Source organism: Lissotriton helveticus, chromosome 4_1 (assembly GCF_964261635.1).
Source record: "Lissotriton helveticus chromosome 4_1, aLisHel1.1, whole genome shotgun sequence".
NCBI lineage: Eukaryota > Metazoa > Chordata > Amphibia > Caudata > Salamandridae > Lissotriton > Lissotriton helveticus.
In genome coordinates this window covers 1,683,891,168-1,684,179,525 of record NC_136063.1, presented here as the reverse complement: position 1 = coordinate 1,684,179,525, position 288,358 = coordinate 1,683,891,168, and the positions used below count along the sequence as shown (strand labels likewise).

General features: G+C 44.9%; 1 protein-coding gene and 1 pseudogene across 1 annotated transcript; one reads left to right on the top strand and one right to left on the bottom strand.

Moving 5' to 3' along the window:
- The first annotated feature begins 78,422 nt into the window (after window positions 1-78,422).
- Window positions 78,423-267,477, top strand: SLC25A14 (solute carrier family 25 member 14). Its single transcript, XM_078688358.1, has 10 exons — window positions 78,423-78,592; window positions 164,437-164,530; window positions 186,865-187,012; window positions 216,220-216,314; window positions 226,177-226,262; window positions 229,743-229,838; window positions 237,647-237,771; window positions 242,783-242,918; window positions 244,163-244,243; window positions 261,489-267,477. The coding sequence occupies exons 2-10, from the start codon at window positions 164,467-164,469 to the stop codon at window positions 261,528-261,530; spliced, it is 873 nt and encodes a 290-aa protein (XP_078544484.1). The 5' UTR covers window positions 78,423-78,592; window positions 164,437-164,466; the 3' UTR covers window positions 261,531-267,477.
- LOC144828201 (endogenous retrovirus group PABLB member 1 Env polyprotein-like) lies at window positions 85,160-86,671 on the bottom strand (annotated as a pseudogene).
- Window positions 267,478-288,358: the final 20,881 nt, after the last annotated feature.

Genomic DNA, 288,358 nt, shown 5'->3' with positions numbered 1-288,358 from the left:
TACCCCCCCGTTCCTCTGATGATGGGGGTATTTCACCCCCGGGAGTTGTACTAGCCGACTGGGAGGTCCAAATGGAACTCGGAGCTGCTAACACTATTTGAGATGTGGTCGGGGTTGACCGCACGTCCGGGATAAGAGTAGCCGTGGCTCTCGATGAGGTAGGATTGGTACGGTTGGTACCTAGGGGAACAAGAGACACGTCTGCCTCTGGGGCAGAGGCCGGAGGAGCTGTGACTGGTTGAAGAGGCAGGGCAGGATACAACCGCTGGGGCGCATACGGGGGTGGTGGTCGTACATTCAACAGATCCTCTATCTCATCTTCTGCCTCATCCGGGTCACATAACTCCCATCCACTTGCAACCTAAATTGTCTATCTGCATACTCGATGTTTTGTTCAGTTCTATTCTTATCATGAGCAATGGCTTTCTGAGTTACAGTTTGCCCTTGCTGTATCTTCATTAATTTCTCAGACCGTATGCGTCTCCGTTTTGCCTCTTTCTGCCATTTGTTAAGGGTGTCAAACATGGACTGCCTGCTTCGTCTGGCGAACAGGCATTCCTGCAAATACTGGATCTTTTTCTCATCAAAAGATCCCGTCTTTGGCCACTGGAGTTCTACGTTGTCCTTAGTATATTTATTCCATAACGTATTAAATAAGAGGGGTCCAATACCATACTTACAATACATATCATGGCTAGGAGTTCCCTCTGGAGGGGCTGGCTGGCTTTCATCCAGCCTTGTGGCTCCTTGGCCAAAACAGCCGCAGCATAGCTTACTGAGGCACGGCATTGTTCTTTTCTAAACTGCTAGCTGAGGAAAAAGGTGTTAAAAGTTGCAAAGTTATTGTTTACAATACTCTCATACACATGGCCATGTTCTGTATTGTAACAAAGCTAAGGGACAAAAGAGCCCGGACAACAGTTATGAACATAGCTTCATGCACTCAGCTCTGCCACAATGTCAACCATTTCTCCAGTCTTTGTGGCCTCACTCAGAAGCTTCCTCTCTCTTCTGATCTGTGCCCAACTTATACTGGCCTGTGAATGCTTGTTGCATGTCTGTGCCAGTGTCGCTCATTTGTCTGGTCTCGTCCATAAATCAGCGGTGGTGCTTGGTTTAGTATTCCTAATCTCTTCTCTTTGAGCTGAAACGACCTTCTCAGCCCAGTCCCAGTCCCAGGCCGCGTTGGACCCCAAAGCTGACCGTCCGCTTCACTAGTAACATCAGAAAATAGTCTAGTTGCATTGTCCGCATCTTTTTTTTATCTGCCTGGAAGAACCTTCTCTGTGGATGGTCCAGGCAGGTATAGTTGATTAAGAGCATCACAATGTTGGAGTCAAGTCACCCCGCCTGCACACCTTGCTGCTCGGATATTGCCTCTCCATCCATATACTTGAGCAGTTTGTGATGATGAGCCGGAACTCCCAGCCATGGCCTGGATGTCGGTGCATTGTATGCCCTTTCAACAATGAATTACTGTTACAGAATTTAAATAGTTTGATGAGAAACTGTGCGGTGCTTAAACCGTCCTCTATCACGATCCTCAAGGTATTTCAGTAAACATCCCTTTGCATCTTCAATCTCATCTTCCAGTCATATTATAATGTCTGGAAGGTATGCGACTTGGCCCTCCACCTCAGTATCCAGATCTCCTGCTTTACGGAGATTTTAGTGGTGGAATAAAATGTCCAGGTGGACTTAGATTCTTCCCTTGAGTGATGTCCGTGGAGCCCGGGTGGCCTGCAGGATGGTGTTATTTGTGGATCTCATTAACTCTGGTTTGTCACCTGCCTCAGCCCTACCATCCGTCTTTGCCCTTGGGTGGGCCCTTGTGCTCTGAGACAATTTGTTTCACTTCTCCATTTTTGGAGGGCCTTGCCTTTGACCATGGCAAGATGGGGTGGGGGAGAGAACAGGATTAGGGGCCATGCTAATTGGGCAATCGCTCAACTGCAGGGTCAGATTTTCCCCTCTGGGCCCAAAGGGATCGACAGGCCCCCCAACTGAGATGGCCAGCCACATATGCACACTTTAAACAGCTCTAACCCAGCTGTCTTAAGACAGCTGGATTAGGACAAGCCAAAGCTTGAGCAGCTCTGCGGAGCGTAGAGTGAGGCCGCTCCCTCCAAACACTGCACTGTTTTCATGCTGCATGAGAGCAGCACCCTGATTGGTCAAGGGAGTTGCTGCTGCCAGTTCCGGTGGAGAGAAGAGGACCGGAGGAGGACGTTGCAGGCTACCTCCTGCCGATTATGCCTCTACTTCAGCTATATTCCTGATCAACACCCGGCGACCCAGGGTCAAAGTCACTTGCGGTCCACACCACGCGGAGAGACTGGAGGAAGGCCAGAACCACTTGACCATCGCCTCTCCCATTTTCCTAGCGACTTGTACAATAAAAAGAGTAAAACATGACAGTGTCTGCCATATAGATGCTGGTAGAGAGGGGGATAGGCTCAACTTCAGAATTTTAATGTTTTTCTGATCTTGAGGCAGGTGCCTGGTTAGAGCATGTCCGTCATTTGGTCACACTCCCTCTACCCATTTTTGTTCTTAAACAGACACCTGGTGGTCTGTTTTTTTGCATACAGACCTTCACTTGGGCCAGGTCAAGGGCTCCTTGAGCTAGTTTCACTTCTTGGTATTTCTCTAAGGCGGATCAGGGGATAGTGCTGAGTCCTGAGATGGCCACTCTGCACAACAGAGCATACCAGTTGCCTTTATGGATCAACATGTGGTGTAATGCAGGCCCTGCAGCCCCCACTGTGCAGTGGGCCTCCAAGCTCCAGTGGGCCCCATCCGTAAAGCATTCTGACCGAAGAGCTCCCAATTGAGTCCGGAGGGGGCCCTCCACGTACCTTGCAGGGAGTCGCCCTCAAGTTTTGTTACACCAGTGGGATCAACACTGGGTTTGGTTTGGGACAGGCCTCCCACTTGGTCAGATCCTATAGTCCTGGAAGGGCCAACTTCCTAAACTTTCCCGGGTAACTGGTTTCAGTCTGTCGGGCGTAGACTATTATCCAGGCAGAAACCGGGCTCCTCAGAAGTGTAGACAGTGTCACCCTCTTTCCCAAAGACAGACCTCCCTCCGTGATACACAACACAAGAGTATGATACTATCCAAAGAAAAGAGAGAGACCAAAACCAAGGTCTAAGGAAGAAATGAAAGGTCTGGCAGAGACCCCACGTCTTTGGGGTATAATGACCTGCAGAAACAGAAAAGACAAGAACAAAGAGAATGTTCAATAATAGGCATACGTGTATAGATGTCTCTGTCTAACACAACACTACATAAGAATATGCTGTCACGCGCTTACCTGCCTTTAAAGAAAGAACAAACCCAAAAGAAGTTAATGAGCACACGAGCGCTCCAGCCACCAAAAGGATACTGCTGAAATAGGTGTCTGCAGGTCTCTCTCAAACGACCATGAAGGATCCAAAAATATAATGTTCCCAAAAGATTTCCTTTACATCGATATATCCAGTTACAAAGGAATGTTCCAAAAATAAAGACGAGGGTTTTTTATCTAGCAAAAAACGCTACCTCCAGTTTTGAGTTCCAAGTACAATAGTCTGTGACGAAGTAACAGCGTGTTTGATTCGGATTCCAGTTCAGGAGTCTCTGGGAAAAAACGCTACCTCGCGTTTAGAAAAATAAGGAACCCAATTCAAGAGTCTTTGGGGCAAAAAACGCTATCTCGCGTTTTAAAGTATAAGGGCACCAAAATAAAGAAAAGGCAGGGACAGGCTCGCACTGCCCTTTTCTTCACGCTCTCACTATTTGTTGTGGAAGCGCTTCCGAGCGCGGAAAAGGCTCTCGGTCCAGGGTCACGGAGGTGACGGGAAAGAAGGAGGTAAGGAAGGGGAGGAGTCGCGTAATTCAGACTCTCCTCGCTGCTCGGAGTCACGCAGCAATACACCCTCAGGAATGTGGTAACAGGTCAGGAATGGTTCAGGGGAACAGGAAAACGATAAGCAGACCACCACAGCAAAGGAACAAGACAGGATTACGATCCAAGCCGGGAACACGTCGCAGGACTGGAGCTAGGAAAACCAAGCGCCGCCATCTTGGAAGAGGAGGTATATATATTACCTCGAGGTCCGTGATTGGTCTATACATCCCAGTGGCTTTCTGTACACGTGTGTCTTTCCCATGGCTTTCTGGGAGACGTAGTACAAGCAGCGCGCAACAGCATATTCCTGCCTGTACGGGTTCTCCTGGAAGAATGGAAAGGGATCTAGGGTCTACGTGTCCTAACACAGTCTAACATTGAGCCATCATGGCCTCGATAGAGGTACTACCCTAGTCCAACTCACTTGCTACCATCATCGAGGGCCTAGTTAAAATAGCACCTAGAACTGTATTTTGGTAAGCTATTACAATAATAACAGTGATAACGTGTTGATTCAAATCCATGTTTAACTATAATACAGATCTACCTGATCACTTAATACAAGCTTATTCAATTGACCTCATTCTGGTGGTGATTTCAGAGCAAAACTAGCATGTCTTTGGGGTGTTGTGCGTGGCCTTCTGGAAAATTGATGCATAGTTCAACTGTTGGCATACTTTACACTTCTGAAAGTCACACTTTGACAAATATTTGCTGTTGTTTTCACAGATCACAGCAAGGTGCACCAGGGGCATAAGCTGCACCATGGGACATAAGCAGCACCACGGGACATTGGGAAGCGCTGCAATTAGGACATCAAGTAAACAACAATAGAGAGTCTACAGAAACACCTGGTAGCTATCTTCTAGCAATTGAAGAACAAGAGTTCTCTCCAATTTCCTATTCTGTTCCATTGCCTGGAAAATGACGGGCATAGCGTATTCGACCCCTGCCTGCATTTGTGCCAGAGGCTGAATATGAAGAGCTAAATGACTATTTCAAAGCACTTTATGTATGCAAAATCATAGTGTACCACTACCAAGTATAGCTGTAGTATAGCAGCAAAATTTTACATATACTACCTACAAGAGCATGAACCCATTTAAGCTTAGGTTGTTGGGCTGCACATTTTGTGAACGAACTGTGAGCTTGAGAATTTAATGGAAGAAATAACATGCATTCAAATCATTCATCACTGTTATGCTAACAGAATAAAGGAAAGGCAACTACCATGCAGGAATCAATTAATGGAGCCCTTGAAAGTCTTTAATTTACAGGGATGTATGGGTGGTGGTGTGTGTATATGTATGTGTATATGTATATGTATATATATATATATCCAAATGAAAAGCCCCTCGCTTTCAAGAAGACTTAAGGGACACAGCGGGGCTTTAGAGTGACTTTATGCAATGAAAAAGGCATAACGCGTTTCAGCGACTGCCTTCATCAGATGCCATTTCCTTTTTGCGAGTCTCTCAGGAACAAGTTCTTAAATAAGCATCTCCTTCCAAGTGGTAGGGCGCACACCTGGACCACGTTTTTCAGCGGTAGTTCGAGTGACAAACTACCAGCCCCACAATACAGTGTGTTGTAACAGAGTGCTGTGGAGAATCTTATTTACACTCGTGGTGCCAGGGAGGGAACTCGAACAAATATTAAAATCAAAGTCATTTAGTCCCCTACTTTCAGCACACTGTTCCCTCAGGCGTGAAGAGCTGAAGACGCCTGTACAGTGACTGCGTCCTTCCATGCCGTCATGGACCTGCTTCTGCTGGCAGTTTCTTCACATCCTGAGGTAGGGTGGCGGGCCATGGAAAAACCGAACCTCGGAACAAACACTACTACATCCCAGCAAATTCCATGGCCTCTTGATGAAAGGGTCCCCTGTGCACGATGCTGGAATCACGCAAAATATCCAAATGAAATGCCTCTCACTTCCAAGAAGACTCAAGGACACAGCAGGGCTTCAGAGTGACTTTATTCAAGGACAAAGGCATAACGCGTTTCAGCGACTGCCTTCATCAGATGCCATTTCCTTTTTGCGAGTCTCTCAGGAACAAGTTCTCAGTGTATGTGTGTATATATATATATATATATATATAAGTTTCCACGATCCTGTTCCACCCGAGAGCCCCCAGGAAATCCGGTACTGACCACAGCGAGTTAAATTGCTTTTACGTGCAGTTTATTGCCATAAGATCATCAGTATTTCAAAGTGGCGAGTGCCCGGCATGACGCGCTTCAACAGTGTAAACTATCTTGATCACATGACATGCCACGGGCCAATGTGCAATTTATACAGAGTCAAAACGGTGAAAAAAACGTGACATCACAACATCCGGTTTCTCTGTATGGAAATAGAAAACATACCACCAACAGTATATACCTATACCAACAGTAGTACTTATTCACCGGATTTCGTATTGTGCAATATCGCAAATAAATAATTACTGTAATATTTCAGTGCAAGTGCTAAAAATCATAAAGTCCTTCCATATATCAATTCATAATTAGATAATACACCAAAACGTATATTGACAAAAAAAATAAATTCAGAGAAGCCTATATGATGGCTACTGATCATATAACCTATCCACCTTTTTCGCAAGTGCGAAAATAATAGTACATAGAGTGCATTTCAACGAAAGACAGCATACATATAAATAGTTTGTACTAATCATTATCTTGGGATACTCATAAGTATAGAGCATAATGCTACAATTTCATATATAAGAGAAACCCAAATTTAGAATCATACTGTCAAAAAAGAGCAAATTCAATTGAATAGAATATCTCGCATAATTCCAGCCCACATCATTATCCCCAGCTAAAGCTCTGTTAAAAGACTGGTAAAATCAAAGTTAAAACCGGAGAAGTCCAGATAAAAACCCATTAAAAAACCTAGTCTAAAAACCGGACTAAAACTACGGGATAAAAAATAGGGTTTAAAATGGTAGAAGGATAGGAAATTGAATCCATAAAAAGGTACAGCTCCTCATATTGTTCTATATCTATACACACAACACAGTATTTACAAAAAATAATGCATTTCCTCTCCATTATTCAAACCATTGGGCATCTTTGTATCGAGAGTATGAATATAATGACTCAAGTTGTCTCAGCTTTTTCTCCCTGTTACCACCCCTTATAGATCTTGGCACGGTGTCTACAACATAATAACTAAGTTATTTCAAGTTATTGTTGTGCACATGTTTAAAATGTCTTGCCACGGGGTAGTTGGGGTCAGAGTTCACTATAGCTCTCAAATGCTGTAATATGGGATTAAAGGCTTGTAACTTAGTGCTGCCCACGTATCTCATTTTACATGAACATTCTAAAACATAAACAGCAAAATCCTTTCTACATGTTAAAAAAATGTGTGATTTTCATAGGATTAGGATCCACTGCTGTAGATATTTCACTTATGTTTTTGCCAAATTTACATGCCCTGCATGTACTCAATTTAAAAAAGCCTACTCTATCGGACAACCAGTTTCCAATGACTCTAACCTCCGTACTAGTTCTCACCAATGCATCCCTCATAGAGGGCGCACGTCTGAAAGTTATCTGTGGAAGCTCTGACACAATTTGAGACCTGGTTAGATCTGTCCTTATGATAGACCAGTTTTTGTATAATATTTATCTAAACTGGTTCTCCTGTTGGCTATAAGATGTAATTAGTCTAACTGTGTTATCAGTTCTAGGAGAGATGCTGTTGTTAAAGAGGGCATGAGGTGTTAGCTGGGAACTATTTGTTTCCTCAATTGTAATCGGAGCGTTGGCTCTGTCCAGAGCCATCCTTAAATCCCTTTCCTTGTATCCTCTATTCTTAAACCTCTGGAACGCCTCTGATTGGCACATCCTAAGATCACCAATTGAATTACAGATCTGTTTTATTCTCAAGAATTCCCCATAGCGGATACTTCTTATCAAGTGTCTTGGGTCCGAGCTATCAGCATGTAACACCGCTCTCCCAGCCGTACTTTTTTTGTGCAACTTAGTGTGTATAGTATTTTGTTCAATGTAGACCTTCACATCTAAGAATTGAACTCTGTCCTTACTGGCTTCCGCCGTAAACCTTAAATTGAGGTCATTATTATTGATGATTTTTACAAAGTCATATGCACTTTCCACAGATCCCTCCCATATGACACACACGTCTTCTATGAAACGCCACCAATGTTTAACCTGTGTATCAAACAGTGTCTTGTGGGTGGCTTTAAGGACGCGCTCCTCCCAATAGCCAATGTGCAAACACGCATAGCTAGGGGAGAAGCACGCCCCCCATCGCCACACCCCGCAACTGTTGATACACTTCCTTGTTAAAGATAAAATAATTATTGGTTAGTGTGGTACTGAAAATTCTGGACCCGCGTCATGAACATCGTCGTATCATGACGATTTTGGTATCAGCAGACCGAGAATGACGAGTATACTATATACAAGCATTTTTGTCATATTCGAGTGACAAGATCACCCTGAAATCAGAGATTCCGTCCTGAACCCTCGGGTTCCATTTTGTGCATGGCAGCCATTTTTGTGGTTGCCCTCACATAGGCCGATGACTAGGGCCAAAACGAGTCTTAAGGACACGTACACCTTTGCTGACTTTTGTGTGACCTGGGCAAGCTGACTCCACTGCCCAAAGCCAAACCTGTTTAACCAGTTCCTTGCCCAGTGGCCGATCGAGATTAGGGATCAAGCCACAACATGCCATAAACCCTTCATTGCTTACAACTATGCCTAAATCTTACACACACCTGTCTCTGTTCTTTACTTTATGGCCTGCTTTACGAGGAGGAGGTGCCCGTTTTTATTAGGGATCCGTCCGATATCTGATAAAAAGTGTTGGGCCTTGCCGTGCAATTGATTGTGGGCTGAACAAACTGAAATATGGGCTTGTCATCATGATTCTGCTTTTCTTTGTCGTGAAAATATGTGAATGGTCAACTGTAAAATAAGGAATGTTTGCCTGAAGCATAATATTTTGTATAAAAAGGGTTGACTGGCTTTGTAGGATTGAGCAGTCTCCTGAGAATATACACCGTGTTGTACTTCTAGGATACCTGTTACTGGCTGCAGCCAATAAATTCGATCTTTGACTTCACCAAGAAGACTCTGTGTTTCTGTAGTCTGAGACAGTAGAACTCGAAGTCTTTGGGTGTGTCCCCTGGCACCGCTGGGTTCTTAAAAACCCAGTACTTCATTTGGCGCCCAGCGTGGGGCGATTTCAGCGGTACCGGTCCAAGCCTGAGGTTCGTGAGGAGCTTTGTGTGAAATTCTGGAGGAAGGCCAACCACTTCATCGACCCCTGTATGTCATTGTGGTCCGAAAGTCTTTGCTGCGAGGTTCCCCGCTTTCCAACGGCTACGAAGGACTGCTGCCCTGACTATCGCCCTGTCTTGGACCCTTTGATGATTTGTAGAGCGAGACAATAGACGAGTCTTCTGGTGACGTCATCGATACCTCAGTTAAGTATGAGTGGAGCGTCTCCCAGTCCTTAGTTTGGTTCTTAGTTTTTGGGTATCCCCTTGGGATCTTTGATTTGGAACTTGCAAGTACCAAAGCCGAGGGACTCGTGTATTCACGAGACTATCGTATTCGATAATCCTTTGAAGTTTGAAGCTAGACTAGAGAGCGAAGATGCCTGGTTTTAGCAGACTTGGACATTTGTTTTGTCTTGGTTGTGATAGGGATTCCCGATTGGAGGACTCGTGTCCGGTTCCTCCGATTGGAACTCCAACCTATGAACTGTATGTGAAGCTCGGCGTGGGCCCCATCGCATATAACGAAGTATGGATTCGTTACACAAAAAAGGACGGTGTCCTACAATGGCCCCAATATGGTAGTTTTGACACGGAGATTTTAGATAATCTAGAGGTTAGACTCTTTAAGAAGAAAGCCCGGCCGGCGATGTTTGACTCTTTCCGCCTAAGGCGAAAGGAAGCCAAACAGAAAGAAATTAAATTAGCAAAGAAAAATAAAAGAAAAAAGGGTATCTCGATAATGCAAGCTGCTATGCAGTATAAAGATAATGAAGAAGAACAAGCGAGTGAGCAGTTGCACAGGCAACGTAAAATGGCGATTGATAAATGCTATCCAGTTTTGCCGCCTCTCCAGCAAGATGCAGCAAAAGAACTTGAGAAAGATCCTTTAATGTCGCATTTGTTGAGTTCACCACCCCCTTATCCGCAGAGTGCTACAGCACCTCCACAACCTTTAGTTGTATAACCTCCGATTGTTTTGCCTCAGGTTCTCCCACAGCCGCCAGCTCCACTTCAGTTGGCTCCTACTGCTATGGCGCAGCCTCCTCAAGGGCCGCCGACTTTGCTACTTACTCCGCTAATACTACCTACAACTTTGCCTACTGTATCAACTACTCCTTCCGATATTCCTCCTGACACTGCCTCTGCGTCTGCCTTGTCTCATCCTGTTTTTCCTCCTGTTCTTTTGTCGACTTCTCCTTCTGTCCGACAGAGAATGACGGATACTGTTACTAGTCTTCTGTCCCCTTTCTTTGGGTCATTAACTACGACTCCCGTTTCAGAGCGTAAACAGTTACGTAGCCAACTGCCTGATTCTAGAGAGAAGGAGACGTTGGATCATTTGGCGCATAAATGGGTTACTGACCCTACAAGATATGAGTTAGAGTCTGTTATGGATGTCTTCTGTCAATGGGAAGCACCGAAGCAGAGATATGTTTTTGATAAAATGTGTGTTTTTCTTTGTGAAGAATTGGAGGACAATGATTTGGAATCCAATCCGCCTGCTTTGTGCCGTGTACGGTTCGAGTTTGCAAAAGGCACGATTGTGGGTCCTGATGTTGAAAGAGCAGTTGCGACATTGTTGTCATTTAGGAGTGAGGCTATCTCTCGGTCTTTGTTTGAACCTGATCCCTCTGCTAGGAGAAAAGCGCGACAATATCCGATGAGAGAAGTTCCCCTAGTTTGGAAAGAAGGGGATCCAGCAGCTAATCCACCTGTTCTGCCCCATTTTCAGCGTGTTTGGGTACATGTTCCATGGAAACGTGCTGAAGTTTTGGCTCTTAAGCAAACCTTACCTGACCCCCGTAAAAATCCTGCAGGGTATTATAAGGAACTATCACAGACCGCAGACTCATGTGTTATGAATCTAGCTGATATAGACATGTTGTTTGGAAATGTGGTTCCACAGCCTTTATGGGGATTGATTCATCACACGGATCATGCACAGGAGTTAGGAGATACCTGGGTTAACATTGCTGCTGCAGATGGCCGACAAGTTGGTGGTGCTAAACCTGAGCCTTTAGTTGCAGAACTCCCTGGTAGGATCGTTACTTCCATGAAGACTTTAATGCCTGCGATGCGTGTGAATTGGGATAAACTGTCTGCGTGTAAGCAGAAGAAAGATGAAACGGTGTCCGATTTCTTCACTAGATTTGAAGAGACGTTTATCGACCACAGTGGTCAAGACATGAGTACGGAAGGTGGTCAACGGTTGTTCGTTGACAAGTTTGTGCACAATTTACTTCCCGAGTTGTGTAAGAAATTGAAAGATTCAGAGAGTTCTTGGGCCGTTTCCTCTTCAGCACAGATATTGGCTACGGCACAGTACTATGAAAATAGAGATAAGGATGAAAAGCATAGAGCAGACAAGAAAACTAAAGAATTGAAGACGAAGGTTCTTTTACAGCAGGCGTATTCGCCTCGTGGTGGTCAGCGTGACTATCAACAACCTCAGCAGTTTCAGAGAAACTTGCGAAGGGTTGAGTTTTCTCAACCACGTTTTCCTGTAGGTCCTAATCAGTGTGCATATTGTAAAGAAGAAGGTCATTTTAAAAGTAGTTGTCCTGCTTTGTAACAACGTATGAATGGTGTTTCTAACGCAAGAGGTCGAGGCATTTCTCAAGCCCCTTGAGAACATGGGGGACATGGAAATTTCCCCCAGAACGCGCGTCCCTTTCCGCCCCAGAATTCAATGAATAGCTTTGACCAGCAGAATAACGCGTCTGGTAGGATGACTCAGTACTATGCTGATGACTACTATGCAGAAAATGAGAATATGGAAGGTAATGATTACTAGGACAGCCATGGACAAAGAGAGGGAGTTGTTTCAGTTCCAGTAGATCAGAAAGGACCGTATGTTGAGGTGATTACATCAGGTGTGTCAGAACCTTTTCTGTTGGATACTGGTGCTACAAAGAGTTCTATTATGCACTCTAAACTCCCTGGCGCACCTTTGTCTGGTGAAATGAACGTTTCAGTAGGTTTTTCTGGCGCCCCGGTTAGGAACCCGATTTCTAGTCCTATGTCCCTTTCTGTTGGACCTTGTGAATTTGAAGCACCACTTATTCTGACGACGGGTTGTGGTGAGAACTTGTTAGGATTGGATCTGTTGAAAAGATTGAATGCAACATTGTATTGTTCTCCTTCAGGAGTACAACTTACACTGGGTAAAAAGGTGGTCTCCTCGATGTATTTGTCGAAGGATAAACTTCCGGCAGAATTGTCGCCCCTCCCTGATATTCTGTGGGCTACTGGTCCCAATGATGTGGGTCTTTTGGAAATACCGCCATATGTTGTAACATTAAAGAAAAATGTTAAAATGCCACGCATTCCCCAATACAAGATCTCTAGCGAAGGTGAAAAGGCGTTGCTAGCGATCATTTATTATCTGATTGAAAAAGATGTAGTTGAAGAAACAAGAGGCAATGTTTGCAATAGCCCTGTTCTGCCTGTTTTGAAGCTTACCGACCCTTCTCAGCCACCTGTTTACAGGTTTGTGATTGATCTTAGAGAGGTGAATAAGATAGTCGTGCCACAGTTTCCAGTTGTTCCTGATATCACTGCCTTACTAACTATGATTCCAGCTTCAGCCACTTGGTTCTCGGTGATTGATTTGAAGAATGCTTTCTTCAGCATCCCGATTGCCGAGGAGAGCAGGGACATTTTTGGCTTCTGTTTAGGAGGTCGAATTTTCCTCTTCAAACGCGCTCCCCAAGGCTACTGCGAAAGTCCATCGATATATAGTCAGGCTTTAAAAACACAGCTCGATACGATTGTTTTACCTGACGGCGCTACTCTTATTCAGTACGTCGACGATTTGCTAGTAGCTGCAGATACTGAGGAGATTTGTAAAGAAGCTACCTTGTCGTTGTTGCGTCATTTGTCTGATTTGCATCACAAAGTGTCTCTTTCAAAATTGCAATATTGTCGACAAGAAGTGACCTACTTAGGTCACCTCTTATCGAAGGAGGGAAGGAAACTGACCCCAGAAAGAATTCAGACAATTGCAAAATTGAGTGTGCCAAAGACACAGACAGAAGTGCGTGCTTTCTTGGGTATTACATCATATTGCAGACAATGGATACCCAATTTTTCTTTGCTGGCCAAACCTTTGGTAGCATTGACCTGTAAAGATACGCCAAATCCCCTTCCGTGGTCTGAAGATTGTCAGAAAAGTTTTTCCGAATTGCGTGATGCATTGTGTTCGGCTCCTGTGTTGGGTACCCCCGACTACAGTAAGCCTTTTACACTGTATGTCCATGAGAAAGAAGGATGTGCATTGTCAGTGTTGACACAATCTTTTGGGGACAAGCAGCGTCCATGTGCGTATTTTTCGTCGACTTTGGATCCGGTAGCTAGAGTGTTGCCGAGTTGCTTGAGAGCCACAGCGGCAGCAGCTGTTTCTATTCGGCAGTCTGCTGGTTTAGTGATGAATAATATGTTGATTGTGATGGTTCCACATGTAGTGGACACTTTGTTAAACAGGACCAAGACACAGCACTTAACTAGTGCTCGATTGTCAGGTTACGAGTTGACACTTTTAGCGAGTCATGTGCACATAAAGAGATGCAACACGTTGAATCCAGCTACGTTGTTGCCGATTGTAGCAGAGACAGATGTTTCTGAACAGCATGATTGTTTTCTCAGGACAGAAGAAGAAACGAAAGGGAGAGTAGATCTCAAGGACACTCCTCTTGTGAAGTGTGATGGTACCTTATGGGTGGATGGTTCATGCTTCAAGCTTCCGAATGGTGATACGACTGCGGCATATGCTGTTACGACTTTGCATATGATTGTTGAAGCTGCACGTATCCCACATAATTCAGCTCAAGCAGCAGAGTTGATTGCACTCACGAGAGCGTGTGTATTATCGAAAGGAATGAAAGTGACCATATATAATGACAGCAAATATGCGTTTGGTGTGGCTCATAGTTTTGGACGATTGTGGAAAGAGCGTGGGTTCCTGACTTCGCATGGAGCCAAGATATAGCATGGTCAGTTGGTGAATGAGCTCCTTGAGTCACTTACCTTGCCGTTGCAAGTCGCGATCGTGAAATGCAGTGCACATAAGAAGGTTACTGACGACGTTGGTCGCGGTAATGCGTTTGTTGATGAAATCGCAAAAGAAACAGCGAGGGATGTGATGAGTCGAATGTATGTTGCAGGCCCTGCAAGATGGGTTGGTGATGTTGGAATGTGTGAAGATACGATAGAGAGTGTAAAGTCTATTCAAGCTGAAGCTACAGAGAAAGAGTTGAGTGTGTGGAGAGAGAGTACGGGTAAATTGGATGCAAATGGTTGTTGGGTTGAATTGTCAGAACATCAGCGATGGTTGTTACCCGATGCGTATGTGCTTGCAGTGGTTACAATGGCCCATGGAATGGCTCATATCAGTGTGAAAGGGATTTGTAAGTTGTTGGCTCCAGTATGGCAAAATGCTGAAATTCCTAAGTGTGCAGAGAATGTGGTCAAGAATTGCATGGTGTGTCTGAAATACAACCCTGGTAGGGGAACCCCAACTCCAGCTGGTCATTTTGCGCCTCCAACGTATCCGTTCGAGGTTTTGCAGCTAGATTTCATCCACATGGAAAGGTGCAACAATTTGAAATACGTACTCGTTGTTGTTTGTGCCTTTTCAAGATTGGTAGAAGCATACCCCCTGAAAGATAACACTGCCTTATCCACAGCTAAAGCCCTTGTCAAAGAATTTTTCCTTAGGTTCGGTTTGCCGAGAATGGTCTGGAGTGATAATGGGAGTGAATTTGTGGGTCAAGAGATGAAGAAAGTATGTGAGGGGCTAGGAATCCAGCAAAAGTTCCACGCTGCAAATCACCCCCAATCAGCTGGACTAGTAGAATGCTACAATGGCACTCTAAAACTTAAACTGGCCAAGATACAAGCAAGCTCTGGCCTAAAATGGCCCAATGCCTTACAATTAGCACTCCTATCGACAAGAATGACTGTGCATTCACGAGTGGGACTTAGTCCTTACGAAATTGTGTTCGGCCGCCCGGCCAACATATGGGGAGTGCCAAGGCCGACAAAATTCAGTGAGATTGAACACCCTGTACTGCTTGATTACTTGTATGATTTGACGGCTAAATTGCGTGTTTTACACCAACAGGTTCACGATACTTTGCCTCAGGCGTCTGAAGATCCAGGTCACATCATCGATCCTGGATCGTGGGTCCTAGTTAAAAACTTCCAGCGGATAAAGAATGATCAGCCCCGTTGGACCGGCCCACACCTAGTCCATTTGTCCACAAGATCAGCAGTGCGGGTGGAAGGAAAGAAGAACTGGATCCACGGCGTACACTGCAAGAGGGTCCCTTTGCCTCTGCCGTACGACCGGTGGGTCCAGGAGGGTATTGCTGACTCTGAGACTGAGACTGTGCTTCGTTTTCTGCCTTTCTGCGATGCACGTGTAAAAGGAACAAGCTCTGAACGTGAAAGTGACAATCTTTTGCAAGAAGCTGTGCCACCGTCAATTCGATTGGACACTACCGAGCCTGAACTTTTGTTCCAAGACCAGACATTATCAGGAAAAAGCTGTTATAATCTGAGGCCGAGAACTATGGAGAAATAAAAATGAATTCTTTTCTTTGCTATTTTTGAAAGTGAAAGTGCAGCTCTCTCATCTGAGAAACTTTTTTATTTTTGTTTTTCGAACCACCATCCGGGTTCAGCTGTAGGGTCGCGGGCGACAAGTCTTTGGAGTGCAAGCCGAAGACACAAGGTCGACGGTTCTGGTTGGTTCTTGGGCGTTTCCCTTGGACTGACAGGCGCATTCCTTAGCACGGAACACCCTACCTCCGCGAGCAGCAAGGTTAGAGGATGGAGTTTTTCGAGATGGAGAGACCTGCCAAAGAAATTAACTTTAAAGCCAAAATGTGTATAACGATGACCAAGAAACGTTTTTTGATGTTATGCATTTTCATGTTGTTTAGTGTAATGATGTTTTTAATAGGATATGCCTTATTCTCTTTTCGAGTGACATTTGCACCCACTACACAGCCCATACCTCCTTCTACTATTTCCTCGCATTCTTTTCACCCTCTACCTGAACATGAGTCCATTAGAAGATCAGAGTTCGTCAATAACTCCTTCGTTCAGCTTTTGCACCAACACCAACTAGTAGTGAACACGACTAACTGTTGGGTGTGTGGTCTTATGCCTCATACCACTGATAAAGGTATCCCTTATTTGGTCCTGCCTTTCAGCCATAATGGTTCTGTGTGGGCATACAGAACGATGTTCATCTATGCTCATGAAGTCCACCCCCTACGTTCTGTAAAAGATAACCCAAAGAATAGTGCTCTAGTTAAGGGAATAGTCGATATGATTAGGGAAGCTACTTCCTATGAGACTATCCCGAGAGATGAGACACTAGCGTATATTGGATGGAACGTGACCGGATATGGAGTCACTCTGAGTGAGAACCAGCGAGCAAAGAGATCCTCCCCGATTTGGATTGTACCCCATCAGGGTCACCTATGTCTGCAAGGTAATGGCAAGAATCCTAGAGCCCAGTTAGGGAAGAGTATCTGCACTGAGACATATGTTTTTGCGTCTCAGACTTCCCCTTCGTTCCTAGCAGCTAAGGGTACCTATTTCATCTGCCATGATAGAGCCTACACCTGGTTGCCCCCTGACTTCTCGGGCACATGTTTTGTTTCGTTCCTGTTGCCTCCCACCTACACAGCTGCGGCAGATTACCACAAGACAAGGGTAGTTAGGGGTGACCGTCCTGACTGGCTCAGAAGCGGTCGCTCCCCACGCTCCCTGGCACTGGTATCGTAGCGCTTCACTGCTCTTGGCTGCCATTACATTATTGCGCTCTGCTCCCACTGATAGCGATTTCAATCGTTAAAAATTTAATAGTGCCTGAGTAGTAGCGTAGCGCTATAGCGCATAGCTCACTTTGCATATATTTTGATTTGTGATTGATATTCTCGTAGCGCTTATTGCAAAGCTTGCATTGTTTAATAATATCATCTGTGCCTGATTGTGCCGGTGCCTCTGCCCACTTAATTACGATATCCCTGCTTGCGCTGTTTCGCTTTTGGCTTCCTGCCATTTTGTTGTTGTGCCTCCCAGCCCCTCTCTCCACCCCGCTCCCGCCTCCCAGCTGCCCCTCCCTCCCACTGAAAGTACAGGACTGACCCACCTGATCCTGCACTGTGACCGTCCTGACTGGCTCAGAAGCGGTCGCTCCCCACGCTCCCTGGCACTGGTATCGTAGCGCTTCACTGCTCTTGGCTGCCATTACAATATTGCGCTCTGCTCCCACTGATAGCGATTTCAATCGTTAAAAATTTAATAGTGCCTGAGTAGTAGCGTAGCGCTATAGCGCACAGCTCACTTTGCATATATTTTGATTTGTGATTGATATTCTCGTAGCGCTTATTGCAAAGCTCGCATTGTTTAATAATATCATCTGTGCCTGATTGTGCCGGTGCCTCTGCCCACTTAATTACGATATCCCTGCTTGTGCTGTTTCGCTTTTGGCTTCCTGCCATTTTGTTGTTGTGCCTCCCAGCCCCTCTCTCCACCCCGCTCCCGCCTCCCAGCTGCCCCTCCCTCGCTCCGCCCCCCCCACTATCCATTTATGTTAGAACAGCCTTCGCGCAGCGTTCACGCGCAACGGACGCGCCCCATGCGCGCCGAAGGTGCGCCAAAGGTAAGCCCGTCTACGCCCGTCCGCACCTGGACCGCGCCCAGTGCCAGACCCCCTGGACCCCGCAAAATCCACTCCTCCCGCATAACGTACGACGCCGCAACCCTCTTAGCACTTAACCCCGGCCGACTCCCAAATTGCTACCAAGCCGCCCCAGGACTCACCCATGGACCCTTCACCTGCCACTCCTGCAAGTTCGACTGCGTCTGGACCCACACCAAATCCACAAACTCCAAACAGAGCTCCGAAACTAACCACCTGAAGTGCATCATGCTCAACACCCGCTCAGTCCACAGACACGCCATTGAACTTTGGAACCTACTCGACACCACATCGCCGGATGTCGCCTTTTTAACAGAAACCTGGATGAACGCCTCATCAACGCCCGACATCGCCCTAGCCATCCCGGACGGCTACAAGATCATCAGAAAGGACCGCATCAACCAAACAGGAGGAGGCATCGCCATCGTCCATAAGAGCACCATCCGCATCACGACCAGTTCCGACGATAACCTCGCAGCCGCTGAACACCTTCACTTCCAGATCCACACCGACCCCAAGACCACACTCAGAGGCACCCTCATCTACAGGCCACCAGGACCCCGCACTCAGTTCAGCGAAGACATCACTGACTTCATCAGCCCACACGCCCTCCTTCAATCACACCACAGCTCTCCATTGGACGGACCACAGCTGCGTTCACTTCAACTACAAAAAGACTATGACCCACAACCACCCACAACCAATTCCCCGCAGAAACTGGAACAAAATTACCACCGACCAGCTCTTCACATTGCTCCACCAAAATCCTCCTGCCAAATCATCGGACCCAAACCAAGCAGCCACCAACCTCACACAATGGATCACCCACAGCGCGGACGAATTAGCACCCTTGAAAAACCATCAAATGAAGGAAGGCAGCAAAAAAGCCCCCTGGTTCAATGATGACCTTAAGAAATCCAAGAAGATCTGTCGCACCCTCGAAAAAGCCTGGCGTACAAACCCTACCACTGACAACCTGGCCACCTTCAAGAACGCCACCCGCAAACACCACCAACTGATCCGATCCACCAAGAAATCCGCATTCAAGGATCGACTCGACAACAACGCCCACAACAGCAAGGAACTATTCAACATCGTCAAAGAGTTTACCAACCCCACCGCCGGCACCAACGACATCACTCCCTCCCAAGACCTCTGCGACTCTCTAGCCTCGTTCTTCCACAACAAAATCGCTGACATACATAACAGCTTTGGAGACCAGTCCACCCCACCCACCCCCGAACTAAAACCCCCCTCCAACAACGTTTACGCCTGGAACCCAATCACCACTGAAGACACCATCCACCTGATGAACACCATCCACTCAGGATCGCCAACCGACCCATGTCCCCACCACATTTTCAACAAAGCAGACTCCATTATCGCACCCCATCTCCGAGAAGTCATCAACTGCTCCCTCAACTCCGCTACCTTCCCGGAAAGCTGGAAACATGCCGAACTCAGCGCCCTCCTGAAGAAACCCACAGCAGACCCCACTGAACTTAAGAACTACCACCCCATTTCGCTCCTCCCATTCCCTGCCAAAGTCATTGAGAAAGCCGTCAACAGTCAGCTCGCGGCCTTCCTCGAATCCAACAAATCCCTCGACCCTTCACAGTCTGGCTTCCGAGCCAAACACAGCACCGAGACCGCCCTCATCGCAGCAACAGACGACATTCGAACTCTACTGGACAACGGAGAAACAGCTGCCCTCATCCTACTTGACCTCTCCGCAGCCTTCGACACAGTCTGTCATAGCACCCTTATACAACGCCTCAGCAACATCGGAATACAAGGAAAAGCACTGGACTGGATCATCTCGTTCCTCGCCGGAAGAACCCAGAGAGTCCGCCTCCCCCCTTTTAGATCAGAGGCCACCGAAGTCACCTGCGGCGTACCACAAAGATCATCTCTCAGTCCCACCCTCTTTAACGTATACATGAGTCCCCTCGCGTCCATCGCGCGCCAACACAACCTCAACATCATCTCCTACGCTGACGACACCCAGCTGATCCTCTCCCTCACCAAAGACCCAAACACCGCCAAAACCAACCTACACGAAGGGATGAAAGAAGTAGCCGAGTGGATGAAGAACAGCCGTTTAAAACTGAACTCGGACAAAACTGAAGTCCTCACTTTAGGATCATCCCCCTCCGCCTGGGACGACTCATGGTGGCCACCGGCCCTGGGAACCGCATCCATACCACGCACGTAATCTGGGCTTCATCCTGGACTCCTCCCTCTCGATGACCAGACAAGTCAACGCCGTATCATCATCATGCTTCAACATCCTACGTATGCTCAAAAAAATCTTCCGTTGGATCCCCACCGAAACAAGAAAGACGGTCACCCATGCACTGGTCACAAGCCGACTGGACTACGGAAACACCCTTTATGCCGGAACCACAGCCAAACTACAGAAAAACTCCAACGCATCCAAAACGCCTCAGCCAGACTCATCCTAGACGTCCCCCGCCAAGCTCACATTTCCGGTCACCTGAAAGACCTCCACTGGCTCCCCGTCAACAAGAGAATAACGTTCCGTCTCCTCACCCACGCACACAAAGCCCTCTACAACCTAGGACCTGAATACCTCAACACACGCCTGTCCTTCTGCACCCCCACCTGCCAACTTCGATCGTCCAATCAAGCCCTCGCCGCAATTCCACGCATCCAAAGATCCACCATGGGGGGAAGATCCTTCTCCTACTTAGCGGCCAAGACCTGGAACTCCCTCCCCCCCACCTCCGCCTTACACAGAACCACCTCTCCTTCAGAAAACAACTAAAAACTTGGATATTCGATAAGTAAAGTACCCCCCCCCCCTCCCTCAAGCGCCTGGAGACCCTCTGGTTGAGTAGTGCGCTATACAAATTTTAAACTTGACTAACTTAACTTGACTTGTCTTCAGCGAGGAAGATACTGCAGGACAAGAATTGGGAGATTTCTTGAAGGGTTTTCTGCTGTTTTGGGGACCTATGGTTAACAGCAGGAACATAAGGCAATTGACAAGGGTGGTCGAGTCCACCGTAGTTGAAACTGCTGGTGCCCTTAGTAACTTGACTGCTGAGCTTCAGTCGGATCGAATCATGACTCTTCAGAACAGGGTTGCGTTAGATGTCATACTTGCAGACCGAGGTGGGGTATGTAAAGTGATCCAATCAAGCTGCTGTGTTTTCATTCCAGATAACGCTCCGACAGTGTACCAGGCCATTTCCAAACTGCATAAGATATCTGAATCCATTGATGTGGATAAAGGAGATTGGTCTTTGATGGGATGGTTCTGGGAACTGTTATCTGCCTGGGGATGGAAGATTCTAATGGTCATTGGGATGATCTTAGCCATTCTTTTCCTGTTCTGTCTGTGCGTACAGTGTGCTCCTACTATATGTGGCCTCTGTGCTACATCGTGTGTAAGGAAACATGTATTGAGGGACGAGCTAAGTAATAGGATGATGCTACAGCAACATCTCGATGATTTTATGAATATAGACCTGGACTCAGATTAGCGTGAGTGTAGGTTAATTGCCTATGTAAGGGCAAAAGGAGGGTCTGTGGTACTGAAAATTCTGGACCCGCGTCATGAACATCGTCGTATCATGACGATTTTGGTATCAGCAGACCGAGAATGACGAGTATACTATATACAAGCATTTTCGTCATATTCGAGTGACGAGATCACCCTGAAATCAGAGATTCCGTCCTGAACCCTCGGGTTCCATTTTGTGCATGGCAGCCATTTTTGTGGTTGCCCTCACATAGGCCGATGACTAGGGCCAAAACGAGTCTTAAGGACACGTACACCTTTGCTGACTTTTGTGTGACCTGGGCAAGCTGACTCCACTGCCCAAAGCCAAACCTCTTTAACCAGTTCCTTGCCCAGTGGCCGATCGAGATTAGGGATCAAGCCACAACATGCCATAAACCCTTCATTGCTTACAACTATGCCTAAATCTTACACACACCTGTCTCTGTTCTTTACTTTATGGCCTGCTTTACGAGGAGGAGGTGCCCGTTTTTATTAGGGATCCGTCCGATATCTGATGAAAAGTGTTGGGTCTTGCCGTGCAATTGATTGTGGGCTGGACAAACTGAAATATGGGCCTGTCATCATAATTCTGCTTTTCTTTGTCGTGAAAATATGTGAATGGTCAACTGTAAAATAAGGAATGTTTGCCTGAAGCATAATATTTTGTATAAAAAGTGTTGACTGGCTTTGTAGGATTGAGCAGTCTCCTGAGAATATACACCGTGTTGTACTTCTAGGATACCTGTTACTGGCTGCAGCCAATAAATTCGATCTTTGACTTCACCAAGAAGACTCTGTGTTTCTGTAGTCTAAGACAGGAGTACTCGAAGTCTTTGGGTGTGTCCCCTGGCACCGTTGGGTTCTTAAAAACCCAGTACTTCATTAGGCATGTTTCAATAATGGCAAGAAGCATTTCATTTTGTTGGTAATATTCAAGATGGCGTTTAGACAAAAAATGTTTGACTGCTACCATTCCATCTTCATGTCGAATACTAGTGTACAAAGCACTGATATCCATAACCAACAGGACATATTCTTGATTCCACTCTGCAGATTGTATTTTGGATAAAAAGTGACCGGTATCACAAATATAAGAAGACAAAGCTTCCACATGTTCATGGAGAAAGTAGTCAACTTACTTTGACATCGGTTCTAATAATCCCTTTTGAGCTGATATTATTGGCCGCCCAGGTACAGGTGTGATGTTCTTGTGCACCTTGGGGATAAAATATAGTACCGGTGTCATGGGGTAATCGTTTTTTAGAAACCCAAATTCATTTTTGCTAAGTAACCCCATCCTCTTCCATTGCGAGAGTTGTTTGAATACTGTTACCTTGATGTTTTTCAGGTCCATGAATGTAGCTTTCCTGTAGCATTCCAAGACCTCCAAGTGCGTATTTGCCTCTTGCATGTAGAGATCGCGAGGCCAAAGTACAATGTTCCCCCTTTGTTGGACTTGTTAATTACCAAGTTGTTATTGTTTCTCAGTTTCCGCATTAGTGTAGAGTATTGTTTTTCCTTATGTTTTCTATGCTTTTCTTTTTGCAATACTTTCCTATTCAGTTCTTTCAAATCCTCTACAACACAATCACTAAAAATGTCAATAGCGTCCTTGGGCATCATGGGTATAAATGATGATGGTGGCCGAAAAGGAGTTAAAGCCCTGGACTTACATGGAATGCCTAGTTCTATAAGGTCCTCTTGTGTAGATTTAGCTGGATTACTTTCTTCTTGAGCCAATGAGTATAAGGACCTCAATAGTGGAATGTCACAGACCTGAGCCAATTCATCTCTGGTTTGGACCGTCTTAGTTGTATTCAAAGTCTCAGTTGTTTTGTTGAGTTTAAAGTGTTTCACAAGTTTCAATTTCCTAATGAACTTAAAAACATCTATCCGAGACTAGGGATATTTAAAATCATTGCCTGGACAGAAAGATAGTCCCAATGACAGAAGCTAGAGTTCTGCAACAGTGAGTTCAATATTAGATAAATTAATCACCATTTTATCTGGGACTTCTGGTTCATTGGTTACTGTGACCATTTTTTGCCCCTGCCTCTGCCTTTGCGCTTTTCTCCTTTGCTTTCTCCTAATGTTGTTGTGTCTCAGTTTCTCCTCATCGGATTGTAAGAGCGCAGTGTGTGACAGCGATCTTCGATGAGAAATCCCAATTCCTCGGAGGGAGTATATTCAGTGGGCAATTTGATTATTAGAAGCACTGTCATCCTATTCATAGTTGCTGCTTAGAGAGCTAGTTTCTGAATTTGAAGGGTCGGTATTAGCTTGAGTTATCACGCTACTAATTACTTGCTTCGGGACCAATGCTTGTCTCTTTGCATTGTCAAATTTCTTTGAAAAAGTGAATACTCTTCCTGTTTCATAGTCGGTTTTATCCCGAGCGAATTTCCATATTTACGTGTTTTTATTGTATTCTCATGTTTTTTTAATTTTAACTCCATTTCTTCCCGACCTTTTTTGATTAATTTCTTTTGGTCATGAGCATCCAACAAACTGTTTAATTTCTTAATTTCTTTCTCTATCTCCTGCCTGTCAATTTCAGTGTATTTAATTAAGATAGATACCATATTCATGGATGCTTCTAGTTTGATATTACCCCACTCCTTCCGCATTAAAGGATTTGGTCTCTCGAATGTGTGTTATCTATTGCAGACTGAAATATATTTATATATTTCAAATCTAACTTGTGAAAATAATGGGAGGGTGTTGGAGGTGCTGCAAGATCGTGCACATCCAGTAGCGGTCAACATCTTTGAATTATATAGTTAAAATGCTGGCATCTAAATATTCGAAATGCAATTGCATTTCATTGAAGAACCGGTTAAACCCACTTACCGTCCAAGTCTTCCATGCCTTCCATACTTAGTAAAAGGAGACACAGAAGCCTTCGTCTGCAGGAGGAACCCAGATTTATTCAAAAGCCCGGGCTATGGAACAGAGTCCCAAGCTAGTCAGAGACAAGACACTCTGCAGCTTACAAGCCTTTTATATTTTTTATATTTTTTCATCCCAGTCTTTTGGCTTTTAGCTCATTGTTTTATTAGGGCAGTGCTTGAAGTTGATAACCAGATCCAGACGATGTTTGTAGATGATCAGCGGTGAGCTGCCTTCCCTCCTTCGAGAGGAGATGACCTAAATAGGTCACCTTCTCTTGACAAAACGGAAGCTTTTTCAAAGAGACTTTGTGATTATGGAGGGCAAGGTGGCGTAACAAACAGAGAGTAGCGTCTTTCATGCTGGGGCAGAATTTGCAGCAATGAGGAGGTCATCTACATATTGTAATAGTGTGGAATTATCAGGGAGTTCTAAGGAATATAGTTGACTTTTTAGGGCTTGACTATAGATACTGGGGCTCTCGGTAAAACCTTGAGGGGCGTGGCAAAATCTAAAGCTCAGCCCACCAAGGGAGAAACCAAAAAAATGTCTGCTGTAAGAAACCCTCGGGTAGGGTACCTCCGTCGGAGTCTCTTCGTGCACCCCCTCACATCCACCGGGCCTGACCTTCGTGCTCGTGGAGTTCCTGTTCAGGCACCATTTGAAGAACCGGTTAAACCCACTTACTGGGTCTTGGCGGCGGGTGAACCGCCCAAGTCTTCCATGCCTTCCATACTTAGCAAAAGGAGACACAGGAGCCTTCGTCTGCAGGAGGAACCCAGATTTATTCAATAGCCCGGGCTATGGAACAGAGTCCCAAGTTAGTCAGAGACAAGACAGAGGAGGCTGCTGCTTCACTCTGCAGTTTACAAGCCTTTTATACTTTTTCATCCCAGTCTTTTGGCTGTTAGTTCATTGTTTAATCAGGGCAGTGTTTGCAGTTGATAACCAGATCCAGACGATGTTTGTAGATGGTGACCTGGTCAAGGCCTGGTACACAAATCATTGTTCACTCTGCTTTGATCAAGGCTCAGTCTTTCAGGTCATTGTTCGATTGCCTTGATCAAAGCTTGGTCTTTCAAGTCATTGTTTAATCACCCTGATCAAGGGCCAGCAGTCAGACCATTGTCCAGATAACCTGATCACGGTGTCAAGGATGTTTACCAGGCTGGGAGCAGGAGATGGAAAATAAATCATCTACTCAGGGTGTGAGTGTCTCGTGGCTTTCAGTTGAGCTGCAAAGAACAGGGTGGGTTGGGTGTGCGACAGTTACTGGGCAGAAATACAGGCTGCAAGATGGTTTTTGTCATGTTGGTTAGAATTTCCTAAGGCATCAGCAAAAATGACCAGGTGAGTCATGTGGAAGTGTTTGACACGAGATGGCAATGAAAAAGCAATGAAGTTCCGGTACAAATGATGCCGATCAGAAGAACACTTTTCCTCAACATGTATTTAAATTTTTAGGCACTGGGGTGTTAAGTGCTTTGCCCAGAATCCCAAAATTCTTTCAAGTGCAGAGACTTGATTGGTACCCTTGTCCCTCGATGGAAAAGGAGGAAACTTAGCCAATAGATCACTTCTCCTTGAAGTAATGAATTTTAGTGTAAGGAAACCAAGGGTGGTTTGGAAATTATATTAACAGTGACATTAAATAAGGGAATGACACAAAAAGGAAGAATAGCAAAGGCTGAGCGACCCAGTTGATCAGCATGATTAATTTGTGTATGTCTGCCTGTACATACGGCCCAGTAGACTTTCTGTGGCCCTCAAGCAATCATAGGTTTGGTCAAACATACCATCATGTTCACGAGACAGACTGGTTGAGGCCTACCATCTCCCATAACTTACTTGGAGATCATGCTTATCCAGTAACTAACAGCGCTGTCAGAGACAACAGGAATGCATTTATTTAAAGTAGGTTACTGGAATACCCATTAAGATGAACACACACACGAAATCCACATTGTTATTTAAATGGCTTTATTTATCAGTGAAGGCCCAGTTCTGGTGCAGAGTATGTGAATAAATGAGGGTTGCAAATACATTTTTTTATTGTGAATAGAATAAATGCAAAACGGGAAAAAATGATAAAAATTGACAGCCTATTAGGTGGCAATATTTAGAGATCGAGTCCCTTATTCCCTACTGTTAGCTAATGCCTACATTAGCACAAAAATGATATGCATCCGAGGTTCCTCAGTGGCCCGGCCCAAACGCCAGCTCATAATTGAAAGTGATTTCTGTCTGCAACCACCTTATGAGGAAGGAGTAGGCTTAGTTGTATTGTTGCTGTTCTTTGAGGAGCAAATAACTTTTCAGCCTGTGTCTGACCTTCGCGCAGACTGTTTATAATTTCACTGCTATTTATCAATCTGATTCTCCCTGCTTTGCTCTTGCTAAAATGTCCCTGGGATTTTATATACTATTTATCAATGTTTTAATGAGAAAAATTAGCCTTCTGATTTGTGATGTAAGGTGCAAAAAGAAACGTGACTTCTCATGCACACTAATCTAAAACTACTCATGCACCATCAACCTAAAATAAAGCATGATTATACTGTGAATACAAAGAAAATTAAAGAACCAAACAGATCATGCACTTTGAGATACATACACGCATGATAATGAGTGCATGAATAAATGAAGATTATTGGGGCTCCAAAAGGAGGAAACGCGCATGGCACTAGTCAAGTGCAATAATACACAAGGTGTGTTTGTAGTAGTCACAACACCAATACGAGAACATGGGTGCTTAGACGAAAGAATGCAAAAATGGTGGGATTTGTGGGAAAGCAAAAAAATCTCCAAGGAAATGTGTACATGATGGATGAGAAAAAGAATTTGTGAAGAATATGGATACCTTTGCTTTAGCTGTACACATTGTGAGTGGGGACAAGTAAATATGCAAGTCAACATACAAAACAGAAATATAGTGTGCATTGCGGATTCAGGATCTCTCATGCCGGTTTTAGAAATGTCTTCATTCACAAAATGTCATGCATAAAATTAATAGAGTTTGACCTCAATCCTGGTGGGTACCAAAAAAGCCCATAGCACTAGCTGGATATTTTTAGGCTACCATTTGTTTCCGTGGAAGACACAATAACATGTATGTATCTGATAAGGGAGACCATATTCTTGAGTGGTCTCTTCAAAGCACAGTTCATCCTAAATTGTTTGCAAACCCACAGGTCAGCTGTAGCAGTGTCCACAAGATCTGATAAACATATTGACCAATAAAAAGATGTATTTGGTGAGAAGCTAGACAATCTGTGGATTTCCACATATAACGAAATTATATATAAATGTTACGTTGATCTTTATTATTCATGTTCTATACACAAATTCTTCCAATGGAGTACTTTAAATATGCAATACTTCATTCTTCTTAGTAACACTACTCACACAGAATATATTCAAATTCTGACTACTCCTGTTTATGATGCACTACTACAGTTTCTCAGATGGGATCAAAATTACAGTTCTCCACTTCCCAATGAACCTTTAAAGTGGGAACAGTCATACCATTGTCCTATCCTTACTATGTAAACCAAAGGATCAGGGTTCCTCACTTAGCCCTACCTTGTTTAATGTCTACGTCTCCTCCCTGGCCCCAGTTATCCGCTCCCATGGGTTTGAACTTACATCTTACGCAGATGACACACAGATTGTGGTGTCACTACTACCAGGGAGGGAGACTGACGTGGCCAGCAAGTTCCAGGAGTGCATGAAGGCTGTGAGCAAATGGATGGCCGGAAACTGTCTAAAACTCAATTCGGCTAAAACCGAAGTGATACTGTTTGGCTCTACGGTCAATTTCTGGGGCCCGAGCTGGTGGCCAGAAGAGATGGGGACTCTTCCTATTCCCGTCAATAAGGTCAAGAACCTGGGGGTCATTATAGATGATAGACTCTCCGATAGACCTCAGGTAAATGCCTTGGCCTCATCCATCCACTGGACATTGAAAATCCTCCGGAAGGTTCTTCCGTTTCTCCCAGGGGAATGTAAAAAAAATAGTTGTGACGGCCTTGGTGCTCTCACGATTGGATTACTGCAACAGTTTGCTCCTTGAAGCCCAGCAAGGAGTACTTGACAAGTTACAGATACTGCAGAATGCAGCAGCGCGCCTACTTACAGGCTTGCCTAAGTTTGCGTCCATCTCTCACGAACTGGTGAAACTACATTGGTTGCCAGTAAGGAAGCGGATCCTATTTAAAATCATGTGCATTGTCTTTAAGGCGACCCATGGTATAGGTCCAGCATTCCTGGGGCAATACTTTCACTTGTAGAAACCAGGTAGACTTTTGATGTCAGCTACTCTGGGATTGATCAAGACCCCACGTATCAGGAAAGTGTGTTTGGGAGGCAGGAGTTTTAGCCGAGGGGCGGCGGTGGCCTGGAATGCCCTTCCAGTGGCATCCGACTGTCCCCTGAGCTAATGACCTTTCGGAGATAGCTAAAAACATGGCTTTTTGTAAATTTATTCCGGGGATTTAGCTTCAGGAGCTATCAAGACAGCGCCAGGACACCGTACGGTAACAGTGCGCTTTACAAGTTTTATAAATAAATAAATAATAAATTAATTAAGTTATAAACAGTAGGAACTAAAGTTTTTCCATACAGCCCCTTGGAGAAAGATGTCAAATGAAGATCATATGCCTTCCCTGTGGAGACTTTCCCTGACTGTTGAATAGAACTGTGAAGTGTGTGTCTGCAGTGGTGACTAGGTCTAATTGAGTAGTATCAAACCTTTGACCTATTTGCTCAAAATATGAGGAGCTAGACAAAAAGTCATTGGTAGAGGGGTAAACGCTGCTTAACCTGTCTTCCAGAACATTGTCCCTCCTACTAATTTCGGTTGCTGACAGAGCTGTGAGAATCTGTTTTGCCTAATTGAGTATAAGAAAAGAGAGATTTGCAAGAGACCAGGAGCCTGTGGCTGACTGTCTGTTTATAGTGTCCACCCTGACTAGGACAACTTGCTGCTGTGGGAGCTGTGAAAAATGAAGGCGAGAACGATAAACTGCCATCATCATCTTCCAGTTGGAAAAGAGAGATTCCTCCTCCTTTGACCATCTCCCCGAAATGATTGGCTGCCCAAGGTGGCCATCCAACCTATCTTGCTTGAATCAGTAGTTAGAAATTACATAGGAGGCATTGACAACAGAATTCCCTCTGATATTTTAAGGGATTTAACCTCCACTGCATTTTTCCCCAAATATCCCTCATGACCGGCACCATTTGTTCCAGACTGTGAACTGCTTGATTCCAATAATCTAAGAGATGACTAACCAGCGGACCCAGGTGAAGGCACGTCCAACGCACCACAAATACACAAGATGCCTTCAGAAAGAAGAAAAGACCGATATAGAATTATGAATAAATCTATGATATCAATAAATAGATGTTCCCTAATAGGTACTGACTCACCATATTTACATGGAGGTGCAGATATTCCCTGGCAAAGGCCTCAGATTGTTGCCCCTCTGATAACAGAAGCTGCTTGATAGTCTGGGTGGTAAGCTCACCACTCTCAGCTGAGTCTGAAACCAAGCACCAATGAACTCCAAGACCTGAGTGGGTAAATGAGACTTTACCAAGTTTATCAACATACTAAATTGCTCCAAGACCTGACAAATCTGCTTGGTGTGAGTGCCCAGCACTGTGTTTGGGGGAATCCTGTTGATCTGTAGATTGGCTACAATTGGAGCAAGGACCTTTGCGAATACCATCTGATATGATGCCAGGCTGAAAGGGAGAACTTTAACTGCCAGTGTTGACTCTTTACACAAAATCTGAAGATTTGGTGAGGGGCATGATTGCAATATGCAAGTATGCATCCCTTCAGTCCAATGCTGTCATCCAGTCTCCTGTGGTCACGAGGAATTATTTTCTGAAGTGGCTCCATTTTGAAGCAGGTTTTCCTAAGGAAAACATTATATTTCTACAGGTTTCTTACTAATCTGTATTTTCTTCAAGATTTTTGGACAAGATGAACAGTGGAATAATTTTATTTGCCTCTCTGGTCCAATGAAACGGGACCTAATGACAGTGACAACTCTGCTATTTCCCGAGACAATGTTAGATACTTGATTCGATCCCCTGGGTAGTCAAGATGAACTGGTCCTGAGTCTGAAGGAGTTTCTTTGAACTTTAAGGTGTATACCTTTTCTAATATTTGAAGAACCCAGGCATCCAAAACATTTTCTCAAAAGGGAGGAGGAGGAATCGAGAGGAGGATTCTTTCTTGGTTGAAAAGCAAACTGAAACCTCTTTGTTGATCTCGAAGGAGGATCATGCTTGACCTGGGCTTGAATAATTGCTCATGCTCTGGTTCGTAACGTTTCTACAAAGAATATCCTCTAACTGATCTCCAAATAATGTGCTACCAGAAAAGGACATGTTCAGCAATCCTGCTTTCTGAGTACCCTTAGCGCTCCTGTCCCTCAATATAGATATAATGCCTGGCAGCTATGTTAGATTCCACATGGGAAGCGGAAGCTTTCAAGATATTGCAAGATACATGAGAATCGAATTTCACTTGCATCTTCTTATTAGTAAATAAAACAGAACATTCAAAAGCATCTTAAATAGCTGAATTCAATGCTCGATAATCCTTAACCAAAGATTAAGATGCATAAACTGCTCATATTGCCAGCTTTAATCCCAGATTAAAATCTGAATAGCACTTCTATAGGGAACGCACTCTGTATGAGGACCCACTTGGCCCGTTTGATAATGTCGAAATGGGCTACAACCTTTTCTGTGAGTGGATCACTCCTGCCTTGGATTCAATCATTCCGGTGACCCTGAGCAAATGTAGCTCAAGGGATCCTAGTCCTTGGTACGATGGCTCTTTACGTACTTTAAAGAGTGCGTGCAGACGCGCTGAAAGAGAGTGGCGTAAAGCTTATGACACTGGTAAAAAAGTGTCATATCTTGCCACTCTTAAAGTTTACCATTGAGCGATCTGTAGAGCGCGTGCGGCTTTTTATTCTTCTGAGTTCCGCAACAGTCTTAACCCTTCCAAAGCGATTTTTAAAGCTCTCAAAGATTTGATGGCAAAAAAGCTCCTATTAATGATGTGGGTTCGTGTGCACAATGTGAGGCCTTGGCGAATTTCTTTGTGGCGAAGGTCCAAGCCATCCATGGTACTTTTTCTACCTCTACACTGGATGTCGGACCTTCCCTTAGGCCCGAGGAACACATGGTCTTGTATACTCTCCCTTGTCTATCGCCCGAGAGTTTTTATCAACTGGCTCAACATATTTAGTCTGGTTCTCTGGCTGATCCGTTGAGACCAGCTCTTTTTAGGGACCCGTTGTCTTTGGATTTTTTGCCGGTGCGCTCCCTGATCAACCTTTCGCTCTCTACTGGTACGGTCCCTGTTAGTTGGAAGCATGCGGTGGTTACGCCCATTTTGAAGAAGCCGGGTTTGGATCCACTCAAGCCAGAGAACCACCGCCCGATATCGCTTCTCCCGTGGCCGGCGAAAGTTATGGAGGCGCATGTGAACAGGGTCCTTTCTGACCACCTCCTGCGGGCAAACATCTTAGACCCCACGCAGAATGGCTTCCGTGCTGACCACAGCATGGAGACAGCTCTTCTTTACATGGTGGAACATCTGCGCATGGTGCTGGATTCGGGTCAAACTGCGGCGCTTGTTTTATTAGATCTTAGCGCCGCCTTTGACACCGTCTCTCATAACATTCTTCTCCAGCGCCTGGAAGAAGCTGGTATCACTGGGACCGCCCTCCAGTGGTTTCGTTCCTTTCTTGCCGATCGTACTTTTTGCGTAGCCATTCCTCCCTATCAGTCCAAATTCCATCCGCTGGACCAGGGGTCCCTCAAGGGTCCTCGCTGAGCCCCACGCTATTCAATCTGTATGTGAGGCCGCTGGCGGATGTCGTCAGACAGTGGGGCCTGACTATGGTCTCATATGCTGACGACACTCAGCTTGCGGTTACGCTCAGCGGGGACTCTGACGTGGATGCCCCTAGGTTCCAGAACGGGCTGAGGGCACTTGGCAGCTGGATGAATTCCAACCATCTCCAGTTGAACGCTAATAAAACTGAGATTATGGTTTTCGGCAAGAAATCGGAACTATGGGGTGACATCTGGTGGCCTCCGGAATTGGGACCTACCCCGACTCCGGTAATGGAGACAAAAAATCTTGGAGTGTGGCTAGATCCCGCCCTCAGCTTTGTCTCCCATACTAAAAGAACAGCCGCCAGTTTCTTTGGCATTCTGCGAGGATTACGACCAGCCCTGAAATTTTTTGATGCCTCAACCAGGCAACTGGTGTTGCAGGCGACAGTGATTTCTCGGCTGGATTATGCCAGTTCCCTCTTGATTGGGGTAAATCAAGCTGAAATCACACGTCTGCAACGGGTGCAGAATGCGGCAGCCAGGGCTGTGGTTGGTCTGCCCAGGTTTTGCTCCGCGGCCAATACTCTGAGGTCTCTGCATTGGCTTCCTGTCAAGCAGAGGATTCAGTTTAAAGTACTCTGTTTGTCCTATAAAATCTTTAAAGGACCTTCGGCGCCGATTCTTACGAATCTTTTGACGCCCTATGTCCCTGCCCGCTCTCTGAGATCTTCAGGCCAGGATCTCGCAGTTGTCCCTCTGTTCAAGCTCAGCCGAGCTGGAGGCCGCTCATTTAGAGTTCGGGCTGCTGCCCTTTGGAATTCTCTTCCTTTAAAGATACGTGCATCTGATAACCTCTTTCTGTTTCGTAGGGCCATCAAGACTTTTTTATTTCTTTAAAGCCTGTTTCTTTTTAGTCCGCTGCCTTTTTTAGTTGTGTTGTGTTGGTTACCTTGTCAGGCGCCAGGACGCCCCTTTGCTGGGGCAGCTGTGCACCGAATAAATGTCTATAACATAACATATAACATAACATAACATAACTTTCTGCCTTCTAGTCTAAAATCACAGCAGAATGTACTGCAAGATTGGCCAACTTTGGATCAATTTTAATAATTGAAGTTATTGTCGATGTCACCCTTAGCCGAAGTATACATTATGTCAACATCTTTGGAAGGTCAGCCTTTTCCAGACTCTTCCATTCTCTTTGAAGTAGCACCATAACTCCCTTATTTATTGCCAAACAAGCTGAAGAGTGTGACTACAACTCTTTGAACAAGCCTGCACTATTGCTCATAATTCATATTCAATAGGAATCAGCCAATTATCACCAAAGTATCTAAACTAAGAAGAAAGTTCATTTTTTTGTATAGATTTGCTTTTATGAGTTGGTCCAGGGATATGAGTTGTTTCTTCTCCCTACTCAGGAGAAGGCCATGAGGCGAAATAAGAAGGCAAAGAATTATCAAATGAACATACTTAAGAAGTAGGGTAAGAGGGAAAATAGTGTGCACTGGGTTTATCCTTATATTTATGTAAAGCATCAGAAAGTCAAGCAGTTAGATACTACAGCTGTTCCTCAGACAGCTGGAAACCCCCAGAAGGAGGTTCTGCCTAATCCACTTTCCAAAGAATGGTAGGGCTTGCAAGAATGCTTCCTATGCTCCATGTTGAAGTATAGTGAAATAGCAGAAAGGTAGCTTTACATAGGTCCTTACCAAGGGCCCTTGACCATTCAAAATGATGCCTGTCACAAAAGACAATTTTGGTTTTGTTTAACCAATTCATATTAAACATATACCATTCACTTTTTCTTTCTTGAGAAACAAATGAATACATTAGTAAATATTCCTTTCACACTGTACAGGGCAGATTAGAACACTTGTCGAAGAAAAGAATTAAAGCTAAACAAAACTCTAAGCTCATTACTGCCACTAAAGTTCTCCATTTACTGCCTACTGTTGCAGGGATTCTGCTTAGAAACATAACTATGCCTGGAATCGCAGAACATCACTCTGCAGGGTCTTAGTCCCCTCCCACCTCAGTACCTATGGGCCCAAAACCAAAGTAACTCATAGTGCTTTACCTGCCCTCCTAACCTTCCAGGGTGACAGGCAAGTTAGCGCCCCAGAACACAACACCCATAACCCTCTCAGGGGTCACTGTAACATTACCTTTGTTTTTCACACCCATATGTGTCCACAATAAACAGAAAAGAGACATGATGAAAACTTATAAAGTGTTATGGAAAGTATCCTGCTCTATCATGAAGCAACTGTGCTGCAATTAGAAAGCATATACATGCCAAAAATGTGATTAGCATGATTACTAAACTGTAGACAATTAAAAGGCCTTTCATAGCGAATGACAAACCTGCCTGAACATACCCTGACTATGGGGTCACAGTGACATATTAGAGATCTTTAGGATAAGTGCCAGACCCCATAGCTGATGGTCTAAATCAGTTGGTCTACATCTCACATGCACAGCTCTTTCGTCTCAGGGACTTTTCTCTGCAAACCTCGCTCCTCTGTTTTTAAAATGACAAGTCTCAGCTTATATAATAAGAATTGTCTTGTTTGAAAAACAGATGCTCAATTTCTCTATTATGTCTAGGTGTTAGTGTCCGATGACAGAGAAAAACAAGGCACAATGCTTTTTGGCCTTGCACAAAATGTTCAAACTGAATCCCAGCAGAAAAGCTAAATAACAAAACATGTGCAGCCTATTTTGAAAGTAAGTGTGGCACAAAAACGGATGTATGACGTTACAACGCATACTTTTACATCGCATGCCTTTACAATGCGGTATTTACAACGAATACCATTACAACGCATAGTGCTTTTAGGTGCTGGATAGTGATTTATTTAATTTACTATTCCAACTCCAGTCCCCGTGGATAGTAGGGAAGGTGTTGGATAGTAAATTAAATACATTCCCTATCCTAGAGCGCACCCCAGCGCAATGCGTTGTAATGGTTTGCATTGTAAAAGTTGCGTCATAAAGGCACTGCGTGGTAAAAGTTGCATTGTAAAGGTTGTATACCCACAAAAACAAGTATGTTACTCGGTAACGTGTGCAAAGCAAAAGCGGCCTACTACATGTGCAGGTAGGCTAACATAAGGGGAAAACTACAGTGGGCCCTGTAGTGAACTCACAACAATACCAACAGAGAAGTTGAAAGGGGACAGACAGGAAATATTGCAACAACCTTTCACCAAGCAAGGACGCAAAAACCTTTTCCTCCCGTCCGCCTGTCTGTTTGCAAACATGTGGATGGAAAACTCCCTCTCATGGTGAAGGATGTGCACCCCTGCCCTGAGTGCCCCAACTTTACTGATGTCTGTCTCGTTTTCGAGGCGGATTGCAGAGACGATCTCACGGAGGGAAAGAAGGTAAAAAAAGAAGGAGTTGATTGAAGTCTGACCTCTAAGAGGCGGAAGAGCGGCACATTAGGATTAATCAAAAATTCCTTGCTGCAAAATCACGGCGTCATTATTTCAACGCCCCCTTCCCCCTATGATTTAAATATAACATTGGAAAATCGTCATTCCTCAAAAACAGAGTAAACAAGAGAGCTTGACCACAAGGAAGTGTATACACCTGAGATGGGGGTATAAGTACAGGATAAGAAAATAGTCCTAGCCCCAAAATTACCAGACAGGGGCCCGCGCTCACCTAAAAGCAAAGACTAATTTGCCTGACTTAAGGAGAGTCATATATAAATAAGGAGCAGAGAAAAAGAGCATCGGGTCTCTTGAGATCCTTTAGAATATGATGGAGGAGTAAATTCCCGGAAAATTCATTTTTTCCTGAAGAAGGTGGTCATTAAAATTTGTAGTTACCACCGAAACGCGTAGACGCCAGTTTGATAAAGAAGGAATCCACCTGGGAATTACCTAAGGATAAGAGCAAGTCCCTCACCTGGTCTCTCCCATTTACGCCAAATATGGACCTTTGTGTAACAATGGAACTTTCCTTGTGTCCTTAGGGTTTCCTCCTTTTTAGCCATTCTAATGATGTTTTTTGTGACTAGATTGTGATATTATGATATGTTTTTGCACAATGAATTGTTTTTAACTAGATGGTAATGAAATTGTATTCTCCAGTCTTCCAGCAGTTGGACGATTGATTCCATGTTTTTAAAATTAAATATTGTTTTTTTTAAATCCTTTCTTAATATATTATTAGTTGTTACAAGCGCTATAACCCAATTTCAGTGAGCTTATTTGGGTAGATACGCCAGGGGGATTTACAGTGTGGGGGATTTCTCCGGTGTTTGTGGACATGAGGTCTTGAATGATTGTTGCTGTGTGAATGAATGCTATTGGTAATTGTCAAATTAGATCCTAGGGGTATACTTTACTTCTACTGTTACCTTTTGATATACATATCACTGTGACTGACACCCAGTTCAGTAAGGTGCTAGCTTTGCAGCAAGAGCTGAGCCTGCTTTTAACTTGCACTGTTTTAACTTGTGTCTGATCTTACCTGCACTCCGTGAGGTCCCGTGATTTCCTCACTTCCCCGCACTCCCGCACCCACATCTCGGTCTTAGCCCCGGTCCACCACGGCCTGTGCCGGTTGAGTGGAGGGCGTTCTCAGACCAGTGTCCGGCCCCCTGAGGGTGACACACTTCTGGGTGGCGGCGAAGGCGGGCTTTCCTGCAAATACTACATAGCCTGCAGGCCTGCACAGACGCGCAGTGGGCGTGCCAGTTCAGTAAGGCACTAGCTTCGCGGCAAGAGCTGAGCCTGCTTTTAACTTGCACTGTTTTAACTTGTGCCTGATCTTACCTGGACTCCGTGAAGCCCAGTGATTTCCTCACTTCCTCGCACTCCCGCACCCACATCTCGGTCTTAGCCCCCGTCCACCACGGCCTGTGCCGGTTGAGTTGAGGGCGTTCTCAGACCAGTGTCCAGCCCCCTGAGTGCGACACACTTCCGGGTGGCGGCGAAGGCGGGCCTTCCTGCAAAGACTACATAGCCTGCATGCCTGCACAGATGCTCAGCGGACGCGCCAGTTCAGTAAGGCGCTAGCTTTGCGGCAAGAGCTGAGCCTGCTTTTAACTTGCACTGTTTTAACTTGTGTCTGATCTTACCTGCACTCTGTGAGGCCCAGTGATTTCCTCCCTTCCCCGCGCTCCCGCACCCACATTTCAGTCTTAGCCCCGGTCCACCACTGCCTGTGCCGGTTGAGTGGAGGGTGTTCTCAGACCAGTGTCCGGCCCCCTGAGGGTGACACACTTCCGGGTGGCGGCAAAGGCGGGCCTTCCTGTAAAGATTACATAGCATGCATTCCTGCACAGACGCGCAGCGGACGCGCCAGTTTAGTAAGGCGCTAGCTTCGCAGCAAGAGCTGAGTCTGCTTTTAACTTGCACTGTTTTAACTTGTGTCTGATCTTACCTGCACTCCGTGAAGCCCCGTGATTTCCTCACTTCCCCGCACTCCCGCACCCACATCTCGGTCTTAGCCCCGGTCCACCATGGCCTGTGCCGATTGAGTGGAGGGCGTTCTCAGACCAGTGTCCGGCCCCCTGAGGGTGACACACTCCCGGGTGGCAGCGAAGGTGGGCTTTCCTGCAAAGACTACATAGCCTGCATGCCTGCACGGATGCGCAGCGGACGCGCCGCTGGTGCGCCGAAGGCGTGCCAAAGGCAAGCCCGTGTGCGCCCATCCGCGCCGGTACGCCGCCAGGCACCAGGACCCCTGGTCTTAGAACTCCACAGAGACCTTTCTACCCCCGGGAGCACTTACACGCCCTTCAAGCCAAAGCGCCCTGTGCCGACCATCTCTGGCACCCAGATACCCCCCACACTCAATGTAATAAATGTGGGTTTCGAGCCAAGGTTGACTTTGAGGCACCTCTCGAGACTTCCAGCCCCACAATCCTCAACATGTATAGCCTTAACTGTAGGTCTTTAGTGAGACACAATGAAGAAATATTTGATCTTCTTCTGGACTGCTCACCGGACTTACTTTTTTTAACAGAAACGTGGCTAACCAATGACTCGGTGGCTATTCCTGCCCTGGCCCTCCCGACAGGCTATACGATGCTCACACAGAATAGACCCGGCGGCAGGGCAGGTGGGTTAGCTGTGATATTTAAATCTGCCTACTCCTGCACTTTTTCTCCTTTGACTATACCTGACTGCGAATGTGCCCTATTTAAAACCAAGATATCAGACAATTTCACTCTCACTGAGCTTCTCATTTACCGCCCTCCAGGGCCGGCCGGAGCCTTCCAGGAAGCCCTGGCCCATACAGCATCCACGCTTGCCCTGCAGACAGCCAACTTTAGCATCATAGGAGACCTCAATTTACATCTGGAACGCCTTGACTCCCACGAGATTACCAACTTTCTGGGAGACATGGATGCCTGCCAATTAACTCAGCTAGTGGAGGGCCCGTCACACCTCGCAGGCCACCTACTGGACCCAGTATTTTTCAACATTCGGTCGCTTAAAGTTCATGCCTCTCTTCCACTTACCTGGACGGATCACTTCCTTATTCATATGTGTCTTTGTTTATCCCCAGTGCCCCCCGGCAGAATCTTCCCCCACCCTCTTGGAAACGCCCCTGGCGCAAAGTGGAGGCACTCAGCTTTGAGTCCAGCCTAAAATTATCTCGCCCAGACTGGCCCACTGATCTAGAAGAAGCAGATAAAGCCTACAGGGGTGGATTAATAACTCGCTGGACTACTGTATCCCTAAAAAATTGACCTGGGCCAAGCGCAAGCAGTCACACACTTTGTACAACAAGACCTTAGCATCGGAAAAAAAACACTGTAAAACTCTGGAGCGCTCCTGGAGGCGCTCCTAAGACTCTCTAGCCAAAAAAACCTACAGGAAGGCTATTAAAGCATACTACAAACTCGTACAAAAAACGAAAGCCACATTCTACACTAATTTGATTACTTCTAGCCCTAATCCTTCCAAAACCATTTTTGCTCTCATAAGTGACCTGACAAAATCTCCAACAGGAACCAACAATATAATATCCTCTAATTTGCAATGCGAATCCCTGGCACGATATTTTATCAACAAAGTTGAGTGTATTAACAATTCACTGGACGTCAGAAGGGCTGCCTCTAAATCATGGCCGTCTACCTGCCCATCTGACCTACCCTTCTCCCTACAAGCCCTTCCACCTATGTCCTTTAATCCCTTCGACGCTCATGACGAGCTCAGCTCGTCATGAGGTACACCTCTCGTACTCTCATGACGAGCTGAGCTCGTCATGAACCGCGGGTTTTTAAAAACTTCAGCGCACAGCGGGAAAATGTGCCACACGCATGGTGTTAAAGACCTGGAAACCCTGGCTGTGTCACTAATGTCTCACCCCTGAGGCGGAAGCCGGGGGCCTAGCTCGTAAGATTTTAAAAGTGTGCATTTTATGTTACTTTGTGACAATACATTTGATATTTTGGTAACTTTTTAAATACAGAAAGCCTCACCTTCGGACATCGCCGGAACTTAACGCTGCTCCCAGCGCAGCAGATTAAGTGCTGACGCTGTGAGAGTTTTATCAGCCGCCATATTGGGGGGAGGAAAGGGTTGCGCTCCAGCTGCTGGACGCCTCCCGCCGTCCCAGGGTATTTAATCACCACCTAAGCGCGAGCGCGCTGACTTTCACTAATGTCTCACCCCTGAGGCGGAAGCCGGGGGCCTAGCTCGTAAGATTTTAAAAGTGTGCATTTTATGTTACTTTGTGACATTTCATTTGATATTTTGGTAACTTTTTTTTTTGCGGAAAACATAGAAGGCACAGGTCCGTATAGCCTCTCAGAGAGACCGAGAGCAAGATTAGCCACATGTAACAGTCAGGGTAAAACACAGCCATATGGGCCCACATCCCGGAGGTTGGGCGGCGTAGAGTCAGAACATGCCACAATTAATCATAGCCGTTTGACATCATTGTAACCGCTGATTTCTATATATGCTCTCTCCTATGTCCTCCTTGGAATCCTACTCTTATCCCTCCGGATAGATATACTTTTTAATAGAACACAGTCTAACATAAAACAACAAACAAACCCCCAGTGCGTGGCATCAGTAATAAAGTATGTGTAAAAGTCAGGCTATCCATGTGAGGCCCGATGAGGTGCAGACATCACATTCAGAAGTAGACATTCGGGAATCAAAACAAATCACAGATATATACAACAGGGAACATTAGTGCGCGCTTAACAAGACATTACCCCGGGCCAAGGCCCCCCAACCCGTCTCCTTCCCCGTCCTCTTCGGAACCAGACCCCCCAGGGGTGAACAATTCGGCACTAGTGGAAAAGGAGTCATCATCCGACAACCCCTCAGCACACATCATCCGCCAGGCAAGTAGGTCATCCTGAAGTTTCCCATCATGGCGCGTGCGCTGCATATGCGTCTCCTCAGCTAAGGACCACTCTCTAGCATCCTTTAGCCAGAGGGATATCTCGGGAGCTCTCTGCCCCATCCAAGTTATAGCTACGCGCCGCCTTGCCAACACTAATAATAATAGTAGAAACTTGTAGGACAAGTTCCTCTTTTTGGGCTTGGGTACCAGGGCCAAGAGACAATGGAGCGGAGCCAGAGTAATCCGGAGCTTTGTAGCACGGCCAATATGGTCCAACACCTCCCTCCAAAAGTTACTGACCTGTGGGCACTCCCAGGCCAAATGGAAGAATCCAGCTCTCTCCGCCCCACACCTAGGGCAGTTGTGTCGCCTATCCGCAGAAATGCGATTCAGGGAGACCGGGGTCACATAGGTGCGGTGGACGAAATTAAAGTGGATCAACTTGAACCGTGCATTACACAAGACTTTCCGGGTCAGGAGCCCAATCCGTTTGCGTTGTCCCGGCTCCAGAGCCATCCCCAAGTCCGCCTCCTTCCTCTACCACACGATAGAAGGATGTCGAGGGTGTGAGTCAGCGGAGGCGCTTCCGGGAACTGAGGCCACGTCGTTCTAGCTACCTCCTGGAGTCCCCTGTAGTGCATGTATTGTCCCCTGCTCAATTCAAAGGACTCCGTGGCACGTTCAAAAGTCACAAAGGAGTCATCCGGATAGAGGTCCGCCAGGGTCTCACATCCGCCGTCCCGCCACCCCCGGTAGGACACGTTCTCCTCCATCCGGAGCACCGGTGCCAAGATCCACACCGGCAGCTCCCTATAGAAGGGGGCCCGTCTCAATACCTTCTCCACAAATCGCTGCCAGACTCCCGCTGTGTGTCGTACCACATAGGGCAAGGCCTCGTCTGCTCCCCTTCCCTGCATCAAAGCCTCTCGCAGATCCTTCTCGTTTGCTCTGCCCATCAGTAGTTGCAGCTCCCAATTATCTGCATCAACGAACTACCTTGCGGCTGGTAGGAGCTGTGCCGCATAGTAATAGAGGTCAAACCTCGGAGCCTCCAGGCCTCTCTCCTCCCAACTCCGGACCACCGTGCGCAGAGCAACTCTGCTACGCCCGCCCACCCAGAGCAGGGATGTGAGCAGCGAGTTGAGCGTGCGAAATATTCGAGAGGGAAGCGGGCATAGGGTATTTTGCAAGATATATAACATTCTAGGGAGCATCACCATCTTGGCAACAGCCAACCGCCCCATAAGGGAGAGAGGTAGCGTGTTCCAAAAGGACACAGACTGGTGTAGAGTCCGGAGCACACGGTCAGCGTTGCGGGCCAACAGGTGTTCGTCTGTCGAGGCCACCTGAATGCCCAGATAGCGGAACGCCTCTCGCTCCCACCTCAGCCCCAGACACGGGAGGTCCCCACCCGGGTCGGCAGCACAGCCCGCCACGGGAAAATCAAGGATTTTGCAGGGTTTATGCGCAGTCCGGAGGCTGCGCCGAAGCGGTCCAGTATCCGCATCAAGGCGGGAAGCGAGTCGCTGGGGGACGTCAAATAGAATAGAGCGTCGTCGGCATACAGGGAGATCACGTTCACGGTATCGCCCACCTTAATGCCCCATTGCTCCAATTCAGTTCGAACGGAAACCGCCAAGGGTTCTATTGCTAGGGCAAAGTGCCCCTCCCCAAGGACCACTCCGCAGAGCGGGCCGAACCAAGCCGAACTCTAGCTCGGGGTGCCCCATAGAGCACTCGGATCCAACTACAGAACACCGGTCCTAGCCCCGTCCTCTGGAGCATCTCCAGTAGATACCCCCAGTTAACCGTGTCAAAAGCCTTAGCCAGGTCGATTGACACCAGTACATGGGGATCTTCCCTCCCACGTACCTCGTGGAGGATATGATTGAGGCGTCGCAAGTTCATCGCCGTGTTACGGCTAGGGATAAACCCACACTGGTCCGGGTTGATCAAGTGGGCCATATGCGGGGCTAGACGAGTAGCCAACAATTTAGTGAGGATATTCGCGTCCGTATTGATCAGGGTGATAGGTCGGAACGCCGCGGGGTCACAACCGTCCCCACCCGGTTTCAAGATCATACAGACCTCTCCCTGATTCATGGTGGGCGGAAGAACGCCAGACTCCAGGGCTTCATTATAAACCTGTAACAAGAGGGGGGCCAGGGTGTCTCCAAACAAATGATAAAATTCAGGTGGGAAACCGTCCCCGCCTGGGGTTTTAGCCCGCGGCAGGGCGGCCAACGCGACACTGATCTCCCGAAGCGTCAACCCTGCATCTAGTTCCTCCGCCGCCTCCCTCGAAAGGGTCTGGAGAGCCAATTCCTGAAGATAGGGCCGATAGGAGGCCTCAGTGATCGAGGGGTCAGCTGCATACACGGTCTGCAGGTGGGAGCGGATGACCTCAAGAATAGCAGACTCCGAGTGTACCACACTACCAGTTGGAGCCCGTAGGGCAACTATCCTCTCAGGTGCGAACTCCCGCCGAAGAATCCAGGCCAGCAGCCAACCAGATTTGTCACCCTCACGGTGGAGACGCTGTCTGTACTGGCCCAAAGTATATTTATTGAGGCGGGTGAGAATGTCATGTACGGACACCTGGGTCGCCCTTTCCGCCTCCTGATCCGAGATGCAGGGATCCGGCAGAGTCTGACAGTGCCGGAGCATCTCGTAAGTAAGTGAGCAGTTGCTTCCGGACCCCATATGTGAGGCCCATACAGGCCCGCGTATCACTGCCTTCAGGGCCTCCCATTTGGTGGAGTAGGGCAAGTCACCACTCTCCCAGTTCAAATCTATGTAATCCGATAGGGCAGTCGCTACATGGTCCCTTCCCAACTGGTCCTGGAGAATGTCCATCGGCATCCGCCAAGTACGGGGACGGGCAGCCTGGTCAGCCCACTGTGCCATGCATGTTACCGGAGCATGATCTGATAGAAAGCGGGCCTGGTGTGTAACCGTCAACGTGAGAGACGGAGCAACATTGGCCGCAAGGACGCGGTCCAATCTACTATGGGTTTCGTGTGTCGGGGTGTAGCAAGTATATAGCCTCTGAGTGGGGTGGCTCATTCGCCACACATCCACAGCCCCCAAATTATGCATTACCTCCCTGAGGCGCACCGTCATACGCGGCTTCGTGCCAGAGCGAGGGGGATGTCGGTCCAGCTCAGGGTCCAAGACGCAATTGAAATCCCCAAGCCAGAGGAAGGGAGCATCTAAGTCTGAAACAAAAAGTTCCTGAAGGCGGGAGAAAAAACTCGGGTCATCGATATTCGGTGCATAGGAGTTCAAGAGTAAGAATTCCCTATCATCCAGTCTGATCCGCAAGAGCAGGTACCTGCCTTCAATGTTTGCTTCAACATATTGAACAGCACAGGGGATCCCAGGTGCCACCCAGATAAGGACCCCCCTGGCATACGTGGAGAAGGAGGAGTGGAACATCTGGCTCCTCCATTTCTTGGACAGCTGCTGAGCACCCTCCTCATCTAGATGAGTCTCCTGGAGGCACGCGACGGAGACCCCATGTCGCTTGAGGAAGGAAAGGACACTGTGTCTTTTGGTGCAAGTACCCAAGCCGCGCACGTTCCAAGTTAAGAATTTAAAACCCATGGTCGATGATTGTGCCCAACCGGGCCGTTTGATACATACATTGCGACCTGCCACCTCAGGGCCCAGGCACTAGCGAGACCGGAAAAACCAGCCCACCCAACCAGCCACATAGAAACCTGAATCACAATACACTTAATGCCAGTAACATTTTCCGCACACATCCCATCCCATCCTCCAGAAACCCTCAAACTCAGAACCACCTCAGAAACACTCCCCCACCCCAACCCACGAGCAAGATGACAGCAACAACCAAAAGTGCTACCCCGCCCTTCCCCTGCCGGTGCCAGGACATACACAGCCACCCCATTCAACCCAGCCAACACACACCCACACACAACCAAACCAATACCACCCACCCCCCCCTCCCAGCTCCCCATGGGACCCAGATTTCTCTATCGTGAGAGACTCCGCTTCCCTCGCTGCTTTCAAGATACAGTCTCGGTCTTTATAGTTCAGGATCTTTGCGATCAGAGCCCTAGGGGATTCACCTGGGCGCGGGGGGGGGGACCAGGGCCCTATGCGCCCGTTCGATGACGAAAACACTGGACAGGCCGTGTGGGCACAACTGGGTGCGGATCCAGGTCTCTACGAAGCGCTCAGCATTCCCCCGCCTCCAATCGTTCCGGCACGCCCAGGACCCTGATGTTGCTGCGACGGGCCCTACCCTCCGCGTCCTCAGCTCTCCTCTCCAATGCTCGTGTAGTGGCCGTAAGGTGTGTGACCATCTTCTGCAAGGAGGCCACTTCCCCCTGTAGTTGGGTGTTATTACCCTCAGCATCTGAGACCTTGTCCGCCACTTTTCAGAGATCTATCCGCAGCAAATTGACATCTATTGATACAGTCTCTATCTGCCTCTCCAAGGCCGAGTGGGATCCCTGTATAGCCTTTAATATCTATGCTCGAGAAGGCTCTGCTGGCCCATCCACACCCTCCTCCTGACCCTTCTGCCGCGTGATCCTCTGTGACGGCAGGCGCGGGGTGGTATACTGTACAATGGTGTTGGGCTGGGAAAACCTCGAGGTCCTATCCTTGCAGGTCGCCATCAGGAAGAATAAGACACGCAACTCTTGCAATGGATCGCAAAGGGTTCCCCCCAGCCACCACCGGTCAGGTACTCGCTGCTGGGCCGCTCTGCAGATGTCAATCTAGACGTTATAGCTCACCTCTAGGTAGCTCCAGGCTGCGGCGATTCGGGAGGGTTCCGGGCAAACCAGTGTCTCAGGTGGGTCAAACAAGGGCGAAGGGCCGTCCACTCCCCCCAGTGCAGCCCCAACCGCAAATGAAGGAGTCCGTCTCCCCAGGAAGCGCCCAATGGAGGAACGTTCAGTAGTGCACAGGCCACCCGCCGAAACAGGCGGTGGGAGCTCGGGTAATCAGGCCGGTGTAGGAAGCAGGGCCCTCGCGGCAAGTGGGGTACCCAGATCGCTGTCACTTATCCCCACAGCCAGTGGTACAACCTCACGGGCCCCAGAGGCGCCCTCCCATAAGGAGCGTCCGATGGCAGTCTAGTACGGGCCAGCGGGCCTTAGGTGGAATGTCCATGCGGCGCAGAGGAACAAGCGCCGCGGTGCAGGGGCAAGATGGCGGCCCAGTGGGGGAGGGGCACCGATCCAAACGCGCGTATCCCCCAATGTCCGACACCCCTCTGCTGTCTCAAGCTGCACGGTAGCCCCTCGGGGTCCCAGAAAACAGAAATGAGCCCTCCGTAGGGGCGCTCACCCGGCGGGAGGCTCCACTCCAAGGCAGCGTCAGGGGGAGGGGTGGACGCCGCGGTTCTCCCTCCCGGGATCAAGGCACGCCAGGTCGCTGAGGCCGCCCAGTGGTCTGTGAGTCGCTCACCATCGGCTTCAAGGCGGAGCCCCAGATGAGAGCAGGCTCCGCCGATTTCCTATCCGACTCTGGGTTAGTTGGGAGCTGCGCAGGGACGGATCACCTCTACCACGGCGCTCCGGCGCAGGCCCAGACCTCGGCCTCGCGTAGTTCACGCCGCAGCCCTCAGAGCGCCCGGAGCATCTCCGGAGCAGTTTACGGATTCCCCTCCAGTGGTCTCTCCAGCGCGAGGGACCCCCAGTGCGAGGAGAGCTTCGGGTTCTCAAATCCGGGAAAAAACAGCCCAGGCAGGATCTATATGTAGGATATCTGGGTCCTCAGGACAGGAGCTGGCGGAGCTCACGTCCTGTTGGCCATGCTGCTTGCATTTTGGTAACTTTTTAAATACAGAAAGCCTCACCTTCGGACATCGCCGGAACTTAACGCTGCTCCCAGCGCAGCAGATTAAGTGCTGACGCTGTGAGAGAGAATGTTATCAGCCACCATATTGGGGGGAGGAAAGGGTTGCGCTCCAGCTGCTGGACGCCTCCCACCCTCCTCCACATTGGATAAAAGGAGGATGTCATTCCGTCCGCGCAGCGGGCGGGCGCACAGGCGCGCCGAAGGCGTGCCAAAGGCAAGCCCGTCTGCGCCCGTCCGTGCCGTGCCGGGACCGGGCCGATGGCCAGGATCCCTGGTTCAGGCAAGACGACGGATCTGACTAAATACTCCCATGCTGATCTCACACAGCTTAGGTCAGTCCACTGTAGCACTTGCCCTCAGTATGATCCTGAGATTATCTCTCGTACTATAATCACTAGTTGTCCTAGATGCAATTTTTATCTACCATTCATTAACAATAAAGCCAGTCTTGGAAATGGATCTAACAATAAAATTAAGAAAATTATAATAGCACTCATTAATGCCCGATCGTTGGGCAGGCACAGACAGGATATAGTCGATCTGATCCAAGATAGGAAAATAGATATTCTATTTATCACGGAGACATGGATGGACGGAGCGTCTGATCCAGATTTAGTGGTGGCGGTACCGCAGGGATACAATGTACACCGACTGGATAGACAGGGGAAAAAAGGAGGGGGCTTGGCAATAATCACCCGAAATATCTTTTCGGTTAGAACACTTCCTATACCCTCTACAAACTGCGCAGCCTTTCACTTCGCTATTAAGCTGACCCCCTCGTACAATCTTAAAGGATCACTTATATACAGACCGCCTGGTCCTCGCTCTGAATTTCTGTCCAATCTTATGTCACTGATTGAATCTCTGGCAATCGAAGATTGCTTCATGGTCCTAGGTGACCTAAATTTCCATCTAGAAAAAACAGATGATATCGAAACCCAAACCCTAACGGCCGACCTTGAAACCCTGGGGCTTGATCAACTGGTTAAAGCACCCACATATGAGGCCGGTCATACGTTGGATGGCATTTTTTCCAACATAAAAGGGATAACAATACAAGACATTCTCCCCCTTACCTGGTCTGATCATCACGCCATTCTATGTTCCATTTCCACTGGTGACTTTCCCATGACTAGACAGGTTCCCTTAAGTCAAGAGCCTTTTAGAGTTTGGAAGGACATAGATAATGCAGCTCTTAGGGCGCTGCTGGTTAGTACTCGCCCAACTATTTCCGCAGATGCCAACATAGCTGCGAAAACAATTCTCCGTTTGGATAGGCAGTGCGATGGACATACTGGTGCCATCCAAGACTATATCGAGAAATAGGATGGTGCCCTCTGCACCATGGTTGTCGGAAGATTTAAGAAGACAAAAGCAAGTCTGTAGGAACCATGAAAGACACTGGCGAAGGTCCTATGACCCGGACAGTAAATTGCGATATAAGGAGGCATTGGTCAACTACAAAAAGATGATTAATGAAGCAAAAAAGAAGTTCTTTGGGGAACAAATTGATAATGCCAAAAATTCCAGTAAACAACTGTACGACGTGGTGAAACAATTGGCTGGGAAATCTCCAGATATGGTTCCCTCTCCCTCTCAGGCCTTTTGTGATTCTTTGGCCAACTTCTTTTTTTCAAAAGTAAATGACATCTTCTCTGAGTTCTCAGCCAACGACGAGCTCACCACTCCTATCCCTTGCACTATACACCCTGATTGCTCACTAACGCAATTTAAAGAAATGGAGGAGGATCAAATAACGGACATCATGAAACTTATAAAAACGGGGTCAGCTCTGGACCCTTGTCCTCCGAAAGTTTTTCCTCCTGTAATGGATTTGATAAGCGAAGTCATTACGCACATTTGTAACGTGATGTTCAAGTCAGGGATCTATCCGGACATGTTAAAGAACACCCTTCTAAAACCTCTTCTCAAAAAACTTTGTCTAGATAAAGACGTGCTGAAGAATTACAGACCTATAGCCAGCTTGCCGTTTCTAGCCAAGGTGGTTGAGAGAGCAATGAATGGTCAATTGTCCGAATACATCGAACGAAATACCCTGCCAGATGACTCACAGTTTGGGTTTCGTAAACTTCACGGCACCGAGACTGCCCTGATCAAAGCCGCCGATGACATTAGAGTCATCAGAGACCAGGGGGGGACAGCAGTGCTTATACTGCTGGACTTATCTGCGGCATTCCACACGGTCAATCATTCTATTTTGATTGACAGTGTCGGAAATCTGGGCATTCAATCCAGTGCAAAAGACTTGCTTGCTTACTTTCTATCTGGCAGAACACAGGCTGTAACGCTAGGACCATTTAAGTCGGCTGATCTGGCTTTACCCTGTGGGGTCCCCCAAGGCTCATCCCTAAGTCCGACACTTTTTAACATCTATGTGTCGAACTTAGCAAGAGTTATTAAAACCTACCGGATGAGCCTTACCACCTACGCCGATGACACCCAGCTGGTGCTCACCATCAATAATGATGGAGAAGAGGTGGCTGCACGTTTCCAAGATGGCATGCTAGCAATCAAAGATTGGATGGCCTGTAATTGTCTTAGGCTTAATTCCGAGAAGACGGAGGTGGTCATTTTCGGGAAAATCTCCCCGTTATGGTCATCAGTCTGGTGGCCTCCATCACTAGGAGCCTTACCTAGTCCAGTTCAAAAGGTCAGGAACTTGGGAGTAATCTTTGATGAAAAGCTGAATTTTGTCGCCCATGCAAACCATACAGCGTCCATTGCATTTCATAAGCTTAGGCTCATAAGAAAAATAATTCCGTTCCTCCCAGAAAGTGCTGGAAAAACTGTGGTGAGTTCATTGGTACTCTCCTCACTGGACTATTGTAACGGTTTATTTGCCAATGCCCAATCCCGGGTGGTCGCCAAATTACAAACGATTCAGAACGCGGCAGCAAGACTGCTTTCTGGGACCCCCAAATTTAAACCGATTAGGCAAACAATTAGGAACTACCACTGGCTGACAATTAAAAATCGGATTAAATTTAAAACTTTATGCCTAACTTTCAAAGCGCTTCACAAACAAGGGCCGAAGTTCCTTAAAGAGCAGCTTATTGCATACTGTCCTACCAGACAGCTAAGATCCAAGACACTGCATCAACTAGTGGTACCGCGGACCAGGACTGTCACCTGGGGAGACAGACGTTTCACTGTTAAAGCTGCTAGACTCTGGAACTCCCTTCCGCTAGTGAATAGATCAACTCCCTCTCTTCTTCAATTCAGGAAATTGCTGAAGACCTGGTTGTTTGACCAGTAACTTTCTCGTCTTCAACTATCACAGATAGAATTCCTTCTGTTTCTTCTCTGAGACATTAACCGAAGTCATAACGCCAAGACGCCCACGGGCAATCGCTGCGCTTTACAAATTGCAATAATAAATAAATAAATAAGTCTGGCTCCCCCGACGATCCGGTTAAACCGGACACCTTCAGGAAATTCCAGGACTGTAATTTGCTTGAGGGCTGGGAACTGATCAATAGATCCCTCCAATCATCAATAATCCCTAAATATTGGAAACATGCCAGGTTGTTCCCTTACCGAAGAAACCAGCACTGGATGCATCTCTGCCGGAGAACTTCCGGCCTATATCTTTACTCCTTACTTGGCCAAGGTGATGGAATCACATGTTAATATCACCTTGACCAAGTATCTGGAAGTTAATGAGATCTTGGACAGGTCACAAAACGGATTCCGGCCTAAGCATAGCACGGAATCCGCCCTGCTGGCAGTCACAGAACAACTGAGAGCATCGCAGGACCTGGGCAACATCTCAGCATTGATTCTGCTCGATCTTAGTGCGGCCTTCGACACGGTCTCCCATGAGATTCTGCTCCATCGTCTCGGGAAGATCGGGGTCAGTGGTGGGGCCTTGCCCTGGTTTGCTTCTTTTCTATCTGATCGCTCCTTTCAGATCCATGCCCCTCCATACCTGTCTGGCACGCACCCCCTCAACTGTGGTGTCCCCCAGGGTTCCGCTCTGAGCCCCACGTTGTTTAACGTGTACGTCGGCCCCTTGCCCTTTTGGCCAAAGACCGGAAGATCAATATGATATCATATGCGGACGACACACAACTGATCTTCACCTTTACTAAGAACGCCTTGCTTGACCAGCTAAAATTTCGTGAAGATGTTCTGGCCATCGCGGATTGGATGGCTGACAACTATCTTCAACTCAATTCTTCAAAAATGGAGGTGCTTTTGATTGGCCGTGATTCCCACGAATGGTGGTGGCCTGGGACATTGGGTCCTCCCCCTCAACTGAAAGAGGTAGTCAAGAATCTGGGGGTCCTGATGGACAACTCCCTCTCTTTCGAGCTTCATGCAAAAAATATAGCAGGAACCTGCTTTGGCCGCCTACTTGGACTCAAACCCATCCTGGGATTTTTCGAGGCCACCACCCGTCAAGTAATTATTCAATCAGTGGTTCTGTCACATCTTGACTATTGCAACGGGTTGTTACTGGGCGTTAATAAAATGGTCAAGAAGAGACTTCAAAGGGCACAGAATGCGGCTGCCCGCACCCTTTTTGCTCTACCTAAATTCTGTCACACCTCCCATCTTCTGCACCGCCAACACTGGATACCCATTGAACAGAAAATTCAGTTTAAGACTCTCTCTTTGACCCATAAGATCTTACACGGCCAGGGCCCCCAGATATTGCAGGGACTTTGTACTTTCTATGTTCCCACACAAGCATTGCGCTCCGCAGACCTGCATTTGGCCTGCACCCCCAAGGTGCGCAGGAGCAGAGCGGGAGGCCCCTCCTTTAGGTCTCTGGCCCCTGCCCTATGGAATTCTATTCCATTTGAGGCAAGCAGCACACAAGATCACTGGACCTTTCGAAAACAGATTAAAACCTGGCTCTTTGCCTCCATCTAGCGAGGTACATGAGCTTGCCTGCTCTTGAAAGCAAATATATATGTCTGTCCTTTCTGCTGTGTCTTTCCCTCCTGGTTCTGTCTGCGAGCGCTGGGATGCCCCGTTGCTGGGGAACCATGCTCTATATAAGCTCGTCTAACATACCATAACATAACATAGTCCCTCCCATCACCTGTGTTGTAGAGGTATATAATTTGGAGTCACTCCTGCTATGATAGACTGGTTTCAGGAGAAAGAGAGAACAGAGGAGTGGGCACTGCAAAAGGAAACAGACCCCCAACATAAACTTCAAAGACTCAGTCTCTAAATCAGATTTGGAGTTTGTAACGGACTATAAAAAGGGGAGCTTAATATCCCAAACATTGTTAACTGTAAAGTAGCCAGTTGGACTGTGCGAGGAGGAGAAGCTCAGCAAGACTTCTGCCTGTGACCAGGACTGGGGGCCAAGGCCTCCTAGTAGCCTGGCTGGACATCACCAAGGAAATTCAAGACCATCCGCTTTGGAATATCAGTGCCTGCCTGCTTGCCAAGACCAGTGTGCCCTGTGAGGAAGAGAAGAGCGTTGGAAGGAGTGAAGTCCAGAGGGTAAGCCTGGGGACTGCATCCTTGTAGGGAGGTATGAGGAAACAGCTGCTGCACCAATCGGGCCACTGCCCAAGTGCAGGGGAACTTGGTGACCCTCGTATGCCAGTGGAGGGACGCCGTGAAGTGAAGCCCGATCGTTGCTGCACTGAACTGGTTATCTCCTGTGTGCAGGTTAAGATGGTGATTCCCTTATGCCAGGTGGGGCTGCCATAAAGAGTACTTCTGTGCCGAGCGGGCCGCAGCCCATGTGTGGTGTTAAGCAAGCGACCTCGTATGCCAGGTGGTGGTGCCACCATGAAGAAAGCCACTGTGCCCACTGTGTTGGAGACCGTGTGCAGTGGAGTGACAGTGAAGGTGCCATCGGGACCAAGCAACAAAAGTGACCAAGTCGCGATCATCATCAGAGAAGACAGGCTGCTGTGGTGACCCTAAAGGTCCTGAGTTATGACTGAGGACGACCGCCAGGATCTTCGCACTCCCCTCCACCGCTACCCGTAGAGCGAGCCAAAGAACAGCTTGGAGTAGCGTCGAGAACCCCTGGCTGCTACCGCTGTAGGACTGCATGTGAGGAACTGGAGCCGCTCACAGCCCAAATGGGCTGCGTGTGAAAAACGTATCATAGATTCAGTTGCTGCTGCTCCAGTGTCTGCAGAGGGGGCATGCTCAAAGACTCTGGACATTCTGATCCTGCTGGTATGGATAAGATTGATTTCGGGCCAGTCTGCCCTGGGAAGACTTGCTTGCCAGATAACCCTTCGGTGCATTTTTTTTACTTTACTACATAGTCAGAGTTGGACTCCAGTGACTGACTTCTAGTGGGTCTTTACCTTAATGTTGCCTATAGTGAATGGGGAATAACCACTATTGCTAACTTGAGAAGAATAGAACTAAGAGATCCGTCTATGAAACACTAGAACCCTAAACTCAGGAGACTGTGTGTAGTGTTTATAAATGTCATATTTTACTTTGTAGTCTTAGATAAAGTATTTGACTGGACAATCATTTATAAGTGCTGCTGTGCGTATTTTGAGTTGTGAACCTGTGTTCATCCCCCAGTGTCTACCTCCCCCATTAGAAGCCTTGGTCTGCTTGATCAGCACTACCGCTGAGAGTCAAGTGCTGAAGGGGAACTCGGCACAGTTGCTGGGGATCCATACTAGGTCAGACCCAGGGACATCGGGAGTAAAATGCCTCAACCCCACATTTGGGCCCAGTAACCGCTGCTTGCTTGGGGTTCTAACATGCAGGAAGAGGTGCAGGGTGAGAAGAATTCCTCAGCGCGAGAGCTTTCTAATCAAAGTAGTGCTGAAACGTATTCAGCACTTGGAAGGAAAGCCTCCAATGCGTGCATGTCTCCCACAAGCAGCCCAGGAGGGGCGCTGATAGTATGGAAAGTTACCTAGCACGTGACAGACATGCTGAAGAGAAGAACATTTTCCTCGAACTCAATAAGATCAGATAAATCACGGATCTCAGAGCACGGATGGTAAGAAAACAAGTCAAAAATCCTCCTGAAGCCACACCAACCAGGTAGAAGCGACAAGGGCAAAGTATCATTATAATAAAGCACAACCTCTAAAAATGATAAAAGGGGCAAATATACGAACAATCCTAAAGGAATATATCAGTTAGACTTCAGACACAGTACCTTGAACTGTGTCCTACTTACCACAACTCAATTAAACTCTAATAACCTCTTTCTTCCAAGACGGCTGATGGGGCAGGGTTTTCCGTAAATAAAACCTGCTCTGATTAAACCTTCCATGGTGTGAAAATCATTAACATTGTTTGAAACTAGAAAGGTGTAGGGAAATGACAATGGGTTTAAGTAGGACACAAATGATTCCTGTACGAAAAGACAGTAAATAAGGAGCAAATATTATTTCCATGAACAAATATGGGATGAAAATGTGTTTATCATTTCACGTTTATTGTTTAATCAAGCAATATGAACTACATATAATAATAGTTTTAAATGATTTTTTATATTCGACTTATGAAAGATTGAAATGAATTATGAAATGGAGCTTTTATTTTGAGCAAATAACTGAATCTGAGGAAACTGCACACTTTACAAAGAAGGCCCAAAGCTGCTATTAGGGATAATTTTGCTTTAAAATGTAGAAATGCAGAAAAATGTGTTTAATTCGTCATAAATGACTATTGTGTCCCTTCTTGTTGATGGCTGCTATGTGTTTGGAGTATCAGCGGGACTTCCTACAGTCCAAGGAAAGGTTTAATTTTGTGGATTACTGTGCTAGTAAATTGTTAGATTTGTTCAGATGTGCGTATGTCGAGGAAGGAGAAGATTTCAATTTCCTTTGCTGACGGATGATGATGACAGCGTAAAACTGAACAAAGAACTTTTGAAAGAGAAGAACGACGGAAGTGGTGTGACTTAACACCTTATGTTTATAGACCAATGAGGAGAGAGACTTTCCTGGATTTTGATACAAGAGTAGGGATGGACTTTTAACTTTAGGGTATAACTATTGGTGATAGAATCCATGTTTTTTGGAGTGGTCCGGTCTGAACGAGACGTCTGTTTGAGGTGTGCGTGTGAGCTGTTTCTCTGAGATTCTTTGGCTTATGCTGTTTGTGAGCTGACTCCTTAACCTTGCTCCTCATACTTTGTGAGGATTGCCCCAGCTTTCTTTTCCGGCCGGAGGGTTAGCATTTCCAGCTCTTAGCTGTGGTATAGTTTTCTTACGTTCGTATGAAATACTGAATTTGTATTGATTTATAAAAAATGTTCTTTTGTCTCTTACACTATCCACTCAATTCATGCTCCTTAACTGAGATGTTATTATGAATTACTGAATTGTGTTTTCTTATGTGGGGATTCTAATTCGATACTGTATCTTTGTTTGACCATTCCATAAGCTTTCAAAGAAAATAGATAAAAGCAAAGTAATTGAGAAACTGAGTCTGTCGCTATTGATTACTGTAAATAATGATATATATATATATCGTTGTATATAGTGGGGTTTGTATAACTCTTCCCCTTGTTCTAGGTCCTCATGAGGGGGATATTCATCTAAATCTTTTGCCAAATCCCTGTCAAACTCTCCGATCTGTTGGAGGACCTGATGTTAATATGGGCGAAAATTCAGTCTTATAAATAGATGTTATCAACTGTATCAGCGTGTGGTATAAATGTCATACACTCTGCTTTACTGAGCCTTTTTCTGCTGTTACGGCTAACTCCCTTCCCCCCGTAGGAGGGATATGAATGAGGGACAGAATGTGTCTTGTTTTGCTTATTTAACTGGTTCAGCTACGTCACGTGGTGCCTGGGTAGAGGTTGGACACCTCGTAGAGTAAGTGGTGGTATGAGGAAAAGGGTTGTGGAGGTAATAATAAATAATCAAAGCTGTCCTTGTTTTTGCTGTACATACCAAGGTAATTTCTGATTTATGGAACTGCCCTGTCCTGCAAGTGTTCTGGCAGTTTATGTTTGATTCTACAAGCAAGGAGTTGACGATTTCTTGAGGTCCTGTCTCTTGCATAGCACTGCTAGGCTATTCTCAAGAAATACGTGAAAAGGATTGTTTTGAGGAAAGGTTATTGTTTACTTTGCCTCTGACCGCCGGGGTAGCAATTTGAAAACAGAATAAGAACTGTGATGGATTTTACACTTCAAAGTAATTTTCACAGACTGAAAACACTATAAAGGCCTTAACAATGGAAAGAAAAATGCAGTTATGGCGATCTCGTCTAGCTCCAGGACTTGCGGCAGCACAGAAAAAAATAATTTTGTCTCCATATTTAGCCCTCCACACAGTAATTTGAAAAATTGTACACCTGTTTTCCAGCGTATCTGCTGGTGATAGCACACTTTGTGAGCATGGGTAGGGCTTCAGTTCTTTATTAGAAGTTACTCTTCCCGGGCAGCCCTTATGGAAACAAGGTGTAGTGATCTGCAGGTTGTGAATGTACAAAAGCTTATATCAACGTTTGGTTCTGAATCTCTCTGGTTGAGGGCAGCCGGCTAAGAACAAATCAAAGGCCGCAGTTTGGTATTTCATAGCTATGTGATTTACAATTGCACTTTTGAGAGAGAGTGCATTCTGGCATTAGAAGCCACTGGTTCGAAATCTTTGGAACTTTAGTCAATCTCGTCATACATAAGAAAATATATGTTTTCTTTTAATGTGTGATTCAGGCACATACTTGCAAAACCCCCTGAGGGAGTTACAGCAAATTACTGCAACATGTCTAGATGCCTCTCCACTTATAGCAATGTTGTAATATGGAAAGGAGGCCTCTAAGCCTGGCAGAAAACTTGTTTCTATAGCGGTAGTGTTGGGCAAACGTGGAATTGAAACGCATGGAACAGGATTACCAGTAGGGTCCCGTCCCAGAGACTTTTGGGCACTATTGCTGCAAAGTAGCAGGAACTGTAGTAAATGATTATCATTATGATCCCCCCCATAAGCTTGATATGTCGCAATAAATATGTGTTATCATGTATGACTTTATTTCGGTTCTGTCAATGTAAATATAGCAGCGTTTTCGCATGTTGTCCGCAAGTTTAAAAATTAGAAAAATGTGTGAATCAGAGTCCTAATGCTTCACATTTAGCAACATCTTAGTACCTGCAAATGCTGTGCATCTTCATTCTCTCTGTGAGCTTAAAGTGTAGTTTTAAATATATTGGTTGCAACTGCAAGCACTACATCTGTTTGTTGTCTATATCATGTTATCACTGTATATAATATTTACTTGTGAATGTTTGTACCTCTACCCTATAAATAGCAGTGTGCACCAATAAGCAGTTTCCATGCTGGATCGGTAAACACCATCTACGTATCTAATGATAAGTCGGTCAAATCCCTTAACAGACATTTGACACCCTGAAATGAGTGCATTTAAGGAACAATGAATGAGATCCATGGTGGTTTGTTATGTTTTATCAAGCCAGGTTTCTCTCAGGATCAGGAGGTCCACGTTACATATAATAGTGTGTGATACAAATATGTATTATGGTGTGTAATAATGGCATTGGCTACTTCTTTTGACTGCCGACCTACACTCATGTAGAGGGCAGCAAAGAGAGGAGCTTTCAATCTTGTGAATGGGGTTGGGAATGTAAACTAATGAGATCTGGAAGATATTTTTGTGTTCCATCTTTCTTTTGGGACAAGTATTAAAGAATTTGTGAACTGAGATGGTGACTATATAAGAACGAGGGGGGCACATAGTGGAGGTTGTATGAGATTTCAAAGAGGCATTAAAGGAGTTTCAATCTTCTATTGCATTATCTAGATCACTGCGGATGAGGATAGGATCTAGCCTGAAAGGACCCAGGACTTCTTTTGTTCTTGGGCAATGGTGTATGGCTGGCAATTTTAGTCAATGGCTAGATATTGTGCTGTATTTCCTGCTGGAGATGATTTCCACGCAGATTTACTTCAGTTATTTGAAAATGATGTCCAGTTTCTTGATGAGGAAACTGATGTTTGAGGACATACTGAAATCACTGGACAAGATTTGACCTACCAGGAAAATACGAATATTTGTCATTCGTATCTCAAAAGAGTTTGTTTGTCAGGGAGGAGGGCTCATTAAGGCGGGTCTTGTGAAAGGGAAGTTGTTTAGTTGTGAATGAGTGTGGTACAATGGAGAATCATCCTGATCCCCTACATTGGCCATAACATGCATTTCCTCACTGAAACCTGGCAAGGATATGAGGAACCCTGTGCTTCAATCATGAAGCCAGACCGCCTGGTTCTACCAGCACATAAAACATTGTAAACAGAAAATGGAATCCTTAAAATGCAATAGAGAAAAGGAATGAACCGCAACAACGAGGTCAGATTCCAGCAACATTCAAGAAGAAGCAAAATTGCTATCAAAATACACAATAATCCCCTGCACACGCCTGCAGTGTAAAATCAGAATTATGACAAGATAGTAATAACAACAATCCGCTGCTTGTTCTTTCATTTCGATTTAATGCCTTTCTTTTCTTTTTTGTGCTTAGTCCCTAATTTTAGTTCTCGCCTATGCAGCGCGCAAGCGTTGCTTAGGAGATGATCTCTTGGAATCGCTCGGGACGTTTTTGAAAACTCGTGCATGTACTGCACTGTTCCCAATAACCCCTCGTGCATGTGTGGCACTTACAGCAGCGGCGCCATCTGTTTGCAATTATCTGCTGCTCGGTCCCCTAAGGTAAACACTATAGATTGCGGCTGAGGGCAGCGCATGTTCGCTTTGTTATAGTGCTAACTCCATCCGCGCATCTAATATTGATGCAAAGATCTGATTTGTGTGGTCAAGTACAGCACTAACTGATGCATTTACTTTTGCATAATTTCTCACAAATTCTCTTTATATTTCCCCATTAATATCCCATAATCACGCACTAAGAAATGACGCGCCTTTTGCACACCCCTGAGGTCTGATGCACAATCACACAACACTCCCTGTGTGGGGTCAACGATCCCTGAGCAGAGAGGGCCCTTTCACAGTGAGGCTGAAACGGGGCAAGGAATTGTGGCATTCCTGGCAAAACGTATTTTGTACTTGGAGTTCTCCCACGATTAAATCTCATTGTGTGGCTTTTCCGTTCTTTTGGCTCTGCCCTAAACTCACTGCCGGAGTGCACATCATGGTAGGAACTCTGACCCTACATGCAGGTAACTGAGCCTCCAAATGGGGAGTAGGAAGGGCATTATTGGTGAGGGGGTTGGGGCAGGGGGCACTCCCTTTCTCCCTTGCATGAGCTACTTCCTATCGAGGCATAATATTTTAGGCACAATATAAACGTTTGTATAGCGCTGTATTCCACCATGCGCTTCTCAAGGCGCTGGGAGCTGGCTGCTGCTATAGCCCCTCATGATGTATACTGACAGACAGCTCTTGTAAGCCCCACCCCGTCTGCTCCCCTCCAGGATAGGATCTACAGTAAAATCCCTCCTTTGCGAAGCTGCTGATATCAGAGGCTGACAGGCAGGCCTTTGAAGGGGGAAAAAAGGGTGGGCGCTCGGCAAACTGACTGGGGTGTGCCCTTAGGGTCCAGTAGAGGCGCGGCCAGCAGGCAGGCATTTAACAACAGCAGCATTCTCTCGATGTCTTTAACAACATTGTTACCCCCATTTGCAAACAAATCCTATAGGTTTTAAAAGGGTACTGTTACAAATGGCATATCTGGCTAGCTGAGACTTGCGTCAAAGCGAGGCAGAAACTAGTACTCTAGTCAAGGTAGCTTGGCACGAGCAGTCAGGCTTATCTTAGAGGCAGTGTGTAAAGCATTTGCACATAACCAACAGTAATTCAGTGTACGCACTACAAAGACCAGTTTAGAAAAATAGCCAATATTTTTATATACTTTAAGGCAAGACCAATTAGGATTAAAATCCACAATACTATACTTAAAAATCTGCAGTTATCAAGGTAAGTTTCAAACACAGTTCCTTGATGTCAATAGCTCTGCCCGGGGCTATCAGGGCGTCGTGAACAAAAAATCCAACAGTTCTGGAAGGTCGCGGGGTTGCCGGCCAGCTACAGTATTGGGAAGACCGGCAAATAGTACCTGTGAGAAATGCAGGGCGTTGAGGCCCTTGAAGTCTCTCGCGATGCAGGTTGAGCTCCTCTCTGATGGAATCAGGAGTGCTAGCGCTGGCAGGCGTCGGGTGCTGCAGTGCGAAGTCCAGCAGTGTAGGGTCCAATGCCCCCAGGTCACGGTGTGAGCAGCGGCTCCATGACAGCATCACATGGCGTCGTCGGTGAGACCAGGGTCACGGTGCGAGATGAAGGCAGTGCTCGCCACGGTCCTAGCAGGTCACGCTGCAAGCAGCATCGGCGTCGTTGCTGAAGTGCTGTCGTCAACTGACGAACTGGAGTCGATGGCACCAACATCGGTAGGCCAAGACTGCGGTGCCGGATGAGGGCGGTGCGTCGGGTGACTTACGAGCGGTGCCCTCGAACCACGGGGCAAGCAGCGGCGTCGATTTCGGCATGGAGCGACGGCGACAGGGAGGCCAAGTTTTCCTAGTGAAGCAAGGCGGTGCGGAGTGTGGTGCCCACATGTCGAGGTGCGAGCAGCGGCTCGGTGGCAGCGTCAACAAGCATCGTCGGTGAGACCAGGGTCGCGGTGCGGCATTGCGGCGGTGCCCTCTGCAGTGCCAAGGTGTAGTCGTGAAGTGAGGCAGTGCGCAGTGTGGTGCCCACAGGTCACTGTGCGAGCAGCGGCTCGGCTGCGGCATCAACAGGCGTTGTCAGTGAGACCAAAGTCGCGGTGCGGCGTTGTGGCAGTGTTCTCTGCGGTGCCAAAGCTTCGGCGTAAAGCGAGGAGGTGCGTAGTGCGGTGCCCACAGGTTGCGGTGCAAGCAGCGGCTCGGTGGCGGCATCAACAGGCGTCATCGGTGAGACCAAGGTTGTGGTGCGGCGTTGCGGCGGGGCCCTCTGCTTTGCCTTCAGAACATGGAGTCGGCAGCAGCGTCGTAGTCGGCGTTGAGTTGCTTTTCCTCTGTTTGCAGCACAAAACACACTGTCCCCAGTGCTGCAGGAAGAAGAGCATAAAGTCTTTGTTGTTCTGAGACTTCGTGAACAGGGGGCAAGCTCTACCTCAAACCCTTGGAGAGACGCTCAATTTAGGCTGCAGTCCAGCCCAGGCCTTTCTCTGCTCAAGACAGAAGCAGCCACTGCAGGTCATCCCAGCAAAGCACTCAGCAAAGCAGTCGTTCCGTTTCGCATCTTCTCCGGCTCTTCTTCTTGGCAGTCTTCTTGATCCAGATGAGTTCTAAAGTTCAGGGGTCTGGGCTTCAGTATTTGTATCCAAAAATCCTGTGATACTCTAGGCAGAGGGTGTCTGTGCCCAGCCAGAACCAGTTCTGGCTTCTCGTGAATTCCTGGCAGGAGGTGGAGACGGCATTGTCAGAGGCAGACCAGGACCTTTGAGGTGCAAGGAAATCTCCTCTTACATCCCCCATTGCAGCTCAGGTCTATTCACCACTTTCATGACCCTACTTAAACTATCTGGAGCCCTCCTGCTCTCCAGCCTTCTGTCATCCGAAACCCAGACAGGCAATCCACATTCCAACAGACGCACACGGGATGACTGAGCAAGAAAATACTTACTTTCTAAAAGTGGTATTTTTAAACACAGAATGTCAAAATCACCTACACTTAAAGATGTATTTTAACATTCTGAGTTCAGGCATACTAAACTTGAATCTCTACCTTGTTCCCTGCGTCAGTTTAGGATTGTAAGATGTTATAATCAAACTGCCCATTCTGGCCTATGAGAACAGATAGCCTTGCAATAGTGAAAAACAAAATTGGCTGTTATTCACTATCAGGACATGCCACACACACCCAGGCATGTCCTACATTTCACATACACTGCACCCTGCCCACGGGGGTACCTTGGGCCTTCCTTAGGGGTGACTGACATGTAGAAAAGGGAAGGTTTAGTACCTGACAAGTGGGTGCACTGGCCAAGTCGACATAGCAGTTATGAACTGCGCGCAGACTCTGCAATGGCAGGTCTGAGTTACCTTTTTAAGGCTACTCACATGGGTGGCACAATCAGTGCTGCAGGCCCACTAGTAGCATTTGATGTACAGGCCCTGGCACACTCAGTGCACTTTACTAGGGACTAACAAGTAAATCAAATATCCAATCATGGAAACACCTATCCATAACACAATTTACACAGAAAGCATATGCACTTTAGCACTGATTAGCAGTGGTAAAGTGCCCAGGATCCTAAAACCAACACAAACAAGTCCGGAAAAAATAGGAGGAAGAAGCAAAAAGTTTGGGGATAACCCTGCAAAAAGGGACATTTCCAGCAGGTACCATACAAACATCTCCTAGCACTACAAGATGTGGTCCTGTGGTCCGTGGTGAATGACTGTAAACTTGTCACCAAAAGACCCGCACTCTAATCCCAGTTGCCTAAAGACACCTATCTTGTCTCTAAGTCTGCCAGTTCCATCTGCTGCCCCAGCTGACACTGGTACTGGGTAACACTCACGCCCCTCACCCACCCCTGGGGCCCTTGACTGTGGCCCTCTGCATCAGTATCCTGTGGAGATGACGCAGATCTCGCAGAGTTAACCCCATTCGCAGATCTCTGTATGGGACAGAGTTCTCTTTTTAGCCGCTCATCCCTGGGGCCGATAAATTAATTACCAGCATTTTGTGTAATGGGTACTATCAACTGTGTTTCGATGGGTTTATATATATCAAATATTCTGTGTACAATGCTGCACTGAAGAGACATTATCCATACTCTGGTGATGGAGGTGCGCGCGTGTCCTGTGCAGAGCTGCGCACATCACTTGGACTACACTTGAAGCTATCACTAGATATGTATTTTCATTTTACAGATTCTTGTTTCTCTTACATAGAAAACATTTTCCTTTGTTGCAATGATTTACATGATGTAGAGTCTGGGAAACACCAGGGCATATTAAAGGGTAATCACTGACTCATTTTTAAGAATGGTGCATTTTGGGAAGGTCTTAGGGTTCCTCAGTACTCCAACGAGTAATACATTTTACTACAAGCCATCTCAACTGAACGGATTCAATCAGAGTGGGGAAAGTTAAAGGCTGAAGCTACCCTGTCATGATTGTGACCGACTGGACAGCAGATCTCTGCAGCAGGTGCGCAAATCCACTGAGCTTTCTTGCTAGCAAGAATGGAAAGCAACCACCAGAGCCTGCACACTTTAGAGCATGCATGTCAACAGTATCTCTCTCTCTCACACACACAACTTTGAAATCAAACTGCTTCTCCCATCCTAGACCTACTACCTGCAAGCAGTTTAACAAAAAAAAATTACTCCAAGGGTGGGAGGCAGCGAGTGACCCCCTACTGGAGTGGAGCATGAGAGAGTAACTGCTAGCTTGTCTCTTCCAGGTCTGTCCCAGTATGTTGGCACGTGATGGCACGGATAGAGACGCAGACACATGTAGGAACAGTTATACATGTGTCTGGGGTCCCCTGATGTCTGTTGTGCCTCAGCTCACCGCCTCGAGTCACTCTGGCCACGCAGTTAAGGTGTTAAAGTGCTTTACATGCGAATCAGACGTTTTACATAAAAGCTTACTTTGATGGCACGGGGAAATTAAGTGATTGCCCAGAATCACAGGTTGTTGAGCCGTTGCCGGGATTTAACCTCCCCATGACATTAAGACAAACAAGCACCTCCAGTGCAATAGGCCTCGCATTTATGCGAATTTGAGCTATTGGCATTGTAAATGACAATGCCTTTTATTTATGTTTTGGTTTTCAAAACATAAAAAGAAGGGATTGCCATTTACAAGGCCAAGAGCTAAAGCTCTCGCAAATACAAGACCTATTGCATTGCAAATGCTTGTTTTCAATGGGACTGTTTGCAACCTTAGCTAACACGTGTTTCGTCACGATTCTCAGTATAGTAAACCGCGACTTCTTCAGGGTTAAACTCCTGTGTTTCAAGTCCTAAGTTTCAGTTATATTTCCGACCAGAGATAATGAAACAATGTATCCCTATGTCCAGGAATCTGTCGCTATGTCATTGCGCTTCTTCCGTGAATATCCCTGCCCAAAGTATCAGATAACTTTGAGCCGTTATCGAGTATTAGTTCTCATTATTGGTATCATGTGGGAACGGTGTGTTGGGATTATAGTTGTCCTCTTTGCCAATTGAACGTGTCCTTTCTTTTCTTTAGACTTTCCCAGCCCAGCATGTGTGGTGCTGCTGTGTAAGGCCCGATCCGGAAGCTGCCCATGGGTACTTCTGATAGCGTTGTGACTAAAATCAAGAATGCAAAAAGACTCCATTACTCATATTGCATTACCGGTTCTGGTGGCTTTGTGGACTAATACGTCCACAGTTAGGGGCCTGTGCTTGACCTCATAGTCAAAGGTTCTAATTCCAGCAGGTCCACTCATCCTTCTGAGGTCAGTAATATGAGTACCATTGAGATGGGTAACAATAAACATCTGTTATTCAGCACCCTTCTGGGTGAGCATGCCTTCACAAATACATATGTTATACCTATTGAACACACTTTACATGCCCCCAGATTAATCGAAGTCCTGTTTTGCGAGTCCTTAATAGCGATTTTTAAGGAATCGCTATTAAAGACTTGCAAAACGGGATGCATGTAGAAATTGCAATATATTTTGCGATTTCTACTGTTTCCTTATTTGCGATTCGCTAATTGCTAATCGCAAATAAGGAATGGCTTTCCCATTCATTCCTATGGGCCTAAAGGCCCATAGGGGGCCCAGTGATTGTACCCTCCTGAGGCGGAAGCCGGGAGGTTAGACTTTGAGCAGCAGAATACTTGTTGTTCTTGTAATTTAGCCTGTAAAGCTCGTATTTGACTAAAAACGTTTTATTAGCACCCGCGCGTTTTAAAATATTGCATTGCTTTGTTTTACTGTGTTTTTGTAAATACCTCCAAAACTGCCTATTATTCTCGCAATAGCAACCGGAGTGAGCCGCTTCCTCGTGCAGACTAATTGCACGACCTGAAGCCGTTTTAGGGCTCCCGGTCTGCCTTGTCAACTTCACCCCGAGGCACTCAATCCACGGCCGCCATCTTGGATAGGGGCCTGGACAGCGCTCTAGTGGCTGGGCGATTTCGGCCCGTCCGCCATAAAAGAGCTCCTCATTGTTCCATCAGCCAGTGATTGTACCCTCCTGAGGCGGAAGCCGGGAGGTTAGACTTTGAGCAGCAGAATACTTGTTGTTCTTGTAATTTAGCCTGTAAAGCTCGTATTTGACTAAAAACGTTTTATTAGCACCCGCGCGTTTTAAAATATTGCATTGCTTTGTTTTACTGTGTTTTTGTAAATACCTCCAAAACTGCCTATTATTCTCGCAATAGCAACCGGAGTGAGCCGCTTCCTCGTGCAGACTAATTGCACGACCTGAAGCCGTTTTAGGGCTCCCGGTCTGCCTTGTCAACTTCACCCCGAGGCACTCAATCCACGGCCGCCATCTTGGATAGGGGCCTGGACAGCGCTCTAGTGGCTGGGCGATTTCGGCCCATCCGCCATAAAATGAAGCCCTCTTCTCGTCCGCGCAGCGGGCGGGCGCAGCGGGCGCGCCGATGGCGCGCCGGGCCAGTCAGGGCACAGGGCCACTCACTATGCCCAATTTTGGGGACCAGCGAATTGAATACTCAAGGGATCATCTCCTTCAATACCGTTCGATCGCATCAACCCTTATCCCTATACTGCCACTCTCAGAGGAAATTACAGGGAAACCCAATCGCCATATATCTAAGCCGGTTAATCTAGCATTACTGAATTGTAGATCTGCATCTAAACACTCCTTAGAAATTAATCAGCTTATCCAGGATATGACACTAGATGTCCTTTTCCTTACGGAAACGTGGCTGACTCCCCACTCCGAAGCCGACATTGTCAACATGCTACCCACAGGCTACCTTATACTGTACCAAAACAGAACAAAAGGAAAAGGAGGGGGGTTAGCGATCGTTTATAAAAATACTCTCACTTGCAGGATACAAGAGGGAGGAATTGAGGACTGCGAAAGTATCCACTTTTCCCTCCAAATAAATCCCAATAAATCCCTTTCGGGATTTCTTATTTACCGTCCTCCCGCCAGCTTAGGAAACTTTGTCAGCTCACTGCTGGAGGCCACAATCTCCACTGGCATATCGACCTCCAGCTTTCTCCTTCTAGGAGACTTAAATCTCCATTTCGAGGATAATAAAGATAAAGCTGCCGGAGACATAATTTCAGAATTAAAAGCATTCGACCTCCAACTCAAAAACTCTGAAGCAACTCACGCTAAAGGACACCTCTTAGATCCACTCTTCACCAATCTCCATAAACTAGAAGTCTCTCACCCACTCCCCCTCCCATGGTCAGATCATTTTCTTATCCCTTTTATTTGGCAAACCACTCTTGACACCCCCCAGATCCCAACCTCCAGACAACAGGAAAGAATTTGGTCCAAACTATCATTCGAAAACTGGACGCAAAAATTAATTCACTCTGCCCCCTCCGCAGATCCCGACCCAGAAAAAGCAGACAAAAATTTTAACAGCTGGCTCACCTCCACTTTAGACCAAGTCGCTCCCAAGAAAAATCTTAAGAAAAAATGCACTTCCTTTAAATCCCCCTGGTATTCCCAAGAACTTAGGAATCTACGAAAAATTTGCAAAGTCCAAGAACGCAAATGGAGAAAAAACTGGGATCCACTCATAAAAGATGAATATAAAAAATCAATGAAAATCTATAAATTAGCCCGAAAATCAGCACAGTCCTCCTTCTATGAGGAAAAAATTAAATCTGCCTCAAACTCGTCCCGCGAGACCTACAAAATATCAAATACCTTCAAAGACTTATTAAAAGTTCCCAATCCCCCCCCCACTCAGGTCCCCTCAGCTGCTAGATGCAATCAAATAGCAACTTTTTTCCAGGAAAAAATCACAACCATCCTACAAACCCTCCCCCCCAAATCTGACAAAAACCCTGCAGAAACCTCTCCACTTTCAACGGCCGGCCCTATCCTTGACAGTTTCAATCAGATGACTAATGAAGAGTTTCAAAAAACCCTTTCATGCATGAAAAGTGGCTCTCCAAATGATCCAGCCCCCATTCATATCCTTAAACAAGTGGGACCTACCATCTCACACCTGGCCACCAACCTTATTAACGCTTCTCTTAGCCAAGGAGTGGTCCCCCATAGCTGGAAGCACGCAGTAGTCAAAGCCCTTCAGAAAAAACCAGGTCTTAACCCACTTGACCTCTCCAACCTTCGCCCAATTTCCCTCCTGCCAGGGATAAGCAAGATCACAGAGAAGGTTGTCAATCAGCAACTATCGGCTTTCCTCGAAGCCAACAACCTTCTTCGCCCCTCTCAAACTGGGTTCCGCCCTGGTCAGGGGACCGAGACCGCCCTCCTTCAGGTGGTGGAGGAAGCCAGATGCATCTTGGATTCAGGAGGATCAGTGTTACTGATCCTCCTGGATCTAAGCGCTGCATTTGATACGGTTGACCATGAGATCCTGATCCAGCGATTGTCCAACTTAGGAGTAAGAAACACGGCACTTTGCTGGCTCGCTTCCTTCCTTAGAGATAGAACCTTCCAGGTCTGTGAAGGTAATGAGCGATCTGATTTTTTCCCCCTCCAGTGTGGGGTCCCTCAGGGCTCTTCATTGAGCCCTACATTATTTAACACCTACATGGCCCCCCTGGAGGAAGTGGTTACCCCCTTTGGGATAAAAACCATCACATACGCTGATGACACCCAAATGGTGGTCTCATTCTCGCTAGAAAGTGCCCAACTCAAAAACCTTCATGACTGTCTCGAAGGGATTTACCAGTGGATGTGTGACTCAAGGCTGAAATTGAATGGCTCCAAAACCGAGCTTATGCTACTGGGACATCAAACATCACCCCTCCCTAGCGCTATGTGGCCATCTTGCCTAGGTACCCTTCCGCAACCCAAGACGGAGCTTAAAAGTCTGGGTTTCTGGCTGGAACGGGATCTCTCATTGAAAACCCAGGCCAAAAAAACAGCGGGTACCTGCGTAGGCCTACTCCGTTCGGCCAGGAAAATCCTCCCTCTGCTCCCAGCACCTTCTCAAAAACTTCTCATACAAGGTCTGATATCATCTAGGCTAGATTATGGCAATGCCCTCTTTCTGTCAGCCCCTGAAGCAACTATGAACATTCTGCAAAGAACTCAAAATGCCGCCGCAAGGCTCCTGACAGCTACCCCTCGTAGAACATCAGCCAAACCTGCCTTGAGGGCACTTCACTGGCTGCCAATCCGTGAAAGGGTCAAATTTAAGGCCTTATGTATAACACACAAAGCTCTACAAGGCCAGGGTCCCCCGTTGCTCAAAATCATGCTCTTCCCATACAAACCCAATAGGTCTTTGCGTTCCTCCCATGGCAACCTGGCCACAGTACACAGAATTAAGAAAGCCCGAACTGGAGGACGCCGTTTCTCAGTTGCAGCTGCAATATCTTGGAACACCCTACCAACTCAGCTACGCGCTGAACCTAATCACAATAAATTCCGCAAGTTACTCAAAACTCACCTTTTCCCATAATAATTTGCGCACATCCCTCCCTTTTTTTTCCGTTTCCCTCCTCAGTTGTTAGTACAATCCTAGCGCTGGGACACCCCCGGGCAGCCATGCGCTTTAGAAATCCCGTTTTCATTTCATTTCATTTCATAGGAATGAATGGGGAGTCATTCCTTATTTGCGATTAGCAATTAGCGAATCGCAAATAAGGAAGCGATTTCAAGGGTGCCAGGGTGTCCAAAGGACACCCTGTAGCACCCCTGAAATGGTAATGTACACTGGTGTTGCGCACGCACATGTCCTTTTGTGTGTAACATACAACTTAGAAAAATGTACTAAAGTGCATTTTTCTAAGTTTTCGCTATTTACCACGTAGTCAGACTTCGCTGTAAATAGCGGCCCTAAATTGTGAATTCGCAAATTTAAAATGGTTCATGAATTGCATTTAAGGAATCTCAAATTGAGATTCCTTAAATGCAATTATTCGCAATATAGCGATTTCTAAAACTTCGATTTTTGCATTTGGGATGATGAATCCCAAATCGCAAAGGGCCAGATTCTCAGAATCTGGCCCTTTGCGAGCCGTTTTCGGCTTGATGAATCTGGCTGAAAATTGTGTAATCCAGAATGCACTGCTTTAGGAAACCCTTACTTGCATGATCACGCTGAAGCCCTATCAGAACTCTGTGTATCCAAACCCAAGAACTGGGAACATCAGTTGCAAGTTGGCCGGCGCACTTCCCATCTCTGGACCCACCAAGAAACTGTACCCTGCCCAAAAGCTGATGCTCTCGTCCATTAAGCTACTCTATCATTTATTTTTTTTAATACTCGCCAAAGCCAGCAAACCACGTGTTCTCTAGCAGACCTGGCCACCATGTAATGTAATGTAATGGACACTTGTATAGCGCTCCTACCACTCCAAGGAGTATCTTGGCGCTCAACCAACCCAGATGAAAATAGATTGGAGGGAAGAAGACAGCTCGGTGTAACATACCTTACACTAGTGCACTGCACGCAGCATCTGTGAGGGAGAACACCCAGGTTTTTAGGGCTTTCCTAAAATGATTTTCATGGGATAGTGACCGGAGGTGCGGCGGAAGCTTGTTCCAGGTCTTAGCGCCCAAGACAAAAAGAGATTTCCCTCCTCTAGTTACCAGACTAAATCTGGGGATTATTAGCAGATTCTGACTAGCAGACCTCAAGCAGCGGGTAGGATGATACCATTTAAAGCCATTGGACAGATATTTGGGCCCTTGCTGTTGAAAAGCTCTAAATGTGATCAGGAGGATCTTAAATAAGATCCTTTTACCAATTGGTAACCAATGGAGCGCATTAAGCGCGGCCGAGGCAGATGACTTGCGGGGCCACCGTAGCACCAGCCGGGCGGTTGCGTGCTGGACCATCTGTAGCCTATGGAGTACGGACTTATTGACTCCCGCGTATAGGCTGTTGCAGTAGTCCAGCCTTGAAGTTATTAAAGCAACTGCAACCGTTTTCCTGGCTGACAGCGGAAGAAGGTCAAAAAACTTCCTCAGAGATTTAATTATGTGAAAACACATACCGGCTACGGCCACCGCTTGCTGTTTAAAAGACAAATGGTTATCGAATTTGATGCCCAAATTTCGGGCAGACAAGATGGTCTTGGGGGGGGCTTCAGCATCATCAGGCCACCAGTGTTTCGGGGAAAACAAATTTTGATTTCCGAACGGCAGGATTTCCGTCTTACCGGAGTTACATTTGAGATGATTGTTGGTCATCCACTCAAACGTAGCCGTCAGGCAGTTTTTCAAGTTTTCCTCGGCACCAGGCAGTTCCTTATCCAACACCAGAATGAGCTGCGTGTCATCGGCATATGATATTGTGCTAATCTGGAATGACGCAATTAGCTCAATCAGGGGTACCATGTACAGGTTGAAGAGTACAGGGCTTAAACTAGAGCCCTGAGGGACCCCAGAGCTGATGACTTTAGCTTCAGATTGAAATGGGCCCAAAACTGTGACTTGGCATCTGTTGTTAAGGAAATTTCTGAGCCAAGCCAGAGCCACCCCTCCTATTCCTGCAGTAACCATCCGGTCCACTAAGATGGTGTGTGAGACCGTGTCGAAGGCTGCCGACAGGTCAAGTAAAATCAGGACAGCCTTCTTTCCCTGGTCCATGGCCATTCGTAGGGTCTCTGCTGTGAACAGCAGGGCAGACTCGGTGGAATGTTTCGACCGAAACCCTGACTGGTTTGGGTGCAGGATGTTATTCTCCTTCAGATAGTTCGTGAGTTGGCTATTCACGAACTTTTCCGCCAGTTTGAATACCAGTGGGTATTCAAGAACATCCTCGTCGCCATTTCTGGTGCCTTCAGAGCAATCATCAATGATTCTTTATCATCCTAATGATATCAAGCTTCCATACATTCTCCAACAAGCCTATTTCTCAGAAAACCCCGCATAAAATCAGCCATCTCTGCTTTCTTTGAAAAAAAAAACTTTTCTTAGATTATGGATGTACAAAATGTACATGATACATTTTGGGAGAATAACTTTAAAGTATAATTAATTGTGCAAAAAGCAAATCTGGCATTTAGCGCTATATAATAGTGGGAAATAATTAAAAATAAAATAGCTAAAAAAACACAAGTAGAGCGAGTGACAAGCCACCCATGTTCTGGTTGCTCATGTAGTTCCTGCGCTCTCATGCTACAATTTTGCTACGATTGAGCTGCATTAACATGACATGACATGGCATAATGGCATGATTTCACGGACTGCAGCTAACGAGCAAAATGTGAAATTCACAAAATTAAGCAAATTACGCCGGCGTAATTAAAATGTCACCCATTCCCACCTTAGAGCATTAAACAACAGACCATCAAGAAAAAAAGGGACAGAATCAGCCTTTATCACCATCTATGCTCTACTGTTGCAAGACTTCTAGTCTGCTTTTGACACAGTGCAGCACGTACACGACTTCAGGGATTTTGCATACTTAATACTCAATTACTGACGTAGATTAGATTTCCTCCTTCCTCTCCGAAAGTTCTAAAAAAAATCTTCTGCCTTCTTCTTTTGCTGTTTCTACTCCTGCACAGAAATCCTGTAATGATTGACCATTTCTCCACTTCAATACATATGTCAGCCCACCAGACCTCATCAAATCTTTCAAATTAAGCAGCTTTGACTAAGTGGAGGACACACAGATCATCTGAAAGTTCAAAAACCCTTCAAATCTTGACTCCTGTTCACTGGTCCTGTTACACATCCAAGCAAGGGACCACTAGATGGTACCCAACCATATGAAACTCAACTCATCAAGACAAAGATTCTCAGCTGTGGGAAGTGGGCAAAACATCACCCCATTCCCTTCTGGCTTTAAGAAATTGCACCCTTCCCAAACTGTTTGACAGAAGCGAAGAATCTGGTAGTGATCATGGATTAGAACTTGCTGCTTGTGCCAGACTTTGGGTGCCTCACTATCTACTGTAAAGACTCAAGAGAATTGTGAATGTGGCTGCCAACCAACTCATGCATCTACTCACACATGACCACCTCGCTTTAGCCTTAAAAACCCTCTGGTGGTTGCCTATGGACAAATACACCTAATTCAGCGTTCTCTGCCATGAATGCCTGGCCCACGCTACCAAGCATAGGACTTGTGCCAAACTGTTTTTAATAGGAGGAGATACTCGAATTTGATTTCTAACTGTGCTGTTTGTTCTAATTAATATTCAAGTTCTCCTTAAAGTGGATCACATTCCCTTCTGAAAAGGACCTAATTAGCAGGCCAATAGTTGTTTTTTAGGAGGATTCTGCAAAATATATTTATTTAAATCTTTTGTAAACCAGTCTGAGAAGTGTTTTCTTATCAGGAGTGTCACGCATGCCTGTGTTAAAGACTCTAGGAGTAACATTAACATTAGAAGCTTCATTTGCTCGAGTAAGAGAGGCATCTAAATGTTCACCTGCTAAAGAAAAGTTGATTTTGCCAAGATTGGACTGAAAAATTAGCAATTTTTTTTACTGCTGATTGGTGGGGAGGTTAAAACATTAGGTGTAGTGTATGATCTTTTAAATGCATCTAACCTTTGACCAGCTGTACCTGGACATATAATTCCAAAGAGCAAAGAATGTCAGATGCCACAGCATCCTATGGATTTTCTACGTTTAATGTGAAGTATCTGATTTTGAAAGTCATAGCGGAGCACAAAACTACCTGTTCCAACATATTATAGAATTACTCTAACTATTGGTGAATGTGATTGTGTGGGCAATAGTTCAAGATGAATGTAAACCTAATATCAGATGATTAAGCAATGGCAGGTAAGCACCTCTTATTCTGTTGGCTCCCCTGATGTACTCAGTTTCACAATTAAGTTGTTATTTAATGATAATTTATGTGTCTGCAGGCTTCATGGATTGTATTCACCAAGTCTGGGATGAACCCCTCATGGAACCAAGTCTCAGTGACAAAAAAGTCCAAGTTGTACGTAAGTAATTTTCTATCTACAAGGTGGGAGGGAACAGACTTTTTACATAGCACAAAGAGAGAGAGTCATCCAAGGATGCTGTTGTGCATGTTTCAGGTCAATGCGAAGTGGCATTTGAGAGTCCTGTGCTTGTATTTGAACCAGGATGTCAGATCAGAGTGCACCAAGGGAGTAGCAAGAACATTAAAACAGTCCTCTTTGAACCATATACCTAATAGCACTGTGAGAGTGAAGCCCAGCCCTTCCTAGAAGAGCTTCCTTTACTCTTGGACCCATCCTTTCTTCCTTCCTTTAACCCTCGATGTGTTCACCCTTCCTTTTTTCCTTGTCCACTCTCTCTCCACCATTCTTTCCTTCCTTCACTATTCCTCCTTTCTTCTACCTTTGTTTTTTCCGCTTCAGTCTTTCCTTTTTTCCATTTTCACATCCTTTCTTTCATTTTCACTCCTCCTTACTTTTTCCCCTTTTCTCTACATTACCAACTCATTCCATTTGTGCTTCTCTGACTTTGTCCTTTTTACTCAATTTTCATCCTTTGTCTGCTAGTCAACTGTTGTCTGCAAGCATGCAAGCAGAAGAGGGCCATAAAGAACTCGTCATTGTATTAGACTGATCCAGCTACGCGCTCGACAGGCCGATAGGCATCCTTCACTTTTGCTGTTAGAGTAGGGGATTGTTCATGACACTCTGGGGTGCAAGTCAAGCCTGTGGATGCCTTAGTACTGGGATAGCGGTTCCTGTTGCAGGTCAGAATAAACGTGCACTGGATAAGGTATGCCCCTGGTGTGGGATGCCAAAACGGTATTTTCAAAGTTAGTTTGCCAAGGTACCTTAGCCCTGACCTATGATGACACCTGCATTTAACAGTCAACAGTACTGGAAACCATGTACAACGCTTCTGAATCAATTAACCTCAAACACAGTATTTCAAGGTCCCACTATTCTGGTAAAGGAGTGACAGAAGCAAGCATGCCACCACACCCGATTCAGGCTAGAGAACCCCGATTCTAAAGCCAAAAATGGCTTTCATTTAGATGTCTTCTGCCTACAATTATCTCTGCTTCAGTAGAAGTCAATGAGGTAAATACATTCCACCGGTTTTATTTTCAAAATCTCCCACTTTCCTGTTCCAAAAAGTTGTCATCACACATCCTCCTCTTACATGCAGGCACTCCAAACCCTCAAATTCTCACAACCCCAATGGACTTTTTTTGTATATCTTCCACTAACCTCCTTCTAATAGTTCTTTTCACATGCCACATCTATCTCCATATTCTGACATCCTAATGAAATCTTCTGCCACACTTTCCACTGAATTACTGCAAACACACACCTGACCCTCTTCCTCACTTTCCGCATCCTAATACTTTTATTAAAACATACTTACCCCCTTCTTCTATTACTGCCTTCTCACACCATTCTAATATCCTCCTTTCTCTTTTAACCTGCTCTTACCAACCTCGGCCACACGCACTATCTACTTTCTAACACGTACCTCTCACTAAAGCGTCCCATTTCTCTCTCACACACTCCCCTACATTCTCCCAAATCCAGCTTTGCCTCAAAAATCCTTCTCATACCCCCTTCTTCCTCCCGCTATTCTCACAGATCTTTAACTTCCCTCGAAACCAGCATCTCTCTTTCTTGACCCTTTTTATTTTGTTTTCATGCCCTAGGTCTCGTATGCACTTTTATTCTAACAGATACATCTTCTAAGAACGGCCCTGTTTCTTATGTTTTCTCTGGGGCAAGTGCTGAACGATAGTTTTACAAACAGCACTGGTGAAAACCTGATCTTCACAATTAGGCAATATCGACCAAGACGTCATACTGATGATGTCATTGCAGCAATTCTCTCGCAGGGCTGCAGACCTAAATCAATGCAGTGATAATTTCAAGAAAGACATGAGTATTTAGGTGTGAAAAAAGAAATAAAAAAAGGTTTGGGTCATTTTTAAACTGTTGAACTTGTGTGCATTCTTTAGCTTTTCAGGTGTTAAAGAGTTTTCCTTATACAGCTATAGCCATGTGTGCCAGTGTTCCCTGTGGCAACCCAATCACCTCCTAAGTAATTTCCCTCAAGACTGGCACATACCTGCCAACTGCTTTGAAACCGTTTGAATGCACATGGGCTACACAATCCCAGCCTTGTTGTTGTACATCTTGAACTTATTGAGAGCCACCACTGAGATTGCAAGCTTCACGTTGGTGAAGTTTAGGTAACTGCCTAAGAAGGTGGCCATTGTAGGTAAGGAAAGGGGAAAATAACCCATTCCCTTTGGAAATAAGAATCTAGTAAGTTGTGACTTCACTTCCTATAACTTCATACGATGTGATTGTGCTTTGCTTATGCAAATTACATAGCTACCAAGTTTCCCAAGTGCATGCATAGTAAGCTGCTCCAGTGTTATTTTTGTAGGTCTCGCCTGAGCCAGCGCATGTGCTACCCTGCGAGAAATTTAGAAAATGGGCTATTAAAAGTCCTACCAAAAGCTGGCTGGCCTAGAGCGTGCAGTTATGCGCACAATGACGAGCAGATGCGCCATATGGCTTTCCTTTCTCGTCATGGTGCACGCACATCGCACACCACTCCCCAGCCTGCTTTCACTTTTCCCATTGCCCACGCGAGCACCACTCGCGTCCTTTTTTTAGGTCTCCTTACAGTGTGACTCGCTGCACCCCTCCCCCACCCCAGAGCGCGTCCCCGCGATCACTGATCGCGATCATTTTTGCTTTGACGGCCGCGCTGCCGCATCACGTGATCACTTTTGCTTTCACGGCCACGCGGCCGCGTTACATTTTTATTTTTGTTTATGTCCGTATAATCTTCCCTCTGGTTCTCATACTGCTGCCTTGGACATTTAAAACTCCTGACTCACATAGGCCAATATTTCATTGTCCTTTTCTCCTGTGCAAATGAAGCTGAGACGTTGCCTGTTCAGCCTTGAGGGTCGCCAGTATATGTAAACTACATACTATGCGCTTGTTGGTATTTGCTGTGAGCTTCTCCACTGTAAAATACATCATGGGAACACAGTCAATTAAATCCTTGCACAGCCGTGAACCGCGCCATCTGCGCCTGCAGCCCACTCGGTCTGATAAACATTAAACAGTGGTGCAGGAGGGCTTCTGGCCTTCTGTGACCAGCTTGTATTGATTAGAGCGCTACGTGTACGTTTCCTGCAGTGAAAGGACCATACTTTGCGCTCGTTGGTATTTGATGTGAGCATCTCCACTTTAAAACACATCATGGGAACACAGCCAATTAAATCCTTGCACAGCTGTGAACCGCACCATCTTTGCCTGCAGCCCACTAGGTCTGATAAACATTAAACAGTGGTGCAGGAGGGCTTGTGGCGGTCTGTGACCAGCTTGTATTGATTAGAACGCTACGTGTACGTTTCCTGCAGTGAAATGACCACCTGAAAAGGGCCGGCTTTAAATGCTCCAAATAAACAGTTCTGCTCCAGCTCGCAACAAACAGATTTATCAGTGTTTTCAGTCATTTCGGAGACGCCGTCTATAGCGCATCGAGGTTTGAAATGCAATAGCGAAAGTTTAAGTTAAAGAAGGCTGCTCTAATGAATTAGATTTAACTTTCTTTGGTTTTTCTTTTCACCCTAATTAAGGTTAACAAAGGTCATGGCGCATTGGCTGGTGTACATGTTGCAGTTAGCCCTGCGTTATACTGTATACATATGAATTTATTTAAATAGCATATACTTTTCATGTTATATGAGATTTGCCCGAAATAAATATTCCTCGATCATGAATTACTTATACCTTTTTGGCTTTCTGAAAGTTCATTGAATGAACGAATGAGTGTCTGTGTACAGCTGTCATTCTGATAACACCGAGGTATCATTCCTAGGGCTGAAGCATGACTCACCAAGACCACTCAGGCTGAATGGTGTCATCTAGAAAGTTATCTCCATCGCTTCTGGAGCCTGGATGGACTCCTATGCGCAGAAAGCAGTTTACGAGAGTTATGTGTTGATGTAATTTTATCCCCCAGATGACATATATCAGGGGAAAAAAATGTGGTGGCGTTTCCGCATTCTTCAATGTAGAAGTAGGGGCGGCAATATCGAGTGTAAAGTTACATGTGTTCTGCCAAGTACAGTGAACCCCCACATACTGGTGGGTTAATGGTATTCATGAACAATACACAATTTGCAAATAGTTTGCTGCACTGAAAACTCAAACAAAGGCGGTGCTCCCGAAAGAAAGGGTGAGTGTCTTCTCGGTGTGTGAAAGGCGAGGGAACACTCCACATTTGATTGGGATGTGTGGTGAAGGGTTTTAACCAGAACAAAAAAGTTCCTTTAGAGAAAAAATATGCTTACAGATGTATTAATGCACATTATGTGGAATATTTCACCTTGTGTATATTCCGCCACAGTACTTTTTGGGCCTCGGAGTACTCCTGGAATTTCTTCGTATACACGTGGGATTTTTTTTATGAAGAGAATAAAGTTTTGGATGTGCCCCAAAAGCACAAGCGTTTCTGACATGGTGCACCTGGGTTTGCGGGTCGTCCCTGTCAGGCCACCACTGATAGGCGCTGATAATGGATGAGCAGTATTGGTTTTCATTTTGGAAACGTGCAAGAATGACGACGTCTGCAGAATTGATAAGATTATTAAAAAAACAATATCATGTTCTCACAACTCTCTGATGCTCTAGCTCTCATTGTAGATTGTAAAAGCTCTTCTCAAGTCATTCAAGGGAATGTTGGAACACAGAAGCCCGCCTAAGACTGCAGGCTGCTTCTACTGTGCATTTAATGCATTTCTTAATTTGGGTCGCTTTGTTTTCCTGTATGCATCTACTTTACCGAAACGTGTAATGACAGTGATGCTCCTCCTCCCAGAGCGATGTCTCACGCTGAGGCTCAGAGGGACTGTCAGTGGCGGACAACAAACCATAACACGTTTGCCTTCGATTCTCACCGCCTGAATTCCTAATATTTTACAGCTGCATAATGTAAAAGTAAATATATATCATTATATAGCTGTGGTTAAAAACAGAGCTCATCATTTGTTGCAAGGTTTGCTTTACTTGGACATTTTCATAAAGTAGTAAAGTCTCAAAGGCGCACTGGGTCCAAATAAATGAGATGTAGATAAATCAAAACGATAATAAATAGTAAAGTTCAGAATAGGATTAAATACCCTCAGGACACAAGTAAATAAATGAACAAGCATTGGCATAGCCAATAGGTCTCGCCTTTGGGACCTTATAAGTGTTTAGCCATGCAACAGTTGATGTTGTTGCACCAAGGATATTGGCGGCATAACTAAATACTTATAAGGTCCCAAAAGCGAGACCTATTGGCTATGCCAATGCTTGTTCTTTGAGTTCTGTGGTTTGTAGTCTTGGTTTTATAATGTAATAAATAAAGACTTTTAGTCCCAGAATTCAAAGAAAGAAAAAACGACCTGTATAGAGCTAGGCTTGGCATCCGACCTGTATTTTAAGTCCAGGCTGGTAAAAATATTAGAAAAACAATGAAACCATGTACTTCCCCCTTCTGAAAGCTACACCTAAAACGGCAAACACATGAAGAAATCCGTTTTAAAAAAAGTAATGTCTAGCCGTCTAAATCGTATCAGAATGATTATTCAGCAACCAGAGAAATCCTGATGTTTCACAAATTATTTTTTATCTGCCACCTCCACAGTTCCAGAATAGCAAAAACGTAAACGAATGGCTATTATTTTTCTAACATGGTTGGCAAACCTTACTAGTAACGCAATTCCCGCTCATGCTGCTGTACTATGAAGCAAATGCATTTTTGCTCGCAAGATTTCATTCCAAATGTGACGTATTCGATATTAACATACAAAGAAACACGTAAAAATACAGTGTTCGTAACGAACACAATATAAAAATACAGTGTTCGTAACGAACACAATATTTACTCCATTGGTAAAACGAGAGGTGAAACAATTCGATATTTTTATTCAAACTAGCTTTTTCGTTCTGAGATTAAGAGCCGGAGGGAGACACTTGAACCACACAATAGGATGGCAAATGTGAAGTCAAGGTTGAAATTTGCCAACCAGAGCAGGAAGTGACATTGATGAGAAAGGCATTGTGGGTCTTCCCATAGAACAGGAAACAAGCCGGTAGAAAGAACGGGTCTGACACTGAGTGGAACAGCAGAGGGCTCTGAGCATGGTTTCTTTAACTGGCTGAAGGGAACCAACACCGGCGCGGATTTCGCAGTGACCGCTCTTACCCCGTGAAGCAGTTTGGGGCTGGCAACAGCAGGCATCTGGTATGGATAGTTTAAGTTATTTCGGATTTAGCGACACGTGCAGGATGATCTTGAAAGGCACGCTGCAAAAAAGCGGCAGAAAATAAGTGCAAATGAAAGATCTCAGTGAGTAGCTGTGTGCCTGGTGCGGTTCGTACGTTCATCCCTTTGCATTGTGGTATTTCTGTGTGTACTTTTCCACTATAAATGTATACGTACAAAGGCCAGAAAAAGGGAAACTTTCCAGATTGCTCACTTGGCACCTGCGTCTGTGACACTGGTCATACACACAGGCATTCTCGGCGAGTGTGGCATACACGCAGCACAGAGGAAACACCAAATCGAGATGGACAGTGTGTCTGCCACCAGGGCTGTTGAATACCTGCCGTGGTAGGGATGTCACTCACCAATGGTGGAAGAATTTACTCTAGCAACAAACTGAATGTTAAGATAGTTTAGGGAGGTGAGGTTACTCGTTTGATAGGGGTAACTCTGTGGTTAGAACACTTGCTCGATAGATCTGTATGCAATATCTGGTTATAGCTTTGAATCTTTAAATCGCTCAGAGGGTTGATGTGCATACGGCAAACATCTGCATGTATCATTTATGGTATAATTTTAAATACTTGTGGTTTTTGTAAAATATTTTATTGATCTTTTACAATGTGAAAATTTCCAGTCAACATGACCTTGTGGATTTTTAACTTAATTTTTGTAATGCAAGTTTGATTTTTGAAATGCTAAACTGGGCTTGGATGGTAATGATGGTAGTACATATTAAGTGTGTGTATATATCTTGGAAACTTGTGAAGTGACATTCAAGTGTACGTACCTGTGTCTGTTGCTGAATCTGAGAGGAAGGTTCCACCTCCGCTGCTCTATTTGACACCCAGCTGCTCCCAGCGGGCAGACAACTAGAACAGAAAAAGTTAATTATTGTCGGGCAATGGACAGTGCCTGCCTTAAGGATGCACTATTGAATATCAAAGTGAACTGAATGTGCATGAACCCTCGAATGTGTGGTGGTGTCAGGCGCTGGGGCATATTCGGGAAGATTTAGTGCAACCAACCTGAATTCTGGTCCATTGCTGTTCCTGAACTAGAATCGTGCTGGTTCACAGTCTGTGCCAGCACTGGTTGTCCCATGTGATGTTTTTATAGGGACAGTCCTTACTATTGGGGCAGAAGGGAGAGGATGTGTCTAAATTGCTAACGTTCTAAACCTGGCACTCCAGTTTGACCACGCTTTATTCTACTGAGCGTCGTGTTTCTTCTCGGTGTGACCAGTGCACACATCTGTCAAAGTGCGCACAATAGAAACAGGATAAGAAATAGTACAAAACGTCGTAGAAACAGGCACCTGTAATGTTTGCCTTTTGTATATTGCATTCAGAACATACAAGTACGAAGCCACACATACAATAGGCACACAGAGCCACACACCTACAAACATCGATGTCACACCGTTCAGTACATTGACTCCAACAGTAATAACTATAAACGGGTGCAGCAAGAAAGAATAGGATCATATGCATCTGGAGGCAGAGGTGTGATGCAATTAATAGGAGCGGTGGTGGTGCATGACAAGGCAGCAGTGGGTGTGTGAAGAGGTCAACATTGGCTATTGCGAATCACGGCAGCACTGAGTTGTATGTATTGTTCATGGCCACAGGAAAGTGAGCATTTTTAACCAAGACAGTTTATTGAATTTTCTATTTAAACTAACATTTGCATATGGAATATATTCCCATAGAAGGAGGATAGTTACTACACAATATACTTTGAAGTAGAGTCTCGGCACAACAGGACGTTCTGCATAATTCTTATCAAAAGAAAAACATTCCCCAATTAGTAAAACAAAAGATCTGCCCGTCCTTCGTTTCAGACCCTCCCAACTACTTCACCAGTTCCTCTTCAATATTAGAAAACATACACAGTGTATTCTACGTTGTTGATATCAAGATGAGGGCCATCCAGTGACAAAGGTGCAATTTTACAACTACACTGGCAGTGTGATTAAAGCATACACCCTGCCAGAGTGCTCCCCAGTGGAATCGGTATGTAAAGAGATTGAGTGCCTTCAGTCTAGGTCAGAGGTCTTCAAACTTTTTACTCTGAGCCCCCCCTAAGCAGAATGTTTTGAGGTCGGGCCCCCCTCCAAAACTTTATGGGAGGTTTTGGTGGGAGCGGGAGGGACATAGCTGCGTGCAGGGAGCAGGGCTTATGAGATGATTTCAGGAATACTTTTCCGATAGCTTATGAACCGCCCCAAATATGAGACTTATAAAACAGCAAATGCATCAAACAAAAACAGATATCCCAAACAAACTACTCCCTATAATTGGGGTGTTGTGAGCCCCTCTTACTCTTTGACCCCAATGCAACAATACCTGCTGCACTAATGATAACTGCAGTCCTGAGTAGCAGGCTATCTCCTCTGCCTCTTTTACCTCGTCCCCACCATGATGGATCATCACCTCTGTCCTAATGCTTGAAAGAACAATAGGCTCTGATGCCCCTTTTTTAAAGGTAGACAGTCATACTTGTCATGCAGTGGGCCCCCCAAATTCCTGCCCCCTAGTCCTGCTGCATCTGCTCCTTTATGATAACCAGCAGTTACACACTTGGCAGCAGTACCAGCTTCACTAATGATTGACCCTTTAAAAAAAACAAAAACACTTATAGTGTCACCTTCTTTGGGGTATCTCTCTGAAGAAGCGTTCTCTGGCCATTTGTAAACATAAAAATGAGTCTGCATACAGTGCTCCTTATTCTGGGCCTTCTCTTTGACAATATCTTCGAACCTTGCTGCTTTCCTAGACCATTTCTGTGAGGCCCAAAGGATAGAGAGGATTAGGGCTCTGCATCTGAATGCAACCCTCCTGGCCTTCTACCTGCCACCCCATGGACTTGGCTTTCACAAAAAAACTTCCCCTGAATGGTTAATACTGACTTTGAGATGCCTGTGCCTGAAAGTGAGTGGCCTAGTGCAGAAAGTTAAAAAAGAAACCAGCCTTCTTACCAGCCATTAATTGATTGAGTCACTTAAAGACAGGGCCACTGGAATTATGAGATTTTTCTGCAGTAGCTGCTTTTTCCACATAATTATCAGTTTAGTGCATTTGCAACATGTCTGGAGCAGTGGAAGGCCCTTTCCAAAGATTGACTGGTAATCTTGTAGTTGCTTTTCTGCTGTATTTGGGTGTTAAACTGGTACTAATGAGGTGAAATATTTCCCCTGACAGCGTTACCGTGAGTTAAAATGACAAAATAATGAAGTAATGCTAACCACACAATGTGGCGCATTGTGCCACATAATTTACCTTTTCTTGCCGCATAATTTAGTCAAACCTGCCACATAATGTTGTCCTCTTCTGCTGAATAATTCCAGTGGATCTGCTTAAAACTTTATGGTGGCAAAGATCTATTCTTTTTAAGATGTAATGTAAAGGAGTTATCAGCTGGGATCTGGAATAGTGGAAAAACTTACAAAAATGTCTGCATTAGATACAGTTTGATTACTTATTACTAAAAAGTATATTTTGTAAGAAGTTGTTTTATCTCAATCACTGCATCATTTTACAGCAGCCTAGCTTAGAGTATGTAAATACTGTTTTAAAATAATGACTTACATATTCACAGTGCTTTCTGCTACAGTCTGGGACCTCATAGCACTATAAACAGGGCCATTGGAATTATGCGGCTGGAGAATGCCGAATTATGCAGCATGGTTGACAATTCTGCAGCAAGCAAAGGCGAATTATGTTGCATATTTTGTGATAGCATTACTGCATTATTTTGCTATTTTTACACTTGTTAACATTGTCCTGGCCTTTATTGCCGCTCATAAGTACCACATTAGCACCCACATACAGCAATAGCAACAGAAAGGTGACCAGTCTACCTTTAGAAAGGACCTTCCACTGCGAGGTAACATGTGTTGCTGCATTTTTAAATCTGAAAATTATGCTGCAGATGATGGATTATGTGGCAAATGCGGGAAAACCCTAACTATGTGCTGAGAGTGCAGGGTGAGTGTGAAAGTGAAGGGTGAGAATGAGCACTGAGTTGTCTGAATGCAGGGTGAATTATCAGACACTTGAAGTTAATCGGCATGTTTTTGATGTGGTGTAGGGTTTCAAATATAAGTTAAACTATTGCTATTATGGAATTAATCAGGGAATCGAGGGTGAAATAAATAATTTGCTGATCCCGCTACAAACTTCCAGTCTTCTGATTAGGGTTGCCAGCTCATTATTTTGATGTTGCAGACATTACAAAAATAAACATTCACCTAAAGCCCTATTTTCAGCACTTATCTGTGCACTCTTTTAAAAGCAAATATAAAGCACTTTTAAATGTGTTCTAGGGCTGCCTGAATGATTCATGTCTGAAAATGAAAGGAACAGACAGAAAGTTACTCTACAAATGAATACATACTTTTTTATTTAATGTCAAAGCAGGGTCTTTGCAGGATCTTTAAACATACAAGGCTGGCATTTTTTCTATTGGCAACCCTTTTTTGTACTCCTTTTCATGAAATGCATTTCCTCCCTACAGCAGTAAATTTATAATACAATTGTAAGGAATAGGTAGAGTCGGGCCCAGGAAAAAGAAAAAAAACTACGCTTCGGTAACCAGTTCCTGAAGGTATTTAAATGGTCTTTAAAGACCTGTGAAATACTCGGTTGTGCTGGAGTCTTAATAAGACTCCAGACACTGCCCGCCCAGCCCCCACTGACCTCTGGCCCCATGGCAACTCTGAGGGCTTCGGTGTAAATGAAGACAGCCTGGAAATACAGCAGATAAACATCGCTGCACTTCCAGGCGTCTTCATTTACATGTGCTTGCAGAGGCCTTTGCGCCTCCCTGGGAACCCATCCACGCCCCCCAGGGGGGCGAGCCCCACAGTTTGAAGAACTGTGGTCTAGGTGGATGCGTGAGAGATGGGAGGCCCTCTGAGAGAGATGTCACCAAAGGTTCCTGGGTTCCTGTATGACCTGGGAAATTTGTAGGAATCTCACTTATTTCATGGATATGCTTTTCCATCGCCATCATCTTCCACAGTCGAGCATGTCATTGGGTGAGTTTTTTTCAGTGTGCAGCTGTTGTCACTTTAGCTGACCCCAAGAAGTTTAACGTTATGTTATCCCCTGTGGTATAGTCGTCCAGTTTGGCTAGTTGTTTCTAATACGATATTGACACATTGTTGGGAATTGGTAACCCAGAATTTTGCCCAAAGGGTTTTATGTATGGACAATACCACCAAATTACCATGTGTGTCACAGTTTCTCCAGAAAAGTGGGCTACTCGTGGGTGGAATCTATGTAGCTTTACTAGGTGCCACTACCATTCATATATCACTGTATAGTGTACCTCTCTGCCTAAAATGCAGATGGTCTTCTTTGTTGCATCTCTTAGGTGTATCCTCTGGGGTGCAGACATTTCTCTTTCTACAGCTGTCGACCACTTATCTTTATTTGGAATAGCAGTGTGTTGAGTTGCCTCCAACTGAGGTACTGGGTTTTTCAGAACCGGTACTTAACCGGTAACCCAGCGGTGTCAGGGAATACACACCCAAAGACCTCGAGTCCTTTTCCTGATTCAGACCACAGAAACTCAGAGTCTTCTAGGTGAAGTCAAAGATTAGTTTATTGGCTGCAACCAAGGTAACAAGTGTCCTAGAAGTACAACACGGGGAAGTATATTCTCAGGAGACTGCTCGAATTTACAAAGTCAGGCTTCTCTCTTTATACAGAATATTCAGCTTCAGGCAAACATTCTTCGAATTTGTAGTATAAAGTAAAGTAAAGTCCACATTTGTAAAGCGCACAATCACCCGTAAGGGTCTCTAGGCGCTGGGGGCCGTCGGGAAGATTAAGCGAGCTATTGCCCAGAGTCACATGGTGCTGGGCTAACCTGCCGCCGGAGCCGGGGATCGAACCGTGGTCTGTCATTTACAGTTATTGGTTTACAAAAGAAAAGCAGAGTCATAATGACGTACATATTTCACGTCGTGCTGCCCATAACAAATCACCCGGCAAGGCCCAACATTTCATCAGATATCAGTGGACCCCCAATAAAACAGGCACCTCCCCATCATAAAGTAAGTGAAGCAAAAGAGTAAAGACAGATGTGAGCAAGATACGGCAGGTGTGCGCGCTGAAATGGTTTTATGGCTTGTTGAGCCTAGATGCTATCTTGCTCGGCCACTGGGAGGGGAGCTGACCTAACGAGTTCGGCCTGGGGCAATGGTTCCAACTTGCACAGGTCATGGAAAAGTCGATTAAGGAGTATGTGTCCTTGTGGAATTGAATTCAACTGGATTAAGGCCTATGTAAAGGGCAACACATAAATGGAAGCCAAGGGTTCAGAACGCAAATGACGATTTCGAGGTGAAATCGTCACTCGAATATGCTGAAAATATATGTACATGATGTACTCGTCATTCTCGGTCTTTTGATACCAAATTCGTCATGTTTCGACGAAGTTTTAATTCTCGAGTCCAGAACGATTACACGAGTCCAGAATTTTCAGTACTACAATCCCTCCTTTTGCCCTTACATAGGCAATTAATCTATCCTCATGTTAGTCTGAGTCCAGATCTATATCCCTAAAGTCATTGGGATGTTGCTGTAATATCATTCTAGTACTTAGTTCATTTCTTGACACAGGTTTCCTTACACATGATGTAACACAGAGGCCACATATTGCAGGAGCACACTGTATGCATAGACAGAACAGGAAAAGAATGGCTAAGACCATCCCAATGACCATCAGAATTTTCCATCCCCAGGTGGATATCACTTCCCAGAACCAACCCGTTAACGACCAATCCCCTTTTCCCACATGAATAGATTCGGAAATCTTATGTAGTTTGGAGATGGCCTGCTACACTGTTGGAGCATTATCTGGGATAAAAATGCAACAACTTTATTGGATCAATCTGCATACTCCACCTCAGTCTGCAAGGATGACATCTAAGGCGACCCTGTTCTGAAGGGTCATAAGACGATCCGACTGGAGCTCAGCAGTCAAGTTACTAAGGGCACCAGCAGTTTCAGTCACGGTGGACTCAACCACCCTTGTCAATTGTCTTATGTTCCTACTGTTAGCCATGGATCCCCAGAACGGCAGAAAACCCTTTGCGAAGTCCCCAAATTCTTGACCTGCAGTGTCCTCTTTACTCAAGACACCTCTAACTACCCTTGTCTTGTGGTAATCCGCCGCTGCTGTGTAGGTGAGAGGTAACAGGAATGAAACAAAACATGAGCCCGAAAAGTCAGGGGGCAACCATGTGTAGGCTCTATCATGACAGATGAAATAAGTACCCTTAGCTGCTAAAAACGCAGGGGAGGTCTGAGATCCAAAAACAAACGTTTCAGCACAGACACTCTTCCCTAACTGAGCCCTGGGATTCGTGCCATTACCTTGCAGACATAGATGACCCTGATGGGGTACAATCCAAATCGGGGACGATCTCTTAGCTTGCTGTTTCTCACTTAGAGTAGTTCCATACCCAGTCATGTTCCATCCTATGTATAATAGTGTCTCATCTCTAGGGATAGTCTCATAAGAAATACCTTCCTTAATCATGTCAACTATACCTTTGACTAGAGCACGTTTTCTAGGATTGTCTGTTATAGAACGTAGGGGGTAGATTTCATGTGCATATATGAACATTGTCCTATATGCCCATACAGAACCATTGTGACTAAATGGCAGGACCAAATAGGGGATACCGTTATCCGTTGTGTGAGGCATAAGACCGCACACCCAACAGTTAGTTGTGTTCATTACAAGTTGGTGTTGGTGTAACAACTGAACAAAGGAGTTATTAACGAACTCCAATCTCCTATTTGATTCGTGGTCAGGCAAAGGGTGGAAAGAATGAGGAGAAACAGTGGGAGGAGGTATGGGTGATGCAGCGGGTGCAAATGTTACATGAAAAGAGAATAAAACATAACTTATTAAAAATATCATGACACTGAATAGCATAAAAATACACAATATTATAAAACTTTTCTTTGTCATCGTGGTACACAGTCTCTGCTTAAAGTTCATTTGTTTGGCAGGTCTCTCCACATCGGGAAACTCCATCCTCTCTAAACAGCTGCCCGCGGTGGTAGGTTGATTCTGCTGAAGGATGCTTCTGTCAGTCCAGGGCAACTCCCTTAGACCAACCAGAACTACCGACCTAACGTCGTTAGCTGCACCCAAAAGACTTTTAATCAACCGCGGCCCTAGCAGCGGAACCCGGATGGCGGTTCGAAAAACAAAAATGAGCACGTTTCTTAGATGGGAGAGCTGCACTTTCAAAAATAGTACTTTGGGGGAAAAGAAATATCTTTTTATTTGTCCATGGATCTTAGTCTCAAATTGCAAAAGAAAATGATTTTATTAGTTTGTTTTTCTCGGTCTCAAATTATACCGTCGTTTCCCAGGTATTGTCTGATCTGGGAACAAAAGGTCAGGCTCTGTAATGTTCACTCGCTTGGATGGTGGCACAGCCTTGTGCAAAAGGTTTTCGTTTTCTTGTTCAGAGTCAGTTCCTTTCACTTGTGCATCACTGAAAGGTACGAACCGAGGCACCGTGTCCGTTTCTGCGTCGCCAAAACCCTCCTGGACCCACTAGTCATATGGCAGAGGAAAAGGGATCCTCTTACAATGGACCCCGTGGATCCAGGCCTTTTTCCCTTCCACTCGAACCGCCGATCTGGTAGAGAGAAGGACGAGGTGAGGCCCTGTCCACCTGGGCTGGTCGTTTTTAGTCCTCTGGAAGTTCCGCACCAGCACCCAGGTTCCCGGGTCAATGCTGTGTCCCGGAGTCTCAGAGACCGGAGGCAGGGTGTCGTTGACCTGTTGATGCAAAACACGCAATTTAGCCGTCAATTCATACAGATAGTCAAGCAAAACAGGGTGTTCTAGCTCGCTGAACTTCGTGGGCCTAGGCACTCCCCATATGTTGGCTGGCCGGCCAAAGACAATCTCATAGGGGCTGAGTTTCACTCGCGAATGCACAGTCATTCTGGTGGATAGGAGTGCTAAGGGTAGAGCGTCAGGCCATTTAAGACCTGTGCTCGCTTGGATTTTGGCCAATTTAAGTTTAAGCGTGCCATTGTAACATTCTACTAATCCAGCTGATTGGGGGTGATTTGCAGCGTGAAACTTCTGCCTAATACCTAGCCCTTCACACACTTTCTTCATCACGCGACCCACAAATTCACTCCCATTATCAGACCAGACCATTCTAGGCATTCCGAATCTAGGGAAGTACTCTTTCACAAGGGCTTTCGCTGTGGACAAGGCAGTATTGTCCTTTAGGGGATAGGCTTTTATCCATCTTGAGAAAGCACAAACAATAACGAGCACGTATTTTAAGTTGTTGCACCTTTCCATGTGGATGAAATCTAGCTGCAAAACCTCGAACGGATACGTAGGAGGTGCAAAATGACCAGCTGGAGTTGGGGTTCCCCTACCAGGATTGTGTTGCAGACACACCATGCAATTCTTGACAACATTCTCTGCACACTTGGGAATTCCTGAATTTTTCCACACTGGGGCCAACAACTCGCAAATCCCTTTCACGCTGATATGAGCCATTCCATGAGCCATTGTGACTACTGCAAGCACATATGCATCGGGTAACAACCATCTCTGATGTTCTGTCGATTCAGTCCAACAACCGTTTGCATCCATTCTACCTGTACTCTCTCTCCACGTGCTCAACTCTTTCTCTGTGGCCTCAGCTTGGATGGACTTCACACTTTCTATCGTGTCCTCACATATTCCAACATCACCAGTCCATCTTTCAGGGCCTGCAACATACATTCGACTCGTCACATTCCTTGCGGTTTCTTTCGCGGTTTCATCAGCAAATGCGTTTCCATGACCAACGTCATCAGTCACCTTCTTGTGAGCACTACATTTTACAATCGCCACTTGTAAAGGCAAAGTCAGTGATTCTAGAAGCTCATTTACCAACTGACCATGCTTAATTTTAGCTCCATGCGAAGTCAGGAACCCACGTTCTCTCCACAATCGTCCAAAACTGTGAGCCACACCAAACGCGTACTGGCTGTCGGTGTAGACAGTCACTTTCATTCGTTTCGACAACACACATGCTCTCGTGAGTGCAACTAATTCTGCAGCTTGAGCTGAACCTTGTGGCACTCGTGCAGTTTCAACAACTGTTTGCAAAGTCGTGACAGCATATGCTGCAGTCGTATCGCCATTCGGAAGCTTGAAACATGAACCATCCACCCACAATGTACCATCACATTCAGCAAGAGGAGTGTCGAAGAGGTCTACTCTTCCTTTCGTCTCTTCTTCTGTTCTCTAAAGACAATCATGCTGTTCTGAAGCATCTGATTCTTCTATGAATGGTAACAACGTGGCTGGGTTAAGGGTGTTGCACTTTTGAATGTGCACATGACTTGCTAGCAAAGTCAGTTCGTACCCTGACAATCGAGCACTGGTTAAGTGCTGTGTCTTGGTTCTATTTAACAATGTGTCTACTGCATGTGGGACCATCACGACTAGTGTATTATTCATGACCAGGCCAGCAGACTGTCGAATAGAAACAGCTGCTGCCGCTGTGGCTCTTAGACAACTTGGCAATGCTCTAGCTACCGGGTCCAAAGTCGACGAAAAATAGGCGCATGGGCGCTGCCTACCTCCAAATAACTGAGTCAACACAGACAATGCACAGCCCTCCTTCTCGTGGACATACAATGTGAAAGGCTTACTGTAGTTGGGGGTACCTAACACCGGAGCCGAACATAATGCTGTGCGTAATTCGGAAAAACTCATTTGACACTCTTCAGACCAAGGGACGGGATTGGGTGTTTCTTTACACGTTAACGCCACCAAAGGTTTGGCCAATAACGAAAAATTAGGGATCCATTGTCTACAATATGATGTAATGCCCAAGAAAGTACGTATTTCTCTCTGTGTTCTTGGCACACTCAATTTCGCTATTGCCTGAATTCTCTCTGGGGTCAGTTTCCTTCCCTCCTTCGATAAGAGGTGACCTAAGTAGGTCACCTCTTGTCGGCAGTATTGAAGCTTGGAAAGTGACACCTTGTGATGGAAATCGCACAGATGGCGTAACAATGACATTGTTGCTTCCTTGCAAATTTCCTCAGTATCCGCAGCTATAAGCAAATCGTCAACATACTGTACAAGAGTAGCACCTTTTGGCAAAACAATCGTATCAAGCTGTGTTTTTAGAGCTTGACTGTATATTGACGGACTTTCACAGTAGCCCTGAGGAGCGCGTTTAAAACGGAAGCTTCGACCTCCTAAACTGAAGGAAAAAATATCCCTGCTCTCCTCGGCGATCGGGATGCTGAAGAAAGCATTCTTCAGGTCAATCACCGAAAACCAAGTGGCAGAAGCTGGAATCATAGTCAATAATGTAGTAATGTCTGGGACAACTGGAAATTGTGGCACCACGATCTTATTCACTTCTCTGAGATCGATCACAAATCTGTACACCGGTGGCTTTAAAACAGGTAGAACAGGACTATTGCAAACGTTGCCTCTTGTCTCTTCAATCACATCTTTTTCAATTAACTCGTGAACGATCGCTAGCAAAGCTTTCTCGCCTTCACTAGAAATTCTATATTAGGGAATTCGTGGCATTTGAACATTGGTTTTCAATGTTACAACATATGGTGGAATTTCTAAAAGACCAACATCGTTAGGACCAGTAGCCCAAAGAATGTCCGGAAGAAACGACAACTCTGTTGGAAGTTTGTCTCTCGACAAATACATGGCAGAAACCACTTTCTTACCTAAAGTGAGTTGTACTCCCGAGGGAGAACAGTACAGAGTCGCATACAATCTTTTTAACAGATCCAATCCCAACAAATTTTCACCACAACCTGTTGTCAGAATAAGGGGTGCTTCTAATTCACGGGGACCAACAGAAAGAGTCAAAGGGTCAGAAATTGGATTTCTAACCGGGGCGCCAGAAAAACCTACTGATACATTCGTTTCGCCAGACAAAGGTGCGCCAGGGAGTTTTGAGTGCTTAATGGAACTCTTCGTAGCACCAGTATCCAACAGAAAAGGTTCTGACACACCTGATGTAATCACCTCAACGTATGGTCCGCTCTGATCTACTGGAACTGAAACAACTCCCTCTCTTTGTCCATGGCTGTCCTAGCAATCATTACTCTCCCAATTCTCACTTTCTGTATAGTAATCATTCGTATAGTACTGAGCTGTCCTACCAGATGTGTTATTCTGCTGATCAAACTTGTTCATGGAATTTTGAGGTGGAAGGGGACGTTCGTTCCGGGGGGCATTCCCGTGTCCTCTTCCTCTAGGCGCTTGCTGAGCACCTCGACCTCTTACACCAGAAGCGCCATTCGCGCGCTGTAGTAGGATAAGGCAACTATATTTAAAATGACCTTCCTCCTTGCAATACGAACATTGGTTGGGACCTACAGAAACACGTGGTTGACAATACTCGATCCTTTGCGAGTTCCTCTGATATTGTTGAGGCTGCTGCAAATTACTCTGGTAATTATTCTGACCGTTATTATTTTGACCGCCACCACCACGTGGTGGATATGCTTGCTGTAACAAGACCTTCGTTTTCAACTCTTTCGTTTTCTTTTCTACTTTATCTTTCTTGTCTTTGTCTCGATTTTCGTGATACTGTGCTGTAGCTAATATCTGTGCCGAAGACGAGACTGCCCAAGAACTTTCCGAGTCCTTTAACTTTTTGCACAACTCGGGAAGCAAATTGTGCACGAATTTATCGACGAACAGTCTCTGACCACCTTCTGTGCTCATATCTTGACCACTGTGGTCGACAAAAGTTTCTTCAAATCTGGTGAAGAAATCAGACACCGTTTCATCTTTCTTCTGTTTACATGCAGACAGTTTATCCCAATTCACGTGTATTTCAGGCATTATCTTTTTCATATAATCAATTATTTTACCAGGCAGTTCTGCTATCAAAGGTTCAGGCTTAGCGCCACCTACTTGTAGGGCATCTGTCGCAGTAATGTTAGCCCATGAGTCACCTAATTCCTGATCATGATCCGTGTGACGAATCTTTCTCCATAAAGGCTGTGGAACAACGTTCCCAAATAACATATCGATATCGGCTAAATTCATTACACATGACCCAGCAGTCTGCGACAACTCTTTGTAATATCCTGCAGGGTTTTTACGCGGATCAGGTAATGTCTGTTTAAGTGCTAAAACGTCAGCTCGCTTCCATGGGACATGTACCCACACACGCTGAAAGTGTAGCAAAATAGGTGGATTAGCCGTTGCGTCACCCTCTCTCCATTGAGGGGGAACTTCTCTCATGGGATACTGTCGCGCCTTTTTCCTAGGTGTATCGCGCTCAGATTGCGAACCAGAAGTGTTCCCTTTACTCCGATAAGACAACAATATCTCAACCGCTTTTTGGACATCGGGACCTACGATCATTCCTTCCCCAAACTTGAACCGTACACGACACAACTCCTGCGGGTTGCGTTCTAAATCATTGTCTTCCAAATCCTCACAGAGGAAAACACACATTTGTTCAAAAACATATCTCTGTGTCGGTGCTTCCCACTGAAGGAAAACTTTCATGACAGATTCAACGTCATATTTTACAGTATCCATAATCCATGTATGAGCTAAACGATTCAATACATCTCTCTCTTGGTAGTCAGGCAGTTGACTTCGCAACTGTCTTCGTTCCGTGTTAGGGGTCGTAGTAGGCGACCCGAAAAGAGGTGAGAAAATATTAGTTACAGTGCTGGCCATTCTCTGTCGAACGGAAGGAGAAACTGAAGGGAGAACGGGTGGAAAAACAGGGTGAGATAAGGCTGAAGTAGAGGCAATAGCAGAGGGAGCATTATGAGAAATCGAAGGTGCACTAGGCAAAGTCGTAGAAGGCATAAGCGAAGTAGATGTAGTCGGTGTGCCTTGAGGAGGCTGCACCGGAGGAGCGGAAGCCAGCTGAAGAGCAGCTGGTGGGTGCTGTAGAGGAGCAGGCATAACAACCATGGGTGACGCAACTAAGGGTTGCGGAGGCGCCGTGGCTGTTTGTGCATTGGGGGTTGGTGAACTTAACAAATGGCCCATTAACGGGTCTTCCTTAAGGTCTTTTGCTGCATCCTTCTTGGGACGCGGCAAAACTGGATAGCATTTATCTATCGCCATTTTACGTTGCCTGTGCAACTGCTCACTCATCTGTTCTTCTTCATTGTCTTTAAACTGCATAGCAGCTTTCATTACTGAAATATTCCCTTCTCTCTTATTTTTCTTCTCTAATTTAATTTCTTTTTGTCTGGCCTCCTTACGCCATAGGCGAAAAGAGTCAAACATTGCCGGCCGGGCTTTCTTCTTGAAAAGTTTAACTTCGAGGTTATCTCGAATTTCCGTGTCGAAGCTACCATGTTGGGGCCATTTTAAAACACCATCTTTCCTGGTGTATTTAATCCACACTTCGTTGTATGTGATGGGGCCTACCCCATGTTTCACATATAACTCGTAGGTTGGAGTTCCAACCGGAGGAACCGGACATGAGTCCTCCAATCAGGAGTCCCTATTATTACTGCCAAGACAAATCAAATTTCCAAGTCTAAGACTCTCTAGTCGCTCTCTAGTCTAGTTCCAAACTTCAAAGCTTTATCGATTACGATATTTCTCGTGAATACACGAGTCCTTCGGTTTTGGTGCTTGCAAGTACCAACAATTATCCCAAAGGATACCCAAGATTTAAGACCAACTAAGGACTGGGAGACACTCCACTTATACTTAACTGAGATATCGATGACGTCACCAGAAAACTCGTCTTAGTGTTTCGCTCTACCAAACTTCAAGGGTCCAAATCAGGGCGATAACCAGGGCAGCAGTCCTTGTAGCCGTCGGGAAGCGGGGAACCTCGCAGCAAAGACTTTCGGACCACGTCGACATGCAGGGGTCGATGAAGTGGCAGGCCTTCCTCCAGAATTTTCACCCGAATCTCCTCACGAACCTCTGGCTGGACCGGTACCGCTGGAATCGCCCCAAACGTTGGGCGCCAACTGAGGTACTGGGTTTTTCAGAACCGGTACTTAACCGGTAACCCAGCGGTGTCAGGGAATAGACACCCAAAGACCTCGAGTCCTTTTCCTGATTCAGACCACAGAAACTCAGAGTCTTCTAGGTGAAGTCAAAGATGAGCTTATTGGCTGCAACCAAGGTAACAAGTGTCCTAGAAGTACAACACGGGGAAGTATATTCTCAGGAGACTGCTCGAATTTACAAAGTCAGGCTTCTCTCTTTATACAGAATATTCAGCTTCAGGCAAACATTCTTCGAATTTGTAGTATGTCATTTACAGTTATTGGTTTACAAAAGAAAAGCAGAGTCATGATGACATGTACATATTTCACGTCGTGCTGCCCATAACAAATCACCCGGCAAGGCCCAACATTTCATCAGATATCAGTGGACCCCCAATAAAACAGGCACCTCCCCATCATAAAGTAAGTGAAGCAAAAGAGTAAAGACAGATGTGAGCAAGATACGGCAGGTGTGCGCGCTGAAATGGTTTTATGGCTTGTTGAGCCTAGATGCTATCTTGCTCGGCCACTGGGAGGGGAGCTGACCTAACGAGTTCGGCCTGGGGCAATGGTTCCAACTTGCACAGGTCATGGAAAAGTCGATTAAGGAGTATGTGCCCTTGTGGAATTGAATTCAACTGGATTAAGGCCTATGTAAAGGGCAACACATAAATGGAAGCCAAGGGTTCAGAACGCAAATGACGATTTCGAGGTGAAATCGTCACTCGAATATGCTGAAAATATATGTACATGATGTACTCGTCATTCTCGGTCTTTTGATACCAAATTCGTCATGTTTCGACGAAGTTTTAATTCTCGAGTCCAGAACGATTACACGAGTCCAGAATTTTCAGTACTACACAACAGTAGACTATAATGTGGAATCTACCCCTCTAGTGCCAAGAATATTTATACACATTTTTCAATATCTGTAGTGGCAGCATCCTTCATTAGAGGGTGCGAGATACAGCGTCTGATACGGGCATAACAGAACCTTTCAGATTCCTCCAAGTTACAGTTTATTGTATGCTGATTGACTGATTAGCGCACCTCCTCTGTGAGAGACCAAGACAGTTACTGTTCGGTCCACGGTTAAATGGGACTTTGCATGCTCCCATGTTCTGATCATGGTACCAGTATGGCTGCTGATGGAAGTGTCAAGAGGCCTGTCGCTCCGGGGTTTCCAGATACGGTCGAAAATTATTTTCCCAGTAACCGCCCAAGCCATTTGAGGTCATAGTTTGTCCATGGCTTTTATACTCCAGTCTGTTATCACACCTGATTGGGCAACCCAGCAGTGAACTTTTAATTTGAAAAGGCAACTCAATCTCTCGTCTGGGCTTGCACATAGTCATGCATGCTAATCTTGGGCATTGCCCACTGGGTACCGTGACTGCCCCAAAATGGATTTTGGTGGAAGATGCGGAAGGAGTCTAAGATTGTCTTACTATGCTCTCCATACACACACCCAGTTTAGTACGGCAGAAGGCTTTTGCCATCTTGATTGTGCCTAAAGTGTGATGGGTTGGCTTTTTCAGCTTTCACCTCATCGGTTAGGGCGTGCCCAGGAGTCATTCCCAATCCACTCGCTTGTGCCAGGCATAAATGTGGCACCTCCAGGCTATTGTGTAAACTAGTGCTCTGGCCTAGTTCTACAAACTTTGGCTTTTCCATTCATAGGTACTTGAACTTAGTTCATACTAAAGTATACAAAAAAGTGATGGATGGAATGCTTGAATTAATCTCAGCCACTGGTAATTACTTGGGCTGCATCCCATTGTTATTTTGCACAGCAAGTAACCTCAGTTTGGACCCAGCTTTATGCAAATCAGTCTTGATCTTGCTCCAGTTGGAACAGACCAGCCTGAACTGCCAAATCAGGTCCTCCTGAAACGGAACACAAGCTACCCAGGGCCAGTTTTGCCCTAATTATCGACTCATCAGCCAGGTTCAGCTTGGTTCAGCACACCAACGCTTGAGCTTGAATGTCCAGGTTGTTGTAGCTTCACACAACCCCGCTTGTCATATATGTTGATGTTGTAGCCGTGCTCTCTGGGTTACTAATAGCCCTGTAAGGTAGTCAGGGGTAGAGTGGTAATTCCAATTCAATTTTGTTCTTTAGAATATTACACGCAAGTTCTTCCGTAAGAAAAAACAATATATATTTAAAAGTGTTTATTTCAATAGTCCCCTCTTGTTTCTTAGTCCATGAGTAATATTCATACTGAATATAATTAAAACCGCATTAATGCATGTCACTAACAGCGAGAATAATATGAACATTTCTAGCCTGGTTGGAATGTCTTAGGCAAAACAACACCCTTCTTTTTATGCACAATACTACGGGAGCATTGAGTAGTTAACTTGCCTCTATAGTTTCTTGGGATTCAACACTGTGCATACATGTGCACAGCGTAGAAGCTGTGGTTATCAGGCGTCAGCCAGGAGAGAGTTTCCTCCATCGAAAGAAAAATACACACCAGCTGCGTTCAGCTCCTCTCCTCTCAGTATTGGCTCAATATCAGCTTTCAGCATATAAATGTGTGCTGCAGCAGTATGGCAGGACTTCTTGCGATAACGTGAGGCAAAGACCTCTCTGAATTGATGTCTACTACATGGGGATTTATATAGGAATGACCACTGACCTTTGCCCTACATAGGGGACTTTCCACATAATTTCAGACACAACGGATATCAACCAGCATGATGGTTCAAGGCATAACGGGTCTAAACTAGTATAGCAAAAGTACATCAATTCAAACTTCATGTTTACTTTGTGCATTTACTGTCTGACCTCGAACCATAGATCACCAGGAACTTGTATCAGATCAATGTCACCGTAGGTGTATATGAAGGTCATTGTTTGGATGACTTGACACTTTGAGTTCCATGAAAGATAGTGGAATATGGAATATGGGCCAAAGGTAGACAGGCTAACTTAACAGGCTGGCTCAAAAGAGAGTCTTGCCTTATGGTCTTTACTAGGCACAAACTCAAGTACACTCCTGTTGGACTTGGCCCTTTTTGTAGGGTCACCCCTAAACATTTTGCCTTCCTCCTGTATTTTTTCTGACCTGTTGTTGGCTGTTTTATGACTCAGGGCACTTTACCACTGCTGATCAGTGCTAAAGTGCATATGCTCTCCCTATGGTAACTTGATGTATGGATTAGTGATTCCATGATTGGTTGGTTTGGTTTACTTGTCAGACCATAGTACAGTGCACTGAGTGTGCCCAGGGCTTGTAAACCAAATGCTGTTGGTGGGCTTACAGCACTGGTTGTGCCACCCACAGAAGCAGCCTGTAAAAGTGTGTCTTCGGTCTGCCATTGCAGAGCCTGTGTGCAGTCCGGAACTGCCATGTTGACTGGGCAAGTGCACCCACTTGCCAGTCCCTAAACTTTCCCTTTTCTGCATATTAGTCATCCCTAAGGTAGGCCCCAGGGCAGGGTGCATTGTAGGTAAAAGGTAGGACATGCCCTGGTGTGTGTGGCATGTCCTAATAGTGAATTACAGCCATTTTCGTTTTTCACTATTGCAAGGCTACCTGTTCCCCATAGGCCAGAACGGGCAGTTTGATTATTACATTTTATAATCCTAACTGACTCCGGGAACTAGTTAGAAGTTCGAGTTTAGTATGCCTGAACTCAGAATGATAAAATGCATCTTTTAGTGAAGTAGGTTTTAACATTGTGTTTGAAAATACCACTTTTAGAAAGTAGGGAGGTATTTTCTTGTCTAACTATCCAAGCTTGCCTCTACTAGGTTGTGTATTCCTTGTCTGGAGTTTGAGTGACAGGGGCTGGGGGATTCCAGGAGACGGGGTGAGGGCTGAATAGAGAGATCTGCATGTAGATGGGTGAGATGAGTTGCACCTGGGCCCTGAATAGGGCTGTGCCTTCCCTCCACAATGTTGGGTCCACCTCCTGTGGTGTCTGATGTCCGTGGCCTACACTGTGAAAGGAAAGAAGGAGTCTTGTCAACAAAGTGCTCCAGGACTGACCAGAACTGGTTTAGGACTAGGCAAAGGCCTCTGTGCCTTCAGAGAACAAAGAGAATATAGGTATGAAAGAGGGGACCCAGACCCCAGAACTCTAGATCACTTTTGGGAAACAAGAAGAAACCTTTGCTGAGGAGAGGAACTGAGGAAGAGACTATTCCTAAGCTGAGTGCTGTCTGGGGGATTGGCCTGCAGTGGTTGCCTGACTGCCAAAGAAAGGAGAAAGGACTTTGTGCTACTTTCATTCAACTTGTGAAGGATCTCCAAGGGCTTAAGATAGAGCTGGCCTCTTGCTGAAGTCTCAGGGACAACAGACTTCACCCACCAGCTCCCCAAGAGTTCTTTGGAAGTGCTTGCAGTTGTGTTGGGCTTTCTGACGGACTGCGTGTCGCAAGGAGCTGGAAGCGCGACTCACAAGAAGCATGTCGCCGCCGCAGCCACTTTCGTCGCATCACTGAAGAAGGGTGTCGCTGCTGTCGCTTCGCCTCGCAGAAGCACCTCACATCGCCGGAGAAGACTGTCGCCGGCGCATCATCGAAGAAGTGTGTCGCCGTCACAGCTGCTTTCGTCGCAACAATGAAGAAGGGTGTCGCCGCTGTCGCATCGCCGAAGCGTCGCGCATCACCTGAGAAAAGGGTTGCCGTCGCATCAGATGCCGTCGCATCACCAGAGAAGCGTGTCGCAGGGCCTGTCGCGGCTCAGAAGAATCGTTGAGTCGCCGCACGGCCGTCCGGCATGCACGCATCGTGTCGCATCAAGGAGAAGACGCCATTTTTATTTCCTTGCACCGGATCTTCATCGCATCACGGCGCGGCTGGTTGCATCACCATGAATGCGCAGTAAGAAACTGATGCATCACCTCCCCACGCCGAGAAGAACCGACGCATTCCATACGCAGCAGTAGGGACCCAACGCATTACCGTACTTTCTTGTAAGGAACCAACGCATCACCTTTCCTGCAGCACTTTCGTTGTATAGCGTTACTCATTCAAAGGTACATTCAACTTAGTGTTAAATTTTACATCTAAAGAGAACAAAGCTATTTCTACCATTTTTAAAGTACAGTATTGTGGATTTTTGTCCTTTGTGATCTTCTGTTAAGTCCATATAAAAATACTTATTTTTATACTGCAACTTGTCCATCTGTAGTGTTGTCACTGGGTTACTGTATGTGCTCACAAATGCTTTACACACTGCCTCTGAGATAAGCCTGTCTGCTTGTGCTAAGCTACCAAGGGGGTGAGCAGGGGTTATTTTAGGAGTGTACCCCCTTACCCTGACTAGACGCAAGGTCCCTATTTGGTCAAAGGTACCTACCTCTGCCAACTAGAGACCCCCAAATCTAACAACTCCTATACCTGAAAAAAATCTGAAAAGGACTGGACCTGCTCTCTCCTGTACCCAGGACACGGAACTGGACTCCAAGGGTCATAAGGCTGACCTTCTGTTAAAGCTACAGGGATACAACAAGCTATACGATGCCTTTTTCTGCAACTGCCCACCTTATCAGTGGCAACTAGGCCTGGAGTGGACTCTGCTGCTTGACCAATGCCTGTCAACATGTGGGTCACTAAATACCTCCTCTGAGGTCCTGGGGGCCTTAGAAGTGTGCTCCTGTGGTGGATTGGTACTTAAAGGACTAAAGTCAGCTGATAAATTCTTTAACCAGGGTGAACCTGGTTATTGTGTCTGATCTACACTCCATCGCAGTCCGCATCAGATTACTCCTAGGTTTCGGTCTACCCTGAATATTGGCGGTCATTGGCATTTTAGCTTTTTGGTGCTATTCCTACTTAAGACTTTAAAAAGTAATATATTAGATACTCCTTGCTGGATTTTTGTTACTTCGGTGTCCATTTTAAAAAATGATATTTTACTCTATTTTTCTAATTCGGTTTGGGATTTTTATTGTTTTGCATTTCAACTTTATTTCATGGGGATCAGCTCGGGTTCATTTAGTGTTGATTCAGCGGGTTACCAGCAACAGCTAATCTAACACCTCATGCTCGCCTGGACCCATAAATTCATTCACAACACACTGGCAACAACCGCTGAGGTCATATTTTTGTCATTCTCTAGATTAGTTCTTTCTAGTCCCTAACTAATCTTTCACTGATCAAAAAGTTCTCTCCTCAGGTCAATGGACCATTAGTTGAACTAGTTGATGGTGAAATGACATAACATTTCAATATACTTACACATTGGAAGTCTGGATGTATTTTACATTTTATCTCAAATTAAATTCATGTGAACCACTTGTACAGAACAAACTCCGTCTCTCACAGGAAGGAAGATTCTAATAATCAATCAAAATGCATTCATTTATACTTTGCAATGACACTGCATGAAAGGGAGAGGATAGAGAGAAAAGCACATAAGCGCATACACAGATAATATTTATATTTAGCCAGAATGTTGTGAAAACTTACGCCTAGGAATTGGTAAGGGTCCCCCAAGGAAGATCTGGCGAACAAAGGCTTCAGGACAGGACAGTCAACCGCTCTATTACCGACGCTTGCGTAGCACCCCTCTCTGACACGCTTTTCCTCCTAGAGATTCTTCCGCGATCTTCTTCTAAATTAATTTGCTTAAGATAATTGGCTCAATAGTTTGATTCTTCTTCAGCATCACTCGTCACTCCGACAGCATCCCGGTGTGGACTTTTGCATCTCCGTCTGGAACTTCTGTACTCTCGCACAGCATCCCGTTCTCAGTGCTCACTCAACTGACTAATGCTACTTCAATTATACCTTTCTGTATGCTAGTACCGCCCATTAATGTTTCAAACTTATGAAATTACTAACTCTGATTGGACAGGCAAGGGGAGGTGTTCATCACACTACGCTTATTTCCCATTATTTTCTTTCAGTTCTTTGTTTTAAATCCCACCCCTTAAGTTTTATACATCAGTCTTTATTCCCACCGATATTCACAATGTAATTGTCACATATTAGGAAAAAAAACTGGACTGTTGTTCTGGTTCTCATGAATATATCCATCGGGAAACCTTAGACGAGGTTCAAGTTGACATTGCATCTTCTAGCATGGTTGCACTACGCAAGTGCGGTAGAACGAGAGGGAATAGACTGTGGTTCGTGCTTCTAGGCCCATAATAAGCACTATTGAAAGAGTCAAAAAGACAAATGTCAAAATCAAAAATAAATGGTTTCACTGAATACCACCTATGTCTACTCTAATCCCATTTACTTATTATTATTATTATTATTATTATTCCTGCATTAGCATTTGTAGAATAGCTGGGTTTAATTTTTCAGCAAGCAGGTGGCAAGCATGTGAGTTTCAGGCGGCCATTTTGTTAGCTACTGTGCAAGTGCAGAAACTTCCCTCCAAGCGAAAGATCCGTCATACTACGTAGATGTATGCGCACTAAGGATTGTCGGTTAGCGGTCATTTTAGAATCACACTCGGGTTACTGGTTAATAAGACACATAGGCAAGCATCATTCTAATTTATAAATGTTTGTGTAATGCATGTTATTTCCACAAAACAAGTTTAGTAAGGATTTAGTGGTTACATGAGAAGATTGCTTCCAAGCAAGTCTCCTTTTCACAAGTCCTTGCTCCATCAGTGTCTTTGAGCGTTCACCTTGACCAGGGTTGCGATTATTCCTTAAGGTATGTAGTCACCCACCCAAATAATAATGCAGTTTCTTACAGTAGAGAAATGTCAATGAAGTTGGTGGGAAGTTTACCCACAAATATTTGATATTTTTCCATTCCCTTTGAAAGGGACTCGTTCCTTAAGCCGTTGCACCTGTGGTCCTGGGGTAGATTCAGATTCACTTTCTTGTACTCCTTTAACAACTCATGGAGTCTGGGAGCAATTCAGATGGAGAGGTGAGCATTAGAAGCTTGTGGCATGATTTTATGGACATTTGGACTAAATTTGAGACCCAATACTGTTGCATCCTCTCTCACCTTGCTAGCATAGGGGTTCAATGCTAGGCGATAATAAGAGGGGCGAATGGAGACACCCTAGCGAGTGAAAAGGCTTCAGAGGTTCCCTCATTGATAACTATTTGTAATGTGAGGGCTCTATCTCTTTCCATGACAATCACTCTAATTCTTGGTCCAAATCCCATCCTTTCTGACACTTTGAGCAGGCAGTGCCAATCCATCCGATCAAATGCCTTTTCAGAATCCAAAGAAACTAGGGATGCCGAAACACTTTTCTTTTTGGCTTTTGTGATCAGGTGGATAACACGTCTAGTGTTGTCACGCTTCTAGCTTTTGTTTGATGAATCCCAGCTGGGTCGGGTGGATAATGTCTGGTAGTACAGGCTCTATCCTTGTTGTCCGAATACTTGCAAAAATCTTTACATTAATATTCAGCAGTGTGATTGGTTGATATGAAGAACAGAGTGTGGGGTCTTTACTAAGTTTTACTATTAATGAGATGGAGGCCTCTGCCATCAATGGTGTGAGGCCATCAGCTTGGGTGAAAGTATTGAATAGTTTCGAAAGATGGTCGTTAACAAAGCTGAAAATGTTTTGTAAATCATGTCTGTGCCTGGAGCCTCATTGAGCTTCAGGGTTTTTATGGCAGCTCTCACTTCCTCAGTGGTGATTGTGGCTTCCAGGGATTCTTGCTGCTCTAGCGTCATTTGGGGAGGCAGACGGGTCTCTAAATAGTTTCTCTGGTCTGACTCTGAATAGGTCTTAGAAATAGAGGTCCCTCTAAAAAATCCCAGAAGGCCTTGCTTTTATCTTCTTCCTCACCTTCTTTCCTGGCATCCGGCAGTTATTTAGTTATTTAATTATTTATTTATTTTATTTCAAAGGTTTTATATAGCGCTGCGGACCCAAGAGTATCAGAGCGCTTTACAAGGGAGGTAAACCTGTTACGATGGAGTGACAAAATGCAGAAGATGCACAAGGGAATAAAATATTGCAGTCAGAGTAATTTACAAGTTGAGCAGACAAAATAAAATAAAATTAACAGTATGCGAAAATTTAACAAGGGATATAGTATTGCATTTAAATGAGCTAGGAAAAGAGAAAAGAGTGTACATGGTTAGAGTTAGTAATATTAGATACCCCAATATTTGCTGAGAAGAAGTACTTTGAGTTCTTTTTTGAAAAAAGAGTAAGAGGGGTTGCAGCGAAGGTCCTTGGGGAGACTGTTCCAGATGGTAGGATCATAACCAAAGAATGCACGGGATTGAGTCTTTTGACATTTTAATCTGGGTGGGATTAAAAGAAGGGAGTTACTGCTCCTCAGGGACCTGGAGCAACCTGCTTTTTTTAGTTTGATTGCAAGGTAGGAGGGGGTGTTTTGGTGAAGAGCTTTGTGAGTGATGCAAGCAATCTTGTAAGTGGATCTTCCTTCAACTGGGAGCCAATTGAGATTTTTGAGGACGGGGGATATGTGGTCAAATCTTTTACAGTTAGAGATAAGTCGAGCCGCTAGATTGAGAACAGATTTAATCGGTGCAAGGTGGGTTTTAGGGGTGCCGGAAAGTGTGGCGTTACCATAGTCAATCCTGGAAAGGACAAGTGATTGGACAACGATTTTGAAATCATCAGCTGGAATGAAAAGTTTAATTTTCTTGAGGTGTTGAAGGGTGAAAAGAGCACCTTTGGTTGCATTTTTAATGTGGGGGATGAGATTAAGATTCTGGTCGATGCTGATGCCTAGGGATTTAACAGAATTAGAAGTGGAGAGGGAGCAATTAAGAGCTTTGATATCCTCGACCCAGTGTTGAATGGGAAGGGTATTATTTTTGGGGGTGAAAAGGATGATTTCAGTTTTTTTGGGTTCAGTTTGAGATGGTTGAGATGGAACCAGGCTTGAACTCTAGTCAAAGTGTCGTTGAGGTGAAGAATGTCTTTGTGGGATTTGATCTTGTAGTATAAATGGATATCATCGGCATAGAGGTGGTAACTTATTTTAGCTTGTTTGAGAATGAGGGTGAGTGGTTCCATGAAAAGATTGAAAAGGGTTGGGGATAGGATGGATCCTTGAGGGACACCGAGAGAGACAGGTTGGGGTTTAGAGAGGAAGTGGCTAAGCTTGATTTGCTGAGATCTGTTTAGAAGGAATGAGGAGAACCATTTGTATACAGTGCCTTCCAAGCCAAACCGATCTTTGAGAGTGTGGAGAAGGGTGGGATGGTGGACAGTATCAAATGCCGACGAGAGGTCAAGGAGGATTAGTAGTGAGGATTCACCTTTGTCAAGGGAGCGATGAATGTCATCTGTAATATTTAACATAGCAGTTTCAGTACTACATCCTTTTCTAAATCCTGATTGGAAAACATCAAGTAGGTTGAAGGTGAGGATGTGGTTCTCTAATTGTGATAGGACACATTTTTCCAGGGCTTTAGAGAGGAAGGGAAGGTTAGAGATAGGGCGTAGGTTGTTAAGGTCATTAGGGTCGGCAGAGGTGTTTTTCAAGATGGGAGAGATTTGACCAAGCTGGAGGGAGGCCGGGACACACCCAGTGGACAGGGAGGACTTGATGATATTAGTCCATATAGGGGCGATGGTAAATTTGAGATCTTGGACCAAGTGGGCGGGAAGAGGATCTTTGGAATGGGAGGAAGGTTTGAGTTGGATCTCTCCTATACATCCCTTTTTAGGTCCAGCCTATATCAGCCTGCATGCGCTGCAATAGGAAAACAACCTCTTGCAGCTGTCCAGGACTTTTCACAAGCTCGTGCTTGTGGCATTTTTTCCACCAATACTTCTATTGGTGTTTGCATACGTCTTCCTTAAAGGACAGCACGCAAGTAGGTAAAGGCGGGCGCATGTCCCGCCTTTCCCAGCCATTGTAACCACCCACGGCCTAAGGCTTGCAGTTACGCGCACAGGCCCCATCTGTTTTCAATTATCGTGCCTAGACGTGGGCGCGATAATTGAAAACATATGGGCTGCTCGCTCTTCCAAGCGTGCGTGCACCACTTGTGGGCTTTCTTCATCCGTTGCCGCCCTCCCCACTCCCCACCCCTTTGCCTGTTAACCTTGTTTTTTAAGTTGGTAGGATACGCGGCTCTGCCGCTAGCAGAGAGCTGTCTCTGGGTTACAGGCTCTGCTGTGGTGGTGTCATGGGGTTGCTCTGCCATATGAGGGAGTGCCGGGTTGGGGGTGGGGAGGAGGTGGAGGTGAGGCACAAGAACAACTGTCTCGTGTGCCTTCCATCCCTTAAAAAAAACAAAAAAAACATTGCATGGTTTCAGCGACACTGCCAGTGCGCAGTTACAATAAGCTGAATACAAAATGTTGTTTACAGTTACAACGGAGAGTTGCCTCAATGATACTTGCTGCATGGCACTTCGGGGCTTGGGTTGTCTTTTGAGACACTTAGCATTCACCCTGCTCAGATTCGTCCTCTGTGAGGACTGTACATCTACAGAGTTTGTGAAAACTGGCATTTTCAAGGCTGCAGCCAAAGCTGTCTCTTGGGAGTCCTGCGCTCTTACATCCACTAGGTCCGTTGTTGTCTCTGCTACAGCCACTGGCACTCATAAGGTCGAGTCTAGCTAGGGGAGCCCTGCATAAGAATATTCACTAGTCTCATGCTACAGGGGCGGAACGCAAGCCTCTGCGGTGCAACTTTTCAGGGGCCCCCATTCGTCCCAAGGCTCATATATGTGAGAAACTGGGCTCTAAGGGGCCCATCCTCACATTCTGCAGGGCTTCCCCATCATTTTGCGTTACGACGCTGCCATGCTGCCTCCATGAGAAAGACAAACAATTGTCATCTTACAGGATCAGGCCTCTCAAGTTCACTGGCACTCTCAAGGATACCGCCTAAGCACTCTCATTGGGAGTCCCGTGAACTGGCATTCTCAAAACCTAAGCATGGGCAGTCTCTTTGGGAGTCCTGCCACAGACATTCACAGGGTAATGTAGTCCATTTCACAGACATTAACTGACTCTCAGGGGGTCGAGTCCATTTTCAGGGGAGCACTGTGTACAGATACAGTAGACCCATGCTTTGTCTATGAGAACCAGAAGCGATGATGCTCACAAGGTCAGGACTGTTTCCTGGGAGCCCTGAACGCTGGTATTGTCAAGGCCGCCACATAAGCTCTCTCTCTCTGAGGGGCCTTTGCACCGACATTCACACATGGCCTGAGATGTCTCCAGGGCTTTAAGTGGGGTGCTAAAAAGTCGGGGTCTCTAAAAGGGGCGTGGCTTCTCTAATTAAAGGACTGGGTTAAACATGAAAACACATTTTTTGTGATTCCCTATAGCGTGCCACACAAATGGTATTTTGGTGCACGATTAATGTCAAATATGTGAAATATAAACAGGAGGTAAATCACTGAAATGGAATACCTCAGCGTCTTTTACATTTCTTGCTCAGAAATCGATCAGTGTTATTTGCCAGTGATGTTAAGGGCATGAATATAGGGCTGATAGGGACACCTTTCAATATACGTTTTTAATTACTAACGGGTCTGAGACCAGTAAGGATCTGGTCCACTGAAAGCCCAGGGTATGTCTGGAAAAAAATGGTAATATGGTGTTGACAAGGCATGAGACGATTGGTCGAAGTGTATTAAAAAAAAAAGTATGTGAAACGTTACGCAAAGGGGCGGAGTCAAATGCGTGGGTAAAAAATATTTTCTGTCTTTCACCTTCAGGTAATTTACATATAAAATAAGGTACAGCTGAAACAAAAATAAATGCAAGGTAAGTTAATCAGTGGGAAATGCACTATCATACATTATGAAAACTCTATTAAAGTACTACAAAGCTTTGTGTCTCAGACATCTGGTAACCCCCTTGCAAAACCCCTCAAAAATAATAAATCTGAGCCCTTAGGAAGTTTCAAGTGATTCAATCAATTATAGCCAATACCGGCTTCAGAGGCCCTTTACATCAGATTAACATGTTATGCACAATTTCATTTCTTTCCAGCAAGCAGGCAACCTGGCAAGAAGGCTTATTTAGCTGTCTGACCATCCCTTGGTTTCACAGCACACACACTTGAGCTGAAGCATTTCAGCTTTCGGAATTAACCGCCCGGGCCTGTAGTCTTGTCACAAAGAGTAGGGAAACTATTTTTCATAAATTAAAAAAGTATGGGTACGTCCTGCCCCTCAGATCCCCCATTTCGACAACTGCTTGAGTCTCTCCTTGGGTTAGAAAAGCAAAACCTTGACTATGAGATAGGATGTGTGTGTGCACAGGAGTGGCACTGCCAATACTCAGTGGATGGGGCACTCGTTTGGGCACAGCACCCCACTGAGCAACTATGCAGCTTTGGAGTTAACCACCCAAAGGATCTCCGTATGAGGCCTCTAAATTTCCCAAAGCGGATGTCCATTCTTGGCATCAGCTTCATATTATGCAGCAATGGCAGATCTGTTTGTAGCTCTAACGGTTTCATTCAATTCACCCTTCTTTGGTGGAAGTGTGCTTGTCTGGACCCTTGTAGGTGGGTACATCAGGCGACCTAGAGTATTCAGGTGTAGCCCAGTGATTGTGGAGAGCCCACTCTCACAGCTTTGTTTTCCAGGCTAGAAGCCAGAGGCATTTGTCAGGTTCCAATATCAAGGTAAGCAAAACATACTCTACTCCAAACAATTTACAAAAGCAGTTAGGCCAAAAATATTTAGCACATCCAAATCCATCCCCACTGTTTATTTAGGAGCAACCCTGAACAGTGCCACCTACCCAAGGTACTACCGTCCAAACAAAATCAAAGATTTGAATCCGGGAACTCTCAATTCAAAGTTCAGCATCTGTCAAATTCATTGGGCCCAATGTTTGCCAATAGGTCTCGCCTTTGGGACCTTGTAAGTGTTTAGCCATGCAACAGTTGATGTTGTTGCACCAAGGATAGTGTGCTGGATAACTAAACACTTATAAGGTTCCACAGGCAAAACCTATTGGCTATGCCAATGCTTGTTCTCTTAGCCCACAGTAGCCTGGCTAAGTGTGGGCCATTCTTGTTACCCAGTGTATAGTGCATGTGTTGTAATAGTAGTAGGGACATTTTTGCCTGATTAGTAGCCATGGCATTGAGCCAACTCATAATGGCGATAACTGGCCTCAGGAGCTGATGTGAGGAATTGTCACTGCATTAGGACTCAGCTTTGCGTAACTCCAGTTCTAACTGATCTTTCTTTATATATCTTTTGTCATTGGCCTTTAACCCAGAGCATGTACCTCGTAAGACCGTTTTAAACATGTCCCATGCTGTTGCTGAGATCTCACCAATTTTATTGTATTGGACCACTCTACAATCTGGATTTGCAAGGTCTCCACCCACAGCCAAGAGGGATAGAACATCCACCTACCTTTATCCCATCCTACCTGAACACTATTCGGGCATGATGGATCTGAAATTGATATGAGTATTTCAGCATCTCTAATGAGATGGAGTAAGAGTGTCTTCGCCAATGGACATTCTATTAATAAATATGTTTTATGCACACAGGAAAAGAACAGATATTCTTTTTTTATCTTTTTATAACTATATCCATGTATCTCTCCGGCCCAACGTGCAAAGTGTGTTTTTCAAACCCTTGTAGAAAGCACCAGTGATGGAGTTACCTGGTCCTGCTCTGTCCTTGCTGGGTTCCAAACCAAACTGAAGTCTCCAAGTAATACAATGTTTCCTTCAGCAAACAACACTAAGGTATTAAGGAAGGATATCAAGATGGCAACCATCCCTACTTTGGGAGAATGTGCCATCCATAAAGTGATAGGTTTACCTCCAATTGTGCCTTTTTAGGTCTCGCCTGAGCCAGCGCGCATACGCTGCTCTGGCAGACGTTAAGTAACTACTTAGAAAACTGATACTTCCCGGCCACCAGATTGCCAGAACGCGCACAAGCACGCGCGCAGCTGCGCACGCATCCCTTGCGTGCATCGCCTCATCGTGATCACTTTCGCTTTGCCGTCCGCCTCAGCCTGCCAGCAGCAATCCTCACTCAAGGTACGGCCCCTCCGGGTGGCTTGCATAGAACTCCGCCCTCTTCTTCCTAATGCTGCTATGTCTAATCTCACGCTCACCGTCTCCCCTGAAAGCTCCCCCTCCCTGTACCGCCCACCTCATCTCAACAGAGCTGTCATGCACTCTGCACCCGGTGTTCAGCATCTGGCTTGCTGCAAGGTCTCTTTCTTCGATCTTCACTTCTCTTGCCTTTTCCCTCCTCTCCCTACTGTAGCCCAACCTGCTCACATTCTTGCATTTTTTGTCTGTCTGTCACTTCCTCTTACTTTCTCCTTGTGGACACTTTTTCTTTCCGCGTTGACTCTTCGCTACTTGCCTCATAGTGTCTGACCCTCCCATTTCTTCTAATCTGCCTCCATATCCATTTGCTCCGCCCTGTTTTCCGCCTCTCTCTCTCGTCCCCTTTCACCGTTACCTGCGCCCCCTCCCACCCACGCCTGCACCCAGTGCGCATGCGCCTTACAATTGAGTGTAATAACTGTACCGCCGCCCCAGGATTGAATTTGGTTAAGACTTCACTTGGATAAATAACTTTGCAGACCTAAAAATGTGATACTTATCAGCCATAAAATTTCGAAGGAGGCACAAGGCGAGTTAGTTGCAAAGGACCAGCATGCTGCCTGATACTTTTTTTTTTTTGTGTGGCTTGCAGACTCATAATCCCCGCCTCTTTAGCCCACCCCCTCCCACGGCCCCACATTACCTTGGAGCGTGCATTTGTTTATTCCTGGTCTTGTTAATGTTGTGCTTTTGTGATGTTATTTTTTACTATCGCGCTACATTGGTAACTTTGCGCTTTTGTGTCTGCTACATTAGTTCGTAAAAAAAACAATAGTTCATATCACGTTTCCAGATGCATCCTGTCAGTAGATGAGTTCTTAAAGAAGTGTCCCATCAACCCGCTGCTGATCCTTCCTGCCTCGTAAGCATTTCTGGGCAATCTGGGGCTGGTAATACTCAGTCTCCTCCCCCTCTTGTAGCTTGTTGCAGTCAGCAATCAACAGATATCATGGCCAGTGCCCCAGCAGACCCTAAAGACATCCAGTGGTCCCTTGAGCAGACCGGGGGTCAGTCGAGCAAACCAAGGTGCTGCATCTGGCTCATCTCTTTGTCTTCCACTTTTTGTTATGTCCCGGATTAACTTCCCTAATCTTTCAGCATTACCAGGCATTGTAAACAGATAGATTAAGGAACCGGGGGCTGCTCCAGCGTCAAAGCCCTGCAGCTGTGTGCAACATTGGACGAGCAATTCTTTCTGTGACATGTCGTAATTAACACATCTTTTTCATTCTTATGCCTACTGGTAGCAGACAATGTCAGTAAAAGGGCATTTCGTTCACAATTCTTCAAGCACAGCTTTTCAGTGGTTTGTAGAGTTATTTCTAACCACTCCCATTTTTGTTAGACCAGGGGAGAAGGGCGATTTTTACAAAAGAACACATTTTATGGGCAATACGGGAGTAAAATAAAACGATTTAAAAAATTAAAAAATACGTATTCCAAAGAGGAATCGGTAAAATAAATACTTTTTGTTTTGATTAAATAAACTTTTAAAAATAGAAACGTTTGCACATGTGACCATTCTAATACGATTGTGTTCCTTGTTCACTGTCCCCATAACATCTTGACAAAAAACACACTGCAAATGGACCCACTAAGGAGGCTTCTGTAACAAACATCATGCACACCAGACGCCATAACAGTTATGGTTCAAACGGAGAAAGGGGAATAACGGGCAGAAAGGCCGGGGAGTAAGGGTAGACTCATTATGTTTCACACTCTCAACCAGTTACCTCCCTCTTGTCTACCATAACAATAGTCTGTGTACTTAAATGCACATAACTTTAATGATTGTAAAATTATTGTAACGAGAGCACAAATAACAAACATTTGCAATGCAATAGGTCTCGCATTTACGCTACTTTAAGCTATTGGCATTGGAAATGACAATGCCTTTCATTTGTTTTAAAAACCAAAACATAAAATAAAAGCCATTGTCATTTACAATCCCAATAGATCAAACTTGTGTAAATGCCCTCACTCCTATCTGTCTATCTATCGCCCTCACTCTATCTGTCTATCTATTGCACTCACTCTATCGCCATCACTCTATCTATCGCCCTCACGCTATCTATCGCACCACCACAGCATCACTCAGCACCACCACAGCATCACTCAGGGGCACCACAACATCACCATGCGCTACCATAGCAACACTGAACGCCACAGCATCACTCGTCGCCACCACAACATCACTCAGCGCCACCACTGCATCAATCTGTGAAACCATTCAACAACAACTGGTTCAAATAGGTTTCGTCAATGTTTCAAGCTTTATTACAAATGTCACAAAAAGATGTTAATATTTCACTTCTATTCTTGGATTTTCGTCACAATAAAATACACTGAACATAATCTTCACAAAAGTTATTTACAAAAGTTTAAGCTATTGACATTATAAATTACAATAGCTTTTATTTAAGTAATTATTATTTAAAAAAAATAAGCCATTGTTATTTGTAATATCAATACATCTAAGTCACATAAATACAACACATAGTGCATTACAAATGCTATAGGTGTCACATTTGCGAAAGTAAAACTATTGGCATTGTAAATGACAAAGCTATTAATTTCCCTATTTTCAAAACCAACACATAAATAAAAAATGTGTCCTTTACAATACCAATAGCTCAAACTTTCCTAATGCGAGACCTATTGCATTGCAAATGCTTGTTTAATGTCCCTTTTCCTTAGACTCTTTAATGGGATGTGTCTACTCTTTGAGTCTGACACCTAAGAAACGTTCTTTAATTTGCTAGCTAGGGACAACATTTATAATAGTCTTCGATAGTCCGGGGATTTTTTTTTTTTTTTTAAATATTAGTTTATTAAGTTTAATAGCAATCATACATACAGTACCGTTTAGAGCTCTCTGCAATTATCCAATACATCTTACAATGTCCAGGGGTCAAAAAGTCACATTTACAAAGTGAGTATATCTCTGTCCCCCACCTACGCAGTTCCAGTTCCACCATTGAGGGCATACATACATTTCCACTGTAAACATTCCATTTGCTCCATTTCTTGTCCCACTTTTTAGGGCACCCACGTGTTATAAATACTTCCTGTTCCGCTACCATACACTTGTCTAGTTCTTTCGCCCATACGTGGATGGACGGTGGGTCCGCCGCCCCCCAATTTCGTGTCAGTTCTTGTTTAAGTAATGTATACCCTAATGTTGCCAGCTGTTGTTCAGGGTCTGTGGCCGTCCATATATTAACCCTTTGGGTGCTGGTGATGGAACCACTCCGTCACCAGCCACGGATGGTCTGTGCTAATGACGGAGTGGTTCCGTCACGGCCATGCCTGCGCGGCAGCGATTTCGCACCTGCGCTGAGCGTTCTATTGAGCGGGCGGGGCCGTGACGGAACCACTCCGTCACAAGCACAGCGCACCTGAGGCTCGTGATGGAGTGGTTCAGTCACGAGCATGGCGGCGGCGCCGCACGGCCCCCCCACCTCCCTAGCGCTGCGGCGGAATTACCACGGCAGCCAAGGGGTTAAGTAGGCCTAGTTGCGGTGTGAGAGCTAACTCCTTCCCCAGTGCAGTCTGAATGTGAGTCGTGGCTCCCTCCCATATATGCTGTATCACAGGGCATTCCAGGATTGTATGATTAAAGGTAGCTGCTTGTTTGCACCACCTAAGGCAGAGTACATCAGTCCTTGCGCCTATTTTGGCCAGAACAACTCCGTCAGATATGACCGATGTAGGATCCTAAGTTGTATCAATCGGAAGCGGAGGGTGATAGCCCCATCTCTAGGGGACATTAAGGCCGTTTGCCAGTCTTCACCGTCAATAGGCCCCATGCCACTTTGCCACTTCTCTCTGAGTTTATTATATGTATCGGGTAGGTTATTACATAATTTTTTATAGGTTAAGGATATGGCTTTTGAGTGCAATGGCCCATCCAGCAATCTATCTTCTAACGGCGACGATTCTGGTATGTCTTTGAAGTCTGGAAAAGCTGCATTGAGGTTGTGCCTAATTTGTAGGCATTGAAACAGTTCCCTCTGAGCCATTTGATACTGGCCCCGGAGTTCGTCAAAACTAAGAATAGATCTCTTTTTAATCGAGTCTCCAACCACTGAAATTCCGATCATATCCCATTTGTCGAACCCGGATTTTTGACAGAGTGCGCCCAAACCCTGGGCATGCCATAGTGGCGTCGCTTTTGTGAGGATATTGGCCCAGGCCAGGCGGTCCGGGGATTTCTTGTGGTTAAAATTTTTTAAGTATATTGTGTAATTAATACTAAATCATACGGAGGCCATCAGTTGCTGATAGGCTCCGTATGTTTGGTAAATCTGCCCCAAATATTATAGAATGAAAAGGCCTTAAACTGTAGAATGATGCCATGGTGATTCTTTCACTGTACAAAAGGCCAATATATAAGCATCATTAATTTATGAGAAGATGCTATTTAAAGTGGCATTTGAATAACTGTGAAATGCGCAACATGCACTCAAAAACATGATTTTTTTTTGCGGAAGTAGCTTTTTGAATTTTATATTTAGTTTCTGTTATGCGAAAAGTTTCATTTTTTCTCCATCCAGTGTTACACATGTTTGCATGGAACTGCGTGCAGGGCTCCTTATTTCAGTATGAGGGTGCTCGCTCATCATGGTAACAGTATGTTCGGCGCACATGACCTAAAGCTTTCAAGGTGGCCTCAGAGCCTGGCTTCAAACGGAAAGGACAGCATGTTTAAATGGGCGATTTCTCCAATTTGGAGCGAACACAGGAGGCTCTTTGATATTCTCTTAGAACTAGATGCCATGAATAGTTAGTCACTCGTGTGCAGTGGGGCATACCATTGCCAGGGGAGGTTGTTTCCCTCCTGGGCAGGTGGAGGGTGTGTACGTCCTACTGGAAATACAGGTTTGGATACATGTGGTGTGATCTACAAGGACAGCCTTGCTGGCCACAGTACACGTCACCGTTTTTCGTCATTGAGAGTGAAATCAAGGGTCGCCTCCTCCCCTGATAAAGTTGGTCTTGTTTGTCCAAGCCATAGACTTGACGCTCCAGGGAGAGCTTGTGAGGAGATCCGGAGGCAGGTAAGGATGAAACTAGTGACCGCCACCTCACCTTGGGCCAGGAAGGAGCACGGGTAGCAGCTTTCAACAGGGAAGAGCATGCGAGAGGCTGAAAAGGCAAGCGGGGATTCTTGTTCTGGGGCTATTTTTAACTCCTACATTTTGTAATACTGCTCGGATGGCAGTGTGTGTGCAGCGCTATAACCAAGGAATGAATGATGTCTAATTAAAGCACATTCATCCTCCCAGCTCCTTTTTATTTACTGGTTAGTGCTGCTTCGTGTGTGTTGTTTATATTGCTGGCAGAGGCTATTGTTGGTTGATCCGAGATCACATTTTAAATCTGCAGTTCATAATCGGGAGAGTTAGCTTAGTGCACGAGTTTCCTTGGGGGCAGAGTTGGAGAACATTCTGGTTACGAGAGTGTGAGACCGAGAATTTGAAAGACCTGTGCTCGAACCCCTGCTTTAGTCTGATGTGGGTTCATCTGTTGTGCTTCTGCATATTTGGCAATTACCGTGAAAGATTTGCTCTGCTAGTTTTTTTGTGTACTGTAGACTCCAGGGCTGATAATGATAGTGGCATTGACATGGTTCCCAGTCCATAAAGGACACAGTGCCGGACTCCGTGTTCTTTGTCTTCTACCAAAGCATAACGCTGAGTAGATTTTTATCTTCGAGGTGTTTTAGCCACTGAGGGGAGTGAAAATGTACCTATCCACGCTTGAATCTACAGAAAGTTGGGAAAGTAGAGTGCACTATATCCTGTTCTCTCTTACCCACACAATTGTAATTGTAATTGCATTTATATAACACTTACTACCCCTGACAAGGCGTCAAAGCGTTTTGTTGGCGAGTAGCAAGCTACTCCAGAACCCATAAAGGATTAGTGTTGAATTAGATTAGTTAAATATGAAAGTAACTTGAGTGGTGAATATTAGTCAGTTATTTGGATTGAGAAGGATAGCGGAGGGATCGAAGCGGGGAAAAAAAGGTTTGTATTGATATAGCGCCTGTTACCCCTGATGGGGTGTTGAAGCACTTTCTTGGAAGGTAGCACGCTACTCCGGAACCCATAGGTGTGTGAGTAGGTATATCACTGGTTCCGTGGGTGTGTGAGTGCCTACGTGAGTCTGTGAATGAGTGTGTGAGGGGTTCTCTCGCTCTCCGAGTGGGGTATGTGAGTGGCTGTATAGGTGTGTGAGTGGTGTTCTGGGTCTCTGAGTGGGTTTGTGTGTGGCTGAAAAAATCTGCAGATCAGTCGCAGATTCACGGGAGCGGGGGCTTTACAGTTTGAGGTTAGCACTGAGCGTTGCAGTGGATCCGCGCATGCCCCCCTAAAAATTTTTGGACAATTTTTTACCAATCTGTCCCACCAGGGACCTCTGTTCCTAACCCCTTATATCCTATTTACACTTAACCCCCTCTTCCCCAGGGAACTGTGTCTATATTAACAAAATGATACAAAGTAAAAATTCCCTTGGAATTGCTGTTGGTAATTCCCATCCGTACTTGTACACCACTTCATCCACAATGATGCCACATACAGGAGGTTCTTCCCATTGGCATCCAGTCCCTTGGGAAGTTGGGCCACTCCCTCTAGAGTTAATAAAAAACAGATTAACAAAATGGCAGCTGCAACTTTTCTCTCTCAAGTTGCGGCCACCCAATCACAGCATTACTGTTGGCGCATGGATCTGCAGATCTCTAGATTTATTTAATTTTTTGTTCTTTATTAACTCAAAAACTACTGAACAGATTTACACCAAATTACAACAAGCATTGGCATAGCCAATAGGTCTCGCCTTTGGGACCTTATAAGTGTTTAGCCATGCAACACTTGATGTTGTTGCACCAAGGATATTGTGCTGGATAACTAAACACTTATAAGGTCCCAAAGGCGAGACCTATTGGCTATGCCAATGATTGTTTTTAAGGAAATGAGGCCTGTTAAAAAACTAAAGCTATGAGTAGAAAATACCTCAAATTAACATTCATTTCATTTAACTGTGCCTAACTGGTTGTGTGCTATTTTGGTGTTACAAATAGATGTATAACAAAACAGTGACATGCCTTTTCTCCAGCATGCACGCTCTGCAAGTAGCAACTAGCACGATTTTCATAGTTTGCCTAAGACCCCATAATATTTAATGCAGCGTTTTACATCGTTGGTGAAGCCTGAAGCAGAATAATTATGCCCACGCCCAACATTGAATGTTGCTAAATGGAGATAATCCTAACTCGAGTGACTCCGTTCACATGTATGACAATTCCTCAAACTGGTTTTGAACCTCTCCAAAACATAACATCCACAGTAATAACATTCTAGTAGTTCACTCTTTAATACATTAAATGTTATGCTAGCACAAAGTTAAAAAGGTACATTTAAATTCACCTCTAAATACAATTGTGTTTTTTCATTACGCGTCATTTTAAATATTGCATTCCAAAGGATATCTGTGCATCACTGTAAACGCTGGCTGGTTTGCCAAATCTCATTATGCAAACATGGTATACAATATAAGTAAATTATTCCGAAAATAGAAATACATGCAAATGCGTACAATTGTTAACATACAATCAGCCATGGAGACTCGATTTGGTTGAGAAGAGTAGAGCAGCATTCAGTAAAACAAAAATATTTTTGCTGACCTCAGTGAATTTACAAGAGCTGCTAGGAGTATATTCCTCTCAAGTGCTACAAAAGAAACTGACCATCTTTGAAAACCGCGAGGTTATCAACAGACCCTGGGATAGATTTAGTAAAGTTTTGTCTGCATGCCACAATGGCAAACCAAACGTAGCACCTATTAACTTAACAATGTTGCACCAGAACAAACTTTAACTTTCCTCAAGGTGTTAATAGGTGGAATTACGAGACGAAACGCCGCACTACCTTCCATTGTTAATAAGAATGATATCACATGACATGTTGAAATTATTGTTTCCAGAAGTGGAACTAATCTTCCTTGTCAGATATTCAGCGAATAAAGCACAGTTTTGGTTTTGTGTAGGGTTCAACAGAAAGGACGGCCCACACGTTATTTTTGCATACTTTGTAAACTAAGGGGGAAGGAGGAGTTTGCTTTGGGTGAGGTCGTCTGCCAAGGTACAATATCTTGTGAGCACCGTGTCTTGTGTACAACAGTAGTCTGCGGGAAAGTTTAGAAAGCCATCCTGCGGAGCCACAGGAGTACAAGCCACGAGAAAGCAATGGAGGCAAGGGGTGCTTTATGCTACCTACATCCTCTTCTGGAGTATTTCTGTCTGGAGCCATCTCCCTGCGGCTTGTCAGGGAACAGACACTCGCAGATCGGTGTTGCACGACCAGAGGAGAACTAAATGGAGGGGGAGGAGAAGAAGAGAAAAATAATTCTAACTTACACAAGGACACAAACAAGCCTGGGAGTGGTGCGTGCGCAGTCTTCACTTTTCAAGCACTGCACTCTTGCTTGTGGCACGCCGCTGCTTGCTCCCGCAAGGTGGATGCCGCCACAAGCACGAGTGTGTGCTTGACAATGAGCAGAGCGACGGCTAAAGGCCCTCCTATGCCACGCATAAGCACTCTTTCTGGACTAAGATCTAGCTTTCAACCAAATTTGGTGTCATTTCGTTCAGCAGTTCGAGATGTAGTTGTTTAAAATCCCTATGGGAAATTGTATGGGGAAAACGTGTTTTGGCACACTCCTCGCCCCCTGTTTGACTGATAATCCCAAAACTTTCCAGGCAGCAGCTGAAGTGAGAGGCAAATTAGTTATAAAAATGTCAAACAGCACCAAAGTTTGAGCTGTTGTCAGTGATGTCATTGACCAGGTCATGAGTGATGTAATATGGGAGGTCATAAGCAGTGCAATGCGAGGGCATAAGTTATAGTTCACTCAGATAACCCTAACTGCTGAATTTCTCCAGCTTTGTACGAGTGAAATCTAAGCCCAACTATAAAGTTCCTGTAACCTTTGTTTTTTCCGTGAATTTCTAAGGTTTTTAAAATTCTATTTCCTAACCGTAACGTCCCTGTAACCGTTGTTTTTTTTAAGTGAATTCCTATGTTTTTTTAACTAGTAGTCTTGTTTGCAGAGCGGTGGAGCAAGGGGGCATGACCTCCGACAACCTCTCAGCAATCCCGCTGTGTGGGACTTACTGGAGGTAACAGAAGGGGTAGTTGGCCATCAAGGACCCTCAAGAGCCAAGGGGACTTGTTTGGGATTATACAGCTAAAGCCCAGTTCCAGTTTAACTGTCTTTAAGGTGGCTTGCAATGTATTCGAATTCTGAGTGTAAGCACACCTCACTGCAATAGGTACAACCGCTACACCTAAGCTTCCTGTAATTAATATGCTAGTTAGTTGGGACATAGAATGGTGTTGGGTCATTTTGAATGTAGTGGGGAAGGGTGGAGAGCAGAGGGAGACCTGGGCACCGGTTGGATGAGACCTTCTGAAAAGAATAAACTTCATTTTGCTTTGGATCTACTGTCTCTTGGGTATCCAGAACCCCCAGTTTGTCACACTTGCCCCTCAGGAATCACCACCAGTGGCTTCAAATCTCACAGATTCAAACATTTACCTCCTTGGGAATGTCCACTGCTACTACACCTAAATTCTTTGTATATCTTTAGAGATCACCAAATAACTATTTTTATTTAGAAAAGGTAACTAGCTCCACCTCCCTAATGAAATAGGGTAGTATTTTTTATATCTCTCTCTCTCTCTCTCTCTCTCTCTCTCTCTCTCTCTCTCTCTCTCTCTCTCTCTCTCTCTCTCTCTCTCTCTCTCTCTCTCTCTCTCTCTCTCTCTCTCTTTCTCTTTCTCTTTCTCTTTCTCTTCTTTCTCTTTCTCTCTTTCTCTTTCTCTTTCTCTCTCTCTCTCTCTCTCTCTCTCTCTCTCTCTCTCTTTCTCTTTCTCTTTCTCTTTCTCTTTCTCTTTCTCTTTCTCTTTCTCTTTCTCTTTCTCTTTCTCTTTCTCTTTCTCTTTCTCTTTCTCTCCCTCTCTCCCTCTCTCCCTCTCTCCCTCTCTCCCTCTCTCCCTCTCTCCCTCCCTCCTCTCCCCCCCTTCTTCCTGGGACCTGTCCTACTGTGGATCTGCATTCTTTGCCCAGTAAAACCCCTTCCACACTTGACTCTCAAGGTATCAAGGGAAAGCTGTCACAGGCTTTATGGGTGTAGTGTGGGGCTGCTTGACCTCAGAGTCCAACCAACAGACCAAATAAAGTGAATGTCCAGCCTAGTGCTAATCTTTATAAATAAGAAAGTACTTTATTATTATTATTAGGTTTTTATAAAGCGCGTAGTCACCCATAAGTATCCCATCGCTAAGATCCAAACAGACCAGAGGGTAGACCGTGGGGAAGGGGGGAGGAGGGAGATCAGGGGAACAGGTGCGTTTTCAGCCGCTTCCTAAATCGGAGATAGTCTGGTTCCGTCCTGAGGTCACGGGGGAGGGAGTTCCAAAGACGGGCTGTGTTGACAGAGAAACGCCGTCCGCCCGTGCGCACCTTCTTCACTCTGGGGATAGTGATGAGGTATTCATGGTCTGAACGGAGGGATCTAAGGGCTTTGTAGGGCCTGATGAATTTTTTTTAGGATGGGGGGTCCTTTGTCCTGTAAGAGTTTATGTGACCGGCAGAGAGCCTTGAACGTCACTCTCTCTCTCACTGGGAGCCAGTGGAGCTGTCTCGGGGCTGGTTTAGCGGAGGATCTGGCCGGGGTGTTATTGAGAATCCGTGCCGCGGCATTCTGGATTCTCTGCAGTTTGTTAAAAGGTTGCCTCGGGAGCACCTAAATAGATGACGTTACTATAATCTAGCCTTGATAGAATAAGGCCTTGGATTAGTAATTTCTGGGAGATAAGAGGAAGTAGGGGCAAAATCTTCCTAATAGCTTTGAGAAGCCCGAAGCAGGTCCCAGCGATTTTTGATTTTTTTTTTTTTTTTGATTTTTTTTTTTGGTCGTCTTGAGTCTTAAAGGTCAGGTCTTTTCAATCCATATTCCCAAGCTTTTAATCTCAGACTTGGGGGCTGGGGGTTCACCCAAGCAGGGGGGCCAGATGTTCTGCGGGAGAGAGAGCCCTTTCTGGCCAAGGAGGAGAATATCCGTCTTTGAACCGTTAAGTTTCAAAGACGACCTATTCATCCATCCTTGAATTTCTGCAAGACAGTTGTAAAGGTCTGATGGTTCTTGGTTTGGGTGAGATAAAGACACCACTAGTTGTGTATCATCAGCATAGCTGATGATTTCTCACTCCGAACGGGGTGACAGCCCCTCCAATGGGGACATGTAGACATTAAATATGTCGGGCTTAATGATGAGCCCTGGGGCACACCACATTGGAGGGGGTTTCGGGGGAACGGGTGTCATTCTCCAGACCTGAAAGGAGCGGTGGTCAAGGAATGATTTGAACCAGGTCAGAGCCGTGCCTCAACACCAATGTTCTTGAGTCGCTGGAATCAGGACCCGATGGTTAACGGTGTCAAAGGCCGCGCTGAGGTCCAGGAGGATCACTGCCACTGATCCTCCTGCATCTAACAGGGCTCTGGCCTCCTCCACTGCTGCAAGTAGGGCGATGTCGGTGCCCTGCTCTGGGCGGAATCCAGTTTGTGAACATCTGAGCAGGTTGTTAGTCTCCAGATATTGCGACAGCTTTTTGTTAACTAGTTTTTCCGCAATTTTGCTGGTACCGGGGAGGAGAGAGATTGGCCTGTAATTGGCCAGCTCCGAGGGGTCCAGAGAAGGTTTTTTTCAGTAGCGCCTTCACAACCGCCGCCTTCCAGCCGGGAGGAACTTTACCCTGAAGCAGTGAGGCATTGATAAGGTGAGTGAGTGGGGGGGCGATGGTGGGGGCCACTTTTTTAAGAATGCGTAGAGGGACCGGGTCCCTGGGGGATCCGCTTTTGATGAGTCTAGTGTGGCTAAAACCTCTTCGATGGTGACTGGCCCAAGAGAGCTTAAGTGGGGAGCGGTATGGTTTAGGTTCGTGCCGACTTCCTCAGCAGTGCTGAAGTCAACGGCCGGAAGGGAAGCAAGGATTTTCTGAATCTTCTCCTCGAAGAATTTGGCCAGTTTGATGCATTTCTCTTCGTCTGCCTTGGGGTCAGGCGGGTATTTTGGTGCCGAGTCTGGGACTTTAAGTAATTCTTTTAGAATGGTGAAGGTTTCTTTGGCGGAACAGGAGGAATTTGCTATTCTTTCCTGAAAGAATGTACTCTTAGTGTTGCACAGAGCGATTTTATAGTTTTTTAAGCAGGTACGGAATGCGTCTTTTTTGGCAGTTGATTTATCTTTATCTTTCCTCCAGGAGCGCTCTGCTCTTTTGCACTCCTTCCGAAGGAGGTTAAGCTCGGGAGTGTACCAAGGAGCAGGGGTCACTCTTTTGATTCGCCTAAGGGTGGTGGTTTTGGGAAGGAGTTCGTCCAGTGACGTGGTGAGCCAAGAGTTGAACTGGTTGTCGGCAGTGGCTGGATCAGAGATCGGGGAGGGGGAGGAAGCCCTGAGAATGGAAGCCCATGCATCAGGCGAAAGTTTATGCCATCGTCTGTCTGTAACCCGAGTTTTATTCTGTTGGGTGGGTGGGATGGAAAGGTGCCAAGAGATGGGTATTAGGAAGTGGTCTGTCCAGGGAAGGGGAAGAGGGGGGCCGGAGGTGGGGTTTGCTATGGTGGTGAATACGGGGTCCAGGAGGTGTCCTTTGTCATGGGTGGGTTCAGAATTAACTAATCGGATGTCAAATGAGGTGAGGTCAAACAGAAGTTCGGACACGATCGGGTCCCTGGAGTCTAAGAGATGGAGGTTGAGGTCTCCCACAATGAGAAAGTTGGGAGCGGTAGTCGCTGTCTGGGTGACAGTATTGTATGCAATACTACACCTCCAGTAGTCATATACCTAAATAGTATCTTCTGATGCTATTGGGTGCTGTACACACCCTGCTCTTTCTCCCTCTCCTACCAGGGCTCTTCCTAAGTAACGGGTCCTTCTTGCTCTAAGAGCAATGGGGAGTAGCATGAATTATGTGCTGGTGCAGTCTATCACCTTCCTGTTCATATGATGTGCTCAGTCTGTTTTGCTGTTTGTCTTGCCTCTTCATGAGTCAAAACTGGCATTAGTACTTTGAGCTGCAGCTGTGCACTCTGAGGGGCTGTCCCGCTTAATTGTGGAAAACTGCAAAAAACCAACCGGTTTTGGTCGCTGTCTCTCGGGCTGGGTTCAGGGAATTTTCCATGCTATCTTTCTGTGGTTGCTTGTGCTGGTACCTAGAAGTTGGTAGAGGGCCTGGCCACATGGGTCTAGATCTGAGGTCTTCAGACTTTTGGTGCTGAGACCCTGTGCCAAATATTTTAGGTGTAAGGACCCCCTCCTACCCAAAATGTCTACAACATGGTACTCCTTATCATAGACCACCATAAATGCCCCCAATAGCCACAACCAATCAGTTTTATGGTGGGGAAACACTATTAAACATTGTTTAGCAATCCAAAGGTTTGTGGGTGACTGTGATTCGATGTCAGGCTTAACTCACAGTTTAGACAAAGTCTCCAAAAAGATATACCCAACAATGCACAATGGTACTTTATTTTTCACAAACAAAACATAATTTGACACAATTTATTAGGATGATAACGCCTTTCTGAACTAATGTGATAGTTTCTCTGGAGAAGAACAGGCACACCTATCAATCTGTGATTGCACCTCATGAATACCAGTTTAACAACCAAATATAAGTTCAAGTTCAGAAATTTGTATAGCGCACTACTCACCCAGAGGGTCTCAAGGCGCTTGAGGGAGGGGGGGTGCTTTACTTATCGAATATCCAAGTTTTTAGTTGCTTTCTGAAGGGGAGGTGGTTTTGTGTAAGGCGGAGGTGGGTGGGGAGAGATTTCCAGGTTTTGGCCGCTAAGTAGGAGAAGGATCTACCCCCCATGGTGGATTTATGGATGCGCGGAATATCGGCGAGGGCTTGGTTGGACGATCGTAGGTGGTGGGTGGGGGTATAGAAGGACAGTCGCGTGTTGAGGCATTCGGGTCCTAAGTCGTAGAGGGCTTTGTGTGCGTGGATGAGGAGACGGAATGTTATTCTTTTGTTGACGGGGAGCCAGTGGAGGTCTTTCAGGTGATCGGAAATGTGAGCTAGACGGGGGATGTCCAGTATGAGTCTGGCTGAGGCGTTTTGGATGCGTTGGAGTTTTTTCTGTAGTTTGGCTGTGGTTCCGGCGTAAAGGGTATTTCCATAATCCAGGCGGCTTGTGACCAGTTGGTGGGTGACCGTCTTTCTTGTTTCGGTGGGGATCCAGCGGAAGATTTTTTTGAGCATTCGTAGGATGTTGAAACATGATGATGAGACGGCGTTGACTTGTCTGGTCATCGAGAGGGAGGAGTCGAGGATGAAGCCCAGGTTACGTGCGTGATCTGTAGGTATGGGTGCGGTTCCCAGGGCCGGTGGCCACCATGAGTCGTCCCAGGCAGAGGGGGATGAGCCTAGAATGAGGACTTCCGTTTTGTCCGAGTTTAGTTTTAAACGGCTGTTCTTCATCCACTCGGCTACTTCTTTCATTCTTTCGTGTAAGTTGGTTTTGGCGGTGTTTGGGTCTTTGGTGAGTGAGAGGATCTGCTGGGCGTCGTCTGCGTAGGAGATGATGTTGAGGTTGTGTTGGCGCGCGATGGATGCGAGGGGACTCATGTATACGCTGAAGAGGGTGGGACTGGGTGATGATCCTTGTGGTACGCCGCAGATGACTTCGGTGGCCTCTGATTTGAAAGGGGGAGGCGGACTCTTTGTGTTCTTCCGGCGAGGAACGAGATGATCCAGTCTAATGCTTTTCCTTGTATTCTGACGTTGTTGAGGCGTTGTATGAGGGTGCTATGACAGACTGTGTCGAAGGCTGCGGAGAGGTCAAGTAGGATGAGGGCAGCTGTTTCTCCGTTGTCCAGTAGAGTTCAAATGTCGTCTGTTGCTGCGATGAGGGCGGTTTCAGTGCTGTGTTTGGCTCGGAAGCCGGACTGTGAGGGGTCGAGGGATTTGTTGGATTCAAGGAAGGCTGATTATTGACGGCTTGCTCGATGACTTTGGCAGGAAATGGGAGGAGTGAGATGGGACGGTAGTTCTTAAGTTCAGTGGGGTCTGCTGTGGGTTTCTTCAGAAGGGCGCTGAGTTCGGCATGTTTCCAGCTTTCCGGGAAGGTGTAGGAGTTGAAGGAGCAGTTGATGACGTCGCGGAGATGGGGTGCGATAATGGAGTCTGCTTTGTTGAAAATGTGGTGGGGGCATGGGTCGGTTGGCGATCCTGAATGGATGGAGTTAATCAGGCGGATGGTGTCTTCAGTGGTGATTGGGTTCCAGGTGCTAAGGTTGTTAGAGTGCGGTTTTGGTTCGGAGGTGGGTGGAGTGGGCTGGTCTTCGGACTGGTTTTCAAAGCTGTTATGTATGTCGACGATTTTGTTGTGGAAGAATGAGGATAGAGAGTCGCAGAGGTGTTGGGAGGGAGTGATGTCGTTGGTGCCGGCGGTGGGGTTGGTGAATTCTTTGACGATGTTGAATAGTTCCTTGCTGTTTTGGGCGTTGTTATCAAGTCGATCTTTGAATGCTGATTTCTTGGTGGATCGGATCAGTTGGTGGTGTTTGCGGGTGGCGTTCGTGAAGGTGGCAAGGTTGTCCGTGTTTGGGTTTTTTCTCCAGGCTTTCTCGAGGGTACGACAGAACTTCTTGGATTTCTTAAGGTCATCGTTGAACCAGGGGGCTTTTTTGCTACCTTGCTTGATTTGATGGTTTTTCAAGGGTGCTAGCTCGTCGGCGCTGTGGGTGATCCATTGTGTGAGGTTGGTGGCAGCTTGGTTTGGGTCCAATGATTTGGCAGGAGGGTTTTGGTGAAGCGATGTGAAGAGCTGGTCGGTGGTAATTTTGTTCCAGTTTCTTCGGGGAATAGGTTGTGGGGGGTTGTGGGTCGTTGTTTTTTTGTAGTTGAAGTGAACGCAGCTATGGTTCGTCTAACGGAGAGCTGTGGGGTGATCGAAGGAGATGTGCTTGCTGGAGGTGAAGATTGGGTCGAGCGTGTGTCCGGCATAGTGGGTGGGGGTATTGACGAGTTGTTCGAATCCGAGGTTGGCCAGGTTGTCCAGAAGGGTGGTGGTGTTGCTGTCGTTGTTCTTTTCCAGGTGGAAGTTAAGGTCTCCCAGTAGAATGTAGTTCTCGGAGGGGAGGGCATTTGGGCTGATGAAGTCTGCGATGTCTTCGCTGAATTGTGTGCGGGGTCCTGGTGGTCTGTAGATGAGGGTGCCTCTGAGTGTGGCCTTGGGGTCGGTGTGGATCTGGAAGTGAAGGTGTTCGGCGGTAGCAAGGTTATCGTCGGAACTGGTCGTGATGCGGATGGTGTTCTTATGGACAATGGCGATTCCTCCTCCTGTTTGGTTGGTGCGGTCCTTTCGGATGATTTTGTAGCCGTCCGGGATGGCTATGGCGATGTCGGGAGCTGACGAGGCGTTCATCCAGGTTTCTGTGTACCGAGCGGGTGTTGAGCAGGATGCACTTTAGGTGGTTAGTGTCGGAGCTCTGTTTGGAGATTGTGGTTTTGGCGTGGGTCCTGGTGCAGTCGAAATTGCAGGAGTGGCATGCGAAGGGTCCATGGGTGTGTCCTGGGGCTGCTTGGAAGCATTTTGGCGGGCGGCCGGGGTTAAGGGCTGAGAGGGTTGCGGAGTCGTATGTTATGCGGGCGGAATGGTTTTTGCGGGTGCCAGGGGGTCTGGCGCTGGGCGCGGTCCAGGCGCGGACGGGCGTAGACGGGCTTACCTGCGCGCAAAGGCATCTGTCATAAGTGGGTAGTGGAGGGGGGAGGGGTGAGGGAGGAGCAGCTGGGAGGCGGGAACGGGGTGGAGAGCCGGGCATGGAGGCACGACAACAAACAACAAAATGGCAGCAAGCCAAAAGCGAAAGAGGATTGGGGCACAACCTTAATGAACGCGATCAAATTGGCAATGGCACCAGCACAATCAGGAACAAGTGATTTAATGAGGCAAAGGCAGCACAGTACAATACAATGATCGTGAAAGCGCTCTTTCGCAGTGTAGCGCTATGATACAAATATTATGAGCAATCAGGCACTACTAGTTATGGGAGCAATGCGAGCTAGCAAATATCAATCTGGCAGTCTGGCGCTACGATACCCAGCAGCTAGCAAATATCAATCTGGCAGTCTGGCGTTACGATACCAAGCAGCAAGTAGAGCAGCAGGGAGCAGCGTGAGGAGCGACCGCTTCTGATGAGATCAGGACGGTCACAGCGCTACAACGGGAGAGCGGAGCTTAAAGTATCAGTGGGAGGGAGGAGCAGCTGGGAGGCGGGAGCGGGGTGGTGAGCCGGGCAGGGAGGCACGACAACAAACAACAAAATGGCAGCAAGTCAAAAGCGAAAGAGGATTGGGGCACAACTTTAATGAACGCGATCAAATTGGCAATGGCACCGGCACAATCAGGAACAAGTGATTTAATGAGGCAAAGGCAGCACAGTACAATACAATGATCGTGAAAGCGCTCTTTCGCAGTGTAGCGCTATGATACAAATATTATGAGCAATCAGGCACTACTAATTATGGGAGCAATGCGAGCTAGCAAATATCAATCTGGCAGTCTGGCGCTACGATACCCAGCAGCTAGCAAATATCAATCTGGCAGTCTGGCGTTACGATACCAATAAGAAACCCAATAGGTGGCCAGTCCAGCTTTGCAAAAAGGCCTTCTACTGCGCAGCAACATGTGGTGCTGATTTTTAGTTACTTTTGAACTGTTTAAGTAATAAAAAAAAAAATAGGGGGGGGTTAAAATCAGCAAATTATGCTGCTGATGATGGATTAAGGGGATAATGCGGCATATCTATAATCATGCTAAAATCGCTGCAGACTCACCGTCTCATAATTCCAGTGGCCCTTGGTATAATGTCTGTAATGCCTGGGCTGCAACTTTAGTAAATGGTATCCGAGGAGAACGATACTATATTTCATGGGATGCTTTTTACAGCTGCATGGAAATCGAGGTTGCTGAATATCCTTCATCTTAATTAAAACATACCATTTACAATCATTAATATTTGAACTGTGAGGTCCAAGTAGTATGATGTGGTTTTTTAATCTTTTTTCATACTGTTTTTCCAAAGGTGTTTATTTTTAACATTATAAAACCAGACGCTTCTATTTTAGCAAGAACTGACTCCTGGTTATATTAGTTTGCTGCTTTTGTTGACTTCAGTCATGTTTGGAGGGGTGGAAGGCATTGAGTGTTTGTACATGGAGGCGGGGACAAAGGTGTGTCTAAAAACAAAGTATTCTGTACGTTTTTTAGGTCTTTCACTGTCAAGTAGCTACATATAATAACGGACAGCTTCAATGAATACTTAATAAATTAAGTTGGTACTCAGTGGGAAATGCACTATAGTACATAATGAAACCTCTATTAGTTTATGCACTTCAAAGGTTTGTGTATAATCAGAGAGCCACAGCATTAAATCTTGGTTGGTGCAGTGGATAATAGTAAATTGTGTATTTTTAATGCTACGAGGTCACAGTCTGACAGAAAGCACTGTGAATATGTAAGTCATTATTTCATACTTTTAATTACACACAGTATAAGAGACTGCTGCAAAATGCCCCAAAAGCTTTATGATAAATTGGTGCTTCTAAAATATAGGGGCTTACTAACAAGCACCTTGCGCCACTAGTGCATCACTTTTTATAATACTCCGGTGGCGCAGAATGCTGACCCATATCTACAAGGCCACGCATAGCCACTTTGCGTGGCTGTTCATGACTTCGTAGATATAGTGTGAGACACAGCAGCACAAGTCGCTGCATTGCTTTACACTGCGTCGGTGTGATGTTCCATGGGCGTTGCGTTGGTTTTCCCATGCAACACACATGGGTTTTGACACATTCCCACATTTCCAAGGATCTATAAACCTGGGAATACGTAAAAACCGTGCACCTCCCCACGTGAGGCGTAATATGGAGAAATCTTTATTTCTCCTTTTTTTTCTCTGTGCCCTACATTCTGCAGCACAGAGATGAAAAAGCCTCCATGGATTGTGTTTGTGCAAGAAGGTATCTTTTTCTGCACAAAAACAATCCTGCCAACAACGCAGAAACCATGATGCAAGGGTGCATGCTTTGGTGCTAGGCACCAAATTGTGTGCAGGCAGAAAGGACCGGGATGAACCAGATCTTGTAAATAAGGTGCATTCCTGACCTTTCAAATTGGCGTAGGGCAGCACAGCAAAAATACATACTTGCAGCGCTGCCTTACGCCAATTCATTGTGAATGAAGTCCATAGATTTTTGCAATTCCCAGACTATATATATGTAATGCGATGTTTATTCGAGAACTGTCCCTTCAACACCTCCTCGGGTTTAGTAAGCGCTATGTAAATACAATGACAAAAGCATGCACTTCATAACTCAGTTGTTAACTCTTTGTAATATCACTCAAAAAGATTAAATGTTTGTCATCAGAAAGCTTAAAGTTATTCGATCGACTTGCAAGCATCCTTTACATTAGCTGATTAACTCGTTGCGCTCATATGCATTTCTTTCAGGCCAGCATCACACTGGCAGAAAGGTGTGTTTAGCTGTTGCCTGCTTCGGTTTCACAGCGCAGGACACTCTGAATGACACTCCAGCTGAAGCATTTCAACTATTGGAATTAACCATCTGGGCTGGTTGTCTTTTTACAAAACGAAGAGCAGATGTTTTGGTTTGCAGACGGAAGTGAGGCTGAGGAATGGGTGCCCCCCTTTCCATGACTACATGCCCCCCATGGGGTTGTGACCCACGATTGAAGACCTCTGGCATAGACGATCATGGTCCCAGCCACAACAGGTGCTGTCTGTAGCTTGGCAGCTGGCAGTCGTGAAGCGGTGTGGTGCTGATCGAACTGTAGGTAGGTGCAGTACCAGAGAGGTCCTTCACCATCAGCAGTTATAGCCCACATCCAGGCTGGCTTTTCCACAGTAATCGCCAGGGGGGGCTTCAATAATTTGACAGTTGTAGCCCTCCATGGTCCTTCAGCAATCCTGCAATTGTTGTTCCTTCCGGGAACCGAAATGAGTGTCTTGTGGGGGGAGGGATTGCTCACAGGTACGAAGGTCCTCCCGGATCACTCTCAGGAAGTTTTGCTTTTTCGTGGGCAATTTGGCACCCTGGAACATACTGGATTTCACTTTTTCCTTCCGTCTTTTCCTACCAGACATGATTCTAGGCACTTGAGGACAGACTCACAGCTTCTCAAGCGTGAAAGCCAGACTTCAAGTGATGCCATTTACCTCTCGGAGACTGGCTGTCTGGCTGACACCTTCCCTCGTTGCACAGCAGCCCTCCAAGTACTCTGCAGGACACTCCCTCCTTTGGTCATATAAAAGTTGGAACTAGAACAAAGTGAGTGGTTTGAATCCTACGTTTATACACAACTTCCACACAGAGGAAATTGAACCACTGTATCAAACTATAGGGCCAGTTTCAGGGAGAAGAAAGTGGTTCTTCCTTTACGTGTCCTACCCAAGCTGTTCTACATACACTAACTGGATGGCAAACTGATCACTGATGGCTCATTTGAACAGTATATCACTATTCCTGCAATAGAGCTATAAAAAGGTGGGCGAATCAACATTAAAAAGTAACAAAAGAGAGGTTCTCTTAGACTCAAGCATCCGTTTACACAGACTACTTACATGACACTCCGGTGACCTGGTTTTGGTCAAAGCACTATCTTTGCTAAGTTAGGTACCCACTTACGGGTGATCTCTGACAATTATCTCCTTAGTGGAGAACAGATAAAATAATTCATCAAGAACATCTGTTATGACTTAAAGAGCTCAATCATCTAACCCCTATTGAAAAGAGCTTTATAGAGTACTGCATCATTAATATGAGACTTAAACTTAAGCACCGACATTGCTGCTCAAACCGCACATCACCCAGAATGCTAGGGTAATATTAGCTGCACAATTAAGACATTAGTATTGCTTCTCCGAAGCCCATTGGTGCTGCTACTGGCTTAGGGTGGGGACAGTCTAGCACCGAAATGTTTATGCATGTTTTTTAAATAAAACAGATCTACTAAACTCATAGTAGAAGTTTTTAAGGCCCTTCAGACGGAATAACAATTATTTTTTAATGGCAGCTGGAAATATTATGGTGAAAGCATTTTGCCCACTTGCTCTCTACATACTGAAACGGGTAATCAGCAGTCCTTTGCCTTTAATAATCCTATCAAAGTTTCTGTATTGCTCTAAATATTCGTGTGTTCTCATTCTCCTACTCGTTATCTCTACATAGGCCTTCCTTTCGTCATTTGTTCATACAATACAAAGATCCAGGCACATAGAGACATTCCTCATTAAGATGTGCTGTTTCAAGGATATAATCCTATTCACCATTTTTTAAAGTAAGACTGAGAGTCTCATTTAGAGATCAGTGTAAAGTGGCATCCTCCAAAAATTGTCAAATGGTCCGTCCATCAACCTCTTGTATCCACTGCTTCATTTGAAGTGAGGGATGACAGTTTTTCTTGATGGTGGAGTCTCTGGTGGCTCTACCAATTGAGAATATCATCAACTCCATAGGTCATGGTGTCTTTAGAACTGCCCTACCTTAGACGTGGCTCCATGTCCGCCCTTTTTTCCCTATCCAGTAACGATTTGCACTGGCCAGTGGGAAACCTCAAATATGGTGGGCAACCTACATAAAGCCCTTTGTCACCAAATCGCAACATTTTGAACTTAAATTGCCCAGCACCAATTGCTCTGCCACATTACCTCACGGGTCCCTTGAGCATTTAGACATGGGGATTATTGGATTCTTATTGAAGGATTTCTACCAAAACCCTAAATCTTTATACTCTTTATACATGAAAATCGGGAGTGCTAGAGAGGTGGTATGTACTGTACATTGGGTCTGACACCAGATTTCCAGCAGGTAGACTCTGTTCAAGGTTTTGAAAGTGTTCTGGTGACATTCTCAGGGCGCAACTATTTTATCGTAATGTTGTTAGTCCTCGCATAGATGGGCTAGTTGTAAAAGTGCAAAAGTTTCCTGAAGAGGCTTAAAAAGTCTGGATTCCAAGCTTGCATATTTATTTTAAATGCAACTGATAATTGATGATGGGTTCATTCTACTAAAATAGCAATTCATAAGCATCCCAAGATTGTACTGTGATGAATTCCTAGGGCCGGCATGATCATAATATCGCAAGTGTCATCCTACACTAAGATGTTTCTCATTTTATGTCTGCCTCAGTCTACCATACATTAAATGACAAAATAACTTACACCTACTTTGGTGCAATACGTTATCCTATTAAAATCAGGAAGAAAGACCTTGTATTCAAGTGGCAGGTTACTTTTGTTCCCAGTAGGTCTTGGAGATTGCTTTAATGTGGTAATGTGCCTGTGCCTTTGGGGGCAAGATGGAGTAACTTATCCTTCCTAGAAGAGCAGCTCGCTAGGAGCATTGTGCCCTGGGAGAGGAGCTGGGGAGGTGCGGGGTCTCTCCAGGCCCAATCTTCAAGAGATAGAGCTCTGTATCTGGCAGCCTTCTTATTGGTCTCGTACATTTTATACTTTGGCACACAATTTTATAACTGTTTATCTTGTTCGTAAGGTCCTGGGTCGAAGGTGGGAGGAGAGCCATCCTTTTTTAAAACCAAAGCAATTTGTTGTAAGAAGTGCCTGGAGAAAGGAAACTTATCAACCAATCAGTGTTTTATAAAGCGGCTACCCACCTGTGAGGGTCTCAAGGCATGGGGGGGGGGGGTGGTTGGGGTGCAGCTCCGGATCAGTCGAAGAGCCAGGTCTTGAGGCACTTCCTGAAGGTGTGCAGAGTGGGGGAGCATCTGATGTTGACTGGGAGCTCGTTCCAGGTCTTTGAGACGTAGGAGAAGGCTGTTCCGCCTGCTCTGGTTCTGCGGATGCGTTGGCTCTCTGCCAGGGCGAGGTCGGCGGAGCGAAGGTTCCTTTTGGGTACGTGGAAGGAGACTCTTTCATTGAGGTATTTGGGTCTGATGTTGTGGGATTTGCAGGTGTGGGTGAGTAGCTTGAATGTCACTCTCTTCTCGATGGGGAGCCAGTAGAGTTCTCGTAGGTTCCGGGTCATGTGCTCGCAGGGTTCCGAGGACTAGTCTGGCTACAGTGTTATGGATGGTCTGGAGCTTGTGTAGCAGGGTTTTGTTGATTCCGGCATAGAGGGCGTTGCCGTAGTCCAATCTGCTAGTTATGAGTGTGTGGGTGACTGTCTTTCTGCATTCAGGCGGGATCCTCTTGAAAGTCTTGCGTAGGATGCAGAGGGAATTGAAACGGGTGGAGGCGACGGCGTTGATCTGGCGGGTCATGGTGAGGGAGGAGTGTAGAATGATGCCGGGGTTCCGGCTGTGGTCCATTGGGGTGGGTGGGTTTCCGAGGGCTTTCGGTCACCAGGAGCTGCCCCACACAGTGGGGGAGGGTTCAAGGATGAGGACTTCTGTCTTCTCCGAGTTCAGTTTTAGGCAGCTGTTGCTCATCCAGGCTGCAACATCTTTAATTTCTTCTTGTAAGCCAAGGTTGGTATCTTCGGGGTTCTTCGTGAGAGAGAGGAAGAGCTGGGTGTCCTCTGCGTAAGATACTATGCTAAGCTCTGTCTGACGATGTCGGTAAAGGGTAAATAAAATAATTTTCTTTATATAATGCTTGTCAAGAATTTACTTATCTCTATGCTTTAAGAATATGGGTTTATTTGTCTTGGGTGTAATCCTGATGTCCTGCTATGTAAATCTTTTCACTGAATGTCATGTACAGAGAAAATATGATTCCACTACCTTTTTGTGCCAATGTATGAAAGTAATTCAGTTCCTAGCATGTGGTTTATCTTGTGTTCCTATTTGTTGTTAGACCCACGCTAGTCACCATGAAACGTGAGGCCGCTGCCAGGCTAACCAGCATTGGCAATGCCAATTGGACTCGTCTGAGAGCTGTTGGCTTTGATAATGTTTTAGTCCTGCTGTACAGCAACGTGGTCCCTTTTGCATTGTAGCTAAAACTCATTTTAAATAGTGTTGTTAAGCAGCCAGGGCTGATGCACTTCTTTTTCTCTTCTAAAAAGTGCATTAGGACTGGATGCATCATAGTCCCTTTTTATTTTTGACCACACTGCTAGACAGGTAGAGGGCATTGCCAAAGTCGACAATGCCCATGCTGTACAGCATAAGCAAAAGCCAACGGCAGAGCCAACAGTTTAAAAGGTGAGATCTATTGGCTTTACCAGTGCTTGTTAGGTCTCGGCACAACATCCCTGAGAGTCTGAGCAAACAGTTAATCTCCCCATGCACGAAAAAGAAAAAAAATGTGAGATTAGACAAAAAATTGCAATGCGTCCTTATAGGTCTTAGTGAAAATACATTTGAAAGCCGAAAACATCTGTTGTAAAAATTAGCATCCATTTAAAAGAAAAGGGTTTTGAAGTATGTTTGGCATAGTAAAACATGGCTACAAATGACAATGCTCCAGCTGAAAGAAGATAAAGTGAAGTCAGTATGCGCTCGCCAAGTACAAGGCAACAATAAGAGTGACAATGAAACCAACAAATGTTAAGCAATGGGCGGGCTGCAAGCCCCTTGTTTTATACAATGTCTCTCACAGGCAGAGCTCATGCAGCATATGCACTGTCGCAGGCGAGTCCTAAAAAGTATGAAGTGGAGTTCTTGGAAACCAAGAACTATGTGACGCACAGCTAATGGCAACTCATGCCTATTTCTTTAAACCAACATTTTTTTTCTCAAATTTTTATCATCCTTTTTCATTCAAACCACAACAATAAATTAAACAGAATCAAGATTGTGTTAATTCAACATCATAACAAAATATAGGCAGCCAGAGCTGAAATGTATCATACCTTTTATATTCTTAAAGTGAATAATGCAAATCGCTCAACAGAATATGTCACATGTACAGAAAATATACATATTCCAAAATAATCTGAAAACCCAATGCATTTCGGGTTCATTCAGAACCCTTCATCAGGGGTTAAACATACAACAAATGAGGTTGGATAGAACAATTTCAATGTTCAAAATCTTCTGAATGGTTCTGCATCCGTGTCTACAACAAAACACAGTCAATTCCAAGAACTCCACTTCATACTGTATCACTGCTCAGGGGGTAGGGTACTCTCCCTATAATGTGTATGCACGCATAATACACTTCACAACACTTTCACTTAAGAAAACTTTTATTAAATTAAAAACAACGTGTGCAAATCCACCCTCATATTGTGATTATTACTCTCAGTACCCTGTTGCGGCATTTGCACCCATTGAGAAAAATGTGGCAGGATATCTCTAATCTCGCCACCAATCAAGCTGAAACTAAAGCTTACTCGACAGAGGAAGCAACTACCATATATGCTTTGGTAAAAGAAGTCGGGGAATTTGGTTCAGCACTGGATCTACAACACAACAACTCCGTCAATTGGATTATCTGATGAGAAAAGAAATCAATCAGCGGTTACATGCTACTACATTGATTGAATAACACAAGGTGAAGAGGATCCCACGGGGCTTACGGATTGCTCTACGACCAATGTTATTTAAGTTTGATAAAACCTTTATGTCGCGTTGGTACGCGATTCTAAACAAATGCTCCCTTTATTTGATCTTACTTATAATAGAAGAGATCTCTACAGCACTAAGGGAACTTTCACAGGACATCAATAAGTTGAAAGATGATATTTCCAACAATATGGAACAAGAAGATTGGACAAACATTTTGGAGAACATCAACAGGAACTTGGACAATCACGCATGTGAGGTCCATGGTCGAAAGATTCGGAAGTTCCGTAGGGACACAATTGATTATAAATTGGACGAAGTTTACACATGGGCGGAGAACTACGCCCAAAAATGAGTCTTTAAAAAACCTGGTGCCACCTCATCTGAGGAAAGTATAGCAACCGACCAAGATTTAACACTACAAAGACCCAGTGCAGCATCAGTATCCCTGAGTGCAGGGGGGACAGTAGAAGAGGTTCCAACCACTTCATCAATCAAACAGCCTTTTTTAGTGGCAGGCCTGGGGGACAAGACACCTCCAGACAAAGCAGCATCTACAAACGGAGGACTCAGAGGGGAAAAAACAAAAAAAACAATACCAGTGGACACGGGCAGACCCCGGAGAGATTTAAAGAAATAGTCTCTTGTCTTTAACATCTCGCAAAGAATACTGACTAACATTGAGCTCTGCATACTGAATAAAGGAATGTCTTTTGTTCCTACATATACTTCACATGCCCTGGAGACTGAGGTGTCCCTATTTAAATTTATGCGCAAGCTAAGACTGAGATGGTTTTTCTCCAACAACACCATCATGGAGTCTCAAACTCCATCTGAACACAAATTTAAACCTAAAAGCAAAATTGTATCACCTATATCGCATAAGACCTTGGATACTTTTGAAACCTTAGTAAAGAAGGATTTGGAACAAATCAAATACAGGGCACCCTTACATCCTAATTTCACTTCTCTAGAACGGAGGATTCTTAACAAATTGCGACAAGATCTCTTGATAACTTTTCAACCGGCAGACAAGGGTGGAGCCCTGGTGGTTTTGGATACGTAATTTTATCAGAATAGTGTGAACATGCATGTTCAGGATGAGGATACTTATATCCGGTTAGAACAAGATCCCACAAATGAATTTCATGCCACTTTAAGCACCATTCTACGGAAAGGAGTGGAAATGTCGGTTATTGATGAAAAGGCACGACAATTTTTGTACAATCAAAATCCAAAAATCCCTACAATATACATGTTACCAAAAGTCCATAAAAACAAACAACATCCCCCTTTTCGTCCCATCGTGGCAGGATGTGGATCAATTCATGAAGCACTGGGCCATTTTCTTGATCATCATCTACAACCACTTGTACAGAACTGGTCCACTTATGTGAAGGATACAACCGATTGTTTACTCAAACTTGAAGCCATAAGGGACCATTTTTTGAATGACATTCTCTTGTGTACCATCGACGAGGTAGCGTTGTACACGTCCATAGCCCATAATGAGGGATTGGAGGCGGTTGAGTGGAGACTGGTACAATCAGATTTCTCACAAGACAAAAATGTGTTTTTACTTGAATTGTTACATTTTGCATTATACCACAGTTATTTCTGTTGGCAAAATCAATTCTACGTACAGAGGACGGGCACGTCCATGGGTTTTCCCGGGGCGCCTGCCTACGCGAACACGTTTATGGCACATTTTGAAAATCAATACATACTGAATCATCCAGAATGGCAACGGCATGCAATCTTGTTCGTACGGTATATCGATGATATCCTAGTGATCTGGAAGGGATCTAGAGAGATGCTAGAAACCTGTATAACCAAATTAAATGCATGTAACCGTCAGATCAAATTTACACATGAAATTGGCATGGATAAAATACACTTCTTGGACATTGAGATTCAAAAAACCAGTTTGGGCCTAATGACCAGGGTCTTCAAAAAACCAACCGATGTTAACAATGCATTACATTTTGCCAGTGCACATCCTTTATCTCTCAAGAAACATTTGCCGATTTCTCAAATAATGAGGATCAAAAGGATAACATCTGATCACATCACATGTAATGAGTCAATAAAAGAACAAGTAAATAGATACAGAGCGAGAGGTCACCCTGATACCACTCTGAAAGAAGCAGAACGGATTGTATCAAATAAAAGAAGGGAAGACCTATTACAAAAACAAACCAAATCTCTCACAAAAAGGGAGGTTTTTGTGCTAAAATATTCAACGCAAGCCCCCAAGATAAAATCCATCATTCGCAAGAGGTGGGAATTGATTGAAAATGTACCTGATTTCCAAAATGTTTTCCATGATCTCCCATTATTTGCACATACTCGTGCACAGAATTTGCGTGAATTACTTAAACCACCTAGAATTGAACAAAGTAGAACCTATAAGGGCATGAGGAAATGCTACAAATGTGGACAATGTAGAAATGTCATGGTTGGCAAAGAATTTCGACATACCAAAACCGGCAAGGCTATAATTTTGAAACATACGTCAGACTGCACCACTGAAGGCGTAATCTACGCCATAAAATGTCCATGTGGACTTATTTCTGTCGGGAGAACAAGCAGGAAAATAAAGTCAAGAATCGTGGGACACAAAAGTCGTATCCGCAATAAAAACATGAATTCTTCCCTAGTCACACATTGGATAAATACAGCACATACTATCCCACAATTGCGTTTCACTGTTTTGGAACACATTACATCACACATTGGCATGGATCTAAATACAGCGCTAGCACGCAGAGAGATGCATTGGATTAAAATGTTAGGAACCATAATCCCTGGGGGTCTCAATGATCACTATGAGCTTTTATACTTTCTTTAAAACACATTTTCTCATTAGATTGTAAGGGACTTGCATTTTGATTTCAACTTCATTTATCATTTACTTCTAAGCATTTCTCTTTATCTCCTCACATTCATCATTCTTTTTATTCTATATATTTTTGGATCGTAGGTAATTTGCGTTATTTTTGGCATTATTGAATTTTCACCCAGAGCATCTGCACCATACCAATAAAGTTTTGTCAGCTTTTGAGTAAGAAGAGGTACTGACTAGCCCTTTTTAGTGTTCATGCATCAGGCTAAAGTTTAGGACTGAGGTCGTCTTTGATGTTTACAGCCTTTGACTACAAATCCGCGTGATAGGCGGGGAGGTCTCACGTGACTTCTGGACTGTCTTCAGGAAGTAGGATACCAGTTGCGAACACGATTAGGTGAGTTTGTGTGGCATAGAAATAGCGTTTTTACCTTCTAATAGACAAGCGTAATTGGCTTTTAAACATCCGCTACACGTTTTGTATTTCCGCAGAGTTTGGAACTTTGGCAATTGAATACTATACTCGGGAGGGCACGCCACGCATAGACCCCGAGGTAAGAGGGGAGGACGTGTTGTTGATAGGACTGTAAGTTCTAGTTCTTTGGTATTATGGTGATGGTGATCACACGCATTGTATCTCTACAGGAGTTTTGTAATCTTTGAGAACCACGAGAGTGCATATACATAGATGGGACCAGACAAACCTTCGTGTACATGGTATGTAACGTCGCAGTTTATTAGTGTTTATGCAGTGCCCTGAATTTGAACATTACATGATAGCGCTATCATCTGATTACAGGTGACGCCTTTCAAAGGGAATCTCAGGTTATCGTTTGGTTATAGGAGACACCTTACAAAGGGAGTTTCAGGTACATTTAGGTATATTGTTGGATAAATAGTACGGTACCGGTATTTCTGGTGGTACTTCACATGTCAGACATAGGATTTCAAACACGGACGTCATGGAGTGAATTTGGAAATTCACCCCTCTCTTACTATATGGTCTTTTTCACTATTTGTCTTTTCTTTTGCACTATGGCTCATTGCATGAGATTTTTAGGCTACAGATCTTTCACTTTAGATTCATCTTTCTTATTTTCAGATCTAACTCTTACCTTTGATCTTTTTTAATCTAAACACTTAATTATGAGAAATGCAAGTCTTGAGCATTTTCACCGATGGTTTAGGGGAACACTCGCTATCATGGATGTAAATATGATACTGAAATTGACTGTGTTTTGTTGTAGACACGGATGCAGAACCATTCAGAAGATTTTGAACATAGAAATTGTTCTATCCAACCTCATTTGTTGTATGTTTAACCTCTGATGAAGGGTTCTGAATGAACCCGAAATGCATTGGGTTTTCAGATTTTCGAATATGTATATTTGCTGTACATGTGACATATTCTGTTGAGCGATTTGCATTATTCACTTGAAGAATATAAAAAGTATGATATATTTCTGCTCTGGCTGCCTATATTTTGTTATGATGTTGAATTAACACAATCTTGATTCTGTTTCATTTATTGTTGTGGTTTGAATGAAAAAGGATGATAAAAATTTGAGGAAAAAAATTTGGTTTAAAGAAATAGGCATGAGTTGCCATTAGCTGTGCGTCACATATTTCTTGGTTTCCAAGAACTCCACTTCATACTGTATCACTGCTCAGAGGGTAGGGTACTCTCCCTATAATGTTTACACACGCATAATACACTTCACAACACTTTCACTTAAGAAAACTTTTATTAAATTAAAAACAAGGTGTGCAAATCCACCCTCATATTGTGAGTCCTAAAAAGTGCCACATCAGCTATAGGAAACTCTGGAACAATGCACACAGTCCTCTCCCCTAGGGCATTTTAACACAGCACTCCTAAATCCATAACACCTAATTTGGGGGAAACATTTACACGGGCTATAAAAACATAAAAAATTATAAAAGGGGTTACGTAATGGATATGTATGAAGAAATGTCTGCAATGTTATCTAAATAATTCTAGGTTCATAATCTGCAGAAGGAATTGCATTGCTCCACTTTCTGTTAGACATGCACAAACGTACTCCAATTTGCATGGGCATTCATTTTCGCATCCATCGTCAACTCATCAACCCCCAAGAAAATATAGTACATCGCCCTGCCTTGTTTAATTGGTTCCCAATGAGCCTCACACATGCCTGCTGACTTGATTAACCCTAAGCTAGACCAATAAAAAGAGGATTTAAAAAAAAGGGAAGGATGATGCTTGTCCTTGCCTTGGTCGACTGAGGTGGGCCTGTTTTGTACTCTATAACAAGTTGTGTCGAGGGGTTATTCCACATGCTACTCCCTGCTATTGTGATGATAGTTTGTGGCCATCTTGGCTCGATCTGTGCTCAGGATTTAAATAGAGCTGCTGTTGGATCTGGTAGTCTGTGTGATGTCTCCAATAAACTCAAACTCATGACACACAATGAAACCGAAATGTATCCATATTGCCTGGAATTCACCTTTTGCAGAGTTTCATTTCTATGGTTGAAGCCCAGATGGTTGCATAAGTCTGAAATTAAGCCTCTGTAAAACGTAGTGTTTTTTTTCTCATGGAGGTCCATACTTCCCTATTAAATCTTGGCTATCTATATTGGCAGGCAACAGTTTGACTTGTGTATTAGTAGAGTCTGCCTGATGAGTTGGGATTCTGCTGCTCCACTCCCATCATACTATATAAACTTAAGTAGCTAAAGTCAAATCTTCTAAGTTCCTTCTCTTATTGCTTGTCCAAATTGTCTTCCTCCACCTTGGGTCCATGGCACTCTCTGCTGTCCCAGTCCCTGAAAGTATGATAATACTAGCTGCCATTGGGACTATGCATATGATTTAAACCTGGTTCATATATATGACTGTGGCGCTACAGCGTCCTCTTATTGCTACCAAACTCCATACTGCAGGAATAACGTTCCATGAACAGCTCTCAGACATTTGCTAGGCTTGAAATTCTTCGGTATATGAGTGATACGCAGTTAATCGGTCCTTTTCTGAAGCTCCCTGTGGAGAAAGTAAAAGTTTAGGTGCGTATGCATCTGTAACTCAAGTGTGATTCTGCGGGAACTTACACTGGGGAAAACATCAGATGGGTTAGTCTTAAGTGTCTACTTAGAAATCTAGAATAGCATAAATATCCATTGATCGCTTTGGCGTTTTTTGAGAATTCCCTTTATATTGATATATTCCGAAATCATAGGAGGGATTCAGTTATAACATCATGTTAGCCTGATAGTTTATGATTCGGGCTTTAGCCAATAAATCATATCTCCCCCCGAAGCTGAAAGCACAAATTCCATTTTCTTATGAACACCAGAGCTGCATACTTCGATTTTCCATTGATGCGATTCTGCAACCTTGAGAGTCGGAAACAGAAAAGTTCCATGCGAGGTCGCACTTACCTCCTCATTTCTGCCTGCTTCCACTTAGTAGTTAGTGTTAGTTCCGCAAATAAATTCTAAAGTGGGCCTTGTGTAAAGCCAGCAACAGAGGCACTTTGCAGGAGACAGTGTGCGCTTATTATATAGGTGCTGTCCTCATTCCATTGTGACACACGTCATTGCTTTGCTGCCAGTTGGCGTACTCGTAGCAAGGGCAGGGCCAAGGGCTGCACTGCACATTGGACTACATTTGGATAAAAGCAGGAATTGGGATTAAGCTGTGCTGCAGCCTTGAGTGTTTTTTTGTGTAAATTAGTTTATGCCGCCCTTCATAGGGGCCCACTTTACACTAGGATAATGCTTAGGGCACACAGCCTTTGTATCAGTATTGTTACATTTGCGAAGAAAGGCCTCGTCTTAAAATAACTTTTCATACGTTTTGTAGCATTTCCAAGGGCTAAACAACTGGTATTTAGGGAGAGTTATTAATGTATGCTTCCTGTGACATCTGCTGTCAGATCCACGGACAGAGGAGTCGGAGGCAACATATTATAGTTCAGTAAGTCTCTGTTATTTATATTCGATGCACAAGTACATGGGATCCAGCGACAATCGGCCTTTACATACACAGGCCTCTTTACTAGCTTCAGCCTCGTGACCTTATGCTGCAGTAATGCGCCAGGCTTTGCCCTTCGATGCCCCCTGAACCAAAGCTGAATTTTAAACAGCATCCCAGGCCAGCGGGAGAGCAATACAGCACCCTAAAGCCGGACAGATCGCTGGGTGCGAGGCATTTTGAGTCGGGCAAAGGGGTGGAAAACATTATTCGTTCCGTTAGAAACCACCCTATTGGCCGTTGAGTGTGTCTTCCTGAGAGAGGTGTTCTATTTAAAGAACTTTCCACGCAGTTATCATTATTTTGCAAACGTGATGCATATGAAAAGGGGGGGCCCTCGGCCCCCCCGCACGCATGGCGGCGCGGCGACCGTCGCCCCCACTGTCTCCTTTGTTGCCATTCGGCGGTGGGGGCGTGCCCTGGGGGGCGCGGCCCACCGCCGATTGGCTGGCGGCCTCCTTGACCCGGATCCTGGGAAGTGGGTCCGGGTCAGGGGGGGCGGGCTAGAGGAGGGGCCACCTGGCCCCTCGGGAATAAAGAGATAGGGAGCGCCCAGGAGACCCCCTTGTCCCTGGACGCTCCCTCGCCGAAACGGTGTGCCCCGCGCTCGGGGCTTCTTTGTTTCTTTTAATTTTTTCCCTTTCTATTTGCAGGTATGAGCGGGTGGCGTCGTGACTATTGCAAAGGATCACCGCCACTGCATCGATGCATGGAGGCTAAAGCGATCCGTGATCCGCGAGAGTGAGGAGCAGCTGGTCCAGTCGGCGGAGAAGCCAACGCGCCTTGGGGGAACAGCTGTGTCGGTCTCCGGCGGTGCGAGCAGCCACCTCCACCTACCGCTTCCAGTTTTAAAAAATGGTGAGCGTGCGCCTGGTTGGCGGCATGGGGTTTTCGGGCCTCATTGTGGGGATGTGTTCTTTCATAGACGGGCCAGGTGCTTAAGGGACGGGTTCAACGTGCGGGTACTTTTGCCCAGGACGGGGCCCGGGGTTTGTTGCTGGGAGGCAGTACAGAGGCTTATTGGTCTTTTCTTTCACGGTCCCACCCTTGTCCGGTTCTAGCACTGGACGCTCTCTGCCCCTGTTGGTTCTTTTTTGTATGGCCCAAGTTCTAGTTCCTCCACCTCCGTAAAAATTTTCAAACGTTTATTTATTTTAACTGGACTAGACTTCTTTAACTGTGACTGGGAGCATTGATTACAATTAATAGGTGGAGGGGGGGGGGCGGGGGGGTGTAAAGAATGGTCGCGGTTTGCAATATGCATCTGTGACCGACTATCCGGGATTCAAACCGGCCAAGTGATACATTCAGGTTGGATGAGGTACTGGAGTTCACTCGGCTTTCGGCATCAGACAGCTGTTAATTTATAATTGCTTATTTGGTGCGACACACGATCACGTAAGGCGGAGAGGAGTTGGCCTAACGGCTAGGGCGCTCGACCTCGGTCCCGGGGGTCTGGGTTCGAGTCTCTATAACGACGCCAAAGAGTGTGTCTGCATAAAATAAAATGCATTCAGGTACGGGAAGTGGAAGAATTGTATTTCAAAAAAGTGTGTGCTTACTATAGCCTGCTGCCCGACTTGGAATTTTTTGAGTTTCTGCCAGTGCAGCCAGAAGGATGATACAACAAGTAACATCAGAAGCCCGTTGCACATGCGTTGTTTATTTATATGTTCGTAGGGTCATAAAAATAGGTGGTTTGAGCCTAGGTCACTGTGTTATTGATTAGCAGCTCTAGATATGCACCTCTGGCATTTGGGAAACCTGCAGGGCACATTAATGCTGTATTGTGCAGTAATTGCGGGAGACACTGTAACTTCTGGGCTTTCACGTAGCAGCGGTGACACAAACAAATATATTTTCCTACAATCTTCCTTCATGGAACTGAACTCGGTCGCATTGGGCTGCAATAATCTACCGATCAATACGTGTAACCGGCTGCTTAATTCTAATTGTGTGCGTCTTCGGTGGGTTTGCAGGCGACTCCCGCGCAGAATGAGTTAATTAGAGCCCCTGAAGGACTTATTCAACAAGTCGTCACGAGATTAGGAGGGCAGCAGACCACGATTAAGCACTGCAGCTTGTGCTTCGGGTTCGCATTGGTGTGAGCAGCCGACAGACAGGGACCCGGAAGGAGGGGGGCGAGATACAAGCAGACGGGGCCCAAAGGGTGGGACTTGGTCAGCGAGAAGTAATTTTGGTGGCTAAAACGAAGAACACCCTCCTCTTGGCCCTCTCTTGTGTTCGTGCCTTTCACCCTTTATGTCCCTTCTCTGCTCCCGTCAACTTTACAAATATGCAGAGCCGTCTTAGCGCAATAGGCTGCGCGTCTCTCTCATAACCCGAAGGTCGTGAGTTCGATCTTCACAGGGGGCACGTGTTTGGTATCACTGGTATGCTAACAGCCAGAGTTAAATCCATATGGTGGTTTGCATTGTAATCTATTCCATATGTCACATAGGGCCGAAGAGTGGTGAGGATAAGTTACTTGCAATGACCGACTGAGCAGAGCGGCTTATGGTATGCAGCAGTAGACCTGCCTTCCTGGGTTCAAACCTAATGTTATTAATCTGGGGCGCTAGAATACCACCGCAAAATTAGCTCCTGTTTACAGTTAGCAAATATTAAACATGTGGCTCGTGTGCATTTGGGTCCTTTACTCCTGGAGTGTGGTGGCTGGCAGGTTTCAAGCGGCAGTAAGAAAAGAAATCAGAATACATTTAGGTTACCCGTATCGGCGTGCATGGCAAAAAACCACTCTGATTTTGTCTAATTTAAATCGTTTTCAAATAGCTGTAATTTTTATACAAATTGTCACAATGTATTCATTTGCTTAGGTATACTGCATTATAAATGCACCGTTAACCCACATTTTCCCAAACAAAGCTTAGGACTACCACCCCCTTTACTCCCAAAAAACACATGCTTCTATCATAAAGTGTTTTCTTATTTGCTGCACAGGCTCGTTCAGTAAGACCCGAACTTTTTAGAACACCTATAATTTTAGTGCGCCAATGCCCCAGGCCAGCACCCCGAGTCAGAAAATTGTCCCCAGCCATCCTGGGAATCGCTACCTTAGTTGCTGCGCCAGAGGCATTCTTCAGGGGTGTACTGTTGTCGATCTAGTTTTTAAATGTGGAAGAACCACACATCGGGGGTGGTGTTTGCAACCCAAATCCAAAAGCTTTCCACATAAAGACGCGGGCCATACATTGCTTCGAGCTAGTGAGTGGTGTTAAATGTTTCATCTATGAGCAGAGGCCACTGGGTGGAAGATGCCTTTTGGGCCAAAGAAGGAACCAATTTCAGGACAGCCCGCTACACCGGAAGGGCAGGTAGGGCCGGGGAAGAGTGAGTCACATTACATGTCGACGATAGATGATAAAACGGCCTGTGCACTGTGGAAGATAAGTGACTTGTCATGTCGCTGCGTTGGCCTTATAAAGTTGGGTCACTCACATGATAGGTTAGGCCGTATGCTGCTGGTAGGTTAATACACACGACAGCTGGTAGGCTTACTACAGGTTGATCACTTGGCGGGTAGCAGGTACTGAAAGGATAATGGAAATCCAGAGATGTAAGCCACATACAGAACACATCACTGCCTCCGGATAAATTGACTGTGCTCCAGGCCAACTTGTCTTTCTCGTGCACTGGTCTGCCTGTAATGCTCCCAGTTGGCCAGCTTAGCCCTTAATTTCCTGCTCATATGCCCTTTTTCTGGGCCATTACGCAAGGAACAGCCATTGACATAAGTCAATTTTGACTCCCTAGAATTACTATCATGGGTGTCTGCTGAGGCGATAGTTAGAACAATGGTGGAACGATTCACGAATAGGGTATACCCCACCTTCTCTTGGGGTCCTCCTGGGGATTAACGCACATCTAAGGGTAGGGCGTGACGAGACTGTGGAAGCCGGTTTACCAGGGCCCACATTCCTTGCCGAGCTAAAGCAGAAAGCCAAACGAGGGACTTATTGCGTTGTGGGGGTGATAAACATCTGAGGTGCTGTTCACTATTCCAGGGGGGGACATTACACCAGTCCAAACGGCCCTTCATGGATGATAGGTGAAAGTCCACATTATTAGTGAGCTATCCTAGTGGTAGCTGTATTGCGTGCAGCCTTCAGGCTAAGTCTTGAAGGGAATGTGGAGCAGCGTGTTTTACCAGTCTATAACTTCATGAATGGGTAAATGAAAAAAGAACAGGTGTATAACAAATATATGTATTTGTCCCACACACATCCCTTTAGTTCCTTTCCGAGGCTAAAGGCACACAGTAATTTCGCACCATATACGTGGTACTCTAGGGGTGTACCACAGCCATATATTAATAATGTGGTAGGGGTACAACGAATGGCATAGAGATGGGGCCTAGAGCCTGTAGAAGGACTACTTGGGGTTCTGATAATCATACACACCTTCATGTCACACATAAAAAGGTGCCCATGAGCTTAGTTGTGGCATCACATAGTTCTGGGGATGCTTGTGATCATGTCCGGTTGGCTAGGATAATATTTCCCGGAAGCCAAAGGGGCGAGCCAAAAAGGCCCTGGGGCCAGCTTATGGCCTGGCGGAGTTAGGGCTGTGCTAAATGTTTTAGCTGTAGACTGTGATGCTGCACTGTTAAGTAGACTGTCTTGTGTCACACATAGATCCTATGCAAAATGGGTGGAAAACCAGGAACAGGAGGTGATGTCCTGGTTTACGGCAGCCTTTTTTAAGAACCATAAATGTGCCGTGGCGCTGCCACTGGGTCACTGGACTGCACACGGGATAGTGTGACACTGCCGCTGGGTCACTGTACTGCACACGGGGTATTACGCCTAATAGAGGTCGTTCTGCAGGGCACTCTTGGTGGCACTAATTCAATCGCAATACATGGAGCACAAACTGAGGCTATGCTTAACATTTACTGTCAACGTATTAGTGAGTGGTCACCTGGCGCTAATATTATCTCAAACTTAGCAACCAAGGGTAATGTAAGACTAGCACGTGGACAGCAGTTATCGCCAGAAACACTAATGGTGTGTGTTTATCTTTCCATTTTTATGTATGGCCGGGTCCATGGTGGATACCCGGAGTGCTCCACATCACAAACAGCTGCAACAGGTGGACAGCCCAAAGGATGCTTACGTCAGTCACGGCTGGGTCCATGGCGGATACCGGAGGGGTTGCTCCATACCGCAACATCTGCAGCGGGTGGACGTCAAAAGGGAAGCATACGTTGAGAAAGAGGACACCAAGGGCCCAAGTATTGCTGGCAGGTGTAAGTGCTACCCATTCCCTAAGGTGGAAGTGGGAATTGTCCCCCAGGTTTTTCTTGGTCTTTTCCTGGTTATTGCAGTTTCCCAAACCTGCGACGCAGGGGAGGAACGCAGCACCGGAAGGGGAGGAGCTACAACGTGCCAGCACAAGCAACAGGCTGGACACTGGACAGGGTAGATTTGGTTTGGGGGTCTGTGCCTTGGTCACTTCAGGGACTTCTTTCAGGGACTCTTAGCGCAGCAGCCCGACCCCCCCCGTCAGTGGTGATACTTCACCTAGGGGGGAATGACTTGGCCAAACTTGGGAGGCGAATACTCAGTGATGAGCTCATCTCCACTGCTGGTGGGTCTCCTGGACATCTCATTCTTCTGGAGAGGGGGGTTATGTCTCAACCAGTTTAGGGATGACTTCCGAGGGCTGTTAGCGAGCCGACACTTTCCCCCGTCAGTGGTGATACTTCACCTGGGGGAGAATGATTGGGATAAACTGGGAAGGCGCATTTTGATTGAGGAGATTATCTCAACTGCAGGGTGGAGTGCCAGGATCTGCCCGGGTTGCACGGTAGTATGGTCGCAACTCATAACTCTGTCACAGGGGTGGGCGGGGGATTCGGTCAGGGCGTTGAATCACTCGGTAAAAAGGATCGACACACAGTTGAAAAGCTACTGCAAGCCCCCCCTGTTGCAGACGATACCTCATGGGCGTGTCGGGGGGTGGACGGTATTACGTGGGGGATGGAGTTCACTTGAATGGAGCAGGTAACGTCTTGTGGTCTGACAGTAGCTGGGCCTGGTTGGAGGGATTACCAGACGGAGGGGGGGAAGGTCCTGGGGTCTGATAAGGTGAGGGCCCGGTTGGAAGGTTTTTTCCTAAAAGTAAGAGTTTTCTAGGGTAGGTCAAGGCAGGGGGGGGCCAGATCGTCGGTTAACAATGCTGGCCTGTGGCGGTAAGGTCATTATCGGTGAGCACATATTTGAGGTCTGAGGGGGCGGGCATCATCCTATGGAGGTTCCCGCCCAGGGGGAGGGGCCTGCGGGCCACTCCCACAACTCCAGGGGCAAGGTAATGGATGCTGCAAAGCAAAGGAGCGCGGGTAGGAGTAGTTCACGCTTTCCTTAGGCTGGTAGCCACCCCGCGCGCGTGGACTCACGACGCCACCGGCGCAGAGTAAGGGCCCTCCTTTAGTGGGTAAATGGAGTTCAGGGCGTAGACCGGGCAATTCCCGGGGTAACACTGCGCATGCGCACATCCAGAGGGGAGGCGCAGCTAGTAGGACCTGACACCGGTAGTGACCCTGCCATATGGCCAGAAAGGTACAAAAATTCTAGATGAGGATGTTTAGTATAAGTTAGGAAAACAACATGTATTAGAGTTTTGTTAAAGTCAGGCTCTCAAACGTGTTGCTAAGGATTATGTACCTAAATGTCCTGCTGAATTTTTGTATAAATTGTTGATTATGCAATTAAAAACCTTTTTTAATTTCATACTTTAATAAATACGGCCGGGCGACTAGCGCCCGCCTTCCAAAAAGTAAAAACGTCTCATGTCCACGTTCCTGGGTATTGGGTGCCGGATTGGGGGGGAGGCGGCAGCTAGTCGCTGACCATGTGAAAAGGGGGGGCCCTCGGCCCCCCCGCACGCATGGCGGCGCGGCGACCGTCGCCCCCACTGTCTCCTTTGTTGCCATTCGGCGGTGGGGGCGTGCCCTGGGGGGCGCGGCCCACCGCCGATTGGCTGGCGGCCTCCTTGACCCGGATCCTGGGAAGTGGGTCCGGGTCAGGGGGGGCGGGCTAGAGGAGGGGCCACCTGGCCCCTCGGGAATAAAGAGATAGGGAGCGCCCAGGAGACCCCCTTGTCCCTGGACGCTCCCTCGCCGAAACGGTGTGCCCCGCGCTCGGGGCTTCTTTGTTTTCCCACCCACCATCCCTTGGAACGAAAAGTTTGGTAGCAGTTCTTATCTCGGGTTGAAGGGTAAGTTCTGGATGTACGGTCCACGGGTCTCACAGGGTAATAGAGATGAACTGTTGGTGTATTTTGTTGATGCTGTTGTCTAGGAATTTTTTCCCCCTCTTAGCAAGTCAGTGTGAAGTGAACTGTATTTAATGCTATGTGTCTTTAGGCCTTTTTTCCCTTTGTAGCTATACGTTGATACTGTTTGAAGTGAACTGTATGTAATGCTATGTGTCTTTAGGCCTTTTTTCCCGTTGTAGCTATACGTTGATACTGTTTGAAGTGAACTGTATTTAATGCTATGTGTCTTTAGGCCTTTTTTCCCTTTGTAGCTATACGTTGATACTGTTTTATTAGCCAGTGTAGCTGTCCTTTAGAATTTTTTCCCATAGGTCGTCGTATTTATTAGGTATGGGGCATGCGGTAAGGTCATTATCGGTGAGCACATATTTGAGGTCTGAGGGGGCGGGCATCATCCTATGGAGGTTCCCGCCCAGGGGGAGGGGCCTGCGGGCCACTCCCACAACTCCAGGGGCAAGGTAATGGATGCTGCAAAGCAAAGGAGCGCGGGTAGGAGTAGTTCACGCTTTCCTTAGGCTGGTAGCCACCCCGCGCGCGTGGACTCACGACGCCACCGGCGCAGAGTAAGGGCCCTCCTTTAGTGGGTAAATGGAGTTCAGGGCGTAGACCGGGCAATTCCCGGGGTAACACTGCGCATGCGCACATCCAGAGGGGAGGCGCAGCTAGTAGGACCTGACACCGGTAGTGACCCTGCCATATGGCCAGAAAGGTACAAAAATTCTAGATGAGGATGTTTAGTATAAGTTAGGAAAACAACATGTATTAGAGTTTTGTTAAAGTCAGGCTCTCAAACGTGTTGCTAAGGATTATGTACCTAAATGTCCTGCTGAATTTTTGTATAAATTGTTGATTATGCAATTAAAAACCTTTTTTAATTTCATACTTTAATAAATACGGCCGGGCGACTAGCGCCCGCCTTCCAAAAAGTAAAAACGTCTCATGTCCACGTTCCTGGGTATTGGGTGCCGGATTGGGGGGGAGGCGGCAGCTAGTCGCTGACCATGTTAAAATCTGCCCACGCACAGACAAAGCACTTCCATATTTTGCATGTGTGACCTTTACTTTTACTATTATGTGTTACACCGTTCAAAGTGTTGCCTTCTGAAATACAGGAATGATATGGGGGCACTTCCGGACGATTCCAAGCATGTGTATCCACAAGCAATGCACATCCCCATATCATTTGCAAAGCCAAACTGCATAAAAAGCATTTCTTATATCGCCTAACTATGCGAACCAATGGGGAGAGGATAGGGGAATAAATACAGTTTATAACCAGGTGGTCCAGGGACCCAGGTTTTAGACCCTAGAGACGACCTTTCTCTGTGTGCTTGGTAGATTGAAAAATTGTGAACCGCATAGGTATGTGTCTCCCAGCCCACACGGACATCTTGAAATTAAGATGTAGAGGGATGACTTAATCATCATCATCAAGGAATCTTTATTTCGGCATTTTGCCATAAAAGATGCAGGTTTAAAGTATATACAATAATAATGATAAAATTGATTGAGAAAAACACAATAGAATATTAATAAGATCTATCGTGGAAAAATAACACGCTTTTCAGTATAGCAAACACATTAAAATTAGCACCATATTAAAAGATTCGTTCAATCATAGGAGAGCGGCACAATTCATTAAGGTAAGCACAGTATTGTAAAATCAGTAGTGGAAGAATGATACATGATTACAGTATGTCAGCTGCACCTTAACATCCATTAGCAGTCAAGCGTCTGTGCTTACTCCACATAGTTAGCAGGAACCGTGAGACTGCTAATACGATGCGACTAGAAGTATCAGTTTTTAAAATTCTAAAAGCATATGTACACTGTGTGAATCCCAAATTTTTGTATAAAGGAACTAGCCAGTACTTCCTGAGTTTGCTGTATGCTGAACAGAAGAAGAGTACATGGAGTTCCTCTTCTGAAGTACAGCTACACCCTGGGCATTTTTTTAGAGTAGAGGCTGACCATTTGCTCGTAAAAGCTCTTAGGGGTAAAGTGCCATATCTCCATTGTAAATAAAGTTTCCTTGATGCAATAGGATAGATAACATCCATAAAATCCTCGAAAAAGTAAAAATCTTTAAATATTGAAAAAGAAGTGGTCAGGGTGCCAGCATGGGGGGTAGACAGAGCAGCAGAGAGTTTTTCATCGACAAAAATCCTGGTGAGCGACTTACGTGAGACCTCATGGCAGGACCTTTCCGGATCATACCACAGGGCATGCAATCCCAATCTTAACAATACCTGCTTTAGAGACATAAACCAGAGTATTTTTGCTGCACTATGGTAATGTAGTATTTCCTTCAGTTCTAGCCTGTAATTCTGGAGCTCTGGTGTAGTCCAAAGCCTATTCTGGAGCTCTGGTGTAGTCCAAAGTCTATGCCAGAACCTAAGGGGTTTAAGTGCTAATTCAACTTCGATTGGTCTCAGCCCCAAGTCCAGCCTTAAGGGTAAAAGCGGGGTACTTTGTGGGAGAGCCAGGAGCTGTCTAATAAATTTATTTTCCGTTTTGGCGATTTCAGGCCTACAAGAATGCCCCCACAGCTCCCCCATACAGGATTGCAGCCCTCGCCTGGGTCTTATAAATCTCCAGCGGTGGTTTAATGACTTAATCAAGAAGGTTAAATCCCATCTGTGATACGTCACAGTTGCATGCAGAAATTTCAGAATTTTCGTCTCCCAATTTTTTTAATCATAGAATGGCAATTTTTCTCTTCGTTTCCACTTTCGTTTGGCATCTGTAAGATGGACATTTTTTAATTTTGGTCCTTACCTGCCTTCAGTGGTGGCAGCTTCCGAACGGTAGTGGTGAGATTGGGGGGTTAGGGGGGTTGTCATGTTTGCGTTGATTGGGATGAACATTAATAAAAAATAATTTACCTGCTTTGCCGCTTCGTCCGCTGCATGTCTCTCCTGGACTTCTTTTCTTCTTCCCGGCTGCTACCTGCACCCGAAGCACCGAGGCTTCTGACTCTGCCAGCCAATCACAATGCTGCAGTAGCAGTGTCTCGATTGGTCTGAGCAGCGTGTAGATTATAGTGGTATAGAGTGGAGTAGTGCAGAGTAGAGTGCCATAAAATGAGGTTGCCTAAAGCGCAGTGGCATACAGTGAAGTGCTGCAGAGTGCTGTGGCTTAAAGTGCCATGATGCAGTGTGGTATAGAGGGCATTGGCATAAAGTGCAGTGGTGCAGAGTAGAGTGGCATATAATTCAGTGGTGCAGAGTGGAGTGTATTGTTGTAGAGTGCCGTGGTTTACAGAAGAGTGGTGTAGCATGCAGCCGCAAAGTATGAGTGGCGCCAGAGTGAAGTAGAGTAGATTGTTTCATAGTAGAGTGCAATGACGTAGAGTGGAGTTGTGCAGGGTAGAGTGCATTGGTGTAAAGTATACTGGCATAGTGGGAAGTGATGAAGAGTGCAGTGTTGCAGAGTACAATGCAGTTGCCTAGGCTGGAGTGGCTTAGAGGGCAGTGGCAAAGAGTGCAGTTGTGTAGAGTGTATTGGCATAGAATGGAATGGAGTGGTGTAGAGTAGAGGGGCTAGGAGTATAGTGGTGCAGTGTAGAGTGGAGTATCTATGGTGTGGTAGCACACTGCCATTACAGACAGCACATTTTCAATTGAAATGACCATTACATTTGCACAGACATATAGTTTTAGTATTAAAACTAAACGATTCACAGATGATGGTGTGTGGAAATGGCATCACCTAGTGTATTGATTTGTTTTGATCATATTAAAGTATTTGTATCCAACACTTCAGAATTAACAAAACATGTGTTTCACTCGTGCTTTCCTAATTTCTATATATTCTGAAATACTTGTACAGTTCATTTAAATTTTGTTGTGTCCTGGAAAAAAACACTTTGCTACCCCGTGTCTAGCAAGATTATCAAATAAATCCTCTCACTTTGAAGTGTGAGAAAGATAAGTAAACACCAAGCTCTCTCGGAAGACGTAGCCTGACGTTTGACCTCTGTCTCTGATGTACAGCAACATTTGAAAAGAAAATAACAACAAGTTTTACAGGCCTGTATACAGAAAGGAATTCTCATGGCAGAATACAAGGAGAGGTAGTGTTAAAAAGCTTTGCTCCTTTGGGGCCGAGGGGGGGAGCAAACTCAAGCTGGACAGCCTAAAATAAATAAAGCCAGCAAATAGACAGCCAAAAAGTGTGAGTTATAAACCACAAAGCCAATGGTAAGTTATGAGCTAAATGTATTCACAGGGAAACTTTCAGGATGCTCCCGAGGTGTCTTTTCATACCAGACAGCTGCGCTGTCTGGAAGACTTCAACCTAACAATTTGTGTAGGAAATTGGGTTTTTGATCAAGGGGGTGGGGGTGAAGATGCTTCTCAGGCAACAACCTCAATGTCTGTCAAAGTAAACAATAAAGTCACCTAATTAACCTATGCTGAACCCTCTGGAAACTTGCCACAAAAGCAGTCAGGCTTACCTTCGAGGCAATTTCTAAGGTATTTATGCAGCATTCAAAGAGTAATAAAGTAAAAATACAATACAAGAAAAAACCAACATCAATTTAGAGAAATTGAGAATGTTTTAATAAATTATTTGACACCAAAACAAAATCAGTAGAACCGGAGTTAAGAATTTGAAAAGTAGCACCTAAAAGAACCAAGGGCCAACAGCGGACATCTAATTGTGCAAGTCTGTGGGGCAGGGCAGTTCTCTGAGGGTACAAGACAGCCTTCAAGCATCGGGGCAGTCCGATTATTGAATCATGGCAATCCTCTGAGTTGCAAAGCAGGCCAGTTCTCTGATGTAGAAGCCAGTGCTTTTTGGGAGTGCTCATCAAGTTCAGAAGTGAACTGAAGAGTTGGTCTGAGGCTCCAATATTTATACCTAGTGCCAGCCTTTGAAGTGGGTTGGAAATATCACCACATTTCAAGTAGGTGTTGAATAATTTCAAATATAGGGTGGACAAATCGTTTTGGTTTGAGAGTCAGCTTTATGAAGCAGATTGTTTTGAGTTTAACTATGCGTGTGTATTGTCTTCTTCCACATTACAGATTTCAACGCTTTGAAGGATATAGGTATTTATTTGGGTATATGTTTTGCAGAAATTACGCTCGAGTTTCTTTTCCACACTCACTTGTTAACTTGGAATTGGCTACAGGGTCTATATGAGGATTATCAGAAAGGTAGAGTGGGAGGGGGGATGACGGATCGTAAGGGCATAGATGATGTGAGCTAATATTGAAGTTGTACTAGTAAGAACCATGGCGCTGAAGTTCTGTGTCTGATGCATGGTTGTACGATGTTTGAGCGAAAATCAATAAAAATCTGTTTAAAAAAAAAATGAGGATTATCAGAAATTTGCTCAGTCATCAAGCAATATTCACAGTGCAGGCCAAAATAGCCAATTTGTGACAGCACTTCACACAGTGAATGACACTCCTGGGCAATAAGGTTGCACTTGCCTCTATAAACAATTTGGAGGCCCTGCACATTATATCTCTCCATCGCTTTCTGGTTACAGTATACCTCTTATTAAGAGGTTTATGTACACAAGTGTAAGATGCAATTCCTTATCACCGTGTATGGCAACTTTAAACACAATGGCTAGACCGTGTGTTGATTAGCCGTATTTTATGATATGGAATTAGTTACTTACCTGTACACTATAGTTCTCCAGTATTATCTTTCATAGATTCACATGCTTGTATCTTCCCCGTCGTCATGGTGGGAGTCTCACGGTAACAGAGTGACCAAGCAGTATCATAGAGAAGAAAAACTGCATAGAAAATCCCCATAGGGGCTGTATTATTTGGTAACCAGACCATATCTTTGTTTGGACCAAAAGCCAGCCAATCAGCATTGCTGCCCTGCCCTCACACTCCCCAGCAGAAGCTTCCTGCCTCAGATTTCCGTCCCCGAGTGAGAGACATGGATAAATACCGAGAAACAGGATCTGCCTGAGAAACGGGGAGGCGGGCGGGCGCATGTGAATCTATGAAAGATAATACTGGAGAACTATAGTGTACAGGTAAGTAACTAATTCCTTCTCCAGTATTACATCTTTCATAGATTCACATGCTTGTATCAGAGTAGTAAGCAGTGCTCACCAAATATGTAGCGTTTCCAGGACAGAACTAAGAAGGAAGCTCTGCCGTAAGACATAGGTATAACAAAACACATCAGCATAAGAAATACGATAAATGCATGTTGACGCATAAATCAAAGTACTGCATAGACAACAAATTATGCCATTATGTCATACCTTACTGAAATAGACGCTTCAGAACAGCTTGTCCCACTGCCGTGTCCTCTTTCCACGCAGTGTTCAGACAGTAGTGTCTCGTAAATGAGTGCACGCTCTTCCACGTTGCTGCTCTGCAGATGTCAGGCAGCGCTACTCCTGCAAACAAGGCCATCGAAGTTGCCATCTTCCTTGTGGAATGTGCATGCACCTTCGAATCTAGCGGCTTCCCCGCTTTTTCATGACATTTCAGGATAGCTGAGGAGATCCATCTGGCAATACTCAGTCTTGACAAAGGAAGACCCTTCCTTTGCCCTTCAAAAGCAATGAACAATTGCTTGGACCTGCGGAACGTTTTTGTCCTTTCAATGTAGAACTTTAGGCATCTGGAAATGTCTAAAGAGTGTAAGGCTCTTTCTGCTTCCGATGAAGGATTGCTGAAAAAAGTAGGCAAAATAATGGGTTCATTGAGGTGAAAAGATGTTGCCACCTTGGGAATAAAGGTAGGATTTGTCCTTAGTATAACCCTGTCTTGACGAAATTGTAAGAAGGGTTCCTCCACTGAGAAGGCCTGGATTTCACTAACCCTCCTTGCTGATGTTAAGGCGAGAAGGAGGGCCGTTTTCCATGACAGGAACTGTAAATCTGACTTGTGAATAGGCTCGAAAGGAGGCCTCATAAGCTGCGATAGTACTGTGTTGAGGTGCCACGGCACAGGAGGGCGTTGGATGGGTGGGTAAACCCTAAAAAGTCCCTTGATAAATTCCTTTATTATTCTGGAGGACCAGAGAGATGGTTCATTTGGCTTCCGCCGGAAGCGCGATATTGCTGCCAAGTGTACCTTGACCGAGGCATGCGACAGACCTGCCTTAGATAGTGACAGCAGGTAAGGAAGGATACCTTCAGGTTGTACTTCAAACGGATGCAAGTTTTGTCTGCTGCACCAATGGCAGAAACGGGTCCATTTCGCTGCATATGTTTTGTTTGTTGATACAGCTCTAGCTTGTGAGAGAACATGTCTGCATTCTTGCGAAATATCTAGATTTTGAAACTCCCGCTCGTGAGGTTCCATGCTGACAATTTTAGAGATTGCAGATTCGGATGCAGAATTTGCCCTTCTTTCATGGAGATGAGGTCTTGAAATGTCGGGAGCTGGATTTTTTCACCCCTCGACAAAAGAAGTAGGTCTGAAAACCACGCCTGTCTCGGCCAGGCTGGTGCTATCAATATGATCCGGCACGGTTCCAATCTCATCTTGCGCAGTATTCGCGGTATCAACGGGAAGGGAGGGAACGCGTATGCAAACCTTCCTGTCCAATCCATGAGGAATGCATTTCCCTTGGAGCCCTGTTGATGGTATCTGGACGCAAATTGAACGCACTTTGAGTTGTTTTGCGTTGCGAACAAATCTAATGTGGGAGTGCCCCACCTTTGAAACAAGAAGCGAATCTGAGTGTGGTGTAGTTCCCACTCGTGTGTCGCCTTGGTAGTACGGCTCAGGGCGTCCGCCCGTGTGTTGAGGACTCCCTGAATATGCTGAACCTGAATTGAAATTCCGTTGGTTATGAGCCATTTCCAGATTCTTTGCGCCAATGCCGACAGCTGTTTGGATCTCGTTCCGCCCTGCTTTAGTAGGTAAAACATGGTAGTGGTGCTGTCCGTTTGGATCAGTACTGACGAATGGCGTATTCTGGGAAGAAATGCTTGAAGGCCTAGGAACACCGCTTTGAGCTCCAACATGTTTATGTGAAGCTGAGCTTCCCAGTCTGACCAAAGGCCCTGAATTTCCAGCTCCTGAAGATGCGCACCCCATCCTTTCAGCGAAGCGTCCGTTGTCATCACGAAGTCGTGATCTAGAGGAATGAAGCTCAAGCCTTGATCCAGGTTCTTTTGAATCTTCCACCATGGCATTGCCACCTTCATATGGCTCGTGATGGTAATGCGATCCTCGAAGGTACCTTTGGCCTGGACCCACTGCTCGTCCAGTTGTTCCTGCAAAGGCCTCATTCGAAGCCGACAGTTTGGTACCAGTGGGATGCAGGATGACATCATCCCCAACATGGATTTGTATATCCTCACGGAAGTGGACCTTTTTGCTTGAAGCGATGCCGTTAGCCTCATGATCTTTCCCATTCATTCTTCGGAAGGGTAGGCTTTCCCTGCACTGGTGCATATCCATGCCCCCAGGAACTGGATGCCCTTGGCCGGAGTCAGCGAGGATTTCTCTAAGTTGGTCTTCAGGCCCAATCGCTGAAACAGCCGGATGCAGCTCTGAAGAGATGTTGCTGCGTCCCTGAAAGATGGACCTGTCACCAACCAGTCGTCCAGATATGGGTAAATGTAATGCCCTTGCAGTCTTAAATGGGCTGCCACCGGGGCCATGCATTTGGTGAATACCCTCGGGGCTGACTTGAGTCCGAATGGCAGGACCTTGAACTGGAAGTGGCGACTCTCCACGACAAATCTGAGATACTTCCTGTGCTTCCGAAGAATTGGAATATGGAAGTACGCATCCATGAGATCTAAGGACGCCATGTAGTCGTTTTCTTTTATCAGTAGTAGAATTTCTTGTAACGATAACATTCTGAAGGGTATCTTTTTTATGTACCGATTTAGATCCCTTAAGTCCAATACCTGTCTCCATTTCCGGGTTTGTTTCTTTTTGATGAGGAAGAAATGCGAGTAAAAGCCTCTCCCTCTGAGATGTTGCGGCACTTCCTCTATGGCTCCCTTTTGCAGAAGCGAGAGAACTTCCTTCTGCATTTCCTGGCGATGTTTGTTGAGCCTGAGTACTGGGGGTTGATCCGGAGGTATTTCCACAAATTCCAGAATGTGGCCCCTGCTTATGACATCTAAAACCCATTTGTCCGATGTAATGGACATCCAGTTGGTGTAAAATTGAGACAGATAGTGGTCTTTGTCGTGGATCTGTTGTGTGGGGAGCGCCGGCCTGAAATCATTGACGTCTATTAGACTGCTGAGGTTTCCCCCTGGCGTTAGATTTGCCTCTGGACTGTTGTTGGTAAGAGGAGTTGGAGGACCTGAATTGGTTGTTAGTGTTATACTGTCGATATCCTTGCTGATTATACGGCTGATATCGGTTGGATTGAAAAGAGGATCTTTGATTAAATTGACCTCTTGAACCTCTCTTCCGAAAGGACTGAAACCTTCCTTGCTGAAGCGATCCCAGCGCTCGAGCTGTATCCGTGTCCGACTTTATGCCTTGCAACGCCTCATCGATATGCTTCCCAAATAAGTTTTCACCGTCAAAAGGCATATCAACGATTTTCGCCTGCACCTCTGGACGAAAAGACGTCGCCTTGAGCCAGCCCTGCCTGCGAAGCGAAACCGCTCCAGCCATCTGCCTGAAGGCCATGGACGAAACATCCATGGCGATGTCGATAGATTCGGCAGCAGATTTAGCTCCTTCCTTAAGTATGGCTGCCGCTTCCTCCTTTCTATCCTCTGGGAGAGCAGAAAGTATGGGTGCAATATCAGACCACATTTGCCTGTTGTATCGTCCAAGCAGTGCCATAGCATTTGCCGCTTTAATGGTAGAGGCAGCCATGACCGCAAACCTCTTACCTGCCCCATCCATTCTTCTTCCCTCTTTGTCAGGTGGCACTAGGGAAGTAGCCACCGGGTTCTTAGAATTTCTTTGCGCCGCCTGCGTCACAACCGATTCAGGCCTGGGGTGCCCAATGAGGCAGGCTTTTGTGGACTCTGGGGCTCTGTATTTTTTGTCAATGCGGGGAACTGAAACCGCTATAGACGCAGGTGTTTTCAGAATCTTCAGTCCCAGATGTGAGGGATAATCGGAATTGAGCGAAGCGACCTCTTGTTATCATCTTTGAAATCATACAAGAAACAATCCGTCTCTTGTACCTCCACATCCAGATTGAATCTTTTGGCCGCCCTTTCCATGAGATCATGAAAACCTCCGATATCTTGAGGAGGGGAGGTAGATTTGAGTGGTTCAGGCGATGCAGCCGGTGGTAAAACGTATTCGTCCCATTCCTGTCCCGAAGCATCCTGAACGAGTTCTCCTTCGGGCTGCTCATCCTCGTCGGATTCCGTTAGGTCGTCCCTTATAGTAACAACCTGCGGCGATCTCACCCCCTGTTCTTGGGGAGCAGGTGCTTCAGGTGTCTGAAAGGAAGGCGTCTGCCTAGCTGGTTGCGAGGAATTCGCCTCTGGGAAGCGACAGTAGTAGTCGTTTAACATCAACCTAAGATCAGAGACAAGGTTGAGGGGTATAGACATCGTCTCTTGACGTTCCTCCTCCCTCGAGTCCTCATGCTGCTCCTCCTCCTCTTCATCGTAATCACCAGATTCCTGAAATGACTCATATCTGGAAGATTGTGGTCTGTCCTTGAAGGAATAAACCTCCTCTTCATCCGTGTCTTGGCTCTTTATCTGCAGCTGAGAAGGACTGTAGGCGGCACCTGAGGACTCCTCGCCATCTGAGTCCTGCTCTAGCAATGAGGACGGCGGCAAAGGCGAAATCTTTGTCCATGAGGTGAACTCTGCAGCTTCACTGATGGTAGATGAACCTCTTGTCGACTGAAAAGACCGGATCGAGATCATGGTCTTCGACTGCGGTGATTTGAATGCTTTTGCGGACGATAGCACGATTTTCGACGACGGAACCGTCGTCGACGGGACTTTCGTCGACGGAACCATCGTCGACGGGACCATCGTCGACGGGACCATCGTCGACGGGACCTTCGTCGACGGGACCTTCGTCGACGGGACCTTCGTCGACGGGACCTTCGTCGGCGGGACCTTCGTCGGCGGGACCTTCGTCGACGGGACCTTCGTCGACGCGACCTTCGTCGACGGGGCCCCCGTCGACATCTTCGACGTCGAACCTGTTGTCGACGGAGTAGTCGTGGTCGTCGTCGACGGCCTGTTCGTCGACATTGAGATTTTACTTGTCGATGTTGTAAGCGTAGACGTCGCAGTCGTCGATGTAGCTTTAGACCTTATCGTCGACGAAGCCATAGTCGTCGACGAAGTCGTCGTCGACGGAGCTGAAGTCTTCACCACAGGCCTTGGAGCAGAAGCCAGCGAGCTGGTAGAAGGTGCAGACCCAGGTTCCTTAAGACTGGACTGTTTCTCCACAGGAGTAATAGGAAGAGATGAGGTTAATTTCTCCTTAGGCTTACTCCTTTTAGACTCCACTCTCTCCACAGAAACAGAAGCCTTTCTTTTCTTGGGAGTTGAATGAGAAGATTCCCCCTCAGAATCTGAGCCTGATGTGGCCTTCTTTTTCTGAAGCCATAACAGTAGTCTAGCCTCTCTGTCTCTTTTTTAGTTTTGTCAGAAAATTTTCTACAAAGCTTACAGTCTTTCACCAGGTGTTTAGGGTAGAGACAGTAAAGGCAGTCCTCATGTGGGTCCTCAGAGAAAAGTCTGGCCTTCCCACAGGACCTGCATGGCCTGAACAGCCTCTTTTTAGAGCCGTCAGCCATTATAAGAGAAATAAGTACACACAATACCTCAATCTAGTAGACAGGAAACAAGATTCCAAAGGGTCAAAAGTTCACTCAGGAACAGAAAGAAAACTGAGCAGAGCTCAGGGAGACTCCTTATCACACGAAGGCGGTTGGAAATCTGAGGCAGGAAGCTTCTGCTGGGGAGTGTGAGGGCAGGGCAGCAATGCTGATTGGCTGGCTTTTGGTCCAAACAAAGATATGGTCTGGTTACCAAATAATACAGCCCCTATGGGGATTTTCTATGCAGTTTTTCTTCTCTATGATACTGCTTGGTCATTCTGTTACCGTGAGACTCCCACCATGACGACGGGGAAGATACAAGCATGTGAATCTATGAAAGATGTAATACTGGAGAATACAAATGCCCGCTGTATATTATCTGCAAGAGGTCTGAATACATTAAATACAGAGGCATTCTGTATGTTTATGTTTATACAGCCTTGAGTAAGTCGCGGGATCACACCCCGTTAGCGACGAAACACGTGTTGGCTGTGGCTGTTGAAATTGAAATACCAGACAAAGAAACTAAAAGCTTGAAAATAAAAATCAAACGGAATTGTTCTTACTTATGTTGCATGATGAAAAAATAACAATGTGTTCTCAACCACAGTAGGGAAACCTGTTGTACTACTTGACTCGTGCTGGGGAGTGAAGTAGATTCTGTATAGAGCTTAGGCTTTGTGTCTGTAGAGTCTAGTGGTTCTCCACACCCTATAGCACCGTCGTTATATTTGTTTCAAACTCCACACAATTGTGTGATTCTACCAAGAGGCGCCATAATCCTATACTAAATACCACTTGTCTGAAGATTTATCTAGCCTTTGAAGTGGGATAAATGTCTAGACTTTCACCAACATCTGGTTCTGGAATTTTCTTTCCTCCCCTCTCCTGGCTTTAAGAGCTCTGGGGTGACAAGGACTTGTGTCACGTTATTTGCAAGTGTGCTGAGGCAGCTCCTTTGAAATGTAAGTGGGGTAGGAATCCGCTTTGCACCGCCCATCCTGGCAGTCTAGCTCATCTTGCCAACACCTAGTCCCCCTTTGTCTCACTATTTGGGAGGAACACACAAAGGCAACTGCCAACTATTCAGTCATGTGACCCAGGACACAGGCAGTGGGCTCCAAATGGTTAGGAGAAGAAATGGCAGGTTTATAAAAGTGGCATTTTCAGAATTGTGACTTGGAATCCGACTTCACTATTAAAGAGGATTTTAAATTACAATTCTTTGAGACCAAACATGATATTTGTACCTGCTCCCAAACCAACATTATCACTTATTAAATTTAAACCTATGGGAGAGGTAGGCCTTCCAGTAGCAAAAAATTATTTGGTCGTTTTTCATTATCAGGACATATAAAACTTAAAAGTACATGTCCAACGTTTTACTTACTTCATCCTGCCTTACGGGCTGTCTAGGACCTACCACAAGAGTGACTTGTATGTATTAACAAGGGATGTTTAGGTATGGTAGAAGGTTTATTTTGGCAGGTTGAATTGGCAGTTTTAAACTGCAAACAGGCTTCCTTGGCAGGCCAGGGACATATTTCAAAGAGCCACTTAAGTGGGTAACCCAATATGTGACGCTGGCTCTCATCTACTAGTGTTTAATGTACAGGTTCCGGGTACATGAAATACCACTTTACTAGGGATTTATAAGTAAATTAAACGTACTAAATTGGGTGTATGCCAATTTTACCATGTTAAAGGAGTGAACAAAAGCACTTTAGCACTGGTTAGCAGTAGTAAATTGCACAGTCCTAAAATCAACAAAAACGAATTTTAGCCAACAAAGTGATAGGACAAAAAACTTTGGGGGAAGAGCCCCCCCCAAAGGCTGTCTGGTCTAATAAGTAGTATTTTAATATAAGCACACATAGCATAGTGGCAACACCCTAAATAATATCCACAGTTTCCTGAGGTCGGTGAGCTAGCGTTGTCCTGGGCAGTCTGTCGCATCTAGTGAGACTGGTTATTCCCCCACTTGATACTGGAGCTGACATTCAGATGCTGCTCACACTAGTCCCCACAGTACAGTTTGCAAGTTTGGCCTTAGTAGTCAACTTTAGCAGCGCTACATGCTAAATTAAGCAGTGATGTCATCAGTGATGTCACTGACCATGTCATGAGTGATGTATTATGTGCGGTCATAAGAGGTACATTTCGGGGGGCGCAAGTTATAGTTCTCAGCTAGCTATAACTGCTGAATTTCTCTGGTTTTGTGTGAGTAAAATGTCAGCCTAACTATAACGTCCCTGGAACTTTTAATTTTTTACAGTGAATTTCTGTGTTTTAAAAAATATTTCCTAACTATGTCTGATGTAACCTTTGGATCTTTCATTGAATTACTAAGGTTTTGAAAATTCTATTACCCATCTATAACATCCAAGTACCCTATAATTTTTAAATTAAATTTTTAAGGTTTTTAAATTGTATTTTCTATCTAAAATGGCTCTATAAAGTGCATTTTTATAACCTGGTATTTCCTTCAGTGGGATTAATAAGCGTAGTTTGCGAGGTCGCAATACCCACGGTGATGTCATGATCACGTTGCAAAAACGCAAAACAAATGCAAACATTCAACGACCACCACCTTCAAAAGTTATTACTTAAGAAATGTAATTCATTCTAACTATTGCAATACACACATTACTAACTTAGAGAACATGTTTGCACACTTATATTTGTACTAACTTTAAAAAACTGTGTTCGAACCCTACTTCCTGTGTTCGCGATGACTCCAAGAGTCGCAATGACTTCGGTAACTGCGATAATCGTGCCTTTTTTAAGACATGTAAAACACATGTATGCACACATGTATGCACACATTTTACAGTATTTTACACACAAGGGATTTATTACTGCACTGTTTAAAGTCATATGTTTGAAGGAATTTGTATAAAAACAATCATTGAAACCTATTTTCCGTTTTCGCTGTGGCGCCGGGCGACGCTGGGACATCAGTAGCGCGTTCACCACAAATACGTTGCGAAAGGACAAAACAAATGCAGACATTCAATAGCCGTAACCTTATTAAAAAATAATACCTGAAATATGGATTATAACCAACACACTAAACACATTACTATTTAAATGACTGTATAATAGCATGTACAACTTCCTTAATATCTCTATAACACAGTGCATACCTTTTTCAGTGTAATCTATAACTGCATGCATCACTGTATCAGTAAGTCTCTCATTCACTGTATATGTATTTGAGTAAATCTGTAAGATGGTGCATCAGTCTATCAATGCTTTTGTAATGATCTTCATGACTGCCTCCGTGTATCTGTGAGTGGGTGCATTAGTGTCGCAATGGATCTGTGATTGGTTGCATAAGTCACAATCCAATAGAGCCAATCACAGCATTCCCGATGGAGAGGAGAGAGCGGAGAGAGAGGAGAAAGACGGGGGGAGAGAGAATATTCGTTAATAGCGCCTATAAATGTGTTTGCCACACCACATCACTACCTCAAGTTAATTTTATTCCGAAAGTCTTCTTGTAAACATGGTTCTTTGGTTGAACTGTTTGTACTCCTATTGATCAGTTCAATTTGCTATTGCTCGGGTATATTGTATCTGTTTATCTAATTATCCTACCATCTCATGCACAGAGGCTGTTTGGGTGTACAGTCACACATTTTTGATTTCAACGAGGCATGTCTCTTTTTGACACCCATTACATGCTGTATAGGGCCATCAACAGCCTGGCTGTCTCTAACACTCTGACATACAGTACAGAAGCTATGCTTGTGAGGTCAGCAATGTTTTCTGCAATAATTATTTATTGAAATTACAAGCGGTGAGCGCTCAGTTATCCATTTAATGAACAACAAAAGTTTTGCATGCAGCATAGTAACAATGCAAGCAGCAATCAGCCTCTCGGCTCACGCCAGATGTATAATCCCATAACAACAGTCCAGTGAAACTCTAGCTATGGGAGCATGCCAAAATGAAACCTCAGATACAGGTCCCCTTAAGTTCACCTATTGTAAACGGTATCTACAGAGAGTATCTTCCGAGGTAAGCAATTCTAAAGATACTAATAGACGTAAGAAGACGTTTGAGGCTTTATTTTCATTGAACAGGTAGACATGCTTTAGTTCTTTTTTTTTTTCCCTTTATGGCATGAGGTTGTTGTCTCCCGAAGGCAGAGAAATTGTGTTTCTTTCCAGCCTAGCAAAGCGCCTGAGTTCAGTGAGCTACATTTGCCGAAATTATAGGTTGAAAAAATGTTCTCGAACCAAAACTGAATTTGGGAGCGCAACGTTTTTGGAGGGCGACCTGCACTGCATGAAGTACACTAATTAGAAATCGGATATGATGTTTGTTTCCCTTTTTTGTCTAAAACAGGGTTTGAAGTTAGACGTGTGAGAGGAGACAATGGCCGGTCTTAACTGGCAACCCTTCGTGTATGGAGGTCTTGCGTCCATAGTTGCTGAATTTGGTAAGCATGTGTTGTTTCATCTAGCATATACCATGTGTTGTAAAATGTGTCTTTTAATTAATGCTTTCCGTGTTATGAAGTAAAAAAAATTGTCAGTTCATAGGGGCCTTTTGATTTTATTAAAATCATATGTGTACCTATAGGGGTTTTCAGACAGCAATCTTGATCCGTTGGTTCGTTATTGGGTCTACTCACAATTGTGTCCTTCCTAATACAGCTTATAGCAGGGGTAGTGGGTCAGCCCATTTGATACACTGGCTTACTTCAGGGCCACTGGGCTTATGCAATTTTGTAGCTTCGGCATTTTTCGAATAATTAAGGATATGTGCTTTTGCCACATTATCCATCATGTGCTACATAATCTTCGATTTTAGCAGGTCTCGTATCAAAAGTTCTGTTGCTTATTGCTGTATCTTTGTTTTGAACTAGTATTACACCTAAAACCTCTGACCAAACCGTGTTAACCTGTGTAAAAGTGTCAAAATAAGGAAGCAATGTTATCACAAAATATGCTGAATTATGGCGCTGAATTTGCTTTTTCTTGATGCATAATTAGATCAACGCTGGCACATAATTTGGTAGTAACCTGCTGGATAATTGCAGTGGCCTTGGTTAATTTCACTGGCGATAGGCATTCTGCCCTTTGACCAGAAAGAAGCACATATACATTCAAAGTAGTTCCCTTTGGTGCCGGGAGTACTAGTCGGTTTACAGTTTTGTAGGCCATATACATATGTTTGCTTTTATCGTTTATTTTTAACATTCACCATCTTTTGGCAGCGTTCCAAGCAATAGTTTTGCAAAAATCATTACAAAACAAGCGTTTACAAAGCCAAAAAGCTGCAGTTAACACCAAACCTGTTGAGTTTGTCAATGATTGTTTTATATTCTTTCCACACGCTCGTTAAAGAACATGCATCTTTTTCATGAAACCAATGAATACAGTTCTGCCAATAGTTTTAATGAGTATCTGTCAATGCAATTGAATTTTGTTCTTGGTTAAGGGTTGCAAGCTCGTTTGAGTGTACTGTGGGATGGTCCAGTCGTTTAAAGCTCTTATTTTGATATTTGTGCAAAAATCTGAGTATTACGAGTTATTGCATAGAGTGCCAATTTTCAGTTAAGCAGTCATTTTGGGATTGGAGCCTGTAATAAAAGTGCTTTATATGAGCCATTTTCAGACAAAGATGAAAATGTATGAATTTCCTCTGGCTGGGCTTGGGTGAGTGTATAGAATGCTTAATTAGTACCCTGTACCACAGAATCTGAAGAAACTATTTACAGGTGATATGTTTTGTGTTTAGGGCTTGACCACAACTAGTCTGAAGCTAATTGTGAGAGCAATGAGATGGCGTGTGTGTATTAAACGCCCTTGGAGATGTATTTTAGTTAGGATTTGAAGATTCTGAAAAGATTACAGGACCAATTTTCGGCCTAGAATACACCTGCAGAGCTCACCCCTTAGATCAGCGTCTGCTGTTTTAAAGTCCTAGGTTTAGGTCAATAACGTGCCCGGCTTGTTGTAAAATAAAGCTTCAATGTTAAACCGTATTAAAGTAGCAGCTTGACGTCCCAACATGGTTTGCTAAAACTGGAAAAACTCTTTTTTATATATAAATCCTGACTGTCCAGCATGTGTACTTATTTCCATTATTTTTAAAGGATTACTGTTTCCATTTGAAAGAATATAAAACGAGCATTTGCTGAGTGAGGTGTCTAGAAGTAGGGAATCCAGGAGTTAAAGCCTATGCTGTGTTCGATATTGGTACTTTGTTGTAACTTAAGTTTACCTGCTGCTCAGCTAGAATGTGTGTGGTGTGGAACGTTGGATGGATAGAGTGTTGGATGTCTGTGAGTGTCAGTTGGGTAAGCGCTTAGCAGCAGGGCAGCTGCTCCTGGTAGGGTTTTCCTCTTAACTTCTTGTAACATCTTAAGTAAAAGAACCTAACTAATCTACGCTTGGAGTCCGGACTTCCTTTTGTTTACTACATTTGGTGATGGTTTTGAAGAAGAATCCACGTGTCCAGCTTCAAGGAAACTGAAAACAACCTAACAGAAACTTAACAGAAAAATGAAGCTCAAGGATGTTGGAAAATTGTAACTTGACAGGTACAGAAAATAGAAGCCAAGGAAATCTCAAGGTAAAAGACTTTTTACAGAAATTAAAAGTGTGTGTAATGCTGTCTAGCACCCAAACCCCACCAGTGACTCTACCATTGGTCGCCCTAAAATCCAGATCTAGGTGTGCCATATCCAGCAGCGTTAATCAAGGGCATACTACCAGCCTCTGTGTTATGTGTATATTCGTTCGGGGGCATAAAATCGAGCCCTGTTGTGATGTGCTGATCACGTAATGGTGATGGGCACTGTGAGGATTCACACCCCATGATATTTCAAGTGGGGGCATAGATCAGGCCCCAGTGTTTATTATTGAAATATATTATTCGGGGGCAAAGACCGGGCCCCGGTGAGAAGTTGTCAAGCACTCTGTGGACTTGAACTTTAAATATGTTCATCGGGGGCAAAGATCGGGCCTCGTTGTTGTCGGATGCTGTCTGGCAGGGATGAATTTCACCGTATATTGATTCTCTGGAAGTTTTGAGTGAGGGCAATGGTTAACCGAACGTTCTGAGGTCGACAAATCAGCATACAACGCTTCTATTATTTTGACAGCATATGTTTTCTGAAGTAAACATGTACTGAAGTTGAGTGATTCACAACTGGATTCAAGGTGTTTGATCGTTTTTATCAAGGTGTGGCAGCAAGTAGTGTTTTCACCCTTTCATCAAAGTATACCATTTATGTGCAGTTGTGTCCACAGTAACGGATTAACGGTTACAGTTTTAAAACAAAAAAAAGTCTTGCACGAGATTGACAATGCACGCGCCAGTTTACATCCTCGTGGGGACCTTCAGCGACATTGTTCCACCATCTCTTCTGTGATGACTCCTCACTCCATCCATTCCTGTCTGGTGATTATGGGTGTACGTTCGTGCTGAGAACCACCCGGTTCTACGTAGGTATGCGTGCCTCCATTTTGATGTGATTAACCCAGGCGCACACAGTTTACAGGACCTGGTATTGACAATAATGTCAATTGTAAGTTTCAGATTACTGGGAACCTGGCTGCGCGGGGATTGGCAGTGGGTCAGAGAGATGTGTGGCTATATTTTGAACAGTTAACCTTCCTGCTGATGTCTGTTAACCACATTACTGGTATGTGATATATTGTTTATTATGAGCTAAAGATTACCTTGTAAATTGTTGTGAGACTATCGACAGCGTGCCCTTTAATTCAGAATGACTACAGACAAGTGAAAGAAAAAGAGCAAACAGTTCAGAACGAAAACCAGAGTCAAGATTGGAATTGAATCGGGTCAGCAAGCCCTGATTTATTGTTTAAGAACTGAAGATTACCTAGTAAATTGCTATGGGAGTATCAGCAGTATGTCTTTTAAATTCAGTATGATTCAAAACTAGTGAGAGAAAAAGAGCAAACAGTCCAGAACAGAAACCACAGTCAGGATTGAGATAAGAACTGGGACAGCAAGCCCATGAGTGAGTAAAAAAAAAGAAATAGGGACAAAGGTCCCAGGAATGGAAATTAGTCTGTGAGCCTACAATGGAGATAAATATCCCATAACCAGGACTGTGACAAAGACCTTGACTAAAAAACAAGAGAGTGATAAGGGGCAGAGTGCCCAGAGCCGGGACAGTGATCCTTGAAGATAGAATCCAGAGTGGGCGCTAGTGTCTAGAGTAAGTCCGGAACCTGGTTAGTGATCCCAGAAGCTGGTCGTGGAGTCAGAATTGTGAGGGGACAAAGGTCCCAGAATTTGAACCTGGAGTCAGAATTGGGAGGGGACAAAGGTCCCAGAATTTGAACCACGACGGAGAGCCAAGTACCATAATTTAATTTGGGAATGGACACGGGTCCCAGAATTTTGAAACACTTTTAATGTGATGTATGTGGCGGTTATTATTTGTTAAGCCACTCATTGGCTTGAGTCGTGTATGAGATGGCTGTGTTATGTTTAGAAACTCATCACTAGGTATAGTGTATTATATAATGGTGTGTTAATAAGACACCCTTTGTCTTTGTGTTTGAGTTGTTGGTAAGGGAGTGTAGCAGTGTTATGAGGGTGTTTGTTTACTGGTCTGTGGTGCGCATGTTGTTTCCTCCTATATATGTTGTTTCAGGTTTGTTCCCTGTGTGTTGATTTTTGTACCGGTATGGCCAACTGGTGTGATTTGTGGTATATGTGTTTTGGTGTATGATGTAGGATGGTGGTTTAATTCAGGGAGTGATGTAATGCTTTGTTCACAATGTAATGTGGTGTGAAATCTCTAGTACAGTTTCGTGCGAGTTGTGATGTAGTGCAGTGTGAAAGAATGTTTTTTTAATTATTCACTGTGTGCGAGATGAGATGTAGTATGGTGTGACTGAATGTATCTTTTATGTTAGTTTGATGAGATGTGGTATGGTGTGACTGGTTGTGATGTGAGATGTGTATTATTGTATTGCATTTTTTATTATTAGTGCATTGTATTCAATTTCTTGACTATGTTATTTGCCATATTGTCATTATTTTAATTGTTTCATCTAATCCATTTCACAATGCATTTGTACCCCTAAAGAAGGGCGATATGTTGTAACTTAAGTAAGTTTACCTGCTGCTCAGCTAGAATGTGTGTGGTGTGGAATGTTGGATGGATAGAATGTTGGATGTCTGTGAGTGTCAGTTGGGTAAGCGCTGAGCAGCAGGGCAGCTGCTCCTGGTGGGGTTTTCCTCTTAACTTCTTGTAACAACTTAAATAAAATAACCTAACTAATCTACGCTTGGAGTCCGGACTTCCTTTTTGTTTACTACATACTTCTCCTTCAAGGTCAGCTGAAATGGCACTGCATATTGAGGCTGCAGAAGTGTCTGCTAAGACTGGGGTTCAGGATTCAGATCTGTAACTGATCTTCGTCAATGCAGTTCCATAAAACGTAACTCATGAAGGACTCCATGTCCAACTCTGCTGCCTTCCTTCTTGAATCAACCTCCCAAAGATGCACCAGTCTGGAGCTCATCAATTTAGGGATTCGTTTAGGGTTTTTGGCTGTGCTAATGCTACGTCCAACAGCTTTCAGCACAGGCACTTTAGATTTGACAAAAAGTATATGTATACTATACTTGCAGGGGATTTCAGCCTACCCTTCTTCATCTATTAGTGTTTTGTGAAATTCTCATTTTCATTCCACCCATTAAATTGTTTAGCATGGGTGAATGGGTCACTCCTGGATCGTAGAGATGGGTAGGCAAAACAGCCAGGACTACAAACAAGTGCAATGACCTTCCAGTAGTCTAAGATCCCACAATTCCCATCTGGCCTTCTGATTAATGGAATTGGCTCATAGGTGTTTTTACGTGACAAGACTCCTAAATAAGGGATGTAAGTACGATTGTTCACTCAATGTTTGCTAAAAGGTTGCTGTCAATCACGTTTGTGGGAGCACTAATGGACAATATAATTGATACCCACCCAAAAGAGATTAGGTAGTTTAACCCTTTGCGGGCTGCACAATTTCCCTCGCTGTGCGGGCGAATTAATCAGTGGGCTGGATTCAGACGCCCACCGTGATGTCGGACAGACGGGGGGCGTCCAAAGCACGCAAGGGGTTAAAGGCCCTGATGAATTGCCATTGATCCAGATGTGAACTAGATAGGCAAAAAACATGTTCACAAATTCATGAAAATAGAAGGAACATAATGTCCCTACTATTCTGAGTACTTTTAAGCTTTGATGTAGGTCCCATACGTTCCAAGGGGTCTATAGTTAATTTTACCATCCCACCCCCTTTACCAGTCTACCTTAACATCATTATGTAATATTTACTCCAACACAATACAGAAGGCTACTGGGTCACTGAATAGCAACCCCCAGGCCAGATTTCATAAAATATTCAGCAAAGAACCCCCCCCCTCCTCTATGGGCCGGTTAGGCATTGCAGCACCGACCCAATAAGGAGCACAGCCCGATGATTAAGCATGCCACATCTTTCTGGGTGAGGGCTTGTTCTCCAATAAGCGAACTCTTCTACTGGCCTGAATGGCTGAATTGGCCTTATTAGTTAATATAGTAATTTGGACCCTTATCCCGTAACGGTGCACTTTTTTGTTTATTGATATGATTGGGAGAGTGTACCGGATCATAATTTCTCTCAATCCTTATTTTTGAGACTATATTTTCGAAAACCTACACTGCTATACAGTTTAAACAAAAACCTGCCCTGCCCATTGCATGCCAGTTAAGAGCAATGCTCCTTACCGGCCCAGACCGTCCAGGTCGCTCTAGAACACTCCGCCAGTCAATGCATAGCCCTGTGCGGCTTCCTGGGCGGACGATATCGGCAGCGATGCCGGCGACGCCGGGCTCTCTCCGTCAGTCAGCGCATAGCCCTGTGAGGCTTCCTGCGCGGACGCGACGCCGGGTTCAACGCCAGGCTTTCACCGCCAGTCAACGCATAGCCCCTTGTGGCTTCCAGCACTGAAGGCGGGGGCGGCGGGGGCGGCGTCGACGATGCCAAGCTTGGAGGTTGGCTCCACATCGGACCCAATGCCGGGCTTATCATCCAAGCCCACGCAGAGCTCACTTTCTCCAACTTGGGTTTGGACGGGTTTCAGCATCTTCTTGAAGCTGTTATGTGCCATGTTATTCCTCCTGGCTTGTTGCTTCTTGTTATTGGGTGCATCTCGGCTGTTCCTGCTGTCTTGCTTCCTGGTGTTACTTCTGGCCATGTATGAATGTCTTTTGGGCTGTGTACGGGCATGCTTTCAATCTCTCCACATGTCTGTTTAGTAAGGGTTTCCGCAGTACTCTTCCTCTGTGGTACACGTGGGGGCGCTACGCGTTCTCTCCAGCATACCACTTATCCGGTCCTTTGGGTTGGCTTTGTCGACTGTCGCATTCTTTGGTTCTTTCAGGCCATTAGGTTCAGTCCTACTCCCTGCGAGGTGCTGTGCTCTCTTTTCATGTCCCTTTCTTAATAGGCGTGTTTTTCTTCTGTGTCGGCCGGTGCTGGGCAGGGGTCAGTGTCCTGCTGCATTAGTATCTTTACGGGAGCAGGTTTAACAGTGTTTTACGCTGTTCGAGTGATTTAGCTGGGCTAGCTCTGGCTACTTGTCGACACCTTGGATCCTGTGGATCCTTCATGCCTCTTTTGTCTTCTTTCGAGGTTCAGCATTTTTTCACTCCAGTACAAGCGTTCTCGCTTGGTGTTTTCCTTCTCTCATTCCCTCTACATGTGGGGGTTTTCGTATTATTCTGGATGGGCTGTGGTGCCCTAGCCTTCCATTGATTCCTGCTTTCTTCAGGGCTCAGGACTCTGGTGGTTGGCTGTGCTGTCATTTTGTCCCCCACTGTGTTTCGTCCTTCGGTAGACGACGCTCCTTTGGTCATGTTATTGACCACTAGGTTCTTTCTGGACCTTAGTGGGGTTTAGTCGCAGTCCCGCCTCCTTTATGGGTATGGCTTTGGTATCTATTCCAAGTTAAGGAATCTGCGGCTAGACGTCTTTATCAGATGAACTAGTTACTTACCTTCAGTAACGATGTGTTCGAGGCATGTGGGCTGCTGAATTTATATCTGTGCATAGATCGCCGCCTAGTGTTGGGTCCGGATGATTGCACATTGTTGTCCTGGAAGAGTCTTCGAAGTATCCCGAGATAGGTGGCTCCTCCCCTGGAATACAGTGCGCATGGGCATCCTCTCCATCCTCAGATTGTTTTTTTCCGCCATTGGGTTCGGATGTACTTTCTTAACTCGCGTTCGGAATATATGTAAAAACTTTTTCACAAGCCCAAAAGGCCTTCGGGGCGTCGGTATTGTCTTTCGTTCGGTGCCTCTTACTTGTTCCAGTTCTTCGAGCCGGACGTCAAAGGCCGCTTGCCTTTTCGACACCAAAGGCCCCATCCACGATCAACGATGGAACGGAGTCAATTCAAACGATGTCCCGTTTGCAACTCCAAATACCCTCACATCGATGTGCACCCGGTGTGCAATAAATGTCTATCACCGGACCACGACGAGGCCAGCTGCATGGCCTGTTCTCGATTCAGATCGAAGAAAACTCTTCGTCTTCGACGCGCCGCAAGACAGTCGGCACGGGAGTCAGCGCCCGAACCGGAGGACATCTTCCAGGCTGACGACGAAGAGGGTGTAGAAGAAGAGGATCCTGATCAACAGTTGGATCCCACGTCGGAGCAGAACTCGAACTATGATGAGAACGAAGAGGAAATCTACGTCCATGATGAAGACCTCGTCGAGGTAGGAGACGACGCACAATCCATCGGAGCCGTCGGCGACGACTCAAGCGATGAGCAAGGCCCAACCGCAGTAGCGGGGCCCAATAAAGACTCTGTACCTTCCAAGGCTCAGGTCGAGGCATCGCCGGAAGGCCTTAGCCAAGATCTTCATCCACGTTCTATAGCCCCGCTTCCAGGCCCGGCTAAGAACATTTCATAAGAGCCATCGGTCGATCAACCACAATCAGTGGAAAAATCAAAACCGAAACCTAAAGACACTAAATCGAAACCGAAACTGGTGAAAACTGTCATCGGCTCGACGACTTCGGAACCGATCAAGTCAAAAAGTGTCATCGACCCCTCGGGGTTGCAAGGGGGTGTCGACCCGAAGATCAGAGCGACTAAGCCCGTCTCTACAGTCAAGCACGTCACGCTCACGTCGTCGACGTCCGAGTCCAAAGTTGGCGACGCTACCAGAGGACTCAAGACTCACAAGACCCTCGATCCGACGCTTCGGAAGCCACTAATGGTCAAGGCCTTCGAGTCAAAAACAAAACTCGACCCTAAAGAACATATCACGTCGAAGCAAAGGAGCGTACCTGCTGCGCACCAACAGCTCGAGTCGACGCCTGGCCATAAACAACATGCTGAACACTCGAAGTCGGTCGGGTGCAAAAACAACGCCTCCCTCGAAGAAGGTAAGTCCATCTTCAATGCTTACGGCGCCCATACAGTACGGACTGCCCCCAACCGCACGACCTAAAGCGGTCCAGCTCCAAAAGGGCACCGACACATCCAACTCATTGTCGGTAGCCTAAAAAAATCAGCCCATGGAGGAGGACGTTCTGTTCCAGCCGCCATCCTGTGAAAATCAGTCGAAACTATTCATCGACTCCGATTCAGGAAGACTCACGATTTATAAACGGAAAATCATTCCAGAATATCCTATGGAGTCATACAAAATACCACTCAAAAAGAAGAGGGACTCTGCCACCTCACCTGCTCTTTTTGAACCTATACAGTCCTTTGGACAGGATTGTGCCTATTCTCCCACACATGCCACTGAGGATGTAGAGGAAGGGTACAATGAAGAACAGTTTAATTATCCTATTGACACGGATCAAGAGGAGTCCCAACCATGGACCGACCCTGTTGACCCTGATGAGCCACCCACCACGCCTGACAGTCAGTCCTATGCGGTCAAGACATCACCTAATGAGGATACTGCTGCGTTTAACGCATTAATTGAGAGGGCAGCCCTTAACCATGATGTGGATATGCACGCTGACCCAGTAGAGGAAGACTTTCTGTTTGATACCTTCTCGACTTCAGAAACATCAGTGAAGACGTTGCCTATGCTTAAAGGTGTGCTCAAACACGCTGGCGACATCTTTAAAGAACCGACAAAGGCAAGGGTTGTGAACCCCAGGATTGAAAAGAAGTCCCGGCCTGCGCCTGTAGACCCTACGTATATCAAAGGCCAACTCCCGTTGGACTCCTTGGTGGTGGCTAATGCTCGTAAGAGAGCGAACTTTCAGACAAGTGGTGATGCTCCTCTTCCGGACAAAGAATCCAAGATCTTGGAAGCTTCTGGCAAACGTGTGGCAGCTCAAGCGACTAATATTTGGTGAATCTCAAATACACAGGCCCTATTAGCCAGATATGATAGGGCTCATTACGACACGTTATAGCAGCTACTGCAACACCTGCCTGATGCTTATAAGGAGGGAGCAGAAATGCTAATACAGGAGGGGAAGCTAATCTCAAACGCATCCATTAAATGTGCGTTAGATGCACCTGACACAGCAGCTAGGGCCATCAACACTAGTGTGATGCTCAGAAGGCATGCCTGGCTACGCATATCTGGGTTCAAGTCAGAAATCCAAACAACTCTGCTTAATCAGCCAGTTAACCCTGACTTTCTATTTGGTCGTGATGTAGACACGACCCTAGAAAAAATTAAAAAGGACACGGAAACTAACAAGTCCATGGGAGCTCTACAGTCACAACAGTTCAGGGGCAGTTCCTTTCGTCGCTCCGGTAACAGGGGAGCTTCTAGGGGACAAGCATCGCAGCAAGCCCAATACAGTAAAGGAGGCACACAAACCACCTATAACGAGAGCAATAGGGGTGGATACCGTGGGAACAGCACCAAAGGCAGAGGACGGGGAAATAATAATCCCAGATCCTCCGCCACCAATAAACAGTGACGTCTTGTCACTGCCCCCGGACCATATAACACCGGTCGGGGGAAGACTTCAGCAGTTCCTGCCAGTCTGGGAAGGCATTACCACAGACAGGTGGGTGAGACAGCTTATACAATACGGATATTGTCTAGAACTAACCTCCACTCCACCCAACATACCCCCAAGGCACCGTCCTATGTCCGCAGAGCACATGCACTTATTGCAGCAAGAAGTCATCTCCATGCTGCAAAAAGGGGCCATAGAACTCGTGCCTTTAGAACAACAGGGTACAGGGGTGTACTCTCTGTACTTCTTAATCCCAAGAAAGGACGGGTCTCTCAGGCCCATTCTAGACCTCAGACCCCAGAACCAATACATCCTGTCAGAACATTTTCACATGCTCACTTTGCAGCAAGTTCTACCATTGCTCAGTCTGGGGGATTTCCTGGCAACCCTAGATCTGAAGGATGCATATTTCCACATTCCCATTCACCCCAGTCACTGGAAATATCTCAGGTTCACCATAACCAACCAGCATTACCAGTTCAAGGTCCTGCCTTTCAGGGTCACTACAGCCCAAAGAGTGTTTACCAAGTGCTTAGCGACAGTAGCTGCGCACCTTCGGAGACAACACATCCATGTCTATCCTTATCTGGACGACTGGCTTATCCAAGCAAAGTCGGCCCAGCAATGTGCCAGCCACATATCCCGCACAATTCACCTCCTACACAGTCTGGGATTTTCACTAAATTACCAGAAATCTCATCTTCAACCCGCACATCGACAACAGTACTTGGGCGCAGAAATAAACACTCTGACAGCAACAGCACGGCCAAACTCAGCAACAGCATGCAAGTGCTGATTCAAAAATTCAGGCCCCAACACTCACTCCCAGCGCAAGTGTTTATGCAGCTGATAGGCATGATGGCCTCCTGCATCTTTATAGTCCCTCACGCGAGGCTACACATACGTCCGCTTCAGGAATGCTTGGCGCGACAGTGGAACCAGGCTCAGGGACAACTAAAAGACCTAGTGTTGGTGACCGGTCGTGCATACAACTCTCTGCATTGGTGGAACACACAAAACCTTTGCAGGGGACGACCGTTCCAAGAACCTGTGCCACAGATAGTGCTGACAGCGGACGCATCTCTCCAGGGCTGGGGAGCGCATGTCCTCCATTACACAGTGCAGGGCCTATGGACGACGCAGCAGCAAAAGATGCACATCAACCTACTGGAACTGTTGGCAATCTTCATGGCAATGAAGGTGTTCAACTTGCATTTGTGCAACACAGTCGTGTAGATCCGGACGGACAACATGACTGCAATGTATTACATCCAGAAGCAGGGAGGGACACACTCTCCACAATTGTCACACCTAGCACAGAGCATGTGGAAGTGGGCCATTCAAAGGAACATGTTCCTCATGGCGGAACACCTCCCAGGCAAGGACAACCAGATGACGGACCTGCTCAGCAGGCACAGCCATCAAATGCACGAGTGGGAGCTCCATCCCTCATTGCTACAACCGTATTTCCAGCAGTGGGGTCATCCAGAGATAGACCTATTCCCCACACAAGAAAACGCAAAATGCCAAACCTTCGCCGCCAGGTTCCCACACCCGCAGTCTCAGGGCAATGCGATATGGAGGAACTGGTCAAACAAATTTGCGTATGCTTTTCCTCCAGCACCGCTCATACCGCTGGTAGCGCGCAAACTGCGGCAGCACTCCATGATGCTCATCCTAGTTGCTCCAACGTGGGCAAGGCAAGCATGGTACACCACGTTCCTAGAACTTTCAGTGGTGCCCCACCAGCGACTGCGACTCACACCCAGTCTCCTCACTCAGAGCCATGGAGACATTCAGCACCCAGATCCGCAACAGTTGAGCCTTGCAATATGGCTCATGAGGTCATAGAGTTTGGCTACCTGAACCTGCCCCCTGACTGTATGGACATCCATCAAGGAGGCTAGGCGGCCTACAACCAGGGCGTACTATGCGGCAAAATGGAAGCGTTTTGTAATTTATTGTTCCAATAATACCATAAATCCGCTAGATGCATCATCGCAAAACATCATAGGTTATTTATTGCACCTATACAGATGCAATCTGGCCTATAGTTCCATCAGGATACATTTAGCTGCAATGGCAGCTTATCTTCAGAACAGACAGCAACTTTCCCTTTTCAAAGTGCCTGCCATTAAAGCTTTTATGGAGGGACTCAAAAGGGTAATTCCTCCAAGACACCCACCTTCGCCTGTCTGGAATCTAAACATAGTTCTCACCAGACTAACGGGTCCACCCTTTGAACCTCTTCACTCTTGTGAAATACAATTTCTGAAATGGAAAGTGGCCTTTCTAGTAGCGATCACATCGCTAAGAAGGGTTAGTGAGCTGCAAGCCCTCACTATTCAGGAGCCTTTCATTCAGATTCATGCTAATAGGGTAGTGCTGCGTACCAACCCTAAATTTATGCCTAAGGTGGTGTCACAGTTCCACATTAACCAAACCATTGAACTGCCAGTATTCTTCCCAAATCCTGATTCAGTGGCAGACAGAGCACTGCACACACTGGATGTTAAAAGTGCTCTCCTGTATTACATAGACAGGACTAAGGATTTACAGGAAAACTAGGCAACTGTTTGTTGCCTTCTCTCCACAGCACAAAGGCAACCCAATTTCAAAATCGGGTATAGCCAGATGGATTAAGTGCATACAGATCTGTTATCAAAAGGCTAAACGCACATTAATAGTTCCCCCAAGAGCGCATTCCACACGCAAGTTAGGGGCATCCATGGCTTTCCTAGGTACCATTCCTCTAGAGGATATATGTAGAGCAGCCACATGGACCACTATACACACATTCACCAAACACTACTGCGTGGATGTACACTCCAAACAGCAAGCTGCTGTAGGTTAGGCTGTTCTCAAAACTCTTTTTCAGACTGCTGCAGCTGGCACGGGCCACCGCCGCTAAGGAGGATACTGCTATTTATTCTTTGCACAGATATAATTTCAGCAGCCCACATGCCTCGAACGGAATATGCTACTTACCAGTATGCATCTGTTCTTGGCATGTAGGGCTGCTGACATTTATATCGCCCGCCCTCCTCCCCGGTGCCTGTCGCAGCTGTAGCACTCAGAATAATTCTCAGGCATGGTCATCACTTACTGTATCGTACTCCATCTCTGCCACAATGGCGAAAAACAATCGGAGGATGGAGAGGATGCCCATGCGCACTGTAGTCCAGGGGAGGAGCCACCTATCTCGTGATACTTCGAAGACTCTTCCAGGACAACAATATGCAATCATCCGGACCCAACACTAGGCGGCGATCTATGCACAGATATAAATGTCAGCAGCCCTACATGCCAAGAACAGATGCATACTGGTAAGTAGCATATTCCATCTGGTAGCGACAGTCTAGCCGCAGATTCCTTAACGCCCGCCCGTACTCCCCGTCCTGTGGCAACCTTTTCAGGTTGGGCTTCTTGTCTTCTGGTGGCTTTATTCCTCTGCGGGGGACGTTTCCTCTTCACTCTGACTCACGAGGCTACATTCTGTTTCGTGGCTTTGCTCTGCCCATTCTTGTGATTGGGTGGTATGATCATATGACATGTGTCCTTTACAACCCTTACCCTGGTTTGTCCGAAGTGAGTCTAATTCTCCTTTCTATCTTCTTCAACCGCTTGAGGTCTCTTGCCTCCCCTGCACTCTAGCGGTTGCAGTCTCTGACAAAGCTGCCTTCTGCAGATCCATTATTTGGATTTGATGTCTCCTTTTAGGTGACGCTTTATAGTAGTTTGTCCTTGCTCCTGGATTTTGAACTGGTAGTCCTTCACTGTCAATTCTTGTGGTTGCAGCCTTTCTGCCGGCTGCTGTGAAAGTTCACCGAGGAGCTGTAGCTCAATGGTGGTACTTTTACACTTGCAGGGTGGTCCTCCCAGAGTGGTGCTCTGTTCTTTCCCTCCCTCAGTTTACAGAATACAGTGCTTGGCACAGTCTTTCTATGGTGATGTTTTTTCACCATACCTTGTTTTTTCTTTTTCTGCAGACTGTTCCCTTATTTTCACAGAATTTTGGTGATGGCTTTGCACTCTGACGCGGAAACTGGCCGGACAGCCACGCGGCCATCAGCTTCATACAGCGTTCCCGAAGGGACTTTGGCTTCCTTTGTTGACAGTTGCGGCATTGCTTGGAATCGTGGTGCACACCAAGGCACCACATGCAAATAAGGTGCGGATCAGTGCTAGACATCTGACGCGCAGAGGCCTCACAGGCTTTGAACCCGGAGGGCATTGCACACTGTTCCGGTACGACACCAACGGTGTAGAAGGCTCACAAGTAGGCTAGGAACTGCTGCTTTCCCGGATCCGCGTTGTGACGCGGAAAAGAAGTATACTGATGTCGGCGCGCCTGGGCAGTGCATATATGGCTCCACTGATATCACGTCCATGGATGACATCAGGGCGGAGCCGTGCGGCACCGCCCCCGGTGCGCAGAGGTGCTGCTGCGCAAACTTTTCCGGACCAGTCAGATGCCTGGGGATATTCGAAGTTAAGGAATCTGCGGCTAGACTGTCTCTACCAGATACATCGTTACCGAAGGTAAGTAACTTGTTCTTCAAGTTCACAGAAGGACAAGTGGTATTCAGCCCCGGGAAATTGTATAATAACAGGTCTGTGCTGTCCCTAGATATCTGCACATTCTATACACTGACCATATCCATGTGCATCTTCCCTTCTCTAAAGCCTGCTGAACTCCGTTCGTGATAATCATTGGGGATTGCAATTATTTCTCATGAATGAAGAAATCTCAGTAAGTGCCGGTCATTAGCGTGTGTTATTTAAGTCCCTGCCCATTGTTTGCTCTGTCTGTTGCTACTACCGATTGTATAGTTTAATGAGTACCTCGGATCGGCCCTGCTGGGGGTCGGCAGCGGCCATGACAGAGCACGATCAAATTTTACTGTACAGAAGAATTAAGGCCTACCAAGGTTTCCTTAGATCATCCTGGTAAAGGATCACTAACTTGTTGAGCGCGGCGTGAATTCGGCTGTGGAGAGGGCGTTTTAATCAGTGGGCAGGGTTCGGATTGCACCCGGCCGTCCTCCGCACATGCCCACCGTCACGTGGGACAGCCGGGGGCCGTCCGCAGCACTGAAGGGGTTAATGTTGAGGTGGTCCGAGCAACTGACCGTGCCACCAGGAACAGTTACAGGGCTCAGCCCTTCCCTCATGTGCTGGCTGCTGGAGTGTTCTACGGCGGCTAGATACTTTGGTGAGGACTGTGTGCGGGGTCGGATTTTCCACTTAAAAGAACCTGACTGACTTGCAAAGGACTGGGGTGGGCAACGTCGGCCCCTTGAGTAGGTAGAGGGGTGGGGAGGTGGGCACAGTGCGACAGAAAGAGCTCCCAAGATGGAACCCATGCTTACCGAGCAGGACACCAGGGGAACTGAATACAAAATTTTCTAGCTATCGCGACAATAATTTTAGATTCTATTAAGGACACGGAGGCGAGGGTTATGCTTTCTCATTTCTTTACTGCAACAACAGCAGCCAATGAAAATGAAACTACAAATGTAAAAAACATTTCCCATGAGGCTTTGAACCACGCCTCCAATACAACAACCAATCAGAGTGGTAATAAGCATATAAAGTATAGATACACTAATCTGGCCTCCTCTTTCTTTGCGCGAACAGTCTCGTAAAAGTAATCGTCTTGAACTCTCAATGGAGAGAAAAAACAGTTCCTTTAGGAATTCTCAACGGAGAATAATCCATAACACCAAGGAATCATCTTCCGCCAGGAAGGTACAGCCACACAATCCAAAGAAGGCCTTCAACTCTTGTTGGAGTCATTTCCTGAAACATAAAAAGAAGTTTGAGAAAAAGAGTCCACCACTACATTTCTCACTGGGTGGGTATAAAAGATGTTAAACAATATAACGTCAATAACTCAACAGTTACATCACTGTCCCAACGGGTGGGATAATCCTCGCCTCCGTGTCCTTAATAGAATCTAAAATTCTTGTCGCGATAGCTAGACAATTTTGTATTCTATGGCAGGACTGGAGGCTTCTGATTATGCTGGTTCAAAGCTCTCCAAACACAGCATCAGAAACATGAGGAATAGGCTTATAATAAAAAACTTTAAACATTGAGTCCGAAGACCAATCAGCTGCCTTGAGGATGTCTTCCAAACGGAAACCCAACAAATAGGCTTTAGAAGCCATTGCACCTCTAGCTGAATGAGCACCATAAACTGAGATATCAATGCCAGCCCCTGACATAATCCAACAAACCCATCTGGCTAAAGTAGCCGCAGCGACCGGTTTGAAGGGTTTCTGAACAGAGATTAGCAACTGGCCTAACGGATCAGTCCTATGTGCAATAGTACGCTCTTCATAGCATTTCAGACACTGCAACACACATAATTTGCTATTATGTGGAAAAGCGGGGTATTCCACAGAGCGTGACATGGTCTTAGTTTGTCGTGTAATAACGAAGGAGACACCCTGCGGAAAAAACATCCAACCAGCCAAATCTAAAGCCCTAACATCAGAAACTCTGCGACATGAAATGAGACACAAGAGCATAGTAAGCTTGGCAGAAAGCTGTTTTAAAGATAGATCACAATTATCAGGCCAGGTTTCCAGCAAATTAAGAACTTTAGTAACATCCCACAGTGTAGAATACCTGGGCTTAGGAGGATTAGCCACACGCACTCCTTTAAGTAACTTACAAACCAAGGGGTGCATCCCCACCGGCTTACCATCGATGTGATCATGTCCAGCAGAAATAGCAGATCTGAAGTTATTAACCGACCTGTAAGCCAGGCCTGAGGCCACACATTCAGAGAGAAAACTCAGCACCTCAGTTACATTCGATCCCACGGGATCCACCTGTTTTGGAAGGCACCAACCTACCCACTTCTTCCAAGATGCAGAGTATCGTTTCCGGGTGGAAGGAGCCCAAGCTTGTTGCATAAAGCTGGAAGCCTCCTGTGAAAGGCCTGCAAGGCATTCATGTCTCCGGAGAGCGTCCACACCATCAACGTCAACTGATTCTGCAGGATTAAGGGGTGGCAAGCTCCCACTGGATCCTGCAGAAGTGTCAGGAAAACTGGGTGCCGGAATGGAAGGTCCACAGACCACTCCAACAGTGTGGGAAACCACGACTGAGTCGACCAAAACGGAGTCACCAACACTATTGATGTTCTCTGGCGGTGCACAAATGCCGCCACCCTCGGAATCAGAGCAAACGGGGGAAAGGCATAATTCCTCCGTTGCCCCCAATGGTGAAGGAACGCATCCGTCCCCAGCGCCATCGGATCCGGTCTCCAACTGTAAAACAGGGGAAGATGGGCGTTGAGGCGAGAGGCAAACAGATCCATCTGGCAGGGGCCTCGCATAGTCATGATCTGACCAAACAGCGATGGATGGAGTCTCCAATCGCTGAAATCTCGAAGAAACCGGGAATTCCAATCCGCCACCTGATTGAATTTCCCGGGAAGGTATTCCGCCACTACCGAGATCTTGCGATCCAGGCAAAAGTGCCAAAATTCCATCGCAATGTGCGCTAGCATGCGAGATCGCGTCCCCCCTAACCGATTGATGTATCTCACTGCTGAGACATTGTCCATTCGAAGGAGAATACAACAATTGCTCTTCAGCGGTGAGATAGACCTGATGGCAAAGGACCCTGCCAACAACTCCAGACAATTTATGTGTAATGCGAGCTCGTCTGTTGACCAGCGTCCACCTGTGGTGAATTCTCCACAGCGAGCGCCCCAGTGCCTGGTGTCGGACTCTATTACCACATCTGGGGCTCGGCCATTCCAAGCTGACATGTGCTCCAGCCACCACTGAAGTTCCTCTCTGGCTTCGAGAGAGAGAGAGGGATGAGGTGGTCGTAATGAAACTTCCTCTGCAAATAAAAGATCTTCAGTCTCTGCAGGGCTCTGTAATGCAAGGGACCTGGAAAAATGGCGTGAATCGATGACGCCAGAAGGCCCACAATCCGTGCCAGAACACGCAAGGAAATCACTTCCTTGGATAAAGTGGATGTTATCTCCCTCTTGATGGATCTGATCTTGTGAAGAGGAAGGAGGAGCTGAGCTGTCACAGAGTCTATCAGGAAACCTAGAAACTCCATCTGCTGGTTCGGTATCATGTCCGACTTCTTGGCATTGATAACGAACCCCAGATTTTGTAGCAGGGAGGTCGTCCACTCTAAGTGTGTGAGAAGAAGGGATCGATCTTGAGCTAGAAGAAGCATGTCGTCTAGATAGACAATGAGACGCACCCCATCTCTCGGAGGCGGGAGATCACCGGCTTGAGAAGCTTGGTGAACACCCAACCTGACCCATCTTGAAACACAGACCAAGGAGTCTAACAGTACTCAAGTTGGAAGGCCAATTTAAATCCTTTGGCTAGATGAAGGTGAGGGCTGGCACGCTCTGTCGGAAATGGGATCCCCTGGTGGCGAGGGCATCACCAGTTAGTTGCACCCTTTCCATTGGGAAGGTGAAGCATGCGCATGTGTGATTGGTCTGGAAAGATGGTGAACTGGTGGAGGTTTAAATTAGTCCTGATGGGCAAATCGGTAGGAAGAATAACCGAATCATCTATTAGCTAGTTCTCTCTGAAGTTTCCCGCAGGATAGCTGCTGGTGCTTGGAAACCCTAGTTTTAACTGCTAAAGCGAATGATTAGCGATCTTGTGGCTGAAATGGTCTCCACCTATTCTCAAACTTTAAATAGATAAGATGCCTGTCTCTCTCTTGTGGAGCTGGGCATCTTATTCGAGAGCCTTGTGTACCACTTTTGGTAAGCAGAACTGGTGCTGCGAGATGAACTGAGGTTACGGTTAAGGCACCCGATGCTGATGCTCATCACATATTTGAAAAGACGTCCTGCTGATATAGACAGCAGGACAATGGCAATTGAAGTTTGGATCCAGGTGAGGCAGGGCCAGCCCCGTGGGGCTCTCACCGAATCGAAGCATCATAGAATATAAAAATAGAAGCCCTTACATTAGCCGAGCACACTACAGATTTTGCCCCTGAAAATGTTACTTCTAGTCAACCAAGAAAAGGATAAAACATACTAACAGACCAGGCAGATGAAAATCTATTCACAATATTTTTGTACTTTGCAGAGAGAGAAATCTGTGCACACTTAGTTGTCTCACACTTTTTAAAGGCCTACAGTGTTCACAACTACAAAATAATGTCAAATATGTTTTTATTTTGTAAATTAGCTTTGTCTTGACTACAGTACAAAAGATTTGAATCATCCTTCACAAGTGTTCACAAATCTTTGAGTGGTTCCCATGTACAGCAATATCTACACCCTAAATTTAGTCTACTCCTCCTCTGGAAAGTACTCATCTGGGTTTCGGTTATTTACAGATACAATTAAATCTAACTTAATTGTTTTAGGGAATCAACTTGTTAAGAAATATTTCTGGGTGAATGTGGGCCTTTAAGCCTGCACTTTGTATTTGCTTTCTGTAGTACTCTTGTTTGTGTTCCTTCTTACCTGATCTACCCCAATCCAGAGTTGGAAAACTGTCTCAAGCATTGGAAAAAATGCACAGTTGGCACCAGTCTATCTGTCGGGAGTTCTTTTTTCCCCACTCCTAATGGGTAATTTATTGAGTTGCCGGATCTTAGATCATTCCATCAATAAAACTGCCCAGAACAATGAGAAATTATCGTAACCAGTGTGCCTCTATGCCAAGCCGACATAAGGGATCCAGCAAATGCATTCATGTAACATTAAGAGGGGGTGACCGCCTCTGCTCTTACCTCTGTTCAAGGTAAGGTAGAAGTACCCCTGCTACAGGCCATGCTGTATGGCTTGTAAGTCAACTGTAAAATACACTTGTCCTTCCATCTATTTTTGTCACTGGAATCTTAAGGTGAGGGAACCCCTGCAGTACTCTGTAGATCCTTGCACCAAACATAGAGCAAGAAAAGGATATGAACATTCAGTCGGAACAGATAAAACACGCTGCAGCTCCCTGCACCTCTTTATGGACGCACCCAATACACAATAGATGGAGCTTGGCTCAGCGCCTTTCAGAATGGACTAAGATTCTCAGTTCCGCTACTTGAGTAAATATTTCCCTTTTACCTGAAAATGATTTAAGTCAATGTTTTGCTTTTTGTTTGTGCTGGAAAAGGTAGGTGATGCCTAAAAGTGACTGAATAACAATATTCATGTTAGTAGTTTACATTGTAGAAAATGCTTTCATTATCGAGTTGCAATGCTTCTAAGTTTTCCTATATGGTAAACATTCCTGGTAAATACATTCTGGTTAGTTGAACTACTGATGGATTTCCCTTTGATAAGTAAAAGCATTTTAGAGATGGCTGGACCCAATCAGAACTTGCTTAATCTTTATTTCTCTCCTAACTTCTGCTCTCCCACTCCTTCCATATCCATTAATTGTTACAAGTCATGATATCAAACTAGAGGGCAAAAAGCTAGAAGTAGTATCAAACTAAAAGTATCTGGAGGTCTACTTTGACATCCGGCACAACTATGGAGAGCCAAAAGCTTCTATTACTCCGAGATCAAACGCCTTATCATTCGCCTTTAGGTCTTTATCAAAAAACCTTAAGGGGCCATCATTCAAACCCCTACTAGCAGTAATAAAAGCCAAAATGCTACCAATGCTATCATATGGCAGTACAGCTCTAAATGGGAAAGACGCTGACCTGCTAAACAAAGCACAAGTTACAATTTACATAAGTCTTTCAAATTCATCAGGGAGCTTCACCAGCACAGACCAGACTAGAATTTGGGGTAACCAACGAAATGCTGGGGAGAATGTGCGCAACCATCAAGCAGTGGTACAGCCTGAAACAAAACATAGTAGTCTTGGAACTGAACAAGGCTCTGTGGGATGAATTAGAGAAAGATGTAAAGTCCCCATACAACCAATACCTAAAAAAGGCATTACTAGAAACCGGCACAGGAGAGCTTTGGGAGACCAACCTTCCCTACTCTGCCTTTAAGCAAACTATAAATAAATCAGCAAAGCTCCACTCGCTGCTAGTCGATAAAAACACTTTCAGCACGAGAAAACACGCCTGGACGGTAATGTCCAACTACAAGTCACTCACCCCTGCACCATATCTAAATATCACATTCTCTGCCTACAGAAAGCTACAATGAATGGTCTTGCTTCTAGGTAAATTGCCATTCATCATGGACCAGCCAACTTGGGTCCACGACGTTCCGAAAGAATGTAGACTTTGTGGGAGCAGTAAAGAGGACCTTGTCCACCTTGTCTGCATTTGTCCTAAATTATCTCAAGCACAAGCCACTTCATTAAAACATGGCATGAAAATTAGAGGCATAAGGACATGCAGATCGGCAATTATAGCTGCCTTGGAACCAACAGATACTTCATTGAACTGCCAATTAATAAAGTTCCTCTCTGTTCATGCGCAAGCATTAAAAAGGAATTCCTTGCCCTGCTCGCTAACACCAAATACGACGGTCTGCTCAGAGGCAGATTGTATTCCAGAACACAAGGCAGAATAACACTAGAACACTGGGAGGAACATTCTTCAATTTTACATAGCAGTCTAGGGGTTTACAACGCTCCAGAATCACAAATTGTAAACTACGCACGTTGAAAATGTCTGCACTTTTTTTTAACAATGATATTTCTATACATGTAATTCTAGTTGAACAAAATATTTTTATGATTTTAGGAAACAGCCTTCTGTTTTAGTAATTGTATTATGGTTTTAATCAACTGAAACAATAAATAAATGTTTTGACTTGACAAGTCATGATATCTTCCATTGTATTAAATTGTTCTTTTGTTTTTAGGAACATTCCCCATTGATCTGACAAAAACACGCCTTCAGGTGCAAGGTCAGAGTACAGATGTTCGCTATAAGGAGATCCGATATAGAGGCATGTTTCATGCGTTATTCAGGATCTATAGTGAAGAAGGCGTCCGGTCTCTTTATTCTGGGTATGTATTTCTGACTTTGGATGTGATGTGATGTGAGGTCTGGGCAAAGATCTCCCGTACCAGAACACTTCTTTGCTATTTCTATTTGATTTGTGGTGTATCCTAGAGACCGGCCTAGATTTGAGGGACATCGAGGCACTGTCCATAGGTATGTTAAGTAGCCAACGGTGAAATGGAATTACAGGAGATATTTCACCTATAGTGACTCATATATAGCCTTGATAGATTGCCTTCCAGAAAAACCTAATGACTCTGTAATCTTCTTCTTATTATTATTATATTTAAATTTATAGAGCGCACAGCTATCCGGAGGTTTCCCGGCGCTAATCTTAATTATACAATGGGAAATATGTTTGCTCCTCTTGTTTCCCTGGTAGATTGTGCTATAGAAAATGCTGTTCTCTTCACTTGATTAGCTGCTGTTTGCCACAGACGTCTCACTCCGCTGATTATCTTTCATGTGTTGGCTTGCCATTACTACCAATATGTTGCCTTGCATATAGAGCAGAAGGTAGAGCTAACTCAGAGTTTTGGTATTAAAAATGTTGTGAAGGGATTAGGCAAATCCATTGCAGATGTATGCCCTTGAATGCCCAACTTGCCACTCAGTAGAACTTGCAAGGTCTTGCAGCCCCTCTTTCCGAGTTAACAAGACCCCCACCGCTCACCATTGCTGTTGAGACCATGGTCTAGTATTGATGAAAGACCACTTCATTGAATATACCAAGTGTTGAGGAAAATCATACTCTGTTGCCCACTTGAAGTGATGTCCAAATTCCATTTGTTTCACTCTGGGTCTGCTGTAGTTGGCTGCTGGTGTCAGTAAGACCTTGACCAGGCTCAGCTAGTGATCTTTCCTGTTTAGCTAAGGCTTGGGAAGCAGTGTCCATTCGCAAAAATGTCGCAAATTTTGCAAACCCACGAATGTAGTATTAAGTTGGTTTGCAAATTAACCATTTGCAGGTGATCCACCTGCCTAATGAATATTAATTGGGCAGATAGAAATTCACGGCCTTCTTTGATAAACTACAAGTGAATGTATGGAGGCTTGCAGGGGATAGCTGACCACCATCCCTGTGTTTGCATTCACAAAACTCTTTTTTTTTTTTTAAAAAGCAGTCCAAGCTCTTAAAAGGAACCAATACTGCTTTAAAATAATTAAAAGTTTGCCCATTTGGGAAAACATCAGTAGGAGCGGATAATGGTCCCCCGAACCACATGCCAAGCGGTCTCTTCCCCCTTGTGAATCAGTCACAATTCCCTTTGGTAAATCGGTAATTTGTCAAGGGTTTGCAAGTGGAACTGTGGTAGCATTTCATACAGAATCGTAGCTTGAAGGAGTACCTCTTTCAAACCTCTTCCAAATTGCAATTCAGCATGGTTTGCAAAATGTGTACACTGGAAATTACTATTTTACAGTTGCAAACCATGTGACTTAGCAATTGCAGGGTTTGCTGTTGAAAATTTGCTTAGTACATCTGGCTCTTGGAGAGTGAAAAACCTTGAAAATGAGGAGATCACAATCAAACATATATGTAGCACAGCTGGTAGTTAGCAAACATCTTGCAAGATAACAATCTTGTGAATTGGGTCGCCTAGAGGAATATGAAAACTCTGACAATGGAACTGGACGCCTGCTAATTAAATGCTTTGGGGAGGGGTTTGGGGAATAATTACTTTGGTCACAGAGATTGAAACCTGAAAGCATCCTGTCAGGGAGCCAGCAAGACCCTGCAAATGCTCTTCCAGAGCAGAGCCCGCTGGAGACCACTGCCGTTCTTTTGCTGCTACAGCAGATCATTAAGGCAAATGTGCCTTATGGAAGCCATCCTAGATCCTGCCCTTTAACGGGCCCGATGGAATTGATGTCCCTAGTGTATACAGACATTAAGGTGTCATCCGTAGTCACGATTTTGCTTAGCTCTTGACATACTTCACACTGCAAAATGTAGAACTAGTTTTGAATTATGTGTTGCAAGTGAGTAACGTACATTTTTGAGAAACACTGTTATTCTATATTACCTGTGAAATTGTATGTATCCTTAAACCTACTTACTTAATCATTTTAGGAAAATGTTATAGTTGGGAAGTGTTTGTGGCTAACGCCATAGTATTAGAAACTCAACATAGCTCACATGAGTAGATGGAAGCTTCAGACTACTAGTGCTTAAAGTAAGTGAGAAGTAATAACCTAGTACTATACTGAGGCCTCAATTACGAATTACCTCGTACTTCTGATTGGGCCTTCTACAACATTTTAGTTTCATTCAGGGTCTTCACCAGATGAAAGTAGTTGAAATCTGTAGAAGAAACTCGTGACGAAAATGAGGAATTATTGTTTGAATTGGACTAAATATTACTGATCCATCCGCCTGCCGTTATTTCTGAGGGAAACATCAGATTCCCACTTGAAATTCTCCAGATAACTTTTCCCTGCTGGAGTTACCGGTACCTTGGATGGGATCCCGAGGCCCCTGGAACGAAGTCCTAAATGGGGATAATAGAGATTGATATGATGAAATGAATGTAAATGGAATGTGTAGCCCATAAAAAAAGATAGCTGAATCTGGCTTTTCTCATAGACTTGTGCTGTAGAGCCACCGGGCCCATTTACTTTAATCTTTATTTTTCCTGGCACTACACCTTTGCTTGGTCCCCTGATGGATCCTGAACCTTGCTGAGAGGGGTTGAATATAGGGGATCCAATCCATTAATCCAATGAGGACCAGGAAATGGGTATCTGACTCACAAGCGTGTAATTAGTTTCATATATATGACTCTCAATACTACACTATACAGGTAGAGGATTTTTACTGCTTCACCGACTCCTGAAGAAATTCAGTTGGGATAGACTTATTGATGTAAGACCTCTTTATTATAATTCCTATCCTATATCAATACTATTGGAATGCACTATTGGTTAATTGGAGACGAGTCATTGAGAACAGAAACCAGATTTACAAATGGTTAAAATCAATCAGTAAATTAAGGAAGTAAACATATCAATATTAGGCATTTGAATTTAAGAATACCGAATAATCAAATGAATCTCTTTCTGGCCATAAATTTCAAAATTTCAAAGGACAGAGTTCAGGAAGGGGCATCGTCCTTAGTAACCCACGAGGGAGAAGAGTCCTGCAGTATCGCACATGCAGATGCGACAGACCAAGGAAAGTCTCTCAGTCCACAAGGAAGCAATCATCAATGGAAAATTGGCAAAGTATGTCCCTCTTCATCCTCAACCCAACATGTAATATAATCTCTCAAGTTCTGGGGTGACACCTCCTGGGTCACCTCATCTGGTCAGACCACTCAGTCTATTGGTCAGTTCGGATAGGATGACTCCTTTTATAGCGAAAAGGTGGAGGTCTTCACTTAAGCTGTCAAAGTATTCAAAATGTAGAATTATAAACAATCTGCTCTTAGCAGAGGCACTAGAGTGAGTTGAAAAGGACAATTTCTTACAGCAGATGTGCCCAAAGCAGCATAGTAGGTCCGAATAGTCCTTCTATGTGAATGGAATCTCTTCTTATGAAACATAGTTTCATCCCGCATTTCAAATGTATGATGCTTTCTCATGCGAACAGAATTGAGCAAGAGAAAGAAAATGCTGGCCCAAATAAAAATTTTGTTCATGAAATACACTATGTAAATTAAGGAAAATACATATTTCATTCTAGAGTTCTTATCTCTTATATTTTTTCTTCAATTTGGTACTTGTAAATCATTTCAGTTTTGTTGTAATTAGCATGCGACTCTGGCACAGTACTACATTCCAAAGACATCCAAAGTAAAAAAAATATTTCAAAATGTGAAGTATCTAAATCTTTTCTAGTTATTCTCATTAGTAAATATGTGAAGATCATTCTCTGAAAGTTTTAGTGAAATTAGAATTGACAAACGTGCAGCACCGTTTCTTTTTCGGGTGGTGCACAATTTAACATGAGCAAAGACCGAGTTAAAAACCAAACTCTTTAATAAACATTCATAAGGTTATCTAATTTCCATTTAGTTCTTTTAATTCTGCACATACATTATTATTTAAAAGCGTGTATTAATGGAACTTATATAATACTTGAGTCATCACTTTCACAATTCTATTCCATGTTAAAAGAATGCAACATGGAACTTGGTAAACACAAACCTGTTATTCAAACACGCATTATCATCTAGTCTACATACTTCTGCAGGCTTTTATGCTGCAGTAACAAAGTTTCTTTATGATCTGTTTCTCAAGACTCTTCAACGTATAATTTGCACCAATTGTGCACGTTTGTAATTTTTAGTTTTTTTCCCAAAGGTGTCAAAATGGGTTTTATGTGTCAAAGAGGGATTCAGCAGTTTATCTACTTAATCTCTTGCATTCCAGAGTATTTAGTCCTATGTGGCCCTTGCATGTCGCTGTTCACCACCCTAAATATTGAAAATGCATTCTGGGCTGAAAACAGAATCCATAGTGGTTGCATACGCCTCTCTTGCATTGTGTCACGAAATCATTTCCAAACCTGGGAGATGAAGCGTGCCGGTTAGGTACATTCTGTCCAAGATAACCGTAGTTGAACTCTCATTCCTTGTGCAGTTAACAAATACTACCCTGACCACTTGGTAATGCTGTAATCACATCACATCACATTGCAAGCTATAGGTGGGTTTAAAATGTAGGGAAGTATATCCTGCCCAAAATCATAACCTGATAGTTCCATAAAGTTATCTACAACCCTGAAATGGAACACCAGAATGTAGTGAACAAGACTGGTGGCTTTTTTAAAGGCCATGCACAACAGGTGTTTTAGCTTTCATGCATTTATTATTAATTCAGAAAGGAGAGAAAGCAGATTATTTATTTTCCCTCCACTTTAGGGAGCCCCAGAGCACTTTACATGACATTATTCCATGACATAGATAAGTAAAACCAGGACGCAAATAAGCAAAAAACCTTTCTGTGGACATGCAGTTAGTCTGCGTGCTCCACTTAAGTCGGCGTAACCTTGGAAGCCTAGGACGAGAGAGATCTGTTGAAAATGGTGGTACAGACAGCCTTTTCGTTAGTAGCTTCCTTCATATTTATTTATCTGCTCAAGGACCATTTTTTATTTTGCAGACCATGCAAAAAGAAATCTGCCCCCATCCCAGCTCTCGAATTTTACCTCTTACACAGGGCTTTTTACTCTACTTGACTAAGTTTTTTGTAATTGTCCGAATATATGTGTGATGGTTGCCAGTTCATGTGCACTTTAATAGGACGGTTGGTTATGTTGCCAAGCCAATGGTAAAGGCTAAAAGCCTGATTGGTTCACTACTGGGAAAAATTATGCCACATTCCGTAGGTTTGATCTTTTTATTGTGAAAGTTTATGATCAAGTGAGTAGACCTGGCTTACTTATTGTGAAAAGCACGTATTAAAGGCAATAGGTTTTTAAGGATGAATAGTTATTACACTGTGTTAAGGCCTGTAGCCAGGTATTTTTTTTTTTAAAACTTTTTTATTGTGGTGTATCATCAAAATGTCAGATGCAAATGCACAATTGCGTTCATACAGGCAATGATAAAAGGCATGAAGCAGGTGAAGTAATATTACACAGCCCTTCGGTCCACAACCCGGAGGTCGGACGGCGTCAGAATAGAGCAGAGCCATAAAACACAGCAATATCAGCCTTGGACACAAACAGAGTAGTCACACCACTATTTTCATTTAACAAAACAGTACTCAAAGAAAACAAATCCAGCAGAGAGAGTCAAGATAGCTCACACTCCACCCCAGGGGTCTAGTTCATATTAGTCACAACATCGTCCTAGGCCCTATTGATGTAAAGCAGAATGATAGGAACATCTCACATTGCGCCAAAGGAATAGGGGGAGAATGGAGAAGAAACCAGTCACAACCACCTCAGCCCACACCTTCTTTCCTAGGTCCCCTACGGGGCATCGCCAGTTCCGCCGTTAGAGAATCACATAGGTCGCCACGGAAAGCATTCCAGTGTCCCCACTTCTGATCCCACACCCTGGGGCAGCCCCTCAGTTTATATACGGTTTTCTCGGCTATCATGCATTGGTCCATTGTGGCCACCCATCTCACCACCAGTGGCCTGTCCGGGGAGCCCCATCCTGTCGCTATGGAGCGTTTGATCAGCAGGAACCCCAGTGCCGCCCACCGCAGTTCAGAGACAGTGAGGTCGTTTGGCCCCCAAACATTGAGAACACACTCCTTGGGTGATGTGGAGAGTGGTTTGCCCTAGGAGCTGCTCATTTTACGCAACGTAGCCGACCAGAACTGCTGTATCACGGGGCAATCCCACAGGATATGGTAGAAGGTCCCAGGGAGACCGCAACCCCGCAGGCACAATGTGTCGGGTCGCCGACCGATTTTGGCCAAGGTGAGGGCAGACATGTATGCTCGGTGTAGCACTTTTAGCTGGATAAATCGAAACCTATGGCATATGGCCGACTCCCTCGGGGACATTAGCGCCGAGCGCCACTCTTCGTCCTCCAAAGGACCTAGGTCAGCTTCCCATTTGGCCCGCAGCGGCAGGAAGGAGTCAGGAAGGTTATTGCAGAGCTTACGGTAGGTCAGGGATATGGCCTTTTCAGGGAGAGGTTCCGACAACAGCCTATCCTCCAAAGGGGAGGTTGCAGGTATGGAGGTGAAGTCCGGAAAGGCGGCCTGTAAGGCGTGTGTGATCTGTAGGTACCGAAAGTACTCGGTGGGTGCTAGGTCGTATAGAGCTTGTAGGTCACTAAAGGTCAGCAATTTACCTTTGCATACCAGGTCCCCAATCTCAGAAATCCCTATCGCATCCCACCGTTCAAAGCCACGGGAGAAACAAAGGGAGCCCAGGCGTTGCGCGGACCACACGGGCCGAGGTTTTAGTAAGTTTGTCAGCCCAGCCTAACTTCGCATTGGCCCTGTGCCAGACGGCCACCGTATGTGCCATAGGCCCAGCATATCTAGACTTCGTGGGTTTGCTATATAAGGTCCCCAGATAGCCCTCTCGCCCCGTCTGGTCTCTGTCTAATAAAAATGAATGGGTTGCCGATGCACTCAATGTATTAGTATTTAGACAGTTAAGTAACACAGTAACAACAGTTCAGCACAACAAAAATGACAGAAGTATTTCGACAAAGCTCCAATGAAGGGTAAATCGAGGAGTCTTTAATGAAGTATACAGCCAGCCGACACGTGTTTCATCGCACTTGCGATTCCTCAGGGCTGAAACAAACAGATAAGTCACAATAGAGCATGTGCCTTAATATGTATATAGTTTACAGATAAGACCTTGGTATATGGTCTTTGTACAATCTTTAAAAGCTTCCTACTGCAGTGAATGCTCATGGGAGCATTGGAAGCCGACTTAATTTGGGGCAAAAAGGGTGCTCAATATATCGACTCCATTATATTTTGGGGTCGGTATATTGATGACTGCATCCTAATTTGGTCAGGCTCAGAAGAGCTTTTAAATGATTTCTTCAGACATCTCAATGAGAATAGTTGGGAGATCCGATTCACTATGAATTGGAGCAGGACAAAAATTGAATTTCTGGACATTGAGTTTTACATATCCTCTAACCGCTTACATAGTAGACTTTTCAGAAAGTCCACAGCATGCAATGCAATCTTGCATGCCTCAAGCTCACACCCCTCGCATCAAATAAACGCCATACCCTATGGCGAATTTTTAAGGGCGAGAAGGAACTGTAGTGAGGACTGCGAGTTCGGGAAATGTTTGACAAGCATGAAGGATAGATTTTACACAAGAGGCTACTCAACTAAGACAATTGAGAAAGCTGAAAAAAGAGTCAGAAAAGTCAAGAGATCACACACTCTGACTACCACTAATAATTCCACTACGACAAGTAAAGAACTAATCAGATTGGTGACTGACTTCAATTCACTCCATGAGGTATTACGAAGGAGTCTCACTAAACATTGGAGTTTATTGAAATCAGAGAAAGCTTTAACGGATCACATTACAGACAGACCTCAAATTTCCTTTAGAAGAGGTAACACACTTCGGAGTAAATTGAGTCCCACTGTACCTCGGGACACAACACGTACCAATTGGATGACACAACATAGTCTTGGTTTTTACAAATGTGGATTCTGCAGCATGTGCAAATGGGCAAAACATGGTACAACTAAATTTACTGGTCCTGATGGTGTTACATATATTATTAAGAGCAACATCAATTGTACAACCAAGTTTGTGGTTTACATTATAGAATGTGAATGTGGCAAATTTTACGTGGGAAGCACGATCAGGCAACTCAAGGATAGAATCATGGAACATATAAGGGCAATACTGAACTGTGATCCCAAGTATCCTGTGGCGTTACACGTAGCTTTATGCCAGAAAGACAAGACTAACAAAACTGTTAAATTCTTTGGGGTCGAAACAGTCCCCCAGGCCATCAGAGGGGGTAACCGGGAATTGAGACTTAGGCGCACTGAGGCAACTTGGATTATGCGCTTGAAATCTGTGGAACAAGGACTCAATTATGACCAGGAAATGCAGTATTTCCTGGGAGATTGAATCATGCTACTTTGTATATTATCAATGTTAATTTATAAAAAGTCGCACCATATGCACTAAATGCAGATCTATTATTGTCAACTATTCACATAATCTATGGCAAAATAAGTGCATTCCTCATGCTTTGAAAACTTTCCTGTACTCAACTATACTGTTGTTTATGTTTTATAAACAATAATATTGTGGACACTAACTGTTGTGTTTAAAAAGACATACAATTTTTTATTGTGAACTTGTAATTGATGAATGAATTGTAATTTAGTTCCACGTATGATTGGGATGTACACCGGGATTGCGATTATGTCCATTCACAGGGCTCACAACCCGGTCATGGAGGTTCGCCGAGTTTGTCCGTCGTCTACTTTATTACGAGCAACACTATTTTGATATGCATGTAACAGGATTCGTTATCCTATCATGTATACACACTGGCACAAATAGAATACCGATGATATTTTGATTACTCTGTACGCAAACACTCGATACGATAATTTCTGGGCCCAACATGGAACCCAACATGGACGCGACCGTTTTTAACACAAACAGTCTAGCTTTCCAAGATGCACCGGCGTGACGTATATAACGTTAGCAGTAACGCGGGTCACGTGTCCAAACAGGAACACCCGCTCGGAGGTCAGGATACGCTGTACGCCGCCTCTTTGCCTTACACGGGTAAGAATAGACTGACACAGATACTGTGATTGATATTTCGTAGCAAGAACTGTTTCTGTTTAATAAGATTATGCGCTTGACTCGTGTATTGCTGTTATTTCAGCTTGGGGTCTTTTCGTCCTTTTCGAGCCGTAACCGACATTACAAATCGGATTGGCACCACTAAATCGGTAAGCTCGTGCTAACACTCACCTTATATGAGATACTGTGACAATTGGTACAAATAGAATATATTTTCATCGGAGCCCCTAATAACTTTTTCAGAACTATACCCTGTTCGATGGTTTCTACATAACTGGATTACAACATAGATCATATATGATGACCTCCGATCTGGGGTGATACGTCTCACCACAGACATGTAAGTCCTTCTTTTAAATACTCAATTCTGTTTGGGAGGGAGAATTGAGGCATTGTCACATCAGGCCTATAACTTCTGACACAGAAGTGTCCATGAGTAAATTATGATTGTGAACGGTCTATTACATTGTATATCTTGATTAACATACCATGCATATATTTTGAGGAGACATGATCCATATGTGAAACGTCTATTTGAACAAATTGGGATAATTAAAATCCCACTTAATAGTAACTCGTCCGTTTTGGTCCAGTTACAGACGCAAGAATTTTAGCTCTCATCGCATATACTCATCCCGAGCACCATCGGTCAGGAGCCCGGCTGGGTTGGAATTATCACCAGCTGAGCGGTGAGCCTCCATTTTACTTTATCTACAGCCTTACCACTGTTATGCCTTCCTGTCCCATGATTGAATTCATGATATTTAGTGATGAGGTTCTTTTTTCCTTTTCTCCTTGTTGTGTTTTTGAACTGGTTATTTGACTATACAGACCTTCTGACGTTGACACAGCCATCTAGGTATGCGTTCGTCTGTGCATTCAGTCACAGTTTCCATCACTGTGCACTATTCACTATGCATGTAGTATGAATGTGTCGCACACGGATAGTACACTTTTTCCGCTGCAACAGTCACACACGCTGTGCATCAGTTTTCTCAGGAACGACAATCGGATTCCCTCACCTTATGTCATCACGAACTCACCAGTCACAAGCACGGCCATTTGAAATATCGGTATTGGACACACTGTCGACACGAACGTGTTGTGGTGGCACATATTAGGTGCGAGGTGAATCACTGTATGTTCACTGCAGTAGGAAGCTTTTAAAGTTTGTACAAAGACCATATACCAAGGTCTTATCTGTAAACTATATACATATTAAGGCACATGCTCTATTGTGACTTATCTGTTTGTTTCAGCCCTGAGGAATCGCAAGTGCGATGAAACACGTGTCGGCTGGCTGTATACTTCATTAAAGACTCCTCGATTTACCCTTCATTGGAGCTTTGTCGAAATACTTCTGTCATTTTTGTTGTGCTGAACTGTTGTTACTGTGTTACTTAACTGTCTAAATACTAATACATTGAGTGCATCGGCAACCCATTCATTTAGATAAGTAGTAGTTGTTTCTACTCAATTGAGTGGTTTAAGGTTTGTCCACTCGCCGACTTGCACTTAGAACAAAAGTGTTTGAAAACTCATGTGTGTATGAACAGGCAGTGCACCCAGAGCTTATACTGATCAAAAGCCTTCAGAATCTATATCTGTCTAATAAAAAGGCTGGGTTCTGGGGTGAGCCATGTATCCATTGGTTAATCACCACGAGCTGGGAGGCCCAATAGTAAAGAGGGAGATTAGGGAGGGCTATTGTAGCCAGGTATTTTGTTCGATGGAATCTCACAGATTATCATAGTAGACAAGGGTTTTGGTTACCCCCATGACAAACTGTGGAGATAGAAAGGTTGTACAGTAGGGATCCTGTTTAGGCCTTTTTCTGTACATTTGGAATTGTGACTGTATGCCTGAAGGTTGGCTTGTGGGAAAGTTTACTCACACGGTTGACCTGAGTTGCTTATGGTGACAAGTTAAAGGCCTGATTGCTGCACTGCTGAAAGTTATGCCAGATGTGGTATGTCTGATCTGTTTATTGTTAAAAGTTATGACAGACAACAGACCTGGCTTATTTATTGTGAAAAGCATTTAATAAAGTCAATAGGCCTTTGACAGTGGATTGTTATCGCACTGTTACATGCTGTAGATGGGTATTTTTGTTACATCTAATCTTACAAGTAACCATAGTAGGCCAGGGTTATGGTGTTGGTAACCCATAACGACAAACCCTTGGAATATATTTCCAATCACAAACTTGAACACTTTATTAGACCTCTTCTCCCAAGTAAAATCTGGCTCTCCTCCTGACCCGGTATCTCCCCATTTTCTATGGCAGTACGAGGAAGTCGTACTCAGTCATACTGGAAGTGATCTATCTGTCCATTTCCATCAGCCAAGTCCCTTCATCCTGGAAACATGCTATGGTTAGGGACCTGCTTAAAAAGGCAAACTTAAATTCTGAAGTTCTGGGTAATTACAGTCCCATCTCGCTTCTCTCTGGGATAAGTAAGATTTTAGAATCAATAATTTTTATTGTGTGGAAATCAGGATGTATGAACACAGCTTCCTGCCTACATCTCAAGGCCTGCAGAGCGAGACATGAGCATAAATACCCAGCTTTCAGGCACACAACCCGGAGGCAGGCCTCGCAAAAAGTGAACGTGTAGGGTATCTGTGTTGAATTCCAGTTTAAAGACATCCAGAATATAACAGAAATAAGACAAATGTCTCCCCCGCCCAACCTCCTGGACTACCCCCCTCCCCTCTCCGCACCAGCACCATCATACGTCGTAGACCCTTATTCCAGGGCATCAGTTGCTACAGGGTTTATGCTCAACCTGACGATTTTTGAATGTGACCAAGGGGCTCTAGAGGCAGTAATTTGAGGATCTGTAGGTATTTAGGGCATGTCACTTCTCTCTGGTCTTTCGTGAGTAGTTGCAAGAATGGGGCCCATGATTTCGCAAAGTCTTTACCCTTCCCTTCTACACTGAGCAACATGCGCTCCATAGCCATAAGTTGCCACAAGCGGTATACCCAAGCTAGTACCTCAGGGCAGCGTTGTCGTTGAGCCCCACAGAGCCAGGATGACCTGCCGGGGCGCCAGCAGCGCCAATGCAATCTGCCTACCTCTGAGAGATCTCAACGGGAAGGCTTTAGGGTGGGAGAGGCCAAGTAGTTTGTATTCTGGGGTGCGGGGCAGTGCAGTCTGAAACGCCGCGTCTATATCAAGGACCGTTGTCCAATAGCGCTCCAGTTTCGGACAGTGCCAAAGTAGGTGAGCTAAGGTTCCAGTTAATCCGCAACCCCTGTGTCATAAGCATGCAGTACAGTTTGGAGATAAGCCGGCGATCATCCGCCTTGCACACTACCCATTTTGAAACGAACTAGGGGTCTGGACATGCGGGCATAACTGGCGGGCCTAGTCACCCAGTGGCAGACCTGACCATAGGAAAATGTGTCCACTGCTAAAAGATTATAATCTTTTCGGAGTTGATCAAAAGGTATTCGCCCGCTCCGTGTCGAAAAGGGACCTAACCCGCTTGCAGCCTTCCTCTCGCCATCTCTGAAACACTGTCGACTCCTGTCCCGGCGGAAAATCAGGGTTGTCAACAATGGGGGACATAGATGATGGGAATGACGTCCACCCTTTCGTCAAGGCTAATCTATCCCAGAACTTCAGGGTAGGCGAAGTGACAGGAGAAGAATATAGTTCCCATGCTCTATGTTTGCGACGTAACCTCCAAATATTCACCCCAGTGACTGACTGATCCATAAAATTCCAGTGTTTACTAGACAGATGCCTATTCCATTACACTAGGTATCGTAGACACGCCGCTTGGTAGTAGCCCCCTACGAGCGGAAGACCCAGTCCACCCTCAGCCTTTGTGCATGTCATTTGAGCGAGAGAGAGACACAGCTTTTTCCCCCTCCCACACAAACCTATTAATAAGGGAATGTAATTTGAGTGTTCCAGGCGGTGGGTTCATCGGGAGCATTTGGAAAATATACAAGATACGCGGGAGGACCGCCATTTTCACTGCCGCTATCCTCTCGAACATGCCAACCGAAGACGTGACCAAGCGTCCAGTACCTTGGCCGTGTGTTCCAGCAGCTGGGCATAATTTAGTGAGACCTTCTTCGCAATGGTCGGCGTCAAGTTAAACCCCAGGTATGTTATGTCCGTGTGCGTCCTGTGGAATGGGAAATTCCTTTGCAAAGCCCCCACTTCATCAGGGGGAATTGAGAGGTTCAGGCTCAGTGATTTCTCTAAGTGGACTTTAAAACCCGAGACTTAACCGAAGGCAGCGAGTTCATCGAGCAAAGCAGGTTGTGTTGTCTGAGGCTGTGTAAGAGAGAGAATCACATTGTCTGCGTACAGACTGATTTTAGGGACGTCTGCCCCGAACTTAAGACCACGACACTATGGTTAGCTTAGATCCGCTGAGCGAAAGGCTCCATATAGAGCGCGAATAAAAGCGGGGACAAGGGGCAACCGTGTTGTGTCCCCTGGACGATGGAAAAGAATGCCGACCTGCACCAGTTAACCCGGACAAACGCCTTGGGTGTACTATATATGCACCTGATCCATTTCAGGAAGTTCTCCCTGAGCCCATAGCTGCGCAACACTGCGAATAACTAGCCCCAACCTATGCGACCAAAGGCCTTTTCGGCATTTATTGATAAGAGAAAGGCCTGTTTCCGGGACCGCTGTATGCTATCGATGAGGTGCACCAATCTTTTGGCATTGTCTTCCCTGTGCCTGGAAGGGATAAGACCCAATTGATCTGGGCCTATAATGTCAGCCACAAGGGGTTAAGGCACGCTGCTAAAATTCCCATAAAGAGCTTCGCATCAATGTTAAGAAGCAAAATAGGTCTGTAGGACCCACATACCCGTGAGCCTTACCTGGTTTCAGAATGACTGAGATCGCCATTTCAGACATAGAGGGCGTCACTACCCCTGTTTCAAGAAAGGAATCAAACAATCGGGTTAACTCTCTGAGTTTTTAGAAACTCATAATTTACTGCTCTGCTCCGTAACAGGATTCCGTCCACTACATGGTACGGAAACTGGCCTTCTTGCGGTAGACAAAGAATCTAAGAAAATCCTCGACCAAGGAGGAGCTTAGCTATTTTCTTCCTGGACCTGAGCTCTGCGTTCAATACTGTCAATTATGACATCCTTATCAACAGACTTAGAAATGTTGGAGTATCAGGTGGCTTCATCACCTGGTTTCAGTCTTTCATAGCTGGCAGAACGTTTCAGGCTTTCAAAGGAGGTAGTACCTCCAAGACCCTGTCGCTCAGCTGCGTAGTGCCCTAAGACTCGTCACTGAGCCCCACATTGTTTAATGTGTATATGAGACCTCTTGTGTAGATTGTCCTGCCATTCGGGATTAACATTCTCACAATGCTGACGATACGCAACTGGTGGTCACCCTTAACCACTCCCAGAAATTCCTGTCTGGCCTGGAACCCTGTCTAGAGAAAGTGTCTAATTGGATGAAATACTCTTGTCTTGCGCTTAATTTAGATAAAACAGAGTTAATGGTCCTGGTCAACCCTTCCATCTCTGATCACGGACTGGCATGGCCAAACTGTCTTGGCCCTGCTCTGGCACCTAAAACAAAGATAAAAAGTTTAGATGTTTGGCTGGTCAAGCCCTTTAAGTTCGAACACCAAGCAGTGAAACTGGCAGCAACCTGCTATGGCATTCTTGGAATGCTTCGGAAAGTCCTACCCATCCTTCCCATGACGGCAAGGAGAATCCTGATCCAGGCTCTGATTCTGTCCCGCCTGGACTATGGAAACTACCTCTATCTAGGGGCCCCAAGTCAACTTTAAGGTAACTGCAAGTCGTGCAGAACTGTGCAGCTCGGATGCTGCTTAATATCCCCAAACCCAGTCTGCCAAGCCAGCTTTGAAGACCTTACACTGGCTGCCAATTAATGAGAGAATAAAGTTCAAATCTCTGTGCATAGCCCACAAGGCCCTCTGGGGGAAAGGGCCACCAATCAATCAGGCTCTCATAATTTTCTATTGTCCCAGGCAATGCCTACAATCGGATAACCTATTCTTAGCCTTAGTTCCTAAAAAGAAAAGATGTGGAGGTCGTTCCTTCTCCTACAACACTGCTAGATGTGGAAACCCTACCTCCACAACTTCGCTCAGTGACCCACCAACTCTCTTACCGGAAGCTCCTCAAAACCTGGTTGTTTCAAAATGCCGCCCCATAAACTACTAGTCTGCTGTTCCGTCTGATGCTAATAGCGCTGGGATGCCTCCGGGTAGCTATTAAAATAATAATATTTCCACTGTGATGATTCTTTTTTGGCCTCTTGAAAGGCAGGCCTATATCATTATGCTAACTGTGATTTAATATGTATTTATAATTGTATAACTGTATGCTGTACGCAAGGCTGCCAGTTTAATGTGCACTTCAGTAGGCCTGTATTGGTTGTGGTGTCAAGCCAATGATGAATGTTATAGTACATTATGGTTTTACTGGGAAATGTGTTCTTGTTTGTTCTATAGGTTTGATGTGCTTATTAGGAAACATTAGATAAAGCCAATAGGCCTGTCTTACTTCTTTTTTTAATATATATTTTTTATTGGCATTTCAAAAAGTTGTATACATACCACATTATGGCACATAACCACGTTATACATTATTATACGCATGTCAGGCATTGGCTTATGCAGAATAACGTTACATGTCCATATATTTTCAGCCAACACCACCATATAATTTTATAGAGAAGATGAGAAAACCTCAACAAATGAACGCAAATCTCCCCCCCCCTTCCTTCTAGGCCTGGCGTACTTATTGTGAAAGCATCTATTAAAGGCAACAGACTTCTAAGGATGGATAGCTATTACAGTGTGATAAAGACTGTAGGCAGTTATTTTGTTACATGGAATCTCTAAGATTGTGGCAGTAGGCAATGGCTTTGATGTTGGAGGCCTACCCGAACAAACCATAGGGATAGAAGATTGGCACTATGATAATCCTTATTATGCTCTACCAAAAGGGATTTATATAGTGTTTTGACAACTGAAATTCTGCACATCATTGTCATTTTATTACAGTATACCTGATGGTTGTCTTGTGAAAAGCCCTATGCCCAACATAGAAAAATCTTAGTTGGTTATGGTGATACCCGTAGTCTATTTTTGACTAAACTTTTTCGATCTTTTTCAAAGTCTGTACGACTCCGACGGTGCCGGTAGGGATGCCCGGGTTCAAACCCTGCGCCGACTGATGTCGGTTACCGACCCCCATCGCCGGTGTCTTCATTGCCTAGGCCTCGACCACGACGACAAGGCCTATTCCGACTGTCGTGCCCTGACGTCTAAGGCTAGGCGGGAGCGGTCCCGCAAGCGACTCGAGCTCCGGCAGTCGTCCCGCGCCGCTAGAGGTCCCGGTCTGCGAGGAGGTCGAGGGACCGTCGCGGGACCGGTCGCGAGGAGTCGTCCTCGGTCTTCAGGCTCCTCAGGTAAGCACAAGAAGTCGAAGAGACGTCATCGCTCTTCTGACTCCCCCCCCCGACGCTCGCGCGATGTGGCCAGGGGTTCGGGCGACACCGCCCACGCGGCTCCGCTGGGGCCGCAGGTGTCGCGGCCTGCTCCATACCCGCCGGTCCCTGGCCAGAACGCGACGCCGGGGGAGATTTATGACTTCCTCATGGCCATGAGGTCGCTCGCTCCTCCGTCTGGTTCCGCGGCGCCTTCGGGCCAAGCGGTCCCGACTGGGTCCCCACGCGGGCCGGGGGCTTCGGCCACGGCGTGTCTGGTGCTCCGGCCCTGGCGCCGTCGGCGACTTCGGTCCCGACGCCGCAGGGCCCCACTGGATCCGGTTCCGTATCCAGGTTGCCGCCCGTCAACCTCACGACCTCGCCGGCGCCGGCCCCAAGGGTGCCGCCCCCGGCGCCGTCCCAGGACGACGCCGTCCCTGGACGACGCCGTCCATGGTCCTGCCCTCGGTTCGGGTCCGGCGTTGGAGCGGCGCAGCTCTCGACGCCGATGGGCGATTTCGATTTCTATGACCCGGCCCCATCCTTTGAGCCTGAGTACCAGGCGATGGGTGACGAGGGGGACTGGGAGGGGTCTGAGGACCCTCTGGCACGCGAGTGTCAGTATTCTACGGACTGGACAGGAGAGCTTGGGGATGCCAGTGGTGTGGACACTTCGCCCGACACTGGCTTGTGTCTCCCCTCCTAGCGTGGCTACGGAGGAGGGGGCTCCCTATAGCGTGGTGCTGATGCGGGCGGCCAAGGCCTTGGGCCTTGAGCTCCCCGTCGCGGCCGTGAGGACTATCCTCCTCACTGAGGTCCTTAAACCGCAGGCAAGCCTCTGCTGCCGTTTAATGAGGCCCTATCAGACGTTCTTCTGGGCACTTGGTCCAAGCCCGCCACAGGTCAGCCTGTGGATAGGAACGGGGCCAGGTGCCACCGCCCGGCTCCGGGCGACCCTTGCTTCCTGTCTACCCACCCCACTCCCGAGAGCCTGGTCATCCAGGCCTCAAATTCCCAGACCGCATTCGCGTCGGCTCCCCCCGACCGGGAATCCAAGAGGTACGAGCAATACGGAAAGAGAGTATTCTCCTCCCTGAATTTAGGATTGTGGTCAGTCAATACCGCATGCCTCTTGGGCCGCTACACCCACTCTCTGTGTGATACGGTCGCGGACGTGCTGCCAGAATGCCCGGTGGAGGTCCGGGCTAAACTCGGCCAAGCCCTTGTGGAGGGTCGAGATGCGGCGCGTTATTCCATCCTGTGTGGGCTGGACACTATAATAATAATAATAATCCACATTTGTAAAGCGCACAATCACCCGTTAGGGTCTCTAGGCGCTGGGGGCCGTCGGGAAGATTAAGCAAGCTATTGCCCAGAGTCACATAGTGCTGGGCTAACCTGGCGCTGGGGATCGAACCGTGATCCCAGATTCCAGCGTCAGTCGCCCTGGCCGCGGCGCCACACAACAGTAAATCCCTAAATTGTTGATTTTACTGTGAAAGGGCTAGTAGCCCCATTGTCCGGTATATAGTTACAGGCTGACATCTCAACCCTGCTAACTTCTGAAAGGGACTACTAAAGCTGGTACTGTAAGGGATCATAACAATCGGTGCATTAAATCCAGTTTAATGGTTAAATCAAATTTAATGTCACTGGTGGGCAAAGTGCAACTTTTGAAGGTTACCCAAGATTTCTAGTGCCTATTTACGGTTGCACACATGGTCTGGCCCCGAGACAGCTTTCTGCCTTCCTGCGAAGATGAGTGATCGACTCCCAGGAAAAATAACAATAGAAGATTGCCACTGGAGGAGGTATTACCTTCTCCAGGCAGGAAATCAGATGGGGTGTTGACCCAAAAGGCAAGCTTCAAAGGGGAAACCACCATTAAACGGCAAGTAACAAGCACACGTGGAAGGGGCTGCCCTATTGTCTAGGTATACATGCTGGCACTAGCAGCAGACCAGGAAAGCCATTTGTCAAACCTCTTTTCTTTTTTAGTTATGAACTTTCCTCGTCACCTCCAAGCAGGTTTTTCTTTGAAGGTTTCTTTAAATACCATTTTGGGCGTTTCTCCTACCTGTGCAGACCTGACTGCGTTCTTTTCTTAGTGGATACTCTCCTCCCTACTGTCATTCACTAACCATTAGTTCTCTTTTGTCATACTTTTAATGGGAACTTCTGAAGCAGCAAGACAAGGAACTGAGTATAATATGCTAATTCCCTAATTACTGACTTCTTCTCCGCACTCAAGCAAGAATGTTGGGACTGCAATGTATCCTGCAGAGTAAGTAGGCATGTATCCCTGCCTTACTGCATCTGAAAGCGGTATCTTTTTTTTTTGAATTTTTTTTTTTTATTAAAAATTAACAACAACAATAACAGGTTACACAAGGCAAAAATGTGTTGGGAATACAGTCATAGGTCCATGTTCTCGGCGCTTCAGCATTGTAGCATACATAACAAAGTAACAGGTTTTTCGTGGGGAGGGGGCAGTGAGGAAACCAGCAGCAATACAATTTAATTGATATTTGGAATGTCAATCAGGGGGACAAGGTAGCATCGGGAACCAAATCTTGTGGGGGGTGCATATATCGCCACGGTAGGTGTTCCATTGAGACCAGATTCTGCCCCACTTCCTGGGCCTTCCACGCGACAGATACATAGTCTTCTCACGAAACATGCACCAGTCCATATTTTCTGCCCACAATGTTACGGTTGGAGGCCTACGGGAACCCCAGAGCTGTGCAATGTCTCTTTTGGCGATCATTTTACCAAGGGTCGCCCAGGTAATCTGTGCCGTATTATAGTCATTTGGGCTCCCAGACATTCAGGAGGCAGCACCTGGCCTCGGGCAGTAGCGCCACCCCGGTGACCCTCTCCATTACGACATGCACACGGGACCAAAACTCTACCACCTCCGGGCATTCCCATAAAATGTGGAGAAAGGTGCCAGTCATACCGCAGCCACGCTTACACAAATCATCAGAAGAGTAACCCATGTGTACCAGACTCAGGCCAGTGACATACACACAGTGGAGGATATTAAGTTGAACAAATCTAAGGTGTGCGGGTATGGCAACTTCTTTTGGCAAGGACAGAGCGGACTGCCAGTCCTCATCATCTAATTCTAGACCGTCGGCGATCCACGAGGTCCTCAGGCGCACAAGCAGGTCAGCCCTGTTATAAATCAGCTTCTTGTAAATTAACGAAATAGTGCTGTCGGGCACATGTTCATCCAGAATACGATCCTCAAGGGGTGAGGATTCAGGGATAACCGTACCCACAGCAAAGACCGACAGTAGGGCATGTCTGACCTGAGCGTACCTGAAGAATTCTCTATCCCCAAGTTCATACTCCGCCTTAAGCGCCTCAAAGGTCTTAACATCGCCTTTAGACCAAAGATCCCCCACCTTAGTGATTCCGATCATATCCCATTTGTCAAATCCTTGCGTTCGCCATAAATTACCCAGACATTCAGATTCATACAAGGGGGTCGCACGAGTAAGTCTATCCTTCCATCCCAAGGCCGCATTCGCATCACGCCACACACGTACCGCGACTTTAGTTGGGCCAGTCAGTGTTGTACAGAGCCTCCTGGAATACAGCGCCCTATTAAAGTTCCCCCCCCCCCCCCGGCAGAAGGTGTTTATCCATTGCGAAGGCAGGGGCGGGACCGGGAGCATACATTGCGTGATTGACTGCACTTAATTGGGAGGCCCAGTAATAGCGCCTGATGTCGGGAAGGGCGATGCCTCCGTTATACCACGGAAGCGTGAGTTTAGACAGAGCAACGCGTTCACGGCCATCCCTGATCAGTTGCTGTTGTAAACTCTCCACCTCCCGAAAGTAACGAGAGGGAACGGGGTCAAACGAGTTCTGGAGCGCGTACAAAAATCTAGGCAGCGACATCATTTTAAAGAGAGCCGCACGACTGAGCGGTAACAGTGGCAAATGCCGCCAGCGTGAAACATCTAGCTTCAGCCGTTGAAGAGGGGGCAGCAAGTTGCGCTCATAGTGGACGGTGGGGTCCAAGGAGACATATACCCCCAGATACTTAAAACCGGTCTCAGTTACTTGAATACCACCAGCCAAAACATAGACACAGGATTTAGCCCAATTAATGACGAGTCCCGAGTTCTTCCCGAAGGAGGTAAGAACATCGAAGAGCACGTTTAAGGATTTCTGAGGGGAAGTTAAATATAGGAGAATGTCATCAGCATATAGCGAGACACGATCCTCGAAATCGGGAGCCCACCGAATGCCCTTTATAGAAGGCTCCCAACGGAGCCACTGCGCCAACGGTTCCAATGCGAGGGCGAAGAGCAATGGGGACAGCGGGCAGCCCTGCCGAGTACCGCGTCCGAGTGTGAAGACACCAGACGCCTTCCCGTTAACCACCACCTGGGCAAAGGGCATCTCATAAAGAAGTTTCACCCAAGCGATGAACACGGGGCCGAATCCAAATTTTGAGAGGGCCGCCCAAACATAAGGCCATTCGATAGTGTCGAAAGCCATGGTAGCATCAAGGGAAGCTAAAATGGCCGACTCAGTGAGCGTCCCAGCCCTCGCGAGAACTCCATGGAGTCTCCGAAGATTAAGGGCGGTGTTCCGATGAGGAATGAAACCTGACTGATCCGGATGGATCAAGTCCCCAATCACCTTAATCAAACGATTAGCTAACAATTTAGCAACGCAATGTCACGAAGCAACAACCGGGAGTCTTCCTCGTCCCTATCACAGACAGAGGCATACACCGTTTGAAAATGTTCAACTAAACACTCAACAATCCCAACAGGGTCAGTTGAAAGCGGTATCTTGATTCATTTTATTTTGGTATGGTTTTTGTTTTGGCCATGGCATCATGCTAATGTAGTGTGGGCGCAGGTGCCTACGCCGCCTTTAGAACACTAGTTCCAGGTCTTAATCTAAGAGCTGGAAGGGAGCAAAAGCGTACCCTCATCCTGAACTACTGTCCTTGAACTGGGTACATCGCTTAAACTGGTGGGGTAGCATGCCATGTTTTGTGAGTTCATAGTGGACCAGACCTTTTTTGACGGTGAAAGCGTGGTCTAAGACCCACTTGTGTCAAATCCTGCTATTGTGTGAAAAACCAAGAGCTTGCGTTGACATTCTTTGTGTTAGTCTATTGTGTGTGTGAATGAGCAGTGTATGCACAGCAAATGGATGGTAGTCGGACTCTGCGTGTTGTACGAGTCTAAGTGCGGGGGCCAGTGGGATCCACTTTGCAGGTGTTATCATTTGCTGTTGAAAAGGTCTCTTGGATTTTCCCTGCATGTCTTAGATAGGTGCAAAAAAATGTGCTCCAGACTTCACACTGTGAGGGCTTATCTACTCACATCCTATAACAGGGGCCTCCAACCCTTTCTGTAATAAGAGCTACCTATGTTCCACGTAAATCATATTGAGCTACTAAAATTATTATTGTGGTAATAGTGACCACGTGAGACAAGGTTATGCTAGAGACCTGTCATGCAAGGTTACTAACAGTGACTGCCTCTACATAAGGCAAGGTAGTCAGCAGTAACGTGAAAATGGGTTCATCAATTTGGAATCCTTCTACAGGGTTAATACATGAGTCAAAGTTGCAATGCCCCTGGCCCCATGGTTATAATTTTAGTAATAAGTCTCTCCGATGCCAAATTATTTATCCAGCAAATATCAACTTTAAATATGTTTTGGAAATTCCTCCATTTGTCTACAAACATCCGCTAAGCTTATGAGTTCTGAAAATACACACATTTTCGTCTCAAATACAGTTTTTCAATGTTCTGATGCATATATTAACACAACCAAGCAAAAGAGTCTACTTTAGTAGGCTGGGGTGCACCAGTAGCTCGAAAGCAACTTCTTTGAAAAGCCTGTCCTAGACAGACAGACAGACAGCTGCGATAGGAGATGCTGATGCCACCTAGCGGTACTAGAGAATAATTGCTGAGGGAAAGCTTTCTAGATTCATACTGGCACTTGGGAGTTATTCATAAACTGAGGAGTCCACATAAAGATATAGTATCCACCCTAAATATATTTACCCAAGGTAAGTAACTTGACTATTGTTCCAATTTTTCTGGCACTGATTTGTGGCACGTGACCTGTCCATCCTTGACCTGATTCTCTGAATAGTTTGGACTAGATCTTATGAGGGAGAGAGCACAAAAATCATTGCAATTCAACAGGACTTATTAAAGGGGATTATTTCAAAGTTTGCTGCTTGGTTAGCAGTTCCGTAGCCAATATGGAAGGTTTTATTGAAACGGTATGCTGAAGTTGAGTTATCCATCACTGGAGCAGATTTTGAAACTGAGCCAGGCGATCAGGAAGTTACAGCAGAAACTCCAGGATAAAGAAGCACAGAAACATAGCACGTCTTAACAAAAAGCTTCGAGAAAAGGAAAAAGGTAGTTTGGTTTTTGGTCTGGCAGATAACACGCAAAAGACTCCTGAGCCAAACTCTGAGATTATTGACCCAGCAGCTGGGGCACTGAAAACGGGGGAATTAAATAAAAAATTTGATGCTGCAGCACTGTATCAGATTTTAGCATGAGACATAGCACCCCACTGTTTAAAATGTTTGGGAGGATAAGGGAGCCAGTGCCAAATGGAAAAGTGACTGAACCCGATGACTTTCCGTGGAAATGTATAATATTTAGGAGAAATTATTAAGCTAGAAACTATATTGGCTATTTATTGGCAATCTAAGTTAGAAGCCCTTACTTTAAAATAGAGAAAAATAATAGTTCAAAACAAGATGAAAATAAACAAAATGATGTGACCTTTATAATCTATTAGGCTTATAAATACCAGATGTAAATGAAGATTATTGCTAACAGTTTAGCACACCTTGTAACCATGTGGTAAGACACCCAATCAGGATTTACACTAATAAGATTGCTTGTCGCAATACCCACCACCTTATAGTCACTGTCCTAAAAGCCTCTGGGAGATGGTTTATGAGGAGGCTGACAGTTTATACGAACAAACTGCCTATCAAGGAAAGGGTCCACTTTAAATCGCTCTGTATGGTATACAGAGCGGTACATGATCTGGGCCCAGTCCACTGCAGGAAAAATTCACCTGTTACCATCCCAAGAGGCAGCTTCGCTCCTCTAGTGCAATCTGATGACGATTCCTAGATTCAAGCTTTCTAGGATGGGGGAGAGCCTTTAGAGGGGCTGCCGCACCTATGGTACCAGCTACCTTAGAATGTCAGACAAATCAACTCTCTGACCGAGTTCAGAAAGAGTCTGAAAACCTGGCTCTTCCCCAAGGACTGATCTCTCATCTTCCTGATACTGTGGCTCGCTCGCATGATGGTTATTTTTTTGTCTAAGCGCCAGGATACCCGTAGGGTGGCAGTTTGCGCTATATAAGAATCTATTACAATTACAACTACATTTTGAGACTTGTCTGATTGAAAAAGAATTTTAGTCATGGTATCTAATTTCACTCTCTCCTGTGTGATAAATAAAACCAGACAATGTATGCTTGGCGGTGTATAAATCGCCAAAATCCTGCATTTCACGCCAAAATCCTGCATTTCACCCTTCTAGGTTTCCCTGGTGATGTTGGTTTTAATTGGAAGTTGTTATTGGAAACCAGAGCCTTACAATTCCAAAGGTCAATTGATGCTGTTTTTAGATTTTCCTAAAGGGTGGGGCACATGCCAGTGAAAGAACCAGCACTCTGATACCTTCGGGTCTAGCCATCGCTATATAAAACTCTATAAATAAATGACTGCCTTTAGGAGTAAGTGCCTATCTATTGCTTCCTGTGGGGCTGGCGTTTGGGGCTGTGCCAACAGCAACTCCCTTCAAACAATTGAAAATAGATTTCTGAGACGGTTCCTGGCAGTGCCGCAATCCACCTCCATGTCTATTTGCCATGAAGAAGTTGGGATTGTTTTTTAGGGCTCGCCTATTAATATCCCGCAGGGATATAATAGGTGAGCCCTATTGGGGTGAAACCAAGAGCTAAACTAAGCTCTCAAAAGCAAAGCGGTTTTCCAGAAGTGCACGTCCTCGTGCACGAGCTTGCCCGAGCCTTCCAGCAGCATTTCTCCTCCCTTTACCATTTGCTCCTGCCTCCGAGAGCTTCAAAGGGATCTGCTTCCCCACCCACTGCTTCACACTTCACGGCCGCCAGGCCATGAGTCGCATTTCTCCTTCCTTCGTGCCTAGCCCCCCTCCCAGCGCTGCCTTGTTCTAAAGTCCATCTGTGGCTCTTCTTAATCTCGTCCATCTTCCCTTTCTTTCCCTTGCCTTCGATCCCTTCATGCCCTCTCTCTTCTACCCGCCGCTTTGCCTCCCCTCCCTTCTTCTCTCCTCTCTCCTCCTTTCTCGTTTATTTATATTCCGTAAATCTCTTTATCTTCCTGTGCCATTCTCCCGCCACCCGCATGTCGCTGCTTGTTTGATTGGTTACAAGTGCTAGCATACTTCTGTGGCTTTCTTCAAAATATGTAATTTTACATATGCACTGACCGACTGACGTACAGCCTAAACAGAATCACTCTTACGTTTGTCACCTTGGTGACTGCATATTGGAAGAAGATGCATAGGGCCAGTACAGCATAATTTCTCTCCTCTAACTTCCTTCACTCCATTGCAAGTTATTGTAGAAACTTATTTGTCGCGATTTTAATTTGTTTTAAATGTCCATGTTAGTGGATCCCAGATTCTGTGTTGCGCTCTCCCTTGTGTGCTGCAGGCTCTCTCTAGCTCTCTTGTGTGCTTTGCCACCGCCAAATTGCTCACTCACGTGCTCTCCGTCTTGTGTACTTGCCCCACGCCGTATATTGCTCTCTCGCCTGACGCCCATTGCTACACAAAAACTGCTTCTGTGCCAGGCCTTGTGCTTTGGCGTACATGCGTTAAGCATTTTTACAAATTTGTTTGAAAATATATGGACGCAGACAATGTGGCACATCAATCGGTGAACGCGCACTTTTTCAGCTGTACATTTTCGATGATTAAAATTGCATTAGCTAAAGTTGCGTTCTACCTATGTAAGCTAGCTGCCGTATTTATTTTGCACCTTTCGGCTTTAGCTGGTTTAAAATACATTGACTAAATTTACGATCTAGCTATGTATGCAGCTTTGCTAGCGTGTTTGCAGTCCTTTGCTTTAGTTATTTGAAATACATCAAGGCAGACAATGTGGCGCGTACAACTAACGCCAGATTGGTCATCTATTTCCTTCCTGCTAGCACCTCAACACTAACAGTTAAGTTACCCTGCCGCCTCGCCACATGTCCCATTTGTTCCTATCCTTGTAACACCTAGCGCACGATAATTGAGTTAGGCTGGCTTCCATTGCTACAAAAGAAGTGCTTCTATAGAACGTCTTCTTCTCTGCATCGGTAATGGCATTTTGCATATAAAGTTGCCTTTAAGTCTTCTGCTTTATATGTTGTTAAAAGCATTTTGTGCTAAATTACTAGCGCAGCATGCATGTGGTATTAAAAAACACATGTGCGTAATATACACGCAGTTCGTTTGCCGTTATTTGTGCATTATCAACCATAAAATTAATGCCGTAATGCTTATTTGTATGCCCATTATGCTGCAATAATCTACTAGTTATCCGTTTCTTAGCATTTTATATGTAGCTTTTCTGTGGTGAGCCATATAGTTTGCATTGTTAATAGCATTTTGTCTATAAAGTTGCCTCACCCTTCAGCTTTAGCTCTTTACATCGAGACAGTCAATGTGGCGCGTCCAGCTAGCGACATATTGGTGATTTATTTCCCTTTCCTAGCGCTTCAGAAACATTTGTATATAAAGTTGCCTTTAACCCTTTTGCTCTGTTAGGAGCATGTTGTGCTAAATTGCTAGCACAGCATGCGTGTGATATTAAAAAACACATGTGCGTAATGTGCACGCAGTTCATTTGCCGTTATCACGCCATATTAAAAAACACATGTGCGTAATGTGCACGCAGTTCATTTGCCGTTATCACACCATATTAAACAAGCACTGGCGTTGCCAATAGGTCTCGCAGTAGGAAAGTTGGAGCTGTTGGTTTTATAAATGACAAAGCCCTTTAATTTTTAAAAAAGAAAACAAAAATAAAAGGCATTGTTATTTGCAATTGTAATAGCCCCAACTTTCCTACTGCGAGACCTATTGGCAACGCCAGTGCTTGTTTTAGAAGACAGCATTAAATTACAGCCCCTGTTACTATGACTCAGAGTTTGGACGAATCCTGAGGCTAATTTCTGTAGTACAGTTCTGACTGACTGTCGGATCCTGGATACTCCTCTAGATATTTCACGGCTTATGGTTGTTAAACTAAGCTTTGCAAAGTTGGGTATTCCAGAATATTTCTCTAACCTGTGCGGTCTTGCCAGCCGCTCACAATGTAGAATAAAAAAGCTTTTTTATAAACATACTCAATCTTCCCATACGGTGAACAGACATGTTGGAGGCGATTGATCATCCCCAACGTTTTGAAATGCAAGTTCACAGCCCGCACCATACCTACAGACCATCTTAAATGAGAGGCGTACATTTTTGCTGACTAGGTTCCTACTGAAATCGATACACTTCCCGGTGGTTTTTCCCACTCAACGCACTTGTTTTTCATCACTCCCTTTTTGCTCCTGCGATGGCTCTGCATATCAAAGCACCGAGCACTTTATCTTATTCTGCGCTCTTTATATCTCACAGAGGAGGCAGTTTCTCAGTCCATTTTTAATAGCATTCGAGATTAGGTCCCATGATTTGGCTTTTGCTTATCTACATCGTCTAGGAAGCATAGGTGTTATTCATGCCGTGTTGAATTTCATTTTAAGTGCACTATGGATCCGCATAAATATTGAGTCAATTTGTTTTATGAATTGTTGCTTTTTATGACTTTTAAATGCTTTTTATAACTCTGTATTGTATGTGATTCAAACTTTTATGACTAGTCAGAGTTGAATAAAGTATTTAATGATGATGATGAAATGAAGCTTATCAAAATGACTGTTCCACAATGCCTTTTTTAGTTTCAAGTAAAAAATAGCTCATTCATAAAATAATGCATTTTATATAGGCCTACAAAGCCATATGTATCAGCAGGTTTAAATTAGTAAGAGCCTTGGACAAAGGGGGCTTTTAGACATGCAGAGTAACGTTTTAGGAGCCGAAGTGAAATGTCTAAGGAGATTATTCTGCCAGTAGGTACTGGTCAATTGAATTCCCCAATATTAGATGCAGTAGCAATGTGTTTGCCTAGTAAGGCCCCAATGCTGACCTATATCCGAACTATACAGAATTCACTCAAAAATATGGATAATATAATAAAAAAATTATAAAAGATTGAGCAGAGAATGTTATGACATGACCTACTTAACCCCTTGCCTGCTCATGACGAGCCGCTCGCACGCTGATGACGAGCTGAGCTTGTCATGTAACGCGGCTTTTAGAAAAAAGCCGCAAAGCGCAAAAATAACCGCCGCACGCATGCTGTTAAAAAGCAGGGGCCAGAGAAGAACCAGAGGAGAGCTAGCCTGTACCGAAGTAGGAAAGGTGGCAAAGACAATGGAGAGTGACAGAGAGAAGTGGGATAGCACTTGGGTTAGCACCAAAAGAATGCTGAGGCAGGCACAGCGCAGAGCAACAGTGAAAGGAAAGTTTGTGGTGTCAAACGTACACTGCAGGCATTGCTGGAGCGTGACCGAGTTGAGTATGAGTACGATCTGGGCTAACTAATGAGAGCAGCATTCTGCAAGGGGGCTCCACGCCTGTGCAGCATGATCCTCAGGATTTGCTGTTTGCAGCTCCTAAAGCGTTGAACGACCTACCACTATATATAAGAACCCCTCCTCACTTCTTTAATTCCACAAGAAGCTCAAGACCTGGCTTTTCGAGTAGCCCCAGTAGGATTTTGTCATGCTCGCACCTGCTCAGTGCCAGGATACCCTCCCGGGTGATAGTGCGCTCTACAAATCTACATCACATAACCGTGAACAACTGTGCGCCTAACTTGGTTCGTCTGAAAAATGATTGAATTAGAGGGAGTCCAGTTAGGGCATTTTGTGTATCATAATTTTTTATTGGAGTTCAAAGATTGGCAATTTCATAGGTGGACAAGGGAGGATTTAATGAGGGCCATAGCGATGCCCAAAGAAAGCCTACGCTTAATGTGTGTAATCATTCCAGTGGATTATAGCAAAGTTTGCCATCACATGGAGCCTAATCACAAGCACATAGATCATTAGGTTAGGGCCTCGTGTGGCACTGGGATTGATGAGGACCACCATAGATCCACACTCCTCTTAAGCTCTCTGGTATTGCCACTGTCTGCATTCCCTGCTCATAGTACTTTGGATACTTACATTTGAATCATTTCTCCTACATTATATTCTCCTTAAAAATATTTTGAAAGTCTGTTTCAAAGCAACGGCTCCCATTTTTATCCTCAGCTGGAGTTAACTGCAACATGCAAGTTTTGTCACTTATTTCTTGTTTGCTCTGATGCTGCTTTTTCATATTTCTTTCATTGTACTCTTGTTACAGGATTGCTCCAGCTTTACTAAGGCAGGCCTCGTACGGGACTATAAAAATTGGCATTTACCAGAGTCTGAAGCGACTGTTTGTTGACCGCTTGGAAGGTAGGCATAAATGTGTCTTTTTTAGGTCTGGCTTGGAGACTTAGCTATGTTGCCAGCATAACCTAATGAGAAGAAACCGTGAATTAAAAAAAAAAGTGCCTATGTACATATATAGAGAGAATTTAGGTTGGCCGTCTTCATCTGTGGTCTGTCGTTACGATTATGTTTCCGCCAACATCAGCATGGGGCAGTGGGTCTGCCCTCTTTAGCCATTGGCTGCCTTGCACTGCGAGTATCTGCTTTTTGCCTGATAATATGCACTTTGGCTAATAAGAGTGCACTTCAATTAGGAGTGCCTTTTTATGTCCCAATAATTGCAAATATACTGCAGCATATAATATTTCCTCATTTGAAGAGGGCACTCTCTTACACAACCCAAGCAGTGGTTAATGGAGCATTTCCATTGTGACATAGGTGGTCTGGGCCCAACATGTTAATTGTTAGTTGGTGGTCATTTTCTTTTTCTGCCTTTTTGGCCACGTTTTGATTCTTAGCTCTCCTTTTATACATTTGAAAATGGTTGTTTTAAAAATGTGCCATTATCGTACTTGTTAAATACAGAAGTCAAGCCTGTAGTATATTTTTACGTAGAATTGTTTGGGGAGGTAAAATGTCAACTCCTATCACTCTCCAGTTAAAAAAAAATCATAAATCAAAGCTAATGCAGGAGCACTGACACGTACATTATTTTTTGTGTAGCTCCATGGCAGCTACTCAGGTAAATAGACAGAGGCAGAAAAGTAGAGGAGGTAGGATTAAAAAACATTGCAGTGCAGCAAAATTAGCACCTCACAGGTTATTATTATTTAATTATTTAAAGATTTGTAAAGCGCCTGGTGACCCGGAGGCATCCCTGCGCTGTGAGAGCTTGAAATTGGCTAAGAGGGGAGAAAAAACGTATTTAGGGAAAAGCAGAGTTTTGAGCTGCTTGCGAAAATGCAAGTAGCAGGGTTCCAACCGCACACTGTGGGGAAGCGAATTCCAGCGTGTGGCTGCCTTTACGGAGAAGCGACGGCCTCCAGTACGTACCCTCCTAAACTTGGGGACATTTGCCAGTCGCTCATTGTCCGAGCGCAGAGATCTCGAGGCTTTGTACGGGGTGACCATATCTCCTAGGATCGAAGGGCCTTGTCCATTGAGGAGCTTGTGAGCGATGCACATTGCCTTGAACTCGATCCTCTCTCGCACTGGCAGCCAGTGGAGAGCCTTAAGCGCTGGTCTGGTAGAGGTTCTGGAAGGAAGACCCATCAGCATCCGGGCAGCCGCATTTTGGGTTCGTTGTAGCTTGCCCAGAGTAGCTTCAGGGGCTCCTAAATAGACAGCATTGCTGTAGTCCAATCGTGCAAGGACCAGTCCTTGAACCAGGAGTTTCCTAGATTGAAGGGGAAGCAGAGGAAGGATCTTGCGGACTGACCGCATAAGTCCAAAGCAGGTTCCAGCTGTTTTAGTTGCCTGGGTTTTCATTGATAAGTCCGGCTCGAGCCAGACCCCAAGACTCTTAATTTCTTTCTTGGGGGCGGGCACCTCACCCATAGTATCGGGCCAAACAGATGATGGAATTGCTGACCACTTCTTGCCCATCAGCATAACTTCTGTTTTGGACCCGTTAAGTTTGAGTGAGGACTCGCACATCCAGAGATGGATTTTCTGGAGGCAGTGCAAGAGGTTATCTGGGCATTGATCAAGATGTGAGAGAGAGACGACCAATTGCGTGTCATCCGCATAACTCACAATCTTGATGCCGAAAGTGGGTAACTACATACTCCAGAGGGGCCATATAGGCGTTAAAAAGAGTGGGACTAAGTGAGGAACCCTGGGGAACCCCACTTGTCAAAGGAAAAGAGTCAGAACGGGAGTTGCCATCCCAGACCTGGAACGAACGGCCCGACAGGAATGACTCTATCCAGGCCAACGCAGTGCCCCCGAGTCCTGCCCTGGCCAACCGGTGGAGCAGGACACGGTGATTCACCGTGTCAAAGGCTGCACTAAGGTCCAGGAGGATCACTGCCACTGACCCCCCTGAATCCAAAATGCACCTTGCCTCCTCGATGACGGCGAGGAGGGCAGTGTCCGTACCTTGGCCAGGGCGAAACCCCGTTTGGGAACGTCGCAGCAGTTTGTTAGATTGCAGAAACTGGGACAACTGGACGTTAACCAGTTTTTCAGCAATTTTGCTGATGCCCGGGAGGAGCGAGATCGGCCTGTAGTTGGCCAGATCAGCGGGGTCCAATTGGGGTTTTTTGAGAAGGGCTTTAACTACCGCCCCCTTCCAACCAGGAGGGACGGAGCCTTGGGACAGTGAGGCATTGATCAACTCCAGAACTGGAGGAACAATCGCAGAAGCGACTGCTTTAAAAAACCTCATGGGAGCAGGGTCACGGGGAGAGCCACTTTTCATCTTGGCCAGAGTCTTTTCAACTTCGTCCGATGAGACCGCCCTAAAAGCATTAAGCTGCGGGCGAGGGTCGCCTACTGGACAAGTGTCAGGCGTCACGTTGTCCCAGCAGGGTAGCTGGCTGGGCTGCGGAAGTGAAGTTAAGATGTGGGAGATTTTAGAGTCAAAGTATTTTGCGAGTTCATTACTCCTGTCCGGTAGGGCCCTGGTCAATGAAGGGGGTTGTGGTACCTTTAGGAGTTCTTTGACGATGAGAAAGGATTCTCTCGCGGAGTTTGTGGCATTTTTTATCCTATCGTCATATTAAGAGGCCTTAGAAAGTTTCAAGGCAGATTTGTATGCTCTCACAGTCCTCCGGTAGGAATCTTTACTAGAATATAGCCAGTCCTTCCTCCACAGTCGCTCCGCTTTTTTACATTCCTTGCGGAGGGCTCTGAGTTCCAGGCTAAACCAGGGGGCCGAGCCTGTCTTTTCGCTCTTGTCTTCACGGGTTTTTATAGGTATGATAGAGTCGAGTGAGTCGGAAATCCACTTCCTGAAGTTACTATCAGCTACGACAAGGTCCCCCGAGGGGGCGGGGGTCGTCGATTCCAGAGCTCTGGCCCAGTCCTCGGTAGAGAGTCTGGACCATGCCCTGTCCTGGGTGTACGTGATGGGCTTGTGGGGCTTCCTGAATTCTCCTGGCCAGAAAAGAGGAACCAAAAAATGGTCTGTCCAGGGGAGGGGGCAAGAAGGTTTGGCCTGGAGGGTACGGACATTTGTAAAAACTGGGTCTAGCAAGTGGCCCTTGATATGGGTGGCTCCGGTATTGGCCAGTTGGAGGCCATAAGCAGCCAAGTCTAGTATCAAGTCAGCAGCCCCTGTGTCTAGGGGATCATCAAAGTGAATATTGAGGTCCCCTAGCACAGTAAAGTTAGGTGTAGAGTGGGCAAGTGCTGAAATAGATTCTAGTAGGGCGCTAGCAAAGGGACCAAAATGGCCGGGGGTGGGGCGATACACCAGAAGACCTGCCAGAGAGGTTGTCGGGGCCAGATGGATGGTAAAATGGCAGCTCTCTGAGTCCGTGATATGAGCATCTCTAATTCTGCATGAGAAATGGTCTCTGTGCAAAATGGCCAGTCCGCCCCCTCTACCAGAGGGACGTACTTGGGACTGGATAAGAAAACCTGGGGCCAGAGCCAAGGCCACATCCGAGTCCGAGTGTGTGGTGAGCCAAGTTTCCGTGAGAAACAGGAGGTGGACCGTCTTCGCACTAGTGTTAACTAAACTTGCAATATACCAATACGCTATTACAACAGGTCAGACATAAATGTAGGCCAAAGATGCCTATGCTAATTGGACGCACAATGTTTTGAAATCTTACAATCAAGCAAATGTAATTTGTGCTCCATACACAAATCACAAAATGTAAAAAAAACTTGCGTCAATTAACTGATTCTTAAATCTCCTTATTTCATTTGTACCTTGGTGTACAGAATAAATATAATTCCCAATCTATTATCTATACTGCATTCATACAAGGTTGCTTTGTGTTAGCCATGCATCTGTAAACAGTTGGATCTTACAAAAAAACTCCAGTAGCATACGCCCCTTTCTTATGTGTTTTTTTTTTTTTACCCTTGGCATGACAGTAGTACTCCTAGTGCAGTAATAAAATACGGACCCTCTATAATTGCACTTGTAGAACACATTGTAGAATAATATGTACAGATTTTCTAGAATATGGCTTACTCTTGCATGCACCCTCTCTCTCTTACAATTTACTTTGCCATTGTTAGAAAGTGGATTATTAGTAGTGGCAGGTATGCATTTACCACTAGCAATAACCGCACTGCCACGATATAGGGCTCAGAATAGGTCTTAGAAAATTATTCACATGTTCAACCTTTGGTAGCTTGGCTGCGAGCAGGCAGACTTAACTTCAAAGACAGGTATGTAAAGCATTTAAACATGCCGATTCAGTAAATAATTAAGACGCAACACACAATAAAAATCCAATACCAAGTTATAAAAATATTAAATATTTTTAACTTTAAACTGATACCAAAACTAAAAAGCTCCACTGACTGGAACCAGATATATGAATTTTAAAGATTAGTCACTTTCTAGTGCTTAGAAACCAACAGTGCCACTTTGGGACACTTGGGTGCCTCTGACAGGGACAAATTAACATTTAGCAATTGTGTTGGAGGATCTCTCGCCGGATTTGTGCTGCGCCCTCCAGCAGACTTGATCCAGTTAGAACTATTTCCTGAAGTTTTTCTTGCGTGTTCGAAGTGTCCAACACACAATCCAAGGGTCTTGAATCTCCGACAGGGTCCTTGAACGTGTGTGACTTCAATTCCCAGAACCCACTTGGACAAAACCCTTACAAAACCACTGGTAGTACTCCAGGCTGAGGATTCTTGGTAGTGCTGATCCAGGTGAGCTCTGTTAATCTGTAGCTTGCGGGGAGTCCTCTCTTTGGCCCTTTTGAAGCGGGTTTGATCCACAGGACTGTAGTTTCAGATTGTGCAAAAGGCGCAGTCTTCAGAGTGTATTGCCTGGTGAATGCACATCAAACTCTTCTGTGTGGGCCATTCTGAGAGGAACTGCCCCTCTCAGATACTTGAATGTGTTCTCTGGGGTCAAACAGGAGGGCACTCCTGTCCAATGAGGTGCAGGGCAACACCCCAGAGCAAAACCACTTCCTCCAAAGTGTGGCACAATGGTAACCCAGAATGCACTATTTGTCCAAAATTCAATATTTCACAATTTTCAGCAGAGGGAGCAGAACTAACTAAACCAGCCCACAGGATGGCTTCATGTGCATAGGCCCACTCCCCTTACATCTGGGAATTCCTCCTTAATCCCCCCATCTGGCTGCGAGGCAGAGAGAAGAGGTGTAAAAGAAAACTGGTTTCTATAGCTGGTCTCCTCCTTCCTTTAAAGAGCATTATTTACTACTCCTCCCCCTGGCTCTGGGATACCCATGCACAACAACCTCTCCTTCCAGAAAGCCTTCCTAACCTCAGGGGTCATTTATCACCTCTTCAAAGCAGCCAGGCTAATCCACCTATCTCTGACCAATCCGTGAAGAACACTAGAAGGTTGAACTTTGGCTTACAGACAAAAAGTCTTATCTTCTTGCCTGCACGTTTTAGACGGAATTCAACAATACCATATTGTTGGATTTATAATTACCCTTCTACTGAGTCCTTTAATCCTCGTTTTGGGCTTTCTTTCTCCAGTTATTAACTAATAACCTCTTCCATTGTTAACCTATGGGCTGGGGACCTGCAAAGGAAAAATTAACTGGGCAATTTCTCAAATACCAGGACCTATATAATAGGTTTTATAAGGTTCTTGCTTTTATCTACAGGACCCCAACCCCTGAAACACCTAGGAAAGACTTTAGGGGTTCTGAATATATAAAAATGTTGCAGATCCTTATTTTACAGTGCTCCTAGCACACAGGTCTATTTTGGAAAGCACTTTACTACAATGTGAGGCATGAAATATGAACATCCTATATCCCCAGGGCATATAAAAATCTTTTTGTAAGGATTCCCCTTATAAGGACCTGAAACCCTCCCACAATCCCCCCCTGCTTCCCCCTACCGCTTGAACACCTAGGGGACACCCAGGCGGTACCTACCATTCCCAAACATTGTAGTTTATTCATTTCTATGTGCCCCAAGCCCAAAAGTCGAGTTTGAGCAAATTTAGCATTTTAAAAGCAGCCCTGCAACACAGAGCTGCTTTTAAACTGACCTCAGGCTCCAGCGGTGCACACATGCAAGTGCGTGCAGAAAAGGCTGCTGGCCTCTAAACTGCCCTGCCCTATTCAATACTAGGGACTTAAAGGTAGTTTCAATCCCCCTACCCTATAATAACTAGGGCCTTATAGGTGAGGTCATGCAATTGTGGAGAAGTGTGGCTCAATGGTTAGAGCGATACAAAAGGGGATGATGGACGGAGCGTTTGAGCAAATCAAACACTCACCCCCAGTCAACTGATCTGGGTTTAATCCATCACCATTCTTCAGCTCACTCAGCCACCCCAGTTCAGACATGGCCATATACAAATCAGTCTGACCCTGTGCCTCATGGGAACAGTCCAGCCCGAACTGCCAAGCCATGTCTTCCCTGGACCGGAAATAAGCATCCTGGGACCGGTTTCGGATTCATAATCCTCATCAGCCAGGCTATCTTAAATCCAGTGGCCAAGTGAGCAAGGGACTCACGTCTGAGCATACCCTGCCAACTTAGGGCAAACAAAGCGATACAAAAGGGGATGATGGACGGAGCGTTTGAGCAAATCAAACACTCACCCCCAGTCAACTGATCTGGGTTTAATCCATCACCATTCTTTAGCTCACTCAGCCACCCCAGTTCAGACATGGCCATATGCAAATCAGTCTGACCCTGTGCCTCATGAGAACAGTCCAGCCCGAACTGCCAAGCCATGTCTTCCCTGGACCGTAAACAAGCATCCTGGTATGCTCAGACGTGAGTCCCAGGATCTCCACACCACTGGAGTCAAGCTATTCAGGCTGATGAAGGCTGATAGCCAGAAACCGGTCCTTGGATGCTTGATTCCGGTCTGGGAAAGACATGGCTTGGTAGTTCGGACTGGACTGTTCCCATGAGGCACAGGGTCAGAGCTGATTTGCATATAGCCAGTGTCTAACCCAGGGTGGTGTGGAGTGCAAAAAAACGATGGATTTAGGCCCAAATCCTTGTACTGGGGTGAATGTATGACATTGTTCTACATTCTGTCCATCAACTGTGTTTTTTGCAATTTTCACCCCGAGTGGACTGGGCATGCTCAGACGTGAGTCCCTGGCTCTCCACACCACTGGAGTCAAGCTATCCAGGCTGATGAAGGCTGATAGCCAGAAACCGGTCCTTGGATGCTTGATTCTGGTCTGGGAAAGACATGGCTTGGTAGTTCGGACTGGACTGTGCCCATGAGGCACAGGGTCAGAGCTGATTTGCATATAGCCAGTGTCTAACCCAGGGTGGTGTGGAGTGCAAAAAAACGATGGATTTAGGCCCAGATTCTTGTACTGGGGTGAATGTATGACATTGTTCTACATTCTGTCCATCAACTGTGTTTTTTGCAATTTTCACCCGAGTGGGCTGGGTATGCTCAGACGTGAGTCCTAGGCTCTCCACACCACTGGAGTCAAGCTATCTAGGCTAATAGCCTGAAACCGGTCCTTGGATGCTTGATTCCGGTCTGGGAAAGACATGGCTTGGTAGTTCGGACTGGACTGTTCCCATGAGGCACAGGGTCAGAGCTGATTTGCATATAGCCAGTGTCTAACCCAGAGTGGTGTGGAGTGCAAAAAAACGATGGATCTAGGCCCAGATCCTTGTACTGGGGTGAATGTATGACATTGTTCTACATTCTGTCCATCAACTGTGTTTTTTGCAATTTTCACCCCGAGTGGGCTGGGTATGCTCAGACGTGAGTCCCAGGCTCTCCACACCACTGGAGTCAAGCTATCCAGGCTGATGAAGGCTGATAGCCAGAAACCGGTCCTTGGATGCTTGATTCCGGTCTGGGAAAGACATGGCTTGGTAGTTCAGACTGGACTGTTCCCATGAGGCACAGGGTCAGAGCTGATTTGCATATAGCCAGTGTCTAACCCAGGGTGGTGTGGAGTGCAAAAAAACGATGGATTTAGGCCCAGATCCTTGTACTGGGGTGAATGTATGACATTGTTCTACATTCTGTCCATCAACTGTGTTTTTTTCAATGGTTAGAGCGGCAGACCCTGATGCAGAGGTCTGGCCCGGGATCAGGGTTCAATTCCCGCCTCGGCAGGACTTGGGCTCAATTTCCTTGGACCTGACAATTCTCGCTTCGGTGCCTATTCTAATCATGGGTCCCACGCTACAACTCTGGGCAATAGCTTGCTTAATCTCCACAACGGCCCCCACAGCGCTGGGATGCCTGGCTTCACCTTGGGGGTGCCCAGGAGTGGACATTTCGCAGGGAAAAGCCAGGAAGGGTTCCTCAGCGGTATGAGTGCAGCACCGGGATGCCCCGTTGCTGAGGCAGCCGTGCGCTTTACAAGTACAACACATTTACATTTACAGGGGTGCCCTAATCCACAGTGTACCCTAGTGTATCTAGGTGTCACTGTATTATACGTGTGTCTTCAGCATAGCACTCGCCATGGGCCTGGTTAGGCAGAGCCCAGGGTCAGTCAATTACCATAAGTATCATTCAGCAGAAAGTTGGGGGTTGGCCTAGGGCACAGGATGGCTTTGCAACAGCCATGCTGTCGTTAGTGATACACAAATATGCTGTTTCGTTTACATTCAGTAAGCCTCTTTTAGGTAGGATTTTTATGCACCACCACAAAACGTCCTGATCCTCTGTGAGAAAACTCCGCGCTTCAAAGGAATATTGCCTTTGAAAACCCACTGTTTTGGGGGTTGTTCTTTAACAATAAAAATACATGCCATCTGGCTCTATGCTTACAATGCTGCTAAGACTTTGTTCATTTTTGATGTGGTAAGCAGCTACAGACATTTTTTAGCTTGGCATCCATGTTTCTCACTGATAGCAAATCCGATTGGTTCCTGGTATTAACAGGTCTCCTACTCCTTTCATACCAGTCAATTTAGCCTCCAGTCTAGGAATATTGCTGATCCCTTACATCTGTAGGGCATGCGCCAATGGCTACTGCTTGTGACATTATAAACTTTACTCCATGGATACCTCTTTTCCAGATGTAAATTTTTATTTTGTCCGGAATTTCTATGCTGTGTGTATACTAGATTATTATATATATTTTTTCAACTGTGTTTATTTATTTCTGGGAAAATCAGCCAAAACATTGGCAGGAATATCTCATACGTTACAAATTTAACGTTGTCAACATTAAACACTATTGGTAGAAATGTAGGCAGTATAATCAAGTAATTTTTCTTCATGTCCCCCCGAGCCACCACCCCCAACCACCCTTCCCGGGTACTGTAAATGCCTCTTGTTAGGGGTTCTCGGAGTATTGTTACTCAACCTGTGCTGATCCCCGTGCGCTAAGTTGTAACGTGTGTATACCAGATTGTTGACCCTGTATTCGTTTTTATCTCAAACTTGAAATCTTTTACTGGCAAATGACGCAAAGGTTTGTGGGTGGTTAAACAAACTCCTTAATCTGTTGCTCTTAGTCCTTGGTGTTTCTCACTTAGGACACTTGTCTTGCCAGTCCCACAAGCAAATTCTGTGCTACATTGTTAATTACAAAGTAAGAAAAAAAACTATAACTAACTATTCAGGGAGCTGTGATTGAGGAGTAGGTTTGATCCCTGCCTGAAGTCTGCTTTCTGACCCTCTGTGAGGAAGAGCGATCACGAAGGCCATTGGCAATGCTACAAGGGTGATTTACTTAATGTGGCATCAACTGAATGATGGTATTGTTTTAGAAATGCCCAGCTTTATCCTCTATCCATGTCTATCTTATTTCAGATGAGACCATGTTGTTAAATGTCATGTGTGGTGTGATTTCCGGAGTGATATCCTCATCCATTGCTAACCCAACAGATGTATTAAAGGTAAGTCATGTTTCTGTTCTTTAGTAATATGTACATGAATAATACATAAAAGAATAGATACATTTTCAGATGTTCTAGTCTGAATCAGAATATTGACACAGGAAATCGGGGCTGCTTTAGCAGAGGCCTTATCGTGTTGCAGAGTCTGAATAAAGATTGAAACTGAAATAGGAATTAAAACCTAAGAAACCTGTTTAGGAACACGATCCCTGGAGTAAGATGAAAACAAAGAGCAGCTCAGATGAGAGCTGTCTTTTGAATACAAAAGGATACAATGATAACTGTATGAAGGTTTAATTGGCAACATGGGAGGGGAGCATTTAAAGACAGTAAGGCACAACGTAAAGGCTGTCTTAATGACTACCTATTTGCTATTGTCTGATGTCGGCATTGGACAAAACGTTAAATACAATGAACTGCTGCAGGTCCATACAAATAGACATTGATGGTGTAGAATATTGGGTTACTGGTTGAGGGGGGTTAAACCCTACTTAAGCAGCAACCACAATTATTGTCAGGGTGAAACACCAGCTAACCCTAAATTAACTCAACCATCTGGTAGCTTGGCATAAAAGCAGTCAGGCTTAATTTAGGCAATATGTTTAGTATTTATGCAGCACAGAAACAGTAATAAAGTGAAAACACAACACAAGAAAAATCCCACACCAATTTAGGAAAATAGACTACAATGTAATCAGTGAGTTGACACCAAAACGGCAATATTCCAATTAGTAGAACCAGAGATGAGCAATTTAATAGGTTTGAGCAAAAGTAGTGCTTAAAAGCACAAAGCGCCAACTGCAGTTATCCGGTTGCGCCAGACCTGGACAAAGTCAGAAGTTCAGGCTGACCGCAATGCACGTTGCCCGGATACAGGGGCCAATTTAGGCTTGCTGAACAAAGTACTTAAAAACCTGATTGAGGAGCGCTGTGATATCCTACATTAAGGACGCGTCGCACAGTGGTGGTTCTGAGGAGCTGCGGGGCTGTGATGAGGTGTTGTACAGCAGTGCTTCCGAAGAACTGTGGGGGTCTAACAATGGGGATGCATTGTACAGAGGAGGTTCTGATGCGTAACTGTGAGGAGAGGCTTTGAGCTGCATCGGTTCTGTCCAAAAGACCACAGCTGGGCTGGCAGACCATCTTCAGGCCCATGTACAAGGGTCCATGACTGGGACAACACCACTCTGGGGGCAAGATACACAGCAGGCCCAGTCCAGGTGCCGGACTCCAGGTGGCTGGAGCCTTTTCTGTCCCTGAGGCTCAGATCAGGCGACCAGCTAACTAGCTCTTGGGATCACTCTGGTGGTCCTGGGTTCAAGCTGCAGATCTAGTCCTTCTCTCTCAGGCAGCAGAGTAGCAGGGCAGCGGCGTAGCAGTCCTTCTTGCTACAGATTAGGACAGCAGTGATTCTGAGTCTTCCACAGGTACAGCCATGTACTGAAGAGTTTAGTCTGAGGGTCTACTATGTATACCTGGTTCCCACTTGGAAGTGGGACAAGCTTCTAGAGTTCTTCATCTACAGAGATGTCTTGTATTTCCTACCTCCCTGCCCTAGCTCCAGCTTTTCTGGGACACAAAAGAACAGTGTGAAAACCTTTGTGATGGAGCTGGCGCAGAGACTTTGTGATGTGCAAGTGGGGTATGTGGCAGCTCCCGTCCCCCATCAAGTCAGAGAAGGCCTATCCTGCCAACACCTATTCCCCCTGTTTCTCACTGTTTGAGAGCACTGCACAGAAATCAACTTCCAGCTACACTTAGTCACCTGACCCAGGATACAGGCTCCAGGCACCAAATGGTTTTGACAAGAAAAATGCCAAATTTCAAAAAGGAATACAAAGCACAGGCGTAAACCCGTTAGACCAGTTGAGACCGGGTGGAGTATATAACAAAAACAATAGTGTCTCAACCAGTAGTCATTAGCAAAGGCAATTTCAAAAAGTGTACACATCTCTTAAGGGAGGAAAAGAAAGGGAGACCACGAGCAGGTTTTATAGAATGTAAGGTTTTATTTGTTATTAGTTATATCAGCACTACAATACAATTTTACTTAAAGTAACCATAACGACCTAGTGTGTACTGAACGTGTTGGTGAAAGGCGCAGTGAAACAAAGGTGATGAAACTGCGTGAACGGCGGAAAAACAGTAAAAACAAGTAGTTATGAGGTCAATGATACTAGACAGATCAACATAAGTCAGGTATTATGATTTAGACAGAATTGATTGACCCCATGGAAGTCGCGATTTGCGCTGAGTAGTCGACGGCGTTTCGACCTGTTCAATATCAGGTCTTCAGGACGATGGTTACTAAATCACGGACATTGCTGCAAGGATAATGCTGCAGTAATCCAGAAAGCAGGGGTGAAGGTCGTGAGATTCTGGCAAAGGGGCTACTGATTGCGCTCCGACATGGGAATGAGGTAGTTAATAGATCCTGGAGGTGTTCAATGGATTTCAGGAAGCAGGCTGTACCTTGATGCTGGAGCGGCGTTACCCAGCATAGAGAAGAATGAATCAGGGGGCAGGCGGAGAAGAAATTGCAGCTGCAAGGGAAGTCTAATTGGGCGGGTGAGGTGTCTAGATTCCCAGCCAAGCGTCCTACGGTGAGGAGAAAAAATCAAGGGTAATTTTCCAAGCACCAGTTAGTAAAGACAACCTAACATTTGACCTCTTTCCTTGAACAGACCACAAATGTGTCCAGATAAAAACACGATTTAATGGCATCTTTATTGCTCGTTAACTTTCTGAACGAACAAAACACCTGTTTGGGAAGACTACCCTAAGGCTCACCAGTCTAACAGATGGTCAGTGCAAGGTCCTTGAGTATCGAAGAAGAGGACATTGGTTACTCATGAAGGAGCTCTTTGTGACAGGATAGGGACTCCTTTGGGGTAGTGGGGACATGGGAAAAGTGGGAACTGCAACCGCTGAAAGGAAAGGGGCTAAAGAAGTAGCTGGGCTAAGAGGGCATATCCACATAGAATTGGCAGATGAAGAAAATTTGGAGGTTTGCTTTGTGTCGGAAAAACTACTAATCTGGGACAACGGCTGGATTTCAGATCGAAGCTATAGTATTGTATATATGTAGTAGAGAATCTAAAACACCACCTGGGAGAGGGAAGCAGAAAGTGTAATTATACAAAAGAAAATGTATTAAAATAGTAGTATGTTGTGTGGGAGGACGCAGGAAAAGTGTCGCCACTGACTGAGCACAATTCTCTTTTTTTTAAATAAGTTTATTTTTATTTTCTGTTTTAGTGAACTACAGAATATATACCGTAAACAATACAACTGTTCTAATTGATTGCATCCAAAAACGTAGTCATCAGCAACTTAGTACACCCCCCGTTCCTTTTAGTTCGTGCTGGCCTGTTTCACTGCCATTGTCCTTGCATGTTATTCCATTGACTCAGCACAATTTTTGAAAGGACAAATTGCAAAGTAAATGCACTTTCTGTCAAATATCACTTTCTTTTACAGATTCGAATGCAGGCTCAAGGTAGTTTAGTGCAAGGTGGTATGATTTGCAACTTCATAAATATCTACCAGCAGGAAGGAACCCGTGGTCTGTGGAGGGTAAGTATTGAACACTGCACGTGCCCGTTTCTTTTTCACAGTGCAAAATGGTTCCCATAAGGTTGTTCCCCGCATACTACAATGATAGATAACACGTTTGTGTTTTAATGTCAAGCAATGATAACACATCTGCGTTACGTTTACAAGTAAATCCCCCCCCCCCCAAAAAATGAACCAAATTACTTTGCATAGCTATTGCTTCATTTCTACATTCTGGTAAACATGGGTATTCCTTCATATATCTGTACCTGACCAGCTAGCTCTAATCTTGCCATTGTAGGGTTATCAAAATAATGCTGGAAACAAGAAAGGGACTGGGTAGGAGGAGTTTTCCTAGGGATGAAAGCAGATGCCTGTTCATCTGTGCCACCTTCCTTGCATGAGCCTACGTACATTTTGCAAGTTACTCTATAAGACTAAGTAATCGGTGTGATTGCTGTGGATAAAGGACTGATGAAGAGCAGCAGAAATTGATATTAAGCCTATGTAACGTAAGTAAGTTCAAGTTTTATAGGGGGCGTGAATGCGGAGGCGTCTTGGTGCTAACTTTCTAAAACTGGGCTGACCAAAAAGAAGCCTACTTAAGGCTGGAGACAAAAGCCATGTCTTGAGAGATTTTCTAAGGAGGGACCTATTCATTTGAGATCTCAGTGAGAGAGGCATAGAGTTCCAGAACTTGCAAGCTACATAGGAGAAGCTTCAGCCACCCTTTTAGCCTTCTTTATTTTGGGAATAGTTACTAGTTTAGCAAAAAAGGATCTTAAGACACATTGTGTGACATACCATAAAAAGGTTTTCTGATAGTAGAGTGGGCCAACTCCTTGTAGCGCCTTGTGCACCATACATAAGGCATTAAAGTTGACCCTTTCGCCAACAGGCTGCCAGTGAAGACCTCAAATGCTTTTTAAAATGGAAATATTGTGGGAATTTTTAGGAGCAGGCTGGCTGCAGAATTCTGTACGGATTGTAGCTTTGATAAAAGGCTTTTGTGAATTCCCAGATATAGAGTGTTAAAATAATCTATCTTCGATAAACCTAAGGCAGCCACTGTCGTTTTTTGTATGTTTAATGGGATAAATGGGAGGACTTTGTTGAGGATCTTCAGAAGATAAAAACACGAAGATGCAATAGGATCGATCTGTTCAGGGAAACAGAGTTGACTGTCAAACATGACCTCGAGATTTGTCACTTTCCCAATTGGGGATGGAAGCAGACCTAGATTAACAAGCCTCCGAGGATCATTCCAGAAATAGATGTAATTCCCGAAGAGTATCAACTCTGTTTTAGATGCCTGTACCACTTTAAAACCCTTGAAGTTGATGGACATTATCTGAGTGGCTTTAGAAAATCTTTTGGTCTGATTTGACCATACACGTTTGGCAAAACATCTCTCAAGCACCAGAAATGTGCTCACATTATGGAGTACCGCTTCTTGTCTGACTCCAATGCTCTAGTCATGCCTTAAAAAACATGATGGCCAAATAGAGAATGGTGATTCAGAGGTGGATAACCATCTTTTCTCTTAAAACCGAGATGGTAACCTTTTCAAGGCTTTACAAAACGCAAGTGACGTGGGTACATCTCCTGAATGAGACCTCCTCAAGCCTCCTGGTCCTCCTTCAGAGGAAGTGTCTTCATTCTCTAAAATGGTACGAAAAACAACCAATTGGCTAGAGTTGACTTTGCCCACTACTAAGGCAAAGTCTGACATTTCAACAGAAAACTTCCAAACGTCTTTCACAGTCTTTCAAACGGGAGCTGTTGGAACCTGTCTGGCTGTCTGAGAGAAATTCTTATGTGGCTCAGCAGTGTACAGTTTGCTCAACGACACAGGCCATTCATTCTTCTCTTCACACCCCTTCCCAGAGAGCCTTGTGGTAACAGCTTATTCCACAGAACTGAACCCAAACACATTACCAATGTCTCTTCTACACCGAGACTCTAATAGACTAGGCTCTATGGGGTAAAAATTCCTAGTTTCTGGCAGCCTTGCCTTCGAACAGCAAAAGACTTGTGCCTTTTGGGCAGCTATGTCCATGCCCTATGGGAGCTAAATCCTTTCAAGGTTTATTCATTGATGAGAGTCCGAATGTCTTAAAACATTTCAGTTACACTTCTCTGATGTTCTACCAGCATCTCATCCCTTGCTATATTCCAATAAAATGGACTGTAAATTATTAGACAATTTAGCTTTTGAGTTTAAACATTGAACAGTTTGATCTATTTTTGTTTCACTTCCCTGATCATACAGGATTCATACTGTCACAAGTACTGGTGGTCACAATACAAGCAAACCCATGCACTTATTTCATGTTTTTTCATATTTAGCTCTGAAAAAAGGTTGCTTATGTCATAATGAAAACATTGTTTGCATCCTGAGTTCTGGAAATATATATGAAGATATATTTGATCTATCAGCAAAACATTGATTGCCCATCATGGTCGAGCTTTCTAGGCAAGTGTGTCTTACACTCCTAGGTCAAGCAATCGCAAAGTAGGGTCACCTTTACTTGACCAGCGTTTCTTAAGGCATCACAGTGTGAGCTGTTGCACAGTTACTCGGTTTTGCTTCTGACTGAAAACTCTCTTTAGCGATGATGACTTTGTCCCATAGGATCTGTTATCTACGATTGCACCACCATTGGCTGTCTTTTACTTTGATAAATAGGTTCTTCTTTTTTATTCGTCCATCCTGTGGGACCTGAATTTTACCAGGATTCTTTCATCTTTGCTCTGTCCTCCCACCAAGGAAGACTCATGGCTGCATTGACTGAACTCCAGATGTGTAGGGTCTTCTACATAGACTTCACGGGAGGGTGCAGAGTGGAGGATCAGCACTTTATAGGTTTCTGCAGTGCCAGTAACTACATAGCAGGGGCTAACTATACCACGCCCCCTTGCATTACCCTTTGTATTAAACTCTGCTATGCCCTGTCCAAGAAATATTTTCCGCCTGCCATTCTTGCACACACCACTCCACTCCACTCCACTCCACTGAATGCTTAAGCTGGTAGTGATGAACACAAAACCACTGGGTATGGGCTCCCACGGGCATTGCTTGCCACAATTGTATAAAGAACAGAACAGTTGCAAATGCCGCTAATTTGTCAAATTGAACATTCGTTAAATGAACATACGATTGAAACAATATGTTTAATGAAATAAATTCTGCTTGTTTTAATTTTTTTGCATTTTCATTTGAACACTTCTATTTGAAAATAATTTTCACATATATTCTACAAATGTTAAAAACCTGGAGTGCACAACAAATATCATATACAGTGCTCACAGACTTGTTGAATATTTACAGTGTAATGCAACTTCCTCACCATTCAATCTTCACTCATACGGCACTCAATCCACTACAAACCACACCGACTGACAACAAAACATAAATGATTCGAAAAATGCTGAGTTAAATCACCAGCAACAGAAGCCAAATGTTTTTTACAATCTGTACAAATATTCCCTTATTAATAAATCAATTGTGGTTTTTTTGGCTATTAAAAGGGTCTACGCGTTTCGAACTACCGTTCTTGCGTAGTTCTCTTCAGGACCAATCTGTAATGAAAAAAACAAGATCTAATGTAGGGGGGATAAATTGACACTACACTGCCCACCCCAAAACTCGAGTGTCCTCACCTACCTTGTACTCGACAAAACAAGCTGGAAGGGTTGTGATCCCAATCTAAAAAATACATCGGGAAATGCCAAAGTCAGAGATGCATTCACAAAATCTGGCATACTGTCAAGCAACCTTACATTCATGCCCCTGACTTACTTGGGGATTTTTCAGTGTGCTCACGAACTTGCCTGGCTCGCCTCTCTGTAGTGGGGACAAAAACATGTAACCGGTTGGTTGCAGCCCTGCGTGTCGCTTGTCTGGAGAAACGCGGAAGTGCGAGCGCCGCTTACCTGGTTAAGGCGGGTCAGGCGCGTTGTATGTAGGAAAGAGTCTATTAGCTCATTGTCCTTGTTATTATTGATGTTCACTCGTGGCAATTCTGTGTGAACATAACGTGAAAGGAGGGTTTTAAATCACTCCGGTTTGATTTTAAGGCGGCGGTGGTTGCATGGACAAATACGTAATTCGCACTTACTGCTCAATTCGTGGTTAAGTCACGTCTGTGTCCCCGGGCGTCCGGACGCTACACTGAGTGCGGGCACTTCCTGGTAAACCAGGGATTGTGGGTAATGTAGTCCCAGGTATACTGGCTGAACGTAGACAGAACTTTATTATCCAGACGCTGCACTGAATGTGAACACTTCCCGGTGCACTTGGGATTGTGGATAATGTAGTTTGCAAGCCATTGATGATAATGAAATTCGACAAACTTTTATAGTTCTTGTGTCTAGTGGTGCATACAACGATGTTTCTTGTGCACAAGTTTGGTGTGTTTATTTCGCAATCGCACCTTAGGTCTAATGAAGCATCCCATGGTGTTCATTCTGTTCATGGTTGCGCTGATTTCTATTGATTGCTGGATGGCCGCGCTTATAGTTTGAAAATCTCAGACAGCTCATTTAATCCTGAGAACACAGTGTTGAATTTCAAAATAAGCATAGCCTCTCTTTTAATTAGTTTGGCATCCAAATCGCCTCCTCTGGTGTCATTCTCCACTTTGGAAATGACTGTCCAGGTTAATTCATTTTCATGGTGATTCTTTTGTTTCCAGTGGTTGACCAAAGGGGCATTGGCAACATTCTTTTTAATTCTGGATTTATGCTGTTGAATCCTTACGCGGACCTCTTGGTTAGTTTTTCCAATGTATAAGAGGTCGCACGGGCATAAGATTCCATACACTACACATCTCGTTTTACAATTGGAGAATGTCTCGTGTTTCCAATTAATTGCACTGTGGGAGAATACTTTGCCTTCTTTCGTGGAATCGCAACATGAACAATTGCCGCATTTGTGGTGGCCTCGAATGGGAGGCAGGCGTAGCATATTTCTCAAGTCCGGATTTTTTGTCGTTGGTAGTGCTGCTCTTACCAGATGGTTAGAGATGCTATGATTTTTTCTGAATGCAAACAAGGGTTCCTTCTGCAACATTTGGTCTAGATCTTTGACCAGGTGCCAATTCTGTTTTACTAGTTTCTTTAGTCTGTTTGAGTTGGGGCAGAAAGTTGATACAAATACCATCCTATCCGTATTCTTTTTAGGTCTCCTTTCCAGTAAACATTCTCTTGGTGTCCACCATGCTCTTTTGCAGGATTTCTTGAGGAGTTTCTTTGGATATCCTCGTTGTTTTAAATTGTTGGTCAAGACCTCCGCATGCCTTAGATATTCTTGCTTTTCCGTGCAATTACGGCGAATACGGAGATACTGCCCATATGGCAAATTTTCTTTGAGGCTCCGTGGGTGGTTGCTCCCGAAGTGTAATGCTTTGTTGCGATCTGTGGGCTGTAGAATATGTGAAAATTATTTTCAAATAGAAGTGTTCAAATGAAAATGCAAAAAAATTAAAACAAGCAGAATTTATTTCATTAAACATATTGTTTCAATCGTATGTTCATTTAACGAATGTTCAATTTGACAAATTAGCGGCATTTGCAACTGTTCTGTTCTTTAAGCTGGTAGTGAGTCATGTTTAGCAAACGTATGTAAAGAAGACCATGTAGCGAATTGGACTGCTCTCACCAGAGGTGTTCAGGTGGTTGACTACTGTTAGCTGCCACATGGTCATCTCTACATATGTTTGCTAAACATTACTGCCTCACATCTTAAGCACTCAGTGGTGGGTACTTTGCCAAGGCTGTGTGCATGACTTCTTGGGTTAAGTGACACTACTTAGTCCAGATTTCTTTGGAGGTACTGCTTTAGGACTCATTCATAAGGTGGAGAATAAGGAGAGAATTGTAATAGGTGACATTGCAAAAGTGCGAGGAAGGGAAAGACAATGTAAGGAAAGGAAAGAAGTTTCTGGTGATCACTTTAGGTAGAAGGTAATAAGGAGAATAGAAACCGTGAGATGTAAGGAGGGAGAGAGACTGGAAGAGATTGAAGAAGACAGACTGCAACAGCACAATGAACTCTACTGCTTATTATATTGTGTTTCTGTCTTCCTCAGTGACCAAGAATATTGTATCTGTCTTAGCTCTTGCATTGCTCTATCCCTGCTGTTGCTGTCTGCCGTACATGTCCACCAAGCATTCTTTCTCCCCTCCCTTCATCTCTTCCAACGCGATGCCTGTACAACTTGCTACCTTAGGTCTGCCTTCTTCGGTGTCACTGTACTAGCGCCTGCATGTGTTTGTACACCCCATAGCCTGCTTTGCATGGCTAGCATCACAGGTTCGAACCAGCTAGGCTAATCTGCTGCACTATTGACTTCCTTGAGTTGTGCAACACTACACTGTGAATAAAACTAGACTGTCGTTTCTGTACAGTGCAGATAGTCATAAGAACAGCGTGGCAGCGCACACCTTGACAGCCCATAAGCTGCCCCAAAGGCAGACGTGCATTATAAATATACTAGTGACAAACCAAAATGCACCCCAATGTATTTTCTCTTTTTTGGATTAATCGCAAACTTTTGCATGGGACTAACCAACAAGATAATTCCACGGGTTGTGCGGTGAGTGAAAAAGGCATTTGTGCATTAAAAATGCCCCAAAGGCAGACGTGCATTATAAATATGCTTGTGACAATGTATTTTTTTCTTTTTTTGGATTAAGCGTAAACTTTTGCTAGGGAATAGCCAACAAGATAATTCCGCGGGTTTTGCGGCCAGTAAAAAAGGCATTCAGATCAGAATTACACACTGAAACCTCAATCAATCAATTATTTGTAAAGCGCACTACATACCTGCGAGGGTCTCAAGGCGCTGGTGGGGGGGCAGGGGGACGGAGGGGGGGCGCTACTGATCGAACAGCCAGGTCTTGAGTATCCTCCTGAAGGTGAGCAGGTCTTGGGTCTGTCGTAGGCTCAGTGGGAGGGTGTTCCATGTTCTTCGGATACGCGGGACGGTGGCGAGTGAAGTCGACCTGCGTAGCTGGCGGTTGGGGATGTAGAAGTCTGTTGAGGTAGGCTGGGCTGGTCTTGTGGAGTGCCGTGTGTGCGTGGGTGAGGAGCTTGAAGGATATCCTCTTGTTGACGGGGAGCCAGTGCAGGTTTCGCAGGTGGGGGGTGATGTGGCCGTGGCGTGGTACGTCGAGGATCAGTCGTGCCGAGGTGTTTTGAATGCGTTGTAGTCGTGCCGAGGAGTTTGGTCGGGGCTCCTGCGTAGAGGGCGTTTCCATAGTGGAGTCTGCTGCTGACGAGGGCCTGGGTGACTGTCTTTCTTGTATCTGTTGGGATCCATCTGTAGATCTTGCGGAGCATGCGGAGGGTGTTGAAGCAGGAGGAGGAGACGGCGTTGACTTGCTTGGTCCTTCAGAGCATTGAGTCGAGGATGATTCCCAGGTTGCGTGCGTGGTCAGTGGGTGTCGGGGCTGCCCCGAGTGCTTCAGACATCTGCTATGTATCTGTCACCGCAAGAAACAGCAATCCTGCCAAAGTTCTGGTTTGTGTGTGACTTGGGATCAAGGTGAGGAATGGGATCTATCCAGATCTGTCCACTTGCTTGCAAGTTTGCTCATTTACTCTTACCATACCGGGACATAGACATGCAATGAAAATTCTGACCATCTGATGATGACAGTAGTGCAACCATATAAACCAGTATATCCGTGCTGCCCTGCTTTTCTTCACCTTGCCTTTCGCTGTGATAGCATTGTGAGATGATGTGGCCCAGCTGTCTCAGCTTCCATTCTTAATCCGTCCACATTGACTCAGTTGCTTATGTTCTGTTGTCTTCCTTTCACAGGGTGTTGTTCCGACAGCTCAGAGGGCAGCCATCGTCGTTGGAGTAGAACTTCCAGTGTATGACATCACGAAAAAACATTTAATAATGTCGGGACTCATGGGAGATACGGTCCTCACACATTTCATGTATGTAATGTTTATCCCATGAATTACATTTTGCGTTTTTCACTTTCATGCTAAGACAATCCTGAATGCCTTTAGGTCAGGGGTCTCCAACCTTTTCTGCAGTAAGAGCCACTTAACAATGAAAATCATCCTGAACAACTGATATTATTAGGGTTAAACCAACAACCACATCAGAAAATATTACATTGGTGGCAAATATAAACACGACTGCCAGCAATGATATTGTCAGTGAATCCGGCTTGGTTGCCAGCGATAATATAATTGCTTTGAAAATGTACAGTATCTTTACATGGGTAGTACATAACAAGCATAGCTGTAATTCCCTGGTATGTAGTTATGTTATTAGTATTCATTCTCCTCAACTCTGCATGATTTATTACTCAAGTGTCACCTAAAATATATGTTGGTAATTCTACCTTTTTTCTATAAACATCAGCTTATGAGTTCTGAAACTATTAATATTTTCATCTAAAATACAAGTTTTTCCATTTTGGTACACATATATTAATTGAACCAAGTAAAAGCTTCTAATTTAATAGAGTAGTTTGCACGCAGAAGAACTGCTTACAGGCAGCTGGAGATCTACCAGTAGTTCACGAGCTACCTGTTGGAGAAGCCTGCTTCAGATTCTCTTTTATGTAGCTGGATTTGACTTTCTGCCAAAAAAGGGCAGTGTGACCTAGATAGAATGAAATGAAATGAAAAATTATATTTATATAGCGCGTAATCTACCCGTAGGCCTCGCAGCGCTTTAACTGATTACTGAGGCGAGTACAGGGTAGGTTAACACGCTTTTCCAAACAAGTGGTTTTTCAGAGCTTTCCTAAAAGCCATCCGGTTGTTGTTCTCTCTAAGATTCAGAGGGAGAGAGTTCCAAATTTTCGCAGCAGTATGCGAAAATGAACGGCCGCCCCATCGGGCTTTGTTGATTTTGGTTGTGGTGGCTAAGTGCAAGGCACTGGAGCGGAGCGTTCTGGAGGGAGTGTAGGGCGAAACTAGAGGGAACAGGATGGCAGGACCTGTTCGATGAAAGGCTTTATGCACAATGCACATAGCCTTGAATTGTACTCTTGCCGCCACTGGGAGCCAGTGTAGTTCTCTTAGGGCCTTCCTGGCTGACTGCCAGCGGGGAATGTTAAATAGTAGTCGGGCAGCGCAATTTTGCGTAACTTGGAGTCTGTTGGTCACTGCTGCCGGGGCTCCCAGGTATAGGGCATTTCCATAATCCAGGCGGGAGAGTATCAGGGCCTGAACCATGATTCTCCTCGCCTGAAATGGAAGCAGAGGGAGCACCTTACGGAGCATTCTCATTGGCCCGACACACGTGGATGCCGTTTTGGTGGCCTGGACAGAAAAGTCGAGCGCTTTATCGAGCCAGACTCCAAGGCTCTTTATCTGAGGCTTAGGGGGAGGAGGAGAGCCTAGAGATGTGGGCCAACTGGAAACCAGAGTGGTCGGGCAGAATTGCCCAGTAACATAATCTCCGTCTTCTCCCCATTTAGTCTAAGACAGGAGGAGTGCATCCACTTGGCTACTGCCTCTAGACATAGGCTCAGTGTTTTGGACGACCCCTCAGTGTGGTCTAAAGAGACCACCAGTTGGGTGTCGTCCGCGTAGGTGACAATACGCACACCGAAGGGATGGACTATCTCTGCTAGAGGTTTCATGTAGACATTAAAAAGTGTGGGGCTTAGGGCAGAGCCCTGGGGTACCCCACAACTAAGTGGTTGCTTAGGGGAGACTACCTCACCCTCAAACACCTGAAAAAAGCGTTCATCCAAGAAGGAAGTCAGCCATGCTAGAGCCGCGCCCGACACGCCCATGCCATTCAAACGATGTGATAGAGTGGCATGGTTCACCGTGTCGAACGCGGCGCTGAGGTCTAATAGTATAATGGCTGCTTTCCCCCCCTGGTCCAGCACCGATCTTGTTGCTTCTGTCACTGCCAACAGAGCTGTTTCAGTTCCGTGTTGAGGGCGGAATCCCGTTTGAGAGGCACATAGCAGCTTGTTAGATTCTAAATGGTCTACTAAGATGTTATTAATGTGCCTCAGAGGGGGGGGGGGAGATCAGTGACTTGGCAATTTTAAAAATTTCCTTGGGGGAGTTAGCAGCAAGGTTGATTTTAGACTCATAGAATTGAGCTTGTGCAGATTTCAATTCATTTTTATATAGCTTAATTGCGGCTCTATACTCTGCTTTCTTAGATTGTGAGAGTTCACGTCTCCAAGCTCTCTCCAATTTACGGCAAGATTGTTTCAGAGTTCGCAAGGCGGGGGAGTACCAGGGGGCTACTTTAGACCTTTTTATCGAATGCAGGGGTTCCTTCGGGAGCACCTGATCCAGGGAGTTGAGATTCCAGTTGTCGAAGGTGGCAGTGGCTATGTTGGGGTTTGTCACCTTTGGAGGGATATGTTCGGCAAGAGCCGATTCCCAATTGGAAGAGGGGAGCGAGACCCATTTCCTCCCCCAATGTTCTTGTGATTGTGCAAGGTAGGGGGGGTACTTGTGGACCAAATAAAGGGTATTAGGTTGTGGTCAGTCCAGGGCAGCGGTATAGGTGGCTTGACCAATAGGCTGTGAAGGTTACTGTAGATGTGATCTAGGAGGTGCCCTTTGGTATGTGTCGCGAGAAAGCCTTTCTGGACCAGATCGATGGCTTGAAGATTCAGCCGAAGACTGTTAGCTGCTGAATCACGAGGGTCGTCCAGATGCAGATTCAGGTCGCCCAACATAGTGAAGTTTGCTGACGTAAGCACTAGGTTAGCAACTACATCCGTTAGATTCGTGATGCAGTGGCTAGGGGTATCAGGCGGTCGATAGACCAACATGCCAGAGAAGGTGGTGGTGGGGGTGAACTCGAGGGTGAAATGTAGGCTCTCGCAGACAGACATGGTGGAGGGAATGATATGGCATCTGTAGTTGTCTCTGTAAATGATGGCCAGCCCACCACCCCTGCCTGTCTTGCGATCCAGTCGCATTAGTGTGTAGCCCTGAGGAGTGGCCCATACTGTAGCAGGGTCCATATCTAGCTGAAGCCACGTTTCTGTTAGAAAGAGGACGTCGGGTTCAGCTCCTCTATCATCATGGCCAATTCGGCACAATGTTTCGGCAGCGACCTACAATTAAGAAGGAACATCCTCCAATCATAATTTGGGGGGTGCTTCCCTATGGTTGAAGTGGACAGTCCCCAATTACATGTTTTACATCGGGCCTTAGAGTTTATAGGAAGGACCGAATGTGTGCATAGAGGGTTAACAGTAGGTCTTAATGCGTGCAGAGAAGGGGAACTGTACATGAGTCGATTTCCTACCATGATGCCGGGCTGGGGCAGGGATCTGGGCGTGTCTGGACGCGGACTGGCGCAGACTGGCTTCTCTTTGGCGCGTCTACGGTGCTCCCGCTGCGCCTGCCGCTGCGCGGAGAGACAGGAGCTTTAGGAAGATTGGGCTCGAGGAAGACTGGAGCGTCAACCTAGTAAGATGGCCTCCGAGTATTGGCACCACCAGGAAGTAGGAGCGCGCTGTTCTCCCTCCACGACAAACAGCCTAAATCGCTGCGGTGGACCGGGGAGTCAGCGTACAGTTAGTATTTTTGCAACAACAACAATATTTTAAAATTACCAGAGCGTACTTAAAAAACACTTGCAGCAAAGCAATACGATGTTGTCACCCAGAGCGCTAGCGCTAGAGTGATCAGTTTCAAGATTTATAAAGCTATGGTGGCCCACATTTGCACTTTAGGTCCCAATTTATTAGCACATTTTCTAAATCTAAAAATAGAGCTTAAGGTTTCTGGTATTTCTGTGTTTTGTTTTGTAAAAATGTATTCCTGCTGTTACTCCGACCCTGAGACTCCACAAAACCAGCAAATCCTTTTTGGGTGAAAATAGACTGCTGCTATTATCCCTTGATTTTGAAATGTGTTAGCCATTTTGTGACACGTTTGAACAGTTTTGAGGCAGTGGCAGGTATAGTGTAAGAGTTTATTTTCACGACTGAATAAGCTGCTTCTGTAATTCAGTGACTGAAGTCTTTTGTAGTTGAGTTGGCAGTGATAAGTTAAATTCCTGCTGGTTTCTCTGTAGGTGCACTCTATTTTAATTGTCAATCCATGCATTGGTTTCTGAATCCACCTTGAAATGTATGAGCATAAATACTAACCAGCATTCTAATGTTTTCCCCTATTGTATTGCATAATGTCTTTGGGGATGGCTATGTTGCAGCAGCACATTACAAGCTTAGTGGGGCAAGTGCACACACATTTCCTTTCCTCACTTCTTACCCCTCTCCTCTCACATTTATTGTCCCTCTCCCCTCAGTCTTGTACCTCTGTTCTCCCCCTTTCTTTGGCAGAGAGCCATTCAGGTTTTGTAACTCATTTTAATTTCTGATTGGCTCATTCAAATTACAAAAGGTATAAGGACATCCTGCCCTACACCACTGTTGTCCTTCCCCAGTAGAACATGGCCACTTAATGGCATTATATTGGGAGGGTGTGTTTACCCCAGTGGCGCAGAGTTGGTACAAAGCACAACCTACAGCAAGTGGGAGACCTGTGAATTGTACCTTTAAATTTGGTTGTGAGCCAAAGAGCTGAAAGGTCACCAGTTTCATATTCCAATTAAGTTGACATTGTATATTAGAAAGGATCATTTTTCTAACCAGATCAATACCTGTAAATGGCCATGTCATTTTGCTTGTCAAATGGAGACGTTTGTAAGGAAGACCATCTGCTGTAAAAATGTTCTAAGGAGAGATCCGCTTGTTCCCGCACACCAAGCCAAAATATACATCGGGAGATTGGTTCCACATCCGTTCACTCTCATTGAGATGCAAATATTCACCCACACGTGCATTTGAAGCATTACGCACAATTTCTTTCAATACCTGGGCAGTGCCAGAGAAAACCCTGATATCGTCTGTCATTACTTTACCCTAAAAATTTACATTGCTTATCTGAGGTCCCTATCCCATACTGAATACTTTATACTAACTATGATCTTTTGCAGTTCTAGCTTTTCCTGTGGTCTAGCTGGAGCAATTGCATCAAATCCTATTGATGTTGTGCGAACTCGTATAATGAACCAGAGAATAGTGGTGGGCACTGTGCATCTGTACAAGGGTACTTTGGATGGTCTTCTGAAGGTAAGAAGAGAGGAGTTGATTCTATTGTTTCATATGATGACTGGCTTTGGGCAAAACCATTTAGTTCCTTTATTTTAGCTTTTTTTTTTTGAGTGCTACTAACCTCACTTCGATGGCCTCAGATCTTTTTGGATTGAGGGTATATAGAAAATCAGACAAAGAGCGCAGTACTAGCCTAGCATTGCAAGGCCTAATAGTCCACCAGCAAGGGTGAGTCGCTGCTAGGATGTAGTACCAACAAATATGCCCCAAAAAGATGACCAAGTCTGCCAAAGCAAAGTTCTAAAGGCTGAGGGTGAAAGTTTGCTGCTCTTGGGCACCTAAACACCAGGACGACTGATCAAAATCTTGAAGAGGATGGGATTATCCAAATGCCAGGCAGAATAGATGGAGTGTTAAGGATTTTCTCAATGTAACAGTCATTTTCATGTGTTGTATAATGGTAGGGAATTACTAAAGTAATCTTAACAACAAAGGTGTCCAGCTATGTTGCCAAATTTCCTTCCTCCGGGGAATACAGAGTCTCCACTTTGCTGAAAATTCAAAAACATAAGGTTAGAAAAATGTTGTTGTAAATAGGGGCTGTTGAAATTAAAATGGCTCATTCTCATAGTGCTGAAGCCTAGAATGAGCATCAATGTTCCATTTCTTTTTAAAATGAGGGCTGCGGAAGACTAATCCCATGTTTCTTCCTACTCTGGAGCAGCCATCTCTACTTTATCTTCTGTGAACATGCGGAGTCTTTTCTAAAATAGAGGAAGAAGATTTAAATTTGTTTTAGTACAATGTGACAGAGACTTTCATTCAGGATATACCTCTTTCCATTACTTACAAGACCCACTGATCTGGTGAGATCTTCACCCTTTGCCTAAAAATGCCTGCATCTGACTTGGTTGCTATGAGATGAGGCCTTTATTCATGCATCCTGTTCATGTTATTGCTTGACTTGTGGTCACCAGAAAAGATTCTTCTGTCTGTCACCACTCATTCATGTGGCGCAGACTCTGATAGATGAATGTTTTGGGGTACTTTGTTTGTCTTCAAAGCACTTCTATTGGGTAACCTTTGCAACTGCTCATAGTGTAGCTAATGCACTTTTTAAATGTTAGATTTAACAATCTTCACATTATTTCAATGCACTGTATTTGTTAGTGGGGTTGTTTGGAAGATGTCTGTGTTTATAGGATGACGCAGTGTCATTTGTTTCAGAACTATAAAACTTAATTGTGTTTGTCTTTCCACAGACCTGGAGGAGTGAAGGCTTCTTTGCACTGTACAAAGGATTTTGGCCGAATTGGTTAAGGTTGGGTCCATGGAACATAATTGTATCCTTCATGTTCTTTATGTATGTGTTATCTTATATGTCAAGCCTTGGCCAATTTTTTTGAGTTAAGTACTTTGACCGGTGATGTTAAGTTGGTTTGGGCGATACAGGTAAGATACAGGTAAGATCTATGTTGAAATGTGATCTTGATGCTCATTGATTATGATGCTAAACAGCGATTGTAGTGTACAACAGTAATTTATTTAAAAGGAGTTGGAAGGCGAGTGGTAAAAGCAGTACAGGGAATTTCCAGTGCGAGAGCCTGCCTTGCGACAATGAAAAAATTACTTTGGAGGTTTTTCACTGCCAGGACATATAAAACATAAAATATACATGTCTTACTTTTCAAATAGCATGCACCTTGCATTTTAAGCATGTAGGGCCTACATTTGGGGTGACTTATAAGTATCAACAAGCATTTGCAGTGCAATAGGTCTCGCGTTTGCGCGAGTTTAAGTTATTGGCATTGTAAATGACAATTACTTTTTTAAAATCTGTTTTGATAATTCTCATATAAAAAAGGTATTGTCATTTACAATGGCTATAACTCAAACTCTTGTAAATGCGAGACCTATTAAATTTCAAATAAACTGCTGCAATTGTCCAGGGCTGCTTGGGTAGTGAAAGCGTGCATGGCACACTGAATGTTGCAGGAAAGCATGTCGTGCCTGCAGTACTCATTAAAGAAAATAATGCTTACAGACTAAATAAGACATGCTGTGTAACAAGAGAAGTAAATGAGCCAGTCCTCATGGGAAGTTACAAATGAAGACAAGGCGGTACTAAGGAGGGACTAACAAGCCTATTATCAACTCAGAAGCCAGAATTTACAAAGGACAATGACACAAGCCAATGAAAAATATGGGCAGAGAGTGGGCGAAGCATCAAGTCCATACTCTAATAGAGCATGCCTTGCAGCTCATGCGCTGCCCAGGCTCGACTTAAAAAGGAAGGTTTAGGACAGACAAAAGGCTTTAGTTTGCTAGGTCGAATTGGCAGTTTTAAATCTACATACCTACTCTACATGGGCAGGGATGAAGACCTGCTTTGCATTGTCACTGTAGTGGTGGTACAATAAGTGCTGCAGTCCACTAGGGACATTTAACTTGCAGGTCCTGGATACATGTTTGTACCATATACTAGGGACTTAAGTAATTTAAGTATGCCATTCAGGAGTGTAGCCAATTTCGACAGGTTTTAGAAGTCAGCCACATGCACTGGGCCCTAGTTAACATTATGCCCGTGCGTAAAGTGAAAAAAAAAGGCTTTCAAAATCTAGCAAATACAATCATTCATTGGTAAGTGTATTGGGTTTCGCAAATGGCATTAATAATAAGTTAAGAGATGTGGAACCAGTGTATGAGTGCAGTGAGAATGGTGTGGGTGTTCTTCAATGCGTGGTTATTTATGTGTGTTTATTGCAGAATTAGAATTGTGTGATTGTACGGGAAACATCCTTTACAACAAAACTTTTACAACGCAGTGCTTTTACAACGCAGGTTTTACTACGAAAACCATTACAACACATTGCGCTGGGGGGCGCTCTAGGATAGGGAATAGATTTAATTTACTATCCAACACCTTCCCTAGTGTCCACGGGGACTGGAGTTGGAATAGTAAATTAAACTATTCACTATCCAGCACCCCAAAGCGCTATGCGTTGTAATGGTATGCGTAGTAAAACCTGCGTTGTAAGCATGCGTGGTAAAAGCATGCGTTGTAACGTCATACAACCAATTGTACAGAGTGAGAGATGTAACCCTGTGCAAGTAAGAGGTGTGAAAGTATATGGTGAGCAGTATGTCAAAAGTATAAGTGCAGTATGAGCGGTTTGAATTCAGGGTGAGAGGTGTGGGTGGAGAGTGAGAGGAATGCGAGTGCTGGATCACAGGTATATCAATGGTTTATGCATGTAGTCAGCGCTGTGCGAGTGATGGGTGAGCATTATCTGACTGCCAGCACAATGTCAGGGAGACTGTGCTGTAAATGGTGGGTGAGTGTGTAGGGTGAGCAGTGTCTGAGAGTAGGTGTAAGGTATGCAAGTGTTGTGCAAGTATGGTATGCAAGATCGTGATTTGCCAGGAAAAGATCAGCCAGTACGCCGTCAGGACACAAGTGCCTTATTCTTCTTGGTCTGCTTCAGTCCCTTTGTTACTTCCTGAATTGTTGGAGAGGCTAACGTTTGCATGCTCCCATTTATGTTTATTGCATTGTACTGGGCCGGTATAGTCCCCTCCACTTCTGTAAACCTCAGAGAAGTGATCAACCCATTTGTCAAGGGTCAGTGTAACGTCAGTAGTGCTATTATTGTCGTCCTGGAAAAACTGAGCATTAATAGTCTTCTAAAAAAGGACAGAGTCTTTGGTAACACTAAAGGACAGAGTCTTTGGTAACACTAACTTCATATAGCTTCTCCCAGGCCTATTTCCTAGTAGTCTCCCTTCGACCGCAAGGACCTGCTTGTGATGGTGTCTGCAGAATCTCACTATCCCTGTGCCTCTGGGCTTCTGTTTTAAGGTCTTAACAAGATTATTATGACTCCTTGAGCATTCACTATTGAACCATTTGAAAGGTTATTAAGAATTTTGATTTCTATACATTTTTTAGGATTACTTTTATTGTTTTGATTACATCAGCAAAAGATTCCAACCTGCTTTTTGGGCTTATATCACTTTCTAAACATGTCAGAATTTGTGGTCTATTTTTATTCACAAATTATTTCGAGAACAGTATCAGGGTTTATAGATGCTCATTTACACATGCCTGGGTATGAGTGTTCTGTTTAACTCAGATGCTCTGTCCATCACCACCCCCTTTTCTGAATCGTTTTGGCCACTATAGGAGTGGCAGGGTATGCTCAGATGTGAGTCCCTTGCTCACTGCACCATCAGGATTCAAGCAAGCCGGGCCGAAGACGGCTGCAATGCCAGAAACCGGTCCCCGGAAGCTTGTTTCCTTTCCAGTAAAGAATTGGCTTGGTAGTTTGGTCTGCCCTGTTCCCATGATGCACTGGGCCAGGGACAGACTAATTTGCATGTAGCCAGGTTCTGAACTGGGATGGTGCAGTGAGCTAAAAAACGGTGATGGATCAAGCCCTTATCTTTTGACTGGGTATGAGTGTTCTGTTTAACTCAGATGCTCTGTCCATCACCACCCCCTTTTCTGAATCGTTTTGGCCACTATAGGAGTGGCAGGGTATGCTCAGATGTGAGTCCCTTGCTCACTGCACCATCAGGATTCAAGCAAGCCGGGCCGAAGACGGCTGCAATGCCAGAAACCGGTCCCCGGAAGCTTGTTTCCTTTCCAGTAAAGAATTGGCTTGGTAGTTTGGTCTGCCCTGTTCCCATGATGCACTGGGCCAGGGACAGACTAATTTGCATGTAGCCAGGTTCTGAACTGGGATGGTGCAGTGAGCTAAAAAACGGTGATGGATCAAGCCCTGATCTTTTGACTGGGTATGAGTGTTCTGTTTAACTCAGATGCTCTGTCCATCACCACCCCCTTTTCTGAATTGTTTTGGCCACTATCGGAGTGGCAGGGTATGCTCAGATGTGAGTCCCTTGCTCACTGCACCATCAGGATTCAAGCAAGCCGGGCCGAAGACGGCTGCAATGCCAGAAACCGGTCCCCGGAAGCTTGTTTCCTTTCCAGTAAAGAATTGGCTTGGTAGTTTGGTCTGCCCTGTTCCCATGATGCACTGGGCCAGGGACAGACTAATTTGCATGTAGCCAGGTTCTGAACTGGGATGGTGCAGTGAGCTAAAAAACGGTGATGGATCAAGCCCTGATCTTTTGACTGGGTATGAGTGTTCTGTTTAACTCAGATGCTCTGTCCATCACCACCCCCTTTTCTGAATCATTTACACATGAGGCTCTTGTTTTCGTTCTAGATTAATGGTGGTACTACTAGTGTTACTTTCTTGGTTGTGTTTCAAACTGGATGGACAAAGGGAAGTGGTCACTAAAATATATTTTGGGGATGGATAAACATACTGACTTCGGTTTATAATATTCAGAAAGAGCAATGAAGTCAATAAGACTACCCTTATCTCTGCCGATATGCGTGATCTCCTCCTGTCTAGCCCGAGTGATCAAATGTATTGTTAAGATTAGAGAGATTTTGGATTGCATAGAGTTAAAGACATTACCACAAGGGATGTGTTCAAAGTGACATAGATCCTTGGAAGACTCTCCAGGGAGACATCTTTGATCGTGAACATAGTCTACAGTTAAAATCACCGCCCCATGAAATTATATAGTCCGTATTCAGTTCCATAAGATGCTTACTTAATTATTTAAATTTGTAGCGCACGCAGATACTCGTAAGTGTCCCGGCGCGGACACTGTTTTCAAGCATAACGGCTATTTCAGTATTTACTGAAGTACAATTACTATGATAAAAATTAACAATTCGAAGTGTGACATTTTAATTATTCATAATATTGATGAATTGGAAGTGTAGTGAGTCCAAGTTAGAGCTTGGGTCACTTCCTACAGCACTGGGTCCACTGAGGGTGGAAGTAAGCCTGTGCTCACCACCATGCTAGATGGAAGCTAGTAGGTAATGGAAAAGTTTGAGATGAGGTGGGTCCCAGTTGGGGTGAACAAGCAAAAGTGGCTGACCCTTTTTTGTCTCCCTAGTGAGCAGCTCTCTTCCATCTTCCATTCAACTTTCTTACAAAGACAAATCTACTATCAACCAAGGATAATCTTACTGTTGTGCATTGGAGATAACGATTAGTCCTCCACAATCGTGCCTGGGTTCCCTGATCAATATTGCAAACACAATCCAAATAATGTTTATAAAAATGCACTTAATTAAAAAATTAAAAAAGGAAGTCCTTGTTATTGAAGTTACTACAGAGTTTAATTTGTGCAGGGGCCCTAACCATTAGCCCATGGTGCAGCTACTGTACGCTAACGCTATAGAAAGACAGCCATCAGACGTGATGATTATAAAGTAGTCATATGGTTATGTACTCTGGACTTACAGGGAGAAACCAGTTTAGGATCTTCCCTGTGCAAGTGTACGTCACTGTTGTCCCTATCGAGCACTAAAATTTGCAGCTCGGGTACCTTGTGACTAAGGGGCCTTCAAACTGAGTGAGAGAAAAATACAGGGGAACTTCAAATTGTTCCTATTAGCTTTCTTACTTTGCCCATTCTGCCTTTGCCTCTGATGTTCTCCGCGTGGGCCATAATGAGATAAGAGGAAATATTACGAAAATAGTCTTTGTTCGAGGCATGTGAGCTGCAGATTGCACACTGTGCATAGATGGCCACCTAGTGTTGGGCCCGGATGTTTGCAGTTTGTTTTTCTTGTAGAGAGTCTTTGGAAGTCATGGGATAGGTGACTCCTCCCTTGGGTGATACTGCGCATGGGCATCGGCTCCATCCCCAGATTGTTTTTTCCCGCCACCGGGCTCAAATGTGGTTCCAGCGGTCCGTGTTGGAACCAATTAACTGTCGACGCGCATCAAGAAACTACTCTACAAAGCGTTTTCCAGTCGACGCAACTCTTCGACTCTAAGGACGTCCATTCCGGTCATCGAATACGGTCTTTGGTCCCAACTAGGCCTCGACTCCAGCTAATGGAAAGGACGCCATTTAAAAGGCGTCCTCAATGTGGGTTGAAGTTTCCCCACCCCGACCTCCACGAGGTCTGTAACCTCTGCCTCTCTCCGGAGCACGAGGCCAAGGACTGTTCAGCCTGTGCCTCTTTCCGCTCCAAGAAGACTATCAGGGACCGGAGAGCCAGACGAACAATGGCTCAAAGATCTTCGGCTCCAGTTCCGGACGACCTCTTCGAAGAAGGCGTCGACGTACCAGAAGAACACAACGTCGACAGAGAATCGGAGGCAGGAGATTCAGATGTCGAGGACCTGACTCCAGCGCAGCAGGTCGTAAGTAAGATCGTCGACCCCCACACTTCCTCGACACACCCAAAAAAGGCTACGGTCACACCCCCGCCCTCGGGCTCGGGTGCATACCGAGACAATACTTCGACGGCCCCACCTTCGGGTTCGGCCAAGAAGTCGATAAGGCCTTCGGGCGACTCGGGTTCGAGTCGACCCCCGCTCGGTGCAGGCACACAATTACCGGCACCGAAAAAAACATCTACAACCGCACCGAAGCCATCGGCGCCGAAACACTTAGTTTCCTCGGCACCCAAACCAACTTCGGAGCAATCGAAAGCTTCCGGCACCAAAAAACCACCGGAGCCGAAGCCCCCATCGGAGCCGAAAAGAGTGGCGGACTCGAAAATACACCCGGAACCGAAAAAGCCTTCGGATCCGAAAAAGACACCGGCTTCCCCCGTTAAAGATAAAAGGTCGAAAGAAGCCATACCGGCGCCGAAACGTCCTTCCACGCCGACAGGTCATACTCCTGAAAGAGACTGGTTTGCTCCAGATCCAAAGCAAAAGACTCTTGTTAAAGACCCAAAGACTGGTCGACTGACATTGTCAAAGAAACAACCACCAGAGGCGCCTGCACCAGCTCCCGCCCCAAAGAAGAAGGACATGGCTACCTCACCTATGCATGTACCTCACCCAGCTCCTGCACCCACTCCTCCTCCCCATATTTCACCACCTCTCTCCCCTGTACCATCTAGCACACATGGTGATAATGGGGATGATGAATCAGACACAGGGGCTAATCCACAAGACTCGCCAGACCCATGGGTAGATTACAATACACCAGCCGTCCCACAAGATGATATATACCCGTCTAGGTCTTCACCACCAGAAGACACCATGGGGTTCAACCAGTTACTAATCAGAGCAGCACTATACCATTGGGTAGACATGCACTCAGATGCAGTAGAGGAAGACTTCCTCCTGGACACATGTGACACTGCACAAAGGACTTCAGCAATTTTGCCAATGCTCAAAGGGGTGGTTAAACATGCCCTTGAGGTTTTTAAAGACCCTGTCAGGACTAGAGTGGAGAAAAAGTATAAAGCTGCACCATCTGACCCAGCATATATAAAGGGGCCAGTACCTTGATTCGTCAGGGAAAAGAACGGCATTACAACCAGCAAACATGTGGCGCATTGCTAACACGCAAGCTTTACTAGCGAGATACGATAGAGCACATTATGATGAGCTCGAGGACATAATGCAACATCTCCCTGACCAATTTAAGGATGAGGCTAGTGAGCTAATTCAAGAAGGCAAAATTATTACTAACACATCTATCCGCTGTGCACTAGATGCAGCAGACACAGCCTCAAGAGCAGTCAATACTAGCGTCCTGCTGCGCAGGCATGCTTGGCTGCGTATATCAGGCTTTAAGCCAGAAGTCCAAAGTAGCCATACTCAATCGGCCATTCGATGAACAACACTTATTTGGCCCCGAGGTAGACGTCTCCCTCGAAAAGATGAAGAAAGACACAGACACAGCAAAATCTATGGGAGCCCTGCAGTCGCAGGCTCCCAGACGTTCTTTTCGTCGCTCCACATTTAGAGGTGCGAACAGAGGGTACTCATCAGATACACCATCCACAGGTTATAAAAGCCCCACTCAGTCTACCTACGCTAAGGGCTACCAAAGGGGAGGTTACCGCGGTAACAACAACAAAGGCAGAGGCAAGAATAACAACTCCCGCTCTGCCTCCACCCCTACCCAATGACTCCCCTCCCCTTCCCCCGCCCCATTCCACTCATGTCGGGGGAAGGATACAGCAACACCTGTCAGCGTGGGAAGACATTCCATCAGACAAGTGGGTGCTTCAAATAATTCAGTCAGGTTACTGTCTAGAACTAACATCTAACCCCCAAAACATACCACCCAAACAGCGCCCAATGCCACAAGATCATTTAACGCTGCTCAGACAAGAAGTACTTTCTCTCCTGCAGAAAAATGCAATAGAGATAGTTCCAAAACATCAACGGAACAAGGGAGTATATTCCCTGTACTTTTTTATTCCAAAAAAGGACGGATCTCTAAGACCTATTCTAGACCTCAGACCTCTGAACGCTTACATACAATCAGATCACTTCCATATGGTCACACTTCAGCAAGTCCTTCCACTCCTGTTACAGGACGACTTTCTGGTCACACTAGATCTCAAAGACGCCTACTTTCACATCCCAATTCATCAGGCGCACAAGAAGTATTTACGATTTTTGCTGGAAGGACAGCACTACCAGTTCAAGGTACTCCCATTCGGAGTAACCACAGCGCCAAGAGTGTTCACCAAATGTCTAGCAGTGGTAGCAGCACACCTAAGAAGAGAGCACATATATCTCTTCCCATATCTAGACGACTGGCTCATAAAGGCATACAACCAATGTGTGCAACACGCTCACAATACAATACTGTTACTTCACAACTTAGGCTTCACAGTAAATTACACCAAGTCACATCTGCTACCGTCTTACACACAACAGTACCTTGGAGCTACAATCAATACTCAACTAGCACAAGCTTATCCCTCTCCAGCAAGGATAACAGGTGTGCAAACGCTCCTAACAAAAGTTCAAATCACAACAATCGCTTCCAGCTCGGGTGTTTATGCAACTCATAGGGATGATGGCATCTTGCATATTCATAGTACCTCACGCAAGACTGCAAATGCGTCCGCTTCAAGAATGTCTAGCACGTCAATGGAACCAGGCTCAGGGTCAGTTAACAGACCTAGTGTTGGTAGACAGTCAGACTCCTCGCTGTCTGCAATGGTGGAACACAAAAAAACCTATCAAAAGTCCGACTGTTCCTAGAGCCAGTTCCACAAATTACACTAACAGCAGACGCATCGCTCTCCGGCTGGGGAGCCCACTTACTGCATCACACCACGCAGGGAAAGTGGACACCAACACAGAAACTACTCCACATCAACCATCTGGAGCTATTAGCTGTGTTTCTAGCTCTAAAAGCATTCCAAAGGCAAGTAGTAAACAAGACTGTTTTAGTCCGCACAGACAATATGACAGCCATGTATTACGTAAACAAACAGGGAGAGAGACACACTCTGCAGCTCTCTCAACTAGCTCAGCAGATATGGAGGTGGGCTATACCTCAGAACATCTTTTTAATAGCCCAACATGTCCCAGGGGTTCAGAACACCATGGCAGATCTGTTAAGTCGGCAGACCCAGCAGATGCACGAGTGGGAACTTCATCCACAAGTTCTTCATCCGTTCTTTCAAATGTGGGGTCAACCTCAGATAGACCTCTTCGCCACTCACGACAATGCAAAATGCCCACACTTCGCCGCCAGATACCCACACCCATTAATCAAAGGCAATGCGATGTGGATGAACTGGTCAGGACTATTTGCGTACGCTTTCCCTCCTCTACCACTGATTCCTTTTCTAGTACGCAAGATGCAACAACACTCGCTAACGCTTATACTAGTAGCTCCAACGTGGGGCAGACAACCGTGGTACACCACACTGCTACAGCTATCTGTGGTACCACACCAAAAACTAAACCTATCTCTACATCTTTTAACCCAGAACCATGGAGAGATCAGACACCCGGACCCAGCTCAGCTCAACCTTGCGATCTGGCTCCTGAAGTCATAGAGTTTGGCTATCTTAAACTCCCTCAAGAATGTATGAATGTTATCAAGGAGGCAAGGCGTCCCACCACCAGAGCATGTTATGCTGCTAAGTGGAAACGTTTTGTGATATACTGTCAAATCAACAAATTGACTCCATTAGATGTATCCATCCAACACATTATAGGCTACTTACTACATCTTCAAAAGTGTAATTTAGCCTACACATCTATCAGTTTGCACCTAGCTGCCATTGCAGCTTATTTACAAAACAGACAGCACCTGTCTCTCTTTAGAGTGCCAGCCATTAAAGCTTTTATGGAAGGTCTCAAAAGAATAATACCTCCAAGAATGCCACCTTCGCCAGTGTGGAACTTAAGCATAGTGCTCCCACGTCTCATGGGACCTCCATTTGAACCCTTACACAAATGTGAATTGCAATTTCTCACATGGAAAGTGGCTTTCCTAGTAGCCATTACTTCCTTAAGAAGAGTGAGTGAAATGCACATGCATCACAATAGGGTGGTTCTTTGTACAAACCCTAAATTCCTGCCAAAGGTAATTTCACTGTTCCATCCAAACCAATCTGTGGAACTGCCAGTTTTTTTCTCGCAGCCACAAACAGTAGCAGAAAGAGCTCTGCACACCTTAGATGTCAAAAGAGCATTACTATATTATATAGAGAGAACACAAAGCTTCAGGAAAACGAAACATCTTTTTGTATCCTTTTCACCACCACATAAAGGCAACCCAATATCAAAATCTGGTATTGCCAGGTGGATTGTTAAGTGTATCCAAATATGTTATCATAAAGCTAAGCGTACACTGACAATTCCTCCAAGAGCCCATTCTACAAGAAAAAAAGGGGCTTCCATGGCATTCCTAGGGAACATTCCCTTAGAAGACATCTGCAAAGCAGCTACATGGTCTACACCGCACACATTCACAAAACACTATTGTGTAGATGTGCAAACAAAACAACAAGCCACTGTAGGCCATGCTGTACTTAAAACACTATTTGCAGCTCATATGCCTCAAACGGAAAATGCTACTTACCAGTATGCATCTGTTCTTGGCATGTAGAGCTGCAGAATTGCACACGACCACCCGCCTCCCCAGCTACTTTTATCTGTTCCAGTGTTCTTGACATTAGATACAAACACACATGGTCATCACTATCTCTTAGCTCTATCACTTCCCTAATGGCGAAAAACAATCTGGGGATGGAGTCGATGCCCATAAGCAGTATCACCCAAGGGAGGAGTCACCTATCCCGTGACTTCCAAAGACTCTCTACAAGAAAAACAAACTGCAAACATCCGGGCCCAACACTAGGTGGCCATCTATGCACAGTGTGCAATTCTGCAGCTCTACATGCCAAGAACAGATGCATACTGGTAAGTAGCATTTTCCTTTCTGATTCTGTTGATGGGAAGTCAGCCCTTACACTGCCCCTCTGAGTGATGTATCCTACTTTATTAGGGCTCTGTCTTGCTGATTATAAGAGCACTCAGTGTTTCTGCTCTTTGCATCGCTCACCACTCCATCCAATGCATGTACACTTAACCCCTTCGACACTGATGACGAGCTGAGCTCGTCATGAGGTACACCTCTCGTACGCTCATGACGAGCTGAGCTCGTCATGAACCGCGGGTTTTTCAAAAACTCAGCGCACAGCGGGAAAATGGGCCGCACGCATGCGGTTAAAATGTAACAAGCAATGTAACCAGTGGTCTCATCTTTAGGGAAATTTCCCACGTCCAAAAACCTTTATCGTCTGCCCAGCCACAAATACATTTGCAACCTAAATTCATTTGGTGTACAGTCAAAACAATTAGTCCACTTTTTTAAGGTGAATTGCTAAAAGAATGTTGTCTTTAAAAATGTTTTCGCCAATTTGAAATGGGGTCAAACAAAGTCTTCAAAAGGTATTCCTTTGATGTCTAAAGGGAGATGTCTCCCATCACCCATCTCGAGTCACAACAGAGAGAATAGCTCATAAGGGGTGTTTTCATCAGCATGCTATCTGTGTCTAGGGAGATCCCCACCATAGCGGTGCTAGGTTGATGCGCTGCACTGCACAGTGCCTGCACCTGAACCATAAAGGACTTCCTCGAGGAAGCTCATAATAAGTGGAAGTCAGTGCTGAATCTGAGCTGTTTCCCAATTAATTATTTAAATGTATCTCTGCGTGATTGAATGGCCATCTAGAAATAAAAAAAACAGCCATAAAATAAAATATCCTTTGTAATTACACCACATCGTTTATGTATTACCACAGAATTAAAGTAGTGGGTATTAGCCCCCTAATGGCAAGTTACAGCAAGCAACATGGTAGAAGCTTCCCAAGCTATAGTAGTGCACATAACATATTTTTATACAAATGCAAGGTAAAGATGGATTTTAAAAATATATATATTTATAGAAATGTTACCCGGGCAGTTATGTTGAGACCAGTAGTTTGCTGTCACTCGTCTTCTGGTGATTTATAACAAGCATATTTGAAACATATCATTAAGCATACGTGGTTATTTGGAAATAGACGAATGATGGTCTTTTGCCTGAAGTCCCATTTTTTCTCTCCACATATTTCATTTATGCTCAAGTACTCTTATTGGCAGATGCCAATACGGAAAGCATAATTATAGAAAATTACATTTTAGGCTTGGCAGTTTCTTTAATTCAAAATCGAAACGAGCATTGACAAAGCCAGTAGGTCTTGCATGTAAAAAGGCTGAGCTATTAGTTTTGACACTGCTTTTTTCATTGCCTTTCACATTCAAATGCATGCTGCGTTAAGAAGCATGTGCAAACATGGCTAGTAATATTGCAATGGATTTTCTAATAAAGATAACCCATTTCAAGATGTCCACTGTGGAGCAATCATGCATTGTGATGCAAGCGCACGTGTACCATGATATGTGCGTATACGTCATGATGTATGTTATGATAACTTATATAGTGCACGATTACCCGGAGGTGTCCTGGCACTTGTTACCTTTCCAATGCACAGATCACAACAGAAAGCGTAAGGAAAAAGAGGGTGTGAGAGTTTGCACCAAGCTAATTGTCAAACAGCCATGTTTTCAGGCACTTCCTGAAAGATGTTAAATCAGTAGACTGTCTGAGATAAACGGAAAGGTCATTCCAAGCCTTCGCTGCCCCTAGAATGAAGCTTTACCTCCCCAAGTGGCCTTTTTGATGGCTGGCATGGTAGACAACTTGGCTCCAGAAAAGCGAAGATTCCTTGGAGGTGCATACCATGTCAATTGTTTTCTTAGGAATTCCGGTCCGGTACCATGAAGAGCCTTGTAGACCGTACACAGTGCCTTGAAACGAACTCTGTTTCTCACGGTAAGCCAATGACGTTTTTTTATACCTCTGGAAATTGATGCTGCAGCTAAGGGCCTAGCTGCAGCATTTTGCAGCATCTGGAGCTTGCTCATAAAGTGTTCCTGGATGTTTAAATAAAGGCCATTACAATAGTCAAGCTTTGATAAAACCAAAGCAGTGACTACGGTCTGTTGACTACCTGGCGGCAGATAGGGCAGTATTTTTTTAATTGTTTTAATAACAAATGCTGTTTTAGATGAAACTGCGTTGATTTGGTCTCCAAAGTTGAGTTTGTCGTCCATAATAACACCCAAATTCTTGGCCTTCCTCGACAGTGTAGGAAGGGAACCCATCGATGGTGGCCACCAATTGGGAGTCCAAAAATGATGGTCATTACCAAATAAAATCACCTCTGTCTTATCATAGTACAATTTTAAACAGTTGTCCCCCATCCATTTCCCTACCGCTTCCATGCAGTCCTGAAAACGCCTCTCAGTCCCGAGTTCCTGCCCGGGTAAGAGCGACACCACAATTTGGGTGTCACCAGCATAACTTGTAAGATCAAATCCAAAACCAGTAATAAGTGGGGCCAAAGAGGAGACGTATACGTTAAATAACGTAGGACTAAGCGAGGACCCCTGTGGGACTCTGCAAGGCAGTACAAATGGTTTGGATTGGTAATCACCTAGAGCCACCATCTGGACTTGGTCTGAGAGGAACGATTGAAGGAGTTTCCATGCTTTGTTCTGGATCCCACATGCCCTTAACCGGTCCATCAAAAGATCATGATGGACCGTGTCAAAGGCTGCAGACAGATCCAGCAGTACAATGGCCGCTTTGCCACCCCTGTCCACGGTCTTCCTAATTTCCTCAGTCGTTTTAATGAGGGCGGACTCCGTACTATGTCCCTCTCTGAAACTGTATTGCGTGGGATCCAGGACATTTGTCTCACAAAGAAAAGCACTAAGCTGTATATTGATGGCCTTCTCTATCAGTTTTGCTGGCAGAGGAAGACGCGATATAGGACTGAAACTGTTAGGGTCTTTAGGATCCAGATTGGATTTTTTCAAGAGGGATAGAACCGAGGCCACCTTCCAAGGTTTAGGAAATTGACCAGTTCCCAGCATCATGTTGAAAATAGATGTGAGGACACATGAAATAGGCCAAGCGCCAAGCTGAGCCGCTTCCACTGGGCAGGGATCGTCCGGGGAACCTGATCGAGCTGCCAAAAGTAATTTATAAGTGGTTTCCACCGATAAGGGGGTAAAGTCATCCAGTGAGGGGTATGGAAAAGAGGATGAATTCAAAACCTCCCTACCTTTGAGACCACCAGTCCCTCCAGGATCCTTAAACACTGAAAAAATAGTCTCAACTTTGTTCAGAAAAAAGTTAGCCAACCCATCACAAAGTTCCTGACTGGAGTGAACTTTAACTGGAGATGGTAGTACCAGGCTTGAAATGGTCCTAAAAAGTTCCTTTGATGACCTCTTCGCCAGGTCAATTTTAGTAACAAAGTAGTGTTGTGTGACAGTGAACAGATGCCGTTTATAGCTTTGGAGACTCTTTTTATATGTTTCCTTATCAGCCTCTCTGCAGTCTCTCCGCCAACAGCGTTCAAGACGCTTGCATTTAAGTTTATGGTTTCGCAGTTCTTCTGTGAACCATGGGGCCGAAGGAAGTGATCTTTTCGGGACAATAGTTCGTATAGGAGCTAATTTCCTACAAACATTTTTCAAATTTAGTATAGGTCATGATAGCTTCCTCTGGTTTAGTGGGAATAGATCCTCCAGAGGATGTAAGAGTTCCTGAAATTCCTTCTCATTTACTTTATTCCAAGCCTGGAATTGAATCTGTTTCTTGGGGAAGCTGCCCCCATTAAGGTGATTCTCTAGTTTCAGTTCAAACTGGACAGCCGCATGATCTGTCCAGACTAGCGGCAACGCCCCAGTGAAACTAAGCCCCAGGTGATTAGGAAATATTCCATCGAGGGTATGGCAAGCCATTTTTAATTTACCATTGTAACACAACGGTCACCTATGTTAAAATGGTCAAATGGTTTATGTATCAGCACAGAAAAGGAGGCATGTGGTTTGGCAGCACTTTGTAGCTTCTCAGCCCTCGTAAACAAGACAAAATAAACATTACAAATATTTGAGAAGGAAATTTAGTGTGAGGGATTGTGCGAGACTATATAGCAAAACTTAATTGCTGAACTGGTTTGGTAGGTTGCTGTATTATATCCTTTAAGGTCTGGATTATTGGATGACTCCATGCCACTAGGATATCTAATTAAAAGTCCTACACACTTAGTCAATAAATCAATGCATTGAAGTATGACCATGGGAATGATGAGTATTCGTCGAGTGTTTTTATTTAGAACATAGGACTCTCACCCACCATGGATGGTATGCTTTATCATAGGGTTGCCTCCTCATTCAGGGCAGATAACCTGTCTACGTGGGCTCCAAGCTGTAAGGAGCTCCTGTTTGGAGGGAGAAGAGCAAGTTCCTTTCTGTTGCTTGAAAAATGGGCTTTAAAGTAGTCCATATTTAAAAGTATGTAATCGGTCACCTAATAAACTTTAATGACGGTGCCATAGTTAATTTTAAAAACAAGAGGAGATATTAGGAATGTTAATTGTTCAAACTGGTCACCGTGTTTCTGTACTGGGTATATGTTTGACATTGTTCAACTGTCTATCCATCAATTGTTCTTTTTGCATTGGTCAACATGTTTAGTCATTTGGGCCTAGAACCCACTGAATACAGCACAGAATGAGGAATCCTTGAGCCTAATGAAGGCCATTGACCCCTGTTCATTTGTTGACTTTTTTGCACTGTGATTGCTATGTTTCAAAGGTGACTGCATTGATGACGTTTACTCTTTTGTGTCTCACTCATGTCCACCACCTTGAAGTTGAATATAATGTAATACAAGTATGTTTGTACTGAATTTCCAAACACAACATTTCTGCCACTCTTTTTCATTATTTTCACAGTAGACTAATTTGTTTTTGTAAAAATGCTCTTCGATTTATCATTTTCAGGTACCTAACTTGTTTTTTTTTTCCCCTTTAATCTGGACCGCTACAATTTGGTTTAGTTCAGTATACATTTCCTTTAAGTTTAATATTTTTAACAAGTTGTTTGCGGTAGCGGCCTCATTTCTCAGCCTTCAGCTCCTGCTTTCCCTTTTTTGTAAGTACACCTACCGCCTCCACTGAGCATACCAATATTATTGTCTGCTCAATCAATCACAATGCATTTCGGTGGTCAAACAAGGCTGTTTACTCATGATGATTACCTGTTAATATGTGAAGTATACCCAAAGTCACTAAGCACCTGAACTGTAGACACTTAAGAAGCAGCACTGAAATGTTTATGGAAGCTAGGAAGTACATTAGCAGGGCATCTTTTGAACCAGTTAGCAAGCTCGAGGCACAGAGCCCAAACAAGGTGGCAGGAGAGACCAGCAGTCTGGTTTTGTCATTCAGTGAGCTTTGGGGAGGGTGAGAAGACTCTAACCCACTCAGGGTGCAGCAGGGGAGTAACGGAGTAGTTTGGGTGGCGGGGGCTTTTTAAAAGATGCATATGCTGAGAGAGACACACATAGGGATCTGGAAAGCAATGGACCAGCTAGTGGAGCAACACATGTGGTAGAGAGCAAAAACACATGCACATCCATGGCGTGGTCAGAGAAAAAGAAAAAAGTAGTTCCTTAGATGTAAACAGCATCAACAGTAGAAGGATACAATCAACCAACCAGAGCACTGTGACACTGAATTGCTCTTGGTAGGGACAAACACAAGAAAAGGGAGGAAAGCTATTGAATCCAGAGCAGGGAAGCGAGATAGACAAATTATCCAATCATAAGAAAGGGGTTGATCCCAAGCCCAAACTAAGTAAATATTATGTATTAGAAACAATCGGGCTGGTTACAGACCGCTAAAGCTGTGTGTAACTGAGATATAAAAAGGGTAGACTGTATAGTAACTTTTAAGAGCTGAAAATACAGGCAGATTGAGAGATGAATTGAGGTCATGTGCCAATTATGTGATTGTTTGGCAGTGATATCTTGAGTTCACTTTTATGGTAACCACCACACTTTGCAGTTTGACTTATAAGTGTGCAATGGACCTAAAGATTTCCAAGGATATGCTGTATTCCAACAGGCAGAAACAACTTGTCAAAAATGGACCTGAAAGTGTTGTTTGCTCTCTCCTTGGCATTGCTTCTCATGTTAAGATTGAGTGGATGTGCTGCCTGCCCTTTGGAATAAGAGTACTGAATGGCGATGGTGTGGCTTGCATTGATGGAAACGATGACAAGTGTAGAGCTAAAATAAAGGGTATAATGGTAGCAGTCTTGAAACAATGTGTCGAACTGTTTATTTCCTTGACTTTTTCTTCAGTTTTTTATCACTTATGAGCAGCTGAAACGGATTCCTATATAAAAACCTTTATTGCTACCGTAAGTTTATCTTATTTGTTTCTGGCTCACACCATGAAAAAAATATTCCCAAACCTGAATTTTGTTATGAAGACTCACTGAAACAGTTGAACACATCGCGGCGGAGACTGCAAAAGAAGACTGACATGGACGGAAATGATTAGAACCTGCCAGGTTGTCTGCACGCTTGACCGGTGCAATCCACGGAGAAGCCAGAAGATGTGATGAAAACCCATCAGCTGGAGCTCTGTGATGTTGAATCTTTCCGCAAGGGAAATTTCTGACAATACTCCGCTTAGATGAGCTAGTATCTTCTATGAAGATGCCTCCTTTAATATGGCCTTAAATTATGACATTACTGAGTACTTTGTGTTGTTTTATCAGAGTAATTTTATGTGTGTATTTTAGAAATATATATTTAGTACTGGAGCAATTTCTGTTACAGATATCAAAGCTATAAACCATTGATATTCATCTTGTGAAGAACTTGAGCAAGGTAAATGTATCCTCTTTTTCTGCTCAAGATATGGCTAAAAGAGCCAGAGCACAGTCCTAGAGGTGGGCCTTCATGCTGAACTACGCACACAATGGTTGTTTGAATCCATATTCTCACTCTTTATCCTCCCACATGTTTGTTAAGGTTGAGGAAGAGTTGCTCTTTCTTGTAGTAGTAATCTGTTCTTGTGCATGATATTTTTTCGTTCAGCATTGTGATTGCTAAATCTAAGCTTTACAAAAAAAGAAGTGTGAATATCTGCAGTTGCTTGGCGGAAGCAGTAAATTAGATACCCACTCTGCCCAATATGTCACATGTTATCAACTAAATAACCTATCTGTTGCACTATTTGTTTGCCAATAGCTGCATTCGACGGGAGTACAAAAAATGACATTAATGATAATGTAGCTGTTTGTCAAATTATCCTGTTGACTAAATGAGGAGCAATCCCTGTAACAAAGTAAGACTAAAAGGGCAAAGGAGTGCGTTATATCCTTTGATTTAGCGCTTGGGAAGGTCGTTGTATTTAACACTGGATTGCTGTGGTAAACGCGTGGAGGTGGTTAAAATGAAAAGACATTTATATAACTCTACGACGACTAGAAGGCCATTTGTCTCCGAGGTTAAATCATGGCTAAACTGTGTAGCTTTGCATTAAAGCAATGCAACTTGTTTCCAACATCTAGCCTTGACTTTGCCTTGCCAAAGGTGCAAGACCTTCATAAGCACTTGGATGTGCACTTGGATGTTACAGAAATTTTAAGAAGCCGTTTTGTGGCATCACCTGCAATGTGCTATGAGAATCAGACAGTGCATATAAGGCTGGCGGCCTGCAATGGTTGTCTTTTGTGGGAAATCTCACCGATCTACTACCAGGTAGGTGGTACAGTGTTGACAGAAGCAATGTGCCTTAATTAGTTTTTGCACCTACCACCTTTAGTGTAGCTTCTTGGAAATTAGATCTCTTGAGCACTAGCCTTAAGACAGTTATTGGGCGGCACCCAGAAGCCACCGGAACATTTGCAGGAACAGCTCTGTTTGGCTGTAGTTGTTGTGTGTGCAATAACACCCTCCCCCCCCCAACCCCAACCCCGGTCATCTGAAGCGTTTCTAGTTCTCTCAGTCTTTGTGGGTTTTTAGTTTTGTATTGCGAAGAGGCTTTCTACATTTACCACACGGAAACGGACTCTAAATTTTCCTTGCAATACTGTTACAGGTGAACTTTGATGATCTAGCAATGGGATATTTCAGACATACTGTGTCGTCACTGTAGGTGACCTGGCTACAGTTTTTGTAACTGAACTCTCTAGAAATGCAGTAACTGACTTCTTCAAGTTTTCCTACAACATCTTTCTTCGTGGCAATAATTAGGTTAGTGTGGTGAGATAGAGTAGCCTGACAGTTTTGTCCTTGAGACATTGACGTTAGGGCCATAAGACCAGAATTCTAATACTGGTGGAACTTCATTCATTATGGTCTAGATTGGCCCAGTACATTTCTGGGGGATGATGACCACAACCTGATACCACTTTCCGAATGTAGGTATCAGAGTTGCTATTGTATACTGACTTTCACATGTCGATGAGTGTGCCGGTAACCTAGAGGAGGGTCAAAGCGAGAACCGCAGTTATCTATTCAGAGGATCTGGACCAGGCAACAGACATTTCCGCTAGGGAAATGAATCCTGTCAAAGTTTATTCATGATAATTCAATAGCTTGATGGAAGGTAGCTGAGACATCAAAAAAATAACACCAAAATACAGAAAATAAAACTAGGTTTCAAAGGAAGGATTTAAACCGTGTAGGAAAGTCCACTCTTAAATAATACTGTGCAATCAGCATCCACCTAAGAGAGCACTGTAGGCTACTGTGTGAGCCATAGTTTTGTAACTGAAGCAGGGCTATTTGCTCTGCTCGTTACATGACATGTTCAACACACATACAAGTGCAGTTTTGGACCTTTGTAGTTTTTGGGAATTTGTTCTTCATTTCTGTATTTCCCGAAGCTGATACTATTAGGCCATCATTCCATGCATTATATGTGGATAGGTCAAAGTGTTTTGTTTACACTTTCTAAAATGGAATCAAGCGGTGCACCTTTGCCTTCAGAATAGGAAACAATGTAAGTAATGCATTGAGGCAAGCAGTGCTTTACTGTGCCTCCATTTCAGGGGTTAGACCTGTTACTGACCGAGTAGCTGAACATACATTCTAAACGCATCCCAGCACTAGGCTTTATTATTATTATTTTTTTAAATGTCTTTTTTTTCCCCATTAAACATTGGGACCCAAATTGAGGGGGGTGAAAATGACCATCACTGTTCAGACACTGTGTACCTGGACACAACTCCCTTTCTTCTTGCTTTTGCAAATGTTTTAAACTAATGCTATAAACTTTGGACCATAATATTTATATATTTTTTTTAATTGTTTGGATTGATTGAGATAATTCTGGTCGTTCATCCTCAATTTTGATTTATATGCAGATGCAAGAAGAACAACATTTGAAGACGAAATTTGGGTGTAAATGCAAATTTCAAGGTGTGTAATGTAGCCTGCCATTGCAGCATTCGCTGTGCCTCGGAACACCACCATTCAAGCCCCCCGCTTGGCCCAAGTTCTTAGAAATTCTATGAGGTGGTCTGACTGACTACTCATGGCTGGCAAGACAGAAGTGAAAGCCCCAGGTCTTTGAAAGCTCAATGTTCTCTCACTTTTATGAGATTTTGGGGTTGGCACAGATGGCCTAGTTAAGAGATTTAACTGAGAAGGCAGAAATGTGCTGGGACACAGAGTCCGATTGAAGGGAAATGCCAGGTATGCTGTGGGCACATTGTACAGTGATGGTGTGGGCACATTGTACAGTGATGGTGTGGGCACATTGTACAGTGATGGTGTGGGCACATTGTACAGTGATGTTGTGGGAACATTGTACAGTGATAGTGTGGACACGTTATGCTGTCACGTAGCTTATCATTTAACCTAAACATATTTCATATTTCACCTGTTTCCAAGGTCACAGTATGGTCTGCGGTGTTCTGCTTGAACCTTTGGTCATTTTTCCTTATCATTATTATCATCACTTGATCAGTCCACTTATAATTTGTCTCTGGGGTTCACAGTTCCAACTTTTTCTGGCGCTAGACTTAGCTCAGCATCCCAAAGATATAAACCCCTCCTCTAAACTAAGAACGGTAATGCTGATACCTTGACTGAGCCTTTTCAGTGAAGCACTAGAGTTAAACATGCAGCACTGATTGCTGTGATATTTATCTTCGAGAGGCGCGAATAGCTGTTTAACTGAAAAGTGATATAAAAATGTCTTTTCCACACTGATGACGTTTGTGTCAAGATGTGGAAGGAGAATCTGCGGAAATGTGACTCTGTTTTTGATCAGAGCCAAACACCCTTCGTTTGTTGTGAGAACATGTATTGTCAGGTTAGGGTTTTTGTTACAGAGAAAATGCATGTTGCATAAAAGGTCATTTTTACCTCGCTTTGCCCCGTTCCTACCTTTCACCCTTTACATTTGGAGTTGATGCTCTAAACGGGCGATGATGTGTAATAAGGACATAGCCTCCTTTAGGGTAGCGGTGCAAGGGACCCGGTTTGAGTGGCAAGCTAAGGTTCTTCAAACATAATGTAAATACCCACCATGGTTCAACTACATCTCCTTTCTCTAAATAACATCAGTAGATGACATTTAGCCGCTGAGGGGCTTCAGTTGGGAGTCCAAGTATAAAGATCTCTCTGTACCAAGACTACAACACAGCAAGCTCTTGCCTGATGCCGTCCTCAAGTTTAGGAATTATTTAACTGCGGTTGCATAAACGAGACAGGATCCTGCACTGATTCTTCATTGTATGGACGTGCATTCGCTGCTGTAGCACATTTGGGGTGCCCTTACAGAACCACAAGCAGTGCACTTTGGACCCCAAACTCCATGTGGTGCAGGAAGTATGGCCACAGCTTAACCACAGGACTTTGTGTGTCTCTGTGGTGGGCTTCCCTGGTGGCGGCTCCACACTTCTAGGAGTTGGGTCGATCCATCTCTGAGGCCTCTTGCGCCATTTGGAGGTGATATGTTTTTTTTAATTTTGCTCAAGGCCACCGAGCCCTTCGGACCTCTCAAACGACCTTTAAACATGACTCTCCCCATCAAAGAATTGAAAATGATACCTTCACAGAGATGTGGCAGTGTTACTCGTTTTATATTAGTTATTGTTTTGATATATAATGAAATCGTGCGTACAAGGTCATGGGTTTAACCCAATTTAATAGCACTAACAGTATGTGTTTGGATTGGTAATTTGCTTTGTTTTGCCTAATTGTTATGTTTGCTCCCTTAAGGGTATTGAAAACAAGTTATTATAGTTTGTATAGCCGTTGTACATTTTTTGGCACTTGATTTATGAATTGAAAAAAAACCTACTCGTTCCCTACGCAACCAAAGGCAGCTCTTTATTACCAGTTTCCACCCTAGAATAGAGGGACACTCATGAGGTGCAGGTATAGGTACGAATATGCAGTGTGTCCCGATTGGATAATGGATGTCCATGGATGACAATTGCCATGCCCTTTGCCTGACCCTTGTGTGGAAACACTCAACAAGGAGCTGCAGGCGACGCATGTGATATGTGGATATTCATGGAGAATGTTACCTCTGATGTCCTCTATGTAAATATTTGGCCCCCTTGTGTCCTTTCTGCTACTGCCATGTGGAAGGATAAGGGGCAAGGTAGTATATAACAGACTGTTACAGGCACCCGCGTGGCCCACTCTGTTGGACCAGCTAGAATGTGAAAGGATTGTGTTTGAAAGCATGATCTGCTTCTGTGCATGGGAGGCTGTGCACCTGGGCCTGTCCTGACATTTTGCATAGAAGTGCAAAATTGCAATTTTGCAAACTGCTGAGTGCATGCACGAGAACCATGAAATTGAGTTCATATTTGAAAAGCGAGAGTGCAATCTCAATTTATGACCCCAAAACATAGCTACTGAAATGAGATTTCCGTAGCATGCACCTTTCCACCTCAGCTTGCGGTTTCATTCATAAGGGGATAACAGTATTTTACTATTTACCTAGATCCTCCATCTGAGAGTTGAAAATGCTACTCCCACCTTCACACATGCCAGCGGCATAGTAGACCTAGGGAATCCGCGCAGTGGGAGCATTGCACTTGCAAAGGCATTGGTGTGTAGTATTGCTGCTATTTTCTGAAATTAAAAGTCACCACTTAATAGGAGTGATCTGTTGCAAAATCTTGTTGCTAAAGTGTTCATAGTTGTACCCCTGGCACTGTTTGTAAAACCGACTAGGGAAAGAAAATGTTGCAGTAATTCTTAGCAGATTTGCAATTGTCCTATTAGTAATGTGTACTTTACGAGTTTGCTTTTCTTGTATAAAAGCAGCCTGGAGGATGACAGCACGCAGTACACAAATAAACAAATACAAACAACCTTTGTTTCTGTGGGTGATTCTTTTAAAATCGTAATCACGCGACTTACAAGACAGTCGCTGCCAACACTGCCTTTGTGGTAGAAGGTTTGAAAATTCTAATGTTTTTGGCTTAGGGTAAAACGTTTTGGGTATTATATTTTGAGGGATGGATTATGCATCAGTTATCAACGATGCCCTGTTGTTGTCAGCAAAATGTGCAGATCTTTTTATATACTAATCTAGCCTTTCCCTGAAGTTGTGTCACTGCCACGTTGGTGAAGACTTCCATGTCCATCACATTAATTTCTAACACAGAATTTCCTTAGATAGTTCGTAATTTGAGATGGAAGTCTCGTCACTTATTACTCCTTTGAAAGGCATCTTGTGCTTGTAAGAACTGTGACCAACCCCAGACCTTGTGGGATCAAGGTGGTCACAATCAAATAAGTGAGTGGAAACCTCTTGTGTTAGTGGCAGAAGTGTTTAATGATCTTGGATTGGTTGGGAGAAGATCTCAATCATTTTTTAATTTGATGTGGGTTGCAGACCATCTATGTGCCCTTTGTTCCAGCTGCACATCACCTCCTTTAACCAGGTGAACTCCAGTGACATGAAAACAGAAATATTCTCTTAGTTTTTACTGGTTAGCTAACTCAGTGAGCCTGAAGAAATGAGAATGAACTGGCCGCCGACGTAATCCGGATTGGTGATAATAAGTAGATCCTTGCTCAAGGCCGGCTCGGTTACTGGAATATTTAACAAGATCTGCTACAAGCCTCTATCTGAATCACAAGCGCCTTTAGTGCTGTGGTCAGTCCTCTTTTTACTACTGTGATCTCTGTTGCTTTGTCCTTAACTTGGGCTCCTCCTGTGCCGCCACCATGGAGTTCACAGGGCTAAGGCCCACTTCCAGAACTTTTTTCCTATTTAGCTTTTTGCCCTCTCCTTAAGCCCCGCTTTAGGCCTGTGCCACCTCTTAAGCGATAAAGAGTGCCTTGGGGATTTGTGCTCAGATAGTAACATCTAACATACTAACATCTTTTGAATGTGGGCAAGTGAGAGCATCATGCGAAAACAGAAAATGCCTGCACTAAAAGCAGTTAAAATGTAATTAATTGATTGCGATAATTCATTGCATAGCAGCAATATTATCAGCATAGATATCCAATAAGAACTGCATACATTTAAAGAATGACATAAGAGCACAGATAATATATAAAGCTTCTTATGTCCCAGTGATGCGATGCTGGTGACTTTGTTGGCGTTTACAACCTATATAGTACACTGCAGTGCCGCATGCAGCAGTACACACTACTCTCCATCCAAAGTCTCACAGATGTCTGGTGATGCAGGTCCTGATTTAGACTTTGGCAGATGGGATACTACCGCACAACCATGATGGATATTCCTTCTGTGGCATTACAAATGAATTATATAATGCAGAACTTCAATATGGCGGACGGGACATCAGTCATGTTTGTGACGAGTATCCTATCTGCCGAAGTCTAAATCAAGCCTACAGTGTTTAATACAAACAAGTTGTCAATCATTCTCAGTGGTCATTCTGGTTGCCTACAAGCTTTGATGTTGTGACTATTTTGTCCATGTCAAGCAAATGTTTGTCTTTTGTCCCTGGGACCTAGTTGAGTGTTCCAAACTCCTAGCGGAAGATTCAGTCCTTATCAATTATATATAAGCTCATACATGTCAGGTAGCCCCATTCTTCAAGGAAATACATTTTCTCAACTTTGATCAACTAACTAGGAAAGGGAAACTCCAGCATTATATTTGTCTTGCTTTAAAAATCCTTGGCAACATTTATGCAAGCAAAGGCCTCACTGTTAAGATGCTCTTAGCTAATGTAGCATGTCTTCACATTTGCAGATATCATCAACTAAGCTGCGTCATCCTTCGGGTGACACTGCGATTCTTGCGCAGACTGCGTCCTGTATATTATAGAGTGAAGTAATAGAACTGAGTGACACCCCCCTCCCCCCTAAACTGTGAGTGTTCTGCAGTAAGTGTGAGAGCTTGCAGTGCTGAGAATCTGATAGAAGAGTGGGGCACTCGAATACGTTTCCTACTGGCATTGAGGATGCTCTGAGGTGAGTGCAAAGTGATTCCAGAACTCAACACAGTGCGCCAGAGGTGGCCTTCAGAACTCGACCTGGAAATCCACTGTGGCTTCAAATTGAACACTGCTCTGGGGCAGCACTCCAGAACTTCACACAACACTCCAGATGTGCCTAGAGCAGTGATTGTAGTGGAGACAAAGTGAAAGTGAAACGGTGAAGCTCGTGCGGAAGGGAATGCTGAGATGTTCGGAAGTTTTGAGAGAGTTTGGTATTGAGCTCAGTGATGGTAGTGTGGGGAAGAAGGGAAACGTTGCTTTACCCACAATTCCATTAATTGGGTGTCCAGTTCTGTTCCTGATGCAGTTCTCTCTAAACAGAAGGATCTTAAAATGTCCTCGATGCTTACATGATTATGAATATTGAATGACTACTTCATTGCACTACATGAGTTGTTGTATATATTTTCTTTTCCATTTTGCAGGAACTTAGCCGGTAAACTATTTCTGTACCTTTTAGTTAGCAAACTTGATGATTTAATCTTTGTCTTTTCTGTTCCAGTATGTGTCATGATCTTTCCTTCTTTGTTTCAAGTGACATTATGTTGTGCTTTGTAACACTCCGAATGGAGATGTGTGCGTTAGGATGGTTGGAACGTGGACTTGTTGACTTTCTGCTGAAACAAGCTTAGGCAGCTCCACACAGTTCTGTGTCGCTCCTGGATTAAAACACAGCTTTTCAACCTCCTCTCTCAAGACCTAATGCTGAACGAAACTAGAGGGCATGTCAGAGGGAAGACTAAAACTTGAGGAGTATTGGGCATGGCTTGATGCCCTTGCCACATGGTGGTTCGTCCCTGAGCACTGGCAAGCCTACTGCACTCCTGTGAGGATCAATTTGATTTGGTGAATAACCACGCTACTCGTTTGGGAAATAATTACCACGCAATGAACTCTGCATATGGCAGAGTTTAACAGTAGGGATTTCAGCTCATTGCCTTGTAAATACCTTCATCGACCTTCGCCTGTGCACTCTGACTTTACTTCCAGCCATCAGGCCGAGCAGCCTGCAAGTCAGATAACTTTATAACCATGTTAAATGCATTCCTGCCTCCAGATTTCACATCTTATACAAAAAAGCCCTTGTTGCGCATTACACATCATGTCAATATTTCATGGGCCCCACTACTTCTGTTCTAGTGGGGAAAAGTCTGTCTACTTATTATTCCTCCCATTTGTCTCTTGAAAATGTCAGACCAGTTGTGTTGTAAGTTTGCCTGCTTTTAGCGTACTCGTATGTTCCTGCATTCTGATCTTAACTTTTCTAGATGTTAAACCAATATAATGAAAGCAGCAACTGCAGGTCAGACGGTATAGAACGTTGTTTGGAACCAAGAGCGGCCGTCGTTCAGAACAACACTCCTAGATGTCTGTGTGAGACCACAGACCATGTAACCACTGAATTGATAATGGCCAGAGGGTACATTAGTCTTCCGTTTAAGTTGAACGTCTGGCTAGAGTGAACCAGGTGATCCTTAAGACTACTTGCCCTCCTGAAGGCAAATCTTGGCTGTGGGATGTTTTTCTGACCCACATCTAGATGGTGTCAGTTCTTTCGTATGATCTGTCTGATTTTCGTCCACAGAGGATCATAAGTGGATACCACTGAAATGCAAGCATTGCTGGTTCTGATGTTTTCTTCTAACTAGGCTGCACTGGGAGTATTTGTTACCCTTTTGCATGCCCGGTTAATCACTTTGAAAGGGTAAGCCTGTTCCTTAAGAACAGATGATTGTGCTGCAAAAGTCCCAAACTCTATGCAGTTCCTCCTATACCTGAAAAACTGTCCCTCTGGGAGATTGTCACACAACGTCCTCGGATGAAAAGATGAATGGTATTACAGAGAGTTTTTGATGGACTGCTGTGTGTAGCGCGGTATTAACAAGGAAATCTTCTTTCTTGGTGGTAATCAATTTGTTGTCCTTGGCTTCCTCCACCATGTCCTTTATTATGCCCTGCAGCTCACTCGTATGGTCCCTTATAAGCAGTACATAGTTGTTGCGTACCTCTAAAAGTCTCTGGACTGCTGCTTCTTAGTCATAGATGTTCAATACCACAATCGCACCACCTTTATTTGCCGGTTTTATTATTTTCTCATTATTATGGAGCAATTTAACCCCTTCTCTGCGGGGGTAATTCCCCCGCTGTGCTGGGGGGCGGGGGGTGGGCGGTGCTGATGACGAGCTCAGCTCGTCATCAGCCACAGTGCTCGGGTGCTGATGACGAGCTGAGCTTGTCACGGCCACGCCCGTTCCTTAGAACGCTCAGCACAGCAGGGGAATTATCCCCGCGTGCGAGCGTTCTAACTGCCATGACGAGCTCAGCTCGTCATCAGCACACGAGCACCGTGGCTGATGACGAGCTGAGCTCGTCATCAGCATGGGAGGGGTTAATGGCTGTCCAATCCACTTTAGTCATGTTTTGAAAAGGGGGATGTTTCATTGAGTACAGTGATCTCACTTAGTGCCGCTGTTCAAAGACAGCTACCTTTGGGCCCATAGAGAAGTTTGGGGTGGACAAAAGAACAATGGTCGACGTAAATCGGTAGGGAACACAGATGGGGCAATAAGCTGGTTTATCTTCAAAGTATTTATGCAAATGAATTCTTTGTATGGTTTCAAATTTTTTTCCTGCATTTGAAAGGATCATGTTGTGGTGTGTGGACATATCCAAGGCCTTTATTAAGGATTTGTGACTGATGGTGAGAGGGTGTAGTTTGATAAATTGACCACTCTAGAGTCCATTTTACAGGTCCTCTCCCTTGCTGCGTGTTATTCGCGGGATTTTGGTCGCCCATGGTTGGTCCTGTCTGCCACGGCCCTTGCCTCTCTGTCGTCCTCGAGTGTACCTAGATCGTCACCCTGTCTGGTCTGTGGGCCAAAATGTACCCAGATGTTGCTCGAGGTGGACGCCTGCTCTGCCAGTTCCTCCTTTTCACTGCTTGTGTTATAGAAAGGCCAGTTATATAGGGTCTGACTTTTTTTGGACCTCTCCCTCTCTTTGTTCGTTAGTATACTGTCCCGAACCAGTCTGTCTGGTAATATTTTTCTTCTACATATGGAACGACCTATTCGTGGGAAACCCTATCTAAATGTCTCTTGGGACCTCTTATTTTCTGATTTACCATATATTTTTTGCATTCAGAGAGATCACCGAATACGTGCTAGTTGTTCCTTGGCGTCCGCAATAGTTGTGTTCCTCTGCAAAGTTTCTTCTAAATCAAGGATCTCTTTGAGAAGTTCTTCACTAAGTCATATAGTGGCATTTATAATAAGAATGAACCAGAGGACATCGTATTAGACCCACTGAACCACATCATTCGCTGTCAAGTTTGGCGTCTTCCACATAAAGATACCCAGCACTATCTGGCTGCTCCTGGGAATTTAAAGATGCAGGCACACGAGTCTACATTGTTTTTACTGATCACAACTCACACCCCACATATTTAGGGGATGTTCCATTTGTCCCAACTGAGTATTCTCACTTACTGCTGCACTCTGCGTCTTATGGGTCAGGACCCTCAGATCACTCCAACTATGCCTTTCTATTTAAAGATCCAAAAGACACACAATTGATGAACGGAATGCAGAACAAATCAAAACATTCATCCCCAGTCAAGTGATCTGGGTTAAATCCATCATTCTTTTGCTCACCATTCCACCCCAGTTTAGACCTGGCCATATGCAAATCAGTCTTGACCCTGTGCCTCATGGGAACAGTCCAGCCCGAACTGCCAAGCCCGGTCCTCCCTGGACTGGAATCAAGCAACCTAGGACCGGTTTCGGGGTTTCACTCCTCTTCAGCCAGGATACCTTGAATCCATTGGCACAGTTAGCCCAGGACCCATATCTGGGCATACCTGATGCACTTAGGGCGAGAAAGCTAAAGACACACAATTGATGAACGGAATGCAGAACAAATCAAAACATTCATCCCCAGTCAAGTGATCTGGGTTAAATCCATCATTCTTTTGCTCACCATTCCACCCCAGTTTAGACCTGGCCATATGCAAATCAGTCTTGACCCTGTGCCTCATGGGAACAGTCCAGCCCGAACTGCCAAGCCCGGTCCTCCCTGGACTGGAATCAAGCAACCTAGGACCGGTTTCGGGGTTTCACTCCTCTTCAGCCAGGATACCTTGAATCCATTGGCACAGTTAGCCCAGGACCCATATCTGGGCATACCTGATGCACTTAGGGCGAGAAAGCTAAAGACACACAATTGATGGACGGAATGCAGAACAAATCAAAACATTCACCCTCCGTCAAGAGATCTGGATTAAATCCATCATTCTTTTGCTCACCATGCCACACCAGTTTCGACCTGGCCATATGCAAAGCAGTCTTGACCCTGTGCCTCATGAAAACCGTCCAGCCCGAACTGCCAAGCCAGGTCCTCCCTGGACTGGAAACCAGCATCCTAGGACCGGTTGCGGGGTTTCACCCCTCTTCAGCCAGGATACCACCAGCTCATGCTCGATGAGGTGAGTCAATATATCACTACTTTCTCCACCCATGTGGGTCTTCGCAGATACCGACACCTCAACTTCGGAATCTGGCGAAGTGTTCCAAGATATCATTCGAGATCTTGTCGGGATAAGTCGGTGTGCTCAACGTGAGCAACAACATCTTGATATTCTCTGACCACCATTTGAGGCTGAGAGCCACCCTAAAGCAACTAGCAGACTGTGGGCTGAACCTTCACAGACAAAAATGCTTATTCTACACCGATGCCATTGAGTCCTATGGGTACCACTTCTCAAGTGATAGGCTGCAGGATGATCCGAAGAAGGTGGAGGCCATACGAGCAGTGGCTGTCCCACAAAATGTTTCCGAAGTGAGGACTTTTCTGGGAGCTGCCAACTACTGTGGGCGATTTATCCCCAACCTGGTCACCTTGTCAGAGCTCCTCTGGGCCCTAACCAAATATGACTGCCCCTGGGAGTGGAACAGCTGAACCGAGCAGGCGTTCAAGAGGGTTCATACATCTATATTCCTTCTGTATTAGTTTTTACATTGTAGAAGGACATACGTCCTGATGTATGTTTTGACCAGATTTCCTTTATTGCAGCATTTATAAATGTGTATTTACTGTTCTACTGAATGTACTAACGTTTCCCTGTAAGATCATGACCTAATCGTTCTGATTTAATGACTGGTGAGAGTTTTCTCTGTTAACTATGTAACTTAGAGTACTACTACCTCTGTGAGGAACATGATGGGATCCCCTTGCATGGATATCGCAACAGTCCCATTTGATAGAGCTTACATCTTTGGGACTACTCCAAGCTGCAATATGGGACTTTCAGTTGTGGTTTTAGTTTTTTCTTTTTGTGTTTCTCCATTTAGGTAATGGTTTCGCCATTTTAGTTTTTCTCCAGCTTAGATTCCCAACCACTCCCTTTCAGCACAATGTACCCCCCTCCCTGACATGTGGCTTCTTCCCACCAAATTCAGTAACACCTTCTTATTAATTCTCATAAGTTTTATACTTCATTTGCTCGATTATCATTTCTGGTAAATGTCATAATATGACCACTTTGAAAGTGATTTACATTCTCACCAAAGCCTTCAACCATCCTGTGAAATGAAAACTATATCTGAGTATAGCAATAATCTTAAATGTGACTTGGTATTTCTCCAAGGAACCAAACTAGACTATATTGAAGCCTGAATGCTCAGTGGTTGGGTCAGTGATTTGATCTGTGCTGCACTGCCTAAGAAAAATGTATCCTCACGTTAATTTCAAGAATTCATGCCTATCCATAATTGTCTCGGAACTCTCTCAAGAAGGCAGATGATTTATTACCCTACTCCAATATGACGCAACAGTATTCTATGCCATAATTATTTATGACCCTAATGGTAATGTACTTCAATTTTGGTCACAATTAAACTCCAAACTAGCTTTACTCCTTCCTGCAGGCTGTATTATTCTTGAGGGTGATTTTAATTTACCCATGGACACTATTCTGGATAGACAGTCTGCCTTTAAATACAGACCTGCCCAAGCTAATAAAAGCATACATAATTTATGTACCTCCCACGGTCTGAAATCTAGAGCTTATACAAGCTGAGTTAGGCACTGACTTCAACTTCTTCTTGCTCCTAAATTAATAGCTTTTCGAAAATTGTCTACATAAAAATAGACGCTTCTTTATTCCAGGAAACATTATCATCCTCAATTGTACCAATTGTAATCTCTGATCACGCCACAATCTCAATACAGATTGCACCTCTGCACTCAGTCAGTCAATTTACTTTATTCAATGCTTAAAATATAAGAACATAAAAGTACAGTTAAAAACATCTATACAAAAGAAGAAATGAAAGTAAAATCTTATACATAGAGGGATAAAAAAAAAAGATAAATGCATCATAGCATACACCATTCGAGAACAATTAGGAATAACCAGCTGATGGGAACATTTTAAAATTAATTCTCAGATGTTGTGCAATTTCCTAATTTTTTTGTGATTGAATTAAAAAGGATGCCACAGAAAAACAAACCATAGGATTATGCAAGGATTGTAGAAAATACGTTGCAACACGACATTGTTTAAAATAATATTTACGCATCAAAGGTGGAATAAATATTTTATGTCCTGCATCAAATTTGCAGAAAAAGATAATATATGTAGATTTGATTGTGCAGAAAAGCCATCGCAAGAACAGAATGGTAATTCATTTATGGAATAAATTCCAGCTGGATGGGCCAACATACATGGAATAAAATTCAAACGGAATCTAACTAGAAAAAATCTGTGACTTAAATTCGTCATGGTTAAAATATAAGATGTTGGCCCTCCCTGTACCATTGGACTTTCTAAATATGCTTTAACCGATACTTTTGTACAATTTGCTTTTTAAAAATGGAGCAGCTTACGGGGAGGCCCACTAGTTTTTTGTATAGTGTGTCCTCTAATTTCTAAGATCGATGGGTTAATGTAGCCCCAAATGCCTGCCCCGCATGTTGCTACTGACACTGATTTTGATCTGCGCTCGAAAATCTGCTCATGAACCGTGACGTTTTGGAAAAAGAATCAGACATACAGGTATTAGAAAGGGGATTTATACTGTTCCTACAGGAAAACACAAATTTGGTCTCCTTTCCCCTCAATCTATGTAACTCTGTAAAATGTTTCATTGGGACAGATGATAAGAAGCATGGCCAAGAAAAATAAAGAATTAAAGGCCTTCCTGGACTTTTTTGCTAAAGATATTAAAGGAAAAGAAATTCTCTTCTGACCATCAAAAGATTCTTTACTATCGACGATTCTTAAGTACCTCAGATACGAATATAATACCATTTTTAGCAAGCAAGCGCATCTATTCTACCTGCACTGAAATGTAAACTAAGTTTTTATCTAAATAAAGTCATGACATTTCTAGCTGTATAACTAAAAGTTCAAGAAAATCAATAACCTAATATCAACTATCAAAGATTCTAAAAGAGAACACATTCTAGATACATTCTAAAAAGGTTATGCTTCCCTATACAAACCCACCATAAACATTTTAGGAGTCTTCTATTGACTTTTTAAAAAACTTTCCAATAGAACTATTTCTGAAACTTACAAACTTAATATAAATAAACCAAAAGAAAAGACTGAGATTCTAGAAGCAAACTAATTTCTAGTGGTAAAGATCCAGTTCCTAAGGTCTGACCCATAGGCTTCTACAAAACATTCATTCACAGGATTATTACATCCATTGTGGTGGTTCTAAACCGTTTTGCCTCTGTCAGCAGAATATTTGGCTCCATGGCAGAAACCACAGTAGTTTCCATTCCAAAAGACAGCAAAAACCATTTTGCACCACAACTCGCAGACCAATCTCACTGATAAATATGGAATCAAAAATCTGCCAAAATTCTGACTCAATTTGTTGAACTGCCTATACCAAACATATCCATGTTCCTCAGTCAGGATTTCTCAAAGGTAGACATGCTAGTTATATCGGCATGTTTTACCACATTCTTGAAAGAGCTTCTCTACCACCAGCTGCTGCTATAGCTGTGGCTGCAGAGAAGACTTTCAATGAGGTCAAATGGGCATATCTCGAAACAACCCTCTGCCAATATTACCCCGGAGACCTCTTCATACAAATGACCATGGGCCTATATGCTAACAATGTACGAGCAAAAGGTGATGGAACACATAGCCGATTGTAACACCTATGTGAAATTGGAGGGCAATCCCTCTATGAAATATATGGAATCTTTGAAGAACATCATTGACAAGGCACATGACATGGGGACCATAAATGATAGAACAAAAAATGTCCTAATCAAACTACATCCCAAGAGTCCGGTGCTATACATGATACCAAAGATTCATAAAAATCTTAGAGACCGTCCACTTCGACCCATCGTTTCCACCTGTGGCAGTCTACACGAGCCGATTGGCCAACTACTGGATAAATATCTTCAACCATCAGTGAAAAACAGGACAACCTACATCAAAGATACGACCGACTTCTTGTTAAAGCTCAAAACTGTTACTATTGAACCAGGAGAGAACTTAATTTTATGTACAGCTGACATTCGATCATTATATACATCAATTCCTCACTCATTGGGTATAGAGGCGGTGGAAAAAGCTCTACTAAACACTGATTTACAACTTCCATTCCAAACATTTCTCATGGAACTTATGATATTTACTCTATATCAAAGTTATTTCCGCTACAAGGATGAATGGTACCAACAATTGGTAGGAACTGCTATGGGAAATTCGGCGGCTCCGACATACGCGAACATATTCATGAAAGAATATGAGGAACTGAACATCTTAACGAAGACTGAATGGCGCAATAATCTAAAACTCATTGTTAGGTACATTGACGATATTTTTATTATCTGGAAGAACACGAAAGAGAAATTGGAAGCAGCGTTAGTCGAACTTAACAACACGGATGAGCGCATACAATTGACTTGGGACATCTCTGATAAACAAGTAACATTCTTGGATGTAAAGGTCTCATTAACAGAAACTACAATTGAGACTGATATATACAGAAAACCCACGGATAGGAATAACATGCTGCACTTCTCAAGCTTTCACCAAACAAGTTTAAAACAATACCTCCCTTTTTCCCAAATGACCAGAGTCAAAAGAATCATATCAGATGATACAAAAGTTGAAAACAGAATCCAAGAGATGGGAATAAGATTTGTCAACAGAGGGTATCCGGAATAAATTATTGAAGAATCCAAGAAACGTGTGGAGAAAATTGTGAGAGATGACCTTTTAAAAACTAAGAATGCCAAGGAAGAGACAAGAATTGTGGCAGTATCAAAATATTCAACTTTGAGTTAAATATTCAGAAAGATCAGCATGAAACATTGGGAAATACTCAATTTGGAACCTGATTTTAACACAGCTTTTGAAAAGCCACCCTTGTTTGCTTACACACGAGCCAAAAATATAGGAGAAATACTGAAACAAAAAGCACCGAAGATTGAAGTATACAAAGGAACAAGAGCTTGTTTAAACTGTGAAAGTTGTAACAACATAATTAAAGGTAATAAGATCAACCACCCCATGAGGGGCCATGAAATAAAACTCAAGGTAACAGCCACATGTGACACGGCAAATGTTATTTACCTACTCGAATGTCCTTGTGGGAAGGTATATGTCAGAAAGACCGAGAGAAGAATGAAAGTAAGAATCACAGAGCACAAGTCAAACATCCGCACGAAGAACACGAAGTCCGCCATTGCTGTACATTTCAATGAGGAACATCATAGTGTATCCCAACTAAAATTTCTGATTTTGGAATGCGTGGAGAAGAAAGAAGGAAGAGACAACACAAAGTATCTCTTACAGCGAGAAAATGTATGGATCCAAAAATTGTCACATAAACCAAACGGTGTTAATGATCGCATTGAACTGTCTTGTTATTTGTAAAGATTTAATCATGAAATGACTAAGTGTTCCTTGGTCACTAGTGTGACCCCTGTTGCTTGTTTATTGTTCATTGTTTATTTTATTGATGTTTCAACATGTATTACACCCAGACCATGACCTTTATGAATGTTCGATAGCACACCTTGCTCTCACATACACCACCACTGCACTGGATAGGGTTCATTTCACTCCATCTTTTCTTCGTGATAAAACATTTTTTAGTCTCTGACCTTTTTTAGTCCCGTATTTTTATAGTCCTTGATTATTCTTTATTACATTTTACCTACATGATTTTGGGTACCTGTATTTAGGATCATGATACATATAAAAGATCGGATAGTCGTTTGACGTCGGACAGTCTGTTGTTTGTTTTTTCTGGCCACGTGATCGGATTATCATCCAATCAGAACGCGCCTAGTGAAATATACGGAAACGAGTTTGGCGTTCCAATTTCTGACTAACTACTCGGAATAGCTGTTGAGCTGCTTAGCTGGATGTTGGCATCTGCAGGTCAGTTTTGGTCATGTACCAGGGACATAGGAGTTTGGTCAAACTAGGAGGATTATTATGTTGGTTAACATGGGACTCATTCGTCTTTATGTACTATTTCTTCCATAGATTGTTAGCTTGTCACCAACAGACGGCATGTAAGTTTCGTTTTTTATGCGTTTTTTTGATTATTTTCCCTATCACTATGTGGGTACTAAGGTTATAAGGTGACACTATAGAGTCACAAATTCATTACACACGTCATACAACCTTTTTAACGCGTGTTGAGCATCATGAAACACCAGAATAACATGGGTATACACACTACATTGTTGATGCCAAACAGCATCAGAATACATTATGTTTTTTTGTTTTACTTCTCAGTATTGCTCCCTGATGAAGAGCCTCAATATGCCCGAAATGCATTGGAGTTGGAGTTTGCTTCAGTAATGCTGTTTTGAATTTGTTTACAATTTCTGAATAAAAAAAAGAAAATTCAAAGAAATTACGTGAAACAATAAATGAAGTACTTTGCATCATGAACTAGTGTGGAATCCTCATTTCATAAAGAGAAGCATGAGTGTGCCTACAGGGATGTAACTAATGCACTATTAGGAGCACGTACTCGACCTATATGCTAATCCCATGTTGAAAATGAAAATTAATGGTGCCTCATCAGATCCTGTTGTTCTTTGATGAGGAAAATGACCAGGTTGACCTCGGTCGTCCTCTCTATTTTATTTAGGTATAGACTTTTAATATTGATAAATAATTCCCCTGATAATAAAGGATTTGCATCAACATCACCTATCTCAAAAACAGCAGTGGAAGCTGATGATATATTAATATTTACAGAAGAACCTGATACAGCCATTCTAAATATCATACATAATCTTTCAAAAATGTTAGGGTGCTCTTTAAATTTATGTTAGAAATTGGGTTTCTGGTTGGCAGAGGTATGCACCCTATCCAAGCAGGAAACACAATCTTAGTCATGCTAAGCTAGATGCACATTAAAAGATAATCTCTGCTCACCCTCTGGTAGCTTGGCACAGAGCAGTCAGGCTTATCTAAAGAGGCAATGCATGAAGTATTTGTGCAACACACAATGAAACCACCACTAAAAGACTCCACACCAGGCTAGAAAAAAAAGACAATACTTTTATGACTAAGTCAAGACTGAAATGTCAAGACTTCAATAAGTAGAATCAGAATTATGAATTTTTAAAGATTAAATGAAAATGTAGTGCTAAGTGCCAATCTGGGACTGGGGAAAATCCAAAAGTTCAGGTCGACTGCGATGAAGCATGTGTCAGAAACCGGGACCAGCCTTGGCCTTCTGAAAACAGGCTGGCGTCGACCTCGAGCAGGCGATGCATCTGCATCAATCCCTTGTATGTAGGCAATGTGTCTGTTCCGATCCACGCAGTTGGAGAAGCTTCGTCGGTGAACCCCTTTGTGATGCACTAGCGCTGGGATGCTCTAGGGTTACTACGCGCTCTACAAAACCTTAAAATAAAATAAATAAATAAATGCACTGTCATTGAGCCGCGTAGTTGTTGAAGCGATGTCATCGAGCAGCAAGGCGTTGGAGAGGATGTGTGGGTTCTGATCACCACAAGGTAGACGATGCGTCGATTCTGCCTGGTCAGCACAGAAAATTCACCTTCAAGGGTCCAGGACTGGGTTGGCACCACTTGGCAGGTTGGGACTTACAGATGGCGCAGTCCAGGTAATGGAGCAGGGTTACAAGATGTCATTGATGTTCTTGAGACCTCAGAACAGGGGGCAAGATAGCAAGCCCTTTGAGTCACTCTGGATTCAAGTGTGATGGGTCCAGTCTTTTTCCTCAGCAGAGCAGCACAACAGAGCAGAAAAGTAGTTCTTCCAGAGCAGCAGTCCAGAACAGTGGCAGTCCTTGTAGCAGCAAAGCAGTCCTTTTTATCTAGCAAATGTCTTCACAGGTCCAGTAGTGTCTGGTTTTGAGGGGTCAGAGACAAAGTACTTATGCCCACTTGTGCCTTTAAAGTGGTGTTGACTTCTGAAAAGTATCTTTGAAGTGCACAGAGGTCCTTCCATCCCAGCCCTGGCTACAGTCTATTAGTAGGGGGTAATCAGCTTTTTGTGTGGGGACAGGACACCAGCTCTTCAGGTCCAAGTGTCAGTTCCTCCTCCCTTCCAGTCCCGGATGGGCCATCAGAAAGGAGATGAATCCTCCGACATGCCTAACCTTACTTTGTTTGTGGCTGTCTAGAGGGAGTGCACAAAGTGAATCTGTCATCCACCCCAGACGTGTATTGGAATCAGGCTGCAGGAACACAAAGCAGTAAGAGCAGAGAAATGTCCACTTTCTAAAAGTGGCATTTCTAAAATAGTAATGTTAAATTTAACTTTACCAGTAAGGGAGGATTTATCATTACCATTCCGAAGATATAAAACATGACACAGCTATTACTTTCTAATCAGGAATTACAATTTACAAGTGTATTACGGGATTCCCAATGTTAACCTATGAGAGCAATGCAGCTGGGTTGGAGAGAGCTTCAGTGCGCATAAGGTTTGGCCGGCCTGAGACAGCCGGTCAAACCCTCGTGCGCTGACAGCCAGTGCATCTATAACGCCCTCTCTGCCTGTCATCTCCATGGTCCCATCCCCTAGGTAACAATATGGAAATAATAAAACGATAATAAACACAGGATCATTATCGTTTTGTTTTTCATTTTTCGACTGCTGGCGGGGGTGGAGACGCTCTTCCGCCAAAGGGAAGGAGCCGTCGCTGATGGAATTAATTCGGCTTCCCTGCTTGTCCAAATTTTGTGACCCTATGCAATTTTTATTTTTTGCAGAGCCTTCTTTTTCTATATTATCACATATGAATGCACTTTTAGATACTTGAGTTTAGGAGATGCTCTGTTGAAACACCTCTTAGATTTGATTTACTCTTAAAAAAACAATTTTGCTTTAATTTCATATATGCAAATTAAATATTTATTTCTAAGTTAAGTTAATAGTGCTTTAGAATTTGTATTTTGTTTCATATTTAAAATAAATATATAAATTCCCTTTACTTTCCTCTATATTTTACCTGAGGAGTATCTAAGCCCGACTCCAGAGATTTCCACTTAGGTGGGAAACTTTACTGGTAGTAACTTTACACTTGCAAATTAGGCTTCACCCCCTGAGATCAGGGGGTGGAGACATGCACGTCTACACTGCAGTAAATATGCACTCGTAAATACTGAATAGCCAAAATTACAAAGTGTACGAATTACAAAGTGAAAGAATAAATGTACATGTGTAAATGTATCTTTTTGAATAGCCTCCACAGGGACTACTTCTGTCCAAAAGAATCCCTGTCATCTGATTTCAAAAACCTTTGAGAACTTCTGCCCGCTTTCCCATTTGACAATCTTGACTCGTGCTCCATGGTGTAAGATCCGATTACTGCAGGGAAATGGACAACATCTGAAGCTTTGAGCAGCCACCCTTCACCACAATTAGCCACTTGTAGAGTGATTATCTGTCTTGACCATAAAATGGATCTCTAACGGGTAGAAGCATTAGCATTTTCACGACCAGACCATAGCAAAGAAAAACCCCGTCTGTAATTAATGAAGGCAGCAAAATGTTCCAACTGAAGTTTCCTCATATTAAGAGTAATCCCAGGCTCAAGACTGGATCCGGAGATCTTATTACCATCAGTATTCCCTGTGTGCTAATAGGTGGTGCCTTATGTATCCGTGGTGACTTCATACCGTCCGTCAGTGATGTAACTCAGCCGCAAATATACATCACCCTATATACTGACTTTATTTCTGCACCCTTCAATGTAGATATGGAGTTCCACTAACAACTTTGTTGGGATTCTGATGGCTCCAAAATTATATAGGCGCTGTACCAGGTAGCAACAATGTCTTCCCCCAAAATCTACAAGATTCAAGCTGCACCATGACTGCAGGAAGCAGATGTCAGTCACTGACCCACATGATGTGTGCCTCATGTGCTTGGGCTCCGGGCACAACTCAAAGCTGTGCGGTAAATGTGCCTCGTACTAATAAGTGACCTGGTATCAGGAGGGAAGCTCAACCTTGCCATGCATGAGAAGAGGTCACAATGGAAGCAGATCCTGCTCCCACTCCAAATCATGGGGCCATCCTCTGTCATGGTCATGAGGTCAGCCTTGCTCAAATTCCCATTTCTGCTTTAAGTATGTTGACGTTGATAATGCACTGTAAGTACAAGGAAGCCAAGGGGGACTCAACCTCACTCTGCCACTCGAATTCTGGCCAGAAGTTACAAGGGCTGAGACTTGAAGGGTTCAGCATCCTTAGATTTAGAGCTGGTCCCACATTTGCTTCTGGTGCGCCCTGAATTTCCCAGCCCATGGTCAGCGCCCACAGCAAATATCGGCCTTCAAGAGACTGTGTTGCAAATTTTCCAGACGCGTTGATATCGATTCCGCTAATGCTGATAACCAATCCAATTGCTTCAGCAGTCTCTGAACCTTCAATGACGTTAGCCTATGCCAAGCATAAGTTGGCGGTTATAAAAACTAAGATACCACCAGTGGTTGCACAGCTAGACCTTCAGCCTCGGCCTCGGCCTCGGCCTCGGCCTCTCCTCACTGCCAACACTTCGTAGGCAAGAGGACCTATTCAGCCTATTTGAACATTCATCACAACACTGATTGCGATGAAGAGACCGACAATTGCACTCGTCTCATTGCACTGATTAAGGGCAAGATGCCAGTGGCCTAGATACCACACCAGAGATAGACTAGACTCACCATCAGGTCTATGAATGACGGAAAATGCATCTTTCATTATAGCAGTTAAACGAGCAGCAGACGTGTTAGATTTGCAATCGCCTACCCTGGAACCGAGAGCCGACTTATTGACTGAACTTCTTCAACCAGGACCAGCTTCAGCTTCACCACTTTTATCATTTAAAGAGGCCTTTATGGATACTTTCATGCCCACTTGGCCGAAGCCCTGCTTAGCTCCTCTGGTCAGCTGACGTGGCCCGACTGTGCAGACCATCCCCCCCGCAACTCCCAGCCTTTTGAAGAAACACCCAAAGCCTGAAACCCGTGTGCTGTAGACAACCACAAGTAAAGTGTAGTCAAATACTTTTCCTTCAAAACCCCTGGATACGTAGTCGAAACATAACAATGCCTTTAGCAGGAAAAAAAATTCCTTAGCCAACCTAGCTTTATGATCTTTCAATGTGCTGGGCAGGTGCACGAACACCTTATGGGACATAACCAACAAGATCTTGCAGGCTGCCCGGAGGAGCTCAGGGCGTTTCTGACCCAACAGTCAAAAACGAACAGAACATAACAAATTATGTTTGCCTGCAGGCCTGGACACTACCAACAAAGGCCATGCGAATAGTAATCGGATTAGTATTTATAAGGCACACCTTGATGCTATCAACCATGTTTTCAAGGGATGTCCGAGCGTTACCTTATGGATATTCAATATAATGTATCTAGACTATTCTGAGAAGAGGCTGACATCAATAGAGTGATTCAAAGAAGTCACAATACAGTTCACTCTTTAGGCCTATTGTGCCTATCTAGATAATTCTACCTGCAGTATAGAAACTTTAGGGACAATTCCAGAGGCTAGCTTTCCAGCAGCATCAGACTTCCCAGCCGGTGCAGCAGCAAACTCAAGCCTTTCAGGGCAGTGGGCAAGATGGAACCCAAAGCTGTTCTCCTCTGTAGGGAAAGCAATCCTCCGACTCTTCCTCCTCAGTAGGGAAAGTAATCCTTCAACTCTTCCTCTCCAGCTGGAAATCCATTATTCCTTACTGATGGGTTTTGCTGATTTTTCAAAAGGGCTAAGATTTGCCTTTTATTCCGTCACCACCTCATATTATTCTGCACACTAGAGCCATTTCCAGAGCATCGTGCCACTATTTTGTTTGAGACAAGGCGGACTTAGCACTCGAGCAATTAAAAATAGTCACGCTACAGCTAAATCTTTGGGGCTAACGTCCATGGCCAGACAATTCCACTAGCAATATAGAAACTTTAGGGACTATTCTAGAGGCCTAACTTACCAGCCGCATCAGCCTTCCCGGCCGGTGTAGCAGCAAACCCGGCTCATTCAGCTCATTCAGGGCAGAGGTGGTAGTGCGCTGAAGCCATACGCACCAGCAGAAACAACGGTCTGCCTACTCTTCCTCCCCAGCTGAAATAGTTTTCAGGTTGCTTTGATTTGCCCTCCAATGCCCACTACCAACCGGTAGGGGTCAGTATATGATATTTCCTCTCGTTCATTTTCTACTCGCCTCTTAATCCCCACACAGCAGAGCAGACTATGCCTCTATCCTAATAAAAGAAGTTGATAACCTGCTGGCCAAAGGCTCCATCGAGTGAGTGCCAGACTTGGAGACTGGCAAGGGGTGCGAATTCATGCTACAACTTCATGCTGAAGGATAGATACCTCAGACCTATACTTGACCTCAGTTCATTGATGGTTTCCTGAAGGACAATTTTAAAATGCTCACCCTGACTCCGATCCTCTCTGCTGTGGATCCGGGGGACTGGGGGGTGTCCCTGGACTTGCAGGATACATATTTTCATATACCAGTGCGTCAGTCCCGCAGAGGCTACTTGTTGTTCACAGTGTGGTCGGAGCACTTACAATTTGCTTTGCTGTACTTTGGCCTTACCCTTAGGTTTTCGCAAAAGTGGTGATTCTGATTGCAGCTCATTTTCATAGGTTAGGCATATTTGTAGTCCCATACCTCGTTGACTGTTTGCTCTAGGGGAGCACGTCACAGTCAGTCACAGACCACCTCTAGATAAAGGCTGGGCTCTTGATCTCATTGAGGTTTTAAATCCATGAGCTGAAGTGCCACCTGGGCCCTACACTGGATACTCCATTCAAAGGAACTATCCTGGACACAGTAGCGTTCAAGGCCTTATCACCACCAGAGTAAGCCCAGGACATTCAGAATATCATTCCAGGATTTCGGGTTCAGTCTTGGGTCTCAGTGAGGATGGTTCTCAGGATTCTTGGGTTTCTGGCCTCCTGAATTCTCCTCATATGTACCCCAGAAGGTACATGTAGAGGCTGCAATGGCAAGGTTTAAATGTGCCCAACACTGGGATTGCTTCTCTGACTCTGACCAGATCTCCTAAGAGATGACTCAGGACCTCATATGGTGGCAGACAAATACCTGCCTGACCTTCTCTTCTCCACTTTCATGCCACACTAGTAACAGATGCATCATTACTTGGTTTGGGAGCCATTTGGAGGAGGTGGAGAGCAGGGGCTTCTGGTCTACAGTGGAGAACCATCTTCACATCATCCTTTCGGGTTTGGGGTGGTCTGCCTGGTACCAATAGCATTTCTACCGATAGTCCAGGGAAGGCTGGTAGGTTCTAATGGACAACACTACTGCCATGTGGTACTGCAACAAGCAGGGAGTGGGTTGGGGTTCGGGAACCAGTGCCCGGAGACTTTGTCTCTGCAGGTGGCTGGAATAGCAGAGGATCTTTTTGGTAGCCCACCACCTAGCAGGGTTCCACAGTCCACTGTTTGTGCACTGTGTTACTCTGTTGTTAAGTAGAAACTGAGGCTAGCTGGGTCAGGTCGACGCGTTACGGAACCTTACATTTGTTTCGGGTTCTCCTCAGGGGCAGGACTAGGTCAGGCACTAAAACAATTATTAAAATATGGAAATGTATATCAGTTTTTGGTCCCAAAGGTTATGCCAACCAACCTTATTTTAAAACATGGGTATGACCTTACCATTCGTAATTGAGGAATGAACACGGGGGCGGTTGCCAACAAATAGACCTTAACCACAGAGAACCACAGAGTAACGCAGTGCACAAACAGGGCAATTAGCCTGTTGTGTTTGTATTGACCTGGCTGGCTTATTGTGGCAGATTGCAACTTTGAACACTGTAAATAATCAGCACTGCCACTGTTTCTTTCACAATTCTAAGGACTGGTAATTTTTTGTATTGTCATATGTTGTCACTTATTGTTTGTGTAGTTGTCAAATGTCATATGTTTTTTCGTTACCGATGATGTTCTGTTGAACTACCGAATTGATTGTTCTTCTCTGATGGACGATGTCAATGTTGACCATGTATTTTGAAGATTAATTGAACAATGATGGTGTAACAAAGACACCAAAACCACTCCAGCTGTCGAGGCTGTTTTCACTTAAAAGTTATTGATGAAAATTGCACCTCCAAACATCTTGTTGTTTACAACTATTGTTGAGGCCTAGTTTGGGTGGTGTTATGGGCCCGACCCCTTCTTTTGCTTAGAAACTTTTAGAAAGTGGGCATTTTCTTGCTTAACCATTCTGTGCCTCTGCCTGCCTGTAGAATAAACATC

What these genes read in the sequence shown, in the direction of transcription:
- SLC25A14 (XM_078688358.1), top strand. Translation starts at nt 164,467, where the DNA reads ATGGCCGGTCTTAACTGGCAACCCTTCGTGTATGGAGGTCTTGCGTCC. An exon ending in CTTTGGATGGTCTTCTGAAG is followed by an intron (nt 242,919 to 244,162) that starts GTAAGAAGAGAG and finishes GTCTTTCCACAG; the next exon opens with ACCTGGAGGAGTGAAGGCTT. An exon ending in TGGGTCCATGGAACATAATT is followed by an intron (nt 244,244 to 261,488) that starts GTATCCTTCATG and finishes CTTTTTCTTCAG; the next exon opens with TTTTTTATCACTTATGAGCA.